Source organism: Passer domesticus, chromosome 1, assembly GCF_036417665.1.
Source record: "Passer domesticus isolate bPasDom1 chromosome 1, bPasDom1.hap1, whole genome shotgun sequence".
Taxonomy (NCBI): domain Eukaryota; kingdom Metazoa; phylum Chordata; class Aves; order Passeriformes; family Passeridae; genus Passer; species Passer domesticus.
In genome coordinates this window covers 119,429,439-119,634,316 of record NC_087474.1, presented here as the reverse complement: position 1 = coordinate 119,634,316, position 204,878 = coordinate 119,429,439, and the positions used below count along the sequence as shown (strand labels likewise).

Sequence of the window (204,878 nt, the reverse complement as noted above, 5' to 3'; positions counted from 1 at the left end):
AAGCTGTGGAGCTTGTGCCAGGTGTGACTCTGTCTCCAGCAGCCAGTTCTCAGGTGTGCTGGCTTGGGCTGGGATTGAGTTAGTTCTCTTCAGAGTAGCTGGAGTGGGGCTGTGGTTTGGATTTGTGCTGGAAGCTGTTGATAATACAGGGATGTTTCATTGCTGCTGAGCTGGGCTTGCACAGAGGCAAGGCTTCTTCTGCCTCACACCGTGAGGAGTCCAGGGGTGCACAGCCAGGATAGCTGACTCCAACTCACCCAAGGGCTATCACATGGCACAGGGTGTCATGCTCAGCATGTAGAGCTGGGGGGAGAAAGAGGAAGGGGGGGAGATGTTCAGAGTGATGGTGTTTGTCTTCCCAAGTCACCATCATCCCAGCTTTCCCAAGGAGGGCTGACCAGCAGCCTGCCTGTGGGAAGTGGTGAATTAATTCCTTGTTTTGCTTCGCTTGTGTGCACAGCTTTTGCTTTAACCTATTATCTGTCTTGATCCCAGCCCCTCAGTTTTCTCATTTTCCAGTTCTCTCGGGGGGGATTGAGGAGAAGCTCTGTGGGGCTGAGCTTAAGCTGCAGCAGGGGCGGTGAGGGAGAAAGAGAATTCTCCCAAGCACTACTGTTGCTCATTACCCAGATTTACCGTAGGATATAGATTCCATTGAGGCTTTTAATAATTATCATAAAGGGTGTAATAAAAATGAGTCTTTGCCCTTTCACTGCCTACAAGATTTCCCTCCTGCCTCTGTGGCACTGGGGCAGTTCTGGTCTCTCTGAGGGCCACGTCTGCTGCTGGCACCAGCCTGAAATGAATCCGTCAGCTGGAGAGTAGGGAAATCTGCCTTCTGGATACAACTCCATGAAAAACTCACAATGAAGAAGATTGCTGATTTTTTGTTTCAAATACTTTCCAGCAACAATTATTATTTGTTGTCTTTCTTCTTAATAAACTCAATGGTTTGTGTCAATAGTGTTATAAATCAAGACATTTGAAACATTTTTATAATTTTATTAATTAAAAATATTGTTCAGATGTATTTTTGTAGAGGAAACATAGAAAAATAAAAATAAGCTTTCAGCTGTATACCTCATTTAAAAATTTAGGGCACTTAATCACAAAAAGCTTCCACATTTACCCATTTATAGAGATGATAATTAGTGGACAGTGAGGTTGTTTGGTTTTTTTTTTTAATAAAAGAGTTTGATACAGTCTGTTCTTATGTACACTTCAGTAAGATGTCATGGTGTTTTGTTCTTTTGATCTCTGCTAACATTTAGGACTGCAATCTTATGACTAAAACTTGGTCAGGTGAGGTACCCTGGCTTTCATGCTGTCACTCTACAAATATGAGAAAGTTTAAAGCACAATAAAAAAGGCAACATGAAAAGGCAGGGGACATTTGGAAATTAAGTGGCTGGGTGTACGAGGTGTTTAATGGCACTTGTGGCACATACCTCAGATAGTTATTGGGTACTTTGACCTGCACTGCAGAGGACAAAGTTTAGGTTTATACTTTAACGAGGCTCTTCTCGTAGGACTTCTGATACCCTCAGCAACAGCAGATGTTTGTGCACAGCAAGCCTCCCTCCTTGGCCTGTGGGAAGGGGAGCTGAGTGCAGCCTGGCCCTTCCTGGGGGTCCCTGAGGTCCGTGGTGAATGGCCTCAGGCTGGGGGTGAAAGCCTGTGAGACAGGCAAGAGTGACACGGGATTAGAACGTGTTCATGACAATTTAAATAGTTAAAAGCTCCATTTTGGCCCTAGAATAAGCACAATAGTGGGAAGCCTCAGCTATGTCAGCCCTTATTAGTCATGTGTTTGTCAAGCTCATGTGTCAGCTGAGGCACAAAGCACGAGGCTGCTGGGTCTTCAACACACAGACACATCCTGTGCAGGGCAAGTGGAGTTTCCCTAACTTTCTTTAGGAAGCTTTCACTGTGAAGCTGAATGGTCCTGGAAATAACCTCCAGCACAAGTGAATGGCAGCTGCTGTCACCAGGCCTGGCTGCTCTCAGGAAGATGCAGCAGCTGAGTGGAAAGGCTGGAGCCAGCAAGGAAGGTCCTGCCACAATGCAAACCTCACATTGCTGGGCTCAGTGCTTTACAGGGCAGGTTTATTTGGCTCCCAGAAAAGAGTCAAGATGATGTGAAGATCAGAGTTAGAGAGTGCATCAGGTCTCATGATGCAAAACAAAACTTGGGAACTATTCACAAGCAGAGCAGAGCATTTCCTTCTCAGATTAAATAACCAGATGGATGGGCACTATATCTGGAAACCCATTAGTTATAGCTAAAAAGTTATGTAAAACATTAGCATATATTCTCACTAGGTTTTTCTTAGAGTATAGAATGATGTCATGTTTAAACTAATCCTTACCATCCCTGCCAATCTTATAATTTCCCTGTAGCTAAGAATAACAGTACTGCTGAATCCAGAGGAAAATTCTGGAACTGCCACCTACTGTCCCCTTTCCCAGCTGATAGAGAGGTTTCTGCATGCTGTTCTTGTGCTCAGGATTTCCCCCCTTAGCCCCCATCACCCAGTTTAAATTTTATCTTGAGGTCTCTGTGGCTGAGAGGTGATACAGCACCAGCACACATTTGGGCACAAGAAGGAGGGTATGAGCTTTCCACAAAAAACAATAAATTGGGCTCATATTCAGACATGCAATAAGGAATTTCCTACAGCTCTTCTGGTCTCACATTTAGGGTTTGGCCAGCTGCTTTCAAAAGTAAGCGTCTCTATATAGAGACACTTCTCCCCAAAAGTCTTGTTTTTCAAAATCAAGAATAAGGATTTATTACCTCTGCTTTGAAACTTTTTTCCCCCGAGCCTGAGGGTCTGCTGAGTCACTTTATTAATACTGTGCCTCATTTGGAAATTACATGGGCTTTAAAAATTTCATTTTTAAGTTATGTTGCCTGTAAGAAATGGCACCTATGCAGAAAACTCACCCTGGCAGATGCCCACAGCACCAAATGGTGTCACTGGTCTTGTAGCAAAACTACCAAAGAGCCACACCTTATGTGTCCAGAAAAGGGTGTTTACAGGGATATTTTCTTGTTGCAAAAAGTTGGGAAGTTTTTTGGGCCACAGAGATGATCAGAGAGTTGAAGCACCTCTCCAGTGAAGGCAGGCTGAGAGGTTGCTCAGCCTGAGGAAAAGAAGGTTCTGGGAAGATCCTATTGCAGCCTTTCAGTACCTACAGGGAGCTTGCAGGAAAGACTGAGAGGGACTTTTTATCAAGGTCTGTAGTGACAGGACAAGGAGCAATGTTTTAAAACTGAAAGTGGTTAGGTTTATGTTAGATATTAGGAGGAAATTTTTCCCCGTGAAAGTGATGAGACACAGGAACAGAAAAGGCATGGATGCTCCATCCCTGGAAGTGCTCAAGGCCAGGTTGGATGGGGCGCTGAGCAACCTGATCTAGTGGAAGTTGTCCCAATCCATGGCAGGAGTGTTGGAACAATGGGTGTTGGAAGAGGAACTTTAAGGTCCCTTCCAACCCAAATCATTCTGATAACATGAAGGAGTGGCCATAAGGGACTGGAAAAGTTTTGGTTGCAGTTTCCACATTATTTACAGGGTGGGGTTTTTCTTCATCTTTTTGATGGGATGGAAGAGGGAAACACTCTACTTGTCCATTACACTCACAGTAAATTATTGCACACAAGATTTTATTGGATTACCCAGAAGATGTAGCTGTCAATTTGATCACATGAATGGAAATCCATTAAAAACCTATCAAGAAAAAGTTCTGAGTATCCACTAAAGAGTGTGAAAAACAAGGAGCACAGGTTCTGAGGCATTTTGCTGCACTAGAGCACTTGGCTTCTTGGGAGCCTGGGTATGTGGATGATCTTATTCAGCAGCTCAGCAGCCACAGGTGCAGCTGGACAAACCCAGCCCGGGCTGACACCACTGGGGCTTAAATACCTGCAGCAAGATGAAACACAGAGCTTCAACTAAATGAGCTAAAAGGAAAACTCCTTCCAATTACTATCAAGTTATTCAGCTGCCAAAAGTAGGGTGGCCACAAGTACAACCAGTGCAATGATGTACGAGTACAGTACAAGTGACAAGCAAAATACTGTGACAGTGCTTGAGGACGAGGCAGAGACACGAGCCCTGGCAGAGGTGGCACGAGCAGGCAGCAAGGGGCTGTCCAGCAGTCACTGTGCTGGCTGACAAGAGCCAGCACCAACCCCAGGCAGATACTGCTCCTCCCTACGAGTGTGCAGGCAGGTTTTTTGTCTCTCCCCAGACAACTTGTTCCTCCTCCTTTAGGTGTCCCATTCCCTTGTCAGCCCCCATGTGCCATTGCTGGCTTCCAGCTGATGAATGAAAGGATACATGCACTCCTGCTGCTTCTTACAGGGAGCAGAAACCCAGCAAACCCGTCCTTCACCTTTTTCCCCTTGTCAGCTTGGTCCTCACCCACGAATCCCCCAGGACCTGAGGTCCTGCTGGTGCTGTCTCAAGTCCATAACATCAAAAGGAGATGCTTAGGCTTCCCAGGCACAGCCTTGCCATGCTCCTAGTGCCACTGTCCCAAAAAGTCCTGCATGTCTGGCTGGGTTGCTGGAGGTGAGCATGCTGAGGCATTGCCCTGTTTCCTTACCTTCCCTGAGTGGCCTGTTCTCTATTTATGAGTAAAATCCATTCAGAAAACAGTGTGACTTAACTGCTGTCCCTGGTGAAGGTGTCCCTGGTGTTTCTCAGATTCACAGCCAGCAGTCCAGAGTAAGTTTAAGTTTTGTCTTTTTTCTGCTTCTTAGAGAAAGATTTCTTGTCCTTTCTTGCCAGGATTAAATATTTTCCTTGATTTGGAGCAGGAACCTCTAGCAAGTTTTAAAGAATTTATTCTGAAATTCAGACGATCACCTGCTTCTTACTGCTGTTTAAAATGACTGGATCCCAGAGACAAGCTGTGACTCGGTGGGTCAGGTACTCAGCAGGACAGATGAGGGAAATCAAGGGCTTGTCTGTACTTCTCTGCTCATGAAATTACATATGCAGATGGGAACAGATTTAGCTGCTGAGAGGCCAGACAAATCCACCCCAGGAAAGAGCAGAGCATGGATGTCATCCTGCCTCCAGTGCACTGCTTTGCTAAGTGCCAGGTATCACTTGCTCACATGCTCCTGGCTGCTTCGCTGCAGGTGCTGCAGCACCCCAGGCTTTCACATCCTGCATGGCACGTGGGAGAACCCCTCAAACATCCTCCTCAAATCACACATCCCAGGCACAGCAACAAACACAACCAACTCATCCTCCAGGGGGTGGCTCCTGCTGCTTGGGTTTGTGGGACAGGCACTGACAGGTCCTGAACACACCTCCAGGTCCTGAAGACCCCGCAGGCAATGCTGCACCCTCTGTGGTGGGGCTTAGACGTGACACAGGTGGCTTATATTGAGGTTTACCCAGCACTTCTGGGCCTTCTGTTGAGGGATTTTGAGAATGTAACTGCCAGGAGGCAAGGTGCCCAGTGGGGGTCGGGTGACCTGGCTGGGAATTAGGTGTCTTTTTTGGAGTAACACATGATGGGCATTAAACAGGCGTGTTCAGGCTGGCACAGTGGCACGCCAGCGCTGGCTGACCTTTGGGTAAGGACTGCGGTGAGCTGGAAGTGTAAGACAGCTCTGCATGCAAACAGTTAATTGAGTGCTTTCCAAGACAAATCATGATTTTATGACTACAATGCGTGAGATCTCACCCCTTCCAGCAGAGCAAGGGGGGAGAGACAGCAGATATCAGACTGTATCTAATTTCTGAACTACCTTCCCATGCCTCACGCACGCACTCCTCTGCATTTCATACAGAGTGAGAGGGTCCAGGAGCACCATGTTCCCTGCTGGATAGCCAAGCCAGGGACAGGTGCTGCAGAGCTGTGCATCATGAACAGACCCCAGAGAAGGTCTGGGGTATATAGAAGGCAAAAAATAACATGTAAAATGGTTTGGGGTATATTATTTCTTTGACAATGTGGAAAAAAACAAAAGCAACCATTTCTTGTGTCACTGTCAAGTTTGCTGGTGTAGATGGAGGTGTGTAGATAGAGGCTGTGTGATCAATCCTCTGACAAGAAAGGAAATCAAGTTAATTTAAACATAATACATCTGGCAGCGCTGGAGTTAAAAGCAAAGCCTCTCCAAGCGAAACCTTAGCTGCCAGATGTAAAACCCCACCTGCCAGGCACTGCACACTTAAACTGATCCCACAAGCCTTCCCACGTGGAGTTTACATCCAAGGGGAGAGCATGTACCAGTCTTGTTCCCAGCTACTTATGCTAAAACACACACCCCTGTGATAAACAGCTGCGGCCCCGCAACAGCTGCGGCGGCGGCAGATGGAGCCCTGCCCGGAGAGGGGCAGCAGGCCCGGCATGACCGGCACGTACCCACGGTCCCCAGAAAGCCACCTCCGGGCGAGTGGCACCGCGCTCCGCGGGGCTCAGCTCCCTGCCAGCAGCGTCAGCTGGGCGCCGGGCTGGAAACTCGGCGCCCGGGATGGTCCTGTCTTAAATATAGAAGGGTCTTCTGGAAGATAAATAAATAAGTAAATAATTTTTTTAAAAGTAAATTTAAGGGCGTTTTTGTTGTGTGTTGCTTTGGTAATTCAGTCGGTAGAGCACCTGGGGTGGAACCAGGCTTTTAGAAACTTAAATTATGTAGCTAGAAAACTTACCTTTTAGCTGCAAGTATTTTCAGTTTTCTGGTACTTGCCAATTTAATAGTAGTAGTTTGTGGGATGCAAGGGGGCAGGGGTGAACAACCTGCATAATAACTTAATGTAAGGCTTTAAGAGGCATAACCTCATGCAGAGAGCGTGAGGCAGCTAAAGATGCTTCAGAGACCCCTGACCCACCACAGGGTCCTGCCAGAAGAAATCCAAGGGGCCACCCTCTCCCCGGAGCGGGGGATTTACATCCTCCTCGGGGGAAGCTGCCCGCGCTCCAGCCAAGGGAGATGAGCCTCCGGAGGGCGCTCGGGTGATGCACAGAGACACGCGTGGGGCAGGCAGCATCTTCCCCGTATCGCTCCATCCCAGGCGCCGCCGGGGAAGCGCGTGGGGGGATGCAGCGCGGTGCTGGTGGCGGCGGCGGCGGCGGGGTAAAATCAGCGTTTCCAGCCAGCTTTTCCGCTGGCCCGCGCGGGAAAGGGAAAATCATCGGAATGGGGTGCCGGTACCGGCGTCGGGGCAGCGCTCCCCGGGGACGGCACGGTGCGGGGAGGGCGGCAGGAGCCCGAAAGGCACCCGCACCGTCCCGTGCCCGTGGTGGGGGCACCTCGGACCGCGGCCACCCTCCGCCGGGAGGTGGCAGCTCGCTGCGGCGGCAGCCCTGCCTCCGCGGCCGCGCACCCCACCCGCTCCCGCCCCCGGGTCCCCGGGGGTGCCGGGAACAGTCGTTCCCCGTCATTGGGGCAGGAGGCGGGGCCCGCGCCGTATAAGAAGGGACCGAGCGGGCGTTTCACTCCCAGGTCCTGAGACGCCTTGTCCCATCCCCGCCTCCTACCGCTGCTCACGGCGTGACCCGAGCCCGGATCGGCCCCCTCGGGGAGGCGACGGCGGGGCTACAGCGGCAGCGCCGGTGCCACCGAGCAGCAGCAGCAGCAGCAGCAGCAGCGGCGGCGGCGTGAGCAGCAGCCCGCTCCCACCTGCCCGTGACAGAGGCTGGAGCTGCGAGCGTCGCGGAGCGGCGTTTGGTGCCCGCGCTCCGGAGCCCCCGCGCCGCGGCCGTGCGGCGCCGCGTCCCGCTCGCCCATGAGCGCCGCCGCTCTCTACAGCCTGGACTCGCCGGCATGTTATAAGAGCTGGTGCCTGGAGCCCGCCAACTTCTACGACGCCAAGGTGGGCAGCGGCGGCGGGCCGGGTCCCGCCTGCAAGCCGGGGGCCCGCGGCGGCTGCGGGATGAGCGGCGAGGAGGCGGGGGGCGGCCTCGGGGGCAGCGGCACCAACCTGGCGGAGCTGAGCGCCGCCGCCCCGGCCATGTACGAGGACGAGAGCGCCATCGACTTCAGCTCCTACATTGACTCCATGTCTGCCGTGCCCAACCTGGAGCTCTGCAACGACGAGCTCTTCGCCGACCTCTTCAACAGCAACCACAAGCCCGAGCGGGGCGGGGAATACGGCGAGTACTTGCCACCGGGCGGCGGCGCCGGCCGCGACCCCGCCAAGGACCTCGGCGCTGCCATGACCACCCTGCTGGGCTCCGAGCCCCGCACCGCCTCCTCCTCCTCCTCCTCCTCTTCCTCCTCCTCCTTCTCCTCCCGCGGCGCTCTGAAGCAGGAGCCGGACTGGAGCGACAGCGACCTCTCCTCCTCGCTGCTGCCCTCGCAGATCGCCACCTGCGCCCAGACCATCATGAACCTGAGCGGGCAGCCCACGCCGCCCACGTCCCCCGAGCCGCCGGGCTCCAGCTCCCCGTCCAGCTGCAGCACCCGCTCGCCGGGCCCCGCCGCCGCCGTGCCCGGGCCGGCGCAGGGCGTCCCGCCGCCCGCCGCCGCCGCCGGGGGCAAGGAGCGCGGCGGCAAGAAGTGCGTGGACAGGTTTAGCCCCGAGTACCGGCAGCGCCGGGAGCGCAACAACATCGCCGTGCGCAAGAGCCGCGACAAGGCGAAGCGGCGCAACCAGGAGATGCAGCAGAAGCTGCTGGAGCTTTCGGCCGAGAACGAGAAGCTGCACAAGAAGATCGAGCAGCTCACCCGGGACTTGACCAGCCTCCGGCACTTCTTCAAGCAGCTGCCCAGCGCTTCTTTCCTGCAGCCCGGCTCGGGCACCGACTGCCGGTAACCGGGGGGGAGCGGGACGGAGAGACGGACTCCGGGAGACGGTGGATAAATACCTCAGAGGGCCGTGCCGAGCCTCGCCGGGCCGTGCCGCGGCGCCCCGGGCCGGGCCGGGCGCGGCAGGAGGCGCGGAGCCGCGGCGGGACCTGGCGGCCCGCGGCCGCGCTCGGAACGCGGCAGCGACGTGGAGCGATGCCTGGGTCTTTCACCACGAAACTTGCGAAAAAGGGAAAAAAAGCTAAATATATTATTTTTTTTTTCTTCTCTCCCCTTAAATTATTTTTGTAATGGTAGTTTTCGTCTTTTCTACATTTTACTCATACCGATGCAGCTATGGTACATCTGTTAAAATGATTCAAAATCCCATGTATTTTAGACAGTAGGATGGAAAAAAAAAAAGACTGAGCATGCTCAACCTTTTATATCAATTTTTACAGCATTTCTAAGAATAAAGAAAAGCATTTTAAATCAACCCTGCTCTCGTTTGCTCTGTGTCGTGACAGCAAGGGGCTGGCGGCGGGGAGAGCTCTGCTGCCCGGGAGGGGCTGAACACGGGCGGGAACACGGCCAGGGGGTCCCAGGGGCCGAGAGGGGAGGTGAGGGCAAGCGAGGGGCGCTGCGTTACTTCCCAAAGCATCCAGAGAGCGATGCAGGGGTGGGAGCAGCCGGGAGACCCCTGGGCCGCGAAGTCTGCTCCCCCCCGGAGCCGGAGTGCTGAGTCAGGGGTTGCCGTGGCGCTGGTGGGACTGAGAAGCTGCTCATCGAGAGAGACTGCTCTGTGAGCGCGACTGTGCCAGAAATACCGTATTCTATATCTAAAAAAAAAAAAAAAGTGCATGGGACTAGAAGAACATCATTAAAAGAATACCACTAGTTAAAAATTCCTGTTTAAAAAGCTTCCAAGGGTTTCCATTCTAGATAATGCAAAGCCGCACCTACACTAACATGTTCGATAGCAGGACCAGAGCTCTGTAGTGAGTCCCAGAGGTGTCTGGCAGCCTCAGGCTTCAGCCCACTGCAGGAGCTGGACACTTTCACTGACCCTGGCTAGTGAAAGTGAGAGTGGGCAACTGCTGCTCATCACAGAGTCAGTGGTCACAAAGAGTTTCACTGATCCCTGCTAGTGACAGAGCGGCAAGGCAAGGCAACGCTGCTGCTCATCGCTGAGTGAGTGAACAGATCACAGAAATCGGGCAACTTGTCTAAATTTCAGTAGTGCAGTGTTAGAGCAGCTACAGCATCTCTAGGGCACTGGCAGAAAAACGGCCTGACACAACAAGCCCCTCCAGTTTTCCCTGAGACTCAAATCCTAAATGGTTTTGAAGGGGCAACCCCAGTCTCACATACAGACCTCTACGCAGGAACGGGCTCTCATATCCTTTTTCCTTACAGGGAGGCAGGTAAGAGACTGAAATGCTTGGAGGAGATGGGGGGAAAAAAAGGGGAATTCAAAAGCTGGGTCATTCCTTTAGTAATTGTGACATCCACAAGACTTTTCACGAGAGAAATGACCAGTGTGGCAAGTTTGCTGTTCCTTTTCTGCTGGTTAATCGCACATGGGACCTGCACTAAAACCACTCGTTCCTCCTCCTCTGACCTGTAAGGGGCTTTTAAACACTGTGAAAGAGTAAGGGGGGGGGGGGGGGGAACCCATGCAGTCTCTTAATTCTTACATTAATTCTTGCAATGCACACAGAGGAAGATTTTGGCATTTATCTGATCTGTAATCTCCACAGTCTGGGTGGGGGTTATTGCGTGGCCTACAAGCAGTTTGCTGCTTACCCATAAAAGAAATTATAGTGAAACACCCGCTTTGTGGGAAGCTACAGATAACTCACAACTTCTATGCTGACAGACCAATTAGCTGTGAAACATTAACTTTATATGTGTTCAAATCTCTGTCCTTATAACAACTATTGCAAAGTGATAACTCAGAATTCACATACCACGCAGTGTTTTGCAGCAGGTCTGGGATACACTGATAAAACTCAGCTTAAACCAACTGCCAGAGCAAGGTATTTATTTCAAAAATATCAGTGAATTTTTTCCATTGACACATAATAAATACAGTATTATTAAAAATAAATCACAACCATTCAAAACTTCCAGAAAAAGATGTTTTACATTATGTAACAGCAAACACAACGAAGAACTGTATTCTTAGATTCTGCACTGATCAGAAAAAGAAGAGTTCAGAAAGTTGAACAATATACAGATTTTTTTTCAGTATTAGCACAATGTGCTTTATAAATCACAGTTTTAATAAACTATCTTAATGCTTATCACACTTGCATTACACATTATCTGTGGCACTGGTTAACAGATAATCACATTACAAAGTCCACAGATACTATAATAGCTGACTAGAGTTCAACTCTGTCTTGCTGCAGCTTCCAGAAGAACAATTTCCTCCAGCGCAACACAGTTGGGGTGACTGGTTATGGAGTGGACGTAGCAGCTCAATAACCCCACCTCCTTTCCCAGCACGCTCTGCACCTCGTAAGTCTGCAGGAATAAAAGCATGGTGAGTAAAACAAACAGTGCTGGACGTTCTGTTCTAGGCAGCATTCAGCTGGGAAGATGCAGCATGCAAGATCCTCTTCCAACAGACAATTTTTTTAAAGGACTCGGAAAGTGCATTAGAACTAATGGAAAGAATGAATATATTACATTTTCAGTAATTAGATCACACTCCTGTCTCAGTTGCTGCTCTACCAGGCTTTAAAAATGAGCTGTTTAAAAAAGAAAAAAGTTACTGTGACTTCGAACTCAGTTTTGCTGAAGCATAATCTATACATGCTCCCTTTATCTTCCTTTATGACCCTTGCAGGCCTTCATGCGTGCTGGCAGTGCTATACTACATACATGCTATACATTGATTACCTGTGCTAACTAAAGGAAAAACCATTTTGTAACCCTTCTTATTCTTGTCCCTCAGCCCCTTTTAACTTTTTGTTGTTCATGCATCACCACCACCAGCACCAACACAGTCCCTCCTGTTTAATGATCCCACTGGCATTTCACCCACGAGTTGTGCCTGAGTGAATTTGCAAAGGCTGAGCTCTGCGTGGAGGAGAGGGATGCAAGGCTGGCACGGCTGCACTAAGAGGAGACAGCACGATAACACAAGAACTGGTAACACTCATAGTTGATATTTCACTTGAGAGAGTATCTCAGGTGGCAGGTTCACATCCATTTCTTTCCTTAACAGGAAAACTTACAACAAGCCTCTGCCTTCGTCTGCACGGTGCTTCTGTACAGGTATGTGATACCCATGGCGTTGCCTGGTCCAAGGTATAAACAATCTTTTTTCTTTTTTTTTTTCCCTGGATTATTTTTCCCCCAGACCGGTTCTGCAGTCCAGTTCGCTGTGCAGCTGCACAAACAACTCTACTGGTGTAACAGAAGGGCTGCCACAAGGTGAGCAACGAGTAGCCAGGGCCAGTGAGGGCTAAAACCAACCTCCCTGCCAAAAGAATTGATTACAAAGCTACACCCTTAGAAACTTTAGCAGCACTGGCAAAAAAATGCCACCTCAAGTGGTATTTCTTGTGACTAATCTTTATCCCTGTGTTTCAGCCAGGGAAGAAAAAAAATCTGAGTTGCTAGACTTCTACACACTGAAACGTGAAAAAGAGGTTGTTTGAATTCTAATAACTCGAAAAATAACTATGTTTTGCCAGTCTGTAACCAAACCAGACACATCCTGTAAAACTCAGCAAGACTTAATTGCTATTAAAGGAGCAAACACATTTTGGAAATTTCTCGTATCTCTTTGCTAAAATGAAATATACACCCTCCACCAGCATAAGAAAAGTAATTTATTATTTCAGAGTAACTTTCCACTTTAAATATTACCCACAAATCTCATTGAAAGCATGGAGCATGTAGTAGGAAAATGCTGGAAAACTTGTAAGACAGGGAAAGCAAACTGACCCCAGTACATATCACCTAACTGAAGATATTTAACTGGGATGATTAAACAAGACAACAAACTGACCTTTGCTCCCATTCACGTGCAAGGGAGAGGGAAAATCTTGAAATCCTAATTGGACTTAATGACTTTCTGAAGGCTGCCGACCATCCAGCAGCCAATGCCAGCCAGGCACTTACCCAGGAGCCTCCCTCATCCCCGATAAATCTGGGTCACTGTGCCAAGTGTCAGGGTTCTCCTGATATCTCAGATTAAAGGAATAACTACTTCACGATTACATAAACTGTACTTTAGCCCATGGATCTCCATGGCTCATGTGTGTTTCATTCATACAATTATCAAGTAATATCTTGCACGCATTTTGCAAATTCTTCTCCTATCTCCACCTGCCTGTACTTTCACTGTTGTGCTGTTACAAAGTGGCTGTGGTTTATAGGATTTAGAAGACAGACCCAAAAGGTGGGATGCTTGGAGGGTCTTTGGATCTTTGCTGTCTGTGGATCCTCAGCCAGAGAATGGAGTCAAGCCCAGCACTGCCCGTGGCAGCTCTGAGTGCTGTTTGCAAGTTGCTCTGCAGATCCACAGCTGAGCTGAAGCTACACAGCCCATTGCTGCACCCCCCTTCTGAAAAGGAGGGTGTGAGTCTGATGAGATGGCAGAGCAGCAGCAGCTGGAAGGCAGGATTGCCAAAGGGCACAGCCCACTCAGTCACAGCCTGGACATGGGGAAAAAAATCATTTCACTTGTAGTGAAATCTCTTACCACTCCTAGTGCAGTTCTGAAGTGAACTGCCTGGGAAGTCAGAATCTGCACCACTGGAGGTTTTCAAGATCCTGCCACCACAAGTCATGGCTGATCTGCCATACCCGATATTGGTACTCTGCCTTACATTAAGTTCTGTAGTTTAACTTTCTTTGGTCAGCATTCATTATACCTACCCCATCCTCACAGGCAGAGGACATCAGGAGAGAAGAGATTGTCCTTTGCAACAGCTGGAATGAGAAAATTCACAGGTTCTGTTCATGACAAAAATCTTAAGTGTGCAAAAACATTCTGTTTGCAGTCACATAGAACAAAGATTTATCATTTTAATATCAAAGAGTTTTGTTTCTCTGGCCAAGAAAGCAGAGGAGAGGTGACACAAAAGATGTTCAGAATGGAAGTCTAATTATACACATTCCTTTTAGACGATGTAGACTGAGGTTTCTAAAAGCCCAGCCTAACAAATCCCTTCATCTGGGCCATAGAACAGTTTGCAAACCTCAGGGTGAACTCAATGACTGCATTATTTGAGCAAGATCTGGGAACTGGGTTCTTAGCCCAGTGAAACACAAGTTTAGTATTAGATTAAATTATGGGACAGTCTTACATATTTTAATTTGACTTCTGACAGAACTGTTCATAGAAGTAGGGCTTAGAATACCTATGTGTCTACACATCTAGTCTCACTGCACCTGCTACACCAGCACTTATTTCATGCCATACCTTTACTCTTACTGTACTTTGAGATCGGGATGGACAACTCAAGAAGACTTCCAGCTGCATTTTCAAAACTGGTGTTGTGACAACTTCAGAGCACTGGTTGCAATATAGCAGTTCTCTGAAACACACAAAATAATGATGGAAAAACATGGAGAAAGGAACAAACTATCAGTCATAAATCAAAATAATTAAAACCCCAATAAGAGTATTCTCTAAAATACTTTGCTGGTAGACTTTTAGTAGCAAAGCCCTGTTAGAGATTCAGTTGATAACAGAAAATAGAACTCTTCTGTTGGCAGTAACTCTCCTGGAGGACCTAAACTCTTCTGGCAAAAGGATCTTCCTTTTATAATTTCTGGCAGCATGGAGAGAGGTTTCTATTTATAGTCACCCCACTTAAGCAAATATTAATCTCATAACCTCCTAAAAGTTATGGCAAAAGAAAATCTGTAGTATAGATTTGGCTGAAGTGAATTATTGACTTAGGCCCTCATTCAGCAAACGTTCAATGTTTTCAGTGTACTCTTAAGTCATGCACAGAGTTAAGCTCAGCTATAAGTACTCGTTGGAAGCACTTCTTAAACAAATATTGATACTTCATTTGTTCTCCAAATGAAGCAAAAGTGTCCTTCACAGGTGAGATACGTTTTTAATTGGACTACACTACTATGTGAACACAGACACATCCTTATTTTTTGCATGACAGTATAATACAGGACACCTGGTTTTGATTTTCAGCCTTTTTTGTACAACAAAGCATAAAGGTTGAATCTTTTCAGCTTTAGGAAAATATTATCTATTTCAATAAGACCAACATAACTTCTTATGATTTTTGAACTTCCTTCCTTCCTTCCTTCCTTCCTTCCTTCCTTCCTTCCTTCCTTCCTTCCTTCCTTCCTTCCTTCCTTCCTTCCTTCCTTCCTTCCTGCCTTCCTGCCTTCCTGCCTTCCTGCCTTCTTTCCACACTCTGACTGCTCTTATCCCTTGGGCTTTTATTCCACCAGGTCTCACACTGCAAGCACAAGCTGGCTAAGCAGCTGCAGGGGAGGCTTTCCAAAACTATGTCAGTGTGCCACAGGTTCAGCATTTCAGGTGGCAACAGGTCCTGTAGGATCAGCCCTCATATTCAGGACTAACATATTGCCAGAATTATTCAACATCCTTTTTAGAAAGGTGACTAATTTAATAGGTCTGAAATGCAACTCTTTCATACTTAGATAAATTGTAGCAGAGATCATAGTCCAGTATAAAAATGAGGTGAATTGAGGATATGCAGATTAACAAGGCAAGACACAAACACATGTACCTACTTCTAAAGGAACTTAAAATCAGACCTGTGGTTTAGGGGCATATTTATTAAAAGCAATATTATAATGCAGTGGGCTATGAAACCTTCATAAGCAAGACTGGTTTAAAAAACAAGTAATAACTGCAAAATCAAACTATTTCATATCTACTTGTATCTCTCTTCATATATTAATGTAACCTTGCAGGTTTTATCAGTTCATCAGCAATAAAAATACTACGTCTTAGCTCTAGGAAGGAGCAAAGTGCAGCCTGTGCCTGCAGGAATCATTGCATCACCTACTGCTGTTATGGCTACATCTACAGAACACCTGGAGTGCTCTGGAGCATGCTGACTCTCACCTGTCCTGGGGACACACTTCCAACTTTCCATTGCCACATCTGTTGCATGTAGGCCAGGAGAAAGCAGTGCTCTCATTAACTCCAACAACAGTACCTGCAGAACATGGAATTCTTACAAAATGCCAATGTTAAGCCAGCAAACACAGTCACTCTTGGCCTCATAGCAGGTTTGAACCTTTCTGACCCACAGCTTAAGACTTGTCAGAGCAAGAACCAGGTCTTCCAACAATCTCACTCCCTTTCTCCTTTGTCCCTCCAACAAGGGATGAAAGTACAGTAGAGTGTTACATTCTAAAAATATCATAAAGTAGATAATTGACAATTAACTTTCCAAACAGGCTTGGTTCTTTTGGTTTGGATTTTACTGCTTTTTTGATTTGTTTTTGCTTGTTTGCTATCTTTCTGGTCCTCTGATGTTTTCTTGGCAATAAACAGCTACAAAAACAATCAGATCGAATAACTTGATATTGATATTTAGAAAATACAAACCAATAAGAAGCCCCAATCCCTTCTGAAAACAACAATGCAGATTAAATTCCACTAACAATGGAGTTATTATTCATTTATACAGATTTAACAGAGATTAGATCTGGCTCACAATCTTAAGTGTGTGTGTAAGAAGGGAATGCCAAAGATACTTTGGACTAATAAAAAGGGCCTCGCTAGTTTTGGCAAGAAAAAATATATTCAGAATTTTATGAGAAGCCAATAAAGAGTGTATTATATTTTATGGTAACAATACGCTGAAATTATGAGCATTATTTATAGAGAAAAATATTCACCTGTAAGAATTAAATCACACTGAAATAAAACCTCACTAGTACAACAAAACTATAGACTTAAAAATCCAGCCTCTGTTGAGCAAGAATCTCACAGGTCTATACCACATTCAATAGAAGAAAGCCTTGGAGACTATGGAGCATTTACAGTGTCTGGACTGTAAGACAGGGTGTTAATCCCTTGCTTTTCTGGTTTTCCTGGGACAAGGAGGGAGCTACACCTAAAGAACAAAACTGTAATTTTCTTTGGGAATTCAAAGGACAGTGAATCTTAAGATCTGGAAAGTTACTTCTCAAATACAACATTTATGACTCAGTTTCTAAGTGTACCACAAAACATCAGGCATTTCTCTGACAGAATAAGATATTCTATTTAGCCACATGGACTCTTAGAGGAATAATTTTGATTCTTCAGTGTTTGTGATAAAATGGGAGTTTCCATGGGTATGTTTCTCTTTGAATGATGTGAATGCTGAATAGAGTTAAATCCACTTGGTGGATTTAGTTTGACTGGATCCACTTGACTGGCTGGTCACCAGTGGTGTTCCCTAAGGCTCAGTATTGGGGCCAGTCCTGTTTAATATTTTAATCAATAATCTGGATCAAGTCCACCCTCAGTGAGTTTGCAGATGACATCAAGTTGGATGGGAGTGTTGATCTGCTGGAGGGCAGGGAGGCTCTGCAAGGCCAGGTGTTGGGTCCTGCACTTGGGTCACAACAACCCCAGGCCTTGCCACAGGCTGGGGGAAGAATGACTGGAAAGCAATCCAGTGGAAAAGGAGCTGGGGGTGCTGGTCAACAGCCAGCTGGACATGAGCCAGCGTGTGCCCAGGTGGCCAAGAAGGCCAGTGGCATCCTGGCCTGTGTCAGCAATAGTGTGGTCCAGCAGCACTAGGAGAGCAATTGTGCCTCTGTACTCAGCACTGGTGAGGCTGCACCCCAAGTACAGTTCTGGGCCCTTCACTCCAAAAAAGACCCTGAGGTGCTGGGGTGGCTCAGAGAAGGGCAATGGAGCTGATGAAGAGGAGTTGGGGTTCTTCAGCCTGCAGAAAAGGAGGCTCAGGGGAAACCTTCTTGTTCTCTGCAACTGCCTAAAAGGAGTTGTAACCAGGCAGGGTCCACCTCTTCTCTCAGGTAACAAGTGACAGCATGAGAGGAAATGGACTAATGTTATTCCAAGAGAGGTTTACATTTGATATTAGGAAGACTTTCTTTACTGAAAGGGTGGTCAAGCATTTGAATAGCTGCCAGAAAAGTGGTGGAGTCCCCAGCCCTGGAGGTATTTAAAAGACATGCAGATGTGGCACTTGGGGACATGGTTTAGTGGTAGACTTGGCAGTGCTGGTTTTGAGTTTGGTTAATGGTTTGACTGGATGATCTTAAAGATCCCTTTCAACCTAAATGATTCTGATTTTATCATTCTTGTTCACCAAAAAGCTACGAAGTACTTTGCTGAGTATGTTTCCTTCTTCATTAAAAAAAATAATTTTAAAACAAAAACAAGTCCCATTTCTCTCTAAGCCTTTTCACCTTCTCCAAATTGTATGCCATATTCCAACTGCAAGATGCCAGTGCAAGTACATTTGAAGAAAATTAATCAGGATCACACTGATGAGATTATGTCTAGTGGAGAAGATTATTGATGATAATGTAGAGTTCCCTTGAGAAAAACACCAGATATTACTGGAGTCAGACCAACTCAAAGCAGCAACAGGTGTAGTAATCTAGTGACAGTCTTGTGCACCCTGTAAAGAGATTTCTCAAATTTAAGATGCTGAACTACTGCACATCTTTTTCAAGATGCTAGATTTTGCTTGACATACACAAATATTTTGTGTATTTTCCCAAAATCCTTATTTTAAATGAAAATGCACATGGTCAAAATTCAATTTTTACCTCTAGTCTATTTTTAAGGGTTGTGGCTGGCACCATTAAGAAGAGATTGACAATAGGACAACATTGCAAAGGAACATTTTGGCTGAAACAATTAAAACATGGAAATGTTATTTGGATTTCTTTTCTCCAGTCAGTTATCCTGATTAATGGGACAGGAAATGCAAAAATTCAATCAAAAAAGGAAACATAGATAAACTGACTGACCCCATTTTAGTCCCACTATTTAGCGGAAAACTGAAAAAAAACCCACACGCCTGAGTAAGGGCTTAAATACGAAAATATCCAACGTCAAAATTCAATCACTGTTGGTGAGTAATGTACTAGGCAAATAGCATTAATCAAGTAATATTCCCACATATCACATGTGGTATAGACTAAGTAGAATTTACTCAAAGCATGATTAAGAGGAAAAACAGTTCTGTGCCATATGAACTGCCAACATTTAAGTCATCCTGACTGCTACTATACAGCAAAAAGAGGTTATAAATTACCTTGTATGCATAGTGATAAAAAATAAAGCTATTAACCCTAAGATCACAGGTGAAAACCACAAACTCATCCTGCAATGAAGAATAAACTTTTCATGAGAAAGCAACCACAGGTTTTCACTGATGTGTTGAAGAGCAACACACTCCATTACCCCAGAGCTGGTGTGACTGGACGTTCCAGAAACAAGAATTTCTGACAAACTCATTGCATCTTCTTGGACTGGAACATTTTCTGTTTTGACAGGGAAGGACCCTCTGAAGAACATCCAGTCCAGAGTTGTACCAAGCTGGTCAGGGCCCAGCTTTAAGCAGGAGCTTGGACTGCAGGAACTTCAGATGTTCCTTCCAAAGGAGCAGGAAGGGGTAGAGAAAGCCTTTCCAGCCTCTTTGCTAGGTGGGAGGATGCCAGTGTGCAACATACGTAGGTGACCAAAAGTACAAGAAATGACATGATGTGCAAAGAAAAAGAATGAATGAGGTAATAACTGCTTCTCATTAAAAGCTAGACTAACAGCTCTCTGATTTAGGAGATAAGAGACAGTGACTGAATTTTAGAGATGATACATCTCCCTCCATTCATTGTTCCACCAAAAGTATATTCTCCTGCCAACCAAGCAGGGTCAATGCTATTAGTTTCATTAGTTCAGCAGAAAGATGTAGGCACTACCTAACTGAAACCCAAAACAGTGAATGTGTCTCTTGAATGGTATTAAAATATTTCAGTACACACAAAAGTGAGAGTTTTCATCCATATACTGCTGCAGCATAAGTATATAGAAGATATTTTGTATTCTATGTTGGTATTCAGGTGTGGGAACATACTGGTAACAGCTATCCTGCACAAATTCCAGATTAAACAAGACAAGGGTTGTAGGATTAATTTCTCCTTTTGTCATTCTTCTATCTTTAATACAGGACAGGCAAAGCATGACATCTCCCATGTGTAAAAAGTAAGTTCTTGTTTACACAACAGATCACAACGGTGTACTTTCTTTGCTCTGCTGGAAAAAGAAAGGACAGAGAGATGTTTCCTTTATCCTACTATGAACACTGTCAACAAGAAAAAAGAAGACAGGCACTTCTCATAATCGCAAAATTAACAGCAGAGAAGTGACAATTCTTTACATAACTACTGGAGAGGTGAAAAAAAAGTCAAAAAGCATTTCACACCCAGTGACAGATATATCTTTCAAGTAGCTGTATCAATGCAAGACGTACATAACAACCAAGGCTTTGAGTGAAGTGCCTCTAGTTGTGCTTGGTTTTCATTATGCACTGTTCAACATTTGTCACTGCAAGGTGCTCAGTAATTAATCACAGAAGCATTGCTAAGTTGTGGATCTACCATAGCAGCAGGTATGTTTAATAAAGGCTTTGCTTGGTTTTAAACTGTCTTCTCAGTCTATCATATTATAGCTGAAGAATTAATTTGAAAACCATTATTTGTTGTAATTTTAAAGTTAATTCCAAATGCTCCAGTGAATACTTGAAGGTGTAAATGCAAAAGTGTATCAAGAATTTTCTACAGGGGCTACTGGAATAATACAAGTTAAATTAAGACATATCTTAGACAAAGCTATGATCCAAAGCAGCTGGTGAGCAAATACTGGCCACATTATGCTAAATTACTATAGTAAAATAATAAATTGTCCTACTGCAGCAAAGCTCCAGGGAAATCAGTCACTAACCCCTACCACTCAAGATCTGGGTAACATATCTCACCCATCTGCCTAAAAAATGTTGGTATAACTCATTGTTGCCAACATCAACAAGGCTGGTGTGAACAGAAGGCTCCTGAAAGAAGACAGTGAAGGAAGGAATATAATGAAACAGATTGTGCATTAAACATTTATTCTGGGTTATGAGTGAGTGGGAGCAGAGCTTGGCCAGCAAAAGGCAAACAGAGCCCACAATGAAGCATAAAGTCTTAAATATCCTAATGACCCACAGCAATGCCATGCTTTTTTTATCACTCCACGCTGTTTGTTCAAGAAATCAATATAAAGACACAAAAGATTAAAGTGAGCACAAATAATTAACCGCATTCATTTCAGCAAGGCCATACAAACCTCTGAGAGCACAAATGGAGCTGGCCTGTGTTGTAGAATCCAGCTCATCGAGTCTGACAGGGCCAGTCAGCTCACTGAGGTCAGCACCAGCAGCCGAGCACAAAAGAGGCTTTTGTAATAGGAGAACAGTACGTTCAACACAAATAATCCTACCTGCCAAAAAAGACATTTCAACTCAGTACAGTAACAAGGAAAAAGGTGACCACGTTAATTGTCACAGCCAATAAAGACAACAATCTCTGCCAGCTACCAAACAGATGAATAGACTCCATCAGGTTTTCTCAATGACAAAATATTTTGCTTTCAGCGATACACGCACCACGCTCTTGTTACATTTTGCAACTCCCGAGGAGAAAAAGAAATCTGAATTTGAAGAAAAAGAAATTTAGAAATTTGAACATGCCAGAAGAGAGTCTGATGCCACCCTGACTGCATCACACCTCACTCCTTGCAAACAGGTTACAGGCTCTTCCTTGGTAATAACCTTGGGCAGCCCTTCAGGTGGTCCTACCTTGCTTCAAAGATTACAAGGAGCAGGTGCATGCCATGCTTTATTCTCCAGAGAGAGATTTTTGCTTCAGACACACAGCCTTTTGCACAACTTTGTACTTCCAGTTCACTTACATTCTGGAAGTGACTAAAGGTGTGAGATGTGAGCCAGCTCTGCCAACACCATACAGAATGAAACTTGAAACTCAAAAAAGAAAGAGTGACTAAAAATGAAAGGGAACAACCATAATTTTATTATCTGTATGGGAGCAAAGGTTCACAGCTAAGATGGTTTAGGAGAGCTTGTAAAATTTCTCTATCTAGGGACACACAGATTTCTTAATATATTTGAGCCTTCTGTCAGCTCACAAATTTGATTTTCACTGGTCATCAGATTCAACAGTCATCAGAGAAGACTGACAGCAATACTGGTGGACATACAACAACATCACTGAATTTCTCATTCACTTTCAAAATCAAGCCAAAATACAGAAAAAGAAACTTTACAAGAAAGTTTAAATTACAACCCCTTTCAAATTTCTCATCCCGAACTTGCAAAATCTCATCTTCATCTGATAATGAAAGTGACCTCTTTGGAGGTCACATACTGAGAGATAAGGGATGCTGTTTCTGTGGGACCCCAACTGCTTCCAAACCACATGCAAAGCTTACCATTTCCCCAGAGAGCATCCTTGAAGAAGACAAGTCGTGAGCCAGCACTGAGGGCTTCCATGATTTCCATGCTGAGAACACACGACGCAGTGACTGACACAGCAACAACTTTTGGAATCCCATGAACCACATTTTGCAGTGTGGAGTCAGTCACAAACAACAACATTTCTCTTTGATCTACAGGAACACTGTGTTTTGTCTGTGATTAGGGAAAAAAATACAAATTTGGAATGCAATTGTTAATTTTCTTTAGTAGAAGAAAACATCTTCATATTAAAATGACTCATAAAACTGACAGAAATTATTACAATTATGGCTTGTGCAGGATAGTGAGTCAAAGGTTTATTAGAATTTTTTGGTATTCCTTACTTTAGATACAAACCTTAAAATCTCTACCTTAAATTAACTTTCTGAGATTGACTCTCTGGACTCATGGCTTTACTTCAGTCAACCATTACGCTTTATGATAATTTTCTTGGACTGTACATAGGATTTTAAAATATATTTTCTAAAAAAATGCTATATATATGGTATACATAAAAAGATAATTGGATGTTTTTAATAAGACTTGCATAATTTTTGTCTTAAAATTATGAGGAAAGAACATTTCTACTACTAATATTATTCCTCTGTGGGCACATTTTCTAGGTACTGTCATCAGATTCCCAAGCACAACCAAGTTGCAAAGTGGAGGTTTTTCTTTCAGTTGAACAAATATCCCTAAATATTCCAAAAATGCATAAAGTTAAGGAAGTAGATGGTATATGAATCTGCAATGACAGTGTAAGTTTTGTGCCCCAGACAAGTACAAAAATATAATATCAAAGTGTATTTCATATTTATCAGTGCAAGGAACTTGCAAAATTTTGGATTCTAATATTTTAAAATATCTAAGATTAAATAACTTAATCAATTTAAAATGTTTTTGTTATACTTTTAAATTAATTTTAATCTGCTGATAATTAATGCTTAAAACATTTAACTGAAAATTAAATACTATAATGCCTGGAAAGACATGTAGCATTTTAGTCTCAGAGCTGCGTATCTGTGGCAGAAGGCAACACAACAAAACCCCCAGTATTTTGTCTTTGGTTGAATTATAACTTTGAAACCATCAGCCACACTGAATCTGGCTTTCTGTCCATGCTTGCACTCTTAGAGCAAATGAGGTAATTGTAAATAGTGACTGGAAAAATTCACAGCTCAGATATCACAGTTATGCCTTAATTCAGCATATGCTGCCTATTGCACTGATGTTGTTGTTTTGCCTAGTAACTGCATACATTTGGGCACCTCCTCTGCATAGATACCATTAGGACAGTTTCAGAGAAAGAATTTTTACATCTGTCCCTTGAGAATTACTAACACATTAAAAGCTCTCTTTCAGGAAAATCATCCAAAAAGTAAATAATAATAAAAGCAAAAATCACAAGTTAGTATAAAATCATCATCTTGCTATGTGTGACAATTTGTTCTGAACAGAGGACACAACAGACAAAAAGCAGCAGGATTGAGTTATAAGGAAGGACAGCTCCTTAGCCACAGATGGAATATATTTCCTCATGTTCCTTCTGAACCACAGTTCGGATTCTGACTAATAAAAAAAGCGTATTTCCATTCCTCCTTCACACAAATTAAGTCATGTTAATTTAAGCACTTAATACTGTAACTACAGAGAGTAAATACTGTTTTTTAAGGTGCATCTGTATTAGCTCACATAGCAGATTATTTGATAATACATCTGCAAAACAAACCAAATCATTGTCCCTTCCTCACTTATTGCAACTTGGTGATTTTGCATATGAAGGATACATCCTCTTGGCAAAGGCAGCTGCAGAAAACAAGCTGCTGTTCTTGATCTTCTGGGAGGACTAGGCAAGTGATACACTAGCAGCAGGTAAATACCTCTACATTCCTTGAGTAGTTGTCCTTAAGTTAAACATAAAGAGAATATCTTCTATTGCTTTTTCATCATTACTTTCAAAAAATTTTGAGTACTCACGTTGTTCACTTATAAAAATTTAGTGCTTACAGTTCAGCAAATGAATAGCCATTAAAAAAAGAACTAATAAACCTCCTAGGATCAAGACAAAAAAGCATAGACCTTTCTTTCTTCTACTCAATATTCCATTCTTCAATATCACATCTCTTCCAGCATGCTTCATCTTTTCTCTAATTCAGTGATGAAGTGCTTTTACATAAGAATACTGATAACATGCATCCAAATTTCAGATGTAGACATTCCTGAATTCAAAACTGTTTGGCTAGGATGCCCCTAGTCTGCAATTTTATTTCATTTTTCACTGGAAGAGGTTTCTTGGAAATAGGAATTTACGCACATATGGGTCCATCTTCCTGCTGGCACACTAAAGGTCTCATCCAGCTAGCCCTAATTCCATGTTTGCCAATGCTCTGTCACATCCTCAATTAGCACGGAGAGAACACAAGAGATACCCCTCATCTCAGTAGTTAAAAGTACTCCCTGCCTAAAAATGAAATCATAATTCATTGGCTTTTGAAGCAAAAGGGCAAGACCTAAATTAAATTTATGTCTCAAACTTGTGGGAAGCATCTTCAGCTATTTTGCTGGCCGTTCTGGAATTTCTTTGTCTTTGGTTCATATGCTTTGATTCACACTTTGTTTCTTGTGGAGTTGATGGACAATTGCAAATTATTCTCTGCTAGAATTCAGTGCTAGCTGTACTGAGGATCCAGTCGCCAGGAAAAAATAAATAAATCAGCAACAAAAAAATTCCTTTAACTACTAAGGGAGCTAGCAACATTTTGAAAGAACATCGTAGCATAATTCAGAAACAAATAAAACATAATTGTAAGCTTTCCGGCACAGTATGGATGGCAGATGTATTTACCTAAGAGTTCCTCCCTTTTACTACTTACTGGACCATAAAAGCCAAATTTGCCTGAGGGGCTTCTATGAAGTCAATGAAAATCACCCACACATTTGCATGAAAAGAGGAAAACTGTATTTTTATATAACCATCATCTGTTCCACTCTATCCCGCAACACCCCACTGACTGGGAGCTTCTTGCTATGTTCCTAAGGATAGCATTCAGCTATAAATTGAGCCTCAACTAACTTCCTGTGAGCTCTCTCTCCAGAGTGCAGCATCATCTCTGGTTAGATAGCAATTTATTCAGGAATAGCTTTCTAGACTGAGTGGCATTGAATCTGGTGAGGCAGTTCATTTTACCTTTCCCAAGCATTTTAGACACAGTGATAATACTGCCCATCAACTCTTGAAGGTAATCCTGGCATTGGGGTTACCCCTATACAAGATGAATCTTCTTCACATAAACATGATGCTGATGTTATGTTGAATTCATTGCTAAATAAAAAGATTACCTGCAGCCTTCGATAGAGCACTTGGGCCCAGAAGCTACACCGTTTGTTACAAGCATCAATCTGAAAAGAGCACAAAAATAGGGAATAAGATAACTGTGATACCAGAAATCCAGTGGTAAAAGGTATTTGTTATCTGATTTGTAAAGCAGATTACCCGAAGAATTTCCTTTAGACCACGAACAGCTGGTGGCTGGTACAAATTAGAAATCTGTTCTTCCTCATCCACTTCCACATGTATTTCACCAGACTGAATAGTAAGAATGTAACAGAAGCTGGGAGGAGGAAGATTAGTTGTCATCTATTAAAAAATAAGAAAAAGAAATGTGGCACATAAAAAAGGCACTTTAATTTAGCCAGTCAAGTTTTACAATAATAGGCAAGATGAACAAAACAATTTACATTTTGAGACGGATGGGGAAACAAAATTATATGGTTAATAACAAGGACTCTGATGTAGAAGATGAGTTAATAAACCAATAGTCACAAGTTATAAGCAAAATCAGCTTGTGTGTATCATTCTTTCCATAATCTAGCATTGATCCTCATCACAAAAACAACTCGTAACTTGGCACACTTGGCAAACACTGTGACTATTTCAAGGTGCTTTTTGTTGTTTTGCGTATCTTTATTATGCGGTAGGAGTGCGTCAATTAGTCCTCTTCTTTTTTTTTAAACATCCATAGCTTTTCTGAGATTTGGGGACTTTTGCATGTGGGTGGGTTTTTGTGATAGTAAACAGCTGCCGAACTTTTAAAGCTGCCAAATTAAATCCAGGACAGCACAAGGAGATAATGAAGAACAGGAATGCAAGAGCTGCAAGAACTGCTCTCTTTGTGGTATGCCAGATTTTTCTTTTCCCCTTAAAAAGTACCATGACGTAACAACTTTATCAATCACCACTTAGAGAGGTCCCAAGCTGGAAAGACTTCTCAGAAAAGAAAAGACAATGCTAGAAGATAATTTTTATTGCAAATATGGTAAAATACTCTTTCAGCAATGTTTGTTGTTAATAAAACATTTAATTTAATAGAAGAAATAGGAATATATTAAAGACAGTTGTCTGCCCATTAAAAAGAATCTGTTTAAAGAAAAATAAAGCAAAGGAAGCTGGTACTCAAACTCTGCCTCTGATAGCATTAAAGAAGGTATTTGAATGTACATAGGGCTCTAAAGAAATCGTTCCACAGGTCCCTTCCCAGCAACATTATCATCATGCTGGCAGTATTGTTTATGTACTGATGTATAAAACTGCTTCCACAGAACTGTGCATAAAACTATACTGCTTGTACCAAGAAAAACATATCTCAGTTGAAAGAACTCTACCCAGCCAAAAACATGGAGCACCAGAATGCAAGTTGTGGTTCTGTGTGGAATTAATTTCTGTTTCAAACCGATGGCAGAAGTGTAAATTACATGATTATGGCAAGTTTCCTCCATTTTAAAATTGCTAATAAAACAGAAAAAATGAAGAAATAGCAACAGTCATAACAACACTAAATGACATTTAAGAGCTTTGCCTCAGCCATAGATATTCCCATTCTGTTGCCCACATAATTTTAATGCACAAACCCATTCATTCCTCTGAGACTTCCAAAATATTTCGATGAAAGACAAAGTCAAAGAGAACACAGCTTATTTCATTCAGTTTCAGTCTTGATTTTATTTTTGACTGAGGTCTGATCTTTTTGTTCTTCAATATAACCCCCTGGACAATGCAAAGAATATGCTACATTGCAGAGGAAAGATTCTTGGACTTTTGAAATAACTAGTAATATCCATCTTCAATATTCTCTGGTTTTGAAACTTGTTTATTTCCAGCTCTCTCTTTTTTCCTCTCATATTGACTCCTTTGGTCTAAAACCAATTTTTAATACCACTAACTTCTTCCCAAAGAACAGCCTATACAAGAACATGAAGAAAGTCCAAGCTCTTGGCTACCCAGAAGCTTCTCAAATGGTATTACCAAAATGATTTGATGTGACAGAACACCTTTTCAAAGACAAAATTAACAGAAGTTAATCTTCAGAAAAGTTCTTTCAAACCTAAGGCTGAAAAGTGCTTTTAAAGGAGTTAACATCCTTGTATATAGATTTCTCAGCAGACTCCATGATACCTAGTATCTCTTTACTCCTGCAAGGAGAAGAGAGGAAGAATTTGTCTGGACATCTTACCATTCTAGCGCTAGAGGATTAATAACTGGCTAATTGCGTCATTTTGGAAATATGCTGTTAATCCAGAGGGCTTCAGGTTAGCCTGGGAGGTTGTCAGAGTCAGTAAAACAAAACTTGGTAGGTAAAAAGAGAGAGAGAGTCTTCCTTTCCAAAGTAAACACGACTACACCACCATCAAAAATACTAGCTGTGAGTGAAAAAATTCATATCCATAATAACAAAACTTACCATTTCAGAGTCTTGACTTTGTCCAGGAACTTTTACAGGCACTGCAGGAGGCCACAGACTGTCTATCAGACTAAACAGTCCTAATGCCCTTCAAAGAGACCAATAAAATCAGGTTTAAAATGTTTTCCACTGCCACACATTATATTAAAAAGATTCATTAAGAAACATAATCTAAACCATTGCATGATTATGAAAACAATTTAAAATCATATTTGTTTTCTGGAAGCTGGTTTGGATTTGGTCTAGCTAAATTTCCATGGCTTCTGCTGCCGGGTGGAGAGGGAGGGATGGGATATATCACATGCAGTGACAAGCAAGTCATGTTTAATCCTTTGCCACAAACAGCTTGCTACACCATAGAATTCAGGGGAACTGGGGTAAATGGCAGCTTGGGAAGGAGATAGGTATCAGCACCACTTTTAAAAAGTAGCTTTTAGCTATTAAACTGTTAAAAAGTTTTGCTTCTAACATCTTAATTTCTACGGGTTGGTTTTTTTGGGGGGGAGGGGTGCTGTGTGTGTGTGTGCTTTTTGCTGGGTTTTTTGTTGTTGTTGACAGCTGACTGTAACTGCTTTCAGGAAAGACAGCAATTATCAGATATGGAGAAACAACAGGCAAGATTTTGTTAAGTACCATGTGCAGAGAACGATCTCCTTCCTAAACAGCTGCTCACTCAGTTATGGTTTGCATTTATTAATTTTGCAAGTTTCACACTTTTGATTTAAAAAACAAACATAAAATTAACAGTCCATCACATTTAGGTAAGATGCTGACCACTCTTTAGCAAACCAAGCTGTACTTTGCAGCAGTTCAGTGGCTGCCTTGTGAGTTGATAGACACCTTTGGTGGACAGACAGGAGTAGCTGAGGGAGGGGAAACAGCAACAGATAGCTAACTTGAAGAGAAATACATTTTTGAGTTAAAGCTCTGAGTTGTCTTCTCCCAGTTCTCTGTTCTGTGCAGTTGAAGCACAGAGATCTGGATTTTAACCCCACACTGCCTCCAAGTTGTCTGTTCCTCCAATTAAGAAAACCACTATTTCTGAAACAACTCTAAAAAATTAAGTCCAAAACTTGTTAAATGTAATATTAGCTTCTAAACCAAACTGTTTAGAAGGAAACCACATACCCTGTTTACAGGGCTGAAGCAGGTTGCAATATGCTGCTTCTCTTCAAGGGGTCATGGAAACTTTCCTTTTAAAGTTCTGCTTTTAGCTCACTTCTGCTTAAACTTATTTATTTCTGCATTTCCTTAGTCCTTCTCTGGATCCTTAGATTTTGGGGGTCTACTGTGAGCTTCTCAGCTTGTTTTTTTCACTGCCTGTGATTCAGTGTTAACAGTGATGCCTTTGCAAGAAGTTTTATGGCTGTAAATCTCAGAGGAAATCTTTGGGAATACAACTTGAGGCTCACAATTCAGGTAACAAGCTGGCAGACTAAAAAGACATTGCGACCTGTCGTTGTGTTCTCCACATGAATGAAAAGACTACAGACTCAAAAGGGCTGGTTTTTTACAGAAATGGACTTACTGGCTTACAAAGCATCATCCCCAAGTCTGTGAAAGAAGAGAGACTGAGGTAGTTTTGGTGTTTGGAATTTTTTTTATTTTAGTTTGGGGCTTGTTTTTGTTTTTTAACAGTGATGTCATTGCAACACACAAAGCAAGTTCCCTAGGTATTAAAGATACTTTACAGCAAACTGACCACTTCTTGAATCCTTGAGTGGGGCAAGATTTTCTGGTTTGTATCATACAGAATATCTGACACAAGGAAGGCCAATGGCCAGAGGAACTAACGGGTCTTGCTAACTAGGAGATGGAAAAGGAGAGCTACAAAACAAGAGCAGAGCCTCCTGTACAACTCAGGCAGTTCATAAATGGCCTTCCTCCATGACCCACAGCACAAGGTCGGAGCACAGATATGAATGCACCACAAACTGTGCACAGAGATTGCACATTTATCAATTCAGAGCTACTAAGCCATGTTGTTTGTTGCACGTTCACATCTTCACACAGATTGATCCCTCATTTGCATTTCAAAGTGCTCACAAAGGGCATGAAGTTATCCTTTCTTGTTTAGCTCACTCCTAACTTGCTATCCTGTGTCAGAATGTCTAACACATATAGTACATTTTCTTATATTTTTTGTGCCCATTTGGAGAAGGCCATCTACTGCTTGAACTAGGAGCACTTTATTAGTAGTAAATGAAAGTATTTGTTTGCAAGCAGGCAGAGGATCAGTGCTGTGTGGGGCAAGCCTCCTGAACATCTTGGCCCCATCACTTCTTTGACACCAGTCAGGCCAAGGGCAGAGACAAACCAAAGGATTAGCAAGTTCCAAATCACATCCTGCTGTGATCCTTGTCTGTGAGCTGGGATGTTCTCTCCTGGGACTCTCACTCCATCAGTCAGTGTCCCTGGTGGGAGCTCCCTGGCTGCTCCACCCACTTATACATCTACAGGAGAGTTAACTCCCTTTTTACACTTACAGGCTTCAACTTAGCAGAAGGGAGAAAGAAGTGGGGTCACTGACAGTGGAGAAATGACAAAGACATTGTGTCCTCCTCTGCAGAAGATCATTATCCTCACAGAAAGAATAAAATTAATTCCTTTCACTGGCCAAGTAACACTCAAACTCCAGTTCAATCTGATTTGAACAATGGGTGCAGTTTATTCAATATGTGTAGCCTTGTTCAGCTATAGAGCCAGGACAAGAGATGAACAGCTGGCTCTGTGCTACAGTGAAGGGGCATGGTTAGCTCCCATGTGCATATGGAGCCTCTCTGGATACACAAGACAAAATAAAAATGTTTAAATTTTGCTCTGTGAATGTAATTACTAGTTACTTTGGAAAAAAAATTATCACAAAAGGACTCACTTTTAAGAAAGGAAAAGCAGAATAAGAAGTGAGAAGAAACAGGCTCAAGGATCAAAAAGAAAAATGAACATGTAAAGTATTTTGAATAACTTTTTTTAAAATTTTACTTCAGAGACTAGGGCTCTATTGTAGTACTCTATAACTTTGAAAAAAAAAGACTGAATCTATAGCAGAAGAAGGACAAAAATCATCTACGAGATTCTAAACTATAGACTCAACTCTCTACTTTCCATGCCAGGCTTAACTCTGTGTTTGGTAAAACAAATTTTGTCCCATCCCAAACATGTATATTTCCACTGTTTAACACCAACACAATAAGAATACAAGTAACTCCAGTGGAGTGCTACAGTGAAGATTTCCACAGAAATCTGGACTTATGACAGGTAGGTATGCCCTTATTCTATAAACCCACATCTTCAAGCCTTGCTGATATATATAATCAGATTTTATATATGTGTGTGTATACATACATGTTATAAGCAAAATTGGGATTTTTTTGTGTCATTAATTATTTTTACTATCCAATGTCCTCAAAAGACATCTCTCTTAACCTTTCCTTCCTAAACTTCACTATATATTTTCTCTGTATCCATAAATGCAAAGTGCCTGCTGTGTACCCAGACATCAGGCAGAGAATTTTAAAGATATAATACTGTTAAACAGGCTAAATACATGACTGATACACCAGTATCAGTCATGTACTGGTGTATCAGTCATGTATTAAGCTTGTTTAACAGTTTTACACTGTCAGAACATCTCTGATCCTGTGGAAATTCCATTTATTTCATACTACAAGCTGTGTTTCAAAAGTCAAACAACTCTGATTTTTCAAAACTGCATTTCACTGATTCTGACCTGACAACTTATTTCATAGCCTAATAAGAAGATTTGGTTTATTTCTCTCAAAGTTTCTCTCAAACTCTCAATGGAGTTTCAGCTACAGTTCTGGTCCAGGAACTTTGTGTGTGCCATGCCTGATTCAACTTTTAACATATAGCTTGGGAGGATTTTTCAATTATAATAATCATAACAGGCTCAGGGGGAAAATACTAGAGGGAGAAAATATCAGCAATATCAAAGAAAAGAAGGCACATAAACAGGGAAAAAAGGAGCACTATGTAAGGTTTATGGCAAGGAACAGAAAGATGCTAGGATTCTCTTCCAACATCTTCCACAGCTTTGCTCTGAGGACTCGGGACTTGGAACTTCTCTGCTTCCTCCTCTCCTACTTCTTAAACTTTTTGTCTAAACCAAACCAGTTTTCTTTGGCAGTGTCAGTCTCAATTATTAAGAACTCAAAAATAAATTAATTCCTAGTCCTCTGTGCAAAACTATGAAATTCCTTAATAATCACCTAGACTACATGAACTTCAACTGTCCAGGGACAAGCAATCCAAATATAAAGCTGACACTGTAGGCTCTCTCCCTCCCTTCAGCTGACCTACTAAGACTTGCAGTGCACAAACTATGCAACACCACATTTTCTTAGTCTTGAGTAATAAAAGCAACAAAATCACAAAGTAAAAATCTGAGCCTACTAAACCAGCATCTTTGTCAAAATACAAATGGGGAGGAAGGGCTGCTGACCTCTTTTTTTCCCTCTTTTTTGTTGTTTAGATATACAGGAATCATATAGTTGAATGATTTACATACTTTAGTAATTCAATTTTCTATAGTATGTTGGAAATTACACATACTACACCAAATCACTGAAATTATAACATAAAAGTACTATTGATTCAATATGGATATGCCTATGTTATTCTCCAATGCTGATTACTGAATAGATTAATGACACAAGCACTAAGATACCAGCAGCATTTTTATCAAAAAACAGCAAATTCAGGAAATAAAAAACTTCATTTCTGATACAAAAGCAGCCATAGAAATGAATATAAAAATAACACATGTAGTCAAAACTTCAATGTGATTACTGAAATTATGCTTTAAATGAAACTCAACTTTTAACCACAGAAATTACTGAAATGTTTCAGGACCTCAAAACCCAGAGACGTGGGTGGATCTTGTAGATGGCAGTCTTTTTGGAGGAGGGAAAACCAGAGGAAGGAAGTTATGACCTCCTTGCTCTGCGGAGAGTTCTTACTATTACATTTCCTGCCTATGTCTAGCAGTTGAAACATTTACTTGTGCAGCAGTTAGCAGTGGTCCTCTCTTCTGAGAGCAAAACAAAATGAAGAGAAAGTATAAAGTGAAGAGTAAAAGGGGAAAAAATGACAGAAATTGAGGCCAGAGATGTATGTGACTCAAATAAAAAGGGGAAAAAAATAGAAAAGAATGAAAACCCTCCAGCACAATAGTGACCACTACAAACATACAGGGAGATTTCACATTTCAGTGCCTAACATTTGAAAGTTTAAAATGACAAACAACAGAAGCCAGCTTTATTTGAAAATGCAGAAATTTCTCAGAAAAACATAACACTGGTTGATGAGCTCAACATTCAGAGCCTGTTTACTGCAGAAGAAAATGCAACAGATAATACAGCCTGCCATGAATTAAATGTTGGCTCAAAAGTCAAAGCTTATGAGTTGATGTATCCTTCAAAGTGTTTTAGCCTATCCAACACAAGTGCAGATTTTAGCATTCTACATGCAGCAGTTGCCTCTTCTTTTGAAGATTATTAACTATTTTTTCAGTTTAGGGACAAAATTTGTACCGACACCCTGTGTTCTTCCTCCCCCCTCCATTTTTAAATTGCTGTTATCTTTCTGTTCTGCTGCAGAGAAACTCTTCATATTTCTTGCACATAAGAAAGCATAAAGAGAAGAAGCAGGTACATCTGCTATACTCAGCAGTAAAACAACTCAATGGTTGGAAAATCAGGTGAAAAGACCCAAACTGTCAAAATCCAAATTATTATTCTGTGTGGAACTCCAGATAAGGCTAAAAAAAAATCCGTATTTTTTGTCCATAAAGACAGGTCTCTAACTCCAAAGATTATCTCAGATCATTAAAATTAATTTCCAGTAGGAAGCAGGAACTATGACAATTTATAGGTTATTTACTCCTGAGGCATTTTAGTGAGTGCTCAGCCCCTGCATCTAATTGCATTCATTTAGTTCCTGGTTATACCTGACATACCTGAAACATGCCTGGGACCTATTAAAAAACAGGGGGGTTGCATGTGCTGCATATGGATCCTTAACCAGCATTCCTGCCTCTAGCAGCACACCCCCAAAATCTCACTTCCTCTTCCTCAAGGGACTGAATTTAAGACTGACACATGAGGCAGTGGGAGGGTGAGAACAAGAGCCTCTAAGGAAACAACACCACCAGCAGGCTTTCAATCAATATTTTTCAGTCTTCTCCCTTTAAACCATTGTACTTTTTTTCTCCTTTTTTTTGCTGATACTAAGCATGCAGTCCAAGGAATAGTTGCAGCAAAGGCTAGGTGACAAGTATGGATGAGAGGGTGCAGAGAAAAGCTGTCAGGAAACAGATACTGAACCACACAAGTTCAGTCAGTTGCCACACTACTGCTTCCTACTTTACCCACCAGCCTCACAAACAGAGTAGAAGAACTGCTGGAAATCAGTCCCTGAAAAGCAGCTCTGCCATGGCTCAGCCACGTCCTTCTGTCTTACAGGACTGCCAGAAACTGGGCTGCAAAGGGAAACACCACTTCCTTTACTGCACTGCAAAGGGAAGGATTTCTTGCAGGGACGGTTTAGGGGTGTATGCTTTATGTGGGGTATGGGCCTGGCTCTGAAAAGCACCTAAATCAGTAAAAGACCTTCAAACAACTTATACAAGACCCTACTACTTAGCAAAGCATAATAAAAACCAATATTCAACATAAAAAGTGTTTCTCTCAATGTAAGATTACATTATCATTCCAATTTTTCACAGAGCTGATCTCTGTTAAGACAGGACATGGTTGTGTCAGTTCTTATCCCACTGATTTCTCTTGGAACATAAGTGTTTTCTTATCAGAGAAGAAATGTTTTTAGTTTCTTTAGCACTCTTTAACAACACAGGTTCGTTCCAAAGATCAAGTAACGTGTTCAGCTGGGGTTTCCCCTGAGTGTAAAATACCCTTTATTGTAGGCTTATAGGTTTTTAGCCCTTGAAATGAAACTTCAGCTTACAACAGTGATTTTAAAATTGCATTTACTGGAATGATGTCAAATAGTACTTCAAATTAAATATTTGAGGATGGATGACAGTCTGGAAATTTTTTTGAACGGTAACAGTGGGCCACTAATGCAAAACTCTTGAGAAGCTCTTGTATCTATTAGCAAATGTCCTCTGTCTCACAGAGGGACTAAGGAAGCACTCTGTCTCTGATTACAATCCATGTGACTGTGGGACATGAACATGAACATATGGGATCTTATTAGCCATTCCTGGCTTTCTCCAAATCATGTGCTTCAAAGACACACACAAAAAAAGTCATTACTTTCCCCTTGAATTTCCTACATTTTCTTCCCTTTTATCCACTTTAAAAGCCACTGTCAGACTCCAGGAAACAAACAGTTTCAAAGCCATCTCCTTGCAGGGCAGACCACATAGTTCTTACTCACTCATGTGCTGCAAGCCAAGGTTGGGCACTCACAGGCATAACCCATCATGTGCTTGGATACACCAGTGGCTCTGGAAATCCATTTATCCAGTGGCAATGAGCTCTACAACTTAATTATGCTCTCTGAGAGTAAGTACTCCCTCGTATTCATTTCAGCTATGGCTTTACTGTGGTTTCCATCACACCTAGAATGTGTCCCAAACACTTAAAAGTAATAAAAAGTTACAAAGCAGAACTTAGGCTTAAACAATTAAGAAAAAAATCAATCCCTGAACAATTCCCCCACCCACCCATCTTGTACAATGAAATCACGTTTTAACCGCTGCACTGTCCCCGAAGCTACACTATCCCCATTTTCTTCTAATGTTCCCTAGCAGGGTTACCACCAGCACAGCTCCAGCTGAGCCACCAGCATTTTCAGCAGTGTGTCTTCTGAACATCCTCAGAATAGCCAGAAGTAAGTTACTGCTGCTTTGAAACAGAATTTACATTAGGAAAAGTCTGTCTCTTATTAGTTAGGCAGAGTACTGGAAGCACCAGCAGCCAGTTGTAAAACTTCATTTGTATCCAGAATTCCAAAGCCATTATTTAATTTGTTTGGAAAAAATGTAACTTGAAAAAAAAAGCCAACAAAATAATTAAATAAGAAGACGTGTTTGTTATTAAAGATCCATAAAAATGCAAGTAGGCTTGAAATCCAAAGGCTCTGAAAATTAACACTGCAAGTACATAAAAAGAAAAGCATACTGAATAGGGCTGGCTGGAAAACAACAATTCCATTTTGCTAAACATTTCAAAGCTTTGAAATTTGTTTTTGTTCCAATATGAAACAAAAATGAGACTTTCTCAAAGTTTTCATGAAATGAGAATAAGAGAAAGAATATTCACTCCCTCTGGACCTGAAAAAAATCTTCCCAACAAAGCTGTCTCCAAAATAGATAATGTTTCCATGAAACATTCTGGTTTTGATGAAACAGCATTTTTCAACAGGAAAAAAGTGTCAGCAGAAATACCATAGCCATTCTAATAGCAAAGGCTTATCTAGATCGGATGCTTGTACGAATAAATTATGTTGAGAACTGAACCAATCTAATTATATTTATATAGGTCCCCATGAGAACATTGTATCACTCTCCTCAGAAAGATACTCTGTAAGATAATCGATCTATTTAATTTTTTTTCTCGACTAAAGATATTTTATTTGAAGAACATAAGAGGAATCACAGAATAAGCAAAATCTGAGATGTACCATAAGTCAATTTATTACTTACCTGGGGGAATTTTTCTGTAAAGCTATTGACATTCTTATTCCAAAAAAGAATGGCTTTAAGATCTGCAAGATTTTTTTAAAGAAACTTAAACTGTGGTTCTAAAACCATATAGATTTAACAGAATTAAGCTCTTCTATACTGAAGGAAAGTCTGTGCTTGAAAGTTCAAGCTATACTGGGCAGTGCTGTAGAAAAACTTAGTGCAGTAAAAAGTTCTGCAAGGAAAGGGAGATGAACTAATGTTTATAAGTCTCTGAATCTACTGAAGAGGAAGAAAACACTCATATTTTATGGAATATTGCACACAAAAATTCCTTACTCTGCTAAGTGTGTATTTGTGCATTAGCTTATTTATGCTCATTTTGGAGAGCAGTTGGCTCAAGCACAGCTGGATGCCCAAAAGTGGCAATGAGGACATTTGATTGAACAAAGCCAGGTTCAGTTGTTCCAAAGAATGTTGGTCACAGAAATAAATAAAAAGGCAGATCATATTTGCCTGCCACAGCAAGCAACATGTTCTTCCATTAACTGTTCTCACCTTCCTCTTGTAGTTCTCTGCAAAATCTTCATTCCAGCTAAGCAGCAAGATTTTCCTTCCCATCTCCTGCAGTACTGCTCGATGTCATCTGTGGAACTCAGGGACTGCAGCTGCACTTCACTGAACATGCCATAGGCATCCTGGACAAGGAGACATAACCTGCAAAACATTCCTCTGTTACTCACTGGCATCTGCTCATAACAAACCAGTGAGCAAAGTTCTGAAAACAATATTACAAACTTCAGGACAGGGCTTATCCTCTGCAGTATCTGCAGAATTCCTATCAAGTAACGTATCAATAAACAAACCCAACATCGTTAAAGGTTTTCTCATGTACATTTTCAGGACATAACAGGGCCATGAAGCAGAGAAGCATGACTGAAACAAAGAGTACAAGGCTTGCACTGGGATTAGATTAATTAACTGCTATGCACTATGTGGCTTGTGTACTTAAAAATGAAGAAAGTGGAGAATTTACCTTACTTGAGGTAAATTCTACAATAAAGACAGAACAACAATTTATTGTCTTTATTCTAGAATAAAGACAATAAATATGTGTGTGTTTAAATCTAAAAATTCTGCTTAGAAGTAAGCAAAGCAACATATTTCACAAGTAATAATCATCGAGACTGGCAAAGCAAGCATTACATTTTCCCACACTCTTTTTTAAAAAGAGTCCTCAGGATGCAAAAAAGAGTGACACATCAATTTCTCTCTAAAGAACGAAACTAAACAAAACAACACAGAACTGGAGATTGGTATATTCAGAGTTGGGTATGAAGCCCAGAGGAACTATTTTAAGAAGGTAATTAAAGAACCTGCTAAACAAACAATTTGATTAAAATCTATGGAAGTAGGGACTGTAGGGCTGGGAAGTATTGCTTAACCAACTTGATGGCATTTTGAGAAGATAGTACTGTCATAACAGATAAGGTAAAATCAGTGGATGTCATACATTTAGATAGTCAAAAGTGCATTTCACAAGATTCTGCACCTGAGATGAGTAGTCACGATAGCATGAATCATGCAGGGCTGGAGGAAGGAGGCCCCTGTCTACAAGATTGGTTTTAATTGCCTCAGAAAGAGACAGTTAAGCATGGAAACTTTTCAAAGGGAAACAAAAATTACCTTTGAGGGTAGCACACACATCTTTGTTTCCAAATAAAACTCAGGGGTGCACTAGGCAGCAGAATTCAGTTCATTTCAAAGGTACAAGCCAAAACTACCCTCCCCAGAGTGGCACCATTGTTCCCAGCAAACCAACTCCAACAGCTTTTGGAACACATCCTAATAACGTACATGCACCCTGAAAGCAGTCATTATATCTTTATAAAATACATTTCAAACTAAATGAGCTCCTACACTGAAGAAATCCACGTATTTTCTTCACATGGAAAAGTAGGCACATGGAAGAACACTAACCACACTTTCCTTGTTCATTATGAAGTGCCCAGCTTTGGCTTAGACCCTCAAGAGGCTGCATTTGATATCAGATAGAACCCCAAAGGCCTTCTGACATCAGCAATTGTGAAAGCACCAGCTAAGAGTCCTCATTTTGTCAAATGCTGGTGCTGGTTGTGAGGAGCGGGGAGGGATAGGACTGGGTACAAACAAAGGCTCCCTATTTTCCCCATACCTCTAGCTACAAAGGTCCCATACAAACCAAATCATCATCTGAAAAAAAACCCAAAACAAGCTAGAAGAACTGTTTTCCTGCTGCTTTCCATGTTAGGAATTTGAATACAGTTAAGAGCTCCCCCGAGTTTTAACTGATTTGACTGAAACTCCCCGTGATATTGTTTTGTTTGGAAAACCAGAGTTCATATTCTTCTGAAAATCAGACTGAGGGGAACCGGAAAAACAAACCAAACCGTTTTGCCTATGTTAACAAAATGTTGACTGTTAATTGTGAAAAATTAGGCCTCCGTATCTCAGAGCAAGAAGGGCCAACTGAGTTAGTGTCTCAGATCAGATCAGTTCAGCAGTCTCTTAACTGATCACTGGAATTTCTCATATCTTCAGTGAGACATAACTGAACACAAGTAAGTCTCAGACTAGCTGGCACCAGGGTCATATTAAGTCCTCTGGGACATGTTAATTGCCCAAATAAAACTAGCTTGGTTGGTGCTGAAGACATCAGTCAGTAAAAGAGCATTTTCCAAGTCCTTTTAAGTCAAGCAAAGAGATGGTTTCTGTCAGACATGGGAATCTCAACTCCCTGCATCCCTGACCACAGATTTCCATTCCTTTGTGGTGGCACATAAATGGCTAGGACAGGAAACTCATCTGATCAAAAAATACTGTAGCCTAATCATCTTCATCAGCAGCATCATCTGAGTTTCTTGAAATCAACTCTTTAAAAGTAAAAAGCTCCTACTTGCATGGAGTACTGCTTCTAGGCAGGGATATATTTTCCAGCTCCCACTCCAGCTGTCCAAGGTATGCAGCACATACAGGAATCTCAGGTCATGATAGGAGAATGGTCATCTTATGAGCATGCTCAACGCAGAGAAGAACTGTGTCATTGGAGGCTATCAGGAATGCTCCTGTTCACACTGGGAATACATTCACAGTTACTGGCATCTCAAAGGAACACAGAGCAGCAGATTCCAAGTGCCTTTGCTCTGTCAGATTTGTACACAAGCACAGACAGACACTATATTTACTACACTTGCTCTTAACAGTGTCCAGAAGGTAGTCACGGTTTCTCTGCAACATGCATTTAAAATGAAATGTGTGTATTCACTCACTTGGAAGTCAGAATTTCATTAATAACCCTTCAGACATCCAATTGCAGATTAAGAGAGAAATACCCCAGATCAGCACTATGAATAGAAGTTCACAAATCCATTCTCCCTGCTTCACCATGCTTTTGAAACAGTATCAATGAATGATGGCAAAACCTTGAAATGTTATAGGTGTTTGAGGGACAACTGATTTTGCCACTTAATGACTTAATGAAATCAGCTGTATCCCCCAAAAGATTTAGCAATGCACTTGGAGAACCACCCTCCTGTTCTTTGGAACTGGTTCTGTTCTTGTGGATTTTGTACATGCTGTCAGCATCACTGACAGTAGTCCAGCTGCATTCAGAGCCTATTGATTCATGACCTTAACTTCCTTACCAGTACTCTTTTTTCCCCTGATTTCACTTTATTCCAAGAACAGTGCATTTGGATTATTTTCCCATGTTGCAGAGTTGCTCTCATATTACAGCAAATGTTCTCGCAAATTAATTTTTAGCAGGAAGTCTAACTGTGATTAAAGCCAACAGCTTGTCCCATTACTTTCCCCTCCCCTTTGAACCTCACTACCATGATGAAAACCCACATCAAAATTATGAGACAAGCTGCAAAGCCAAAATGAGTATCTGCCCCCCAGGAATTCAGCATTTATGTTTTGTGCACATCTATAGGAAATATCTTTTTTCATAAAATTTGGATTCGTATCAGTAAATAATGTGTAAACACACCTTTACCAATGCCCTGTCAGCAAGCATAGTTCTGAAATATTAAAAAAAGGACAGGCAACATCTCCAATTTAATCAGTGGTGCTTGTGCAGGGAGGAAATAAGGGCTATATTTATTTTTGGGACAACAGGATGTAACCCTGTGTAAGGGTTAAGTTGAGGGTCCTCAACTTAAAATATGGGTTTGGAAACTCAAATGTCTCATATAAAATAGCAGAACTCACTCCTGGAGAGAGGGGTAGCAGGAAACCAGTAGAGGAACAAATGTAGGAGATGCAGACTAAGGAAAAGGTGAAGTATGACACATTGGTAATAGCAAAGGGGGAGAAGATAGGGAATGATAAGAAGTGGGGCAGAGTTTAGCTTTTTTTCTTTTTTTTTTATGTAATGACACAGCAAGTGTCATGCAAAAGCTTGGGAAGATTTTGTTAATTTGCTAATAGCCAGAAGCAAGGATGGGGGCTGGAGGAAGATGAGACTGATTGCTCTGCATTATTTCTATGACTGTGCTGATCTTTAGGACAAAATGTCTCCCAGTAGAAATCTGGAGAGGATTACAGGATTAATGCCATGCCCTTCTCCCAGTTAGTCACTCTTCATGGGTAAAGGGTAAGCCCTTCTTTTACTAATATGTTTCTATGCATGAAAAATCATCTCTCTCCATACTGCTGCCTTTTATCAAGCAGCTGACTTTCTGCAGAGGTAAGGGCGATGAAAACCTTCTCCATTTTTGGTCACCTCCAGCCTCCTCAGCAGCTAGGGGACAAGAATAAGAAAAGGAAGATCTGCCTGGAGAGGAGATGAGAGCTCAGGGAGGCCAGAGCAGACTGATTACACAGACACTGCCTTTACTGAGTCTCGGGAAAACAAACAGCAGAAATTTGTCATGAGCAGATCTCAACCAACAAGTAATTGTTTTAGCCTTGGGTAGGAGGACAATTGTGTGGCCCAGGGCAGCTCTTCTCCATGACAGCTAAGCTGTGCAGTACAGCATGAGGAGCAGCACAGCCAGGCAAACACCACCACCTTTGCAGAACTTTGCACAGACCTCCTTAGCTGCTCCTTCTTTGGGAGGGAAAGGGGGGAATGGGAAAATGCCTGAAAACGAATTGACTTGTATTAGCTCTGATATTTGCTCATTCTTTATCTTCACCATCCATGAGACAGCTGCTGCTGCTTTGTTTGTCAGAAGGACTGCTTATCTCTGTGAGGTGCGGTCCTAGCAGAGGCATAGAGCACACGTACATAAACACACACAAACAAAACCCCCTCTCCCTGCATCACCAGAGGCACAACACTACCTACACAACTCCAATCCAGCAACTTGTCTGGTCAAGTCTCAAGGTGGAGCTGATTAACTCCTGCTAATATGGCTCAGATTCAAATTGTAACCTGCAGGACACCACCCTAGCTGGGTTTAATTTATCCCTAGCTTATGAACTCCTTGCATTCACCATATCCATATAGTAATTGAAAAATCAAACTCAAAGCACAGGGACAACTGTCCATCTTCCCCCTTTCAGCCCTAACATTTCTCTATTTAACACTATTATATTACTTTAATTTAATTTAACACTATTATTTATATATTATATACTATAATCCTATTCAACACTAGTATTTATTAAAATCATATAATAAGTTCCTTCACACTCCCTTTCAAAAGAAAATGTACCCACTGCAGTCTTCTTTGGAGAGACAAAAGATTTAGAGTTTTCTGCTTAAAATCCATACCATTTGGTGTCAATAAAAAGTGAGTGAAGCTCTACAGAACACAAGTGTAGACTGAATGCTACAAATACAAATCAACAATGATGGTAACTATCTCCTTCTCTGCATAGGTTGCAGAGGCACAAAGGTACAGAGGAAAACACAAGCACCATTGTTTCCAGTTTATAAGGGGAATGTTAAGCTGGAGGAAAAATCCTGGTCCAAATACAGACATTTCTAGCACCCAGCCTGATGCTCTGGTTTGAAGCACTGACATGAACAAAACAGTGATAATTTGCTTTGAAAATTGGAGGTTTAAAACTAGTGAAAAGTACAGCACTTTTTACTGAAAAGTAGTTTGTGATCATGCATGTTTTTATTTGGCAACTGTGGAAGGGCCCAAAAGGAAAGAAAGAAAAAGGCAGTTCTGGAGTGCTGGACCTGGCAGAAGTATTGGTGGAAACTGCAGATTTGATTGGAGTATCACCAGGGAAATGACCTAGTCTTATCTCAGCATCTCAAATAGAAAATATGTTGCAGAGGCCTCTCTGGTCTCAGGAAAGGAAACTTTTATTTTTGCAGACACCTCCTAACAGAGGATTTCTGTAACACACTTGCAAATACTCACTACAGTAACTATACCAAGTCCCCCATTTTTGATTTTCCTTGCTCTCATTACAATTTTTATACATATGTTAAAAAATCGAGTGAAAGTTATAAGATAACTCTTGCTTATTTTTATTCACTTCCTTGAATCATCACATAGTTCAACACAAACTGGAAAATCAAATACCACTTCCACAAGCTCTTTCCTGATCCCCTGCCTGCTGATTGCTTTTTCCATTTCTTCATTCATGTTAATCCTTCCACCTACTATTTTCTGCCTGTGGCCTGAAGAAGCAGCACTTCTGTGGGAAACAGCTTTTGTGCGTAGGAAGAGACCTGCACGAGCCAAGCGTGTCAGCAGAGCTACCTTTTAACTGCAGCGTGCTCGTAGAGAACAGGGCTGCACAGCACTGCAAATGTTCCCACTCAAAACATGGAACACCACCTGCCTGGTGGGAGCTACATGCAACTTGTCAGGAATTGGTGTAGCACGAAAGCCAGCTTTTTGTACTTCTCATGACAACCACAGCTTTACATGTGACAATTTTTTTTTTCTGCAAAAACCATTTCTTATACGAAGTTTTCATGTGACACCACGTGAACTTTTTAGACTCTCCATCTGACACTGTCTCTAAGTGCACTTTTGAATGAAACTGCTGATGTGTGTGTTTTATTTGTACATGGAATTTTTCTCAAAAGTAAACAAAACATTTAAAACCATAAAAAGACATTCCTAACATTCACTCAGACATGATATAGAGCCTAAGCTGTAATTTCAAACTGTTACAAAGTTGCATTTGAAAAATATTTTCAATATCATGGATAGCTTATGTCTGATTCAAAAACGAATACTGAAGTTGTTCTACATTTATAGTTCAGATCCAAAGTAATGATGCCATGTAAGTCAATTTTTATAGTGATAGCTGGTTTGGAAGACACAGAGAGTTAAGGAAAAATAACTTTCTAAGTATTGCCTAAAAGTTTGTATAAAGGCTAGGCCACAATGGAGCAGTAAGGCCTTCCTCCCTCCAGATCCCCCGGGATCTCAACCTCCCGTGGGACATAATTCATGGACCTTCTGCTAAGATCCATTCCATACAGATTGCTATGCAAATAGAACCAATTTTGCGTGGTAACAAAAAAGCAAGCACATGAGATCACCCCAGCATGTTTCACTCACTGTGCTGTTAATTGTAGTTGGTAAGAAAAATAATGATGCACACCCTCCTCAGGTTCTTCAGCGTACCATTACTTCAGCATGGAATCCCATCACAACCCCTTGTTTATTTCAGTACACAATTCAGAAAAAATATTATTTTCCTGCATGCCACAATTCACCAATCAAGAGTAAAAATGTATATTTAAGAAACTCACAGGCTCAGTTGAAAACTGCAAGTCTTTCTTATGGATGATGTCCAATAGAAAGATTGTGTTCCAAATATAACAAGTAATTACCACCCAGTCATTTCAAGTACTTATCTATGAATCTGAGGAGGGGTTCTTTGTTTATTTTTTTAATCTCAAGACTTTGTAATTATTGTTTTGGCATCCAAGAATTCCAACAGTTGGTGGGGTGCTGCCAAAAAGATCTTTTCTTGCAAGGTGCTCAGCACCCTCCTTTCCAAGAAAATCAGCATTCAGTTGCTGGTTCTGGCAGCGTTTCACATCATCTTTGCTGCGCTGTGTTTCCTCCACGCCTCAGTTCCTTATACGTAAAAATCAGAATAGAAGTCCTGTCTTCAAAGAGTGATCTGAAAGCAATAGCTGAATAACACGATTGTATCTGGGAGGGCTGGTCCACAAAGCCTATTATGTGTGCTAGATGCCATTTGAGTTCGGGGAGGAGGCTATATATATGTATGTGTATATCTAGAGAGGAAGGGCTTCCTTCCAGTATCAACTCATTTCTTTCACACTACAAGACTCAGAGAACTCTCAACTTGCCCTGCAGAGCCCACAGTGAGGGTTTACAGCATCTGGAATGAAGCAAGAACACAGCAGCAGCGGTGCTGGGGTCCCTTATCTTTCAAGACTGTATTGTTTGTGGATTCACCAGATTTACTTCTGAACCACAGAGAACCATGAATGGGATCCTGGAAGATTTTATTTTAAAAACAAAAAATCAACATGCAGTGAGTATTTAAAAAAAACCCTGCCCATTTCAGCAGGCACAGATGATCCTAAATCACATTCTTGGTAGTATAGCACTGCTCATGCACTTCCTATGGCATGTGAAAGGTGAATGAAACACAGCAACCCTGCAGGATTTCTTACACAGTTGTGGCTGTATTAAATAAGACACTCTGCTGCGTCAGTGCCACATCATCCCACTGAACTAGCAGAAAAGTATAACATTCATCAAAAATCAAGGGCAGAGCAAAGAGCCAAGAAGAAAAGCAGAAGTGCAGGCTTGCCAGGGCTCCCTACCCAGCAGAAAGGCCATTTTCTGCCTTCTCGCAGGGCCTGCCGGTGGTGTTTTCCACTCATGCTGTTTTCCTCCAGCCCGTGTGAGTGGCTGCCTGTCCTAGGTGTGTTTCTAAATGAGGCAGAGGGAGCGTGTTTGTGTGTGTGCCGTGTGTTTACAAGAGTTATGGTAGCAGTTCTCAGCAGTCCACTGAGAGTTCTAGGAAACGGCCCCTGTTATTTTATTCTCGGTCAATGTCAGCTCATGTCAGGCAGTAAAGATCACACAGGACAGCCCTCTCCATCTCGCAGTCCTGGCCGGAGGCCTCAATGGGAGAGGGAAAGGGAGCGAGCTGCGAGTGGGCGGAGAGCCTTCCCAGCACTCTACCAACCACTGCAGGAGGAATTATGATAAACACCACTCTGGAAACCAGATACAACAGTACATTGTGTTCTTCTTCGGAAAAACAACCCGACTTCAGCTCACTTAAAGTAAACAGTTAATCCTGTTTATCTTTTTTTTTTTTCTTTCTGATGAGTTGTTAACAGAACAATCTCTTCTGCAAAGCAAATAAGAGATCAGTCCCTTAAATTCATACAGATTTTTTCTTTCCCCTAGAAAAAAAAAAGCAGTTTGATATGTAAACTTTCTACTATCAGCAAACACTGTGGAATAACAATCTTTCTTGGCTTAAACTGGCTTAACAAAGCGATGCCAAAACTGAATGAAACCTTTCCCTCACTTACATATTTTATTTTGGAAAACTCAAGTCCCAAACAGAATGTTCTATTCATCCCTTTTAACTATTCCGTTTCTGAAAAGAACAACCAAAACTGGAAAACCAAAAAAAAAAAAAAAAAAAAAAAAAAAAAAAAAAAAAAGGAAAAGAAAATCAGGGTATTTGTTGTCTTTGCCACTGGAGCACAGGGTGCCTGGGGAGCAGAGATCAGCTACTGAGCAGGGGGATGGCTGGTCCCAGGTTTTCTCTGAGTGGTGAAAAAAGAGGAATCAGACTAATTGGCTGCAACTAAGGTAACAAACTGTTATCCTCCTTTTCAAAATATATGCTTACTGTGCAAATTCATGGTGTCTCTGACTTCCAATCATAAGGGTGATTAATCAGAAAAGCAGCTGGAATTGATTATGTTGTTTTGCTGGAGTCAACACAGTCTACCTATTAACTACTTCTTATTGGGGACTTCAACCCAGTCCACTGAAAGCTACAAGATTTCCCAGAGGGAATTTTAATTTTTAGCACTCAAGAGTTTAAATAGTTCTGAAAGTCAACAATGAAAGTGTGCTTAACATCCCTGCTCAGTAAAGTTTGTTGATTTAGCTATTTATAATAATAATAATAATAATAATAATAAAAAAAAAATACATTATTTGAAAAACTGTAAGAGGAGAAGAAAAATATTTCCTTATTTTATTTTTACTCATCTTGCAAGCTCTTGAGATCCTGTGTTTTCTGTGCAAAGTATGTCATGAAGTGCAAAAATGTAAATTCACATGAGTGAAAGTCTGATTTTCAGATTCTTAAAAGAAACATTTTATAAGCAAAATTTTTTGATTTTTCTTGGGGTTTTTTTTCCCCCTTGAGTACTTAATTTAGTTTGTATTTATCTCTAAATCTTTTGCAACAGTTGCTGAATTTACTCTGGTGAGCTCTAATGTGACAGAGCAGGAAAAAGCAGAGCTATTTCCCACTGCAGAAGGGAGGCACGCTGGGGAAGCAGCTATCAGTGACTGGGGCCAGAACCCCAGAGGAGCAGCCTCAGGACTGTTCCCTCAATCCACCACTCAGCCCACCATGGCCTCCAGGGAAGACTGGAAGAGCCAGTATTGGTAGGACAGGACTGCTGCTGAGCACTTCATCTTGCTCCAGCTGCACCCTGTCATTTAACCCCCACCCTCCCAGGGCAGCACCTGCACAAGAACAGCCTGGTTGTCCCCTCATCACCGTGGCTTTGGCCTGCCAAATTTGTCCCCAGATTGATGGACAGTCCCCAGCCCTATCTGTGAAGGATCCAGCTTGCACCAAGGTGATGCAGCTCTGGCAGGGTGGGTACTGGCTGCAGGACTGCAGGGAAGAGGCAACAGTCTTTGGCAAAACTCTCTCTTGGGAAGCCAGAGAAGAATGTGGTGGTCGCACTGTCTCTACTTTTTGGGAATCTCTTGGGCATAGGAAAAGAAAGCAATAAAACTAAATCATTTCGGGTGCAGTTGTAATCCATGCACAAAAAAGACCCTTGTGTCTGAGCCTGTGGTGGTTGACCACCATCACACGTTCCTTCAGGAGGGAATGGATCATCCAAAAGGAATGTGCATGAGAGATGAATCAACTGCAGATCATTAGGAGATGACACAACATCAGGAAGAAAATGTGGAAGGCGAAGGAGACAAAGACGAGGAGGAAGTGTTCTCTGGTATCACCTCTTTTCTGCTTCCTTTCTTACCCCTTGCTGTTCTCCATATCTCTTTAAGTTAGGGATTGGTGGGGGAATTGCCAGTCTGTGGTAACACTAGAATTATCCCATGGATGACCTACAAGTATTTCTGAAGGAGCACTTTCCCCAGATACACAGGGGTTCTTTATATAAGAAATGATGGACACAACAAGCCCTGCTGAAAGAAACATTCAGCAGTTCTTCCAATTTGAAAATGAAAAATAAAATTTATTTGCCATTTTAAGATTTTATCTGAACTTTGCAAAATGAGAAATCCCATTTCAGTCACAGATCAAACAAAACTTTATAAATGACTTTTACATAAGCAGTAGGTTTGGGCCATTATCTAAAGCTCACTCAAATTAACACCTTTCCATTGATTTCAGTGAGATTTATTTCACACTGTATAGCAGGCAGAGAAAATATCTGGGCAGCATCAGTTACATTCCTCCATCTTGATTTCATTCCATCTTTCATGCAAATTCCACGGTTCTCTTTAAAACCATCTAAACTGAACACCGATCAAGGATCAAACACTGAAGTAATTTTATAAGCACCACACATAAATTTTGTTGTAATTTCAAGGAATCATTTTTAGCAGGAATCAGAACTTGGAATAGAGCACACTGTACATTAAAAAAATAATAAATTTACCATATTGTCTCCTTTTTGTTTGAATGGAGTTTTTTTTGTTTGTTTGTTTGGGGGTTTTTTTGTTTGATTGTTTTTTGATGGCATTTAATTGGATAATTTTAAAAAAGGCACAGAGAACCTCTCACTTACTTCTTTGAGCACTTTGGTTATCTTCAGATGTGTAAGATTTCAAATATTATGTGGGCTACTGAGAAGTGTTCTAAAATAAAGTCTCTGCCAGAGCACCTTAATCTCAATCACCTTGTATAGATGATAGTCTATATTTTATATCTCATGCATGTGGAATACTATTTAATTGTAATGGCATAATCAGTAATTACACTGGATTTGATATAATAACCCTGATCAAATACTGAGAAACTATCTGCATGGTATATTTGATTCCTTTTTTTCACTTCCCAGTGCAAAAAACAGTCCTGAAAATAAGAACCTATTCAAATATCAGTATAGAATAGTTTGTTCTCATCATGTATATTCCAAGGAAAAGAAGAGAACAGGACCGAATCTAATCAAAACTACAGGAAGTATTTAGAGACAGAAAAGATAATAACGTAAATTAGAACTGGATTAGGGCCCTTAGTAAGCCTATCTATTCATGCCAAAAGAGGTGATTTAATATTCTGTGGTTAAGATTCTGGGTTTGTGTCTTATCCAAAAGACTATTAACAATAACACATTGTTCAGCTACCACCATGCTGGTGGTGTTGCAGCCTCTGATGTGATTCAGCACAGACTTTAAGGGACAGACTGCTAAACATTTGGATTTTCCTGAGCTGTCACCCATTTCAGGCCAGCAGGAGATACAACATCACAGCCAAGATAACAAGATAACTTTTGTCTTTAAAACATGCGGTTTCCTGTTGATACTGTCCTGTATTGTCACATTTGCTGTCTTCTCCTCTTTTTCCTGTCACACATTCCTTCTCTAATTAAGTCTTGAGGGTACTGCACGGAGAAGACTTTAGGACAGGGAATTCTCTGTGCCTGCAGAGCACCTGAGATCAGGGCACACGCCCTGATCTTCACTGGAGCACCAGTGTCCAAAAGCAGATCAAAGCTTTGGTGTCGCCGTTTAATCATCAGTCTCTGCTGCTTACCCTTCTAAACCACAGGCAATAAGGGTTGGTATTTGTATTTTCTGAGTACTGTCAGCAACTTAGCAGTTGCATTTATCCCTTCCAGGCTCTTCGCTTGAGTAGGATCTCTTTGTGCAGAAGGGTGTCAAACCAGGCTGTGAGGCTGGTCCTCCAGCCTGGCTCCACCCTCATCCCCAGAGCAAAGCATTCAGGAACTATTAGAGGGAGGTCTGGAGGTTGCTTTAAGGGGCTTCCTTCCTACTGAACATGTGATTATAGGATGCAGAGAGCCACCAGCATATGAAAATACCAAAATTTAAATAAATATAGGCCGTATTTTCATGCTTTGCCTGTTGTCATGGGACATGCTGTCCATGGTGTTCTCTCCCTCCACTGCCAGGTAATGTGAGAAACCTGTGGTTTTGGATCACTGTGACACTACATAACTCATGTACTCCTAAGGTGAAGCATAAAAAACCCCTAAATTTAAATATTGAAATATGCTAAAACAAAATTGACAAAACCTTCAAACAATACTCTCAAAAATATGAGACAAAATGCCGACATTTTTTAAAAATGTGATCTTTCTGATCACCCACTTTCAAAACATATTTCCTAAACTCCACTGCTGCAAGAAGTGTGAAAATATCAACAAGACAAGAACACAACAAATGAAAACATTGTAAGTGAATTCCACTTGGATCAATTTAAGCATTTTGCTTTACCAATTTTAAAAAACCCTAACCAAAGTGGAATTTCTAAACAAGTGGTTTCAGAGTAGGAAAATGGCATTGTTTCAAAACATACCATTTCAGCAATTTCACAACTTTTCATTTGCTTGTACAAGCTCTTCATAAGAAGTTTCCATTATTTTACAAGTTGATCTGACAGAAAATTATTTCTTTGAAAAATTCCCAACCATTTTTCCTAGAAATATTTTTCAAACCTCTAATGCAGTAACTATTCATTAACTTTCAAGGCTTTGTTTTGACAAAACGTATTTATTCAGCACACCAAAGAGTAATTATCCAGTATGCCCGTAAGTAAAAGCAATGCTGAACAGTGAGAGACAGAAATGTAACATAAAGATTTATTTCCCCTTCTTCTCTAACAATAGCTGTAGAAATACATTTGAGCTTATGTGCTGGGTTTGGCTTGGGTAAAGTTAATTTTATTCACAGTAGCTGGTATGGGTCTGTGGTTTGGATTTGTGCTGGAAGCATGTTGATAACACAGGGATGTTTTAGTTATTGATGAGCAGAGCTTGCACAGTCAAGACCTTTTCTGCTCCTCGTCCCAGCCCACCACTGAGGAAGCTGGGGTGCATAAGGAGCTGGGGGGGGATAGATGACCCCAGCCAATAAAAGGAATATCCCATATTATACAGCATCATGCTAAGGAGAAAGAGTGGAGAACAAGGAGAAAGAGTGGAGAACACTCACAATGACATTTGTCTTGCCAAGTCACCATCACCCACAATGAAGCCAAATTTTCCTGGTGATGGCTGAACAACTGCCTGCCAATGGGAAAGGGTGAATGTATTCCCAATTTTCCTTTGATGCATGAGCAGCTTTTGCTTTACCTTAAGTTAAGGTTAAAGTGTTTTCATCTCAAACCACGAGTTTTCTTATTTTTACTCTTCTGATTCTCTCTGCCATCCCACTGCTGAGGGATGGAGTGTGTGGCTGTGTGGGGCTTAGTTGCAATCTGGGGTTAAACCCTGAAAACACAAAACTTTTCTCTTAAGCAGAAGAAAAGCCCTAGGGAAAGCTGTAAAAAAGCTGCAAACCTCTCTTGCATGTCAATTTTAAATTTTGGAACTTACACAATATAAAAGCACATTTCTGAGTTTATATCTCTTCTTGATTGTTAAAAGAAGTCTGTTACAGCTTAGGGAAAGTAGAAACCTAGTGGGGAAAGACGGTAATCTTTAACCTTAGAAAGAAAACCCAAAAAAGCCTGCATCCTTTATGGAAAAAACAAGAGGCTGGTGCCATTCCTGGAGACTGAACATGGCTATAGCTGTCCTCCTGGGGGGCTGCCACGGTGGGGTTCAGGCCCTTATCCTGAAAAAGGTAACATGAAAACTGCATTCTGCCTTCATATGCACCTGAAACAAAGGTAGTGGGCTGGGCACCACTGGGTGTTTGAAGGAAGTCAGTGGAGAAGCCCAGTGAGGATCATGAACCTCCCTAAGAAAAGGAGCTTATTCCAACCTCCTCCATTACCTTTTTCTACCTGGATTCTGCTAGGCTTGAGGCAGTGCTGACTCCCAACAGCAGCTGCAGGATCTGATCTGGATTTTACAGTGTAACTGCACCTATGGTTTCCAAAAGTGTTTAACATGCATTTCCAGTGAAAAGGGGAAGAAACACTCTAGAGAATTTTCTTGGAGGAAAGATAACTACAACCTGTACCTAACCCATTGGGATGTATCATTATCAATAATTTTAATTTTAAAATTGCAACAGGCATGAACCATATTTCACTGTTTTTCTAAGCTGGTTAATAGGTTTTTTAATAGCAGTCCCACAAAATATAAAATGTTTCACACACAGAACTAGGTTTTGAATAGTTTTCAATTTGCATGGAAGTTTAATTCACCACAGACATTCCTTTCTTGACCAAGAAGTTATTTATCTACAGCACAAACTAAAATTTATGTTCTTGTAGAATGAAAAAATGTGGTATCATCTGATTTGGATAAAACACCAAAAGCACATTTAATTTCATCCTACAGTGGTTTAATTTGAATTCATAACTCTGTCTTTCCCCATTCATTCCCCCTTCTCCCCAGTCTACTATACTGCATGTACTTTTCACTGCTGCATATACTGACCTTTGTTTACCTACTGAACCCAAATTTTAATATGAGGTATCAGTGAAAGATTCCCAGTATTCCTCATTTTTTCATTCCACACTAGAACACTAGCTTTATTCCTACAGCTGGTGTGTTAATGTATTAAAACCCTTACATAAACAGTGTATTCTTTGTACATTTTATATTATAATTTTGAATTGTTATAAAATTGTTATTATTAAGTGGTAGGAGCTGGGACCAGTCAACATTGTAAATACAGCTAAGTGAATAACATTTGACTGACCAAGTGGCAAGAATGTTTTGTACAAGTCAGTTACAGCTTCTCAGTAGGCAATACTGTTTTCTAGCTAGAAAAGACCAGTTTACAAAAGATTATGGTGAGCAGGGTGGGAAAAGAAAGTGAACAGTAGTTCTTTCTGTTCCACATGCACAAGTCAACAACAGGGGAAGAGAAATCTCAAGGCATGGATGCAGATTTGTCTTGGGAGCTCCGGGTAGCTTCTCTAGTGTCAGCGCTTATAAACCTTAGTAAGAAAGCATGCAGCCACCAGGTGCCAGAGGGAAACACTGAAATTATTCCAAAATGAGGTCATAGGAACAACTCATAATTTCCAAACAACTACTGCAACAACTAGATAGAGGGTGCTGGTGATGGCCTGGAAAGACACTCTTGGGAAAAGCACCATCCTCACCACCTGTATTTTTGCCTACCTGAAGAACAACAGGGACAATTTGTCTACTTCAACAGCACCTACAAGGTGTTATTTATTCAGGTTTAGAAACACACAAATGGAAACTACTGTTATAACTGCTATATTATGATAATTACCACAATGATCCTCTTCTTCTACTGACTCAGTTTATTAAAGGTGCCAGAAAAGATTGCCTAACAGTGACCACTGCTTAGGAGTTAAGAAGCGGTTCAAACTTTGGGTATCTGCAGTTGCAGAAGGGACCATTTCACACACACCATTTCACCACATTGCACCATTTCAGAACACAGTTGGTGAAATGGAATAAGAGGGAAATGCATCCTTTGGATATTAAATGCTTTCTAGTTTTCTTATCTGCAGGTTGATTTGAGTAGCATTAAATTTAAAAACAATTAAATCATCAGTATTTTCAAATAAGTTATCTGAAGCCTACATGGGGCAGAAATAACATACCAGGTATTTACACAACACATAAAACCAGCTTGGAATCTTACCACAGCTGCACACAAAATGATGCTCCCAGAAAACAAGAATATTATTTTTCACACTGTAGTAGCATTTTCACTTACAGTAAGAAACTTTCATACAAACTTTGCACCTCAACAGGTTTTAGTTAGAAGTTTTCCTGAAATACAGCCCTGACAAAAGCCAAAGTCAAGGAATGCTCTTCCTTTGTCTTTCCAAGTCCTTCCCAACACCTCTCTTTAATCCAGTCAAATTACAGTGATCTGTGATGAGGTCAGTTTGCAGGGGTAAGACACAGAAGACTGCCATGTGAAAAGAAAGAACAACATCTACTATCTCTGATGACTCAAGGCTGTATTAATCTAAGTAAAACTGCTCAAAGAGAAGAGAAATCAGACTTTGAAATGCTCAGAGTCAGAATAATTGGTCTGCTTACAAACAGACAAAATGAACTTCCACGTTCTACTTGCTTTGTATAAGATTGTTTTATTAAAAGACTGAAATTTAACATAGGCAATCTCAGGACACAGGAAACTTTTCACATTGTTTTTAAATTTCTAGTTGAGTAATGAAAGAAATATTAACATCTCCACCTACACTTCCCCACAAACTAAACTTTTTAATGACCAGATTCAACTACGAAAATATCCAACTTCCCATGGCATGCATTTGAGTGCTCTGTAGATTTCAAAATAATTTTTGTCTTCTGCAACTTGAAATTATGTCCACTGAAGGATTTTTCTGTAAAATCATAAAATTCTGTGTTTTTCAAGATGTACAAGAACAGCAAAATTTTAAACTAAACATTTTTCCTTACGCAAATGTAGATGCATATACACATCCGTGGAGGGAAAAAAATATATGCATACATACTGAACTTTCAGACTTGAATATTTTCAAGGTGGTATCAACAATGAGGTTAGCATCCACAAACTCAAAATTCCACAGATTTAGCATTCAAAAACTAAAAACCAGTTTCATGTCAGAAAGTAGAGAAACCAGATGAAGGTTTTTCTGCCCTACACCACCGATTCCACAGTTTTAAGCTGTCGCCTCTCCTCCCTCGTAACTGTGATGGCAAAACCAAGTCGAGACAGCACAATAAATCACATCAGGGAATTAATTTGCCATAACAAATTTCAGATGCAAAAATAAAGTTATTTACCTGCAGTACTACATCCAGCTCTGGAGTTTCCAGCACAGGAAAGACATGAGACCTGTTGGAGCAGCTCCATAGGAGGGCTACAAAAATGACCATAGGGCTGGAACACCTCTCCTATGAGCACAGGCTGCTGAGACAACTGGGATTGAACAGCCTGGGTAAGGGAAGATTCTGGGAAGACCTTACTGCCTTTGAACATTTAAATGGGGCTTATAAGAAAGATGGGAACAAATTTTTCAAGTGGTTTTGTTGTGGTAGGAAAATGGGTAATGGTTTTAAATTAAAAGAAACCAGATATATGAAAGATTTTTTTTTTTTTTTTTTTTTTTTACAAAGAGGGTGGTGAAACACTGCAACAGGTGTTCCATACAAGTGGTAGATGCCACATTCCCAGAAAAATTCCAGGTCAGGTTGGATGGGGTTCTGAAACACCTGATCTAGTTAAATATGTCTTTGGTCAAGGCAAGGCCTCAAAGGCCTTTAAAGGTCCTTTCAATCCAAACCATTTTATGATTCTGGGCTTTTTTGCTATCAATTTGCTGACTTAGCATCACAAACAGCTGTCCCAGCTCATCTGAATGGGCACCCTGGCATGTAGTGGCAAAAAGACAGCTCACTGGGGTGAGGAAATTGGGGGAGATAGACATGGAGTCAGATTAATTTCAAAGCAGATTAGAGAGAGAGACAATAATTTAGCATGGATTTCCCAATGAGAGATCACAGTTCTGTCACGCCTAAGATGAAGCATAAAAACAAATGGGCTTTCTGCCACTGGTTGAAGGCCCATCACAATCCTCCTGCCTGAAGCATTCGTCTTTTGGCTTGGTTTTGATGGAAATATTGGTATGAATCCCCACAGACTGGGGGGATTGTTATTCTTGCAAGAATTACACTTGTAAAAATAATTTTTACACAAAATATTTACACAAATGATAGCACACAATGTAACATTAGAAACAATATTGCATCTTAATTTTATAACTGCAGCAGAGGAAGGCAAATTTAAAAATGTAAGCTTAACCTAGCAGGACCAGCAGAAACACTTCAAAATCACTGAAAGTCAGTCTAATGGAAAACATGTTTAAAACTCTATTAAAAAGTTTACTTTTTTGCATATTTTAAAGTCCATTTAGTCTTTTCCGTTTGCCAATGTGCATTTATGACTGTATGCTACAAAAGCACAAACACATAATCTAATTTCTCCAGCAGAATCAGTTCACTAACACCGAATACGTAAAACAGACTTCAAAAGTGAAGTTCAGGCTTTCAAACTCAAATTTCAATCTGTGTCAAACTGCCAGCTACACTTCTGACTCATATTCCTTCTTATGTACCTTCCGTATAGTTTACGGAATTTATTCAACTTACCTAAACATTCAAATGTGGATTCCATTTAATGCACCACTGTAGTGATTTTTTTCTATTCTACCTGTAAATCAGTTTTATTTAAATAATTGTTTCAAGATCCTTCAGTGACATGTGCAACTCTTGAAATACATTGGAGTGAGAAATTATGATGTTCAAATGAACATATTTGCTTTAGCATTTCCTTTCCTTGGACTGAGGCAGATCAGCTGGTAAAATAGACTGTTATGAACATTGTTTCCTTTGCTTTATCACTTCGTACTTGTAGGAATTAAAATTAATTTATTTTTCCATAATGACCAAAATAGTACCTAGTTAAGGAGATAGTGACAAACCCAGCAAATTTTCTTGCTGATATAAAGAGAGAGGGGAAAAAAGGAAAAGAAATCATGTTTGCTGTTTTGAAAGAACTAAATGGATATAAACTGTCAGACTTTGGGTCATCATTAAGCACAGGCCGGAGCATTGGCACGAGTGACCGTGTTGTGAAGCCTACAAGCTTTATTTGGTTTTTAGTTCACATTCCTGTAGAGTGAGACAGTCTTAATTTGGGAGAACTACGGGTAAACATTTATGGGAAAAAATTATTAAATATTTCCTTTCACAAAGGTAGCAGACAAAATAAAAATAAAAACAACTCCTGCACAAAATGCTAAAGGTGGTCTTTAGCTATCAAAATTCAGCAAAGCAAATGAAGTATCAATGCTTATTTCTGACAAGCACTTGGGGCTTTTACTCTTGAGTTACCAATTCTCTGCCATTTAGAATCCACAAGCTCCTACTACATTCATCTTCAGATTGGAATAGCATTATCCATATGTGAAATGGATATCCAAATAGTCCAGCCCATCATATGGAGGTCACAGTCACTTACATACACTTGTACCTAGATTTAGCATTACAGAAGAAGTGAAAATACTTACAAGATAAGGGTACTTATTACACCACCTGATGTAATACAGAACTATTGGTCACTTCCCAAACCTCTCACTGAACTCCAGTAGCCTTTGAGAGCTGTTTGCTGCAATTCAGTTTATGAGACAGTATTTTAAATGCTCTTACTCCAAAGAACTCTTGGAATGATGAAGACGTCTGAATATTTTCTTTCTAAATATGAAACATGTTCTGCTTGCAGAACATTTCAGAATTTTAAACAAATATAAAACACAGTTTATTCACCCCAGTGAAAGAAGACATCCTGTAGAGGGGTCTGAGGCTTGAGTGGACACTGCAATTTCTGCTGGCTTTAGCCCTTGGCACTACAACTCATTTATCTGAGAAATCCACAGGAACACCTAGGAACACCTAGATCAGATGTGTTTTGATCAGTGTGTACAGAGAGCTGAACCTTATGCTAACTCCACAAGCAGGAACTTGCTGGCCTGACTGTACATGGACCAGGGATATTAAAGCTCTCTTCTTCCTCTGACCAAATCAGATACAAACTTTCCCTGGAGAAAATTCAATGGCACACACACCACCCTTGCTGCACTATAAACTTTATGTGATTCTTAGCTGTGGAAAATACAGAAGATTGCCTCCTCTTCCTTGTATCTATAAAATGATGCATGGCTCCTAGCTTCTTAGGCAAGGTGTTCCTCTCCTAATCCCTCACTAATTGTCAAGACCAAAGTCCAAAAAGTTTGCACTAAATGGGCAAATCTTTAAGAGCAACCTGGTAGCTCCTTCCAGTCAGCATGCAAAGATGAGTTTGATTTTCAAAATTTTATCACAATTGTGGTAGGGCCAAGGTTTTATTAGTACTTCCAGTATTTGATGCAATTTCCTATAAACTCCCCAATGTAGCTCAAACATGATCTGGGGCAACATCAGTATAACAAAACCTCAGGCGTATGTTTTCCTGAAATGTCATGCAAATATCTAGAAGAGTTCTCTTTGTGGTACCACCTTAATGGTGTCACACCAGGAAAGGAGAAGTCAGTAACAATAAAGCAAATTTCGCTTCTCAGATGTCGCATGGAACAATACACCAAAGATTTAATCTTCCAAAGGAACAGGCAGCAGATATTTAGCAGAATTAGTTTCACAGCACGGTGTGTCACCACAGTTATGCATAAAGATGTCATAGAACTTGGCCTTTGAGGAGATGACAAAATTATTGAAAAACAAGACTGACAGGAAGAGAATAAACTATTTTTCCCTGGGAACTGAGCTATGCTAAATAACTGATCCTTCTTGAAAACCTCCTGTATCGTACATCTTTGGCTGTTCACTAGTTAAGCTGCTGCCTGTCAGTGAAACTGGGAGTATTTATCAGCTGGTATTATTAGTCATGTGACTTCAAATATTAATCATATTCATTAAAAAAGTTGGTGTAGTAATTCCAGTTTCTTACTCATGAGGGATAAAATGCTGTATTCTACTTCATTTTATTGAAAATTTCAGAACTATATTAACGGCTGTCTAATATATCTAAAATACAGTCAAATTAAGTAATACTTTAAAAATTAAAATATTATTTGTATGTTGCTTACTACATTTATTCTAGGAAACAATGAAAAGGTAAAATGCCCTAACAAAGAATCAAGATATTATGACATGGTAAAAGAGATAATCCTACCTGATTGCCACACCTTTAAAAATTATATATAAAGAGTCTTTTGTTCCCTGGTTTTTGGAATGTCAAGCAACTCATAAATAATAATCTGGACCTAAATAAACATAGGCTAGTTAAAAATCCCGTATTTATTTAAAGCATTAAATGAATCATGACTTCAAGTATTCAAATGGCAGTATCTTTCCTCTGTTTCTTACCTAACCTCTCTTTTAGAAAGGCAATCTAAGACTGTGCCAAGAAGCTATTGGCAATTTTTTCTCAGCTTGTTTAAAACATTCACCAGACAGTTTTAAATACCTTCAGAAATGCTTAATATTATTATATTACACTAACTTAAAGTAAGAAGCTGTCTGTAAGTCTTTAAAGCAGGAGAAACTGAATTATCTGGGGTTTTTTTTCAGTATTCCCTTAATTCAATTACCTCAATTCCTGTATTTTGTCATTCTGTCAGTAACAACAAGATTTTTCAGCAGAGTTACAGGAAGCAAAAATATGAAGAAAGTAAAAAGACTCTGATAATACAATCAAGACTTAAAACCCCTACATGTTAAAGAGTTTATTTCTTGGGTTTTTTTAAATGAGAGAAAAGTACTGCCACTTTTAAATAAGAGAAAAGTATTGTCACTTCTCCCCTTCACTTGTAACATATCTAGATAAGCTTAAAATGTTCTTTTATTAACGAGAGGGTTCAGTTACTTATTAAGAATTACTTTTTGCCAGTGGTTTGTATCAACTTAGGAGAGTAACATGGAGAGATGTGTGTCTACAGTGGGAAAATCCCAGCAACGCACAGACTTCAGCAATGAAGGCACATACAGCCTCTAAGAGAGGAGATGATGGGACAAAAAGGAAGCAGGGCCAAATCTTGGATCATTCCACTATGAAAAAAAGGGCTAAATTGGTGTTTGAAGGATTTCTTGACAAAGATGGCAATGTCCACTTTCCCCCCTCCCTCCACCCCCAACTAAAACCACCTTTGTTTAAACACACAGGTTTCTCCTACCCTCCCTCATTATCTGGTCAGAATTAATGATTATCTGATTAATTAATTGTTACTCAATTACCACCTAATCCAATCCTCATCAACATACCCTAGGCACACCTTTACAGCCACAATAAATAAGATGAATGTTCATCTCCTCCTCTTCTTTTCCCACATCTCCTTGCCATCCTCCCTTTCCCACTCCCCCCAGATTAACACATTCTGGGATTTATTTTCCTGTATGAGATCCAAGAATCAGAGTGTTCTCTCTCTCTATGTTTTCCGCACAGTGTGAACAGGAGATGCTGGTCCTTCTGGTCTCACCTTGGGGTGAGTGTCAGTGACTCCTGCAGTGTAGCAGTTCTAGCAGAACTACTTAAAATGTTGTCCCACATTGCCCAACATTCCTTGACTCTCTTCCCTCTTCCAATGCTACTTTTTGGGGGTTCTTTTTATTTCTCAGCTCCTTTCAGGGAAGCACCTCCTCAGCCCAACTCACTTTAATTATCTGGAGAAAACTTTTATTCACCCTGAATGAACAAACTACTTTAAACGTGAAACAATCAAAAGAAATACAAATTCCTGAATAAAATTCTAATGACTGTACTGCCTTATTCTACATGCTTTGCAACTGGTCTATAGTGTATGCCATACGCTGAAATGATTTGTATATACCACTGACATTTTTCATGTTCCCTGCAATGTTTGGAATGCCACATGGCACAGGGTGCAAGAAGATAAGATCATTTATGTAAGCAAAATATGACCTTACAAGTGTGTAAATCCCTCATGTGCGTATGCAGGAGAAATAGCTGTGAGTACCAGTACTACTTGTATGTGTAATTATTTGCTTTACATGCCACATCAATTCTGCAAACAAATAGTAACTATTTAGCAATATTCATCTCTTTCTATTGTATAACACCGAGCAGGGGAAAGAGACAGAGAAAAGTAAGATTTTAAAGTCCATTAATAAATATATACTGGCTGCAAACTAGTATAGAGATGTTGAGTTTGTGCTGAGAAAACAGAAATTCATGGCTGATAAAGCAGCAGAAAATGGAAAGAACAGCCTGATCCAAAAAATCAAAAGTGCAACAGGCTGTGCTGCTCTGGGAGAAAAACATGGGCCTAGAAAGAGTAAACACAGAATTTATATGTAACATTCATTCATATAAACATATATATAAGCCCACACACATCCTAAGTTGTGTTCTTGTGGATTGCTGGGGTTTTTTTAATAATTCACAAGCAGATATAGATGAAACTTACCAAACCTTCCTGTTTATAATCTGAAGGTGATAAGGTTAAGTACTCTGAAATCAACAGACGACACATTCCATTTTCAGTACACATATATATTCTGCAGAAATCCGGTATTACATCTCTTTTGAGTGTTTTGCACCTGTGTCTCTCAACATATGGTTAGAGAATGTCTGTTTGTATTAGCAGGCCCACAGCTTCAGCAGACCAGTACTGTTTGAATCAGGGGACATTTGAGTCCCACTGCTGGATAAGAGAGAGGAATTCTGTCAGCCTCAGGACAGGCTACAGGTAAGTGCCACCCACCTGTTGCTTCACGCATATGGAAATACCATGTGATGCCCTGACAGTGGAACAGTGGTTTATGGAACAGTGTGGCTTATGCCCTGCCTGGGAGGATGGCTTGGGAACAGCTTTACTTCAGCTCTCTGTCCTGCATCTTGAAATATTTCCTGCTTGGGGTGGCACGAACCTCTCAGGCTGGAGGAGGAAAGTCTATCCTTTATCTCCCTCCCGCTCCTCCCTTTCCAACCCCAACTGTTTCCATGGTAGAGTCAGCAGTAGCCGCTGCCAAGGAAAACAAGGCATTTTCCCACCTCGAGGGCATTCCCCTCTGAACATCAAACGTCCACAGCAAACAATGGAGTTGAAACAGCTTTGCAAATAAAAGGTCACAAGAATTTTTCATAGTGGAAAAATATCAGGCTACCTACAGGCAGGGGCTGTTTCCAGCTCACAAACACTACACATGCTTTCAAACACACTCCACTGTGAGCTGAACTAGTCTTTGCTGAGACATTGCATGGTCCCAGTGATGTAACTTGAATTCATTCTCCCTCAAGCTATTTTGTAATCACCTTAATTGTCAGGTCTTAAAAAGAAGAGATTCTCAGCTCTTTGGGAAGGGAGTGCATTTACATGCCGCAAGAAGCCAAGCAAACCGGAGGGTGCTCTGAAATAGCAGGTCATACGCTAAGCAGTGCTGCACAAAGTAGGGGAAAGGAGAAAGGGCATGTGCTACTGGAGAGCTTCGGGGACAGGAGCAGAGCATGTGATAAGCAGTTGATGGAGCTGTGCTTCGCAAGCTCTAGCCAAAGGACAAATGAGCAATGCAGAGAGCCCCTGGCTGCCAGAAGCTACTGAACCCACACTGGAGGCCTCCATGGAGACTTGGCAGCATGGGGTTCAGCAACAGCAGGAGCCACATGTTTTCTGGGCTCCCGCTCTGTGCCTGCACACTCGCTCAGCCCTGCCAGCACAGCAGGCTCCCGTGGGGTCACGTTTCCCCATGGCCACCCTGGCCCCCACCCAAACATCCCCTCTGCTGCACTCCCCTACAGCACCGGCATTCCTGCCTTCTCCACAAGCAGGAGGTCTGCCTTCTGGTGGTCTTCCCTTTCTTCCCTCTCTCAGAAGCAGAGGGATTTATCAGGAAGTGTGTGACACCCACTGAGTGCTGCTGCTAAGAAGATGAGTAGAGAACTCTTAGTCCCCAGACCAAGAGCAGAAGATGAAAGGTAATTCAGGATCATTTGGTGGGAAAAATACCAGACAAGATATCACTGAACAAGTTTCTGTTACTAATCCCTAGCTAAACTAAAATTCCTTCAGATGAGCATAAGAAAATAGTTTTACTGTGGGAAATTACCAGAGTTTTAATGTGCACCCCACGTATTTGGCATTCATCTCCTCCAGAATTCTGCATACAGGTAAGCCTCAGCAAAGAAGGAAATTGTGATTATCTGCATTTTTCTGCATTGCTGGGGCAGTGGAGGAAGGGAGTGGCAGCCATAGGTTTAAGGTTCTGAGTTTTCAGAACTAATTATGTTGAAAATGAAAATGGTAATAATTTCATAATAAAAAGGGCTTGGTTTGGATTTATTTTTAATTTTCCCACTTCCCTGCAGGATAATTTAGCAGACACAAGCCAGGAGAGCCAGTGACTGTAAGAGTAGTTGAGCGCTTGCTCATTAAAAGAATTAACCCTACACATCTTTTACCAATCACCATCCTGCCAACTCCCATGGGAAGCTGCCCAACAAGACCATCACTCTCACTTACTGCCTACAGCTTCTCCCAAGATTTCAACACCTTTCTGTACATTCATGCTTAACCTAAAGTGCCCAGTATGGAAATGCTCCTCCAATCTTGCCTTCCCTCCTCCTTCCTCGCTTGGAAAAGACTGGTCAGCCAACATTTTTTTCACAATAGGATGAAGAAAACCCGTGAGCCTGACTAATTGCGAGAAAAGACTCACACTAGAAGTACTGCTGAGAAAAAAAACACATCTGAGTTTTTAGATTTTAAAAGTGTGTGATTGAGAAAATGGGACTCAACTGGTGAAGGAAACTGGTAGTTAAGAGGTCACTGATAACTGGGGGGTAGGGGGCAAAGGGAGTAAGGGAGTAGTTCAGAGATTGTCTGTCATTGGTATATAAAACATTTCTATTTGACAGTTTTCCGTGTTAAACCATGAAGTGACAATTGGTTTACAGACACTGTAACTTTAATCTTAGCAGAGACCATCAATTCAGACTAATCTGAAATCTTAACTCAGCACTTCCAAATAAAAACAGAAATGAAAAATTGTTACTGGTAAATAGCACCATATGAATAATCTTTTCTTTTTCCATAGGCACGTGTACCAATTACAACAGAATGTCTAAAAACCTTAACCAGGTTCATGCCCCATCACACTGGGCATATCAGACATGCAGCAGTTTGCTTAGACTGCTCACATGCTTTTAGCAAATTTCAGCAGATGGATGGAACAAATGTGTGTGTGTGTGTGTGTGTGTGTGTGTGAAGAACAACAGGCCATGTAGACAATCTACAGAAATCACAGTTAATTTTTTCTGTTGTCTTATCTTTACTGTAGAGAGTTGTACTGTGTACAGATGGATTTCCAAAACACACCAACAAGGTCTCCAATTCCAATACCTCCTTAAAGCTCCCCTCTTCTTCAGCATCCATTCCATTTGTACATCTGAACCCCAAGACAATAATTTCTTTTTTCCAAGCAGGCAAAACAATTATTTCTCAGATATTAAATACACTAAGACAATACAGACACATACAGAGAGAGAAAATATGCATTAAATGTTTTGCAAAGGGGCCAAAGAAGGGAGTTTCTGGCAATTACTCAGCATAAGGAGTAAGGTATATGGTGAATAGATTAGATAAAATTAGTAGTTGTCAACCCAGTACTGCCTGATGACAGAAATTACAGCTTTATCTCTCTCTTATCCATGCCTCCCACATATCATGTGCCTCATTAGGATCCTATGGACAGAACACACAAGAAAAAGACCGTCCTCAAGCAATCAGAAAAATCCATCCAAAAATAAGTGAAAAATCTCCTACCAGATTTAGTAAAAATTATTTCGCTTTGTGTTACAGGACCTAATTATGCACTATCCTAGACTATGAATATCCATGCTGTAAACAGGTGTCTTGCCATGGTTAAAAATGCCTCCTTGCCCTCAAACACATGTTCTTTGCTTGTTGGAAAAACTAGCTGTATAACACAACAAATATTAAAGACAACTGGCAACTGACTCAGGGAAAGGACTGGGCAGTCAGGATCTAGCTATGTTAAATTTGGCTGTGTTTAGACAGACGACACAGAAGTATGAACTTTGAGAAAGCACTAGAAATACCTTTGCCAAATATTTGGAGGAGAAAGATGCTGCTTTTTAGGCTACAGGGCCTATACAGTATCTGGCACAATGATCTGTGACCACATCACCCAAAGCTAGCAGCACAGTGCTGGTTATCCCAGCCATCTTTGTGGGAAAACTTGGTTGGATAAAACTGCTTTTCCCAATTATCCACATTCCTCCAACTAAGTTCTTGCGCAGAGGTTTTCCTTTAAGTCACAAGAGCATGAGGAACAAATGAGCAAGGACCCTGAATGGCAGAACAGTAAGTCCAAAACAAGCCCAAGGGCCAGCATGTGATGACACTGCATAGGTCATTTCCTTCTGCATAAAAACCCTAACACTTAGGAAACATTTAGCAGAATAGCAAAAATGATCAGAAGTGTTTTCTATCAGATCACACCGAACAAGTTTACAGCAGATTTAACGAATGGAGCAAAACATTCCAGCACAATTTTGCTGGTTTGCATTAGAAGGAAGAATGTGAGCACATCAAAGCTTGAATTTGCCGAGTAAGAAATTATCCTTCTGGTCCTCAAAAGACCAGCTGACTTTGAAATTAGAACGAACTGTGCCTTATCCGCATTTGTAAAGGCAAAAGAGAACCAAATCTACAGACACGATCTGTAGGGAAGTCTAGATACTGCCGACATAAGTTTTCCCACCTGTGTTTTGAGGTTAAGGCTGTAGTGCCTAACACACATAATTCATGAGCTGCGCTTCCACAGCCTCACAGGGCTCTCAAGAGCCTGTCACATTCTTCTCAAGTGGATCATTAAGGGTGGTGTACCTAAATGGATGGGTGGAGGAAATTTATCTGAACGGAAGATTAGAAGTGATTCAATTTTGGGAGATAACCCGACTTTTTGTCTAGGTAAGACAATAGCTCAACCATGTGAGTTTACACTGGCATGTGGGGCTACTCAGCAGTTTCACACACAGATTCTGTTGTGCAGATGTAAAAGAATAGCACTACAAAGCTTCTTTTTGTGAACCATAAAGGTATAATTCTGACATGATGATGGCTGATGTAATCAACACTTTCATGAGGTTAGGCTTAAAGAGGCAAACAAAACTTTTCACAGAACTTTTTGAATTCCCCTTGACTGAAAAGAGTTCATCACTGACAACTGGTGGGACAGTGACAAAGATAAAAGGAGTGGAAATTCATGCTCAGATCGCTTTACAATGGAAGGAATCTTTTCTCTCTGTAGAACACACTGCAGGTAACCCAAAAGACCTGGGAAGAAGAGGAATAGAGATGATGGTCTTCAGTAAAATCTACTTTCAGAAGAAGAAAACTACTTGAGAGGGAAGTCAGTGCTGAAACTTTCCATTCCAAAGCTTTAACTATTAGCAGGACTAAATTATCTGTGAGAAAGCACTAAGTTCATTCCACACCTTCTACAGAAATGCAAAGCAGAGTACAGACAACATTTCCTACTTTTCATTAAGTATCTCTGTGGTTGCCTGGATGAATGGAGGTGTCAGAATTGTAAGTGGAACACTGACTGACCAGGAAAGGAAATTGTTTTATTGATGCAAATACCAGAGACCGTGCTTGTCATACTGGAGCTCTAAAAACAAAACTCGTGCCTTCCTCATTCTCTTTTTCATAGTCGCTTTTGTTATGTACTTTTAAATATCCTCCTGACTAACTGGCTTCCAGAAGAAGAGGGGGGAAAAGAATCGTAAAAGCAAAAACTGGGAGAAACCATTGAAGGATAGCTGAGCCATCAATTTCTGTAGACCAGACCCTTAGGTCCAATTCACCCTGTGCTACTGCCAGCCACTTACATCATTCATAGCAAAAATTTTGACAGTCCAAACTGGTGTGTTCAAGACTTGCAGAAATGCTGCTTATTCACAATATATCCTAAAAGCTAAACACCAAATAATTTTCGCATCTTCAGAGCATTATTTAAATAGAACAGTTCTTAAACAAGCAATATGCCATTTAAAGGTGCAAATCTCAGCATTTGCTACACTAGAAGTTTTTATGCAAAATCCTCTTGAATCCTGGAAAGCTTGCTCGCTAGAAAGGTGCATGCTGTTCTAATATATATATATATATATCCTATGTCAGCACAAACAGCCTTCATGTAAACACGCAGCCGGGAGTACCATGAGTAACAACTCTGTTTCCATCAGAAGCCCTTTATCCTGCGTAAGAGGTCTGCACGCTAATAGATGTCCTAGGCTAACGCTAACTAGCTACAGCTGGCTCGCAGCTATAAAAAGCATTAATGAAAACATAAATACTGCCTTCTCCGCTCCCCGCAGCCCGTACGTCAGGGCTGCGCAAGGGCAGCGCTTTCCAAGAGGGCTGTGTGAATGAACGCGCTGCTCCGAACCAGCCCGCTCCGGCTGCTGTTTACCGAACAGCGTGTGCAGGGGATGCAGGGGACTGGCACTCACCACGCCTGCCCTCAGCCACCCCGAGCCCCGGCCTTCCAGGGAACGCTGGGATAAAGGCAGGAAACGCCTGTTCACCCAGGGACTGAGCCACGGACAGAAAAGTGTCGGTCTGCACCGAACGCAGCTCGACTTTACCTTATACCCCTGTGTTGCACTTTGCTGTGCTGCCGCAGACTCAGTTATAATAAAAAACACAGGCAATGACATACACAGAATTGAACACTTCATACCCGGGACTTCTGCACACTCTCAAAACTTACTACAGTACTTACGTTTTTATTGTGTCAAATACAAAACTAAGTTGCAGGGAAAAAAAAAAAAAGGAAAGAGACAGGTTTATCCAGGACATATAGAGAAAAGGAAAAAAAACCCATGTGTTTCTACTCCATGGAACTAAGGGCTGCAAATTGAGACCAAAACATCAGGATACTGAAGTGCTACAACAATCAGCAATTTGTATCAATCCACACTGTGCATACACAAAATCTTCATTATTATTTGACTACTGAACTAAGGATTGCAAATGAGACCAAAACATCAGGATACTGAAGTGCTACAACAATCAGCAATTTGTATCAATCCACACTGTGCATACACGGAATCTTCATTATTATTTGAGTACTGGATTGTTTATCTGCTCTGTTAAAATGGTTTTATTGTGAAAGCAGTTACTTTTCCACAATCTGCTTTTATGGATTTCAGCAGGTGACCTCAGACAGAGACAAATTCTTCAGGTGTTTGCAGGGAGGCCAGGCATGTTGGCTTGCTGTCCAATATGCTAGGCTAGCCACAAGTCTGAATCAATAGGAATCATTCCTAGCTTTTATTTTTCATTTTCATTTTTATAATGGAAATCTGTTTGTGCACAAGGTTGATCAAAAGTACGTTTATCTAAAAAAAAAATAAATCTTATTTCCAAATACCCTGATTCTTCTTTCTCGTGGTTTTATTCAATACCTGACTTTTTAATTTCTTCTGATTTAATTTCTTCTGACTACCCAAACAGCAACTGCAACCAGGCAGATCACCCCCAAATTCAGCAGGAATCAAACAAATCACAGAATGTAACCCATTTGTCCATGGAGGACTTTCCTAAATCTAGCATACAGAGATTATCCTATGAGGTGCAACCCTTGCAAGCATTTAAAAATAAATTATCTGATTGCAATTCATTGATTTGCTGAAATTGCAACCTCTAAGCCAGATGTGACACCTCTTTTTGCTTTGAATTCTCCCCCTTCTCCTTGTACACATATAAGCTGATTTCCAACTGATTTCTTAAAAATCCACAACCTTAGTAGAGTCCCTTCCCACTTGCACCGCTGAAACAGCCTGAGAGACACTGATTTTCCCAACTGTTCGTGCATCCACTTCAAATACCTGTTTTCTCAGGATGTTATTGCTACAATTCTCCCATAAACCCTGGCAGTCCAAATAAAAAAGGTGACTCAGATACACAGAAGCACCAAGGTATAGATGAGCTCCTAACCCAGATATTTTCAAGTATGACTAAACAGCCCAAGCTGCAGCAAGAAAGCTTTGGCAGTTTTCAGCTCCCTTGGAAAGGAAACATCCACTTACCATTAAATTAAATAGAAATAAAGAAATTAAAAACACTTTTGGAAAGATTAGGCACCAAGTGTCTTTGCTAACATTGTCTTCCACTTCCCACTTACATTATGTTAATACAGCCAGTTAATTTATAGCTCCATATTGAAGATGTGACACAACTTGTTCCAATCAAATTAATTTCCTTGGACATTTTTCCTCATGTCAAACAGAATTTACAAATTTTGGCATTTGTTCAGAGGCAGTGGAAAATGCATAATCCCATTGTTATAGGACAAAGACAAGAACATCTGTAGTTGTCATGACTAGATCATATTTGAATTCAATAGTGGGGAAAGCTGCTGCCTCAGAGAGGAAATCCACAGCTTCCAGCAGACCAGGTTATTCACAGCTCCATCCAGCTTGCTTCTGAACACTTCCAGGGAGGAAGTGTTCAGAAGCAGGTTGGATCCACAGTCTTTCTGGGCAACCTGTTTCAGTGTCTCAGCACCCTTACAGTAAAGAATTTTTTCCTAATATCTAATCTAAACCCACGCTCCTTCAGTTAAAGGTCATTCTCCCTTGCTCTATCACTACATGTCCTTGTAAAAGTCCCTCTTCAGCCTTCCTGCAAGGCCTCTTTATGTCCTGGAAGGCTGCTCTGCATTCTTCCCTGGAGTTTTCTCTTCTCCAGGCTGCACAGCCCCAGCCCTCTCAGCCTGTCAAATGTGAAACACCCCTGGAGTACACTTTGCATTCACTCCTAGCCTCAGGCACACGTGTTGTCCACACTGCAGTCAAACACACACCTCCAATCGAGCATCTAAATCCAGCGTGTTACAAAACCAACTTGAACAAATACCAGGCAGTATGTATGAGTTAAATAATCCTTTTTTTTTCTCAATGTAGGACTAAAATTAAAAAATAACTAAATCTCTCTTAACTGCCAACCCACTGAAACCCTTACGCTGTGAACTGTAATACACAGTAAGTCCATTCCAGGCCTTTGCTCATCACTTTTCCCACCTGAGGAGCATTTTCTTCTCCAAACCCTGTGAAGTGCCCTTTAGTCAAAGAAGGAGTTGAAGCATTAACTGAAATGAGATGGAAGATTTCAGCACAGCAGTTCCCTACCCAGTGTGATGCTGCTGACTGCCTTTGACTGTGAGAAATGGAACAAAACCAGCAGGCACCAGTCAGGACTGGCATGTGAACATAAGAAAACCTTGTTACAGTTATAACTTACATATCAATTTTAAACCACAATGCTTACTGAAAGAACTAATTGTCTTCTATGAGGAGCTTTGTTTTATTTGTATTGTTTGCTGCACCTTCATCTTTTGCATTGTATAAAAGAAAGTGTAGAAGATCTTAAAATATAGATGCCCAGGCCTATGTTTCAGCAATATTTTCCTTTTCAAAGTTTGTCTTAATTAATAGAGCATACCCATAATCTGCACAGAACTGTGTATTCCTGACTCTTTGAGACTCAAGACCTACTTTTCCCCAAAAGAGTATGTTTGTAACACCTCTCCAAGGAGTATTCATCTGTTCTATACAATAGAAGCTTTTACAAAGCTGATGATAGAAAGTTATATCTAAGAATCTTCCATTTTGGAAAATTGCTATTACATAAAATCTGAGCTGATGTTTTTCTGCAGGTGCACTACCTCTGCAGATACTTAAGACTGTGCATAAAAAGACTGCTTACTTGCCAAGTGGCAAAGAAATTCCATGCAATATTCAGGTGTTTAAATTTTTCTCCCAACCACTAGCTCACCTCCACCTAGGCATCTACAGCATTTATCGCTGCCCAAGGTTCTTGCCTTTGGGTATGATGGTAGAAAGAAAACAAATTCTGGAGACACAATCTGACTTTTACAAAGGTTTCTGAGAGCTTCAGCACAACTTTAACACTTCCTCCAGGAAGTGGTATAGTCAGTGAAATGTAGAGGTGTAAAACACACATGGAAGATTTCTGCTCTCAGTTATATCAACCACTTAACTTTCAGAGATACAAAAATTCAAGGGGAAGGTCAAAGCCAAGGGCAAGATTCCATACCTTTTACATAGGCCATCTTAGAATAATTCTTGACAAATAGCAGGTGCTGGAAAATTACTATTTCTGTTTGAAACCACTCAATGTACAACAGCACATACTCTGATTGCGACTCTAGGGATGGCAAATTATGTTTTCAAATTGTTTGCTTTTTTCTCCCTAGACTGGTCTCTACTGTCGGATAATGTGCAGGGACCACATTACTCTTCTCATTCTCACCATTTACACAGTCCCTCAAAAACAACCACTTGGGTGCATACAGCCATGAAGCAAAGAGCAGTGGGAAATGAGGTCTTCAGGGGCAGTAAAGCTTCCTAAAGCCCTGCATGTGATCGTCAGAGGTGGGAGGTGAAATTGTATGGTTACAAGGTAAGTGGTGGGGAACACACAGCTCTACATAATGATGCTTCTGTAGCACTTACCTGTGTCTCTGTGCTGCTCAGGTATTTCTACCATTTCTCCATCATGGGGAATACATCAGTTAGTAGAGTTACTCCTCCTTCTTGACCAAAAAAAAAAAATAATTGGGATGTGTCTGACTGCCTTCTGTGAGCACATGGGTGCTTTATTGATCAGTCTAAGCACTTGAGTATGGAGGAAATAAAGCAACCAGTGTCTCCTTTTTGCTAGATGCATATAGGAGCCTGCACACACAGTATTGGCCATCTAATAGTTGGTTTCTATTTCTGTCCATTTGCTTTCCAGGGAGCCTGAATCCCTCTCATATTTGTGGTATGTGCTGGCTATCGTCTTCTTGAGACTCTTTTCTGTACCAGCATTTTTTACCACTGCCCTGACATATTTTAGAACAACAGCAAATTGTTTAATTGCCTATTCCCAGCACAGGGACAAAAAACGCTGGTGTACATTGAGGGGTCCTTTTTTTTCATTTGTACAGAGAATATCAGATAACAGTGCTTTCACCTTGCCCTTGGACAGAATAAGGTTATGTAAATATTTAGCACTGAAAAATAAACAGCGATGTCAAATTAACAAATTGTTGTACTATGGTGGCACTGGAAGTAGCCCAAGTTCCATCTAGTTGTCTGCAGAATCAGCAGGGAAAACAGGGCTATCCAGACAACAGCCTGGGGAATCTACAGTGTCAACTACATAAGACAATCTAAAGCATTAGTTGGACAGTGTGATACTAAAGCTGTTTTTCCAAGAGTCTTTTGTCCTTACTCGCTGTTTTGGTGGGTCCAGTTTGAGAATTACAAATAGAGCAGGGTGGAGGCAAAAGGGAATAATCCAAGTGTCAGGGAGTCTTTACTGTGAATAAAAAAAGGAAAAAAAAAAAAAAGAGAGACTTCAAAGCAGAAACCAGTTACTAGAGCTGGAACCACAGCTATTAGGAGAACTATTATAAGTCTGTCAAGTAGCAATTAGACTACTTTGCAAGAATATTAAGAGCAGTATCTTCACTTTGGAGAAGGATTTGAAAAGGAGGAAAATAGAGAAACCTTTTAGTTTATGGAGTACTCTCTACTGCATTTCAGTTACTTATTTCCTGTTTATTTTCCACTTGAAAAATCACATCCCAGAAACATAATGTAATTTTTAAAAACTTGCATTTATGACCATTCCATTTAAAATGTTTTGTTGAAAAAAACACAAAAAACAAATGGAATGCTGTAAACAGATTTAAGTCAGCCACAAAAAACATTCTGACAGATGTTAGCATCTGTGAACATGGATCTTTCAAGACAGTCCTTTCCAATCTGGGCTCTTTTCAAATAAGAATACCTCCAGAGGTTTTTATGTTGTTGCTGTTGTTGTTGATTTCAATATGCTTTATAAAACTTAAGGTATGTTTTCCATACCAGAGGGACAACTTTCCAGTGTATTAATCCATCTCCTTGGAATGCTAGTTGCAGCATCTGACACTCCATTTTAGTTATGCATGTTGCCAGACAGGTTAACCCATTGACTAGATTTGTGTTAAGATAAACAGCAAAGATCACTGGATGAAGAAAAGGGGGGGAGGAAATCCAACTAAGAAATTAATTAGTTCTACAGGATTATCACTTGCCAATAAAACTGTTTTACAAAGAATTACATATGAACGGACTACTTGGAAACTTGCAACAACTTGCTAGACCACAATGAATTACAGCAACCGACTATCATGTTTCTTTGGGCCTGCTCAGAAAGAGAAATGTGATTTTCCTCACTTCTATTTCTTCCAGCCACTCAAACAAATTCTCATCTCTTCTAAATATTTTGCTCCCCAAGGGTCCTGCTTGCATGGTGGCAGACCTTTCCACTGCTCTATGATCTGGCAAATGGAAAACAAAATAAAGAGTAAAACTGAAAGAACTACGGATGCAGATCACACTAATTTTTAAAGTAAATGTAAGGTCTTTCTTTTGTTCTTAGAATAGAAAGCTATAGCAGGCTTTGTTCAGGTAGGAAATAGGTCGAAACATGCCGAGAGAAGTGTATGGAAAATTTGTCTAGTCACCCACAGATATTAAAGTGTGGATTCACAGCTATAGCTAACATTGTTTTCTACCAGCAGTGGTTAGTTCTTCCTTCACGACAACACCCTTTTCTGTCCAGCCTCCTCACACAAATCCTCCGAGTGCTCTGACCAGTTTAACTGCTTAATAGTCCTAAAAGTGCATCTATTTTAGTTACACTGACAACCACACACCCAGCCCTGTCCTTTAAGGCACAAAACTGACCAGCTCTATTTTTTACTAAACTCACGTGGCCTGCTCAAAACAAACAGATACTGGCAGGAGCAAAATCCAAATTATACACTGCTTTATCCCAGGAACACAAAGTACAAGGCCGGCTCAGTGAGTCAGACACCTCTGAGCCAGTGAGCTCCTCAGGTTGACAGCAGTCTCTTTGGGATCCTCATACTTGTAAGCCAGGACATTTTCAGAAAAGAATCAAAACAATTGGCTTTAGACAAACATGTGTTGTGTCATTAACAAAAGTATCTCTCTGCCATCAGAGGGGAAAAGGCAGTAAAAAGTATGCCAGGAATGCTGGAAATGGGCAGACAGTCTCAGCGAGTCATATTTTCTTCAGGTTTTTTTTTTTTCCCCAAGAAACTCCTTCAGCATGAAAAGTCCATTTGCAAGAGCAGTTAGTTACGGGGAAAAAGGCAAATATTTCAACAATAATACAGGGAATGTGGATCCAATTTATGCACAACAGAAGCCGGAGAACTCCTCAGTCTCTGCAAAGATTTCTCAGCATCCTTGGAAAATGCTTTGAATACTTCAGCTGAGCCAACTTCAACCCTTCAAACATATCCCTTTGTCTATCAGTAAAAGCCCGTATTCCACACATGTGTATTTATGAAAAATAAATGCTAAATGCACATAGGCAGCCCTGTAGTTTCTATGTTTCACAAGTGTTAGTTTTAATCAATTAAATTAATCCATTTCCTTACAATCAAAATAGAGGTTTCTCCCACAATTTGCTACTCTCTTACTAGAAATTGGATGCCTTGAACCAAATCCATTACTTCCCTTACTCCATGTTTAATTTCATGCTTCTTTTCAGCTTATTGTGGTGGTTTTTATGCTTCCCTGTGACAACAGCATCTAGGTTATTATGGAGTGCTACAAAAGAAGATAAGCAATAGAACAGCCTCTTTAAAATACGAATCAATTAGGTATTAATCTAGCTTGATATCTATTTAGAAATTTTTGTCTATGAAACAATGAATAACTCATCTTGCCTCATAAAATACAAGCCTTGTTTTCCTGGCAGTTTTACTTCACAGAAAGAAATTTAAAAAGGAAAAAGTAAGGTTTTTTAGTTACAAAAGAATAAGCCATCAGTTGGTTCAAAGGACTGCCAGAGGGCGTTGGACCCTTTTGCTCACTATCAGGTGATAGACACAGACATTTTTGGTAGAGGAGAAGTCTCATGTGGATGTTTATCAGCCATGGAAAGAGCAGCTGATAAAGCAGCAAGAGGTGTTTTTCATTCCTCAGTCTGTAAAAGAACAGACTCCTGGTCGTTCTCCTCTTTGCAATTCGGGGTTTTTTTTGATTCAGGATCCAAAACACAGTCTGATAGCTGTGAACAATAACAAACAAGATGTTTTCTGAGCTGAGACTTCTATGAAATTTGAGGAACTTTCAAGAGACCGGTTTAACAACTGCACATGAGAATACCCAGCTAGAGCATGTATGCAGAAGCAACAAGATATCATTTTTTATTTTATTTCTATTTCATGTTTGACATAAGAAGTGCAATCTGAGATTTCTGTTTTCTTTCACCCCATTCCTGTGAAGGGTGTGGGCTCAGGCAGGTTAACTACCTCAAACGGTGAGACTGCAAGTTGAGTGTACTTTTGGTTAAGAGTTGGAAATGAAAAAATCAGGTTGAATGGCTGTCAGGTGCCCTGACATTTGATCAATGGTAGCCCTCTAGAAGAAAATCTACACTGAGGAGTACTGTCCTCAAAGCCACATATTGATGTGGGCTGATAAAATACTTCTCCTCTTATTTTTTAAAAAAATATATATATTTTATTAAGAATTAATTAAATACAAAGCAATGAGTCCAGACAACAAGATGTATCAATAACTTTTTAAAATATAATGTTCAATGTAACTATTACATGTAAAAGAGCTCCTAAAAATGTCGGGGACAAGACTATTGATAATTACTTTCCTGTGAGGGATGACCGAGGTAGTATTTTAGGAAAGAATAATCTTCCTAAGCTCCTTCTGGAGGAATTTTATTGATCAATGAGTGCTGTAAATTACCCAGAGGCTTACAAGGTAGCAAGAATTGAGAGGATTCTAGCATTTCAAAAGCTCAAGAAGAAGGACCATTGAAGACACCACTATCCACCTGCAGGGTGGCTTAGAGGAACTCAAATTATTCAAAACTTTGAAGAAACCTTTCAAAGCCTATTGCAAATTACATCTGGAGAGCTCTCAACAGGACCTGTTAAACCAATTGCACATCTCCATTCAAGTCCCAAACTCTGCAGGAAGAAATGTTTGCTTATGCCCTGAAAGGCTGAACTCAGAACCTTAATACAACTATAACTCACTTTATATATAACTCACTTTAATGATCTTCCTGAATGAAAAAAAAAAAAATCTGATACATCTTACCTTTCAATATTTTAAACCAGCATGAACCAAAAATTAGTGCAAAACCAAAGGAAGAAAATGCAATAACAGACACAGCTATCTCAGACCCAGGGTTGCTGAGAAAGACTGAAATCAGTCTTTGGTCTCAAACTTTGAGAATCACAAAAGAAGAAGGAAAGATATTCAATGGTTCAATATTGGTCAAAAAAACCCAACTGTTTGCCATATCTTTTGTATTTAAGAAAGCAAGGTTCAATTCTTGATTCCCTCCACTGTAAACAGAACAGTGTTAGGATGCAAAGACTAAAACATGAAGAGGCTAAAACAACTGGTTGAAAGCTGTGTGTTCCATGAGGTTTGTGTGTAATGTTTCTGCACTGCTGGTTATGTTTTGACACCACAACACTTTTTACCGCAGAGGAATCTGAACTGCTGTGGCCTCCAGATTTCCAGAAGTCAACAGGATCTTTTTCCAGTGACTTCACAATGGAAGTATACACCTATATGTTCCTCTAATAGCATCTGTGCAAAATCCTCATTATAGAAAATTAATTTCTGTGTCTATGTATTTCTTTTTTCTTTCAAAAGACTATTGCACGAGCATAACTTACTAGCAGAACATACCAGAGACTGAAATAGGCAAATGGGATGTAACAACAATTCTGTGAAACTCAATGAACAGTATATGATGTTCTCAATTAACTTCTCCTTAATTCATTTTCAATCTTCCTGTCATCTGTTGATGACATAAACTATAGACAGACCCTTCCCTGCTCTGGGCAGGACTACTTCTGTGTCACACTATGCCTATTAAAGAACCACACCACGCCCATCAACTCAGCCTTCCTTGCTGAGTGTGCTTATTCCCCATGAGCTGACAACCAAGAATGACATTTCTGAACTCACTCCTCTTTAGTTTCTCATCTATCACAGCCTCAATAAAAAAGTTCCCATGCATCTTATTACTCACCTAACGTTTGGTGGATCGGAATTCGTGACTGGTGCTGCACAAAGAGGCTTGCTTCCTTGAGTGTGGCTTCTGTACCCTTCTCTTGCAGGCAAACAGTACACCCTTTGGATAACCACTTGTACCTGCACTTCTCTCCATCCCACTGCTCCCTGGCTTTCCACCATTTCAAGCAGAGAATCATTAACAGCACTCAGTGCTAAGGGATTCTGATTTGAATCACCGTTGTTATGGGTTTGTGGAGCACAAGGAACCTGGTGAAGGAAAACCCATTAAGAGAAACATTCCAGAGAACCTTGAAATTATGTAGAGCTAGAGCGAAAAATGCCATCATGAAAAACTCAAGCTGCAAGTGCAAAGTCAGTTTTGAAATACTTACTGCTGCTAAAGTAACTTACAGACTAGTGCCCAGTTATTTGTTGTGTATTTTCAATAAACACTCAAGAGAGTTGCACACATGGTGTGCTCCCATATTTAACTGGTGCTCTGGACTCAGTTAACTCAACCTCTGAGAGATGAAGTTGACACCAGCAGGAAAACAGAACTGATATTAGCCCTTATGATTCTTCCCCTTGAATGGAGTTTTATTTTGGTGTTCTGTTCCTTCCTCTTCTTAAAAAAAAAAGTGTAAAATTCATCTTGAATGCTTTCAGACTTTTAAAGAAAGATGGAAATGAACAGGTGTCTAGTTTTATAGACTAGTAAGCTAGTCCTCAAACTTCCACGTTTCAATGGAAAATATTTCAGTGTTAAAGATTTAGATTATTAACAAAAAATATAAATTTTTTAAGCCAAAACTTTATTTTTCCACTACTTTCAAAACATATTTTATTAATAAAACCTTCCAAACTTGCAAAATAAATTTCATGAATACTACAGTTTGCCTTAATCTAAATGAGAAATGTAATTTACCTTAATTTTAACATAAATATCTCTCGATAAAGACTGTATGCAAGCATAGACTAACATGGTCTATACATATAGGTTCCTTTGCAGCATGAGCCAAATTTCTGTTTTCATAATGAAACCTGTTTTTATAAAAAGCTGTGTGCGAAGAAAGGTTTTCAGAGCATCACCGACTGTGCCATAAGTATTATGCACCAATAAAGAAGGAGAATTTGCAGTATTTACAAGAAAATTGTGGTACGACACTGCTCTTTGTCTACAAAGTGGTTGCAGTAAAACTTGTCTACCGAGTTTTAAATGAAGTGGTTTGTTTGTTAGGAGCCATGAGGGGAACAAGTAAATTGTTCTGGTTTTCAAATACCACCGTAGAAGCTTTTTACAAGTTAGAGTTGAAGCAAGAAATTCAATTAGGATTTGATTTATGTAACTTTTAAATTCCCAGGCCTATAATGGGAATTATATATAAAGCAAACACAAAATGTTGACACTCATGGTTCTTCAAACTCGAAGGGCCAAACTTGTCAAATATTAAGAATCATTTAGGTAGCCAATATAAAGCTTTTACAAGAGCCTTACTTTCAGAAAGTGCTGGCACACACTGTGAAGAAAACAAATCTCTTAAAATACCTCGGCTTGTACGACCACAGCTACAGAAATGCAGAGTCAGTAGTCATTTTAATACAAATAAAGTCAAAGTAGGAAAACAAACTGAAGGGGTGGAAATGGGGGGTGATGTTATCAATTGATGCTTTAAAGAAAGGATAGGATCGATAAGCAAATGAGTTAAGACATAGGAATAGTTAAAAGGAATATTTATTTTAAATAGCATCTTGAGTGAGTTAGAAGAAAACAGCTATTTTTTAGCTATTCAGCTATAAAGAACAAGAGAAAAATCAATGAAAAACTAAGTTATAATTACTATTTAGCACAGTAGTGAGATTTCAGCAAAATAACCTCACAGCAGTTCAGCATTTGGATGGACCAAAAGCCTCTACTAAGAAAATATTATTAAAGTAAACGCTGCATATTATTCAGCCTTGACTAAATGAAAGGGGCAACCAAACAGGTCAGTAATTTAGAATTTTTGTTTTTCTTACGACTTCCAAACATCTGCTCACCAACTTCTTACCAAGTGCTTATTTGTGAACCAAATGGACTATACCTGATTATCTGAAGACTCCTGGTGTAACTTATCATCAAGGTCATCAAGTCTGAAGGTCTGCGCCAAAGATATAATATTCTTCCTGATAGGCGTCTTTGTAAGACCATATGTCTTCTCTCTGGCTTCTGAATGTTCACCAAGTAGCACCTTCTGGCTAAAGTAGGTGTTCATGATAACAGGAACATCTGCATTTTGGAGAAGCAATTTTTGCCTAGAAAAAAAACAGTTTAAGTGGCATCAAATCCATTACAAGTTAAATTACTGACAAGCACTATTTTAAAATGTGTTTTGCATTGCATTTCTGTCCCCCTTTTTCTACAGTTACCACTAAAACACTGCAGAGGTGTGGTGTTATCCAATTTGCAAATTACCCACACCACAGACAGAGTCGACTTGGATCAGCCGTCCTTAGCTCAGGCATAGCCCTGGGCGATTGGAGACCCACTGCATCCAGAGACAAGTTACACCTGGAAGCCAGCTGAGCTGCCAAGCCCCATGAGCCCCATCTGGCTTCACACAAGTGCTACTTGGTGTCTCCGTGTTGTCAGCACAGACCCGAGAGCACCAGGACCTTCTTAAACCTGCTCCGTGTTACTTCAGACCACTGATCCACTGGACCCAGCCTGACCCTTGCAGGACATTCCCCTCTGGTGAGTGCTTCCCACCAACCCAAATCCATTCTCATACCGCTGGCAGCAAGCTGCTCCTTCCCCCTCTATTTTTCTAAAAGCAAAATCCTACGTTTTTCTTACAATATGTTGTATATTATCTTGACTGTGTGTTTGTCACTGTCATAAATGTGCTCTCCTAGATCTAGTTTTGGCTTCTAGTGCCAATACAAATTCCCTAACAGCTCCACAAGCAGCAATTTCTTACCCACCAGGTTAAGAGAGTGTTTGCATAATCTCTAAACACACAATAATTTCATGCCAAAGCATGTACTGATGTTGGGTTTTTCTTATGCTGGTATTACAATCACACATTTAGAAGTACACTTATTATACTCACAGGACACACATCTAATGAAGTCAGCTAAAAAAACCAACCAGTAATCTCATTTCCTACAGACCATCAGAACAGACCAAAATCCACTTGGTGACTTTACCACAGTCTGTATTTTTCTTCTATTAGATTTTTATCACCAAGGCATCAAACAACGCCTCCTGCCCCGGCAGCAAAGCTGTGCTGACCTGAATTCACAACTTCAGTCTCTAGACTGCTCAGCAGTTATATTATGGAGATGAAGCAAGTTTCCACATCTGTGACATTGTTTCTCAAAATATAACCATACAGAGTTAAAAAGCAAAATGAAGCAATGAAACACTCAAATATACTTATTTCTGATCTCAGTCCATACAAGGTCTTCACCATGGTCTGTTTTACAACAGGCTCCTTCACTCTTTAGAGACTGGATAGCTAAAGGGAGATTGATGTATTCATATTTTCAAAGGCATATGAAGAGATGCAGCAAGCTTTAAATATAATCTCTGTTATTTTATAATTAGGAAAATGAAACAACAGCCAGATGATCTCTGCCTTCTGAAAAAAGGATACATTTAAATATAAATTATGAACAAGATGAGTTGCTTCTACTGTGAACACTCACAGAAATTATTATTTGAAACAGAAAATTCATGAAAAGTTACAGCATGAAACTAAGGCCTGAACTTCCCCACAAAGAAGCCTTATTGCCATCTGTGAGCTCCCCAGATTTAGGGGAGTAGCAATTCATCTCTAAGGGACACCTAGTCCCTTGACTTCAGATGCATTTGCTAGCAAATCTCCCAGTTTGGAGCATGAAAATAGCTCGCAAGGCTGCCAAACTGGCATTGCCCGATAACTTTCTGCATTATAGGATTAAAACTGAGGAATTAGATTGGTCAGCAAGCTGAGACTCTCTGATTTTACGAGATTTTTCAACTGTTCCTTACCCACTTTTTTCTAGAGAAAGAAAAGTATATAAATTTACTACAGATCTCGGAACAGTTTGGGCTGTCTTTATAGGCAGATGTGTAATGAAAATTTTAGCACCTTCTTTCTTGAGATGTCTGTGTTCAGATCCAAAGTAAACAGGAAATCTTTCTGAACACGAGACCATTACGTCACCAATGTCAGAAGAATGTTTGCTTGATCTAAAACATCTCATTCTCTAAAAAAAACCACTGACGTTAGCAGCAAATCATTTGCAGAAACTTTGAGGTTTATGGTTTTATTTTTATTTTCCTGAGCAGGCATGTGATCAGGTTTTTTTGTTTTTTTTTAAAGACAGGTAGGTTTTACTGGTACCAACCCAAATGACGTGTACCTTGGTTTTGCTGTGCTTATGCATTCCATGTCTCGAGTACCTTTATAATCACCAAGAGCTTTCCCGGTGAAGTACTCATTATTTCATCATAGCTTTACATGGGTAGCGCATGAACTACTGGCTACTTGATATATATATATACATATGCTTTCAGGAGAAGCCTCTCACTTCTTAAATGCCATTTGTTCACTAAAAACACTCACTCTCCTGAAGAAATAATTTGTTTTAGACCTGCACAGATGTGCACAGACTTAACAGTAATTTTTCAGCTACATCAGAGGAATATTCACATACATCTACTTAAATCTTCCCTACTTCTTAATGGACAGATACCTCATGATGAAAAGAACCAGGAACAAATAGAAATTAATCCCCCAAAAAATGAAAGAAATAAGAAAAAAGTGTGTAATAAGCTCACTATTTTGTGTACAGGCAGATGGATAAGTGGAAACATTTTATACCTATATGTACATATATGAAACAGAAAATTATTTATATTTTGCATACAATATATAGAATAATTGTATTGTTTATTTACATTATTACCAAGTTTTATATATTTTTATTCTTCAATATGAGAATTATTAAAATAGTATCATTTAATTGAATGAAAATTATTTTCCCAGAAATTCTTTCTAGTACTGCTCAGCAAAAGCAAGCTCTGTGGAATGGGAACTTTGACTGTCATCACGGCAGAAATTTCTGCATTGCCACTGCATATTGTTCATACAGTTCTTTGCAACAAAGGCAATCATGTTAGAGACACATGTATACCTTAAATTCTTTTTATCAGTTTGAAAGGTGCAGACCAGGGCAAAGAAAGACTATCATGCTGGAAGAGTTGAGAAAAGAAAAATCACTTCCCCAAGCAATCCCCACATGTGCTGCCCCTGTGCCTGAACACACCATAACTGATCACCTCAACTTTAAGCATCTGTTCCAGCTGCAGATTCTCTACACCCAAAAGAAGCCTTATTCTAGAATACAGAATACACGGCAGCATCCTCTTACACACAAAGTGTTAAATGGGCATTGCAAGTCTTCTGTGGCCTCTCTTATATTGCCTCTTTTCTATCTGCTTCATAATAGTTTAAAAAGCTAGTTTTCAAAGAATGAAAGACATCATCTCATTCAGCTAATCCAAACACAATGGAAAAAATTAAAGCTCAGTACAGATCATAAAGCCCTCTGAAACAATCCCCCTGTCCTCTCTAATTTTTTCTTGTTCAGCAAAGTATTATTTAAAAGTTGAATTGACTTCCTTAATAACTGCCTTTAGACCTTTGTAATGACCTGAAGTAGAGACTGGGAACTTTTTATACTACAGGGCATTTTTTTTCCCGGTATGTAGACAATCAGCAATTGCCGTAACTGGTCACATGCTAAAGGAATATGAGGCAATACTGTTTTTTTTTTTTCTTTTCCAGCAGCAGCTTGCTTTTCTGTCCAAGAACGTAGCTTGCTTTTTCTCTTCCTCCCTCCTATGATGGAAGCTATCTGGCCAAGTAGGCAGCAGACGTTCTTGCCCACTTCTGCGTTAATTGTGGTCTGTCTCCATCCGAGATGCGAAACGCAGCAGAACGTACAGCATGGCACTGGGTAAAGGAGCTGACATTTACATTTGAGGCAGGGTCCTAATCCTGGGGCCAAACAATCAGCAGGTTCGCACTGTGGTCTGCCCTGCACAGCCCATCCACAGCCAGCGAGGAGTTGTGACTCCACAGCAGCAGCGAGCTCACAAACCACACGCTTCCGCTCAGTTCTGCTGACATCAAACGGTAGTGCTGGTTCATGAACTCGAGAAGACTCTGGATCACTTCAAATTAGAGAACATATTTTCTTGTTCACTCTCCCTGGGTATTTTACTGGGCTTTTGTTTTTTTGCTGTTTTTTTTCTTTTCTTTTACAAAGTGTACAATGCCTAGAGTGTTTTTATGAAGAGTACACTGCATCAAATGAACACCCTTACAACATACACTGTAATAATGAAACAGGCTATTCTCAAGCCTCAGAACAATGATTTCTGCATAACGCAGGTTTAACTTCCATCAACTAGCACAGCAGTAATACATGCAGAACAAGAGCATGCCAGAGCCTTACGCTGTTGCCCAGAAGTATGAGGAATCATTTCCCTTAGGAACAACATATAGGGCCCATCCCTGACTTCCTAGGAATCACTTGTTTCATCCAATATAGAGGAAGTTGCTCATGCTGCCTCTCGCTTAGGGTTGCATGGCACTTGCAATGCTTTTCTGTGAAATGTCCAAGAAATGCCTGAGCATTGAGCTAATGATAATAATTAAGAAACAAATCCTCCCTAAACCCCAAAAACCTTAAGTTCGGACAAATCTCAGCCCACCCATCACCCAAGGACAGTAACTATCTTCTCAGTATACATCCCAAATCAACAAGCCATTTGTGACAGACCTGCTTTCTGCCATGCCTAGAGATTGCCCAAACACAGAATTTTCATCCACGAGTGAGTAATCTCACGACTTGTGTGTGAGCCTCCATCAGCGTCACTTACTGCCGCTGCAACGCTGCATGGACACTGCAAGTCTGAGTTCACACTTTCACAGTGCAAAACTTCTTCCCATGCCCCGACATCAAAAACAAAAACCAAAAATCAGCTGGTATCTCTTTCTTCGAAATTATCTTATTCAAAGCAATGGATTATTGTAGTACAAGTTCCCAAAGCTGATTGTACCCTTTTCCCTATGGAAAAGCAGCACTAACCATCCAGATCAATGTCCAGAGTCACATCTGGCAAATATACAATTCTCAGCTGTGTCAGATTTCCAAAGAAATGTGGCTTCAACACTTCAGAATAGCAGGTCTGCAGAAGATGTAACAATAAAAAGCTAAAATTTCTGCTTTTAAAGTATGATGCATTTTATTTGTGAATAGAATAGTTAGATATTTGTTTTGTCCCCCTACTGGAAAAATATTTTGCCTGAGGACTCATTCCATGAATACAAGACACAAAGAAAAGAACATATAGCCGTTAAATATATAATTTGTTATAGCCCAGTCTGTTACAATTTGTCACTGAACCTCAAGTACAAAGCAAACTAAGAAAATCAGTAAAATGACATAAGTAATGAAAATAAATATTTTTTATTGCAGTGTAAGTCCTTTCTGTAAAATACTATTGTGCTTTTCAACAAAATTACTTGTAAACCTAAGAAATCACTCCAGGAAGAAATTACAGTGCACAAAGCCAACATTTTTATCACTATATCATTTTACTAATTTCAGAGTAATCATATAAACTAACCACTGGCTTGCCATAGTGCTGCCTTTTGAAATCTGACACCCTGTAGCATGAAAAAAAGTTGTATGGAAATGTTCACATTTAAGAAGAGCTCTGCTATAAAAAGCTTGTGGTTAACATTAAGCACTATTATACCACACACCCAGTGCTCTCACCTCTGCAGGGAGCTGCACTGTGCTAACTGAAGGGGATGTACAGCTCTTCTGAAGTAGGAAAGCACAGATGGATATCAAAGCAAATCTCCTCCACCTCCAGGAAATTACTGTAATACCAGGCTTTACCAAGACTGGAAAGCAGGGAAGTTTCTCAAAGCTCTCCAGCCACTTATTTTGGCTGTGAAGAAAGCACCTGAAATTGCTAGCATTCTGGACCCAAATTCATCATGATAAGGCTTAACCTTTGGCACCGCCAAAACATAAAATTCCACTCACAGGCTGTGATTACGTACAAACTGGCATGGGAATGATCACTTGAGCTTACTGGGGTAATATTCCTGAGAGAATTCACTAAAAATCTACTTCAACTGGGATGCCGAGACTTTTTTTAACACCTAAGTCAGATACAAAACACTTGGTATTAAAAAACCTGCACACAATGAAACATTAAATGGGAATGTTGCTTTAAAAACAGAACAAAAACATTTCCCCCCACAGTATGAGGGTGTTACAAGTAACTTGGGAGATATAAATATCATGGTTATCTTTTCATAATCAAGATGTTATGAAAGAATTCCAATCTGTGTGTTTACCCCATATATCAACTTGTGTCTGACTAGCTATGAGCTCATTATTCAGATGACTTCTTCCCTCTGTTCCCAGTGCTAAACTGCACGTAGGGTTTGAGGTGGCTGAGGGAGCCACCACAAAGTCCAGGGACATGCCAGAGGCATTCTGAAAGGCAGAAAAAAAAGGAAGCAAGCAAACTGCAAAGTGACATCATGTTAAAACTTGTGGTGAGTGCTAGAGAACAAAAATTACTGCCCTGGTGTGAGATCAGAAGCCCACCCACTCTAACTTAGAGCAGCAAACAGCAAATATTTGAAGACTACGAAAATAAATGCAAGCATCTAGTGAAAGTTCTTCAGAAACTCTCTGATAACTTCCAAAAACTTTCAGCTTAGGGACTTCCTAAGGCAGAAGTAATATCTCTGTATCTAACAGTCTTTAGTAGACTTTTCTTCCAGGAACTTATCTGCCTGTTTTTGACCACTTGTACATTGACGGCATCCATAACATCCTGCAGCATCCACCATGCTCTACAGTCTAATTACACACATCTGAGAAACCACTTCCTTTGATTTTTTCGATCTGTCACCTAGTGGTTACATTGCTGCCCCCCACTTCTTGTTTTTAAGAGGCAGTGAACAATCATCCTTCCTGACGGCACTTCCTAATACAGACCTTTATCACATCCTCTTCTAGCCACTGCTTTCTCAAGGTGAAGTGCCCTAGTCATCCTAGTCATTTCTCACGGGGAACCTGTTCCATACATCTCTTCTTGTTGCTCTTCTGATATTTTTCCACTTCTGCTACACATCTTTGGCTTGGAAGACTGAAATCCTCATGTAAAGATGCACCATGAGTTTCTACAGTGACATCAAGATGGTTTTGACTCCATTTCTAGTCAAGTCTTATTTTACCATGTATTCTTCTGATCATTAAATGAAGACTAAGCTGACATATTAATGAAGTTATTGAAACACTAAAAACACTTTCCTGGATACCAACCATCTAGAGTCCATCACTTCACACGTGCACTTCACATTTACCTACAATTTCCTAGTAGGAGAGCCTGAGTCCCTCCTCCAGCCCTAGTTCTAGAGCACTAAGAGTATGAAGACATTCCCCTGTCCACAAGACTGTGAGGATGACAGCACACAGTTGAAAAGAAGGGAAATGTGTTCTGTTGTACAGAAGGTGTCCAATTCTCTATTTTCTTCACTGGTACCATGGAGATTTGAGACAACAGGTTACACCAACAACTACTGGCAAACATGCAACACAGGTAAAGGTGCTGTGGATAAGTGAGGTGGCACAGAAACCTCTTTAGGCAAAGTCCTTTCTGCAGTAATCCACTCACATCAGAGAAGAGAGCAATGTTAGTGGCCAGAGTGGAAACTTCTTTACCGAAACATCCTGGCGTAGACATCGCCTAAGTGAAACCTTCTCTGCAAGGGAAGAAGTTCAGCACCTTGGCCTGCCACAGAAACACCGATTGTATGTGATAAACAAGATACCTTTCTTCTTTTTAGGTTAGAAAACAGCCCTCAACAGTGTGTGTACTTTGAAGTTATCACTCCCAAGAGTAACTTTCAGAGCTTCATTTTGCTTCTATGCAATACCACGTATCTTCTCCATTAAATCACCACAGGTGGATTCTGTGGCACAGCTCTCTCAGTGAAAACAAGGAAAAACATTCTGAGAAATAACATTTCAATTCAACATTCTCCTTAAAGTTATTTTTTTTCTTTTCTGAATCCAGAGCAAGCTTAGTACTCCTGTATTAGTTTAAAGATAGAATTGTACTGAACAAGCAAAAAATTCTAATTCTAATATTGAAATCTTAGATGGTCTGGAGATCACTGATAACTTGGCTTGTTTTATTTAACTGAATAGTTGCAATGACACTTAGCAACCAGATCACACCACATTTGGGGGAGTTTTCATACTGCATCACACTATTCTTATATGCCCAAATTTCTTTTTTAGATTCATGTAAGAGGGCTGGTGACTCAGCAGAGCAGAATCAATAATGCAATGAGATGGATGAACCCCTGGATTGTTTTTGTGTGATCCCATTAGACTTCAGCGTCTACACAGCTCCAGCATGTTCTAGGTTTACTTTTCCATTTCAAAGAATATTTATTTTTAGAAAGAAACAGTCTTTTCATGCTTCAGAGAGAAAAAAGTTAGAGGCATAGTGGAAAGATGAAAGCCCTTATTATTAAACTAAAAAAAAAAAAACAACCCAAATCAGAAAGCTCTGTCTCTATTCATTATATTTTAAATACTTCAACATCTACCAACCCAAAAAGCCAAGTTTCCCTATCACAATTCTATATGTTGCATAGTCCTATGAACACAACTCCATAAAACTAATCAATCAAAACTAATGATAAGCTAAGCTGAAAGAAGTGGGGAAACACCAGACATATCATTACAAAAATAAAACCTAAGAATAACTTTTTCAGAACAAGAAAGAGATCCGTATTTTTTAAGGGGATCTAAGAAAACAGAATTGCAACTCAAGTCATTGCTTGAAGCACTATCACAATAAAACCTCTACAATATTGATACACACACACCTGCAAAAAAAAAAAGACCATCAATAACTTGTGAAAACTGGCAAGAGTCCTCACAGCAATGTGACTTATTATCATACAAGGGACAGTTTTCTGACAAACCCCTTCAGTTAAAGCTCTCTGCAGAAGTAACCCACTTCCAAAGGAGAGGAGCATTTTGGAGCGCGGGTATCTCTCACTACTGCACTTCCCTCCCTTGCCAAAAAAGCAGAAACAAAGTCTTTGAAGTTGTGGGAAAACACCTGTGAAAATATACAGATTTTGGAGAAAACTGGTGTGAGAGACATAAGGTGGAAGGTGTGCCATCACAGACATCTTGGCCATGGCAAGAACCCTGACATTTAAAGTGAGAATGACATTCCAAGAACAATAGTGAAATTTGCCAGTCCAGAGAAATGTTTATGCAATAAAGGGTGAAACAACTCCACTACACACACATTTCCTAAGCAAACAACTATGAGTTAATCGAGGGCTTAAATATATCCCATAGTGTTTAACAAAGGATGCCATCCCTATTCTCAGGTTTGGAAGCGAGTTTTGGAAGCAGGGATTTTGCAGCCAGATTTGAAAACCTGAGAAATATTAACCTAAAGAAGGAATGCTGACTGACTTGTTATAAAAGAATCACCATGCATTTCACTTTTCTTTTCAATACTTTCCACTCTCTATATACCTTCACTAAAATAACAGCAAACAGTATCACTGTGCAAGATCCCAGGCTTTATGTGACATAGACAAGATCTGAATGGCCTCTGGTTTCAAGTCAAGTCATTGGCTATCACAGGCAAAACCTGGAGAGAAGTAAAAAAAAGGACAAAATTATCAAGTTCCAGCAAAATGACCTGCCTTTTCTCCCAATACAGCTGAAGCACTAGTGGTAAGAAACCATCTTCTACACTCCAAAAGAAACAAGTTTGTGCCAGCAGATAATGGTCCTCACATACAAGCTGAAATTCTTTATTTTTTCCCATTGTGGTGGCATGACTCTCCCTGATTGCTTATGCATTTATTTAATCTTTTATTTAAAAGAGTTTCCTCTTCTTGTTCATCCAGGCCAAGGGCCAGCTTCTCTTACATCTCCTTTCCCAAAGAGTGCATCCTCTGTGGTCCACAGCTGCCCTGCCACGCCCTTCCCTCACTGCTCCCCCTGATGCTGCTGCTCTGCTTCATACTCTCATTCATCTGCAATTCAAGATGGACCTAAATAAAAACGAACTTGTTCAACTGCATCACTAAGCAGGACATGGAAAAAAAAAATATATAAACACAATGATACTAGAGCAGTTTTGCTTTAAGTTCCACAAGTATATATATTTAGGATGTTGGATTTTGACATGTATTCATAGATCTGTTTTTAAAACAAAGGTACTTGTGTTCTTTACTCTCCTCTCTATCAGTTGGTTAAAAAAAAGAACCATACCTGAAGCCACTGTGAAACTGTCTAGTACAAATACTGTTGAAAGAGGAGTCTCTGGGCTGATTTCCTGTATGTAAATGTGCTCAGCTGAAAAAATGTCCAGGGCATGATTCCCAGACTACGGTACAGGAAAAAAGAGGAGTTCCCTGGCTCAGTTACCATCAGAAGGAAGACGCAGGGACTCAAGCAGGGAAAAGAGGCCAGCTCATGACTCTCATATGTGCGTGCACATACACACATGTGTATGTGTGTATGAAGAAGTGCAGGCACATGTGTGTGCTCTCCCTTCCCTGCCTTGCCTCTGCACTGGTGGGGTGGGAGAGCTGGCGCAACATCCCCTCAAGGGAACAAGCCCTTGAGAGATCTGATATGACATTTTTACATTCAACTGACTGCATGCAACATTCCTTTAAAAAAATATATTATCTGTTTGCTTGCTTGAAGCGTCACAAAGATAATATTCACGTCTGTGACCCTGACTGTCTGTGGTCAGGAGGCAGAGAGATTGTGCAGAGCGCGTTGCCTTCCAGCACCCCCGGGATGCCTGCCAGAGAACAGAGCTGCTGTCCCAGAGGAGAGGGTCAGATCCCCTGCTAACACTGTCAGCAGTCCCTCTGGTGACTACTGAGGAGGTGAATGGCACACACAGGGGACTTGGCTTGCACAGCCCCACATCTGTGTAACTGACGTACAGAGCAGAAACTCCACTGCCCTAAATCTGGGGAAAGAGTATTTTTTTTCTTTAGAGAACCTTATCCTCAGATCACTTGTCTTTCCATTTCTTCTTTATCATTGTTGACCTCCAAATTCCTACACCACCACCCTCTTTCAGCATCTACCAAAACATTCATATCTGTTTTCTACATTGTGGTTACATGTCCATGTGGGCTGAAAATCCTTTAAAGAATCTTATTTAAACACAGCTTCATCATTCAGATACTGTTTGGGCAATGAGCTATGCAGAGCCAAGCAGCATTACAGAATCTTATTTCAAATCCTGTTTCCACTACCGGAGCACTCATTTTAAAGTGAATCTAAATTACTGCCTTTCCCATAAAAACTTGCCTAAGTGCATTTTAAAATAAATGTTGCCAAGTGCAGAAATGTAACCTCTGCCCTTGGAAGTCCTTGAATTAAAGTTTGCTGAAGGCTGCCAGATTAATCCAGGGTAGAATCAGTCTGTGTTTGTTCAGCCCTTCTGCTTTCCCACCCAATGTGCACTCCTGGAGATGGGGTACCCTGATGAGCAGAACTATTGTTTCACCTGATAGGGCTGATCTGTTCATCATGTCCACCATTGTTTGTCTCCACACCAGTAAGGACATAAGCTAACAGAAAAGATGACTGTCAAAAGCATCATATGCATTTTTCTGTGTCTCAGGCTCATCCTGTCATGCCAGTGGTCTGTATAATACCTCCTGCTGCCACAGACCATGACCACAACTGATCACGTAATGACAGTAATGAACCTAAGTTTGGTGTATGAGTATACAACTCCCTAATTTTATAAGCTTGTCACAGAACATGTCGAAAGCTTGAGATGCAAGCAGATCTCACCTTTTTTATTCTGAACTTTTTCTGAGACTGCCATTTTTATTTAACTCTACTCTGTAAAGGTTAAAAAAAGGAGTTTCTCTCCTGTGCTGTCAGAGGACACACAATAAACACAACTGTGGCAGCTTAGCAGTCATTTGTAAAGTTTTTCCAAACTACCTTTTTCAGGTTCTTAAATCAGCAAAAGCCCTGTCTAACAGCCACCAAACAATTTTTAAAATGCGGTAAAATCACATATCCATTACAAAAGATGTACTTATGTGATTTTGTTGGTTTACTTCTGTTTAGATAATACAGCTGCATACAAATTGCTGTTGCATTTTAATAAAATTGTAATGTTAACAAGGTCCACATGGAAAGCACAGGTAGCTATAACTTCGAGTAGGCTTAGACAGTAAAAAGGACTATGCTAGATGAGAAAACATAGCAAAAGAATACTCCAAGTTAGTGATTCAAGCAGCAGAATGAATGGCTGACAAAATTTTAAGCAAACACTTTGCTTCTGTGCTCACTTCTATTATCTTCTGTAAGGGTGAGCCTCTATCATGCTTCCACTGCACCTAGTCTTGGACTTTATCAAGAAAGTTACCCTTTCTGAAAGGGTAATAATATCTTTTTGCTGCCATAAGAAACTCTGCCTTACAGAGAACACTACAGGTGGGAAGATTAAAAAAAAATTAAAAATCCACCTAAACACAGACCCACTTTTCAATACTGCTTTCATTTTCTGTTTTGTTCTCACTATTTTTTCTTTCTTCCCAGAAATATTCTTGCCAGCTGTTTTGCTGTCTCTCAGTATTCCATCAACAACCCAATATCACCATGTGGTGCTGCATCTCAAAGGCAGAATTAAAATTAACAGTGTTATGATTAAGTGCCAGCTGAAGAGACACAGCCACAAAACCAGACTCTGTGGCTGAGAGCTCATGGCCCCACTCAAGATGCCCCTGAGCACTGAAATTTTCACCCTTTTCTCCCCAGAGCCAGGAAAAGGATGGCACTTCCAGAAAGAACAGTCCCCCTAGGATGACAAAAAGAGTTTCAACACTGAGTCTTATGAGCATTGTCTGGTTCCCCAGTGAAAAAACATAATCCAGTTCTGTCCTGATACATGCATGGGAAACCTATACATGGAAAATGCAGGTCAGATGAAGGCCAGTGGGATAAACACCACAGGCATGTGCAGCCATGGTATTGTCATGCTCAATATGGAAAATATTCCACAGGCTGGCACATTCTTCAAATAGTTTTTCAAAATAATTATTACCACTTAGACAACTATAACTTACAACAAATTAAGCAAATGAAATGAATTAAATAAATTCCCCAGTTATGTCCCATAACCTCACCTACTTATCTCGAAAAGCAAGTCAGTTAGCTTTACTGCCAGTGCTCCTCACTGCCAGATTAAGGTTGCTATGGGGCACACAGTATTTGATTAAAGCAATTATATCTGCTGGCATATACATATGTGTTTGTTTTATGCCATGGAAATATCTCCGTGCTTTTCACAGAAACTGGATATAAAAGTTACACATGGAAAACCCAGTAGCTGTGAATGCCCTCCTCCCAAACTGTAAACATAGCAGGAGACTTCTAATGTTTGTTTGAAAACACTTGCCCTAAGTGATAATCCTGATGGAAAAAAGGAAGTAATTTTGCTTACTCCTTGCCTTCAGGTGGCTCATTAAAACACCTCTTATGAAAGAAAGAGAATATGGTTCTTTCTTGACTTTATGCTGAGGCTAACCTTCTTTGGGGAAGGATCCTGGCAGCAAAAGAGTGTAAACTCCATTCTTTGTTTTAATTTAGAATTTAATTTGTCAGCAAAACCAAAGTTCATAAAGAAGGCAAATTTTGACAAATTGCAACTGCCATGAGCTCTGCTAAGAGCAGGATGTAACATGAATGTGATTCTTCAAGAGAACAAATTATAATCATTGCATCCAAACAAAAAATGCTTACATTAATAAGTTTGTTCTACAGTTTGCCAACTCTTCAGGCTGGGTACTAAGGAAAATTTGCTAACCTCACATTCATAAGATAAAGGGATCTGCAGCACATCTACTACATGTCAGCAGGACAGGATGACAGTTGTCCTGTTGAGTTTTTTGGATTACAATTAGCCTTCTCTTGCACTATAACTACGATATATTAAATCTGAGCACACCTGTAAACAAAAGGAGGTAATATAAGCAAAGCAGTTTTCCAAATCTCAGAAACCTTATTCACCTGAATCACTTGCACCAACAGAGAAAATGTGTGCTTATAAAAATAGTAATTTATTTGCGTATCTAAAATAAAATACAGCACAGGTACTAGGTACAGACTAAGAAAGTCTGCTGCTCATTTCAGCTATAGTGTACTCACAAAAGTAAATGCTTAAGATATACTGTGTCACGGGGATGGGTAGCATGGTAGAGTCTGCAGGGAAATGTAATCTACTACATTAGTATTACAAAGACATCAGTAAATTGCTGGAGATGTTCAAAGCCTAAACACTTACCAGACATTCAAGACTGGGATTTACCTAGCTAACTTTATCAACCGGTCCCCTAGACTGTCTTTACAAAGTCTAGCAAAAACAAACTTCAGAATGAGGTTCATATGATGTCCTTAAGAGGAGAGGAGACACACTTCAGAAATGCCAACTTCCTTCTCCTTGATTCCTGCAAAAGGATGGCAGGCCCATACTTGCACGCCTGTACCACAGGTGCCTTGAGTTGAATGCTGCCTGCCAGGCTGCTCAGGCAGGGCCAGCACAGCACAGGGGCAATCTGTAACCCAGCAATCCCCCTGTCAAAACAGGAGAGATGAGCTGTGGTTCTCACAGCATCAGCTGCTCTCAGCATTGCAAGCTCCATCATCACATCATGGGAGGCTTCACTGGCTTATGAAAAATCATAATGACATCTTACTACAAACTGCTCCCTGCCTCCTGTAATTATATGTACTTCTTGCCCAAGAGGGAGATCTTCCCCATCTATGTCTTTTTGATGCTAGGAAGAGGGAGGTCTTTTCATCATCTACTTTTGTGGATAGAGAGAGACAGCTAAGGGAAGAAAACTTCATTCCCATTTCTGGTTTTTTTTTTTCACTTTTCAAACATAAAAATGCTGTTGTAGAATTGCATGAAAATCAAACTAAATAACTCACAGAGAAACCACACAGTTTTTTCCATGTCCAACCAAATCAGACGTTATGTATCAAGGAAAAAACCCACTTAAAAACTAGCACAGTACTGCACCAAAGAAGTGCACCCCATGTTCTCCTAAATGCATCCAAACTCTAAGAGATAAACTGAAGAACAGTTGTAGAAATGGGAATAACACTGGCGTCCAGCACAGCCCCACGCAGAAAAGGCACAAGTGACGGCAAAGAAGCAAAGAGCACAGCAGATGTAGTGAGGGTACAGCCATGGCCATTGAGCCACGAAGTGTAACACACCCAGGAGCACACAGTGTGCAGTTCATTCTCCTCCAGACCCAGCTGCAGTGGCTGAACAGGATGGCTGCCCCTCTCAGCTGCTCAGCACAAGTACTGCCAGGACCTTGCCATCCCCATGGCAGAGCTCTAATCATTTCAGTGCAAAGGCAGCCAGGTTATCATGAACTGACTTCAATCATCAGTTCCCACTCAGCTCTCAGATTTCACACTAATGTGCATGAAGGACTTTCACACATTCATCTCCACTCTCTGCTGGCATGGGGCAATGGTGTCCAGCAAGACATCAGGAGTGAGGGCTGGCAGTGTCAGTGGCAATTCACACTGCGGACAGACCTGCTGCAGCTTCCTCTCTGCCTTTGTCTCTCAGCTGCTCTGGGATATGCTGGATCTTGCTGAACCAATTCAATCAGTAGTATGTTAAAAAGTCATACTTCTACCCCCTCCCCACGTTTCTAATAATTCATTTTCTGATTAGTCCTCTACTGGCTTAGTGATATGGATCACCAGCACCCAAGTACTGCAAGATGATACAATGCTGCAAGCACATGGAAAGGCCAAACTTTGCCCTATAGAAACACTTTATGTAAGTCACTGAAATAAATTATGCTGCAAATTATGAGTAAATTATGCTGTAAAGGGGTAAAAAATACTCCTGTTGTTCAGAACAAACATCCCCTTTTTTTATCTCTGTCAATCCACATTAGACTGGTACCTTGCTGCTTGCAGAATGGTCTCTGAACACTTCAAGCAGACATGGCTCCTATTGTGCTCCTGGGCTACAGTTTATTATCTTGGATTTTTTCTGCTTAATGCAGTTATTTTTTTGAGAGAAGAGAACAGAGTGAATGAGGATAAAGCAGAGAAATAAACAGGAGCCAAAATCTCTCCCTGTCTACAACAAAAACACGTCACTAGCAACCACAAAGGATATTAAAATCAACAGATAAAGGTCAGATAAAACACAAGATAAAGTAGTGCGCACATTAGTATCTCAAAGATGCTATTACAAGGTTAATCAGTTATGCTGGCAAGATTTAGGTTTGAGCTATTTGGTGCCTAAGAAATATAATCAAAATAATTTATTTTTACTTTATAAACAAAATGTAAATCAGCCATGAAATTACTACTTCACAGAACAAAATTAATATAATGCACTAAAATCTAAGTTCAGAGTCACAGCTCCCTAGTGTTTTTGAAACTGGTACAGCTATACACAATTCAGCTGCTCCCATGCAAAGCAGAACTTCAAGTTTTTAACACAGGTAAGCCTTGTGCCAGTTGATGGCAAATAGAAGAGTGTTTGGTATGTAATATTTTTGTCCTCATTTAGCTACACGGTCTGTCCTTGGCTGTTTTCAGGAATGCTATTGAATACAGTGAACTAGAGGTTTCTTTACATTTTCATCTTACAGAACTCAAAAGTTCAGAATTTGCATGATGACTGATTCTGCAATTTCTCTAAATTTTTGATCCTACTATATGTGTATGACTGAAACTCAGAATAAAATATCAATTGCCTGTTTCACCTAGGGGATGGCTCCAGGTTTTCCATGACTGTTCAACATAAGGGTGGCTGATTCTTGAGCTGAGGGGAAATTATTTAGGCTCATGTCATTACAACACAACAAAGAAGAAAAGCAATTGACAATATTTGTTCAGAAATCTTTGCAATTGCAGCTTTCACAGCAGTAATTCTTGAGAAAGATTTGCAGGCACAAATCAGAACACAGTGCTTTTCCCATGGCCTGCCTGTGCTCTTGGCAGTGCTCTCTCTTGAGCCTGCTCAACATAACGAGGAGGCAGAGTCTGAAAGACAGGGTTAAGTCTAATTATTCAGCCAGATACATCAAAGGGAAAGTTACCATGAGTATAAAGTAAGCCATATTTCAGTATTTAAGAGCCCAGTATACAGCTTAAGGAGAACTTGAACTCCACCTTGATCAAACTATTACCTCTGCTATGTATTATTCACATAGCAAGAGTCTTAATTGCCCAGACACTTTGGCAACTTTTTTCTCTCTGTTGAAACCAACCACACAAATCTAAAATGCCTATTTTCAACAGAAGTGTACTGAAACACACACTAGAGATATTAGTTGTCAAGTGTGCAGCAGAATGCTTCACATTTTGTGAATTACAGATTTGTACAGCTCCATGAGCCTGTCAGTATCAGCGTGTCCTGGCAATAGCAATCCCTCCCTTCCCAGCCTTCAGTCACTGCTTTGTTGACTGTTTGTGGGCATACGTGGGTGTATTGGCCTCCAACAGACAAAGAAAGTGCATAAGGAAATCCAGGTGAAGCTGAAGTGAAAGAAAGACTTTCCCATTTAGTACTGAGAACAATTAGCAGTTCCAGCACTCTCACTCAACTCACTCAAATTAAATATGCTGCAGTGCCACTCTGGAACTGCGTTTCCAATGTGCAATAATCTTGTATTGCAACGATTCACTTTACAACAATATTTTGAAAACATAATTTAACTGTGAAAACTTGTATCTCATGCTAATAAACTATTTCTTTTTGCTTACCTGTTACTTACTGCTTCACTGTTGCTGATATGCTACATAAAATCTGGAAATAAGAAATTGGTTTGAGCTAGTCCTGCAGATTTTAAGAGGGCAATCATGCCTAGGGCATGTTCAAAACAGAAAGGAGAACATCAGTGAATTCTCTGAACCTCTTTGCTAAACAGATAGATTTGCTGAACCAACCTTGTTCAGGATACTTAGCTTTAGAAGAAGATGGAGCTAGTAGCACAACTGGAAACCCAGCAAAAGTAGTGCTGTATCTAAGAGTGCAGGATGTCTCCTCTACTGAACAAGGCATTTCATAAAATAAAAATTGTTACTGTGTCAGCATCTAAAGATGCAGTTGGTAAGCTGCCTGAAAATTATGTCTAGTTCTTTAACAGTACTATTCCTTGAAGATTTTAGAGTAATGTATGAAACTTAAGAAGTTCACATAGCAGTACTAACTAACAGCATCTTACAACTCTTGCTTTAATAAAAGTGTTCTTTTCCTTTACCTCATGAAATGAAAATAGAAGGTAAAGGGGATAGTAATTTGTCTAAAGGAACACAGAAAAGGAACCTCTAGGTTCACAATACCCTCAATCCATGTATTGCCCCCAATCCTCATTTCGGCTGACAAGTCTGTAGGTTGTGCTGCAGACCAGGTCAAGGACTCATCCAGCTTGGAAAAACAGAAACAAAAACCTGTCCCTTCAAAAAAGGAAAAACAACCCAAAAAACCCACCAGCTTATAGCTGGAGCACTCCTCTTGGTCAGATGCAGGTCTCAGCAGAGCCCAGTCACTGTTAGGCTGGCAGAAATAAGATGTGCCAGGGAGCAGGAGCAGGGTCAAGTGGAACAGTCAGAGGAGGCCAGACTAGCTGAGACAAGGATGTGTATCACAGATCTTGGCCTGAGAGGTCAGAGTGCTTGGTTCCCAGGGAAATCATCTAATGTATCATCCTCTACCTCACACCCTAAAACTCCCTACACTGAAGGACACATGCAAAAGGCAACTTCCAAAGGAAACATGCTCTTCAAGGCTTGTGCTAATTGCAACTTGTTCCTTTGCAGTTGGAATAGACAGCCAACTGCCTGTGCATGCAAAAGCTGCTCCCATTGCTTTTCTAATGGAACATAGTTCCATTAGAAGCACAAACAGTACCAATCCCAAGCCAGCAAGAGGCAAAGTAAGACAGCATAAGCAGTAACATTGCAATCTAAAAGCTTTCATCCAACTGCTCTGCATAATCTCATGTCAGCGTATGTCATTCACAATTGATCCAGAGTTAATTTCAGGTCTTTTAGAGAAATAATTTACACTCTCTGTTCTTTAATGTAGTGCTCATTACAAGGAAGCTCATTATTACATCCAAAGCAGTGAGCAGCATCTGCAACTCCTTTCAGCTGTCTTGTGGACACCAGAGAAGCTGTAGCTATTTACTCTTTGGGAAAAACATGAGTGATCATGGCAAAAGCTCAATGGCTTCTTAGCAGTCCATGTTCAGTGTCTTTGGTTAAAAGACCAAAAAAAGACAACATAAACCTTTGTTACTGATTTGTCATAATTCCTGATATCACTGTTTTGACACCAGCCAGGCAGAGACATGTAAGCAAAGCCCTGCTGTTTGCTGTTTGCACAGACAGCTTCTTGCAGGTAGCCAGCTCAGTTACAGATCTGTGAGGTATAATACAAATAAACAGTCCTGATCATAAGATGTATAGGCAACAAAGCCAAAGAAATAAAAAAAATAACACATGCCAAAACATGAAAGAATAATGAAGGTGAAACATTCTACTGCTAATGCTTTAGGGAAGTGTAAGAGGATGGTCCTGTCCAGGGAATGGCTTCTCACCTTCTTTTTGACATGGGACAGCAAAAACATCTTACAACAAATCTAGGGATCAAGATGCTAGGTTTCAAATAGTAGAAGATTATAAAATTGAAACTGACAGGACTTGCACAAGTGGATTCTTCTGCTCTGTATTGAGATGCTCTCTTAAAGTGCCTACAGGACAGACTGCACACAGTAAGTCCTCTCAATGTTCAACTGAATTATACTTACTCTTTTGTTTCAGAATTTTTTTTTTAATTTGGGAAACCAAAAATCCCCAAATGCAAAAAGGCCAACTCAGCCTACAGGAAGGAGCTTTTTAAATAAGCTTTTATGAGGGTTTTTCACCCAGAATCACCACTAGTAAAGCTCTGCTAATGGTAGAGATAAAAGAAAAACAAGTGCTAAGGGCTTTTGACATTAAGTTTTTGAATAAAAGATGAATCCTCTTATTACTATAACCCTTACCACTGCTAACCTAAAGAACACCAAATTGCAAATTAATGGCAATCCAAAACTGCCCAAGCATAGACAAAACCTCCTTTCACCATAGGAATTCAGAAATGGTTAGAAATCAGTGTGGACTGACAAGATATATTTGGATCACAAGGAGATCAAAGTACCTGAAGCTCTTCATATCAACTAAAACCTGAGCTTTGTGCGTGATAACTTCTCATCTTTGGCATACACATCTTTGAGTCAGCAAATTGCCTTCATTTGATTTTCAAAAAGTCTCTCAGGGTTTATCTGCTGGAGAATCCCCTTTTTTGTTTAACACAAGGAATTAAGAAGCAATTACATTATGTTTACACATTTATAAATGATGGGTTGCCTTTTGTCAAGGGTTCTGGATTCCTTAATCCTTCCTTAATCTAATCAAGCAAATTTGCAATAAATAAAGTACAAAGGGATGTGGCAGCACAAGGGAGAAATTGCAAGGAAAACAAAGGAAGCTTCAGACTGCTCCTCAAACCAGTGATTAAGTGCAGGCAAAAGAAAACCTACCACTCAATTCCAATGGAAACAGGGGTATAAATAATGGGTATCCTTCTAAGTTGTGATGCAAAGGTATAACACAGTAAGTCCTAATAACACAATGTCAAGCTCCAGTATCAGGCAGTGAGACAACTACAATTTATTTGGACTAAAAAAATGCCTTATTATAAAAATTTGTTAAAGGTCTGAGAGCTTATAGCTACCAGTGGAATTTAATTTATTAATCTGGTAGCATTTGGTGTCCCTTTGAAGCTAAGTGTTCAATAAATGCTGAAAAATCTCCAAAAAAAAATTCCTCCCTCAGTAGTGTGAGGAAAAAAAAAGTACCCTGAAATCGTTCAAGTAGCTTCATATGACAAACATTTCAGTTTGGGCTATTGATATTTTATTGCACAAACCCTTCCATCAGCAGAAGGACTTACTATATGAAATGATGCTTTAAGCCTTGGAGAAAATATACAAGGTCAGACTTTTTTCAAGTTACCTTTGAGGTAAAGGATCAAACCATGGCATTAAAAACCTCACAAGCAGCACAGCAGGACTCTATCACAGAGTTCAAGTTTCCAAGGGAGAGTAGGAAAGTGCTGTGTCACAAGAGGGGTTTCTGTCCCAGAAACAAAGAGCCTGGTTTCCCAAAACCATCAGCCAGAAGCGTCAGTACTGGGCAAACCCCCACCTCTTTCTAAGCAAGCAGCCTTGACACTGCTGAGGTTGGCACATATTAGCTCCTATTAGGATTGCTACAGCTGGTCAGGCTTTCAGTTTCCTTTTTTCCCCTTCAGCAGAAAGCTTATTTGCCTGGGCCAAAATGAGTTTTGACAAGTGCCGCTTCTGAGCTTTTCTATTTGAAACCGAGCTGAGCATATACTTCTCATTTTATTTTTTTCAGACATAACTCCCGAGAGAGCAGACCAAGCTAAAACACATCACCTTGTAAATCAGAAAGGTTTATCTTTACTTGGAATTGGGTCAACTACAATGGTTTAAAGTTATTTCTTCATTTCACTGTCATCCAGCCACCAGCTTTGAACTTCTTTGTTTAAAGCAAAGATACTAAGGAAGGAGCGCCTTTCAAAGTAACAGTGAAAAATCCAGCAAGAGCAAAAATTGCCAGGCATTTGCCTGGATGGTAGCAGGCAACAGGAACTTTAATCATCTAACTGATAAGTATTCACTTAAAAAATTTCCATGAAAAATGAATATAAACATGGTCTCAATGCTATAATCCTTGATCATGCAAGATTCCCAGAAATGTGGCGATGTTTTGCTTTAATGGTAACCATAAAACAAGCAAAAATTCCAAGATTCTGTGATCAGCCTATACAGACTCTGTTTTAAAACTGTATTTTACTGTTTTGTGATTAAACCTTTCCCTCTAAATCTTGATCTTTGCAACGTGTTTTTATTTCTACTTTAACTCAGATACAGTTTCCCAAACAAAAGATAAAATTTCATCTTTCCAACAACCAGAAACAAAATCTGTCTTTTGTAACACAACCTCCTAAAGCACTTATTTAAAAGTATATAGCCACAAAGAAAGCCCAAGCAAGATTGAAGTGCTTCCTTCTTAGCTGTTACAAAGTAGAGAAATGTATAACTTCTTCACTGATTGAACACTTCACAAGAAAAGCAGGGGTTTTGTGTGGAAAAGGAACACATTTCTAAATTCAGAAACAGTGGTGAAAATTATTTACAGTCTCCACTTTACCTAGACTCTAGTAACTAGAGTGCTGAGTCATAAATTAAACTGGTGCTCTGACCTTTAAGGAACAACTGAGATCATAATAAACACGTCTCGTATTTTCAGCTGAGTCCAAGTAAAGAGAAGTCTCACGGCTCCTTGAAAAGCCTCAGGAGATGCAGTTTCTTAAAGCACACATAAAATTGATTAGTGTTCACAGTAACTAAAAACACATTAGAAAACAGACATGTTAGAAAACAGAGAAGAGAACAGACTCAATTTACTGTGCACTCTTTCGCCTCTCATATATGCTCTAAGTTAGAAATGTACTAATACTGAAAATCAACCATGTGAATATGCATGTGAATAATCACCAAAAACATACAAAACAACCTGAGAATACAGTAGACTAGACATAGATAACAGTTTTGTGCTGCCACACAAGACCTGGAATTTCATTTTTGTTTGGGAAACAATGGAGATTTCTTACCTAGAAACAGTCATTTTAGTAATGTATGTCCCATGAAGGTATTCTTACGACATAAAAAATTATGATGACGGAAGAGTTAGACACACCTTGCTGCAACAAACTTGTAAATGGGAACTTCTTCCCATTGTGTGTCATACTGCTCATTTTCTCCTCTCAGCTACATCTTCCCTCAGCCCAAACAAAACTAAACTTTTTCTCCAGAAGTCCCTCAAACCCACTATGGACCTCCCATAGTGAGAGTGCTATAATGAAGGCCAAGATATCTGTATACAAGCCTGTGTCCACGCAAGCCTTTCAATATTTTATCTGTCTACATGAACTTGCACTTCATTTTTACCAGTTCAGTAACCAACACTGTATTTCACTATACAGACATAGTTATATCTGTGTAAGTAGACACTTTATTCTCAATCAGGGTGTGCTACAAGCTAGAGTCTTCACAGGTATGAGTCTGCTATGTGTTAAACGTATTTTTTAACAAGGAGGCCTTCTTTCTTGGCTTGGCTGATGCAAAGAGGTTAACGCCCCACCTGTGTGTCACTGTGTGTAACAGGTTACAGGCAATTTTCAGTCAAATGGATGTAGGTAAATTCAGAAAACAAGATACAAATGCTATCTTGAAACTCTTTCTGCATCCACAAGAAATATTTCTCAGACAAAATCAGAAGGCTATGTGATTCAGCGAAATATATCTATATCATGTTTAACCCTAAAAAGGGGGGAGTGGGGGGTGGGCCAGATCTGCTCCCTGCTTGTCTGTGAGCTGTGGTTGAATTTGCTAACCCAGGGAATTAATAATGCAGAGCTGGTGAATGGAAACTGCTCCCAAAAGGGTGTGATGTGTGCTGGAGATGGGACAGGCAAAATGGCAAGGACACACACCCCACCCTCCAGGCAGCAGCCAGGGCTTTTGCTCAGGAATGGAGCTAAACAGCGCCATAAAAGAATCCAGATCCAATTGGGAAAAAAAAAAAGTGTCCAAGCAGATGTCACAGCATAAGATGAACATCAATGTAGATCATTTTAAGTGCTTTCATTGGCCTTTCCACCTCACTAAGTCATCAGCTAGACTGCAGACTCCCAGGAACACAGGTCATTAAGACAGGAATGATAATAAGTATCAAATACTTCAGGCATTAATAGTAGTAACAAGAAACAGAAACAAAACAGTAAACATCAATAAACATTGAATACTGTCACAGCTCTCTGTGTGATTAAATGCAAAACATGTTATTTACATTATGCAATTGAGTTATTAAGCACTTTCACTCTTGTTTCCGAATACAAAATTGCAGCCTCCTATCTCTGCAGTCTGAAATGTCTCTCAGTGGCTATAGCAAAAAAAAAGTTCACTACTGCATCACATGTTGAACCATGTGCCAGCCCTGGCATGGTATGCAAATGAACTCATTGATCTCCTCGGGTTTTCCCCTTTTTTTCCCCTGATCTTTAATGAGGATATCGAGCTCAGAGGGAGTAGCAGGCAGGAGATTGCGCTGTACTTTCACAATGGGAAGGAAGCCAAAATGCAGGCACAATGCCTGGATTCAGCAGTTTCAGTCAAACTCAGCAGAACTGCATACATCCTCCTCCGGGAAAACGCTTTCCACCGCCACTTTAACAGGAAACCTACTCAAAACCAAGGATGGGCTATCCCCTCATTCACTTTTCACGCCTGGCTATTGAAGCAATTCCCCCACAAGAAGGGTTTTCCTGGTAGAGAAGCTTCTGAAATTGCTTAAGAGCAATTTGCTTTGGTTTGTTATGATGATTTAATTCTGTAATATTCTGAATATTACACATCATGCTTATTGGTCTTTAGTATTGGGATTTTTATGCTGAAGATTTTGGTAAAAACACCTGTACATACTCAGAAAATATAAAATGAAGAAAGTGAACATAGCATTAGTCAGTAAACATAAATATATATACTAAAATGTCTCAAAGTTCACAGTGTATTCATGTTCTGCCTGAAAATGGATCCCACTGACACAGACTGTACATGCTTAATTCCAATTTTCTTTATGTTCCACCTACCCTTTCCTTAATTAGTCTCTCTTTAGCTGCTTACAACACAGACAAATTACTCAGTACAATCTGAAGTTCTCTTTCCTCTCAAATCCAAAACAAATTTCTCTGGCTAGTTGGCAGAAATTAAATTTAGATGTGTTCTAAGTTCTCACATTCCATATGAACAAATACATCCTTAGGACAAGACTGCACATGCCTCAAGAGAGAATAGGCACAAGATTCAGATCTCAAGAAGGAGCACCCAGAAGCATCTCTAAGTCTCTCTCAATGTGTTGCTGCTCCTGGCTCTTGGGAACTACAGCAGCTTCTGACATAGCTCATTCAAAGGCCATATGAAAAGCAAACTTTGACTCTCCCCAGTCCCCTCTTTTCTGGCCATCCCTCAAGCCCAAGCCAGTGTTTGATTAGCATTAATTTTATTTACTAATATTCCAGTAAAATCACTGAGAATTGCTGTTATTCTAGTTTTTTTATATGCCAGATTAAAACTCACAACAGATATCTTGCTGAAGATTTTATGGGAAGCCTGTGGCATAAGCCAAATGAAATCAGGAATGTAAAGAATATTTTGAAAACAAAGTCTGGTTTTCCTCATCTCGTAGCCTTTGATTATAATTCTGCCTTATTCTACAAGACATCTGAGCACACGTCAAGAGTTGGAAGAGAAAGGGATGAGATTTGGACCACGTGGCTGGCATAAAGCCAGCTCTGTGACATGGACTGCTATGACACAGTGGCAGAACATGAGATCAGAGCGTACGATCCTCCTCTGTCCCTGGACAAACTGTGAAACCAGGAGAGCTTTGGCAGAGTTGAGGTTTCATGCACTGTCATAAATATAGGTTTGCCTAAAGAAAACATTCTGGCTCCATGCTGTCACAGTTAGGTATTCAGGTTAGCTGGCATCTTCTTTCTTGACCCCAAAATCAGATTCACGAAATCTTAAAAATTTTTCCAAATATTTGCTAGAAAATGGAATTGTCCATTTGCAACAGTATATTGTTGAGAAATGTGAGGCTATCACCTAAAATCTTTGTTCCAGGCCATTAACTCTTTCTTACCAGTTTGGAAAACAAAACAAAATAATCATGTTTAAGACCAAAGGGACATTCTTCCCTATAGAAACTAGTAGTTCTTGGCTGGCAAAGAATAAACTTGCATTTTATTACCGCTTCTCAAAACAGTAAGGGAGAGGAGAAAGAGGAGATGGAAGGAAGGGAGAAGATTAATCAAGATAATATTTGCTCATGTTTATATTCTGAAACAAAGGGTAATAATCTGAGAAGATATATTACATGACAAAGATGGGAAGTAACTTGCTACACTGCAGAATTATTTGAGCCACATCCCAGCTGTAAGAGGCACAGATACAAACACAGATTATTTCAACTGAGGTTACTAGTGTTTCACTGTTTGGGAAATAGGGGAAGCAAAGAAGGAAGTAAAAACTAAAAACATTGTTTGTTTTCAAGATACTATATTTTGACAACTCTGAGGAAAGGCTGTCAAAAGAGGAAAGTTGTATATCCTGACACTAATGGACTCCATGAATAACTTACAGACAAGATGATTCTGATCATGTTTGTTTTTATATGAGGCAAAAACTCATTTACTACTCATATTGACCTAGTTTGAAGTTGCTTCTATAAAAACAAATATGACACAATGAAAAACTGCTAAGATTCACCGAGCTACAGAATGTCCTTCCTGCTCACCCTGGCTCACTTTTCACTTAGAAACGTAAAAGGAATGTCACGCATTTGTAAACTATGTCTGGGAGCAAAGCCTCAAGTATCGTGAATAAAAACACTCAAGTTCTACACTATACCAGTAAAAATGCTACGTGACTTCTATTGAAGCACAAGCTCAGATGTTTCTAAATACAGATGGGATCCATCATATGAAGGAAGAACATTAATAACTGCATTTGACATCTTTCTTGGGAACTGCACCCCTCCTCACCGAGCAGAACAAAGTCTCTGGCACACTAAAAGTTGCCAAGACTTTCTGCTTCTCTGTCCTCAGTGCAATGCATATTCTCTATGGAAGGAGGAAAACAAGAAAGGGAAAAATTTGTAAAGCAACTCTCTGTTCCGTATGTTACACCAACTGATTTCTCAGCTCAGTTTTTAATACTATATCTTACTGCAACCATGTTTCCATGGTTGAAAATATATATTGAAAAAAATATATATATATATTGAAATATATATATATATTGAAATACATATTGACAAGTCAGTTTTTCACTTGCATAGAATAAATATTTGTTAAAAATCTACTACTTGCAGGTTGGCCATTTGCAGCTTCTATTCAAAAGAGCAAGATGTAAACAGTGTGCTCAAAGGCACCTGACGGGGTCTCACTGACCTGTTGCTGTGCTCTGCTTTATATTTCCTGGCTCTAACCTGGCCATGTAAGGGAACAAGGTAAAAGTCCAGATGAACCTGCTCATTTCTCCTAGAAACAAACCTGGAGCTGTATCCTGGGAAATCAAGAGTCTGCAATTGTGTGGGCACTTCCTTCTATCTAGGGCATAATTCTATTCTATCACTTCACCAAAATAAGCCTGAAACAACCACAAATTATTGATTTAGGCAATGGGGTAGAGGATCACCATCTCACATTCCATAGCTCATACATACAAGTGTTTTCTAGGTGTCCATGTCACAGTAAACTCTGAAGTTGTTCCTCTAGATAAAGTTACAGTGCTTAAGACTGATTTTCCTACTTATCATTCCAAGTATCTGTTTGCTGTACCATCAGGCAATATGGTATGGCAAAAGCTGTTAGATCTTTCCAGCGTAGCCAGAGGAACGAAAACATACCTCTTTTCAAATTAATACATACCAGCTACAAGGGAACAATGTCAGTATTTTTGCAGTTTTAAGGACTCTGCAAGAGAAAGGACGCAGTTAGACAAGGTCTAGAATTCTGACAGATGCAACAATGGCTACACAGTTGGAGCAACACCCAGGTATTTAGAAGCCGAACATCCACCTTTTTTTTTCTTCTCCTTAGTGTTTAAAAAGCAGCTTATTGTCTGGGTTTTTCTGTTTACAACTGTGCATCTGCGTATGTGTATGACAATAGGAATTCTTAGAGCAAGCCAAACTGAGAAAGATGGATTGGTCTGATGTCTGGTCATTCATGGGTGTGTCCACACCAGCCCTGCGGTTCAGATCAGTGCTGTGTTTCTGTGGCAAATCTCTCCATCTTCCCGAGCTTTGGTTTGGATTGTGGAGCAGCCTTCTGAGCCCATGCCATGGATTCTTTTCATATGGAACTAAACCTGAAGATGTGCTCCAACTGCTAAAAGGCATTCTGTCCACGTGACCAGCTTACAGCCTGTCTGCAATAAAGGCCCACGACGCCTACAGCAGGACCAAATCTCCCACACCGGCTTCTACCCCACAAAGCTGCTCCCACCACATCATTTGCTAGTACAGACATGTCTGTGTCAAAAACTATGTTCCTGCTCCTTAGAAAGTTTGTCTTCCATATGCACAATCCCACTTGCAGCCCTTGATAGCTTCATTTCAGACAGGTATATTACTGTGGAAGGCCATGAGAGCAGAAAGATAGATAAGTTTTCCCAGCTGTACAGCAGCACAGACGTTTTGAAAATTTGAGTCCCCAGGCTGGGGAATCAATGGCACAGAATGGAAATCAACAAATGATAATAGTTGCAGTACACAGCAGTGGCAGGCACAGGGATGACCAGATTTTGGGATGCACTGAAGCTCCACACCCCACAATACTCTTGATGTGAATATACAGTTAATGAGTTAATAATGAAGCCCTTGGCCTACAACCTGCAATGCTGGCACGGGTCCTCTTGGCAGCTGCACATACATTCATTTTTTGACATATTGATTACTGGGGATGTATCACACATAGCAGATGCCACATCTGAATCATTGCTTCTTTGTAAGAGGAAAACCTTGATTTAGTCTAAGTTTTAACCGATAGTTTGTGACAGAGCTTCTAATTTAAATTACACCATGGAATCATAAGGTAATCAAAAGTAAATACTGGAAAAAGATTAAAACTCAAAAACAAGATGTAAAAACCAGGAGAACTGGAAAAGTTGACTGAAGAGGCTTAGTAGCAGTTGAGATGAGGCTGAGAGACCTGTAGACCTCATAAAGTAATGGTAGGCTATTTTTCCTTAACCACCTCTTCCTTCTTTCTATCCTCAGTCTCCCTGGATTATTTACTGCTTCAAACAAAATGTGACTTATTTCTACCCACTGCTTTAAACCGTTTGTAAGTATCAGCCTACATTCCCAAAGTTTATCATTCACATATTCAGACATATATACATATATACAGTCTACTGTGCGTATTCTTTAAAATTTCTCACAAAGGGTTCCTCTAATCTTTACCAAAACAATTGGATCGACTTAACTGCACTGCTTAGGATTCTCAAATTCTGACTACTAATTTTTAGAAAATCTTATTTTTTACCATTGGAATCTCATCTTTATTTAGACATCAATGTATGACCCACCCTACCCAGCAAACAGTAAAGTACTACACAGTGCATTTCTTGAACTGAATTGTTCTGAACACCAACAGAGACTAATGGACAAACAGTGCAAAAGACAATTAATGCTAATGCAACCACGTAAGTGATGATAATGATAAAGCAACTGACTGCTCAAGATTTACCATTAACCTGTCTTTTTTGCTCTTTTTGGGCACTCACTATAATCTAGAAAAATAAATATGTTGTCATGGTGACCCTAAGTGAAGTTACCAGAAGGGTGTAAGAGAAATTCTGCAAGATCAAAAGTAAAAATTATTTAAGACAATGACACAGTAACAAAAAGTAGTATGACAACTGAAACATAGACATGAATTTTTCAGATTTGGCACAGCTACCAAGACTGTAGTGCAACTAGCAGCAAATAGTGGAGAGATCAGAAAGCTATGCAAGAACAGGGAGCATTAGGAGACAAAGATAAGTGAGAAAGCACAAGCTTACACTGCCACAAGCTGAAAGCTTTCTGCAGGACATGTCTGTATTAGAGACAGGAACCAGAGTGTGTAGCATAACATTACTAGAAAGGAGCAGGGCAGATTCAATTTCAAAAAGCTGACTGTAAAATGAGATGTTCACACTACACTGATACATGTCGTACCAAGATGTTCCCTGGAAAGCTGGACAACATTCATGCATAATTAATTTTTTTAAAATAAGTTTGGGGACAGAATCTTCACAAAAAGGTACATTCTGTGCCTCATCCAAACTAGAATAGGGTCAAGCAGCTGAGGATTGTAGAACGGGTTATCTGAAGTCAGGCAATCCAGTTGAGGCATGTCCACCCAGGTCGGATGACACATCCATCTAAAAAGGGGCACATGCAAGGCTGTTAGTTCATGGCTCGTGTCCTGAATTTACTGACAGGTGGCTAGAAATAATGTATGACCTATATTATTTTCCCACTATAGTGGCAGGTGCCAGGACACAACTCTCTCAAAAGAGATTATGCAGCTGCTATAAAATCTTGGAAGGAACTGGCAGATTTGGGTAGGAAAAGAAGCTTTCTCTTAGAGGTGGGTACCTGGCAAGGTTAGAGTTATTAGTGGATTTGATTGCGAAATTTTATGATAGATGTGCAGCCTACAATTCTTGCTGTCCACAAAAAACACCAGCAGCTCATGTGCACACACTGTATTTACTTTAAAATTACTAAGACTGGGATTTTTGCACAATGATGAGCAAATAAATGAGCACATCATGGAAACAGCCTTGTCCTATGTTCCTCTACTTCCTGCATAGAATGATCCTTTTCCTTTCTGTGGTTATCAGATGAGGACCCTGCTGGACAGGTAATATCACTCAGTCCCAGGACAAAAACTAAGGAGAGCAGTTAAACACTGTTCAACAACAACCTCAGGGAAGCTGTGCACCAGTTATTCTCAAGCCAGCCTCTGCAGGGTTGGTGTAAAAGGTGTGAGGGTTTTTTTGGCTTTTTTTTCCTTCATATTTGCAAAATGTTCTGTTTTATGCTACAGGTTCAAAAATGATTAGCACTGTGGTTAGAAGCAGTCTGCAGATCATTTGTAGAATCACAGTTCTCTATCAAGGTGTAAAAAAAAAGGGCTGCAAACAGCTCTATAGACAGAGGTACAGAGCTGTGAATGAAGAAGAAGAGACAGCAAATGTCAGAAATTAGAAGCAAAAGTAAAAGAGTTTACACAAACTTGTATTTCATTTATGATACTCTCTGGGACAGTGCATACATTGGAGATCATCCCAAAGTACTATTGCCTGTTCAACAGAAAAACAATACACACCCCCAAGAATATGTTAAAAAAAAGTACTGACTGGGGGAGGGGCTGGGAGTGGAGGAGGGAGAAGAAAATAATTTTGCCCCCACAATCTAATCACCAAAATTGTGTTTTGAGTGGTGGTACAGCCTGAAAGAACTCCTCCCTCAATCTTGTTCCTGGCAGAAGTCAGCAGAAAACACTATAGGGCATTTTCTGTTCGGAAAGAAAAAAATGAAAAGGCACAGCACATGACTTGTGAAATGACTGCTAAAAACAAGGGAGGACGAAACACAACCACCAAGCTTTTACAATGATCTTGTAATAGCAGCAAATATCTGGCTACATTTCAGCTCCAACAATTGGAGCTGCAGTCCCACCTCGGCAGAAGTGAAAAATATATGCAAGTAAGTGCCAACTGAGTTTCAGTCTCAAATACTTCAGTATTTCCTACCCTGAAGGACATTTTGAACTGCAGTGGTGGTAAAAGTCTTCCTGCATGAAATCCTTAAGGCTCCTTTACAACAACCCATTTACTAGGGAAACAGAGAAGTGTCTGTATTTTAGCAAAACAACCTGTTTTCCAAGTTCTAAAAATAGAAAAGAAAAAAAAAATTAAAAGTGTCTGTCATTTTGAAACCACTCACAAGCATTTCATCCTAAGCAACACAGCCTCCCCCCTTGCTAAAAATAAAACAGTACATTACAGCAACATTTTTTTGCTGGCTTCAGCCAAGGATTTGAAAACCTCCCCTCAGCCCAGACAGGCCGTAAGCTATGAGTCAGCACTTCTCAGCATTTCTGGAAATTCCTCAGCAGAGCATCCACCCTGCAGCAGGAAGCTGCTGCTCACTTCAGTGGGTACCAGGAAATGGATGGGTGCTCCTGGGCCTCACCTGACCCGGGCACAGAGCTCAAGGAAACTTCCCCAAAACTCCCAAATGTTCCCCATCCCACCAGCTTCCTGCAACACCATCAAATACACTGCCTGTGAATAAGCTTGATAACTCCACCCAAATACAACTTCGGGCAATGTCAAGGAACAGGAAAATATAGGATGAATTAAGGAAAAAAAAAACCCATCACGCTGGACAAGGGCAAGTCTCTTTAGTGCAATTTTATTGGTATGGCCTCTCCCAGCCTGAATCCAGAGCTCAGCTCCACCAGCCCTGGGGATCTGTGTCCTGTCCAAAGAAGTCTGAATTCATACAAAACAGCCATGCCCCACCGTGTAAAGAGTGGGTCCCTGGTGCTTACAGAGAAAATTATTTTTTCCCCTTTTAAGTGGATAAAGAAGGCACAGGTTCAGGACACTGCCACACACACGGCACAGCTCCGTCTCTCCCTCCAACAGTCCTTGCTTCACACAAAAAATCTTATGATCTGCACACAACAGAGCCCAAGGATGGGAGGAAGATTCATGCCTGTCTGGGGGATACCCCAAATCTGCCTGTAGAGGCTGTGGTGCTGTCAGTTCTCATCCATCCTGAGACACAAAACAGAAGTGCCCAGGGAAGCTCTTGGTGCTTGGTACTCCCAAATGTGCAGCACTGCCAAGGTAGAGACACTGCTCTGGAAATGGAGATGTAACACACATTTGGGTCCATCTAAGGAGATAAAGCAGCTATTTCACAAGCACTGACTGTGGTGAATGCAATTCCTACTTTACTCATCTCGGACTGAGTATCTACTCTCGTTTTGCTTTAAACACAGGCTTTGACAGGGACTTTAAAGAGGGAGAGTTAAGGGAATAGGAAGTACTTTGTGAACAGCAATAATTGCATGTTCTGACCTCTCCAGCTTACATCATGCATGTTATCCAACAACCACAAATCAAGAAGGAAATCAAATTTCAAGCAAATAATTTTCAGCACAACATATATGTTAAAACTAACAGAACAAGACAAACGCTGACATTTCCCTGCTTGTTTCTTGCTTTCATATATGTTGCTATACTCCTATAAAAATCCTGCCTTTTTTTTTTTAATGAATATTTGTATAAAGGAAGCTGCCTAAAGTCGGGTACAAAAAAAAAAATGTTTTTCTCAACTGTTTTTTAATACGCAGCAATGAGATTAAAGCGAGGCAGACAGCCAAATACCTCAGCCATCACAGTCATTAATAAACGCGTTTAACATTCGTGCAGCTTTCGAATGCAGAACATCTGGTTCCAATTCCCAATCTGGCTTTTAATAAAAGTGCCTCCCCCACAATACTTTTATTATAAAGTGTTCTTTTCCTCTCAATGTCCGTCCCCCCCCCGTCGTCCCCCCCCCCCCCCCTTTTTTTTTTAAATTTTTTTCTCTCTTTTTGGAAGCGGCTGTTCCTTCCTTCTTGCTGGAAGCCACCTGACCACTGCCAGGAAGAGGAATGCAAAACATTCCCAGGAGCAGCTCCTGACGTCAGGGCGGCAGCATTCCTCCTCCTCCTCCTCCTCCTCCTGCTCCCGCCGCGGCCGGGCCCGGAAAGTCCAGGGCTGGTCCCGCCGCCAGCCCGTGCCCCGCTGCCGGGGTTTTCCTGCTCTCCCCACAATCCCTCAGCCAGAATGAGCCTGGGATGGGGCTCACGCTGCACCAGAGCCGCTCCACACCCATGTATCCCTCACCCCTTCCCCTAAACCAGGAGGCTGTGCTTCGGATAAACTTCAGGCCCCCGTAGGCTTAAATCAGCTTAGGCGCTGACTCTGGCGATCCTCTCCCTTTACTTCTGACTTCTTCACTCGAAGGCAGGCGGCAGGAGGGTGCCAAGGAAAACAGGGACACGCTGCTGCAGGGTGGGTTGTTTTTTCACTCCTAAGACATTCACGAGAGACATGACATGATACCAAAGCAGGCAGCCTGCATCCAAGCCGGATCTTCTCCGTTTCCTTCTTTCCTCATTCAGTATCCAGCCTCTAACACATCACGGAGTGGGATTCCAATCCTTCGCCTCTCTAATTTCAGTCATGAGAATACATTATTAAATGGCATTATTTTATTCTGCTCTTGAACTAGCTGGTAGCTAAAACTACACAAAAGAGATTCTAGGTTGAGTTGCAGCCCTTCAGCTGAGTTTACTCCTTTCATCAGCGTTTAGTCCACTTAGTCTGATATTCCTGAGACATATATTTTGAAAATTCCATAAAATGTTTTGCCTGGAAAAATAGAATCTCTGCATATTTTAGTTAATCACTGTATCAAAGACACTGTTACAAAACCCCCCCCCGTAATTGCTACCAGATCCATGATAAAACTGAGAGCATCCTAATTCCACTATGCCAAAAGAGCAGGATGGTAGGCTAGGAAATATGGGGTGGGGGGAACGTATGGAAATACCTTCACTTCTAGAGGGTGCAAAGAAAGAGCTCTTCAATAGACACCTTTCCATTTCACATCTCTACTTGTTAACAAGAAGTGTAAATACATAATTTCACCATTCCAAAACCAATGAAACCCTAATGTGTAGATGTTAATTTAATCATAATTTTTCAGGGAATACGAAGGAAGCCAAAATTCATAGTGAATGAGCTAAGGCGTATCACTGGTGGTAGTAAAGTGTTCACATATATCACTTTCCCCAAAATATTTACACAATAAATACAAATTTCTCAATGTTGACTGACCACAATGAAAAAAATAAAGATCTGGAAACACTAAGCAAAACAGTTGCATTACTTTCAATATTAATCATAATTAATCAGCTGTTAGGGTTATACTATCTGTGCAACTGCAGTTCTACACATGAAGATCCAGATGAATTTAAAACTTGCAGGCGATCTCTCAGTCCCAGTTCCTTAGCTCCTCCCTTGATTAGTGGCAATTTAAGAAATAAAAACATGTTTGGGTTTTCTCCTAGTGTAAGGACTTGTTACCAAAAGGTCAAACAAGTGTCTGCCCTCTGACCAACCTCAGGCCACCTACAACTTTTTTAGGGAAACCTGCTCTCTGAAGAACCACAGGCTAAGTAAACACACTGCTTTCCTGGTAAGAACATCCTCCAAGTGTTCTTGCCTTTGCTATACCAGCTGGCCACATCTGACCAGCTAGAAAACCCAAAACCACCTTTTCTGTGCTCTTCTCCAGAGGTCATGAGTATTCCAGTGACCAGCAAGTTGGTATTGTTCAGGAAGCTGACAACAAGACTCATTAATTTTATTTCATAAAACTTAATAGGGCCCTGAAAAATCATCAGCTGAAAAAACACCAGCTGTTCTATACTTTAATATATGCACCAAAAAATTTTAACTGAAGTCCACTGACGTCAACAGCCAGCCATCAGTATACATGACTATTAAAAAAATACCCTTTTTTTGTATTTTGCAACAAAGTGAGAAAAAAGTACAAGACGTTTCTATCACAAAGAAAAAGAAGTAGGAAGAAATGTAACAAAAATATTATATTACCTAAAAAAAAAGTAGTGGCTCAGTAGAATTGGTCAATTTCCTAAGCTTAATAGCAAAGAAAGTTAAATATGTCATTAGTACCTTCTGAAATTAAGCCAAGCTAAGGTGGCTTGTAACCAGTGAAGAATATTATACACTTTATAGTGCTTGATATTTTTCTCCCTTTTCTATTTTTTATTTCTATTTTATTTCATTTGTATTTTTTTACTACATGTAAAGCTAGATGTACACAGAGGTTTTTTCAGGTAAATATTAGGGATTTTAAAATTTTCCCTTTTTTTCTTCAGATTTTTTTAAAATTTCATTTTACCAAAATGTAAATACATGCAAATCAATACCAGGTCACTTCCAAAAAATAGACTTTAGAATTTCTGAAAGATGAACTTTTAAAAATGATTGACAATTTAATCCCTAGTATTGAAGTTTGGATGGAGATTAGAACAGGCACAGCATACAGAAGTGATGAGAACTGGGGTGTGTTCTCACCTTCCTTGAAGATTAAATTCACTCTCTTCTGTTTCAGCTGCTTATTCATTCTATTATTCTTTTATCACCAGAAATAACACTGGGATGCCAAAAGCATGAATGAAGTCACAGCAAGAACTTCCTTCTATGCACGGTACACAGAATTAAGCTTCAGGTGTGTTTTCAGGAGGCTGCTTCACGAACCTGTGGTTCACAAGCATTTTTCCAGGCATGCATTGCCATTCAGTCACGGCCAACTTTCTCCTGTCAAAATCTGGCAAGTGCTCTGATCTCTGCAGATGAAATGGACACTAGATTGGAAATTCAGCCTCAGAAGACTACAAATACTTTAAAGATTCGTTTTCAGCAAAACACCTACATAAAGTGACAGATATTTGCTGTGGCAGAACCACAGCAGTTCATTTGAGTTCTAGAGGCAGAAGCCACTTTCTTTAAGTTACAGAAAAAAAAAAAAGTCTAATTCATGAATAACAAAGTTTAGAAGACAATGGGTGCAGAGGAAAAAAGATCAGAAAATTGAGTAGTACCCAGAGATCACTAAGAAAAATAGATCAATTCTTTTCCTGGTTACTTTTCCATGTCTTTCTTGCTTAGATCAAAGCAAGAACTATCTATTTGAGTGCATAGATTTTTCTCCAGGTCTAAAACTTCAATTGATATCAGTGTGCCCTGTGACACCTGAAACACTGCTAACTACAAAGCATCAGAAGCAGGGGGAAAAAACCCTTAATTTCACAGGTTCACTTTTACATCTGGCAAACATAACCCCCCAGACTCCAGGTGCTAATGATGCACTGCCCTGCCTACAGAGGGCTAAGCCAAGAGCCTCCTGAGAACCAAACTCGCCCTGAGGTTTTGGAAGGCCACACTGGGAGAAGGTGCGAGTTTCTTCACAGCTCCTCACCTTTGCTCACAACCTACACAAACTCTGTTTTGAAGCCTGCTCATACATTTTTGAGGTATGCTCCTTGCTCTTCTCCCTGGTTTTTCTTCTCACGCATCTCTTCTTTTCTGCTTCTGGCTGGGCCTGGCAGTGGAAGTGCTGAACACCAGGAGTGGATCCAGCCCCGTTGCTTACTCAGATAAGAGAGCCCGTGCTCATCAGATTTTGCTGCTGCATTCCAGATTTCGGTACCCAAAAAATCCAGATGCTTATCTAAACTAAACTTCCTGAGGGTGAACTATCACCAGCACTAAGACACTTTGAAGGTCGATATGCACTTGAGCAGGAGACAGCACCCAACCTGCCCTTAAAGCAGGGCCTACCTACAGAACTTCAGCTCTGTCTGCCTAAGTAAATTACCCAGTTAATTGTCTTGGCATTCATATCTACATTAAAAAAAAAAAGGATAAGCAGAGATGAGGTCAAATCTCTACCATTTGTTTTTTTGCCATTTGTTTAAGGCAGATGGACTTCAGAAAACTTCTTTTGCTGTGTAAAATGGAACCATATGTAAATAACTTTGTAGAATCATCTTGATGTTAGGTTTATTAATATAATTTTGTTACTAAGCTGTTTACCATTTTAGGTTCCTAATAGCTATGAAGGCTTGTTAACAATACTCTGAAATCACAGGGAAGTATTTTCTTTTCCTTTGGTTTGAAAAGAGAAAACAAAGTTCTAAATGTGTTTATTTCCATACTTTATATTGTGTGTAGCATCTACTTCCTTTAACATGAAAATTTTATGATCACAAAGCCTTTTCCTCAGCCAAATTATTATTGCAACAGTGTGAGACTGCATTACTCAGCAGTGTTTAAAGAAAGTTCCAAGGTGAAATATTTCACTTTCTTCTTAAAGTAATAAGACTATTACTACAAAAAGAAATAATTACAAAAATTACAGGTAACAACCCACCATATCTTAAATTCTCCTGTTTGGAGTTAGAGATTATTTTTTCCAGTTTCAATTTTGAAACGGAAAATTCTCCCACACAGCAGAGCAAAACAGAAAGCTTTTGCTGGCTTGTCATTTGATTTGGAGAGACAGAATATAGCAGTTTCTGCCAGAGTAACTGCTCAAAATCCCAACTAGTTTCTGAAAGACTTCCCTTACTTTTTTTTTTACAACTCAGGAGTCATTGCCTATGGTTCTCCTGGACAACTGCTGGGCCATTTGTACAATGCAGTGAAGAGCTGTGGTAGGCAAAGTATCCATATAGTAACAGATTTTGGTACCCAGCAAACAATCTTTGCTTAACAGAGACCAAAGCAATTCTAGAAACTTTCAGTGCCTATTTAATGCAAGGAGTAGCATGTCCAATACATGAGTCAGGAAGGAGATACACACACAAACACACGCACACACACAACTTCACCATCTCAGAAGTTGTACAACGTTAGTTACCTTAGCTCTGCTTTCCCGTCTTATGAAAAACAAGAAACAAGTCCAACAAAAATTGTCATCTGTGTTGCAAATAAAGTTAAGGAGGAAGGTGGGGGAATACCAGGTAATATCATCCTATTTGCTCTCTGCTTACTGTAAAGTACATCAAGAATATTTAATTGTGTTCCCCCATCTGACCTCCTAAATAGTTTAAATCTATTAAATCTTGTCAGAAAGGCTTGGTAAGGAACACAGAATGAGAGGTGAACCCAGTAATTAAATATGTTGAAAGGTTCCATGATAATTTAAAATCAATCCTCTATTTACCAGTGCAGCATCAAGACAGTCGAAAGGAATGTGATAACATAAACCAAGAACTTTCTCATACTTTCCCTCAAGTGTCAAGAATCAGCATTAGACAGGAAAAATGTTAAAAATCCCAAGACACAAAAGTCTTTGAGGGAATAATTTGAGGAAATTGAAAAGATTCACTGAGAGGGAAGGAGGAGAGAAGAGAAGAGAAGAGAAGAGAAGAGAAGAGAAGAGAAGAGAAGAGAAGAGAAGAGAAGAGAAGAGAAGAGAAGAGAAGAGAAGAGAAGAGAAGAGAAGAGAAGAGAAGAGAAGAGAAGAGAAGAGAAGAGAAGAGAAGAGAAGAGATCCCCACAAAGCCTGGAACAGGTCTGTTAGGCTTTCAATAGGTTAAAAGCCTGTCAGAGCCAGGAGGTAGCTCTTAACGTGACTGCGACATGCAGGGAAGTTCTCTGCTTCTCCCCATGTAAGCTCAATTCAAAGCAAAGTTTGTAAACATCCCGGGGGAGTGGGCAGAAAACGACACCGCGTTTCAGAAACATTTACAAGTGTTTTGCAGAAATGAAACTTCACTTAAAGAGCTCAGTTTCGCTCTCCCGGGTGGAGGATGGGTGTCGGTCTGCAAGTTCAGAGGCGGCCAGCACGGAGGAGCCTTGCGGGCAGCAAAGCCGTGTGAGCAGCGCGGTGCCTGCCTCGGGCGCATCCCCACATCCAGCACGGAGAGCGCACCGAGTTCTTACAAGTTGTGCAGAAGCGATGGCGCACAAACCCGAACAAATACCCCTGCTGCAGGCTCCTATTTCACGGATGTGGAGCTTTGACGCCAGAGAAAGCTGTGGACAAATACGCGCTGCCGCTGTCTCGGTGAGATCAGCTTTTCCTGGGCTCCTGCTGACAACATTGCCACCTTCCGCAGGCGCCGGGAAGGGCACGGAGCTGCGGCCGGGGGGCTCGGGCAGCATCCCACCACCCCGGGAAGCGCCGTGGAGACGCTGTTCAGGAAGGTGCTTTCCCACCAGTGCCCTTTGTAACCACCCTGGTCACTCAGAATAATTTATTTTCGAAGGCTGCGATTGAATGGATTATACTGAATGGCTGCAGCACAGCCCCCAGGACTGGCGCGGTCCAGCCGAGCGCACACACGGAGGGGAAACGCGACACAGGGAACGCGTTCTGCACCACACGCACAATACGAGCGAGTGAAGGCAGCGCCAGCCTGACTGCTCGTGCCGCTTCCAAAACAGCTGAGGAAGCTCGGGAAAGTCAAAGCAGAAGTCAAAAGGAGGCAAATGTCCCTGTCTCCAGGCCCGGACCTGAGGGCATCTCATTCCAGACTCCAGCCCTCGAGCACTGGACTGCCGTCGTGCCCAGTTTCAGTGAAGGGGGCACAAAACACATGTACTACCTACCCTGGCTTCTACATACTTATATAGAATGCATATATTGACATTACAAGTTTGAACATCTGATGAGGTTATACGTTTAAAGGCTGTAATTTGTCTTGCTAGCTTGCAGGGAAGTATTTTCCTCCAAATCATCCACAGTTCAAGTATAGTTAATAAAGCAGTAGCATTATGACAGCAGTTAAAATACAACTAATAACAAACCAAATATATTAACCAATACATTTAGTGCACATTCTGAATGGAAAATGCCTTTACTTAGACACAGCCAAAACACATCAATGGAGCCGTTAATGTGTGATAAGAAATTACTTTCCAAGAAAAGCTTCAAAAAATTCAACATGGCAACCCAAGCAATACCTATATTAATGTAGAAAATGGGTGTTCAGAGTTTAATAAGTAGAGAAGGGCTTTGCATGCAAGATTATATGTATTTCCAAATCTCAGAGCTCTTCTATATGTAAGGCTTTGCCAAAGAACAAGATTCATGATCAAAGGTAAAGAATCCCAACCAATTAACTGGAACACACAGGAAAATAATACTTTTCTATACAGTCTAATCTAAATATAAATAGACATAAAAGTTGCTCCCTCCCTCCAGAAAAGGTGCAATTTATATTTGGGTTGTAGAAATCTCCCCCTTGTTTTCTCCTCTGTGTTTAGGGCAGTTTCAGGGTAACCAGTAAACCTAGTAAGATGCCATTCCTTGTTAAATAAGCATCAGTCTTCAAAAATCAAGAAATTGCAGTTGTATCTGAAGTGACCTACAACCAAAGGCAATTCTCAAGACTTGGCTGGACTATTCTAGAAGCTGATCACGTGGTATGTTGAAGTTTGTTTTTAAAATGGGTTTGCTTTTGAGTACAGCTAGAAAACAGGTCCCTGCTGTACAGCAAGATTCAAAAGCAAACTCCTAGGGTCAAATATCTCCCAGAAAATTGGACAATGACCACATGCACAACTTCTCAAACTATAAACCACAGAAGGCTGCAAAAAGACAAAGAAAATACTGGGCAACTTATTTGGTTTTGTGTGAAGGATGGAAGGTAAGAAATATTTGGGAATACAATAAAAAAACAATCTTACATTGTGTAAAACATCTTTTCATTCAAATGTCTTCAAAAATAATTTTAAGAATTATTATTATTATACATATATACTGTAAATCTGAGCTCCTTTAAGCATACAAACCCTGTAAATTCCAGTGACAGCGCATATCAATAAAATTTATCTCTTCCTCAATCTGTACATTCACAATGCATAAAAAAGCACCAGCCCTATAAAATTAATATTTATGACAAGCTCAGTGAACCAAAAGACAAGCAGTGAGGCACAAATGCAATGTACAAATCTCACATAGTTGCATTGCCCACGTTTCTGAAAAATGAACATCAGCTTGGAGGAGAAATTTGGTTTTGGGAAACACAAAAGAGAGACATGTTGTGCCATGCTGGGAAGACAGATGAAAACACAAATAAAAGCAATGTAATTTATGGTTTTATACTGAATCTTAAGTGTTCCCAAGTTTGGTGCTTTCAGTGTGTGCATGCAGCACTGTAAATATTCTGCCAGGTTTTTTTTTTTGGAGTAGTTATGATCCTTAATGTCTGTCCCAACAATACCTTGGAGTACCTCAGGATATTTCTTCATAGCCTCAGTTCACATTACAAGGGATTAGCTGGAGATGCTGACAGACTTGGGTTTGCACTAACAGACATGTTTGGGTTTGCACTAACAGCAGAGTCAAGGTGGACATGCAGTCTTGCTTTTTATGACAGCCAAGGACCTTGGACTGACTATGGACAATGACTGCCAGGAAGACCATGCAAAAGTCCACTATCGTGATCTGCTCAACAACAAACATGCTGCTTACGAGAAAAAAAAAAATACAAGACTTAGAAAATGGGAAGATAACCATCAAAACAAAAAACATCCATAAAAATGTTCACTAGGCTTCTTTATTTTTAACTCTTTCTTTAACTCTTTTACCAAGGAGAGAGAAAACAGGTAATGTTCCAGAAGCCCAAAGAGGTTAAAGAAAGAGAAAAAACCACCAAAACAAATGAAAAATCCCCATACACACAACCACCCCCCTTCCCACATACTGCCAAGTAATGATTTTTTTTTTTTTTTGGCGCCACATCAGTGATTTGGCTTTCTGAACACAAATCCCCAAAGGTAAAATTAGTGGTTGTACAGGACTTCTAATGCTCTAAATATTGTTCTGAAACTTCTGATTGGAGAAACTTGATGTTCCAGAAGGCTGTATTGAGGCAGTAACTAGAGGAGTTTCAAGACATCTCAGGACACTGTCAAAGAAGCCTACCAGTCAGGGAGAAGTAACACATTGCAATCTGCACAGTGAATGTTGACTTGGAAGAGTGGTTGGAAGAGAAGCTTCATCAAACACACAAAAGGCTACACTGAATGTTTCACAGCTGAACTGTTTCATATACCAAAGTATATTCTTCTGCCAAAAATACATAAAACTACAGGTATTTTTTTCCACGAGCTTTTACTGAAAGAGAAGTAATCTGCCTGGTAGAAGTAACAGTAAAATTTGTTCTCCCCTTTGCCCTCCCATGCTCCCGCCCCCCAGGATAGCTGAGATGTTTTAAATACTGTATTTTGGGTAGCAACATTCCAAATCTTTCAAATATCTGAAAGCCACATTCCCCTTTTGAAATACTTGGGGCTTTAATTACTATTTCTGCTAGGACTACAGTAATTAACTGTTGCTTACCTACACTTAAATATGACATTCAGGAGGAGGAATCTGACAAAGCATACCTTGATATTGTAGGGAATGACCACACAGGATAATTTGGCAAACTCACGCTTTATGCATCTCTTTGCCCACGCAAAATTGCCCAAGGACAAAAGCATCCTTAGCATGAAAATCCAGCTTATATCCAGAAAATATCCAGCTTATTCAAGCCCCAACCTAACTGCACACAGAACTGGAAAAAATCATACTCCAAATACACACCTACCATTACAGTAGCATATCACATCTGTTAAACAAAGAGACTGGCACTTGTCTTGAAAATTGCCTCTTCACAGTAAGCTATCGAAATACATTTTATTTCATGAAGTTAAAGTGCTGAACAGCAATCCAACAAGCAGAAATCATAATTCTTCAAAATGTAAATTTTCAAAAAAGATTAGCTGATTACTGATAATCTTAAACATTCAAAGAAACCCATTCACAAAGTCAAAACTTGCTCTTCAGTGGTTAAACTACTGAAGGAATTTTGGCACATATTCTTTTTACAAATTAAGTATTGTTTTACACGTCCCAAATCTGTTAGTCATAAACATTAGCAGAGGAATACAAATCACAACTTTTTAATAACCCTGCAGTAATTCTGAACTTGTTCATCTGAACTTATTTAGCTTGTTTTTCCTTCATGACTGGATAAAGCAGACTGCAGTGCCAGGTCTTGGCTCCATCAGTTGCTCATTAAACAAGATCTGGAATTTAGCATTGGATTGAATACACATGGGAACTCATGTGAAGCTGCTCGTATATCAATGATAGCTCCGTTGCTAACACAGAGTTTATCCAAGACCGTACATTTTTCGTTGACTTGAACAAAGCTGTTCACCATCCTCTGGTTTTGACGTCAGTGGACAACTACCCACTAACAGTATCTGTCACTGCAAAATGCTTGGAATTTCCTCACTTATAAAAGCTGGAAAGTTTCAAGTACAGACTTTTCATTAAAAAACAAAATGAAGCAAAACTTTATTAGATTTTTCAGGATAAGATTATTTCGTGAATATTAGGAGAAGAATTTTCATTCTCACTGAATATTTTTTCCAGTAATTTTTCGGACATAAACAACAGCACTGACTGTATGGAATGGATGTTTAAAAACCATTTTCCTATTCTGTTGCTAAAAGCTGTGGACTCAAATGTACACTAATTCCTCAACATGGAAGCACCACAGTGAGGTGATTCAGATTTTTCCCGTTAACTGGACACCACAATTATTCCAATAGGACCTAAGTTGGATGGTATCTATTATTTAGGAAAAATGTAGAAAAACACATCCCAAGCATAAACCAGGCTGCTCACATCCCCTGCCTCTAGTCTACAACTCCTTTATTCTTACAAGCCCATGTTGGAAAAAGTCATCGTGGCGGAGACTCCCTCCAGAGAACAACATGCAGTGCTCCTTTCGGGTGAGCTCCGTGCAGGCTGCGGGGGTGTGAGGCAGGAGCACATCACCTGACTGGATGTGCCCAGTTCAGACACACATCTGGTCAGGGAGCCCAGAGGTATTCTACCCCAATGGAGGCTTCTGTGCCAGCAACAACGCATTTCAACCTTGATCTGCAAACCAAGCTGCTGCTTTGCAAACACACCGCTCGCTTCTGACCCCCCTGATTTGGCCGAAAGCAAACAAATGTATCAACAAACCCCCGCACCTCATTGGTACAATGCAGTGGAAATTCCCCTTTTTCAGCGTGTCAAGATACCATCAGCTATTAATCCAGAGACAGGCAGTCATGTTTAAAAATCCACTTTCAACCTTCTACACAACTCTGTATCTACTAACTTGAGGCTCCCGTCTTCCTGTGTTTCCATTCTTTTCTCCATGGAAACCCCTTTTATAGAGAGCAGGTTTTTAATCTTTGTTTTTCAGGGTACTTATATTTTCTATGTGGCATTTGTATAATGTGTCTATCCATGCCACACTTGTAAAAATAAGCATGTCTGCCTCACTGTAGAAATGTTATCATGTTACTGTGTTTATTAGACATAGCCCACATCCAAAATACCAGATATCTGTTGCTTCAGGTGGTTGGGGCAGATCACAGAAATGACATCAATCACTTTTTTTCCTCTTGGAATCAAAGCTGTGCAATTTTGCATCTTTCCAATTATGTCATCCACCTATGAAGGAACACCACTGTTCATTGATTAGATTACTAAGAAATTGTGTTGTTTTGATTTTCTACATGCAAAGTAAACAAACTCATAATATTAATTGCTTCATCTCTTCACTTCTAGAGATATCAAACAGCATATACTTGAGCAGTTATACAGATAAAATTTTCTCCCTTTCCGTGAGAAGATGGACAAAAGAAAAATAATAATTTTTTAAAAGAAAAAAGAGGAAAGGAGAAAAATCCTAAGGACTATTCTGTCAAGAAAAGACAAAGCAAAAGAAACACTGAAGAAATTATATTAAAAGCTTGCTAGGGACCACTTTCAGGTCACAGAAAGTATGTGTATTTCCATTCTCAAAAGACAAAATACCTCTTCTGAAGTGATTGCACTAGGAAAAATATATCTTAACAAAACAAAAAATAAATTCTTGCAAAAAACTTGCTGCTGCTTCAGCTGCTTCTGAAAAGAACTTCAATTTTCACAACTGCATGATCTCCGAGAAGCAATTCCAAGCAGATGATATGATCTGATCTTTGGCTCCAAGGCCATTCCCATATGTACTTTAGAAATAGTGCCCACACTGGCTTTACAGCTCTGAAGTTTTGTAGAATTTTATCTTCTGAGTGAGCCTCATCCCTCTTATCAGGTTCTCCAACTCTGCTATTGTTACATTCTTTCTTTGAAGATGTTAAGGCAGAGCCAGCGTCTTTCCAATGAGAGGGATCTGACTGGTGATCTCCCCCCACCTCTCCCTTTTCCATCAGTTTGAATATTTATATGTGTATATAAAGTGCCCAGATTTCATGAGAGGAAGATGATGAACATTGATCAGTCAGACAAAACTGATCTATCATGCTTGATAGATCTGCTTCTCTGTGGAGTAACCAGAGAAACTGAATATATGTAAAAGATGTTCTATACACGCCTTTCCTTAATTTGAGAGAGTTTAGGAGGATATAGATGCTTTTTTTGCAGAGCAGCAGGAGATAATTGCCGCATTTCATTAATATGCAAAGTCTAAATGCTGCTTTCACATGATCTTTCTTGTGATAGGGAGGTCCTCTGTAAATGGTCTTAAATGTTTCCCTTGCTTGGTGAGAGCAACAGTGATAAAAAAATCTAAAAAAAAAAATCATCAAATGGAAGCCAAATGCTCTTTAATATGAGCCATGCTAGCTCAAAACACCTATTTCATGTGAGCTCCCTGTGTTGCTCCTGTTGTTTCTCACCCAGATGACGTAAGACAGTGTTAGGTAAGGCAATGCAAAAATCACAGTAGCACACTCATTTATCATATATGCTGTTGTTGAGTCAACAACACAGCCTACAGCATGCCCAGGATAATTCTAAAGTAGAATATTACCCGAATCCACAAAACCAGATTGCTTCTCATACATAAATTTCTTCAGAGCTTGCCTGCATGTTTCTACAGCAACTTCCACCATTGGCCTACACTAAAGGACTTAAGATACAAGATTTCATCCCTGCACAGCTGAACTGTGGCAATGTTTTGTATGAGTTGTTCTTCTTGGCAGTAAATAATTCAAAGTCTTTTAAAACTCCTTCACTGAGGAGAGACTGAATTTAGCGTTGTGCAAACAGAAATGAGAAGTCCACATTAAACACTTTCTCCAGGCACTGGAACACTCAAAGTTGAGTAATTATGACTCCCCGTGGTTTCACAGGTTAAGAGAAACTAAAGAACAACTTTGAAGTTGCTTGTTGATGTCACAGATTTAAGTGTTTTATGTACTTGCCATACCAAGTTCCTAAAATAAACTGTTTCAGAGAAGTTGCATGGGGAATAACGGCGGTCCAGCCAAGGATCTTGTTTTCTGCAGTGTTTTCAGGCAGTGTAGGAACAGAACAGAGTGGTTATGTCCCCTTCATACTGCCCCTGCCCCCAGTAACTAGCACCACATGAACCTCCTAAACTAGAGGCTTCATGCCAGACATTCACACTGAATAGGTATGGATCGACCTCTGAGCCTGTCCAAATCAAACGTGATCTGTGGTTTAAACTGCTATTGCCAAGAACTCTATTAATATCACATACTTTTAGTAGTTTTACAGCAGAAATACATGAAAAACATTTCAAAGTTGTTAAATTTACTGGCAAGGGAAGGAATTCTAATCAGCACCATTTTCTTCAGGTCAGTTTATCTTGAATATTAACTAGTAGGCATATCTATGAGCAGAAGACAGGAGTATCTAAGGCAAACAGTCTATCCCCAAGCCTTGCAGCGTCAGCAGCCAAATGACCCCAGGAATCTCTAAAAATACCAACTCTCATTACTTTCTGTCAGGTATGGTAATTTTTTTCTATAATTTTTACAATGAAACAAACAGAAAAAAACCCAGGTACGTTGGAGCCATAAAATCACCACCAGTGCAAGAGTGGAAGCCTTTGTTTCCACTCTCTCATGTCTTTGCAGGCAATCTTTATTTTTTGCTGGATATGTATTTCTGTAAAGTGAATAAAGACTTAGAAATCAATTTAATTAAACTCAGTAATGAACTTTTTTCTTTTCCAGGTGTTAAAAACACTTAATGATTCAGATTTAGTTTGTAAAGAATTATGAGGTGTTCATTTAAAATCTCAATGCAAGAAGTTGCTCAGGTACTGCAAAGAAAACCAAAGGCAAGCCTACACAGGCAGGGGCAGGCAGGGCTGAGTTCTTTTGCCTGTTTTGTTCCCAGCTGGCCAGACAGAAACCAGCTCCAGCCCAAAACACACAATCATTTTCATGTGATGTGTCCAAGCTAATAGGCCTTATTTAGATACAACACTGCAATAATAGTTCCACATAGCCACAAGATCAGAGCAGTCTCCTGTCAGATGTCTCAGTGGCCAGGCAGCTGAGCTCTATCCTGCACCACACATGCTGGTTTGAAAGCTTTTATCAGTTCATGGAGGTTGCTTTCCATATAGCAAGTGACAATTCTTACATCAAATCCCCTGCTTTCAAGATTGTAAATATGTACCTTAAGACATTGGACCAGAAGAAATTAATATCTAGTTACAAAGAAATCTGGGTTCAGTCCTGGTAATTCTTGCCCTGACACAAAGCTCCTCTGAAATCCAGTGGGACTGTTCTCATGAGCAATGTCTAGTGGTAAGAGTCTTACAACCAGCCCCTTGTCATTATTTTATTTTTGAAATTAAATTGCTTATACTGCAGTGCTGAAGTTTCATGGGATTCTGTATGCAAACAAATACCAACAAGCATATCAGCACTTCTCCAAACACTGCTTCCTGAAGTACTTAATGCAAGTCTACTGCTGGAGATGTTTCACATACCAGGTTATGCACAGAGCTCACAGCACAACAAAGTACAGTTACAAAAGCAAAGTCTAATTTCACAAAGGCTGCAAAATGATGTGTTCAATTTTTGACATGAATAATCACCTCCAGGAGCCAGCAGCCTGTGTGTCTACATTTTACTTGGTCACCTGGTCAGAGACCAAAACGCAAAGTCAGAATGTAATTCTGGAGTTTTATTTAAAAAGTGATGGGAAATTTTGCTCTCAGGACACAGCAGCACCAGAAACAGGCCACTTACAAAACACCCCATCTCATCCTACTCTGTCTTGCCATACAACTGTCTCAAAATACAGGACAACAATGTGCAGTGTATTATATATCCCAAAAGCACACAGGTAGTTCAAGGATTGCCTCCCCTTGCATCTACTTTTTAATTCCGTCCCTTTTGCTCCTGACTGATTTTAATAAGATACATAAGATGTTAACAAGATACATAAATATGCTTATTTCACCATGTCAGGATTAGATTTAGTTAATTTGTTTTTTCACTAGTCACACATTTGAATTAAAAGACAAGCGTTTTAACAGAAACAGCATTTGTTTTTAACAGAAGTACAAATTCAATGCAGAGTAACAAGAACTAGATTTCAGCATTCAGAGTTCTCAAGTAAGAGTTTAAGAGAATAGAAGCTTGGAACTGTGATAGAGGAAACTTCCACTAAGTACACAAGTCCAATTTCCAATTAATGTAAACTAAAAGTGCCAAATTATAATCTAAAACAAAAACATCCCTCATTCTCTCCCCTCCCTGCCTCCAGTATTTTAACAGTATCCAGCCCAACTTTTTCTGAAGTTGGTTGAGTAAACAAAGAGACAACTGACATTAAGATAATTTCAAAAATATAGAAAACAGGACTAGAGATGAGGTTTAGTGCAGTTTTGCTACAATTAACTGATGTATTTATACCTTGAGGGACATGTAGGTAAGGAAAGCAACCATGACAATTCAGATGTATCCTCTGTTCAAACATTATGGTTTCATGAAATAACCTTTTTCCTACATGAAAAGCACATCCTACTAAATATATATATATATATATATATATATATATATATATATATATATATTTTAAAAGCAAATAAAAGGCAGAGTTTCTAGGAAGACAGACAGCTAGCTATGAAGCTTCCTAAAGAAATCTCAGTTTACATGCATACAGGAATGAGCTTTGTGTCCAGAACGTCTTAAAATTTAAACAAATGAGAAGAGTACACTAGTACAGTTGCAGATGTCTGTAGTCTGGAAAGGATCAGATCAGTGCAGATTTACGTCTTCACAAAGCAGACATGCAACAAGCTGCAGCAGTCCGAGACTTACACATGCTAAGCATTCTACAGTAACAGGTCAGGAGAAGAGAAAAAGAAGAAAAAGAGAAAAGTTGATTCACACCCTACTTAAGACAGTTTTTCTGGTACAAAAATCTTCATGTAGGTTAAGGTCTACACAGAAGGATATAGCTGCATAAATGCAAAACCTCATGGTTTAAAAACGACAGAGGAAACCTGAAGAGAAAAACGGAACTAAGTTTGTAGGAGAGAGAAACAAGAAGAAAACAGGAAAACAAAACCAAATGTAAAGCATTAAAAAAAGCTTATGAAGGAAAAGATAAATGAGAACAAAAAAAGGCAGTGAATCAGAATCACATCAGACTAGGATTTAATTAATATTGAACTTCATTTTCCCTTTGCTACCGATCTATTTACATCTAAATTATCAATAGCTGTGTCTGTAGCCATAAAAAAACCCCAAATAAAATATCTTCCCTTAGTTTTTGAATTGCATCCAAAAACAGTTAACAACATTTCAGAAGCAAAAGATTACAAATTGGGGAACTCAGAAAAGATTTGCAGCTATCAATGAAGATAAAAACCAGATACAGACCTTTGCAAAACAGGAAAAAGTATTTTGCAAAAGGATATGGTCAAACATAAGAGGCAGCTGGAGGCTAAAACTCAGGTAATGAATGCTGAAATACATAAGAAAAGTATTTCCTCTTTTATAATTTGGGGTGGAGGGTAGTGAAGAGAGAAGTAATGTTCCCACTTCAAAGTTCCCCTAACTTTTTATGAAGGGTAGTCCTTCCAGCCTACAGCCACTACCAAACAGCTGCTGTACTAGAAATCTCATAATTGTTGGTACCCTTTAAATTCAGGTAAATAATCCAACCCAGAAAATAATCACAAGCATAGACCAAACATTTTGAAGAATTCCAGAAAAGGCTGCGCTGAAGAGGAACTCAGGGAACTGAAGACTGAATGCTATACAGTTAATAGAGACTTTTCCACTGAAATATCATACCCATGCTCCCAACAACAGATGAGCATTCCTGAACTACTTTGCTACCAGAAAGTATGCACTTTATTGGCCTTATCGTTGATAAGACATTGCTCAGGCCTTCCTAGTGCTCTAAACATGAAAATATTAAGTGAAAACACAACTGAAGCCCTGAGCAACACTAGAGGCATCATGATACACATACAGTTGTTATCTGAGCTGTCTTGAAGGTATCTGTCAAAGTCTCTCAAGCTGCCAGAGACAGATGACCACAAGAATGCCCTGTTCTCCCGTTACCCCCCAAGGTTTTTCCTAAACCAGTGCAGCCAGCACTCTACTGACTCCACTTTGTTCTGCAGTGCTACAGCAAGTGTGGCCCTTCTCCTTACTCACCACGGGGGATAAATGTGGATGACATCCTGTGGTCTGCTCTTCAGGTGAACTGCTGTCTCTCTTGTGAAGAGAACTTTGAGTATAGGCTCCTCTGCATTGATGACAGCATCCTCAGGTGAAAGGATAGCAGGAGACTGTTCCAGCTGCTGGCAGATGGCAACTTGTATCGTGCACTCCTCAAATATTTTTAAGATCTTCACAGTTAAAACACCAGATTTATCTGGGAAGAAAGTGAAAAGGAAAAATAAAAATGTGAAGTCTGGATGAGGAGAATGAAAGAAGTTCTGGCACTCTAAAGATGTGCATCCCTCTGTGCTCTGCACATCTGTCCAACCATGATAAATCCACATATGAGTAGAATACACAGCCTTATTGAAAGACCTATGTTGAGCTTTTGCAGTAATTTTTGTTTTCTCTATAGATACTATTAATTGTAAAGAAAAAAATCCCACCTGCATTTCTTCCAAATACCAATGAATTCACAAACTCCCTACAAGAAGCCCTCTCCCACCACATATTTCAAATCTTGCAACTCATTGACTTTGTTCAGTCTTTTTTATTAGATACTGCAGAAAATGCATTTATTTTAAAACAGAATAATCAAACACTGTTAAAAATGAAGTTGTGTTTGCCCTCCTTGACCTTTCTCAAAGCAGCAGCTCTCAAAAACCAAATTAGAAGAATACAAAGCATCTAAAAGCTGATGATTCACACTGAGGGACAAATGTGGAGAAAGAAGGAGTAAGATGCACTGCCTAAAAATAATTATTGCAAAACTGATCATCCATTTTATCAGTAGGCAGTCAGGGTAACCAGAAGGCTCTGTTGTTTTAAAGCAACATGAACAGATACAAGCATTTACACAGATCAATTCTTAGCAATTCTGTCTCTGCTGAACAAGAAACAACTTTGTACTGAAATGAAATTACCTTGGATCCCTTTGCACTCTGCACAGGGCAGCAGCTACTCAGACAGACCTGGGTCTGAGCTGTAAGATTATGTAAGATTTATTCTCATTCCCACCTAGCCTTACTCAGATCTGCACTCTGGTCACTGAGAGGAGAAATGTTGTTACCCTGCTGAATACTACAAGCATTTAGTGGGGCAGAAAAGGGTCCCAGAGGACAAGGGCAGCAGAGACCCCATTCCATCCTTTTTGATTTACAAGTTGCATTGGGAAAAACACAACATCCCAAGAAAAACAGCTGATATAAATTATTGTCTTCCCACAGCAAAGAAGAAACAGGGGAGGAACAGTGAACGTGATACTGGAACTTAACAGCAGTGCTGTACTAGTTATTTGTTTGTTTATTTTAAGGCTCATTTCACAACTGTGAATGTTTTTCCTCTGGAAAATAAATCAAAATATTTTAGTTTGAGTTTATGAGAAACTTCAAAAAAAAATTAACCCAACCCTCAAGAAACCCAAACCAAACAAACTGGGCCCTAAAACCTTTCAAATTTATTAAATAAAGTTGAATTATACAAAAGTAAAATAAAAAATTCTGTCCCTGTTTTTATTAAATTTCATACTGAAACTGAAATAAAGCAATTTAGAAATATAAAACTAAATTGTTCTCAAAACCACTTTCATGCAAACCCATTTTTCATCACATGCAACATGCTTCTGCAAAGCATTCTGCTTCCCCTGAACTGGTATTTTCCAGCTCTATAAAGGGTTCCACCAGACAGTCTGACACAAAATGTACATAAGCCACTTCTGTCCAAGCCAGGACAGCTTGACCTCCTTTTCCAGATCTGAGAAGAAGGAGGATGAACCCTTTTTGCCAGGTCCTTTGAAACTGACTGATGAAGAGAGATGGTTGCAGCCTGCTGCTGCTCCTCACTGCTGTCACCTTCTCGGAGAAAGCTGTAACGTCACAGTGCCCCTGCAGATACTCACTACACTGAGATAATGTTTGCTTATGTGAAAATTCTGACAAGGGTGAGCAATGACTAGTTTTCTCTGCCTGAAGGGAAGGGCTTAGAATATTCACACTTGAATTCTGTTTTGCCTGACTAGCTGCAGTTGTGGTCCTCTGTCAACCCCAAGTCATTTGGCACGCATAAACAAATTCTGCTAACCACAAAAATTCTCATCCTTTAAAGTAACTACGCATTTACCTCTTCCCTCTAGACATACAGCACAATTTGCATTTACATCCACTTTAGAAACCAAGTCACAAAAACAAAATCAGTCTCAATTTTCAAATGCACCAACAGCTTATTATAAAAAAAGTATTAAGACAGCTTGTGAGAGAGACTGCTCATCGCTTCTGAACCAATGCAGAATTTTATGCCAGTTCTTACTGGTCAGCAGCTTATATGTTACTCATTTTATACAGCAGGATGAAGACAATGAATGACAGCCTAATAACATTTTTCTTTTAAATACCTCTGACTGTAAAACAGTTAAAAATACTAGGCAAATCAAGAACTATATCTGTGTGAAAGTTTCTAAAAGACATTGGAGTAAAAAATACCCTACCATGACACCAGAGTCTCTTGCAAGCCTAAAGCTGGTGGAAACACTGGGAGCTGATTCTAAATGAAGCAGAATGCTTCTACACTAAAAGCATCTCAACTTCGACCAGTAGCCAAGTCTCACACTTGGCACACATGCACATTCTACAGAACCACAATCTATTTGTTTATTTAGATGCACAGAGATAGTTTAGTTTAATTACTCTGAAATTATTATTACTGCTGATGATAGTGTTCTCTTGAACAACATGGAAAAGCACTTTGGATTGCTGGCACATGATGAAACACCAAAGTTCAGAATGTAGCTTTGGTTTAATACATTTGGCTCTTGTATTGTTATGTCAATCAAAAATAAATCAAACATATGTGGCTGCACACTGAAGGGCAAATTTGTGGGTGAGGAGACAGGCTGGATCACTGCAAATTCTACAGTTTCCAGAGTTTACTTGTTTGTTCATCCATGTGAAAAGCTCACTTTAGGGTTTTGCATTGTTCTCCTTCACCCTCAGATAACTTACACAAATTCCACTTGCTTGCTGAAGTTATAATTCACTCACTTTCATTTACAAAGCAGAATTACAGCTCAAGAAATTCCGAAACAGAGATGTGCATGTTTCAAGGCAATACCTAGTTATCTTAAATAAGGAAGAATACCTTATAATTGTATGCATTTTAAAAGGTGCAATCAATAAATGTGCTGCAATTGTGCCCATTTTTACACTGCACATTTCGTCATTTCCCATTCTGCTGCCCAGAATACTTATGGATTTCTTCAGGGTTAGCTCCTCTGAGAATTAAGGAGCTAATTCAGCCAACTGCAAAGCCATTTCAGTTTACTTACTTCAAGGTAACCTTTATTCTCCCACTGAAAGGCAAGTACACATGCACACTCACTGAGAGTGAGCACGCAGCTGCCTGGATGCATCTTCCATGAAGCAGCAATCAGTAATTTAAGGACTGCTTAACAAAGCTCTTATAGAATCATAGAAGATCTTGAGTTGAAAGGGGTCCATAAGGACTCTCAAGTCCAACTCCCTGCTCCTCACAGGATCACCTAACACTAAATCATACAACAAATGTTCCTTGAAATGACAGGCTTGGTGCTGTGGGGAGCCTGCTCTTGACCATGCTTTCAGTGAAGGACCTGCTCCAAATATTCAGTCTAGCTCCAGAGGCCTCTGCAAAGTGAAATGCTTGGGGGAGATAAAGATGGAAACCCAGATCAGCCTGACCAGTGGGAGACACAGGTGCATTTCTCAGCAAAGCCCTGGGTGCCCTGAGCTCTGGTGACAGAGTGCTGCTGCAGCTCACTGGTCCTGGAACACAGCCTAACATGGACAGCTGCCCCTTCCAGCATGTCTCCACAGCCTTCACAGAGTCAGCTGGAAAGTCAGAGAAAACATCCACTGACACAGGGATCATTTGAAATATCTGGCCCTACAAGTAAAAACAGAGAGTTTATTCATCCCAGGGGCATGAAGTGTAATTCAATCACTGATACACAAGGCTTAAGGTGCCACAAAGAAAGCTAGAAAGGCACTGATAAATCTGGCTGAGTATGAATTTTGCAGAGGTATTTGAGATGTACAACATGTGACCTCTAAAGAACACCACTTGAAAGGAGGGGATCAGCCACCAAGGCTTGTAATGCTCCCTCACTTCTCACAGCATTTTCCATAAGAAGAGAAATCTTCACAAAGACATGCAGTAACATGCTGGCTACTACTGAATCAACATATTGGTCACAGAAAGGACAGTGTACAAGAAAAATCAGGCACCAGTTAGGAGCTAGATTAGTTAATCACCCTTTGCAGAACACCACTGTGATAAATGCCACCCTCTGAAAAGAAACAGAGAGAAGCCATCGCTAGATGGACCATGATCAAATAAATTAGCTCCTTCACATTTTGCAAGTGGTCCTGAAGGAGTGAAATCCATGACAGAGACTGACTGGTGGGAGGAACGAGCCATTTAAGCAGGGAAGCATCTTTGGTGGAGCCTTGCTGTGATTGGCAAGAACCCCCCTCACCTCCTAGACAAGAAACAAGAAGCTCTGACAAAGATTAAGAAATCCTGATCCAAATCTGGGCATATGGAACATCAACCTCTCACTGCTACTATTAGCAGAACCTTTGAAATCACAGGCAAAGGTCTTTTTTGCAACAGTAGTAATGCAGCAAACCTGGCAAGGACCTTGGGCATAATTTCCAAAAAAGCCTGATGATCCATAATTGCGTGATCAAAACAGGTCTATATTGTATGCATGGGTTCAGAAAAACAACCAGTAACTTTTTGGTAGGAGAAAAACTTATTAAGAACTACTAAGAACATACACAGTAATTCTGGTTTAGAAAGTCCCAGAGTCAGAGATCTGTGGGAAGTATTTGGGAGAATATTTTGGGAAAATACCATCAAGTGTTAGCCATTTTATAATTTTTTCTAGGCATTTTTGTCACTGCAAGAAACAGGATCCTCAGCTAGAGGCACTTTGGTTTAATCACCTAAGAGATCTGCTCTGACGTACACAGTTAATTATTTAATTCCAAGTGTCCTCTGGGATGTTGGTTTCTCACTCCAATCTGCAACCCAGACATGAATCACAGAATCACAGAATAATGAGGTTGGAAGAGACCTCTAAAATCATCAAGTCCAACCTATGCCCTAACATCTCAACTAGACTATAGCACCAAGTGCCATGTCCAGTCTTTTTTTAAACACATCCAGAGATGGTGATTCCACCACCTCCCTGGGAAGACAATTCCAGTGCTTTATTATTCTTTCAGTGAAAATTTTTTTCCTAATTTTCAAGTAGCTCAAAGATAATTCCAGTACCTGGGAGATGAATAAACAAATTTCACACTGAATGCATCAGTTTCCTTGGGTACTTATTTTCATTTTTGTTTAGTACACAGGGTGATGCTGCCCTTCAGTCATATACCATATGTCATACATCATGACATCAAAATATATTTTGGTGCAGTATTTTGCAGATGTTCTGCATTTACTCTGAATTCCAGAAGGGTTAAAAAGAAACAAAAAGAAGGGGAAAAAAAAGGGGGGGGGGAAGAAGGGCAAAAGAAAGCTCCCCATTCTGTTGGAGCTCACAGACCCTGAGGTCTTGAGCCCTTTGAAGACTTCAGATGACTCCACAGTCTCTGGCAGAATGAATGCCCTTAATCTTCAGACCTAACACAGTGGCTTCACAGCAGACACATGTATTTAAGCCACATCAACGCTGAATGTACGTGGTCACAGATGATGCACTGGTCAATGCCAAAGGCAGCCTAGGAGCGAAGCTAAGAAGAAAGCCAGCCTGCTTTGACTCTCAACAACCAAAAAGCAGTTTGGAGACGAGAGAAGGAAAAAAAACATTGAGGAGCACAATTTAAAAAAAACCCCAAATGTTCAGACATTCTGGCTTCAGTGCCTGAAATACAACTCTAAAGTTTGTTTTAATAACTCTGTTACTACCAATAAGGAAGACAAATGAGGAGGAAAATATAGAAATTATGATCTCTTGGGAGCCACAAATTTTATATTTCTCTAGTGACACAGTGACAGGAAGCTGAACACAGTGCAATGAGAGGATCCATGGTGCTTGATGTATGGAAATGCATCAAATGTCAATATCAGTAAGACTGCATGCAGTTTCACCCCACTCCAGTGAATTTTGCTAAAATGCTACCATTCAAGTGTTCCAAAAGAGCACCTGTAGCCTTAAATGGAAAGTTCTCAAAGGGAAGAAACTCTCTTTAGAGCTGGTCAATAAAACTCCAGCAGCAGAGTAATCTCTACAAGACTTATAGAGTGAGACAAAGGGTTTCAGGACCACAAACTGAATTCTGCATGGTTTGAACATGTCAGCTGGGATGGCCAGTGCATGTCCCTGCAGATGAGACCAGCAGAACCAACACTAACACCACCACATCAACAAGAGCAAAACAAAGCCAGGTTGAATTTTTCAATTTTCCATTCTTCCTGAAAATGTAAAAATCTTGCTATGTTGTAAGAACACATCCCACCCACAGGGCTGAAGGATGTGATGTGCCCGTCTGAATATAACTGAATGTAACAATCACATGACACCAGGCAGAAATAAGTTCATGAAGGCCACAGTACCAATGCAGAATACAGTGAACATAGACCACTTAGAAACACAAAAGAAAACTGAAGCATAAGAAAATGCCAAGCAGTGAATGGCTCTGCTCCACTGAGCATTACAGAAAAAACCCTAACTTATATCCAAGCATGAAAAAGAATGGAGTGGAAATGATTACTATTGTGATAATAAAAAGTCTATAGATAATAAAGTCTAATATTATTATTATCCTATAGTAATAAGGACCATATGCATACTTACAATATACATGTGAACTATCATGAAAAGCAAGACTGACAAAATAAAACTCCTCAGCCACAAGACTTACCTCACAAGCCACATGGATAAAAAAGACCAAGCAAGCACAACAAGAGGCAAAAGGAAGACTATTTCACCACCTTCCTTTTAAATAAATTAAAAAATTACCCTGATGCAAGTAGAGCTGTCTGAATAAAGCCATTACAAACACATAAGAAGACACAAGAGAGGAAGATGAGCTTGCTTGAAGCCACATTAGTATTTGAAAAACTGCTAACAAATACATGTTTTGTGCAAAAATAGGGAAGGCAACTTGTTCTTATCAGCTAAACAGTCAAAATTCTTCATCTTAGTGATATTTGAATGATATGGGGAAAGGACAGATACTTTTAAGAAAAACAAATTACTGTTACTTTTTCTCAAAGAATTATCAAACAAATAGTATACATGAACTGCAGTTTAGAAGCAAATTTTTATTGTACTTGACATTTCTAAATACATGGTTGATAAGTTAAGTTATACTTTCTCTTAACTGGGAAATTCTTTAGAAATATGCATTTTGTAAAATGCAGGTGTTACACATGAGTCAAATTTCTACTAATCTTAAGTAAAAGCTTTCATAAAATAAACTTTCCCACTGAAACTACAAAGAATTGTGGGCAGTTAAGGTTGGGAATAGTACTCACTGCACAAAGAATGAAAGTCACTCTTTGCCTTTGGTTCAGATGAATAGGTCAAACACACATTATGGAATTATAAAGGAAACAAAGAAAATTCCACTTTATGCCTTGTTTAATAAAGCAAACTAGCAACACTCTTCCAAATTTGTCTCACTCAGTTATTTTTCAAAGGCATTATTTCATCCCAACATAATTTAACTTCTAATTGTCAAATGTGGTTCCAAAACTGCAGTTAGTAGACACTCTCCTGGGACATCACATACTATCTGCAGTGGAAGAATAGCCAACCACTTTCTGGTTCAAGCCACAAAGTTTTACTTTCATTCTTAAGTGCAAAAAGTATAAAATGTCAAATTACAGGCATAAATCAAAACAAAAACATTCTTTTGCTTGGTATCCCATTATTGCTTTTCTCTTCCCTCATTTATAACTTGCAGATGCAGGCATAACAAACTCAGCAAGCAGGTAGATACCAAGAAGACCCTTATAATTCAAAGTCAATGCTGAAAAGCAGGTCTGGGTTTCAAGGTTTTCACAGCCTGTACAAAACCATCTGGTTGCTGTTCTGATCTATACATGTTGTTATTCTTCCTGGGCTGGTAACTTCTGAAGCCATTCAAGAAGATTTCTCTCAGAAACACACCAAGTCTCTCATAGGCATGATGGCTTCTTGCCACATTTATATACATTTTTAAAAGTCTGCTGAATTTGGCTGTGCTTTAAACACTACAAATTCTTTATAAGAACATATGTGAGCTACTTAAAGAGACTATGCATGTCATTGTTTTTCATAGGAAAACAAAAACAATACAAAGAATTCTTGTTTGAAGAAGACAAGTTCACATTTGATTTTTTCCTTTCCAATACTGTAACAAGTTCAGACAGCTAGGAAAAAAAAACCAAAAACTGGCTACTTGCCATGTCTCTAATTTATAGTATTAACTCTTAAGTAATAAAACAAACTATCAAGAACTAAGAAATAAGCAACAAGTAGCAAATCTCAGATTTCTGTCTTTTTAAAAGAATTTTACATAGTAAAGGAAACCCTGTTAAGGGCTACCCATGTTTTCTTCATCAAGTGCAAGTTTCTTGGCATTCAAGCTGCTAAAATAATTTCTTCCCATCATCTTAACTAGTCAATGAAACTGGAAGAGAGGGAGAGATTGTTTATATCCTCTTCTGTAAGCCTTTCAGCCTTCCTGAAAACGTGTGGCATGAAACTCTGTCCTCATCTCCAGGGCTTCACCCTCCTCCCCCCATGTATGTGTTCCATTTGCCTCAGTAAACTGAAAATTTGCTGCCCCTTGAAGGTCACTTTTCCCTGAGAGGAAGGAGCAGTTTGGAAGGAAAAATCAATGGTTTTGTTTTCTGGTCAGTTTACTACTCAAATTCAGTTGTAACACAATCACGAATCTTAACCTTGGATCAACAAATACCAAATCTTACAGCAGATTATAAATGCTAGAGAATAAAATGTTTCTGCATTTAAGGTAAAGAACTGCTTTGACAGTAGCTGTAAGACAAACAAAACCAATGGAAGGTAGGATGTATAGAAAGCAGAATTTCAGAAGTTACAGTAGAAATCTACATGAGTTTGCTTTAAATATTATTAGTGTCCCCTCCTATAGACAGGAAAGTTGTCTGAATGTAACTCAGAAAACCACTATTTTTTCTTCCAGCAGATGTTGACAGGAAAAAGGTTTGGGTTTTTGTTGTGGGTTTGTTTTTTTTTTTTTTTCTCTCTCTCTCTTTCAGCTGTCCAGATCTCCTCTTTGCCCAAACAGGAAACTTCATGGGGAAGTTGCAGCACTGCATACAGAAAAAAGCCTGCAAATGGTCTACAAGCCCTTGCACAGAGTGCCCTTAAACCATCAGCTTGGCTGATCAGAGACTTGCTGTTACATGGCCTGCACCTCAACCCCCCTTTTACATCGTGTGAAGAACAGAACATTTTGGATTTGTGGCAGAGCCTGACATTCACCTCTGTTAGAGATGAACCACAGAAAGCATCCACCCAATGCTGTGTAGCACAGGCAAACTCTGGTATTCCCTCCCTTCAGGCCTCTGCCTGGTATGGCTACCTTGATTTACAGAAGTGGGATTCACCTTACAGAAAACCCATATCCTTAGTGAGTGCCTATCCCAACACAGGGACCAGCTCTATAATGTGACTGTGGCCCAAAACTGTCAAAATCTGAGAAAGCACAAAGGCTTCTTCTACCCAGCAGAATGAGTCAGCCAAAGTGAGACCCTGTGCGCTGCATAAACACCAGAAAGTGCGTGCTTTCTGAAAGGAGGTGCTCTCTTCTGGGCAGTGATTCATCCCAGTGACCAAGAGGCAGCCAAACCACAATGGTTACTTACAGAAAGGGGTCAGGGAGGTAACAGACAGGATTAAAAAAAAAAAAAAAAACAACAAAGCAAAAAACTAGGGTTTTTTGAGTAATAGGGACATGGATACAACCTAAAAGTAAGCAACAGCAAAATAAAGGCATAAAATTCTGCAATTTGAAACGTCTAATAGGGGTGACAGCTGGAACTTCTGGAAACATTTTTCCTTAAATCTCATATGTAAGGAGGACTTTAAACCAATCTCATTTGAAATTGCTCCCCGCTGCTTTAGCAATGAACTTCTGGTCTGCATGTCTATGGGATATCCAAAATGACGTGACAGCTCTCCCGGCAACTAAGTTACTTCAATCCTCCACATTAATCTTCAGGATTCTTTAGTGACTCAAATGAGTTTGTTATTTGAAAAGTTCTTTCCTCTAATTCTGTGCTGAAGTCAGAAACAGTCCTGGAAACAGTGTGGCTTAGAAATGTTACTGGGCAAAACAGAGGGGAAACAAAATTCAAGAAGATTCTTAGATTAGTGAGACAGTCTTAACTTGAACCTAAAGAGATGAAAGCTGAAAGTGGCATGCATTTGCTGTGCTGACACTTCACATTCCTGACTAGAAGCAAAGAGAAGGTTATCTAGTTACATTACTAAAATTTCAACCATTCCAACTGATGTTCTCCAAACCAAACACCAATTTCATTTTGGTGTTACAAAACATTACGGCCGTTCTAAGACTATAACTATCAAAAATAAATTTTTCTTGAGACAAAAAAGTATCCCCAAAATATTATCACAGCTATTTTAATGATTATTTTATAATCATTATACTTTGGAATAAGGATTGAGAATTGGAAGTGAAATTGAAGCTGTGGAGTTTATTCCTAAATTTATGGCATGCTCAGCATTTTTCAGAAATTGTAGCAAATGCTTGCAGGGTAAATGAAACAGTAGTTTGTCCTAAAGACTTCTTGTACATTTTTTGTTATGATGGAAAAGGCATATCCCAGAAACAGTTCATCTTCTGCCAAAACTAAATCATCTTAAAGACACCCATCAGAATTTTTTAAATGTACTTAAGAATAGAGCAAGGTATTTTCCCATAGCCTTTTTTCTCATAAAATGCTAACTAATTCTGACTCATTTTCTGAAAGAAAGAAGAAGAATCAAAGAAAGGAATTCAGCCAGGGGCAGATGTTTAGCGTGGAATATTTCAGCCTAAAAGTTGGTCTAACAAAATGGTGAGCAGCCAAACACAAGGTTTTGTAATGACACATGTGAAACTAGGACAAAAAGAATACTAGCAATGTTGGAGGTCTGTTACTACAAAGTGCATTAATTTTTTTCATTTTATTAAAAAAGGCAAGCCTATTCAATATCTATTTCTGTTCCATATTTGAGAAGCAGTGAGAGGATGTCCTCACACCACATAAGAATGATGAAGTAACCTCTCATGGTTTTAAGTAAGCATGCCTGTACAATTTTCAGCATAGCATTTTTGAAAAGAGCTGGCTAAAGACATCTCTGGTTCCCTGATGTCACTTTCTAGAATGTATTCAGATACTGGTGAAATTCCAGAGGACTGAAAGGACAATGACATTGTGCTACTATTCAGGAATGGCAAAAAAAGTGGCTTACAGTAACTGGAGACCAACTAGCCTGACATCAGATCTAGGCAAAGTGGCTGGAAAAATAAGTAAGGAATTAAGTTCAGAAATACAACGTGCTATTCCACATGGGTGGCATTTTGAACACACAGCATGCAAATGACCAAGGGATGTAAGCCCTCTAGAACTCCAGTGAGAAACTGAGATCGAGCTTTAGTCAACAGTTTGGGTGTAACTTTAAATCATACAACCTTCTTATGAAAAAACAACCATTTTCACTATGAGTAATGCACTCTTTGAGTGGAATGAAAAAAAAATTAAAATCCTGAGAGCTAACTTTGTGAATTGCAGTTAGAGCTTTTTACCAGTGGAGAATTACAACTGAGTAACATCAGTTCCAGCAGGACTCATGCTATTGTTTCACCAGTGATATAACTGTGTGAATACCACAAACTCAAGCAAATCTGTGACTAAAAGAAGACCGGCTTTGGCTATACAGTGATCTGAACTGCATGGTTATCTGCACTACTTAAGTAAAATCAGCCATGATACAGCACAAATACTTCCCTGTGTTTAGGCAGAAGAAAGAGTAGCTGGAGAGTGGGAAACAGCATCTCAGAAAAAAAATAGCTGTAGAGGTTACAAAATCATATTGGACAATCAGTTTGAGGTGAAGTCCCAGCACCCTGCTGTGAGCAAAGCCAAGCCAGACTCAAATACTTATCACAGGCCTCGAATATCCTGGAGCCTGAGAAGTGAACTGGACCTGGCCAATGATTTTAATGAGACTAAACACATAGAATTGCTACGTCTTGTATGAAGAACACATAGAATTGCTATCTTTGATCTTAAGACCCTTCTGTAAAGTTCAAGAGGTACAGTAAAAAGCCATGAAAGTCACTTGAACATTGATAAAAATGCTTTAGAGACCTTTAAATAGCTCAGTCTGTTCAGTTTATGAAAATTGGGAAGCAGCAGAGGTTTTGCTATGTAAGAGCCAGAAAGGGAAAATGTCACATACTAAAGAGCTCTTTAAGGGAGAAACAAGAAACAAAAGAGGGAAACTGAAGCCAGACAAATTCAGATTTGGAAGAAAAACCACCTTTAAAAATTTGGGAGTAGAACTGGGGACAAACTCTCCAAGTAAATGATAGATTCACTTATCCATGTGTTTTCAAATTAAGACCAGAAGACTTTCTGAAAAATAAATGCAAGTTAATATATGCTCAAAAACAAGCAGTCGGCTTAATATAGAATAAATGATTGACATTTTGTAGACTATAGTCACACACACAGAATCTGATTAAAAAACTTCTTAATACTTAAACTCTATGAATCCATTGCCTCTCAAGAAACACTACTGAAAGGTGGTGCTATCAGTCACCAGCAACTAATTTTCATGACTCCCACTGTTTCTTTTTAAGTGATGTGCCCCCTGTAGTTATGCTTCACACTCATTTCATAGTTGTGCACTATTTGTTCACACTTAGTGCCACTCACAATTTCAGCACTTACCCATTAATTTTTATCCATTTGTTTATTTGTTGTCAAGAAGTGATCACATAGCAAAAAGAACAAGAGGAAAGGTTGGTTATGAAGAAAGGAAAAAAAACACCAAAAAAATCTGAGCACCCATAAATTAAAACTTTAATTGTCCTAAAACCTGCTGAAAACACCATTTTTTCCATGTGTTGCTGGATATCAAGAAGCTGTGAAGAACTTAGATGGAGGCTACTTAAAATATATCCTTTACCTTATACATTGAAATAATGACTGAGTTGTTAGAAACCGCCATATTTACCAGAAATGCAATTATTAGCTCAGAAGACCATCACTATAACATTAAACCTAAGTCAGGAATGACCAGCAAATAATATAAATTTCACTTTTCCCCCTACATAGGCCATAGATACATACATGTAGGTACAATACTTTCACAGTGGCATTGTGTTATGCTTCTTACCTGAGGGGATTTTATCATCTGAAAGACACTGATGCCTCCAAAAGCTAATGGCAGATCTTTCTCTGTTCTGGAGCCGACACAACCTCTCAGCTAGCCCGCCTCTGCAGAGAATAAAGGAATGCTCAGTTTTGCCAGGAATCAGTGTTTGGTTGGCCAAATGACAAGCCACAGGACAGATGTATATGTATATATATGTATGTATGCTTTCCCCTTTAGAAACAGAATCATACAGTAAAACTATGTTTTGTAGATTAGTTCTCCCAATTTTGAGTTTTCCAACAGAGTTACTCCCATCAAAACATACACCTAGGGTCAATACACGCAACAAAACGTTTTCAGTATCTGGGAGTTCAAAATCTTCATGTTTTCAGTCCTGTCTCCAGTATGAGGAGTGTAAAAAATGGTTTCTAACTTTCCCTTGCACTTATGAACAGATCCTATTAGAAACCAGAGACAGTTGCAAATTCAAAACAAACCAGTGTAACCACTAGTTATAACAGGTTGGGTTTTCTTTTCCCTCACAGATTTGTTTGTCTGTTGGCAAGGAGTGATCACAAAAATATTCTTTTACCCATACTTGACCCTATGATTCATTTCACAAGCTGGGTCAAGTGTGCAGTTTCAGTGGTCTGAACACTCTCCAAGATGAAATTAATTTAGCATTCCCAAGGTGAGGAGCAGAGGAGTGGCATCTAGCACAAATACACTTAAGGTAACACTAAAGCAATTCCTACCCTTGGATTCAAAGCCAGAAGACATAATCTCTCACTTTTAAGAACAAGAAGATGTATGTGTTGGAAGCTGTCTTTGGGCTACTACAAAGAGCTCTGGACTACTGTGGGAGTGTTTGAGCATTTTTCTTTGGCTTCAAAGAAGTTATTTGCATAAAGACCTACTTCATTCTTTTGTTGCAGTGTAAAGTTTCTCCACAAGTACTACCAAAAATATTAATAAAGATTTCTACCAAGGTGAAATGTGTCCTTGAGTTAAATTAGTTTAGAAATCAACAGAGATAGCATACAACCACCTTATGACAGTTTGCACACGTTATGAACATTTTTTGGCTTAGTTAAAAAAGACAAATAGCTTGGTAAGGCTCAGATAATAAATGTGAAACTGGGAAGACACACATATGGAAACTGAGAAGAGCTAAAGAGGCTAAGCAGGACTTCAGGTGAGTTGTAAAAAAAAATATCTCTTTTCGGTTACCAGTTATTAAGCAATTTCATCTACAGACAAGTCAACACATTATATAAAAAGCAGGTAGCAGTGTCAGCTGAATTTTTAATGAACAACAATATCCTTTGCAAAATTATAAGCATCAGAAGAATTTTCAGATGCAGTGGCTAAACATGTAAGTAGTATTTCACAGAATGAACTCTGAACTACAAAAACCTTATTTAAGCCAAAATGACCTATAGAAGTTTTGCAGTTTACATTGCTACATCTCTATGGCCAGTGTCAGACAGAGAGGAAAGAAACTCAGAGGAAGAAAATCCCCAAAGCCTCAAAATAGAGAACCCAGACTTAACAAGCTATGAACCCACACTTATCAAGCTATGAACCATGCTATATTAAGAAGGAAAACAAACAAAAATGCTTAGAAAATACTGGGCTTCAGTGAAGTTCCAAGTAAGCTTAAACAACCTTGTTTAATACTGGTTTCAGCAAGGACTTTTAAGACTGACAACTAATACAGAAGTGCAATGGAAGCTTTGGTTCCAAGAGCAGCACAGCCAAGCACAAAACTTCATACAGGATAACCTACTCTGCTGATAACACTGTGTTCATCTACATTTCCCCCCAAACTTGAGCACTGAAGCATTACCACACCAGAACACTTGTGGGCAAACAGCTCTACAGACCCAGTTTCTCTTCTTATCAGGGAACCATTCTCAGATGCAGGTGTAATTCAGCTTGGCTGGGTGGCCTACATGAGCCATGCTGGAATTGGTAAATGCCAGCTCAGCTAGGCTTAAAAATGCAGCAGTAAAATGCATTTTCAGATTGCTTGTTTAAAAGTCTTGCATGCATGAATATGCATCTGCACTCTGGTCAGACTGGAGCAATACAATATACAGTTAGTAGCTCAAACACTTGTTTTGCTGAAAGAAAACTGTTCCACATGAGTGTACTCCTACTTCATTCACTCCACAGATGCCAGTGAGAGAAATGTATTTTATTTGTTCAAATTGCAAGAAAGCCTTAAAGTACCTACAGAAGAGAGAAGCTATTACTGGCTTACAGCCTAATTTCCCCTTTTTATCCTGAACAGGGCTATTGCTGTGTTCAGTCAATCAGTTCCTACTCTTCTGCAAGCCTACTACTGTTACACCTATGGCAGGAATGCCTTGTAGTGTGAAGGAAAGAAAGCAAGTTTCTAATTCCATGGCTACTGCATTCAACAGCAAGACATCATGCCTGTTTCAGGCCTGATAATACTACCAAGAGGGTTCCACTGATGCTCACAATTTCATTACTAATTTGCTGACCATGACTGCATTAGGATACCAGTTATCACAAACGTCCATGAAAAATAAAACTCTGACTTTCCTTAGTAGCCCTCTGTGCTAAGTGTACTGATATTTATTAACCATCATCCTTCCACTCACATTCCAAATGTGGTTAAAAATAGTTTAAACAGAAAACACCATAAAGCAGTTTGCATCTGCTTGGTTGCAGAACATAAAATATAACTAAGAATGCATTCATGAGAGGCTTTCAGCTGGTCATCAGAAATGTTGTTTTTATATTGTTTCGTAGCTCATGCAATTAGAAAACACAGTTCAAGGACATGCCCTGAAGAAAAAGACTTTGTATGGCCAGAGCAACAGTTGGTACTTTATGGTTTGTTTCTTTAAAAAAGGTAGAAACAAAGGAGGTTAAACACCACTGCAACCCAGCAGGTCAACCCCCTTTGTAGCTCAAACACATAAAACAAAGGAAAAGGTGATTTCTGGTACACAAGGTAACAGATTTGCTGACAACAGCATTTGAAAACTACTCATTCCTTCCAAAACAGTACAGGTGCCTACACTGTAAATCACTTGTGCATGGACTGTGAGCTACTGTGAACTACACAGAGACAGAGTCACTCCTGGCTAGGCAGTAAGAGGTAAGCCAGCTTCTGGGGGGTAATTGGCAAATATATTTTGATTACTACAGTATCAATTCTGTAACCAAGGGAATTAACAAACTATTTTATTGAAATAATAAAAATTAGTTTAGGATGTATACTTTCCTGACCAGCATTTCAAACTTGCCCCCTAAATGTTTTAATATGAGCAAATCAAACACATTTGGCAAATTGTTAATGCAAATGCTGTTTGCTGAAATCAAGCTGCTCAGATACAATCTCTACTGCCCACAACCTTTTTATTTTTAATCACAAAACTTCCAGTACAACTATTTTGTTTCTTTAATTCCCTGAAGTCAGACAGATTTAAAAGCAGCAATTCATGTCCTATTTCCATACTAAATCTGAGCTTGTTGAAATACTCTATTTAAAACAACACATTGCCTTTACTGTCTATGTCCAACAATATCCACATGAAAAACAGCTTTGATGACCATAAGAAAACTCAGCATCCTGTATAACAGCTCATGTTCTGGTAGCTGCCCTACCCACAAAATTTAATAGCAAGACTTAGCAAGTTTTGTGACAGCTATGACCAAAAAGTAATACTGAGCCTGATCTGTGACTTCCAGGCTGGTTCCTACCTCCCAGCTCCAGTGAGGTTAATAGAAAGCAACAACAAAAGAGCATTAGTGAGTCTGCTGTGCTTTGAAAAGTAATTTTCAATCTTTCTGAAGTGTTGGAGATCTCCTTGTGTTTATTTAGTAAGGTTTTCATTCAGCAGGGCACTTACCAAAAATAACCCCCTATTCATCCACGTTTACTCCTTCACAGACTTAACTTGAAGTCAACACTCTTTACTCAGCTGTCTTCTTGTACACAGTATGTACAGGACTCCATAGAATTCAAAGCACATATATATCCCCGTCTCAAGATTGGTCAATTTCCATCTTCTCTCATTTCAAAGCAAGGAGAAATCTTCTCTCCTACTTTCACATTAACTGGTGAAGTAACTGACACTCAGCTGTTCCTTTAGACCCCTTTCCACTCCATGGGGCTCATGCTAAAGAAATAAAAAAGGCCCCACTGGCTCATGTTCAAATTGCCAGTGATCAGGACCCCAGGTCCTTTTCTGCAGCCCTGCCTTCCAGCAAGTCATTCCCCCAGTCTGTACAGAACCAGGATTGCTCAGGTGCAGAATCTGGCACTTGCCCTTGTTAAACTTCATGCAGTTGGTGATTGCCCAGTGCTCTCATTTGTCAAGGTCTCTCTGCAGGGCCTCCTTGCCCTTAAGAGAGTTGACAGCACTCCCTATTTTAGTGTCATTGGCAAACTCACTTAGTGTCCTTTGAGTCCTGCACCCCACTGGTTAATGAAGATGTTGAAGAGACCTGGGCTGAGGATGGAGCCCTGCAGAACCCCACTAGTGACCAGACCCAGCCTGATGTCACCCCATTCACTGTAACCCTTTGTGCCCAACCTGTGAGCCAGCTGCTCACCCATCACTGAGCATGGTTATCCAGCTGTGTCTGGACATTTGGTGTGGAGGGTACTGTGACAGACAGTACCAAAGTTTTGCTTTTAAAGCCCAAAAAGATCACATCTACTGGCTTTCCTAGATCAGCTAGGTGGGCTACCCTGTCACAGAAGGGTTTTACAAGCAGGACTTCTCCCTCATGAAGCTGTGCTGGCTGTGGCCAATGACAAAATGGCACTTTTTTTCCCCATTAGCACCAAACATTTGGCCCAGTGAAACCATCTACACTTTCTAAAAGAGAAAATACATTTTAACTTTCTCTAAGGGCAAAATAATTTTACTGTGTACACTGCCAGTGATGACAGTGGTACATCTGTACTGCAGCCATGATATTCTTTCATTTATATTTTCCTAATTCAACAAGAAATTCACTAGCAAAGAAAAGTTAAATAGTTATAGAAATAGTTAAAATTAGCATAAGAACATGACTGTCCAAATGGCTAGTCTGTTGTTGTTACACCCTCATGCCACTTGTGGATGCATGTAAAAAGGAACAGTCCCAATTTTAGAGTAGAAATCTGCTTCTTTGTGCCAGCTCCCTCTTCCCTTGGCAATTTCCTTTATTTTCAGGACCTCAGTTGGCCTCATGTGACAACTGGGTTTCATTTTACTGCACATAGTACCAGGACATTCTGTAATTTTCTCCTCTTTTGATAATGAAAGTTAATTTTAGCTGATCAGATTTGTATGTGGTCTGCATACAAACAGATATCAGATAATTTAAAATAAAATCTTGAGAAATCCTGTTTCTCTTGAACTACAAACAGCCACTCAAGAATTTAAAAAACCAAACAAAAAGCCAAAACTTATTCTTCACAACTATAAGCTCTTGCAACGTGACAGATTTAGACGCAGAGTTAACATTTTACAACTTAAGCTATTTATTTCCTACAATAACCTCAGACTTTTTTTTTCTGATGGAAATAAAAAAAAATCTTAATGGAAAAAGTAAATGACTCAGAAAACATTTAAGAAAGGTTTACTTGCAGACAAGAGAAACTGAGTACATGCACTCTGAGTTTTTTTCTCTACAAATACTGATTTAACCCAGTTATTTGTTTAATCCATGTAATAAATAAATGTTAAAACTTGCAATACTTTACATTTCTCTGTTCTTCCACACAGAAACTTTGAAAGAATTGGAACTAATACAGTTTAGACGTCTCACCCCATAGCATTAACATGCATTTCAAATGTAACAAGAAGAACTTCTTGAAAACTGTTCTTTGCAATATACACTCCCTCCCCTCAGGTTTACAAATAATTTGCATAATTTTCCCACGAAGTGCTGAGATACTGAAGCTTTGGGATGGAAAAAGGGCAGAAGCATGCAAACCCAACTCCTCTTGACCTGACCATGGCTCTTCATCTCAGTACCAGGTATCACTAGTAGCACCTAATTCTCAACTCACTTAGTAGCTCACAGGTGCAGTCCAAGGCCATGGATCTGGCAATGCACCTGGGAAAATTATGTATTCCCACTGCATCCACCAACAGTCTTGTTTAAATAGAGGATGGCAACTATATAACCATATAATACCAGTGTTTAAGGGGAGGATTTCCCAAGCAGTGGCATTGATGGTTGTGAGCAAGAGATGATCTGCTTTGTTTCCAGTGTGACAAGCTGGCATCTCCTACAGCACAGCTCTTCAGAGCCACCAACACCCCTGAAGGACAAGCCTCACCTTCCAGACTGCCTGCTCTCCCCTAGGGACCATGGAAGAAAGAAGAATAATCTTTACTTAGGACACTTTTGAAAACAAAAACTAACATTACAGGGGATACAAGAAAACATATGAGAATCTGGCAGTAGATATGGCAGGGGAGAAATTGCTTTCACCACATCATTCTTGTCTTCAGACATCAACTGTTTTCCAAAACCCCACTTAACCCCTAACAGAGAAGAATTGCAACATGCCCCTTCAAATCTGGCTCATCAGCAGCAGCACTGTATATTGTGCATGTTGATTTGGGGACATAGATGGGCTTCTCATTTTATTTACACTCAAAGGTGTTGAACTTACAGTCAAATTTCCAATGCTAGGATCACAAAAAAATATTTTAATCATCCATAATTAGCTTACATCTGAAGATTTCTGTTGCTTTGGCTGCATCTCAATTTTTGTAGTGTATGACAACCGCATCTGTAATAGGGTCAAATAAACAATACTCTTTTCTCCCATCCAGGCAACAACCCATTTCCATTTCAGCACCAGGAGGTTTCCAGAAAGAGAGGACAGTAGAAAGTAATTTATCTGGATTTTTCCAGAGACTGTTAAGACTCTTCTTTGTTTGGTTTGGTTTTGCTTGGGATTTGGGGGTTTAGAGGGGATATTTTAGGGGGGCTTCTTTGAAGTCGCACAGAAAAATGTACCCATTGATGTAACAGAGGCATAGCTCCAATCAGGCAATGCAAATAAAAATGCAGATTGCAGAATGACTAAGATTGCTACAGAAAATATAAGCTAAAATTTCTTGAAAATATTCTACTTTTGAAGCAAGATTTTGAATCTCTACTTTTGAAGATAGATTTATGCATGTCAAACAGCAAAGAGATATAAAAATATAAATATTTCCTATTTTCTTTAAAGGGGAAACAAAATGGGAGGAGACCTACTCTACCCTACATCAGGACTCCTCCACGGAAGGGGCATACACAACACAGTCTGGATTTGGAGTTGAACCTACTGCAGAGGAATTCCCACAGGAAGATGGCAGCTCTACACCTGCACCATCTCTGCTCAGCCATGCTTCCCTAGGCACTGGCCTGGAGAAAGAGCCCAGCTAAGCAGAGACTCGTGGCTCTCTTCCACCTATTGAGCAGTTCCAAATGGTCCCATCTGCGTGGGAGCTCATGGCCAGATCCAGCTTCAGGATGATTCCCCTGCTCACTGCTCTTCCTGCTGCAGCCTTGATCTGCAGCAGAGGTAGGAAGGAAGGAGAAATGACAAGGAGAAATGACTGCTTTGCAGCTTTTAGCTATTTAACCACAAAGAAGGGATTGTCAGTCAATCAATCAAGAAGCTGATAAACCTTTCACTGAACTGGCCTTCAATCCACAGCACTGAAAACCTGTGGATTTCCTATTGAGGATGCAAACTTACATCCACTGTTATCACACCAATGAAAATGTTCTCTGTCAGCAGTAAAAGGAAGGATGGGAGAGACACATAGAATTAATGCCCTGAACAGGAAGAGTGAAAAGATGACAATTACCTGGATGAGCAAAATAACTAGACAAACAACACTCATAACTAAGGAATTTCCTGCCTGCTTCCCTGTTCCCAAAGGAATCCAAAGTGGAACCACAGGATGGAAGGTAAAAAACCCTGTAAGCTCTGTTCCTCTGGCCACTCCAGACAGATTACATTCTATATAATTGTGGATGGTTTTGGTCTTGTTGTTTTGTTTGTTTTCAAAGCAATCTATTCTCTTATATACTTGTGTTAGAGTATCTTTCCCATGAAACACTTTTTGCATTTAGACTGTTGATAGTAAAGGTCATAAAATGAAGCTGGAATTTAGAAAAAGACAAACCTACTAATGGTAACAAACAGCTCAGGAATTGCTTAAAGCTGGAAGAGCATCTGGGCAAAATACCACTGTACACTTGTCTTGTTTTTATTACATTCACACATACTTGCTCTTGGCCACTATAAGGCATTTTTGGGGGTTACAGCTTTGGTCTGACCTAGTACAGCTGTGTATGCATGTTTTCTAAAGTGACAAGAAATAAAGCTTGATTGCACAAGCAAAGCACTTTTAAGTATAGACATCCTTAGTAATTAGGACTTCCAAACCTGTTTCCTCAGAGAGCATTTTGAAATAGCCAAGAATATTTCAGAGAAAAATAAGGTACGCCTATTAAGTGAATATTTAATTTTTAAGTAATTGATTGATTACTGTACATAATTCAGCTGTCAGAGAAGCACATTGTTAAAACAACAATAGGGAAGTAGAGCAGCACCATTTGTAATTGTATCTCCACAGCTTGAGGCATATCTTCACATATACCATTTAAGTTAACACAACTTTCATTAATTCAACATAGGAAGTGACCATTTCTGCACTGTAATTAGCTAGAACATCAGCCTTCAACTGCTCCATCTCAGGCTACTTTCTTGCAGCAGTTACATATTTTTCTAATGTATTTAACTTAGTCACAGACATTGAAATTTCACCTTAGGAATACATCCATCCATTGCCTACATAACGCTCTGTCCTACACTTTTCAGAACTATTGCTCATCCACTCCTTTCCTACATTGTTTTGGATAATTTTGCATTGACAAATCTGGAGAGGACCAAAAAAAATCCTAAAACCTGAGGCACAACATTTTTGCAGACTTTCTTGAGAGACACAAAGCAATTAAATTATTAGAAGCTAGAACAGAATATGTCCACTCACACATCTGTAAGACATTATTAGAAGTGCAAAAACCAATCAATTTGAACATGAGTTCAAGATTGAGAGCTTTCACCAGAGATTTTAAATTTATTCTTTCTTGCCTTTTTTGCTTGTTTACAGATAAATTACATTCTTTAAGTTCTTCCTATTTGCATCTCTAAAATGTTTACCCTTGAAACACACTCCAACACGTTGGCAGGTATTGTTTTACTTATTGTGAAAAGTGCCAAAAACAAGTGATTGGCGTTTTTCACACTTATAATTTAAGAATAAGCAAGCAAAAAGAATTCCTTAAGGTGGACAGTTTATTTACCTCAGTAGCCTCCTCTTCTTGGCCGACTCGGCGGGGGCTCTGGGGGTCTTTCCCGCCTGCTTCCCCGGGGTGCGGAGAAGGGCCTGTGCTGACCTCAGCCACTCGCTGGCCGGCCGTGCTGTGACATCCCCCGTGTCCCCTCCTGACCCTGGCTGTAATCCCTTACTGGATCCTGGAGCAGTGGTTGCCAGGGTCGCCTCTCCTTCTCCCTCGCTGTCATTATCGGAGGAGTACTCAGATATTTCTGTTGAAATGGCCTAAATGAGTAAAGACAAAAAGCTATTTGAACAGAATGCTAATGAGGTGGTATAGCTTTATGTAGGCAGTTTTATGTTACCCAGTAACCCACAAATGGCATTTGTGCCAATTTATTAAGACAACTTGGACAACTTCACTGTAAATGTACATTAATCTTTTGTCAGTCAAAATCAACTCCTGAATTTAAGGATCATTTCTTGAAGGACAACTGAGATGAGTAACATTTTTATTTTTTAAATAACCAGGTCTGGAGAATTAGGCTAATGTTTTTATCTAAAGCAAGTTTTGAGAGAAGCAGAGAGAGACTAATGAGTGACAGGGATCATGACTGGCAGATGAAAGAAAAAGAGCTTTTATATTGGGATTCAAGCAAACAGGAAGGTCAGCTTCCATAGTCTGAATGGAAGGAAGAAACACATGCCTCTACTGACAGCTTGTAGCTGTGAACAAGTATGTAACCTTTTGTTAAAACATGATCTTGAACACTAAAGCAAGCCTTCATCCACATCCAGCTTCCCAGGAAGGTTTCAAAAGTTGAGCCTAAGCTGTTGGGCTGTCTCCAGGTAGCTCCAAGGAGGATGGATCACGGGTCAGCAGTCAGGGCTGGGAGCCAGTAGGGCTGGAGTTCAGCCCCACAGAACCTTGCTGGAGCTCTTCTACCAGAAACTCAAAGGACACACGGAACTCATCCCACTGAAGGAGGGATGAGAGGGCAGAAAAAACAACTCTGCAGAGACATGGAAGGCAGAGAAAAGGGCTGGGGGGGGAAAATTCATCTGCTTTGGCTGAGCTTATTTTACTCCCCTCTAGGGCTCCTGCAGAAGCAGGTTAAGGCTACTGGGGTGGCTCCCTAAGGTGGGCTCTGCACAGCTGTTACATGCATTATGTTCTCTTGACCCAGTGTTTCTTAAAGTACTGAGTATTAAGCAAAAATACTTGGAAAGTGACATTTTACCAAGTACAGAACAAAATGATCTAAACCACTAAAATAGGCAGAGGACTAGGAAACATGAGCTGGGCTCAGTATTCAGGAGCTAATTGAAAAAAAAAAAATCCCAAAACAACCAGACCAACACTGTCTGCAGGTTCTGGTGGGGCAGTGACAGTCCTGTCACTGGGACCACCAGCACTAGGCCAGCTCAAGTAAGCTGGCATAAAACTGTAGACAAGGCAAGCTAAGTTACTCAGATTGATCCTTGAAAGAACCAAAACGCCAAACATAAAACATTAACTTTGCATTATCAGTGGGAAACTGGGAAACCCCAAAGGCTGACATTGCTCCAGATCATGTTGCCTCAATCACAGAAAAAAATTACCCCATTCCTCTGGTAAAATGCAGTAAGTAGTGCTCCACACAGGTTGTTTGACAACTGGCTCAGATAAATACTTGAAAGGCAAAACAAGAAAGGGAGGGAAATCACAGCATTCACTAAATTTGTTAAAGCTGTTCCATGTTATTAATTAGTGTAATCATCTGAAAACAGCATTTCTCAACTGTGCACAAAAATAAGTTCAGCTCTTGCCAGTTCTGATACATTTTTCACGTAAATGCCGAGACACTGTGTTCATGTTCTGAGAGCTTACCTAAGTACTCTGGAAATTGGAAGGACCTTTTAAAGTTATCCAGAGAAGTAGAATAGCTAAAAGAATGTAATTAATATCAGTCTGCTTTAAACACAACACAGTCAACATCTGTCCCTTGGCAACAATATTTCTCTGAAAACAAACTCCTTCCATACTGGAAATGAGCCAGAAATAAAAGATTTCAAAGACTCTGAAAGCAGTAAGCAAGCACTTCATTCTTAAAACACCATTCCAATGCATTCATTTGCTTTAGGAATGCTTTAATTTTTCTCAAATAGCCACTGCACCTAAAAAAATGATGTGAACCTGAAGTTCTCTGAGCAAGTGAAATGTAAATGAGAAAAGCCCTTGGGAAGTGCTCCAAATTAAGCACGTTTTAATCCCACTGACTGTTTAAGCGTTAAGAAGCTTTCCTAACTAAAGGTTGTCTAATAAATAATTTCTGCTAATATTTATTACTGTGTACTTGTTTAGACTGATCCTCCCCAAGGAAACCATACTTTGGGGTTTTTGTTTTGTTTGCTTGTTAGTGTTTTTTTTTTTGTTGTTGATGGTTTTTTAATTGGTCAGTTGGAAATTTTTCTTAAAAGAGGAAACTGTAAAAATGGAGAAGAAAAACAAAGAACAAAAACTTAGCCCTCCAATTCTGTGTATTTTTTAATTGTATCCATCCTCAGAATTCTAGTCTAAAGGGAAAAATATTTTCAAAACATCAAACATGATTTTTCAAGTATCCAGTAAACAAGCTGGCAAACCTACCAACAATATGGTAGGGAAAACTGGCAAAAAATTACTTATTTGATTCACTTTAAAACAATAATTGATAAATAGTGAAGAAATTGTTCATTTTTTATCAATATCTTAAACATCACGAAGAACAATTTTTAAGAGTTTTGTGGTTATTTTGTTGATTTTTTAAAAATAATATCCCCAATAATATCATTAGAGTTTCAGAAGAGCACCACTGCTACGCACAAAGAATTGTCCAAATAAAACTGTTTTCCTACATGGCTTATTATTTTGAAACACAGTAATTTTGGTTACAGTGGCTGAAAGTACAATGCTTCCCACTACACACAGCCTCAGTTTCCCCACCTCAATTTCTTCCTCTGACCCCTGATCCCAAAGTAATCATTCCCAATCCAGGGGATTTTCATGACTGTCTCCCATATATTCCAATACCTCCAAATAATCTGTAGTAGACTGTTCACTAAGATATAGGTATATTTCCAATGATGGCCTTTTCACAACACCCTCTTTTATATCATGCCAGCCATTTGTCTATATTCAGGATCTGACTGAAAAAAAAATTCAGGGGTTGACCTCAATTTTTATCACTAAAACAATAAATACAGTTCATTTTGTTTGATTTTAAAATAAATCTATTTTCTCTGTGAATGTGTCATCTGAAAAACTATAAATGCTCCCCTTTAATGGCTCTTTCTTTTAAGGGAAAATGAGAAGTATAAATGCACAGACTATTGCCATTTTTTTTTCTGTCAAGATTTGACTATAGGAAAGCAAAGAAGTCACTGAGTACTGTATTGGAGCAACCAGAACCCAATATTTTAAGGTTAAGCATTTTTAAATCAAAACACATCAAAAAAGAAAGAGCTCTCAAGATTAATTAATTAATTATGTATTTTTGACAGCACTCACAGGTACTAGTTAACAAAGAGTACACATGTAAAATTAGAAATCAAAATGAGAAACAGCAAATACCTTCCCAACTAAGCAGTTAAGATTGCTAAAGAATATATGTTTACCCGTGTCGATTTGCATTCACTAAGAACAAAAAAAAAACAAAACAAAAAAACAACCACAGAAATTCTAAAATCCTAACCCGAAGTGTTCAAAGACAAAACTCTTGACTTCAGTGGAATGAACATGGCATCCATAAGCACATAGATTTTGCACACCTGCAGCACAGAAGATACCATGCTGTTACTTCTGTGACCAAGTACTCCCTCCCTCATCCTCAAGAGATTTGCTTCAGCAACCTCTTGCTTCACCTTGAACATCCTGTGAGTTCTCTGGCAGTACCTTGGCAATCTTCACAGTGTTTGCTTCTAAAAGGTCTGAAAAAAATCACCTTTTCACTTCAGTAGTGATGGAAGCAAGCAATATCTGTATTTGATGAGTTAAATAAGCACTCGATATTTCTTATCAATAAAATTGCAGCAAGTTAACATGAGAAGTGTTACATTTGCATTTGAAGTTTCCAGCTTTAGCATAGAAAGCAGAACCTTACAAAGCTTTTTGTACAAAAAGAAAGCTAACAGATCAACCCTATTAAAATAAATAATAAATCTGTATTTTTTAAAAAAGGCTCTCACTGATTGCTAATCAGAGGCAAGGTGATGAGCAGTTTTGCAGGTTTCTCATCTCCCTTGTCGCTCCTCCCAAAATACATCACTCAGTGATTTCTGCAGAAAAACATCACTACGCACACCTCACCTTTGTATTCATTAAATACTTTCATTTGTTCAGTTGTCATACATTCAGTTAATATTGTAAATCTTTCCCAGTAGATATGAAGATTTTGCAGATAAGATGCTCAATAAAAGTTCACAGATACTATGAACAAGGTTATCAGCTGAAACTAAGATACTTCAGCATGCTGCAGTATGTCTTAGAGACAAAAAATGGGTATAAAATCCTATATAGACATTGATACAACTTTTTGCAGATGGAGGTCACTTAGTCTGTCATTTCCTTCCCTAAATAATATAAAATTCTTCCCTCCTGTTATCCTACCACAGCCTAGCTCAAAAGGCAGAACTAAAAGGGTTTCTCAGAGCACCCTTAGGGAACCAGGCTTTCTTGAGGTCACAGAGCCAAGTTATGCCAGAAGCAGAAACAGTATTTCAGACTTTCAGACTCTGATCACTGTACATACAGAGTAAAATTAATCTCCTTCCCACTTTTCCTTCACGTATCTTTGCCTCTGGTTCTGGAAGCATTTTCTCTTACTCCCTGCCTGTTCTTTCACGGACTAGCTTTTCCCTTTCATGATTCACTCATGTTTTTCAGACTTGATCTGCATTTCCCTTACTTGCCCTCTCATGACAGGATGGTGGAAGCTAACCAATATTAACAATATGACCAGTATTAACAAACACACAGTGAACTCAGGTGACCATCCTACTGCCTTTTCTTTTACCCAGTCTTCCCTGCATTTGCACTGCAGGTACTTTGCTGTCATGCATGCAAAGAGATTCAAATGCAGCCAACTTCTACCCCAGGCAGCTGGTTATGGGTTCTAAGCAGACTTTGTATCTTGCGTGGTACTCTCTAAAAAACAAGAGTGAGCAGAAAAGCCACTGGATTTAGCACAATGAATATTCACAAGCATAAATCACCAGTGCAGTATGTCAAAGGCCCAGGCTATGCTAATGAATGCTCGAAGCTAACTCCACCAGAAGCTGGCTTGCAGGATTACAGGGAGTAGGGTAAAGGTAAAAGAAAATAAGTTTTCCCTTAATTAATCAACATAAAATTAATTCAAGCTTTGTGCACAGAGATAGTACAGGATATTATTCAGCTCTATAAAGATAATTAAAGATACAAAGGATTTAAAGCTTGCAGTTCTCTTCAAAGCTCTCTGTTTTCTGAAGCTTTAACTGAAGCACTGAAGTCTATGCCAAATATACTTTTCTAGTAGCTTGAGAAATAATTTGGTTCTTGGTAAACTAGCTAGTTGCACTCTAGAGAGGTAAAATTCAAATATTCCTTCATACAAGAAACTTTATGTTGAAGTGCAGAGTTAGGCATGTACTGCTCTGTGGGTGACACCAAGCCTTCTTCTCATGGAATAACCACAGGAACAGCACGCAAAAATACGAGATTAGGTAGCAGTGCGTGGGCAGAGATAATCATATGAAAAAAGAACAATGAAAGACATAAATCACTAATAAGGTATTTTTGGACTTGCAAGCCCAAACTGACACAGCAGATTAACTGAAATTTTGTATCTGGAACAACCACCCAGTGTTATTACAGAGACAGCACATATTTAAAATGGATCTCAGATAATGCCTGGTTGTTTAGCCAAGTACTGCATTCCTCCCCAGCACACGCACTCAGACCATCTGATCTGTCCTAAATATTTATCAGTGGTGTTGGTTCAGTGCACTAGGAAATGACATGTCCTGCTCCACACACATTAGCACTTTGTGGCTGCCATTACAGGAAACAGAGCCGTGTGCCCCTCAAGCACTGGGACAGCCACCTCGAGCACTTCTCTGGGATTCTCCAAGAGCAAGCACCACCGAGCTTCTATCTCTCTGCTTGGTCACCACTAAACTTCAGCAACATCTCCCTTCACACAGACATGGGAATGATTTTTCTGTCTCCCAGCTGCCACCACCCCAGGGCTGGAATGCAGTAGTTATTAGCACACAAAATCATTATGCCAAGTAGCAAAGAAGAATGTGGTATCTACTTGAATATGGAGGAGAAGTGTAGGCAGCAACACTGTAATTATTCAAAGCAGAATTTGGTCACAGACTGCACCCTCATCTCCTCTTTAATGGTGTTTTGAGACCTTTAAACAAGTGGTTAGGACTTCTCTTCTATGACTAATCAAAAAGGATTCATTGCATCCAGCAGCCCAGAGCTTCCTATCGTAAAGGAAATTGATTAACGATTATCTCTGGAGGAAGCAGGTCAGCTACCAAACCCTACACACCACTGCTGGGCTTCCCTTTGAAGAGCTCCTGGGAAAGTCTTACCCAGGTCTGACACTATTTATTCTTTAAGCCCTGTCAAAATACAGCTGCATTAGTTACTGTCTTAAAAGGCAACCCCAAAAGTACGATTCAACCCAAAGAAAAAATACCAGTAGCTGTTATCAAAAGGAAGGCAAATGGGCCAGTTTCAGATATGCCTTCATACACTGAAGGAGTTGAAAGGACTTTCAGGGAATTCTGCAGAAATTAATGGAGTGGTATGACTGCTGTCAGATCCAAGAGCCAATTATCTGATGTTGGGCTTCCTCCATCATTTCTGAAAAAGAAAGTTGTAGAGGGACAGGAAAACTCCCACTTCCACTTCACAGAGTGAGGAAGTTGAAGCACAGTACATAAGCCCACAAAATGGTGGTTTATGTCACACATGAAATAATAATTAACAAAATAAATAACTTGTATCATCATTTATCAGTTCCCATATCTTGTTTAGATCGTACTGCCTTGAAGTGGAAAATGAGGTGACGATTATGCTTGCATGCAGTATGTTTGGTTGTGCATTCTTTTTTGTCAGGGGAGAGGTGTGTGGTTTTGTTTGCTTTGAGCTCTCTGACACACAATCCTGTACACATACACCACTGGCAGGCAGTACCCTGCATGTAGCACTAATCATTGTAGAAAACAAGAACTGAAAAAATAACCTCAAAATAAGATTTTGCACAGACACACAAAAATCAACATGAAAATCTGATCTTCAAAAGAAGAACTTCGGGAGAAGAGTAGTTAAAATTACAACAAACCAGATTTTTAATAGACCTAATGCAAAGATGGTATTTACTGACTTTTTTTTTTTTAAGCTAGGTAAAGAATGCACAAGTGGTAGGAAAGATGAAATCGAAGCCATAACTTCTAATCCTGTGCAGAAACCTCAGCTTTCACAAGGCAAACAGGTTAAGCAGGCTATACCTCTGGAGATACATCCACAAGCTGTTCCAGCCTGCCTCTCCCAGAACAGGTTGTTCTAAGGCATGGATCAGCCGACCGAAACAGGTGAGGCTCTCGTCTCAGCCCAAGTGCCTTTTTACACAAAATCGGGCTGGAAAGCAAGAAGAAGCACTATTTATTTCTGACAGTGCTCTGTAGATGTAGAATTAAATAGTGATCCCAAAGGCAAGACTGAACAAAACTGCTATCTGGTGTGCACAAGGACAGGAAAGAATAGTAGGGGACAGTGAGCTGCTACAGTGGAAAATGAGCACAAAACAAGATTACTCAACATTAGTTAAGGGACACTGACTTGTACTCTTTAGAGTATAGACCCTGCTCCAATCTTGGTATCTGTAGCATTTGCACTGCAGCTGCATCTCTTAAAAGCACTGTTTTAGCAGATTATTTGACTTCTTTAGCATTAAGAATTCAATCTATTGCTTCCTAATATTATCTCAGTACCACTGATCTCACCATCAGTCTGCAATCAGAGTAATAGCCAACTTCTAGCAGACCAAATAATGCTGAAAAATGCTAACATGGACAACCTACAAGTGCTTTTCCTGCTTTGTCTTATTTTTTTTTCCATCATACAAGGACATCTTCATTTTCTCTCAGGGAAAATGACTGGCTGTTAGAGACAGTTTGGACAATTTGTGCATACTGTTAGCCAACAGTTACATTCAAGTGAATTACCATAACCCTTGCTCTCCATTCCCTTCTTAAAAAAAAAAGAGGGGAAGGGGGAGACGCCACTTCACGTGTTGCATCTTGCAAACTATTCAGGGACAGAACCAGGTCTCCTCTCATGCAACTGCATATTATCCCACGCAGTTGAGCTCTCATCTTGATAAGGATCCTTCAGATGACAGAGACCTAGACTTTCAAATATAAATACCTGACTCTGATAGGGCATGCAGATAATTACATCATTTCGCACAGAAGCCTCAACATTATACACTGAAGTTTGGGCACACAGGAAAATTGCAGTCAGCTTATAATACCACTTAAACAGGGTTTCATTCTTGACACAGAAATAGTTACTTTCATGTTTCCAAGGAACAGATGTTATCACATGGTTTGATAACCTACTTTCACATTCTTTGTTTATAGTTATTCACTCAGTTTCATTTATTAAAGTTAGTGGATCCGTGCCATGAAACCTCAGTTTTATTGTCTCTGGTTTAGGTGATGTTATGGTAATCATCCCGGTTAAAGCTTGGCTGTAACAAGAGGGCTCAACTGAAAGGCATGATTAAAAGCCAAATTATTATTTGGCTAAACTAAATCCTAAAGCCCCTAGACTAAACACCTGCAGGATTCAGTAGGTACTGTTAAAGGAGGAAATACATTTCCATCTTCAAGCAACTGTTTTGTTTCAACCCAAGCCTTCAGAGAGAACAAATACTTGCAATGGGAGGTAATATCTTTTACTAGACAAACAGATATAAATCTGGGAAAGCAGACAAGCATTTAGCACTAAGGCCTTCTATAGGTCTCAAAAGTTTGGTGTTTTTTTTTCTCCAAACAGATAATTTGGTATAAGCAAATAAAATCTTTCCTTACAAAATTGCTTCTCTCTTATCTTTAGCCAATACAGTTATGAACTGTATAACTATCTTGCAAGCTTTTTAAAAAGTTGTTTCTAAAAAAGAAAATGCTTCTCACAGCAACATCACTGTATAGATACATCAGAGAACAAAGACTTTCAAATCTTTCATATTAATTCTTTCCAAAAGTAGATGATAACTGCAAGCATGTTATTTTTGAGATTAAAGGAAGCAATTCTAGAATAATCAGCTAAATGAGGGATTGCACACAGGTATTCAGTAAAGTACAAATTATTCACACCAATTGATCTCTTTTTCTGATCTGCAGTTTCCTGTGAAAACCCTTAGAAAAGCACTTATCATAAAAGGAAAGAAAAAAGAAAATGAGAGAGAGTGGAAACACAAGTGGCACAGTGGTATAACACAAATGCAATACAGGCATAATTTCTGCAATAATGCTCAGCACTTAGTGGAAAAATTTTTGTTGACAATATCCACAGGGACACACAGAAACATCTTGAAATTGAGATTCTGCACTTCCAGCTGCAGCAGTGCCAGCGTTCATGGCTGCAGCACTGGCAGCTTAAGGAGACACCAGGCTGCCAGGCAGTGCAGCACATTACATTCATTTTCTTCTACTCCCACTCACTCCACATTCTTCTCACTTGACTGTGCTTCCCTTTGCCCCATTTATTGCTTCACAACTCCTGCGGAACTGCCCCCAAAGCCTAAAATAGTCCCTTCATTTCTTCCCTCCTCTTCATTTCCAGCTTCTTTCAACCCTTTCCCTCCTCTCCAGAAGTCCTTCCACAGCCTACCTTTTCTAGATCATTTTGCAGTTTTGCACTGTTAAAACTATTTTGAACGGCAAACATTTCGGGGCAGGAAATGTCTTACCACGTCTGAAATACTGTGTCAGTGATGACAGCATGTGCACGCACTCAAAAGCGCCACCTTCACCTAAACTGATTTCTAATGTTGATGAGAGCACCTATGTGCAGGCTAAAGAAACAGAAAACTCATTTAACTGCTTTTCCAAGTAAGCCAAAGGACACCAAACAATGAAACTACTTTGAAAAATACATTAAATGTACTCAGATAAAATTAGTTCTATTTGGATAAAAAATGAAGAAAATGAAGCCCAACACGAAGTTTACAGATTTTCTTTCGGATCATGTGCCTAAACTTTGGGGGAACAGAAGGAAAATAAAGTAACCATTAATAGGGTAAGGCACTGTAATTGAAAATAGCAATGTTGCTGCAAATACACACTTTATAGAGAGTCAAAATTGCTAACTGCTACAATAATGTCTTAAGTTTGACACATTTAGCTGTGCTGATTGTTCACAGTACATAAAAAGATTTCAAAGTACAGACTTTAAAACCCCTTTGAGATCTAGATTAGAATAAAAATCTCTGTGCTGTAATATAGGTGTGTTACATTACATGCAATGACATGACTGCCATAATATGGGTATAATATAACATTGTAGACTCATGGAGACAATCACAGATATTTAAAACTTTTGCAGAAAATAAGCACACACAGAAACTTATCAGGAAGATACACTTGAAATGTCCCAGTAATCAAATACAATCCTTACACAACTAAACTCAATGGACTGTAATTTTCTAAGAATAGGCTAGCAGCTGACATGGAGAACTTGTGAAGAAAAGAGCCCTGAAATACAAACATCTATAAGTTGTATTAAGCATTTCCTTATAAGAATTATAAAGCTTCCATCAACTAGTATGATTAAGAAGAATTAAAGTTAATTCTTCTCAATTACAGGCAAAGAGGATAAAAAAGACTCTAAGTGCATGTCTGCATACTTTAACATACTTGAAAAAGCAATAGTTGACTGGTATCTATGGCAGTCACCAATAACTTTTGGATTCATGCCTCCACTATCTCAAGACTGAGAGATTATGATGGTACAATTTCACTTCCATTCTTAAAGCAATGCTTCAGAAAGTGAGGGGAAAAATAATGGAAAACTGTCATTTTCTTTTCTATTCTGTTAGCACGTGTCAATGTGTATTTACACATGGAAAATGCAAAATTCATGTGTGGGATGTGTGTGTCCCTTTTTTTACAATATAAGAGAAGCTCAAAGCTGATAAGATAATGCTAAAATCATAGAAGTTACTTCAACATCTCAGAAGACCATTTAGAAATTTGTCCTTTAAACTAAACATATTCTCCTCATTTTCCTCTTCCCAAAGTAAAAATGCACATGTGATATTTGTCCTTCAGACTGAACTCTGCAGCTACCAAGATTTTTTTAAAAGTCTTGCAAATCTTCTTCTCTTGAACTTGGAAGTGACCTATTAGCATTCTGATCAAAAACTTGCAAATGTTTGATAAAGCAACTAAAAATACCACAAACCCAAGCCCAAAGTTTGTACTAGAAGTAAGAAAAAGAAGAACACTTTTCATTAAACAGCAGTTAACTCTCAAACACCAGCAAGCTCTGGGAGCTGTGCTCTGCACTGAAAATTTGGGACAGGGGAAGCGAAAAAACCCAAATTTGGAAAGGAGAGGGACAGTGACCACAGCTTTGAAGAAGTGCTCAGGCAGTTCTGGGCATCCGGCTGCACCATTTTTAGGAATTGTGTGACAGGCAGCTTTATTGCCTAAATGCAGAAGTGCAAATTTTGGCACCCACTGTATCAATTTTGTGCTTGTCTTAGTGGCAAACATTTTAATCAGAAGTTCTTTTCTTAGTCTAGAGAACAATGCAGCATGGACTCATATTACTTCAGCAGCAACAAGTGGTCATCAGGGTCTATAGCAACTAAAACACTGCATGATTTTCTATCTCCCACTCCCAATCAGCAAAGAGATACTCCTGCACAGAGTAAACTAAATTGCTGCCTGGATGATCTGCATTCCCCAGCTCACAACAACAGTAATTTCATTTTGGTCAGAAAAATGAGACATTGCAGAAGACGTGGCTTGAATAGAAACAATAATAATGACAACAATAATAATAATAAAAAAAAAATCTGCCTTTCAAAATCTCAACAATTTCACATGTGTCTAGGGTAATTTTTCAGGGTACAAAATACAGCAGAACTGCAGTGGATCAAGATCTTGCTTTCTACTTATCAAAAGCCTAATCTATATTGATGTTTTAATGATTTAGACTACAATTCACACAGTATTTTCCTTTCAGTGCTAGGACAGTAACTACACAAATCTATCAATGTATTATAACTCTCCTCAAATATTGAGAGCCAAAGTTAAAGCAAGTTTTTAGATATCAGAGGAAAGGTGGGTATCACATTGTATTCTACAGTTGTCAATTCATTAAAAGCAAACTATACACTAATTATGTTATTAAAATAAAGCAAAAAAATGTAGTTAAGAAAAGTCAGAATAAGAACAAACACCGCTGTGTCATAATGGTACAAGATTATTTAGTCTAGGCATAAAGGGAAATATATTTTCAGGATTCAGATAAGCATTTGAATATTCTTGCAGAGAAGATTACTTCTCAGTTTCATACTTATGTCAAAATAACGTGAAAACACAATCACAAATGCATCAATTAAACCCTTGATATTCAAGATCCTCCTGATTTTACACTGGAGCTACTACAATTCAGACATTAATGTAACTTGAACACATACCAAGACTTCAGGATAAAAACCCTTTTGACATTTTTATTGACATCTGCTACACCCAAATTTACACTTGGAAATCTAAGACACGTTAAATGCATTTTCCCTCCAAACTGCCAAAAGCCAACTCATTCTGTTATGGACTAATCACTTAGAAGGGAGGAAGAATTGACTTTCCTGATCAAAAGTTGACCATTTGAGTAAATTTTCAACAGTAACATCAAATACGGGATTTTATTTTTTTCTTTTCAGTTTACTATCAACAGAAGTCCTTCAAAACTGCATCCCTACAGCCAAGTAGAAGTAATACTGCTCCTGGAATGCAGTTATTGAAGGAACAGAAAGCTTACCCTATGTAAAACAGCAAAACTGTATAATTACATTTAGACTACCTAACAAGACAACCACTTCTTAAGGAGAAAGCTATTAAGAAATTAAAAATTGAATTTAACAAGTCACCCACACTCTCTAACACCACAGCGAAAAAAAAACCCATGTAAATGCACTACATCCTACACACAAGCAATTACATTTGTTTGTTTATATTTAAATAAACCTGTCATTTTGCATTTAGGAAATTTCCATTTAAGAAATGTCACATACTTTTCTCCCCAGTTATAGGATTCTCTTTATGTACTTCTATGCACCTAATGTTAACTTGTTCGCTTATTCTGCCTAATAAGTAGTCTGGCTTATAAAAAGGTTCCTTAATTCACTCCACTTTTTGCAGAATAGAAACTTATCTTCACAAACTTCTTCTATGTAAGGCTGCAATAATTCAAGATAAATTTTACTAAACAGAAAAGGAAACATGACCATATGTCAAAAGCAGATGCATGCACCTACATATCCACTCCTATTTGCCCCAAAACTGAACTCCACATCCTTTCACAACCCACTACACATGGATACATCCTCTAGAAATTGGTTCCAAATATATAAAAAATATTTGCAGGACTTTCGTGACAGTTATCTTTACATCTGAAGGATTACAGAAACATATTGCACAAAAATAGGGAGCAAAGGCAGCAATGCTTTCTTATACTCAAAAATCTCAAAACTTAATGTCAGTATCATAATTAGTTCTGTGGTTTCAAGTAATACTATACTGATAAACTAGAATTTGGACAGCATTAAAGCAATACCTTATTTGTGTCCTAGCAAGTATAGTAGTCCAGGAAAAATAGCCAGAGATCAAAAAAGCTTTGCTATTTCATTTGACAGCCATTCAAAAGGCACAGTGCAGGGAGGGGATTCAGAAAGCATATAAATCAGGTTTGCTATGATAGCAACACCACTTGATTTATGCTCATGGGTTTTCTAGCTCTTATACTACTACCACATATCATGGCCAAGACTCTGAAGACCAGATGCACAAATGTGGCTTCCCTATGGATACACCCCTGGCACAAAGAAGCACAGAGGATGTCTAAAGTAGTTTGACAGACAACATATTCCACATTGGTGGAAGCAGAGGAAATAATTTAAATAATTTTCTGTAGATGTAGATGGCAACTACCACCATAAGACTTTGCTTGTGATGGATGAAATAAAATGAAACCAAAAGATTTCCAGGGAGATAATACAGCCCAGAATTACAAAAAAAAGAAAAAGAAAAAAAAAAAAAAAAGCTCTTGGGAGAAATCTGGGGAATTCCCTGTTTCAGATACAGAAGAGGAAACAATAGCTGTAATAGAAAGCCAAGGATCTACTTTAAAAAGCAGATGATGTTTATGAAGTACTGCCTGAACTGGTGAACCTTCACAATAAAATGTCATCATCTAGTGGTGTGGTGTAAGTGCAGGACTGAGTCAGAAAGCCTGACGTTAAAGACTCAGTTTAGCATCTCCTGTGGTTTGGGGACATGTTCTTTAAGACAAATTTTTCACAAGTAATTCTCAAGTGTATCTGGCAACTCTGTTCTGAAATATATTTTGCACAGGTGCTAGACACCGACTCCCATGTAAAAACAGTGTAAAAACACTGAGCACTGCTAGCATTTAGGGGTGAGGGAAGCAGAACTGAAAGCATTTATATTTAAAATCAGTGTAATCACACGTTCAAATTTAAAGGACCTTTGAAAGTCCTCACTTAACTGGCTACCTCTTCAAAACAGCAGACTGGTAATCACTTGGATAACTTCAGGAAGATGACAATTAAAAGAAAACATTAAAAATGTTCTATGTATGCAACTACATAAGATTATCTTCAGCTATAGAAGCTAAGACTCAGGCTCCAAGAGGAGTTTTGACAGCATTTAGACATCAAAGTCCAAGAGGTCAGTTCTTTTGGACATAAGCAGATGCATTGCAACTCTGCAGACTCGTGGTTTATGTCACATATAAATCTGTGAGTACAAAGCTGGTACTTCTGTACCTAGGCCTGTTTAGGGGCTTGATTCAGTAGGTGTGAGTTTATGCTCTGCAGGGATTTCCACTGACAGCACGCTGTACATGCATTGCTTGCATTGGGAAGCACACCCACAACAGTAAACACAGCTCTTCCATAACACTCCAGGCATTTCAGCCTAAGCAACGGAGAAGCCCCAACTTTAACAAGACAATCTCTATATTAAGGGAATTCAAATCCCTACCTCTCAGTAAAGTTCTCAATCCACCAAACAGAGCAACGAGGAGGTAATTTCTACCTCTCCCTCAAAGGCTGTATCACTGCAGAAAAAAACCCCACAAGATTCAAAGGATCTTGAAGAGCTTCAGTCCCTGCTCCACATCAAACAGGCATTAGATAAAGTGCAGGAACACCAGGGAGCTTAAGTGTTCCTTGGTCAGAAAGACAGTAGCTGGGAATCCTGGTATTTAGCACTTAAGCTCATCTGTTTATTGTATATAGAACACAGGCATCTAAATTGAAGTTTAATGGCTATTTTGCAGGCCAGGACTTAGATTCCTGTAGCTCTGGCATGATGATGGGCTGCACCGCAGAAACCAGCCCATTTCTGCATCTGCCTCCAAATAGGCTGCAGTGTTTTTTGGAAATCCATACAACTCCCAAATCTCCCAAAGCCAATGCTGATCATAGCAAAAACATGACAATTCAGTCCTCTTGAGCTGCCTAACCAGGTTTCAATTACCACAGTTTAGAATTTACAGTGACACTGCACAATCAAGCACAATTTAATTGTATTTTCATTTGTTAGTTAGATGAGTTCCTATCCACTTCTGTACTTCCTCAATTCAGACAGTGCAGAAATTCAAGCTGTGAAGACAACACTGGATTTTGCAATGCCTTCAGGACTTCAAAAAAATACTTCAAATACATCAAAGTGGTCAGATAAGTTAGTACTCAATAGGAAGTTGTTTCTCGAAAGGAAATTGCAAATTTCAGTCAAAGAGGAAGATGAAGAGTTAGAATTAACTAACTGTTCCAAAAACTTCGGAAAGCAGGAAGGGCTTGTGAAGGTTGCATAAAGAAATTGCATGCAACCACATAAACAAGCTCAGTTTAGGACTATATAAGTATCTCAAGAATATGTCTCCAAGAAAAAAAACCCAAAAGAACAAAAAACACTCAGAACTTCCTAGCATTCAAATATCTAATTTCCACTGAAGATCAGGGATTATTTCATATTCAGCCAGCAACAAAGCAACTGGTATTCTTATTTGGCCAGTTAATCCTTTCAGTTTAACCTATGCTTATACCCAGTGTCCTCATTGTGGGCATCTAGCCACCAGCACAGACAGGGCAGTGAGCTGGATGGGTTTTTAATATATTCTTTGTAGCCATTCTCACATCTTTCCTCTGCAGCTTGTAATGCTTATCTGCAGCTAGGGAGAGGGGCATCCTTGTAGGGTCATTTAGTAAAACAGACAACACTGGCACTGAGCAAAGACTTTGTTCTCTACCCTTCTCAGCAAAACACACATTGCCCTGCCACAAAACACCCACTTCAAGCTGTAACTCTACATATATACATAGTACTGGCAGAACCTTTCCATTTACCTTGTTACTGTACCTGAAATGTAACTGGGAATGTGCCCAGTTCACAGACAGTTTTGCTTTAATACTGTGATTGTATGGGCTTGGCAAAATTACATCACACACATTACTTTGGCAGCCAGGCAGAAGCAGCTCCACCAACTGAGCTCAAGGCCAAGCCATCAACAGTTGTGCTGAATGAGTTGTCTGCACATTTTTACAAAGGCTCTCCCATTTCTGATGTTTACTTTAATTTGTTGCCCTTATCTTAGTGTTGTACCAACATCCCAATGTAATCTTCGTGTATACCCAGTAAGCTGTGAGAAAATATGCAGTAAGAGGCAAGGAACTCTAGCCTTGTCATGATCCCTTTTGCAAACATGATGCTCAGAATTTTTCACTCATGGTGAAGTAAAATAGACCTTGCATAATTAAGACTGAGAACTCTGCCAGATGCATGTGTGTGTCTTGGAGCCACAGATCTGCTCACTTCTGAACTTTGGGCCTTTCCATGTGAGATCCTAAGCTCTTTTTAACCTTCTTAAATACCATTCTGAGCAATTTTCAAGCCTTCTCCCAACAAAATGTAACATTTTAGCCTGAAACTAGCTTATGTTAGTTTCAGAAATGACAACAAAAATAAAACATGTGTGCCCCCTTGTACAATCCATGCATCTGGCTGCATTTGACAGAATTGCCTTTCCGGTGGTATCCCTTCATTATGTGGCATCTGCCCCTCCCTTTCCTCCTCTATTCTTCCTCTTGACATAAAAAACCCCCAAAAAACCAACAAACAAACCCATATCAGGTAAAACATGAAAAACAACTGAAGTAAATATTGGAAGCAATTGTATTACAACTAGAGCAAAAGATTTCTTTAAAAAATAGATGCTAGTATAATCAGGGTCTGCAAGAAATAGCACTTTTATTAAAGTCACAGAACTAACACTGGACGTGGAATGTGTGAACAAAAATACTGATATGTTAGTGGTGGCAGTACATTTTCTTATATCAAGAATCCCAATATGCCAGAAATTAGAGACCTGCACTCTGCTTGCATGAAGTGGAACATTCAGCAGCCCTGCTGTGTCTTTGAAGAGCTGTGAGGATGACACCTCTCTCACTGCTCAGACACAGAGGCTTTCTGGAGGCCATGCCTCTGAACTGTGCATTGAACCACTTGCTTTCCACACCCATCAGCAGCTTCAGGAGCCCAGAGAAACTAAAAAGTCTTCCCCACATCATCAGAACCACATTCACCTTCAAGCACAATACAACAGTAGAAGAAATCCACTGAATGCTGGTAAAATGATCAGAGGCAGTAAGAGAAGACATACAATAGTGTCCCCACAGACTCAGAATGAGAAAAAGGAATTTTCTGTAACACTTATCTCTTCCCTGTCCTCACCACCACCCCCAAAAGTAAATCACATAGCCATGTACACTCCTGCACAGTGGCTTTAATATGCTGAGTGATTAAAGGTGACGATGATGACTATGAGCCATACTATGCATCTTTAGAGAGTTTTCAGTTCAACACTGAGGGGCCAAATGGGGCTACTGTGTATCTAAAATAGTTTAGTCTGATTAAAGGTGTAATTATATAGTTAGTCATAATAGCTGCCATACTTTAAAAGAAACCCACCTCTCCTTCAGGGGAAGGGAAGGAAATTATGCTACTTTATTCATTCAAACACACTCTCAGTTAAATTCAAATACAGCATGTGGACTAGATAAATACAGTGACACACAGCCACAAACACTTAGTAATCCAAGATAGAACAAGGAGATGAATCTCAACCTATAATCTTTGTAAAGGGAAACTAAATCTTATGATTAAGAGTTCTGTCATATCTGTGCAGGTATCAGTGGAGGCTGCGTGTTTTCTTCTCAGCTGTCATAAGAAATTCATGCTGGTTTTAGGGCCTAAATATGAGCAAAGACGTTGTAAACACAGAGTCTGACACAGAGCTTAAGAGATTTATGTGTTTATACAGTTAGCACGTACCTCCTATGGATATCCACACAGCAGATTTGCTCTATTATTGTTACTTTCAGCATATCATCATTGCAGGTTTGCAGGAATAATGACTTTTGTCTAGAAGGGGTTTCGTTAGCTTAGGTCACCTTTCTCAGAGAAGTTGGTGATTTCAAATACCCTCTACTATTCTAGTATAAGACAGGGTGGGGGACGGTGATTTTAGTATCTAGTTATACCTTTTGATGCTTCTGGTTACACAGGAGAGAGGATGAAAAAGAAATGCACAATAGACAAGCTTTGGTTTTTCACCATATTTTTTTACTGACGATCCTAGTCCATGTTTAACACCACTGAAGCCATTTAGAGAACCTTGCCCAGCAGCTACTACCTCCAGACCCTCCATAAGATTCAATTTCCCAAGGAGACAGACACAACCCAGACCTAGTTCACTTGGACACAAAGGAGGGAAGGCACAGTCGACAAAAAATTCTAATCCACAGCAGTCCCAGCCCCCAAATGAAATGACAGAACCAGGCTGGATAAAATACATGTCCCATTTCAAGGGAAAAGTACAGGGGAAGGGTGAGAAATACAAGAAAAGAATTTTGTCATCCTTGCCAATAAAGTTTCCAGCTATCCACATGGACACTTGAACACTCTCTGAAAAATCTTCCTCTGGACTAAAATACTTACAGAATTTGGTGTGTGCTGAATAAATCTATTGAGTTTCACTGTTTAACCTTCCTCATCTCCCTCACTTTTATTTATTCAGCACTGGTGTTAGAATTTTGAAATATTCTATATTTCAACCACTGAACATACATTCCCCACACTAATCATTTGATGAAAGAGAAGGCTGACCAGGACCCAGCTGAGGCATCACATTCCACATAATTTGTTAAATAACACAAAGATAAATCATCTTTATATGTGCACAGTTTTTAATCAGCATCATTTGCCCAACACAGCTCAGCGGTCAAGTTCCAGGAACAATTTTGAGTCCTGTCATCTCATTCTTTTCCAAGCATTCTCTCAAATGATCCTGTAATTACATCACTGCACCTCCCTTGAGCTAGATTTCCATATCTTTTACATGCTATCTGCTGTTCTTCAAGTTTTTGCACACTTGATAAGGGAGCAGAAAAGACAATTGAAAATATACAAGAAAACATTATCTTGCATCAACAGAACTATACAAGAAAAAATGCCAACAGACTAAGACACACTTAAAGCAACAAAATTACAGAACACCACATACATTAGTTTTATGCGAAAGGAGGATGAGAAAATATTTTTTTCCAGATTTCACACAATTTTCTTCTCCCCCCCTCCCCCACACCCAAACTGGCTGAAGTAGGAAGCAAGAGAGTTTCTTGTTCTTTTTAATTTTGCCCTGAAATGTACTTTAAGTAATTGCAAGTGAGTGACACCTAGTGATGAACACAAATCTGATCATCCTCCACTCTCCCACACAGAGAAGATAAGCCAGCAAGCACCAACAGGTAACTCAGGAGTGGGTGTTTCAGGAGTGGGTGTTGAATCATGGGAACCTGACACTACTATGTTTCTCTCCCTTAAAAGCCAAATATCAAGTAAGCCAAGACCTAGAAACTTGGTGCACAGCTAAAAAGAATAAAAATTAAATGGCTAATCTGTCCAAATGAGAGATAGTGAAAACAGATCTAAATCATGACCTGCAAATTCACTTCTCTATTCTCTTTAAAACCAATCAGCTCTCTCTGGAAACACCAAGTTTTCCCAGAGACCTCATTCTTAATTAAAAATATATATCCCAGAAGCAAACAGGAAGAATGGGTTTCTCATTAAATACTAAAATATCAACAGCTGTCTTAGAGACCAGTTAGTGATGTCTCTGGTGTTACAAATGCTGTCCTGTTGTAAGGATGTTAGAAGCTTGTCAAAGACTCTTATTTTGCCAGTAGTCCCAAAATTATTGCTCACAGAGCAGTTACTGGAAGTGAAGGGGAGGGGATCTAGTGTGATTTCTGGTAGGGTTACAGGAAGGAAAAGTATGCTGCTATGCAAAGTAGCAACAACACAGTCCTCTGAAAGGGAAGCTGGAATAAAGAGACTGAGAAAACTGGTCTGATTTTTTAACACCATGACATGGGATAATCCTATACATGGGAAGCTCACCCCGACCAAGAGATTTTTTTGCTTAATGCATTTTTAAGAGCAGTTTAAAGTTCCAGAGCTAAGAGAGTAAAAAACAAAATCCTGTAGGAAAGGGAAGTAATTAATCTAGCACAGCCATTGCCACTTTTACACACTTTGTGCCATTTCTTCTATTTCTGTCATGAACAGGATTGTCACTGGAAACTCAAGAGTAGCTCCTGCTTTAAAGACACAAAGTCTTTACATCATGATTAAAAGCCATCCAAGGACAGAGTAAAAAAAAAAAAAGAAATAATAAAAATCAGTGGGCAGAGGAACACATGCTCCAACTTGCAGACCTTGTTCTGCTCAGTAAACCCATGGCCATCTCCTTTTCTCTCCTCACAGATTCATGCGAGGTCAAGCTTTTTTTTTTTTTTTTTTTGTTAATCCTTCTGCAAACATTACGGAAAATCCAAAAGCCTATCAAATTTAAAGCCATGAAATCCCAAGCTCTCTGGAAAACTAACGCAAGAGAGCCATCTACCATGCGAAGGCAGGACTGTCGGGGCTGGGGCAGCAAGGGCCGCCGCTGAAACTTATTTGAATGAACTTGACCCAGGTTGGCGGGCGGCCAGCGCCCGACGTCACCCCGTGACTTAACAGAACACAGTGTTCTTGGCACCCGCACAAGTATGTGTTGAAATCCATGCTGGAGAGGGAGAGGAAAAAAAAAAAAAAGTCAGCGCATGTTTCAAATTAATAAAGGAAAATGGTAATGAAAAGGTAATAAAACGCAAAGGCAGCATTAGATGTTTTTAATTGTATCTGCTGCATTTTCCCCCTGATTTATTAGTTTATTACTGGTGCTCCCTTATGTACCAGAGGCTCGGCATACGGGTAGTTCTCCCCAGGACGAGCCCTTCCCTGTCCAAATCCCGTCCCACGCGCTCTCCCTCTCACCTCTATCTGTGCCCTACCTGGAAAATTCCAGTGCAGCACTCAGCCAGGCAGCGAGGGCAGACAGCGGCTGCGCTGCCAGGGCTGCCCCTGACTCACCCCCTCGCCCAGCCCTCACCCAGAGGCAGCACAGCAGGCACCCCAAGCCTATAGGGGATGATTGGTGACACAGTTATGCCACTCACCAATGGATTGTGCTAACACCTTGTCACGAGATGACAAGCACACAGTAGAAGGAGGACAGGCAAAATAAACTTAAGGAACCATGAACTCTATGTGCTTCCTTCACTCACCATATTGCTATTTTCTGCATTTCCTCCCTCCCAGACTACCCCTCTTTCTCTCCAAAGCCAGGCCTCAAGCCCTTTTCCTTCTTCTTGCTGGTCATATCTTATCTCACTGACACCCTAGTCTCCTCCTCAGTGACTGATCAAGACATTTGACACCTCTCGGTGCAGGATCAAAACCAGCTCACACACACCTGCTGAGGAGACTCTCCACAGTCACCTCTTGAAGGCCTGTACCTGCCACCAGCAGACACACCAGCATCTGATGGCACAAGCCTCCAGTAATTCTTTACAGCCAGGCCATCACTGATGACTACAGGAACACAGTTTCATCCACATTACCTTCTGCACACACATCCTCAGCCTAGCACCCAGTCCATACCATTAGTGGAACACATAAGGAGATGGCAAGAAAAAATTTCTCCCTACCTGGACAGTCCCTGCTGCTTCCACCATTTCAGTGCAAACCTGAAAAGCTGCATCAGTTAATATCTTATCCCGTGTTCCACAACCCCTCATCCATCAGCTGAGAGATGACAACATTTCTGTCTAGTTACAGATTCTCTAAAAACAAATGCATCTAGCAGACAATTCACATCTCTGGACAGTCCTTCCAACATCCTGAGCCCATGTTGTATGTGAAAGTTGCACTGATTATTTTTCACCTTGACTATTACACACTTACAAATATAGAAATAAACCATCTGCTAACCAGAGAGATGGGAAAACTCGCATAGGAAGCAATTAGGCCCTTTCTGGAGTCCCTGCTCAGTATCACAGAACAGTGTTTCAAAACACCTTTTCTTCCACCCAGAACTCTGCTTATGCCTTTCAAATTATAACAGTATTAGCTTCAATACTGTAACAGTAGGAAAGAGAATTCTGCTTTAATTCCCCAAGGGTGAAAAAAAAATTCATAAAGACCTCAATTGTTTATGTTTTGTGCATATAATTTCCTGATGCTCAAAATGCTATTTTCTGAAAAACTGCATCTTAAAATAAGAAAAGTCTAGAAATATTAAAAAAGTTCTTACACTATTTTCTTTTACCTTACTGTGGGATACATCAAGAGCACATTCACATGTGAAAAAACCACAAATGCTAATCAGGACAAAGCAGAGAATGGAACTACTTGAAGAATGAGTAACTTAAAAGCTCCCAATAAACAATATACACTCTTTTGACACGAGCATGTATAAGTGAAAATTTTCACAGAGCAAAGGAAAAAAACAGTGGACTCCGTTTCTAATGTCCTCTTTTTATGGTCAGACTGCAGATCCAAGAAGGCACAAGCAGCAGAGAAAGTGAATTCTGAGTTTGGCAAGTTACAGAAAGAAACGGCATTCAAGTAAGAAATACAAAGATTGCTGATGACAAAAATGACAGGGAATTCAAATGACACACACATTTCCACTGACATGCCTTGACTTGATAGTTATCTTTAAGAATCCTTATGGAAGGAGAAGTTCATATTTATTTACTAAAGATGTGCTGGCATTCACACTGTACATTTCTAATGTCAAAGCAACTGCCTGCCCATTTCCCTCCAAACACAGCTAGAAACACTACTCCTGTAGCAGAGATGGGGGGGAAGATTTTCACAGAAGAGGGAAGCTCTTTGGTAGTCTCATGTTTACAAAGGAGTTGACTGGGTTGTCAAGGAGGAAAAAGCCCTGCAGCAATCCTCATACTACAGGCTTTGAATACACACAATTAAATTTGTCACAAAATTACGGATGAGTCTTCCGTGAAACTTTGAAAGCCTGCCCCAGTACCCTCGCCTCTCTCCTAATTGGGTTTGGCAAGGAGCACCAAGATACTGTTAAGTCTGAAAGTTTGCTCGAGAACCAGATCCACAGGTTAGAGAAGTTTTCTCGAGCCACTCCCAGCTGGCTAGTGGGCAAACCACAGAGAGACTGCCAGAGCCTCCAAGGAGGGCAAAGTTGAGGGCAGGATGTGACACACTTACCGCAATCACGCAGGCTACTCGTCTTCCTAACACCCAGTGTGGTTACAGCCTCTAAGCAAATGCACAGGACTGTTCGCTCAAAAAGGGTGAGATTCATTTTTTATTGTATTATTAAAGTGTGCATTCACTAAAATCGTTTGTTCTTACACCCTTCAAATCTGTGAATGGCATATGGAAAATAAATTAGCTGGGATCTCTAACAATTAAAAGACAAAGCAAGTCCTCATGTTTTGCAGCTGACCACAAAAGCCACCAAGGCCATCCATTGCCCCTCTCTCTCCCCTAAACCACCTCATGTCTCTGGAACATGAAGTTCTGTCATATTTCCATTTCCAGTTTAGGGAATCTCAAGTGATTGCATGCAGATAGCTGCACCAGGATCAAAATCAGAATAACACATTCCCTGACTTTGGTATATACCATTTGAATTAAAACTTTCAACTGAAGCATGTTATGTTCTCATTTAACATACTAAAGAAAACCCCACCTATCCACAAGTTTAATGGTAAAATTCCATTTTCAAAGCACAGCTGAATCCTGAGCCATCTCTAACCACATTGAACGATGTACATATGAAAGCAACCACAACAGCACACAGCTACAGCTAGTTACATACCTGCCAGGTAGGAAAAAAATGAAGGCAAGAGGGATACTTTTATTTTCTTAAACACAACACTGTCACTTTAAAGTGAGGCCTACCAGGTGTGTCATCCTCCTTAAAAACAAGTGTAAGCACGACTCAGACAGTGAAAAAGCACAGAAATATCATGTAGTTCCGTTAGCATGCCAAGTTACTAATTTGAGAGTTGGGTCATTTGCTAATAAAGCGAAGAGCACTTATTGTCTGTAATGTTGCAGAACCTGACAATCTAACATGCTTGCCTACTTTCTCCTCACCCCTTTTTAAACATAGTTAAAATACCCATTTGGAGGGTCAGAGAAAAGAATCTAGGACATATCCATAACAAGAGTGAGCTGTTAAGTGCAGAAGCAACACAAAAACATGACTTCAGAGCAGCAGGAAGTGTGGTAGCACATGACAGATGCAATCAAATCCATAGGTGAGTAAACCCAGGACAATGCCACAATTAGACAGGTGCTGCATTTCAGCTTCTACAACATTTAAACTAGAAGCATTTTATTTCTATTGCTTTTTTACGACACCCAATCTGTCAGTCCTCACAACACTTTGGTCTGGAAATGACTTCCATTACCAGATGAAATGCACAGAAAATGAAAGGAAAAAATGTCAAGCTACCTACAGGGCAACACAACAGGATTTATGTCATCTGTGGTTACGATAAATACAGACTGAGGCAAACAAATTGCACCTATGTATACAAAACTCAAGACCTTTCAATTTATTAAATAGAAGTTATTACTGTTTGCAGGAAAGGAGGTGATGCTCTTTGCCAGCTACATATGGCAACATATTTCTAGATGCTTGTTTTTATTTTTACCAATTACAGCTTAGGGTTAATGTGTATATGTGTGTGTTTTCTTTTTCAAAAGCTAGTGCAGGTTGAGGTATTTTTCTAAAAACAAACATACACACCTGTAGCAGTGACCACATTTCAACCACAGAAACAAAGTGATACAACCCATCAGGCTTCTGGATTCTACAGTTTCACAGTGTTAAAACAGATTTGTACTCACATCTTAAGTAAAATGTCAAATTGGTGTCTTCAGTCTTAATTTCATCCTTATGTACTGCTAATTCTTTATGTCTATAATTATCACCTTCTTCACTTTAATCTTATGTTTCTGCTTCATTATGGACTAGTTTGCCTTAGTTTGTCCTCTGTGTGGTCTTTCAGAGTTTTAGCAAGTATTGATTTTCCACAGAACAGTTTCTTCTCTTTCTAACACTACATAGTTAAGCTCATAAAACTAAACAAAAGAATTCCTTTGTAACTTTTTCCAGCATTGTTTGTTTAGATTTCTATGCATGCAATTATTCTAGTTTCACGTAGCAGAAATAAAAACACTATTCTTGCTAGAAACTGCAGAGACTGGGACTAACGCCTGCCAGAGAGACTGAGGCACCAGGTACAAAGCTTCAGTTTCACTAAACAGAAATAACAAATCAGATTTGCTGCTCGTTTTAGATGCAAGCAGCAAACCAGGGCTTCCTTTTGCTTTAATCCCATCAACACTGGCATAATGCCACATAAGATAACATGCTAACAAGGCTCTGGAAGCTGAGGACTTAAACACACAATAAAGCAGCAATTAAAAAATTGTGGAGATGAAGGAATAACCAAGTGAGAACAGCAAGAACAAGTCAGGCCAGAGACTTGTTGAACTCAGCATCTATCTGGGATAGTGGCTCATCTGAAGTGCAAAAAGCAAAGCACAAAGCAAGTGAATGCTTCTTCCTTGATACACTCCTGAGGAGTGAGGTGCAGCTCTAGAACTTCCTAAGGGAGCATAATCTGAATTACTAGGTGATGAGAATTTTCTCCAGAAAAAAAAAATCCAATCACTTTTAAACTGAACTCTGCAGAATCCTGGTAATATTGTAGAATTTCTTATATTCTAATTAATGTTTTTAATGTCAGCAAAGAAAGTCACTGGAAGAGACCACAGGTAGGTCACCAGCCATAGTTTTCTGATTAGGTCATCGTGGTTTATTAGTGCTGCAACACCTAAAGAAGTCTCAGAAAAGATATGAGTGTTATGCTGAAAACTGTACTAAAATGTACAAAAAGAAGTGGCAACCTCTGTTCAATGAATTTGTGGTAGATAATGAAGCTAAGCAATGAAGTGCATTTTTAAAGAGTCACTGTGCTGATCAAAAAAAAATACATTGAAAGATATTTTTCTTGCAGTTCAACCTTACAATACTACCAACACTTGGCGATCTCCTTCAGAACATTTCATTCATTCATTCCAGTTCATTCCAGATCTGGAAAACACAGCATCTTTCTTGTTTTCAAAAGCAGAGCTAGTGCTGCTAATAAGCAGATGGAGAATTTTTACAATTACTGGCTGCAAGTCTTATAAAAATTAAATCCAGTTGCTGTTCTTCCACTTAAAATGCATGGCAACAAAGCAACAGAAATTAGCATTCAGTGGTCTCTTAAATCACCCCTCCCTGCTCAAAATGTGAAAATAAACCACCACACACTATATCACCAGCAGTCTTACTTTTTCAGCTCTGTGATGACGACAAGGATCATGACTGTGTCAAAGGCGAATGACTATTGTCTGCATTGTTACTTCTGACTGTTCAGAGCATCTGGAGCATGCAAGGCAGAGAGAAAACTTCCACCACCACTTTCCAAAATTCCTACAAATTAATTGATGGCAATTAACAGCTGACTAGTATTTGAAAACCCTGCAACTCACGTGCAGAGGATGTAAAAAGTTTTGCTTCTTCACAACCAAATTTTTGAAGTCACAAGCAACTTCTGCATTAAAAGTGCAGAAATGTTCAAAGTAGCTGCAAAGTTTACACATAAGAAAAAATTATGCTGGGTCCTTTATTATAACATAGTGCAACTCCTCCCCCTCAAATCTGTCATTCTTGCCTTCAAAAAGTAAGTTGTACCACAGAAGTGTGGCATAGAAGTTATGTTCCCCTCCAATCCTATATAAAATCATGTCCTAGTTTTCCTTTCCATTATATTTCCATTATTTCCTGAATTATGATTTCTTCTACTTACCTCCCAACAAAATGAACTATTATAACTTAAAAATTTATACTCAGCATCCACAAAGATGATCCTCTAAGGAGATATGTGAAATATTTTTCACTTAGAGTTGTTAAAGTGATGAATCAACTCAGCATCTTCATTATCAACGACAATGATTGATACATTCAGGTTTTCTTTCTTTCTTTTTTTTTTTCTTTTAACACTGAAGAAACCAAACCAGAGATTTCGCCACAGATTTTTCTTCTGAGTTCATTAGATTTGAGAAGCCATCAATATGTATGGGTATCATTTATCTAAAATTGTAAAGCCATACAAAAAGAAAAAAAAATTCTCTGCCCTGTTCTGCTGCCCTCTTAACTACCTTTTTCCTCCACAACTTCTGTAATTAGTGGAAAGATTTTTCAGGTGAGAAAAGCATCACAGAATCATTAAATTGTAAATAATGTAAGCCACAAGTCAAAAATAATGTAAGGATCAAACCAAGCTCTACTGCTTGCACAGGAAAACTAGACTCAAGTGCATATAAAGGTTACCAAGTATAGGGGAATAATCACCCTCCTGGCATTTATTTCAGACTTGTTTCATGTAAAAACATTGTTTTTGTTGATGTTCAAACTGACAGTCTTATCTATTGTACGGCTCATTGTTTTTTAGCCATAAGAACGGCAATTATGTCCTATTTTATTTCCTCATCCTAAATTTGCACCCTTCAAAAAGTCTATTTCACCTGATATTTTTAAATCTACCATTTCACCCATAAACTATTCAGGAGAAAATAAATCTCTTCTCCTCCTCCAGTTACTACAGACTGAGGGCGATGACAGTTTCTTAGTCCGAAGAGATGCTTTGGCCCTTCCTTTTTAAACCAATAAGCAAATGCCATACAAAAACTCTTACAGCCTTCCAACACACCACAAATATCTCATATTATAAGGATAAATCTGTTGAGTTCCATAAAGGAGGAACAAGTAAGTCAAAGCTTCTGTAATGTGTCCTGGTATACAGCTATACAATCGAGTTTTACAAGCAGCTATGTAAAACTGTTGCATTACTGTCCATAATATCAATTCTTTCCTTTGTACAAGTCTGCAAAGAACTTGCCAAAAGGCAACATGATGCTTTACCTGCAACTGTCACAAATAAAAGGTCTTTTTTCACATTCTGCCTTTAAGATAATACACTGTTAGACTGGGGCATTTATTTATTCTTTTTATACAAGTAGTTATAATGTTTTCTCATTCTAAAAGATACTGAAGTGTTTCATATCCTAGACAAATCACATTATTATTGGAACATACCAGATTCAGAACTTGGCATGACCAATTTTTTTACTTTCATGATGCTTCAATGTACTTCAACAAATATTTATGTTTAAAAAAAACCCAACACAGTGCTTTTCCAATTAGCCATAAAAATTAAAGATTTAAATTTAAAAAAGAGCCCAAGCCATAAACAAAAAAGCGCAGACTTACCTTCACACTTCTCCCTCACCTAATCAAGCAAACCAAAGAAACTTTAGTCAGTGATGCTCACTCCAGGGAAGCTAAACTCTTCTCTAGACAAGTCTGGCTAGAGCCATCACCCTCTACACAAAAGCCATGCTGTCTCAAAAGCTCCTCTCCTTCCCTATGTCTGTGCAGAAAGCTTTATTAAAAACATGAGGTAAGCATAAACTAGGCTACGTGAAAGAACACCCTGCAGAAGCCACGCAGAGCAGCAGGTGGTAGAGAACTACAGCTACAAGGGGTATCCACTGGACTGACCAAGAGGAGACTCATTTGCAGCATTGTCTTTTGGTATGTGACTTCTCAATTGCTCTGCAAAGGAAGCACCAAGGGTGGTGATGGTAAAAAGGACAAAAAATCATACACACTGAAAAGCCCACAGCACACAAACATGGGAATAGCTGTAGGGGAGTCTACCAAGGACCATTCTAACCCCCCTACTTTTGTCTCCAAGTATGATTAATGTCAGATGTTTAGGGAAGAGTTTAAAACAGGACAAGCATGCAGCAGGGTTGCTACAGAAGAGTCTTCCTGATTCCAGTTTGTGGCTACAACTAGAGGCAAGATCTTAGTATTTAATTCTTAACAGATTTGTCTTGTCTTGAGTTTGTCCAGTTAGTCTTGAACTCATGTAATCTTTCAGCATCTTGTCATTCTGTGACAAAGAATTTGGCAGCTCATATCAACTGGATGAATGAACTCCATTTTAATGCTGAATCACCTGCTAGTTTCACTTGATGCATCCTCGCACGAGACAGTGCCCAGTCATTCAGTTTACTTCTTATCTATCTATTATCTATTTATCTAATGAAACTCTATGGAGGGTTTCATTCTTGCCCTCTCCATAACAATCTCATAACAAATGAGGTTGAAGATTTCTATTCTCTAGAACGTTTTGCTCCTACCAACTTGCTTGGAAGCTTTTCAAGTTCCACTGCACCTTTTTTCTTATGAATGGAACGACCAAAGCTACTATCCACAAGTACAGTTTGTGTGCAAGCTTAAGGGATTCTTAAAATTGTGGTGTTTTTAGAAGCCTTTCAGAGTACTTAAAATCCAGAACAAACCTCAACCCTTCTCATATCTGACTATTTAGGTCAGGACAAAGCTGCTCTGCCCATTGTGTCTGCCTTCACAAGCAGACAGTTCTAGTCTGGTTTTCTGACTTAGCTTTAATGTTCCCTTTCCCATGCACAGGAGGGTGTCAAGGTGTCTGCAAAACAGCAACAAGTTTGCCGCAATCAGTGTTTCTAAAGAGTTGCAACCGGATAAGAGTACTTGGTGGCACAGGACTAAAATGTTGCATTAGGCAAGACAGAACCAGGGAACTGACACCAAGCAATGGCCAGGTGAAGGTGAATGGGGACAAGAGAATGAAATAGTGACTGTGCTGAGAAGAGGAGACAGAGTGGGAGGAGAACGACTGGGACTGAGTCAAAAAGAATGCCACTGTGCTGGGACTGAGCAGTGAATCAACAGCCATGTGCAACAGCTTCTCCATGTGTCCAGGAAGCTGGAATAACAAAGCCTGGCTGAAGTTGTGAGTAGTGGGAAAGATATCATATGAAGTAACAATTTCATAGCATATTTCCAGAGAGATTGAGGACAAAGATAATACCAGCAGGTAGTCAAGGTTGTTGCCCTTGTCTGAATGCAAATAATGTTATCTCAAGGAGGATAAAAAGGGATGGAGCAGCTGCCCTATATGTGCTACAGATTCCTGCAGAGCAGGCAAAATCCTCTTTAACATACTTTAACATATTACAGCTATGGAGTTAGAGACCATCTCCACAGAAGGGGTTAATAAGTCACCAGGGTTGTTTGTCTGGAACATGAGTGTCCTGATAACAAAAGAACTGTAAATCTGAACTGTCATCTGCAGATGATTCAGACATTTGTATAGAAACTGCTTATCATAGAACATGACACAGACCCTGACAAACTGGATATGAGAGGCATTATATTTTCATACCATTCCCATCCCTTCTCATTGTTCCCAAGAAAGTCAACCCCTTGCCCTCGCCCAACATTTCATGCCTCCAAATTTCTCAAGTTCTATTATACATAGTCTCAGATTTATTCCATTTGTTCTGCCCCTCTCTTATCTACCCAACACACTTCCACACTGCAATGGGAGCCAGGAACAAAAGTCATGTTCCCAATCCTCTACCATCAAGCTGCACTCTTTTCAAGCTAAAGACACACTGCCATGACTTAAAAAAACTCCTAAATCAACCACAAAACAAAACCCTACATAACTGACTTCTTCCATATATAGACATGGAGGGAGCTTCATTCATTAAAGAGAGATACACAAAGCATCATCCATGAAAGAAAAACACACTGGGAAAAACCTCAGGGGTTTTAAATAACCCTGAGGTTAGAGTTCTTTCTAAACTTTGGTATTCCTGTGCTTTCTAAGATAATCTAAATTTACTACTAGATCTTCACAATGCAGTAGATTCTACAAAGAGCTGCCACGCACTAACCCTTACTACAAAAGGAACTTTTCTGTTTTGGTGATAATTGACATGGAACTCATTAGAAGGAGAAGCCTAAATACAAGGATAGTTGGATGATTTTGGTACACTTCATGCTTTATTTGCTCTACTTGTTCTCTAAGGAATTTGATGACCTTGGACATTTAGGTGTCTTATTTTCACTTAAAAGCCATTTTACAGGCAGTATTACACATGCTTTTTTTTTTTGAGACAGACATATGCATGCCTTTCTTATACTGCTGCCACAAACCTCAACACCAGTAAAATTCACTTGTGAAAAGATGGAAGCTGCAACTGCACTAGGAACCTTGAAATGATATGCAATGCTTTTTTTCCACAACTGGTTGCAACAAGCATCCTTGATAGTAAAAGAAAACTTTACTTTTCCCAATAAATTAGGTGCCTCTCCTGACACCATGAACTAACAAAATGGGTGACAGAACCAGCCACTAACAGAGCATAAAATTATTTTTAAAGCACCGTCACAACCCACGAGGAAGACATAACCAAAGGCTTTTAGAGAATTCAAACCATTAGCCAATCTACTCTGTTCAGATCTCCTTCCAGAACTACAGTATTTAGAAAGCACATTTATAAGAAAGAGAAATTATTAAGACTGGTCCTATGTGTCCCATTAAAGTTCTCTTCCCCCATTTCTTAAAAATGAATTTACAAAAAATTCAAATTTTTCCCCTCCAATTTATTCTGAAGACTCCCAAGATAGTTTGGAAGACAAAGTCAGACAAATCAAAACTCAGCAGCTTTCTCACTGTGCTCATGACCCTTTGCAGAACGCAAAACTATTAGCAAATTATCCACAATAGCAAACAACAGAAAGCCTCATCAGAGGTGAGCAAACCAGCAAGACAAAAGCCTTTAACTTTCTATTGATGTTGTTAATTCCTCTGGCGATATCTTGTCTCTCCTTTCAAAGGAGAGCATTGCACTCCCAGCAGTGCATGCTCTGCTCATCCCTGTAGCCTCTTCTGCTGCAGCACCAGGCAATCTACCAACAGGAGACAGATGAGACCCTCTTTCTTTGCTTCAGCTCTTTAGATGGAGGTCAGGGCCCTGACAGGGCAAACATACTGCTTTGCTTCTCCCCGTTACTCCTGAAGATCCTCTGTGGTGCTGTCAAGAGCCATGCCCCAGAGAGGTGCCAGACCTGAGGAAATGCAGATGTCTTGTGTGGCATGCAGCTGCAGGAAAGCTAACACAGGCCTCTTGAATCTTGTTTAAAACACCAGGCAGACTTGGGGAGGATGTGGGAAGACCACAAAGAGAGGGGCATTCAATACATGGATGCCAAGACAGCAATGCTGTCAGCTGCGCTTAAAGCTGTTGCTCTCCAGAGCTGTGCAAGAAAGAATATGGGGCTCAGCTGAAGCCTTAAGTTAAACAAAGCAGAGGGGTTGGATTAGCATTCACAAACAGCCTGGTGCTTCAAACAACATAAAAATTCACTCTGGGAATGACAGCTCAAAGTCTGTTTATGTCACTGTCATAGGTGCTGTGATCCATCAGATTTCATGAATCCAGGATGTGGTACACAGAAATCTCTGCTAAGCTTAATTAATAAGTCATCCAGGAACTTCACAAACTAGGCACAAAGAAGCACAGCTACCTCAGTGACACTGTGGAATCACCTACAAAAGCACCTGTATGCATGAAAACTGTGATCAAAGATGCTTCCTTCAAAACAGACTCCAGGCATTTTGACACTACCAAAACCACACACAACGTGTATTAAGACACTCATACAACTGTGTCCTTGAGGAAGATAAGGAACCAATTCAGCCACACTGACATTTGAACCCCTGTGTCCCAGAATTATGTCCCAGAAAAATAGTCCCAAGATGGTTTAAACCATCAAAGCAAGGAATATCTGAGCCACTTAGGTATTAGTTGAACTAGTGTCAACAGTCCTGTTTTAAACTTAATGGGGTCATTGTTCAACTACAGACTGAAAAAAGCTAGTTATAATACAAATAGCTATAGCACCCCCAGAAACATCCTGTTTCCTATTCTGATAATCTGACCAAATCATGGAAACAAAGTTGAGAGGGGAAATATTGTCAGTGACTAAGGAAGAAAGCTTCAAGGCTTGATTCCTGTATCAGAAGATGCAGAGATATCCCTGCAGCCAGGATGCAGCAGAAAGCAGCTGGTGCACAGGTTCAGTTTTTTCTGGTCATTCAAGAATAAATCCTTTCACTTTGCAGGCATGAATGCAAAAGGTGTCTGTTTCTGTACCACTACTGACTTGCAATCTGCTGATCTGTAGGTTTTGCCTAAAAATCCCAGCTGAAGAGCCCAGTTCTCCCCACAAATATAAGGTTTCTGGTTTTGGAAAGACATGGAAGAGAGACACAGGGAAGGGAGAAGGATGCTGCCCAGATAGGTTACACTGTCTTAATCATTCAAGTTTTCCAGGATCCAACTAGATAAAGCCCTAAGCAACCTTGTTTGACCTTGTATCTGAGACTGTCTTGTGCAGGTTGAACTGGAGAAATCTGGAAATTGTTTCCAACCTGAATTATTCCATAAATCACACTTTTAGAAAAAATGGTGGGTATTTTGTATATACACTTCCTTCAATAATGAATTGACAAAAGTAAGTGCTTGCAATAACACAGTCATATCATCACCCTTTATCCATGTTAAGTCATCAGTCTGACAGGATGACACAAATTCCATTTGCCATAATAATGATTCCCTACCTTGAGATAACCTGATTTAAATTCTGTTACACAACCATAGTTCTAGACTCGATTCTAATTACCAAGCCAATGTTAGTTATAATTACCATTGTAATGGATCAAGAAAGCCAGGACACAAAAGCAAGTCCAGACATAACAGCACATCTTGGCCTGCTCATCTTTTAAGTGACCTCTTCAGAATTTCATGAAGTATGTTGAATTCCTTCCAATGTAATGCCACAGAAGGCATTACAGACACAGAATTTGTTTTGAGGGCTTTTTTTTTTTTTAAGAGCCAGGTTAAGACAGTAATAAATCCACTAACTAAACAACTGAATGAAACTTAAATTCAAAGATCAGAAGGCCTCAAGTAAAAGACACAGACCTACATATATCCATGCAGAAATGACTTCTAAAATAATGTGTTCTTTACTCAGGAAAAACCCCAAAATAAACCTTTTGCACAACATTAAAATTATTTTTGCACATTATTCAGTTTCACATCAGATCATCCACTGTCAGGGTACACAGACTGCAGCACAATAGAGAGCTGAGAATGTGGTAGGGATTTATTAAAGAGTTTTGACACACACAACACATGGCAACTCTCTTTTTCAGTTCTGTCTTCATTCAGCATAATAGTTTGGGGATATTACCACTCTCTACGTATTCCAGTCCCTACCAGGTGTCTATGAGAGTGCTGGAGAGGGACTTCTTACTAGGTCTTGTAGAAATAGGGCAAGGGGGAATGGCTTTAAATTGAATCAGGGCACCTTTAGATTAGATATTAGGGAAAAAAATCTTTACCATGAGGCTGGTGTGACACTGGAAAAAGTTTCTTAGAGAAGTTGTGGGTGTACCACCTCTGGAAGTGCTCAAGGCCAGATTGGATGGAGCTTTGAGCAACCTGGTCTAGTGAGAGGTGATGCCTATGTCAGGGGTTTGAAACTGGATGATCTTTCATTTTCCTTCCAAGCCAAACCATTCTATGGTTCTAAGATTCAAGAGAACAAGCTCTTAACCATGTGACTTTTTGATGAATTTTCACCCAAACCAGAAGTTAAAATCATCAGAAAAGTGTCTACTGCACTTATTAGTGTGCTGTGCAAATAAAAAGGATCTGCTGTATCCAGTTAAGCTTTATTCATGCTACATAGCAAATACATAAGACTAATTCCTCACACCATTCTGGGATAAACCTCACTTGCTCCCCATGTAAAGCAAGCAAATCTGGCTACCCATTAGGAACTGATAGAGTGGATTTACCAGAGAGGGCACAAAGGAAAGACTATGCTCTTGTAAGATACCACAATTACATACTCCATACAAATGCTGGCCAACTTTAGGGATTAAGTGTCTTGAGGAAGAGTTCAATTGGGGAAAATAATGCTACTCACTGCACAGAGCCAGAGGAAGTTCCTGGTTTCAGAGGTAGAGTGGAAGGAGAGAGGAATTTACCTCTAGGGGCACACATTTTCATTTACTTCCTAGCATTTAAATATTTGTAAGTTTAAAATAATTTATAGATAAGCAGTCCTTACAAAATATTGAACTTCAGCTCACAAGACAAAAAAAATATATCTTAAACTTATTCAAAAGATAAGGTTGGCAAAAAGTGGTAACTATCAGTGCATAAAAATAGGGAGTTTTTCAATTTTGAAGTGACTACATGGTGCTCTTTTGGAAAACAAGTATGCTGAAAAACTAACATTAATGGTTAATCTTTATTTCAGTACCATGCTCTCCAAGAAAAAAGTTCCCCATAGGTATCCACCACTAGTAACTGGAAATCAAGGAACTGTAAGAATAGAACCATCTGGAATCACCTTGTCAGATCTTTGTCCTGCATCATCTTAAGCAAAAATTCAACCACTTAAGGGTCAAATGAAAGCTAACATAACTCCCTCATTCCCTAAAAATAGTTTAAAAAAAGTAAAGTATGGTCCTGTCATATCTTGCACATGCTTCCTCCAAAAATCCTGAGCTGAAGACAAAAATTAGCTGTTACCACAAGGCCAGCTTCAACTTGCCTTCCTCATTATCCTCTATCAAGCAGCTTTACACATCAGAAGTGGATAGTTGATAGGAAAGACACAGCACAGGGACTTGGAACACAAACTGAGTCGTGACTGCAGCTTAACAGCCTAGAGATAAGCAAGAGTCTTATCTTCCAACCAAAACAATACGTGAAGCTTTTCTATGCAGTTAATATCACTGAATAGAAGTAATTTTTAAACTAGATATATTAGTATATAAGAGAGTAGGGGAAGAGATTTCCCAGTAGAAACATAATACACTCCCACCAAAAGTAAATACTACCATAAAGATATTTTGGCAGTAATCCTAACCCTCCAGAACCTCTTGGTATTTGGCATATTTTGAAGTGGCGTAAAAGAAATTTCATGGTCTTTTGATTATCCACACACTCCACTAGATTCTAGATATTTAGTAAATACCACAAAAATGATGATATATCAACATTTGGCTTTTTTTCCCCTTCCCTCACCATGAACTGGCCACAAAATTAGCAGGCCTTTTTAAAGAATACTCATACAGCAAATGACCTCCTATAGTGAACAGTGCTCTTCTATTCTGTCTTGGAAACCTCCTGGCTTGCCTGCAATTTTTTTTCTAGCAGTTTTTTCCTTGGAAAACAGCATATCCCAAGTAAAGCAAAACAAAGACTCCAGCAGGCAGAGCAATCACTGGGGATTTACCCTCCTGCATACACTGAATTCCCAGAAGAGTTTTCTGGTGAGGGTGACCACCCAGCAAAATTCCCACAGTGTGGCACTCCAGCTGGGATGGGGGAAGAGGAAATCTGTAGGGACAACCTCAGTTTCCCAATGTGCCCACATCTTTTGTACTAGTATAACTCTTCTGGTTAGATTTAAAAACTTTTTATTACAGTATGGTTGCATCCCAAAAAACCCTCTCACGAGCATCATTAACATGAACGTGTCTCATAACGTTTATCCAGCTTTCCATGTACACTGGGATAAGTCATGCTGGTGTAATAAAAACAGGACAACTTTTACCACTGGCATAAATTTCAATTCTGTTTTCACAGCTTTATGCAGAGCATGCAGCCTCTTCTGATGCTGCAGCCTGGGATTTAGGCTATATAAAATAAGGTCTTCAAAACTTGAAAACACTTGACTAACCCTTGCTGAACTCTGAGCTACAGATGCTAGAGTGGGACTGACACCCACAAGAGCCTGATGAGTGCCAGGTCACACATGTTGCCACAGCCAGACCTGCTGCTTCACAGAATCAATTTGCTGGAAAAGGCTCCAAGATTATCAAGTCCAACCTATCACCAATCTAGGTCTAGTTGCCCATGTTCAACTAGACCATGGCACTAAGTGCCACATCCAGTTTTTCCTTACACACCTTCAGGGAATGGTGACTCCACCACCTTCCTGGGCAGCCCCTTCCAATGTCTGACCACACCTTCTGTGAATAAATTCTTCCTGGTGTCCAGCCTGAGCCTCCCTTGGCACAACTTCAGGCTAATTTATTTTGTCTCCTCACTTTTGTCCCCTTTTGTCCCCGGGGAGAAGACTCTGACCCCACCTGACCAGAGCCTCCTTTCAGCTGGTTCTAGAGAGGGATCAGGTCTCCACTGAGCCTCCTGTTCTCCACACTTCACATCCCCTGCTCGCTCAGCCGCTCCTCATCACGCTCCAGACCTTTCCCCAGCTCCGCTGCCCTTCCCCGGACTCACTCCAGCCCCTCAATGTCCTTTTTGTGGTGAGGGGCCATGGACAGAGCCACCGTGCCACCCTCCGGCCCCAGCAAGGCAGCAGCACCCTGCCATGGGGCTGATTCCTGGGAAACTGGAGGCTGCTCTCCCTCCTGTGTGAGCAGGACTCCCTGTCACACTCACTCGCAAGCATTTTAATACAGAATCGATACATAAACGAGTTTCAATAAAGCTTTAATCCGCTTCGCTGACAGCCTTGCCCGTGGCCCCGCCGGCCGAGGTTCCCGGGCCTGCGGTGCCCTCTGCCGGGCTGCTCCAGCACCGATCCCCGGTGGATCTGCTCCCGCCGCTCCCACACCCGCACTTCCTCCGGCCGATGTTCCCCGGCTGCCAGGCCAGGGCTGCCCCTTCCCCGGCTGCCCCTCTGGGGGTCACAGCCCGGCCCCTCCGCTCTGCCCGCCCCGGCTGGCCCTTCTCGCCACATTCCGGCACGGGGCTCCCTGGTGCGGCACCGGAGAGAGGGGAAATCACAGAGTGACAGGGAAAGGACCTCCGAGACCACCGAATCCAACCTCTGAACAAACGCCACCATCACATCAACCAGACCACGGCACTAAGCACCACGTCCAGTCTTTGCCTGAACACCTCCAGGGACAGTGACCCCGAGCAGCCCATTTCAAATGTTACTGTGGCCTAGGGTACCATCACATCTTAAGTCTTTTCACACAGGTCAGTTCACTGTAAGATACTAAATAAATAAAGATCTATAGCTGACACAGAATGCTTCTTTAGAAATAAACTTACATTTTCTGCAGTAGAAAAAAAAAAAAAGAAGCTACCATATTCCCTTCTCACTGCTTTCCCTTTCTGGACTCTGCAATCCTCATCACTGAAAAGGGAGTCCTGCACATACTCCTTTAACTCTATTCCCAACATCTGGGTTTTTAGAGAGTCACAGTCTCAAAATATTAAAGAGAAACAGGGAATGGTCTCTCACCCACCACACTACAGGAAATTTGGGCACCAACTTGTCACAAGCAGCCAGGGACTGTACAGAGTCGAGGTGATCATCTCTGGTGAGAAACCCACCCACCTGATAACTTTTTGCAGACACATTGACATACAAGAAATCAAATTTTAATATAAGAACAAGTTGCTCCACTGCAAGGGTGACCAAGCACTGGCACATGTTGCCCAGAGAAGTTGTGGAGTCTATGCTCTTGGAAATACCCAAAACGAAACCCGACACAGCGAGCTTCAGCTGCCCAGATGTGAGTAGAGGGGTTTGACAAGGCACTCTCCAGAGGTGCCTTCCCACCTCAGTCATCCTGTGACTCAGTGACCACACTACCAAGCTCTGTGTGACAGGCACTGCTTGGTTTTGAGGTTTGGCAGTCAAAGAAAATGCCTTGAAATTCTTGTGTACATAATTCCTTCTGAAAAGATAAGGTAAGCAAAATTCTCACACTGCCCCAATTCAAACGCAAACAAATATGAATACATTCCATAATTACAGCAGCAGCTTTTTTTCTCAAATTTGGAACAGTTTCTCACCTTACAAAGCTCATCATTCTCCTCTTTGACAGGCAGAGAATTAGTATTTGTGCAAGAGTCCGAGTCTGATATCTCTACTGAGCTGTCCTCTTTTTCTGACCCATTGCACTGATCGGTGGAATCAGTATCCTTCTCCCATTCAATAAGCTTCAATTCATCTAAAATAGAAGATTGGTAAAAATAGTTTTTCTTAATCACCATAAGCACAAAGTCAGAGTAATGCTACAGCTATCCTGAACTTGGGGGAAAAATTGCAACTTTTTTTTTAACCTATGTTCAACTGATCTTTGTGTTTAAGTATTTTGTGTCTCATAAAGGCTAAATCCAACTAGCCGAAAAAGTTCTGTGAGGAAGGATAAAAATCACATACATACCAAAAAAAAAAAAAGTGTCCTGTCTGCAAAGAGGCAGTACATTTAACTGCACAGGTAGGTAGGGTGTTCTCTTTAGTTTAACTATTATTAATTTTAACTTGGTTTAGTTAAGGGGTTTTTTTGCCCAGCTGCATTGGATTTTCCATGTGTACTTGTTCAGAATTAACTGTCCTAAGCAAATGCCTTAAGCAATGTTAACTAACATCTGCTATTAGTGATAATCCTCACAGAGGAACAAAAAAGCTAGTTGAAATGGTCACCTCCTAAACACCATGCCTAAATATACAGGTCTGCAAATCAAATCTCTAAGCACTTCAAAGAGAGAATTGTTGAGGACAAATTAATAGGAACAGGAATAAGAAAAGATGGAGGTAAAAAGCCAACAAATAAAAAAAGCACCAAATAAACTCTCAATGCAATGGCAATAAACAAAGAGATGCAGACAGAAATGCAGAACTTTTTTCCACCACCATCAGCACGGTGTGATATTTAATGCAACTCCAAAAGTCCATTTGTAACTCTAAGGATCTACTGAAGGGCATGGAAACCTGAGCTGCAGTAGCACCCTCACAATCCTTTAGGTCCAAATGCCACAAGGTGTTGACAGAGATAATTTCAATGTGTTTTGCATAAATGAGCATGTTTGAAGGAGAAAGGATGAAAGATTTTTGGGGGGTTGCTTTTTTGCTTTTGTAAATGTCCTATTTCTGACACTGGAATAGTCATGTACAGGGGAGAGGCAGCAGAGAAAGAAGGCACCTGCACCATGCTCCAGGCATCTGTACATACCCATGGAACTGTGGCAGTGCTACTATAATCCAAATACTAGTTTCTACATTGACCTTTCAGACTCTGAAGTCACCCAGACAAAGACACAGCTATAGTGCTACCTCCTTTCACACACACAAATGCATTTCTGTTTCTGGCTATGAAGAAGCTTCATCAGAAATTTTAAACACAGACATCAGCAACCAGGTAGCACAAAGAGGTTTAATTTGAAGCTGTGGGACAAGTTGCATGCAACTTGTGACACTGGAATAAATTCCTTGATGAATACAAGGTAATCCATTTTGTCACATTCAAGTACTGACACTCAAAGTGAACTGCACATGAAAGGGAACATCCCTTTAAAAAATACTTTTTCCCTACTGTCACCACACCTACAACTGTACCTCTATAAGCACACACACATAGAGGCAACACTGGGTATAATGCTAAAATTAGTGTATATCATGGTTACTTCAAAAAACATGGAAATTACAGTTCTTTTACTGCCCACTGCTTTCAGGATATTTTTGGGTTTAGAAGAAAAACACGACAACTGGATTTTCTCAGTAACCTTCAAGTAGATACATAACACATCAGGGTTTCCTCAATTACACAAAGAAACCAAATTTTGCTATCTTATAAGCATAAAAATATGTCTGTGTATTGTCTCTTAAAAAAAAAAAGAAAGATTAAAGCCTGCAGGATATATTTGCAGGAGGACAAGTGAATGATATTAATGGTAGGTTAGAAAAATTCCTATTCAGCAACAGATTGCAGTTTAGAAAATGAACAGTCTTTCCTTTTCAAAAAGAAGAAAATGACTAGGAATTACAGAAGATAACCATCAGATATGTCAATGACAGTATTATATAAATGAAAGGAGGAAGATTTTGCATTTTTGTTTTAAACCTAAGGAGCATATTTCACCAGTCCCATATGAAACAAAAAGTCATCAACCAGACAATCTATTTGCTCAGCTCACAGCAGCATTTGAATGCTTTGCCAGACATCCAGGATCCAGTCTAACTGTAATATTTTAGATCTAGCTGAAGTACTACAAAGTTAACCTAACTTATTTTATGTTGTAAAGACTTCCTAACAAGCTCTAATGCAACTTATACATTCTCCCAATTAACACTTCTACAACAGAGCATATAATTTTTCTGTCTTCAGCTGCACTTTTTAATCAATTTCTCTCCCCTCTGTCATTTCCTGGTCCATGAATTAGAAAGGAAGTTCTAAGAACTAAACTCATGTCTGTTCACATAGTGCAGCTAACAGGGGAAGCAAGGAAGACTGTGTTCTGAAATGAAAATAGATGACACAGAAGATGATGCTATCAGCAGCTGCAAAGCCTGCCATATCTAGTCAGTAGATGCAGAAAATTGTGTTTCTTTACTCCAAGGTTTAAACGTTTTGTACATAATTTATAGTAAATACTTACTCTATACCCAGATGAAATTTATGGAAAAAAAAACCCCAAGAAACAAAAACAAACCCCTGCAACTGATCTAACCAAAATAGGAATGGATCATGCCATTTTGTCAGAATGCCCTCAAGAATATTTTCATTACAGCACCTGAAACTGACAGAAGGTTTCTTGTTAAATCTTGCATTTGAACTTACCTTCACTACTTCTGTCCTCTAATAATAAATCACATCTGCTAGGCAATTCCTCTGCTTTGGAAGTGTCACTTCTTTTGCTGTCCAACCTTGGAATCAACGTTTTATTTCCATCATCTGAAAAATCACTGCCACTAGAGGTCCATATTATGTCCTCAGCTTCCTTAGAGCTTTCAGCAGCAGCAGCTCCTATGAAAAAGCATTGCAAAGTGTTAGACTGTTACATAAACACAGTTTTGTTAAATTTAAAAGTATTAAAAATTAAACTGTACTATTTTTAAAGGGCAATATTATAAATTCTGTTACTAGGCATCAGAGATTAATACTGAAGCATTAACTCACATGTATTTTCTTATTCATACATGCATTATTTTCAGTTTAGTTCTCCACAATAAATGCTAACATTTAATTTTATACTGTGTCCTTCAGCATTGTGAGGACAAGTCATGACTGTCTGACATTTAGACCCCCCACACACAGTCCTAACACTCCTCCACTCCCCCACATGTACCCTTGTAAAATGCTGAGTGGTTTAAAGAAAGACTGTCCTTAGAATTCTGGGTTTCGGAGCTCTATGAATATCCAATGAGTAACACAGGAATAAAAGTATTCCATCAGTAGAGATTACTCTTCAGTTTTCTTTCAGGGAAAAAAAAAAAAACAACTTCTCAGGTGTTGCAAAGCTGGTGTGTTTTTGAAGACATTTTAATTAAAAATATATTTCTACATTATTTTTAATCATAAAAGCAAGGAGAAAAGGATTTATGCTTAGCATGGAGCATACAGAACTAGGAAGGCAAATTTTTCCATTTCCTACCACTTCTAAAATGTTATAAGTAAATGGGAATTTAGATAATTACTGGGGTTTGGAATCAGGCAGAAGGGCCCAGAAGAGTAAAACACCACCACATTTCCTCCTGCAACACAGAGAGGTTCTTCTTAGAAAGCCAGAAAAGCTAGAACCCCAAAAGGTAAAAAAAAGTGCCCAGTAGGTCACCTACTTGCATCCAACAGAAGCAGCACAGCTGTTGGAGCAAGCAGAAATAGAGACTGAAAAATACCACCCCCTCTTTCTTTCCTTTCCCCTGGGCTGAAAAAAAAAGGGAAAGAACTAGAAAGAGTCAGTAAATCCTCCTGCTCTTTATTCTGACTACAGTTCTTTTTTTTAAATGCCAATAGTAAGCAACTTGGGGGCATACAGAAGATTGCAAAAGCAGGAGGATGATAAAACTCTGATTTGCTACCTATTGCTCATATTTACAAAATATGTGTGCTCTCATGCCTGCTTGCCTGTCTAGAAGACGACAGAATAATTTCACTTTCAATCTATACAGCTAAGGGCTATTTTTCATTCCCTACTAATAAAATGGGAAGGATTAAAATATCCCATCCCTTTTATAATACACACCATATACAGAATTAGTGATGCTTCTTTCACCTTTTCAAAAGCAATAGCTGAGAGCCTGCATCTTTGTGAATAAATTTCTGGCACTATGGGTGAATGGATGAGCCCCACCACAACAGCGAGAGACTGTGTGTGTCTCATCAAAATTAGCTTCTAATTACAGTAACAGAAGAAGAAAGCAACCAGTATTTTGAGCCAACTTCTACCCCAATACAGAACAAAATAAAGTAACAATAGTCTCATGAAACAATCAAAACATACTAGATGCACTTTCAGCAGATGTTAACAGTGGTCCAAGACGTTTCTTAATCCTGGATTTCTTATTAGAAGGCCTCTGGGACTATATTAAAAAGAGACAGATTTAATCACTAGGACATTACAAATAATTTTAACATGTATCAATATATTCAAAGCTGTTGTTACTCACATACCAAAGCTTAGCAGAACAATTTCAAATTAAATGTAAAATCTTTTACAAGACTGTAATATACTGAAGTATTAAAGCATAAGAATAGTAAAAAAATCTGAATTTTCATAGATTTGGAAAATACAAACTTTCTGTGACTATGACAGAAATCATACACGACCTTGAGAAGAACAGGAGCCAGTATTTTCAGCACTAAAATGTCAAAAGTGGGCAGTAACAACATGCTTGATAAAGCATATGTCCTCTTTAAAAGTTACAGAAATAATTACTTGGTTGCCCTGTCTCTGATTTTGCTATATCCCATAAGATATGCAACACTGTGACTGCTCAGTGCCAGAGGAAGAAACAGAAAAGCAGCTTGGGCCAGCACAAAATACTCTTCATTCAGATCCGGCTGATCGAGCACGATTTTCTACACTTAATTTACTATTACAAACACTCTTCTTGGGTCTAGCCAAAAAATCTTCAGATGCAAACTACAGCAGTTTTGTTCCATAGTTTTTAGGAAATATAGCACTCCATGCGAAAAATCAAATTACTTTTGCATCCTTCAGTGTATTACTGAAATTTTCTAAGTGATGAGTGCTATCTAGAACATAACATACTAACATATGCTCTGCAAGTTACACTAACAAGTCAAGACAATGTCCTTATGTAACTGTGCTTTCCATTTTCTATCTATTTTGGCAGTGGCAACAGCATGCTGTTAGTTTGGAAACAACACCAAAAGAAAAGGCAACATCTTATTCACTCGAGCATGGAAATTCACTGTCAGTTTCCGTCTCTTTGTTACACCACTAAGGCAGCATTTTACCTCCAGCACTGAAGTGCTCTCAAAACCATCCCCACACCTAAGCCACGCATTGGAAATCGATGTAGCAGACACTGATGTCCTGAGATTTGATTTTTTCAGACCTAGGGGTGTCTCATCTGGGAATGGTGTGCGTTCTGCATTCCAAAGTCTCTTTCGCTACAGAAAGGAAAAACAAACCCATTAAAAACACAGTGTAGACATAATCAATTTCAAGTCAAATTTACTTACTCTAGATTTCCCCTAGTATTTTCTGAATGTTTACAAATTCCCATTTTTAATGAGCTCAAGGAAGAAAAAACTCTCAAACATTTGCAAGCATCTTTTATGCAGCTCTAGATAATAACACCACCACCAAGGTCAGGGGAAAATTAAATTTTTTTATAAGTACACTTTCTGTTGGTCTAAGTTACATCTCATAACACCTGATAGCTTCCCAGTGAAGCAGAAAATATTATGTTACACAGGAACAACTCACTAAAATACACTTTAACTAAATAATGCCTTCAAAGTCATATTTAATGTGCTTTAATTTTGTTTATGCAGGTCACACTAGGTATCACTTACAGTTGACCACTAAAAATAACCAATCAACTAAAAAAAACCACCCCAAGCTCTTTCAGCTGTAGGAATTACTTATTTTCACATCCATTTCCCCACCAAAAAGGTTGCCTTCCCCTTACATGGGATGCCAGAAGTCATTTGGAGCAATAGATAAGTCACGAAACAGGATGCTGATTAGCATCCAGTGCTAATTTCATGCAAGAGATTGTGACTTCTGAAAATAGCTGAAGATGAGAGCATTGCCTGTTATCACATCCAAAGCTATCTCTCAGATTCAACACCAGTTTACACATAGAAATTGAACTTGAGCACGATAAACATCTTATCCTACAGTGCTACTGAAATTTATCTTAGAAAGCACTGACTGTATCATCTAACTACATCTGTCTTCTTCTGATATGCCTTCTCTCAAGCAACTGCAGTTCCTGCCTACAAATAATTATTACTCCAAAGTTAAGTTAATCAGCACACATTTTCTGCCAGGCTGGTCAATCAGGACTGTAGCATACATGCCAAACATATGCACAACAACAAAAGTAGTGTGGAATCATAAAATAAATATTCTGAGTTGGAAGGGACCCACAAGCATCACAGAAGCCCAACTCCTGCCCCTGCACTGACCCAAGAATCACACCACGTGCCTGAGAGCACAAGCATTTGGCACTTTTTGTCCATTTTGTAAATGGCAATGCATATTTGTTTTCCATAGGGTTTTTTCAGTGCTCTTAAGAACTAAACAAGCAGTTCGCAAAAGCGTACAGTGAGCAGCGTCTTACTTCACCCCTCCAGTCACACAGTCCTGCTGTGCACAGTAAGAAGACAGAGCAAAACAAATGCACTTTGCAGTTTCCACTGATGCTAACTGACCCTGCTAAGAGCCTCTTCTAAAACTGCGGGGGTATTTACACCTCAAAGCACCTACTCATTATCACCAAAGTCATACTGTCCCCATCACTACTCCCACAGATATATGAAAGGTACAATCTTGAATCTGACATGGTATTAAATCCAGAATCAACAGGGCTTTGGTAAGGACACGATGTCAGGTAAGGAGACTACAGCAGTTTAACAAGAAAGGTTAACATTACGACACAGAATTTAAATGCTGCTTCCCTCCCAGTTAAGATGCTGGCCCAAGCCTCAATTTCCACAGCGCTTAGACAGGAATCTCTGCATTGGGCTGTCCTCTTGGCAAGTGCTTCTGATGGTTTTTATCTTAGTCAGTGCTAGGAGTCTTGCTTACATGCCTGGTTTTGTATCTTCTAGAAGATTTTACGAGATATATTTTGCAGACAAAGACTTACAGTATCAAATACAGTTCATGTTAAAGCTTATTTTTGAATGGGATGCTCCAGTTTTGAGGAACACATCTGTGCCAACAGCAGCACCATAACTTGCAACAGGACACTACTTCAGATGGTCAGTTAAAAGCAGAAATGGTTGCAAATAAGTGAAAATAAATGCACATAATTGCATGCACAAAGTTGCATGAAAAGGGTTTTGTAATATACTTCTATTGTTAGCAAGCTTAATAAGCACAGAAGCTTACTCTGTTAAGCTTCTCATTCATATTATTCTTAAAATCATGACATTTGTTGACAGATAGCAAACCACAATTTCTCAGTGCTGTCCAATACCAACACAGGAAAGAAAGAGCATGACATAAGAGGCAGGGGATGAACAGCAGAACGTGGCAGCTGAGACAGCCATTGCTGCACAATTGCCAAGATTTGGGAAGGGGACACCATATAAAAATCTGCAGTATAAAAGCTACATGTTAACTGCCTCTCCCTAAGTAAGAAGGGTTAGGGTGGAAATAGAAAAGACATGCTTACAGCCAATAAGGTTTAAAAAGCAAACTGAGTAGAACAAATAGCTAGGTTTATGCTTAGATGGTTACACTTCTATTTAGAGTGCAAGCTAAATGTACTAGAAGTGACTTTTAAACAACTGAAATTAAGTGTACTAGACAGTCATGGCTGTGACAGGCAAGAAGACTTTTCATAATTGATGACTTTAGAGCAGAAGAGTTTTATTTCACCCTGCACTTCCTTAGCCTGACTAAAGGCAGGGCTGCTCAGGTTTTCAGAGCAGCACTAGAGACCTGTCTCAGGGCACATGGTTCCTTGACAAACCAGAAACCACTGGAGCCCCCTCTTCCCCTTCTTTCTGAGCACTTGGCACTCACCAGACTCTGTGCAGTCACAGCAATGATAAACCAAACTGACAGAAAACTTCTTTCAGAAGAAGCACTTGTTACCTACAGCTGGTGCAGCAGCACAAGAAAGGATACAAGGATCAGTGGGACCAGTCCAGCAGCTGCTTGACACCATAGCAGCTTAATTACAACCTGAAGAACCATCAGTACTGTGGACAGCTCTGGTTAATTAGCTCTTTGTTTCACCATGCATCCTGCTCCTCAGATTCAAGAAAAATCTGAGAGTTTCTGCTACCACCACACAGAAATTTATAGCCACTACAATCACTGAGAATACCTGAAAACATTCCCCCAAGTCCCAAACCAAGAAAGTACAGAAATACACCCTTCACATGAGATATTCCTCAGCTACTGCAAATTCTGGCAGACTCCACTTGGAAGGAAACAAAAGAGCAAGACTTATGATTGTTGATACTGACAGCAATGGCTTTGAGTTCCATATTTTTAATAGAAATACATTGCCACCATTTCCCACATCCAAGATCATCTTAAAAAACTGGGGGGAAAAAGCAAACAAAAAAACCCTCAGAGCCAATTACCCCATCCCAAACTCCTTGTCAATTTAAATCTCTCCATATAAATGTTTGATGTGAATTCAAGAAACTAGACCTTCAGTCCACAGTCACTGAGAGGGCCTGGGAGCAGCCTGCAGGGCCTGTTTGGCTCTTTGCCTTCAGATAAGATGGGAACAGTGGCAATGCTGGGGACAGCACCGTCACCCTTCCCCTGCAAAGCCACCTTGGCACAGAGGGGCAGTGTCCAAGGACTTCTGTCACAGCAATACATCTGCTGGCATGCAGAAATGGCAAGTTTTAAGGGCTCTTTGCTTCTGCTCCAGCCTGCTACACGGCAGCAGAGAAACTAACGTTTTAAGAAGCTTACTTCTCAAGAATAAATATTTATAATGAAACTAATCTAAAGGCTGTGCTGTTCCCAAAGAAATGCAGCAACAAATGTGAGTTCTTTTAATCTTGAGTCACAAAGTTAATAAACTTTTTCTTTTAATCTGAAATAAAAATGGGGCACACAAAAAATAACTTGTGTAATTTATTGAAGGAATGCATGAAGTGTCTAGAAACAAGGTACTGGAATAAAAAAAAAATAAATCACTGAATCAGGCTCAAAAGAGCTAGAGCATGTAGACCTGCCATACATCACAAAATTAAGATTTATTACAAAACAGAGTCAGACAAAGAACCTTGTAAATTGCATAAGGTGTCAGAAGCCAAAATATGACCTCTGAAATTTTGAGTTAAAAAGGGGAAGGCTAAGATGGCTACCTCATATAACAATTGCCTTGACCTCTGCTCCCAAAAGCACTGCAGTTTCTTCTAAATGAGTGAAAAAAACCTGAGCTACTCCTGTTGGCATTAGTGGAATTAGGACCAAGCCCTCCTCATGAAGTGCACAGCAAGCAACCTCACCCCATTACTCCTTTAGTTATTTCCAGTGAGATTAAGGTAAATCAGCCTACATAGGTGCATGTGTGTGGAAAAGGAAGGCACACTCTGAAAAAACCCTGAGAATGCATAGGGATTACACAACAGCAAGTACAGGGCTGGAGTGTTGGATTTGACTTTTAAATAGATGCTCCTACCTAGAACATCTCCACTCAACCAATCTGTGAGGTTACTTATGCCCAAGACTTGTTACCCAGAAACACCCTGCATAAAGTCACTGGGACCATATACTCAGAGGCTACTCAGTACACAACCTTTGCATTCCAGACAATCCCACTTCTTTGGGGCTGCTTCAGAAACCACAGGAAGAGCCCCCAGGAACACATGACCCAATATATTATCTACCTCATGTGCAAGTGGCATTTCTTTGACACATCACCTTCTCTAGCACAAAAAGCAACATAAACTGAAGGAGAAAACCAATGATAAAACATTTCATTGCATGAACTCTTCCTGCTACTGGCTTTCAAATCCAAAAATTAGTCATGTCACTTAAACATCAGTCAGAATTATTAAAATACAACTGTTACAGTCTTCCTGAACAGAGTAGAATTAAAAAGTATTGAAAATCACAGCTCTAGTTGCCAGAGACTTTTAATGTTTTTTAAAAAAAAACTGATGGGAGCAATCACATAAAAGTACACAAATATCCAACACTGATCAACAGCCATCCTCATCTTTCACCTTTGTTGTCATCAGTTTCACAGGAAAATACTCCAACTAAAACACTTCAGCTTGTGCTGGCCTTCAAAAGTCCAATTTCAAGAGAGTACAAATTTGACAACAAGCACCACACTTTCAGCAAAGAGCCATTCCATGATACTGAGTTAAAAGTGTAACTACTGTTTTTAGTGCCTAGATTAAAAGTAAAGTTCTAGCTCTAATTTAATCCTTGCATTTTAAACTCTCAAGTGAGCATTCAAATAAAGGTCACAGACTTAAAGTCATGGTTTGTATTTTATTCCAGTGAAGATTATTTTTTTACTCCTGTAAAAATCAGTATGCATATTTTCCAAAGATGACTCACAAGGACACGTGTGGTCCCTAGAAAGGTTCTCATCAAGTTGTAATCATTCATAAAAAAATAGATGCTGTAGAATCACAGTTAATGACAGCAATTATAACCTGCCATACTATACCTTCTTCTACTCTCGTGGTAAAGAAATACTAAAACCAAATTAAAATCCTAAAATAATTTCCCCATTGCTATCGATGTGCGAGACCAAAATTTTAAAACACTCTTTCAAAACCTTTCTTTGTGTTCATGATTTTTACTATACTAGATAAAAGACTATCCTCAATGACTTACACTGACATATATAAGATTACCATTTGAATGTCAGGATTTTTTAACCTACACGTCCTTTTAAAAGCAAGAATATAAATTACTATATGCTTACATTGGAAAAAAAAAAACAACTCTTATGGAATAAGAATACTACTGAAGTATACTTTGTATTAACTAGTGCCAAGTAGAGAGAAATCTGCAATCTATGAAAGCAGTTAAAGCAGAAATATTTTAGAAAAGTTTACACAAAATTAAGTTATCCAAAATGGCTAGGATACAATAACAGTATCACACATTTTTGTTACGTCTAGATTGGCATGGATTTTTAATCAATTTAATTAACAGTCAGCAAGTGCTCTATTTCCCCTTGATCAGTCTAAGTTTTCATTCATCAAGAAACATTATCTTTGTCAGCAAAAGGAGCTAAGATTATCACAGGCTGTTGCCACATTGCAACAAGAATTGGTTAAATCCTGTTTCAATTAATTGTGCATTTTCTCACTAGGCAAGAACGCAAAACCTTTGAGAAAAAAAATACGTGTAGTGTCAATTTACAAGTTAATTTATGTGAAGTGCAGTAGGCTATTTTAAACCTTTTTTGTAGGCTTTTTTCAAGCTGTTGACTTTTTCTTCCTTTAAACTTTCTTTTAAATGTGCTTATATTTAAAAAGTGGCTGAACATGCACACCAGTATAGACAAAATTCCTTAGGAACTAGATCTGTCATTTGTCAGCTCTACACATCAAACAACACTTGTAGTCCGTCTTTCAGCGGTATATCAATATTAGCCTAAGCACATCAGAGCCAGCACATCCTAATTGCTCCTCTGCGGGCAACATCCAAAGGACCAAGCAAATGACCAAAGCAAAGGGACAGGAAAACAGCACGGGGCGCTTCTCCTCCCTCCACACCCAGACAAGGAAGCGAAGCTGCTCAAAACAGTATCAATCCCGGCCAATTCCCACAATTCTCTTTTCCTCTCAAGTTTTACTCTCCCTGTACTTTTCCCCGCCTGCCAAGTAAGAAGGCCGAGCTCCCCGCCACTCTCGGCGCAGCGGTGCCAGGATGGATCCCACTGCCGGCGCTGCACAACCGCGCACAGCGGGAACGCGGGGAAGGGCCCGGGCTCCCGCCCGCGGTCCAGCGTGGCGGGTCCCCAACACAAGCACCGCCTTCGGGCCGGATATGAAAGGGCAGCGAGGGCACAGCGCGGCGGCCGCTGCTCTGCCGCCGCCACCGCCACCAGCCACCCCCGCGCCCCTCGCAGCGGGGCCGGGAGGCGCGGCTGGCCGGCGGCCGGGGCGCACGGCAAGGCCGCCGCGAGGAGCGCGGGGAGCGGCACGGCTGGGCCCTGCGGGGCGGCCAGGGAGCATCCAGCACCGCGGCCGAGCCCCTTCTCCTCCCGTCCCGCCGCCGCCGCCGGTACCTTCCCGCCGGGCATCGCCCCCGGCGCGGCGCCGCGTCCCCGGTCACGTGGCGGGGGAGCACCGGGGGCGGGGCCGAGGGAACCCCCGGCCCGCGCCCGCCCTTTATAGCTTTGGCGCCGCCGGAGCCGCGGCTTGTGATTGGGCAGAGCAGGGGTGACGTCAGGGGAAGGGCGGGGTTCCCGGGAGGGTGGGGCGCGGTGCGCGCGCGCCGGGGGCGGGCCGGTGCGGCGGGAGCGCGCCTCGGGAGCTGGGGGCATTTCCCGGCGGGAACCGCCCGTGCCGGCCCCGCGTCCCTCCTGCCCTCCCTGCCCGGCTGCCCCGAGGCCCCAGGCGGAGCTGGGGCTGCCGCGAGCGAGGCGGCAGCCGCCAGCTGGGCCGTCTGTTCTCTGCCCTGGCAGCGCTGGTATTTGAGGGCACGGTGCGGAGGGTGATGTCTGAGCTCTGCCCTTCTCTGAGAAGTTTTTCAGCCTGGGTTTCGCCGCTGCGTCCTTCGTGATAGCCAAGGTCGCTCATGCATCCTTCGGGATAGCCGG

General features: G+C 40.0%; 2 protein-coding genes and 2 long non-coding RNA genes across 6 annotated transcripts; 3 read left to right on the top strand and 1 right to left on the bottom strand.

Annotated features, from left to right (window-relative positions):
- Nucleotides 1-6,893: 6,893 nt before the first annotated feature.
- On the top strand, nucleotides 6,894-9,254 carry CEBPD (CCAAT enhancer binding protein delta). Its single transcript, XM_064385749.1, has one exon. It carries the CDS (start codon nucleotides 7,758-7,760, stop codon nucleotides 8,784-8,786), a length of 1,029 nt encoding a protein of 342 aa, XP_064241819.1. The 5' UTR covers nucleotides 6,894-7,757; the 3' UTR covers nucleotides 8,787-9,254.
- A 1,521-nt stretch (nucleotides 9,255-10,775) lies between these two features.
- On the bottom strand, nucleotides 10,776-204,471 carry SPIDR (scaffold protein involved in DNA repair). Of its 2 annotated transcripts, XM_064385696.1 has the most exons (20): nucleotides 204,345-204,471; nucleotides 197,392-197,547; nucleotides 196,412-196,490; nucleotides 194,749-194,934; nucleotides 191,981-192,138; nucleotides 152,415-152,671; nucleotides 143,082-143,182; nucleotides 129,653-129,872; nucleotides 78,737-78,947; nucleotides 76,672-76,922; nucleotides 37,228-37,386; nucleotides 28,002-28,089; nucleotides 25,757-25,900; nucleotides 25,603-25,662; nucleotides 22,239-22,437; nucleotides 21,078-21,230; nucleotides 15,846-15,939; nucleotides 14,202-14,316; nucleotides 13,655-13,708; nucleotides 10,776-11,287 (listed from the first exon to the last, which is right to left on the bottom strand). In XM_064385696.1, exons 1-20 carry the CDS (start codon nucleotides 204,357-204,359, stop codon nucleotides 11,153-11,155), a joined length of 2,835 nt encoding a protein of 944 aa, XP_064241766.1. In that variant the 5' UTR covers nucleotides 204,360-204,471; the 3' UTR covers nucleotides 10,776-11,152. The 2 variants fall into 2 exon arrangements, with proteins under 2 accessions (XP_064241766.1, XP_064241775.1); XM_064385705.1 differs by lacking the exons at nucleotides 194,749-194,934; nucleotides 196,412-196,490; nucleotides 197,392-197,547; nucleotides 204,345-204,471 and adding an exon at nucleotides 156,176-156,334 and having other exon boundaries at nucleotides 191,981-192,116.
- Nucleotides 46,316-66,751, top strand: LOC135278869 (uncharacterized). Its single transcript, XR_010346257.1, has 3 exons — nucleotides 46,316-46,448; nucleotides 61,129-61,233; nucleotides 65,816-66,751. It is a non-coding gene; the product is annotated as an uncharacterized LOC135278869 (long non-coding RNA).
- On the top strand, nucleotides 104,361-109,325 carry LOC135278861 (uncharacterized). 2 transcript variants are annotated; one of them, XR_010346254.1, is made up of 5 exons: nucleotides 104,361-104,472; nucleotides 105,870-106,007; nucleotides 106,463-106,555; nucleotides 107,781-107,847; nucleotides 109,036-109,325. It is a non-coding gene; the product is annotated as an uncharacterized LOC135278861 (long non-coding RNA). The 2 variants fall into 2 exon arrangements; XR_010346252.1 differs by lacking the exon at nucleotides 109,036-109,325 and adding an exon at nucleotides 108,073-108,210.
- Nucleotides 204,472-204,878: the final 407 nt, after the last annotated feature.

What these genes read in the sequence shown, in the direction of transcription:
- CEBPD (XM_064385749.1), top strand. Translation starts at nt 7,758, where the DNA reads ATGAGCGCCGCCGCTCTCTACAGCCTGGACTCGCCGGCATGTTATAAG.
- SPIDR (XM_064385696.1), bottom strand. An exon ending in AGAGGACAGAAGTAGTGAAG is followed by an intron (nt 192,139 to 194,748) that starts GTAAGTTCAAAT and finishes CTTCTATTTTAG; the next exon opens with ATGAATTGAAGCTTATTGAA. An exon ending in CAGAGAACTACAAGAGGAAG is followed by an intron (nt 28,090 to 37,227) that starts GTGAGAACAGTT and finishes GTCTCTTTGAAG; the next exon opens with GGCATTAGGACTGTTTAGTC.